The sequence below is a fragment of the Jaculus jaculus genome, chromosome 11 (genome assembly GCF_020740685.1).
Source record: "Jaculus jaculus isolate mJacJac1 chromosome 11, mJacJac1.mat.Y.cur, whole genome shotgun sequence".
Taxonomy (NCBI): Eukaryota; Metazoa; Chordata; class Mammalia; order Rodentia; family Dipodidae; genus Jaculus; species Jaculus jaculus.
This window is the reverse complement of record NC_059112.1, coordinates 95,771,691-95,984,305: the sequence shown is the minus strand read 5'-3', so window position 1 is coordinate 95,984,305 and position 212,615 is coordinate 95,771,691. Positions and strand designations below refer to the sequence as shown.

Genomic DNA, 212,615 nt, shown 5'->3' with positions numbered 1-212,615 from the left:
CACTTAAGTTTATGGGGGACACCTGACTCAAACCACTACAGTCTCCCTGAGTCTTAAGTATTCTAAATAGTTGGTTCCCAGCTGGTGGCCATTTGGGAAAGTTATGGGACCTTTGGGAGGTGGTGCCTCGATGGGAGAGGCAGATCTCGGGATTTTATACTCCAGCCCCTCCTACCAGAGCTAGCCAGCTCATGCTTGCTACTTCCTCCCAGCTTATATGACCAGATAAGATGCCCGGTATCTATTCTTGCCGTGCTATCCTTGTCATATTGAAACAACAATAGCAAAATTAAATAAATAAAAACACAACATACTGCCTGGGTGTTCTGGACCACAGCATGGCAAGCGTACGTGAGTGCCTCCATGTCAGGGAACCAGTCTTCTCTGGCCTGGGTAGGTTGTATGTCTCAGGAGACTGCACAGCCAGCTATGGGCACATGTGACACTGGTTGGGATGTAAATTCAGTTATAGTTGGAAGGGGGCTGTATTTCCCAAAGGATGAAAAGAGTACTGTGATGGTTATTACAGTAGATGTCAGGCAAAACTGAGGACAGCCACCGTACAATTAATGTCAGAACAGGACCACTGAATTGGAATTCTACACACTGAGATGAAGCGTGATTCTTAATTTGAGCATAGGTTTTCTTGTCTTTCAAAAGGCTTTGCCTTCTAGGATGGCAATTAGAGTAGACAAATCCACCACCATCTCAGAGAATTTTAACATACCACCTCAGAAGTCGATACAGTAAGATCAAAAGATGATTGAAAGTAAGGAAATTCATGATTTGAGTGAAATAATCTTAAGGTCATATGTAGAAAAAGTGGACCCAACAAATGAAAACCGTCCATTTTATTCACGTGGAACATTTTTCAAGAATTGGCAACAGAATATGAACTTTTGGAATGCATTAATTTTGATCTGTTCACCAATGTAACCCAAGAACCTAGAACAGTCTCTGGTTTATACTGGAATATGTGTTGAATGAAAGAACTGGCTCTACAGCACCAGATGGCAATTCTCAGAAAGAAAAACAACAACAACAACAAAAAGACTAAGACCCCTTAAGTATACAGTTATGTTACTTTCATTCTAAGATGCTCACATTAAGCTAAAAACAAACTGCAGAATTTATGTCAGGACTAGACAAATACGAAAATAGTCGCCCTGCCAAAAAAGAAAAGAAGCTAAAGAATACAAGGGGCATAAAGTGATTAAATAAAAGACAAATAGAAGACTTCAAAAAGTTCAAGTTACTTTCTGGAACTATAATCAGGAGAAAGGTGAGAAGTCAAAACGTTAGAAATGGCAAATTGCGGAATTTGCCAAGAACAAGCATGGATATTGTGACTTTGTCAGCAATTTTGGATACAGGTGAAATGGCTTAATTTCTAGTAAAAGACAAATTTATAAGCTAATCAAAGAGAGAATTAAAATTGTAAATATGTCACCCCAAGAAAGAAATAGGAGAAATTAGAAAAATATTCTCTCAAAGAAAAGACAACATCCAATCAGTCGTAAGCATTTTTGCTAAACTTGCAAGATAATGAATGACATTGCCATCTGACACAAACACCTAGAAACTAGGAAAGAACTAGATTTTTTTTTCTTTTAAAGTAAATGCAATATTAATAGCAGAAGCAGTAGGCTCAATACAGGAAGAGAAAGATTATAGATCTATTACATCCAAAGATAAGATGCAAATAAGCTAGGAATAAGGTTATTGAAATGTCAACTCTTCAAATTTGCCTAAAGTTTTCACCAAAATCCCAATAGGATGTTTTTACAGAACTTGACAAACTGCAAGAAATTTATAGCTGAAGATAAATCAAGTCCGAGGAATCAAGGGCATTTTCCTGCCCAAGAGCAAAGATTTTTTGTATCAGCTATAGAAATGTCAGCGCAAAGATATAAACAAGTGACAACAGCAAACATCTCAGGAGTAAACATACGCATTTAAAGGAAGCTATGAGAATTGATGTCCACATGGAATCTTTACCTCATATACAAAAATAGATTCCAGACATATTAAATTCCTGAACATGAGGGACAACACTATAAAACTTAGAAGAGGATACAGAATACCATTATTGCATCCTTAAGGAAGATTTTTCTCAAGGTTTTCCTGAGACCCAAAACACTAAAGAAAAAAAATCAATGAATTCACTTTTGGGACTTGAGAGATGGTTCTGCAGTAAAAGATGATTGCTTTCAAAACTTGCTGGCCCAATTTCAATTCCACACTACCTATGCAAAGGCAGATGTAAAGTGGCACATGCATTTGTGATCCCAGTGTGCCTGTGGCAGTGGGAGATGGAGCCAGGAGAACCTAAGCCTTCTGGGCCAGCTAGTCTTTTTAATTTTTATTTTTTTTTCATTTTAGCAGTGTGTTTACAATGGTAAGAGACTCTGAATTAAAGAAGGTGGAACACAGACACTTTGAAGTTGTCCTTTGATTTCCACAACACATGCCATGATATGTGTGTCTACAAATTTACCATGTTGTGATCATGTTTACTCAAAGCTCTTGTAAAGGGATTGCAGCCAGCCATGATATGTAAACCTGATAAAGAACTATAATCCACAATAGAGAACCACAAACAAGTAAGAAAGTGCAAAGACCCCATTAGGAAAACAAAAAACAAAAAAAAACAAAGACTTGGCAATTTCAAGAAGATGAAATTCAAATGACTCAGAAACACTTAAATATCCAACCTATTTAAAATCAAAGAAATGCAAAATAGAACTATAACTTATAACATTGGTAAAATTGTATTACTGAGAAACAAGTTGGACAGCATGAAGTCAAAATATACTCTCAGTGGAGAGTAACCACATTGAAATAAATGACTTTACCCAACAAATTTGAGGATTCTTATGCTTTGACCCAACATCTCCCTATCTGACTATATAAAAATTCCTAGACTAGGAAGCATATGTGAGATAGTTGCTGTAACATGTTTAATAAAGCAGAAAACTGGGGAGTCCTGTTACTCCACTGCAGTAAAGAGTGGAATGGGGCCGGGCATGGTGGTGCACACCTTTAATCCCAGCACTCGGGAGGCAGAGGTAGGAGGATCACCATGAGTTTGAGGCCACCCTGAGTCTACATAGTGAATTCCAGGTCAGCCTGAGCTAGAGTGAGACCCAACTTGAAAAACAAAAAGCAAATACACAAACAAAGGAGTGGGATGGGTAAAGATGTCACATGCAAACATGCAGCAGGATCACCAGTGCTGGGAAGCAGCTATGCCCAGAAACATATGGAATTGAACAAAGAGCCACTTGCAGTAGAATGGAAGTGAAATGAATTCACATGCAAACTTTGTATTTTTAAAAATATTTTCATTTACTTAGTTGAGAGAAAGAAGCAGCTAAGGAGAGAATAGGGCATGTCAGGGCCTCTAGCCGCTGCAGATGAACTCCAGACATGTGTACCATCCTATGCATTTGGCTTATGAGGGTACTGGGGAGCCAAATCTGGTTCCTTTGGCTTTGCAGGCAAGCACCTTAACTGCTGAGCCATTGTGTCCGTCAGGTTTGCATTGCTGGCAGAAATCTCTTGAACAAAAGAGCAGATTTGTGGGGGAAAGAAAAAAGGGGTTATTTTGGCTTACGAAAGGGAAGCTCATGACGGCAGGGAAAACGATAACATGAGCAGAGGATGGACATCACCTCCTGGCCAACATCAGGTGGACAATATCAACAGGAGAGTGTACCAAACACTGGCAAGGGGAAACTAGCTGTAATGCCCATAAGCCCACCTCCAATAATACACTGCCTCCAAGAGGCATTAATTTCTAAATCTACTAGCTGGAAACCTAACATTCAGAACACCTAAGTTTATGGGGTCACCTGAATGAAACCACCACAGCATCTCTCTAGACCTGTGGTACTTGGAATCAAGCCCAGAACCTTTACATTATGCTTAGCCCCCTTCCTACCACTGAGCCACATAACTGAACATGATAAAATATGAAGAAAAGTAAGTAGTGATGAACATCAAGTTAGATTTCTGATCATCTCACAGAGGATGGGCTGGGATGGGACATGGGAGTCTTCAAAGTTGAAGGTTGTAATCTTTGAAATTGGATAAGTAAGAATGTAGATGTGGTTTTAACATATGGGATGCTCCCCAACTTACATTGCCCTGGTAAATTCGTTATTAATTTGAAAATACCGTAAATTGAAAATGCTTTGAATTCACCTAGCCTGCTGAATATCACTGTAACACAATAGGCTACAGAGTGTCCGTCCTTGATTGTCACATGACTCACTGGGAGCTGGTCCCTGAGGCTGCCCAGCATCATGTTCCTCTCACTATTCTAGGACATCAAAATTCAGAGTAGTAGAATTCTTGCCTAACATATATGAGCTCTGTGTCTACCTCTAGCACTGCAAAAAGAAGAGAAGGAGGAAGGAAGGGAGAGAGGATCAGAAGGAGGGAGGGAGAAGAAAAGAATCAATACAAAGTATGGTTTCTACTAGAAGCATATTGTTTTTGCACTGTTGTGAAGTTGAAAAATCCTAAATTATGCCATTATAAATTAAGAACTGTATGTATGTATTTCTTTATGCCTTACCTATATATTATAATGGTTCTTTAGCATCAATGTGTTCAGTATTGGAAACAAAGAGATGGAGAGATGTCTCATTGGTCAAAGGTGCTTGCTTGCAAAGCCTTATAGCCCAGGCTCTATTCCCCATTACTTAAAGCCAGATGCACAAAGTGGTGCATGTATCTGGAGTGTATTTGCAATGACAAAAAGCCCTGGAATGTCCATACTCTCTCTCCCCTTAAAAATACTTGTTTTAAAAGACACTCTTGAATACTAATATTAATATTAAGCAATAATCCACTAAATTTCCATATGTTTGGATGAATTATTCCTGTTTTCAATGAAAATATTTATCCACAACACACATGGCAAGAATTTGAAACTCAATCCTCAACTTCACCAGCAATCACAATACGTAAATAATGCTTTCCTTCGTGCTTGGTAATGTCTCAGTTCAGTGTAAGGGAAAAAAGTCAAACGCAGGGCACAGGTGTCTTAATAAGAGAGACAGCAACCACCTAGGGTAATTAAGTCACATATTACTAGAAGAAAGTATTTTCAATCAAGACTGAAGGCAATAGCCCATTTCTCAAAGGAGGAAACAGTTGAGGTAAAGTGATTTACTCCAGCTCACACTAGAAATTAGTAGTGGAACAGAAAGAAGAAAATTGATTCCTAAGTCCTAGCCCAAGACACTCCAGTAACCATGGCATGGGTAGGAAGAATGGGCTTGGGAAATGTTGAATAAGTAACATAAATGAAATGAGAAAGTTGGTCCATTAGTCTTAGCCAAAACACTCTGTTCACCATGGTATGAATACAAAGAATGGGATTGGAATTCACTGAATCTAAGTTAAAATCTCGGCTTTGATCCTTAGCTATATGAGCCAACACAAATCAATTCTATTCTCCAAAGTTCATTTCTTTCTGAGTAAGCTTGATAAGAAATAATACCCATAGCCAATGGCTGTTACAAAGTGTGAAGGCTTACATGCAAAAGGTTTTTTGTTTGGATGTGATAAATGCTAGCTCCTTCCTTGACATTCTATTCAGCAGAGAAGCAGACAAAGAGGCCAAGACTATATGACATTGCCAGCCCCACACATGCTCTAGAAGCCCGAGATGGGAAGCTCTGCCTGTCTCTGGGCATGTTCTCTCACTGTAGGGCTCCTATACAGAAGCACATGTTCTTGAACCCCTTTGTCTTTGTTTTTAATCTTCAGACTAAATTTATTTGAGACTCTTGATGAGTCACCATATTACTTTGCATATGGGAAAACAATGATGGGGGTTCTCTGTTTACTCCTGACACATAGAGCTTTGGCTGTCACCAAAAGAATCAAGCTGAACAAAGACTGCCACTCAGAACCAATTTCCTGAAGCCAGGAGGCTTTATTCCTCACAATCTATGGGCAAAACATTTCGTTTTGCTTTCTGTTTTGGAAGAATGACCGGCTCTGTTATTGATTCTCCTCAACTTTGCCCCTCGCTGTCAGCTGTCTTCCCCTGACTTTAGGATCTTAAGCAGGAAAGACTTGAGATGAGATTTCTTACCACTGGGGACACTGATGTGACACCATCCTTCTGCTCCCACTCAGACCCCTTTGCTTGGCCAAAAAGAAGAGACATACTAGAGCTTTGCAATGTCTACACAGGGTACTGGGCAGATTGCTACCCCAAAATATGGCTGCCCTGTGAAGGTGTCTATAAACTATTAGAAAGAAAGTCTTTGAATTAAGATTCTTTTCTAGAGCAGATTCTAGAAAAAGGAAGAAAGGAAGGGAGGGAGGAAAGAAGGAAGAAAGGAAGGAAGTTCCCCTGAAAGTACTAGATATTAAGTCACTCCAAGTCATTAATATTAGAAAGATTCTGGGGCAGAAGAAAGTCAGTCCCATGCCAAGTATACCTGACTTCTTATTCCAGTTTGGCAATTTGTTGTCTGAAATTCTCAATTCACAAGTTGGGTCCGGGCAGCACAAAGTTCTACAACTCTGAAATCACGCAAGCCTATGCATTGGAACGGGAACCAAAACTTCAGGTCCTAAGGCCCTGCGGGGAGAGCAAGCTGATGGGGAAGGCGCCTGTCTTCACGACGCTGCGGCGTCTCAGAGGTGCCATGTCTGCTGGGAGCTGGTAGTCATTTTCCTGTCATCACCTCGTCACTTCCCACACAGCTCAGAAGGCAGCCCTGGTTCCGCTAGAAACGACAGATGCTGTGTCACCCCCAGCCCCACTCCACCTGCCCGGCCCCCTGTAGGCAAAGGCTCAGAGAAAGAGGCAGATGTGGAGCCCAGATTGTTTTGAAAGAGGATACATTAGTTCTCCCTCTTCCCTGCCCTCCACTAAATTTCCATGTGTTTGGATGAATTATTCCTGTTTTCAATGAAAAGCAAAGAGAAACAACAAGAAATTAATCTAGAGGGCTTGGCAAGGCACCTGGGAGGAAACGCCAATAAGAACACTTCAGAGGCTTTTCAGCATTAAAAATGTTAGGGTACAAACCCGCCCAGCCCTGGTTTACTCATCTGTTTACTCACGTGGGCACTGTGATTAAGAAAAGAAGTGGTAAAGGCGGCTGTGGTGGCGCACACCTGTAATCCGAGCACTCAGGAGTCAGAGGTAGGAGGATCCCTGTGAGTTCGAGGCCACCCTGAGATTGCACAGTGAATTCCACTATGTATAGTGAATTCACTCTAGCCTGATCTAGAGTGAGACCCTACCTCGAAAAAAGGAGGAGGAGGAGGAGGAGAAGTAGAAGAAGAATTAGAATCAGAAGAGGAGGAGGAAAAGGAAGAGGAAGAAGAAGGGGAGGAGGAAGAAGTTGAGGTAGGAAGGTATTTAGGAACTACCTGCTGGATGTCCAGAGAATTTGTCACCGAGAGTCCTGATACTCTGGTTGCATGCCACAGCAAAGTAACTAGAAGACACATTTGGTTAGGAGCATGAGACGCCTTCAGAAGAGATAACCCAGGTAAGAAGATCAGACAGGGGAAATGAGCTGTTCCACATAGTGAAGGGGAACTTAGGATTTGACCAGAGGTGGCTCCCTCATGGAGTGGAGTGGTGGGGGTACAGGGAGTGGCACTGACCAGAGGATGGATGAGATGGAAAGTGAGGAACCTGGCAACAGCAGGGCAGAGATCAGGGACTGAAAAAGGAAGCTTGGCTAGCCATGACTGAAGTGCTCACACAATGGCAGTACTGCATCCCCGCCCCTGCTCTTCTCTAAGCCTCAGCGTAGTCTGTGACCTGGTCCATGCAATGTGAGTGGGCTTAAAAGCAAACAGGCTGGGGCTAGAGAGATTGCTTAGCTGTTAAGGTGCTTGCCTGTGAAGCCTAAGAACCCAGGTTTGAGTCCCTAGTACCTACATAGGCCCAATGCACAAGATAGCACATTTGTCTGGAGTTCATTTGCAGTGGCTAGAGGCCTTGGAGCACCCATTCTCTCTCTCTCTCTCTCTCTCTCTCTCTCTCTCTCTCTCTCTCTCTCTTTCTCTCTCTCGTAAATAAAAAAAAAAATTATTTAAAAAACCAAATAAACAGGCTGCATGCTTAGAGAGGCAGAAGGGGCAATCACAGAAGAGAAGATACTGGTGTCTGTGTGTGTGTGTGTATCTTTAGACCATTTATATGTTTTAATTCAATGATTAAGCACTGAGAGATGGTAGGGACAGGATCACAAAATTATATTTTGTTTAAACCTCAACCTAGAAATGCAATCATATTATTCCCGTATTGCAAGAAAGGTTACCATATCTCCCAACACTGTTTCTGCTTTCCTAGAGAATGGTCAAGGCAGGATGCAGACTCTTCTCTGGGCCACTCCAGCATATATGCTCTTAACCAGTCTGCTTTACATGAAACTTCCATGCCCCAAACTTAGCTCAGAGCATGCTTGTGGGAACGGAGTATAACTTGTTTTTGTTTTGTTGGTTTTTTTCTTTCCTCCACTTTCCCAATTCCTGACTTATAGCAAGTGCTCAGCATGGATATCTTTAATTGGGTCAAAAAAGTATGATCCCATATAGTCTTATGGTATAAAGAACATTCCACAAATAGCTCAAAAGTAAATTAATTTGCCCAAGGTCAAGCAGCTAGAAAGCGATACACAAATGTATCTCTACCTCCTGCAAATGAACACTGAGGATCAACCATGTGCCCAGTGGAGCTACTCAGACAGACAATCCAGTCTATAGGTAGTGACCATGGGTGCATGCCCAGCTGTAGGAGGGCCCAGATCTGGACACCTGTTACAGCTCTGTCCATGTTGCTATGATAAAGTACCCATCCAAAAGCATCTGATGAAAGCAAAGTCATTTTTATTATTATTATTATTTTGACTTACAGTGTCAAGAGGCAACTTCATGATGGCAGGGGAAAGCATGGCATGAGCAGAGGCTGGACGTCACCTCTGCTGCAGCAGGTGGAAAACAGCAGCAGGAGAGTGAGCTGAACTCTAGCAAGGGGGAGCAGGCTGCAACACCCTTAGTTTGTGAGCCAATGAGTTAAATTAGGGTTTTCTTGCATGATCATGGGTGAGGGATATTTAGTGCAGTATGGATAACTTACCTGTGTCTACGCCACTAAAGAGCATGACTCTCCCTCTCTCAGCAACTATTATCTATTAATAACTCTTCCATGCCTGTACTTTCCCCGTCAGCATACTGGCATACAGTTGAAATACATGCTCTGAGAGCCTCTGTCTATTCTATTATCTGTGTCAGTTTTATGTTTTTTGATTATTCTCCTACTTATGAGTCGTATTTTACTGATTTGTCCCACCTAATAATCTTTGATTTGGAGCTAGACATTGTGAATTTTGTATCCTGTTAAATATTGATTTTTTTTCCCCTGGATTTCTATAAATATCTTTGAACTTTGTTCTGGGATACTAGTTAAATGATTTTGAATCATTCTGATCTCCTTGGTCTTGCATTTATGATTTTTTAGATATGTCCCTTGCAGTTTGAAATCAGACATTTAGTTTCCGCTACTGAGTTCTGGCTTTCCTAAGTACACTATCAATGAGTCATTGCCAGTATGGCTGGCAAGGACAAGTCCTGTGTGCACTGTACACTCTTCTTTAGATCTTCCAGATGGCTCTCCCCTGTCCTGGGCCAGTTTCTGTAAACAAATATGCTGGCCAGGAGACGCCACATTGCTCTCCAGGTAGCGCTGTCTCCTTTAAAGCATTCTGCCTTGCTTTATTTCTCTTCATCTCTCCAGACTTTCAGTTCTGTTTCTTCACTTCAAAGAATTTGCTGGGCTCTATTTAAGTTCTCTCCATGCACTAGCCTGAGTGTAATTACAGAGCTCACCTCATTAGTTAGCTGTCTCAGAAATCACTGTCCTTTGTTGCTTGTGACTGCTTAACAGCCAGTGACTTGAAAGTCTTCGTTTCCTATTTGGACTTTGCTTATTCCTATAGGAATGTATCTTCAATTCCTACTACTGTATCTCAGGTAGAAGCAGAAGTCCCGAACTTAAAATTACTGCAGAAAATGTAAGGTGAAAATAAAGGATTGTTAGTTGTTTTTTTTTGAACACTCTTATCTAAACCAAATTTCTTGAAATAGCAGATTCAGGGATACTGTGGAAGCATCAAGCTTGGAGATCTTAACAGAGGAGACAAGTGGCATTAATTATAGGTGTTTATTTTAAAAATTCTTTCTAGATATGTGACAGAAAATAAGTTACAACCTTCAGGAAAAAACAAGTAATTTGTTGACTTAATGTTGTTTTAGGAAATCCAAGAAATGGATCCAAGTGCACCTATCATTCAAGATTTGAATGACAGTTTCAATTGCACATGTTTTAATTTGATTTCCAAGATAAAGAGAATCATTCTTTATCCTACAGGGTAATCTGATTTACTATGTTTAATTCACATCTCTAGTTTAATTACTTTTTTCTTGAAAAACAGACTATTTAAGTTACTCTGGGTGTTTTTATTTATTTTCACTTTTAGATCTTGTCCTTCAGCCCTCTGTATCTTCCCAGATCCCATCCATTCCTGTGATAGATAGTGCAATTAGAATCACTGCAATTGCATACAGTGTGTGTGGAGGGGGAGGGGCAGACTCAGAAGACTCCAGATTGATCCATGTAACAAGAGAGAGCTATACCAGATGATCTTCTAAGATACCCATGTCCTTTAAATACTCATGGCTCTAAGGATCAAAATGGTACTGAAAAGTTTTAAACATATAAATTATAGGACTTCATGGGATATGTAATATGTTGATTATTTTTGAGAATAATTTCTTAATATTTTATTGGTTTTCTTGTTTGTAAAGAAACATATAAAAAGTCAGGGCTGGGGAGATTGCTCTGTAATTAACGTCACTTGCTTGCAAAGCCTACCGATGTTAGTTCAACCTTTCCCAGTACCCACATAAAACCAGATGAAAGTGAAGCACATATCTCTGATTCCGGTGTACCTATGGGATGGAAGTTGGAGCCAGGACAATCTGGAATCTCAGTGCCAGCAAGGCTGGTGATGACTTGCAGTGGCCAAAAAAACCCGTGTCAAAGAAAGTGGAGAAAGTACAGTCACCTCATGGTTGTCCTCTGAACTCCTCATGTATGCCATGGCACACGTGCCCTTACAGGCACGTGCATGCAAATTATATTCGCACAGACACACAAATAAATACATTTAAAAAAATCAAATAAATTAAGAAAGTTTCATTTAACCATAGTAGACTTCAGTAATATTTCATTATTTGTTGAAATTGCTTGGGACTAAGAGAATGCATGCCTGAATAAACATGGCTCATTCTCTTTGTTTTTAATATTTATAGACAAAGTTAAATTACAGATCTTACCTTTTATGCTCCCAGTAACTAATGTAATTGTTTTTCAGTTAATTATAGCAGGGGTATACTTTTGAAGGTCTTATTCCTGAAATTACTTATGAGTTGATATATTTGTACTTTATTAAATGGCATGCACAAAATTAAGATCTAAGGCCTTGTCATTACTGGCGTATGCTATTAATTCAGAATTTTACTATAATATGCCTTTTATCTTTCAGAAGAAACCCATAGTTTATTTTGTGTTGTTTGTACTCATCCATTCCTATACTCATCATTCATTTCCTCACTTATTCAATAATTGGTTATTAAATTGTACTTTATCCTACTACAGGGTAGTAGAGAAATAACTGAACAAAACAGACATGTTTCTTTCCTCTTACAGCCCAACGTTTTATGAAGGTTTGAGGAACATTCATTTAATTATAAATGGTGAAAGATGCTATCAAGGAAACAATGTTAAAATTTATATAATTTACGCCAGGTAAGTGTTCTCTGCTTTAGATCTCCCATAGCTCTTCATAGCCTACACAGTGTGTCCCCAGGTTACTGGCTTGTTATTTAAGGCTCTTTACAATATGATCCTTGCATGATGTTCCCAGCGCCTGATGTCCACAATACACTAGATACAGGTAACCATTGCTCACCGTTCCCTATGCTGTGCCATCTGCAGGGAGTCTTTGAGTGCCTCTATGCACAGCAGTGCCACAGTCACCCTGGTTGTATGATTTGATAGGAATTCTGCAGGGCAGAGTGTGCAGGTGGGCACAATCGGGCAGAACGTGAGGACTAATTAGCAGGCACAGACAAGAAGAAAGGATGTCCTGGCCCAAAATGCCAGGGAGAGAGAGAGATCTTTGAGTAACTCATTCTTGGGGATTGGCTGTGAGTGGAAAGAGGAGGGCTTTCATTCTCCTGACCTTGAAGAAACTGCTGAGATGCCAACTGTCCAGTTAAAGTGGCAGAAGGGGGTGTTAAAGTTGTGGCACAGCTTCAATCGATATATAGACTCTTTTCCAGAAGGAGCAAAAAGGCAGAAAGAATTTCTTCATCTAATACTCATCAGAGCCTTACCAGAAAAGTATCCAAACTTCTTATCAATGGGGCTCTCATATCAAAGGGCATGTGAGAGGACTGTCTTGTTAAGTCTGTGGCCTGCAGGCTGCAACTAGCTCATTTATCCTTCACTTTCAAACTGAGAAATTCCCCTCAAATTTTTTGTTTTCCATCCTTTGAGAAGTAAGAAGATCTTCCAATATCCTGACATGACAACTGTTGGCTGGAACTGAAAAATGTCTCTCCTATCAGAGATGTCTGCATCTCTGGTTCACCACAAAACTTCCCATGACCAACTTGGCAACAAACAGATTGCTGTCAGTGACTATTCTGTAGAAGGACCCTTGTGCTATTAGAGCAGGGACACTGGAGTCAGAAACATCTGAGGACACAGGACAGGCTATAAATGTGCTTCCATCCTTCCCTGGTTGCCAAGAAGGCTTGGTGTTCCTCTGTTAGGAGAGCCTAAGCTCATGTCCATTAGTGGTTGTATTTAGTTCCCCCTGCCTGCTATCTCTGCTTTGTCCTCTCCCCTCCCACGACTCCCCCTTTGACTTTTATATCATTTCAGCTTTGCTGCCTTCCCTGCTCCCTTCCCTTGAAGCCTCTCCCCACCTGCTCCCACGGCCCCCTTTCTAGTTTACTGGCATCTACACACCATTTCTCCTCCATAACACACCTTGTTATAAGCTAGGATCTGCATAGGAGAGAGACAATGTAGGATTTGGTTTTCTGTGCCTGGGTTACCTCCCTTAATATAATATTTTCCAGATCTCTCCATTTTCCCAAATATTTCATAATTTCATTTCTATTTATGGCTGAATAGAATTTAATTGCATCATGTGCCACATTTTCATTATCCATTCGTCAATGGATGGACAATTAGGTGATTTCATTTCTTTGCTATTGTGAAGAGAGTAGCAAGCAAGCATGGTGAGTAATTATCTCTGTAGTGTGACATAGATTCCTCTGGGCATAGGCCAAGGAGTGATATAACTGAACTATATAATAGATGTATTTTTCATTTTTATTTTTAGTTTTTTAAAATATTTTTATTTATTTACTTGAGAGCGACGGACAGGGAGAAAGAAGCAGAGAGAGAGAGAGAGAATGGGCGCGCCAGGGCTTCCAGCCACTGCAAACGAACTCCAGATGCGTGCGCCCCCTTGTGCATCTGGCTAACGTGGGTCCTGGGGAATCGAGCCTCCAACTGGGGTCCTTAGGCTTCACAGGCAAGCGTTTAACTGCTAAGCCATTTCTCCAGCCCTTCCTTTTTATTTTTAGAGAGCGTGAGAGAGACAGAAAAGAGAGAGAAAGAGGGAATTGTCACACCAAGGGCTCAGCCGCTGCAATTGAACTCCAGACACTTGTGCCACCTAGTGGGCATGTGTGACTTTGCATTTGGCTCACCTTTTGTGAATCTGGCTTAGGTGGAATCTGGAGAGAGACTTAAGTGCCTTAATGGCTAATCCATCTCTCCAACCGGATCGTTGTGTTTTTATTTATTTGTTTATTTTATTTTATTTGTTTATTTATTTATTTGAGAGTAACAGAGAGAGAAAGAGGCATAGATAAAGAGAGAGAGAGAATGGGCATGCCAGGGCTTCCAGCCACTGCAAACGAACTCCAGACGCGTGCACCCCTTTATGCATCTGGCTAACGTGGGTCCTGGAGAATCAAGCCTCGAACCGGGGTCCTTAGGCTTCACAGGCAAGCACTTAGATCATTGTATTTCTAACTTTTTGAGAAAACTCCACATGATTTCCATAATGGCTGAACGTTGTTCTCCCATCAACAGTGAAAAAAGCTTCTTTTTTCTTTATACCCTAAGTAGCATTTGTTGTAATTTGTTTTCTTTGATGAGTCATTCTGACAGTGGTGAGAGGGAATCTCAAAGTAGTTTTAATTTGCATTACCTTATGTTGAAGGATGTTGAGCACTTTATAAAATACTCATTGGCCATTTGTATTTATTGTTTTGAGAACTTTCTGTTCCGTTCCATGGAATTTTTTTAAATTGGGCTATTTGTTTCGCTGTTGTTTAACTTTTTTTTTTAAATTATTTATTTATTTATTTATTTGAGAGCGACAGACACAGAGAGAAAGACAGATAGAGAGAGAGAGAGAGAATGGGCGCACCAGGGCTTCCAGCCTCTGCAAACGAACTCCAGACGCGTGCGCCCCCTTGTGCATCTGGCTAACTTGGGTCCTGGGGAACCGAGCCTCGAACCGGGGTCCTTAGGCTTCACAGGCAAGCGCTTAACCGCTAAGCCATCTCTCCAACCCTCTTTGTTTATTCTTGATATTAAGTCTTTGTCAGATACACAGCAGGCAAAAATTTTCTCCCATCCTATGTCCTCTCTTCACTCAACTGTTTGCTTTGCAACGGAGGCTTTTTGACTATATGAGGTCACATTTGCCAATTGTTGGCATTATTTCCTGAGCAACTAGAGTCCTCTTCGGAAAGTCCTTACTTGTATCCCAAAGTGTGAAGTGTGCACCCTACTTATTCCTATAGCAGTATTCCTGTACATGCATGATGCATGGGATGGAGACTGAGGCATTGTTGTCATTTCTTAGTGTTCCCAGAGAAACACTGTCCTTTGGAAGCAGCAATGTGGTTTGTTTGAGACCCTATCTATCATGAGTATGTGCTCCAAACAAAAGAACCTGCATGTTACTGTCAGGGTTCAGTCTGTTAGTTCGGTGTCCTGCAGGGTGTTAGCGTGGAGATTGCATTTAGGGTGGAACTGGGCCACAGGCAGTGGGAAATGAATCCCTGCTAGCAGTCAGAGTTCTCTTGTTTCCTAACCTCCACCTGGGCAGCACCTGGGACGCTTGTTGCAATCATGAGGGCTCAGAGTGGACGCTGTTGCTGGATTCTGGCTTCAACGTCTGTCTGGGCTGGAGAGCTTCTGTCTTCCTTTGATCTGTAGTCCGCCAGCACTCACGACTCCTGGCTCTCTGCACTTTTGAAATGAGAGTCAGAAAAAATAAAGTACTTCATGGTTGGCATGGAGAGGCAGGTCATAGCTTAGTTACAATGCATGGTTTCCCAAGCTAGTTAGCCATCATCTCAAGCTGCCTGATACCTGTCCCTGAGTTGATGAAGAGGAATATTGCCTCCTTGACTGTCTGAACCAGAGAGAGGAGATATGGGTCCAGGCTGGTTGGTTTGCATGTCAAAGTCTTGTTTCTGGCCGGGCATTCTGCTATCTCTCAAGGTATTGACTAGCTTAGCTGAGTGTCTCATCATTAGCAAAGGTTTTTTGCTGGTGGGGATGGAAATCAGGAGGTTCTGAAGTTGCTGTAAGCAGAGCAGTTTTTAGCAATATATTTTGCCCCCCGAATTTCTGATAGTGCTCCCAAAGTACCCATCAGCTTCCTCCACTGTGTAGATGTGTAATAGTTTCCTGATGTTGGGGAAACGATTACCAGAGATTTATGCCTTGAACAAGCCCCTTCTTTTACAGTAGTGGATGTCAGAATACCAGATTCAAGGTGTTCAGCAGGGTCATGTGCCTTTTGCATGGGAGAAGCCCTTTCCAACTCTCAAAGCACCTACATTGCTGGGTTCAAGGTCTGACCTCACCTCTTCTTCATTGTCACATCTCATCCTCCTGCTTCACTGTTAGATCCCTTTGATAATTTTGGGCACATGTGGGTAACTTAGCTCAATATTCCCATCCTACAATCCTTAATCATATTTGTGAAGCCACATTTAATAGTTTCTCAACCTTCAGGTGGCAGAATAGGATTGGCCACCCAGTAGCCAATTTGCTTTATCTAGCCATGCAGCATGCTCTCCATCAGCCCCTTACTGCACAACACACCCAAAGATACTGCCTGCTCCTCTTGCTTGGGTGGACCTACAATAGCCACTCTGATCTCCCCCTGCACCACTGTCTGTCCATATTTGCTTTCCTGATCTGCGTTATAATCTCCCGGCTTTTGTCTAACCGCTGGATGGTTCCAGGTGATGCCAATTCCCTAGCTTTACCTTTGCCTTCTCTTGCTTGGGTTCTGTCTCTGCTCCTTATGGTCCTACTTCAGTTGAACACCCCCCACCCCGGAAGCTCATCACTGCCCTAGACGTGTGGAAAAGTTTGGCCATATGTTATAACAGCCAGGCAAATGTATGGGATCGACAGAAACCAGAGATAAACTTGGGAACAGAAAGGTCATGGTGCCGTGGAAGGTGAGTGTCACGACAAGCAGAAGACTGTAATCCTGATGGAGGCGATAAGTATTCAGGAAACACCATTCGGAAGAAGCTATTTCACGGGGCCTAATTAATGTAAAGCCAAGAGGAACACAGGAAACCTTGCCTCTGGCTGACTTGGAAAGGAGTGGAAGAGCCTTGTGCCAATCACAGCACGACTTCCAGTTTCATCAGTTTTCAGTTCTACAGAAGAGCTGCCCACAGACCTAGGACCGCATTGGTCCTAAGTGTTCTGCTGAACCACCAGGGCCTGTGGGATGCCAGCTGCTGAGCGAGCAGGGTCTTCGGGAGTCTTGAGGCGTGTCTCCCAAGGCTAGTACAGGTTGCCTGGTTGCCTGACTCCAGCAGGGGAGTGCATTGTCGCAGCAGCCATGGGTTACAGCAGTCCCCTACAGATGTTTGCGTGCTCTTCAGAGCGATCACAAATGGTCCAAAACCGCCTGGCTGCCGTGAGAACAGTCTGGCTTCTTGCTTGGCTGTCAGCTCCCCACTGAAGGCAGCCAGGCTTCCAGGACTCTGACAACTGCTGCTGCTCCAACAAACAGTCCAGTGGCTTGTTCCCAGCAATTCAGATTACTCAAAGGGGGGAAAAAAAAATCAAGGATTATATTTACAATCAAGAAGCAACATGAAATTGACGTTCTTAGCAGTGTTTAACAGAGATCTGTTCTTAAAACGCACAAATGTGCCTAACCTCTTGCCAAATGCTTCCGGGAAGGGTTGGGTCCCCCAAGTCTGTCTCATGACAGGTAAGCAAAGGGTATTCAGATTATCTGTTTTCATCCAATTTCCATCATCCCCAACCACTGGTACTCGTTACCCTTCCTCCTGCATTATAATTTTTCAGGAAACTCTTTGAAGTATGATACAGATGTGTGTATATACATACACATGGAAAAAAATCACATGTTCATAAAGGTCAAGAAAAATAATTTTCATAAACTGAAACCTAAAGTCCAGATGCCCACATTGTCCAAATACTGATCACTGTCTTGCACCATTATCCGGACTTTTTACAGCTTAGGTTCATTTTGTGTTTTATATAAATGGAATCCTACACCTTCTGTATTATTTTAAGCTAATCTTCAAAGTCATATTCTAGATCTCATATCACTCTATCTGTAAGTGTGTTAATATGCGCCTTGAATAAATTAGAACGTTTAAAACATATAGCTACAACTCTGGAAAGTGTCTGAATTTTTCAGAGCAGCATTGTTAGCTCCAGTGCCTCATTATTCCTGGGTGTGAGTGGAGGAGAGAGCTGGACGCATTGTTCTGAAGCCAGCAGCGCAGGCTGCCTGTTACCAATGTGAGAATCAGACACACCAGACCATGGTGACAGCAGTCAGGAACGTTGTCCTGGTGACTTATGGTCAGGGCACCGTTCAGGTAGAGAGTGACAGAATGGTCACTCTGGGGGTAAGTCGATGGGCTGCCATCAGAGGATGGTTGACTGTCACATACAGTGAAGACAAACCCACATCTTCTGCTTCTGGTGATGTCACTGCAGGAAGAAGGACATGTCCTTGTGAAAGTTCTTCATCGCAAGATAACATCTGTATTGTCAGACCCAGGTGAAATTACAGCTGACAGGCCATGAAGGAGACAGAACTACCTGAGATAAATACTGTTTTAGGACTTTATAAAAGCCCTACAAGGATTCCTTCTTATAGAGTTGGGCATGTTTCATGCCTTTAATCTCCAGATGCTTGTGCCACCTAATGCCCATGTGTGACCTTGCGTTTGCCTCATCTTTGTGTGCCTGGTTTATGTGGGACCCAGAGAGCAGAACATAAATCCTTAGGCTTCTCAGACAAGTGCCTTAACTGCTAAGCCATCTCTCCAGCGCCCCCCCCCCCCCAAGGCACTTTTTATATGGACAGAAGATCCTGAGAACTTTGTGTCCATGAAATTATACCCCAATCATGATTCTAAAAATAAAATTTATGCTTCTATACTAGTTAAAAGATATTTCCTTTCACAAAACACAACAAAAAGCCCCAATTCAAACTGCTTTAAAGAAGGACTCTGTTACCTCAGACACTTCTGAAGGCAGTGAACCTCAGGGACAGCCAGTGTGGGGGCTTGGTGATGTCAGGGGGGACCCAGGTCTTCTGTTTGCTCGGCCCCTCTACACGGGTCATGGCCTTGAGCTGGAGTAAGTTGGCAGAGTGGTTCCAGGCATCAGCCAAGACCTTTAACACTTACTGAATCTTCTTGCGTGCTAAGACTTGGATGTGGTTGGAGTGTGTCTCCATCACTTCCTAGTTGAAACTTCATCCTCTCCATGGTATAGTTAATGTGGTGGAACTTTTAGGAGGTTGCATGCAGTGGAAGGCAATGCAGTCCTGGGGGCCCCACTCTCAGAATGGTCAGATCCTACAGGATTGGCTTAGTCTTCCTGAGAATGGAGTCAGGCCATTCCCCTCTGTTCTGAATGTACTGCTCACAGCTCTGGCATATGCTTCTTCCACACTGAGCTGTTCCTTTTCATGAGATTTTCGCCAGAGACTAGTGCCATGCTTTTAAACCTCCACATCAATAAGCTAAACAGACTTCTTTTCATTATAAAATAGCTGGACTCAGATGTTTCAGAACAGTAACATGAAATAGGCTAAAGCATCGTGATTTGCCATCAGAAGCAAGCGACCTTTCCCTTCTCAGAAACTTCTCCCCTTCATACTTTCCCAGACAAAAATAAAAGAGAGGATAAAGAATCTTGGTATTGCAAATAGCTATGTTCTCAGTAGTTGAAGGGGAGAAACGTCAGATCCCTCCTCCTTACTTTCAGCCCGTTTTTAAGCAGGAATATGCTGTCACCCCATCCTACGGAAACTGGTTGATGACGGTAGGCCTGCCATGCCTACGATGTGTTCAGCCCAAAGTCTATTGTCTCTCAGTCCTTATGATGACCTCTCTTTAAAGCAGAGGGTTATACTGGTCACTGTTTCAAATAGACCATCCTTAGATACTTTCCCACTCCTATGGCTGACTGCAGAAGGTCAGCTGCTTTCGCCAGAAAATAAAGAACTATTTCTGCAGCAAGCACACATGATCCAGTAAGACCCGTAAGGAGGAGGGGTCTATTTCCGGTTTTTACCTGGACAAGGAAGGAAAATCCCCAGGGACTGGCCTGATTAAACAGGCCCTGGCAGGGAGCTCCTGACCCAGGATTTTGTAAGCAGTCTTAAAGTGTCAGAAATGTTCCTTCAAAGTACTTAGCATAACTGTATTTTTACTTTTGATATTGATTAATGTGTTCATATCTTAACTTTATTCTATAAGCTCCTTAAAAGGGGGGACACATACACTGCTGTGCTAAGCTTTAAATCTCAGAGTTTGGAAGGTAGGGGAGCAGTCACAATTACTGGATGAGTCATTAAATGTATTGAAAAGAATATGGATTTGAAGATCAGACTAATGTAATCACCAAGGAGCATGTCAACTTCCAGCCTTGACCAGGGCATTGGGTGTGTTTGGGCCTCCAAGTCCTCCTCTGTGAAGTGAAGATGGTATTACATGTTCTTTGTAAGAGCTTCACACACGTTAGCTAACCCTGATTTTTTTCACTCTTTTAACTCCAACTTTCCTCCAGTCCATGTCTTTATGAATTGAATGGGGCATAGAAATAAATAATAGAGTAAACAAAGTAAATTAAAAAAATAAAGTAGTTGTCAAAATCATAATGGTCATGATCGAAAGAGGAAGATGAAAGTGTACTAAAGTCTATTTTCATTTCAAAATTTTCCGGAATACTAAAAAAATTTTACTTTGCAAGCGGTTGTGTTCAGTGATGCAGAACTACCATGATGGCATTTTGGCAGTTGACAAGTGCCCAAAAAGTCCTCAGGACCAGGTGAGAAAAATGGTGTGTGTGTTGGGGGGGGTAACATAAGATTCCCTGTCTCCCCTTTTACGGAAGATACCCAGTGGCAGAGTTTGTCTGGATCGTAAGCTTACAACCTGAGGATCTGTGCCGAGGGCTCTTTATAAAGCTATGACTTAGTCGGCTCCATAGATTTCATGCTTAAATGGAGAAGAGTGCTTGCTGTATTCTGAGAAATACACGGGAGGAATACTTAATGCTCTAGAGAATTCACGGACATTCAATATGCAGGATTTTTCTCTCTGACACTACAGGAAAGAGAAGGAAAAAGTTTCATTACATATCTATGCTATGCTCTGAACCAAGGACACAAAAGCTTCCCGAAGAAGGTAATTTTTGAGTCGCATTTGACAGACTGGGAAAACTGATGAAGTTTTTTGTGTAGCTTGTAAGTGGTGAGGCAAGGACAGGGACTAAAATTTGTTACTCACAGCACTTGCTCCCCCTAACCCCACTCTGGTCCATCATCTAGCCAAGGACAAGCACGACCCATGGTCACACCCTGCCTTCTGGGTGGTAAAGTGGGGAGCAGAAGTATGGGGGGGGGGGGTTGAGCCTGTGGAGTGGTCAGTTTCACAGAAAGCCCTGTGTGCTGTTCCAGGGTGGTACTAAGCGGTCTCTTTCCACTGACTTTGCCCATCTTCTTCTCCGGGTGCCGCCAACAGTTAGTTTCACCCTGCTGTAGTTTTGACTTGGATAGCCTCCCCAGGATACGATACATTAAAGTTTTGGTGTTATTGGGAAGTGACAGAAACTTTAAGAGGTGGAACCTAGTGAGAGATCTTCTGGGACACACTCTTGGAGAGCACTGTGGGATCCTTGACGCTTCCTCTTCCCTTCCCACCCTGGCCAAGAGCTGAGCAATTCTGATCTGCTGCGCGCTTCCACCGTGACGCACTGCCTTGCTACTAAAGGACTAACCAATGTGGCCGTGGACTGGAACCTCCACAACTGCAAGCCAACATAAGCAGGTCGTTCTCTGTCAGGCGATCTGCCTTGCATATTTGTTAAAGTGACGGAAAGCAGGTTGACACATGCTCCTATCCAGTGCTTGAGTCTGCCCTGACAACAGGAAAGGAGTGTACATGAAGGGCCCTCTATGTGGCAGACACTATGGGTAAGACATCATTCTTTATAAATATTTTTAACATTTTATTTATCTATTTTATTTATTTATTTGAGACAGAGAGAGGGAGAGAGAGACAGTGAGAATGGGCATGCCAGGTCCTGCAGCCTCTGCAAACAAACTCCAGATGCATGTGTCTCCATGTGCATCTGGCATATGTGGGACTTAGAGACTCGAACCTGGGTCCTTAGGCTTCGCAGGCATATGCCTTAACCGCTAAGCCATTTCTCTATCCCAAAACATCATTTTGACTTTGAACTAGGGTTTGCCCTCTCTATGCTTGATGAGAAGGTTCAGGCGAGAAGCACTCCGCGTGCTTGAGGGCATGTACATTAGGAAGGGCTCAGAACAGACTCATACCATATTCTCTCTCCCTCTTATTGCTGGATGAACAGCGGCATCTTTGGCCAAGGCCTGGCTGAGTGCGGGCATCAGAGAGATGTGGGGGAAGTCCTGAGAGTCTCTGCACAGTAATGTTGCACTTCCCCACCTCTTATGTAGATGTCAGCCTCAGTTTCCCTTCTCAGTCCTTCTCTTTCCTGCTGACTAGAGGTCTGCCTTGAATGCATGCCCTGACCTCCTCCTTAGCTGCTGGGGGCATTTCTAGCACATCCTTCAAGACTCTGGGACCATTGCACAAGATGCAGCAGAAAGAACGAAAGAGCCAGGGCTGGAGAGATGGCTTAGCGGTTAAGCGCTCGCCTGTGAAGCCTAAGGACCCCGGTTCAAGGCTCGGTTCCCCAGGTCCCACGTTAGCCAGATGCACAAGGGGGCGCACGCGTCTGGAGTTCGTTTGCAGAGGCTGGAAGCCCTGGCGCGCCCATTCTCTCCCTCTCCCTCTATCTGTCTTTCTCCTGTGTCTGTTTCTCTCAATTAAATAAATTTAAAAAATGAACAAAAAATAAAAAAAAAAAGAACGAAAGAGCCAAAAGAAAAGGAGGAGTGTTTGGCAATGCTGTCTTCCAGGTTCTGTGGCATTTGTGACTTCATAGTGTGGCGTTCATGACTTCACAGTGACACTACGTACACAAGACCTTAACATAGGACAGGAAGACATGATGACATCGACAGAGAACAGTGACTGGTTAGAAAGAAGGGATTCGGTGGAAGAGGAATGTAGAAGGGAGGACGAAGCAGGGCGGAAGGAGGTCACGACCATGCTACATTATGTCTGTGCATGTCCGTTGTCACTAGAAAGCTTGAAAAAAACAATAACAGCATACACTTATGCATTTACTGAATCCAGTAGATGAGGGTTCATTTGCAGAAGCCTGTTATGTGATCCACAAATTAGAATAAAGAAATTGTTTTGAAGAGGGCCCGTAGCCACCCTGTGGTTCCAAATGTACCATAATCTGTGCTCCAGCATCCACAGAGATAGATTTCATTATAATAGTGATATTTGTTCATTATCGTAAGTCTAGAAAATGGAGAAAAGAAGAAAGAAGAAAATCCTATTATCCTACCACACGGGTATTTACAAAGTTGGACTGTATTAACTATATGCCACAATAGGTATGATCTACACATTTGTAGTTCCAGTTATAATATTGACACCTTTTGTTAAATCATCTTTAGAAGTTGGCTGGTAATGCTACTTTGTATAAATCAGGATCTTTCAAGTTTAGCTGGGTTTCATAATTGTTTGGGCAGGTGAATGGTTTTGAATCTGAGCTCTTCCTGTTACTGTATCAGCATCCCTAAATTGAGAAGTCTGCATTTTGACAGATCTGCCCAGTGATTCAGATACGCTGTGTCCAGCTGTGACCATACTTGGCATTACTAATGTCCCAGCACTGTCATAAGCAGTGGCCCCCTTAGCATATGGCAAGAGCTGCCAGATGCAGCAGCTGAGGAGGGCTTCGCTTGCTCAGTGTCTTTCTTGCTCTTGCCTTAGAGGTGGATAAGTGAGGTTCCTCATGCAGTCATCATGGGAGGGCGGGTCATTGAAAGAAAAAAGACGTATCAAAATGGACAAGGTCCCATGTCTTCCTTTTATCCAACAAGAAGAACATACACCCCATTTTTGTGATTCTTCAAAAGATTATGTTAACTCTCCAATCACACAGTACATATCACATAGTAATTACAGCTCTCTCTCTCTCTCTCTCTCTCTCTCTCTCTCTCTCTCTGTGTGTGTGTGTGTGTGTGTGTGTGTGTGTGTGTGTGTGTGTGTGTGTGTGTTTGTGAACATGTAGGCTATAGAATGAGTACAAAGAGTTACAAAGACAGAATTTCAAATAGTCCTGAAGAGCCAAAGCTTGGAAACTGACGGAAATGCAAGAACCCGTATTGATAAGACAACCTAGTGCAGGAGAAGCTGAGCGGGCTTCTGCTGCTGGTTGTGGAGTTAGGTTGCAGGGTCAGAGCCGAACTGCAGGAGCCGGGTAAATTTGGAGCAGGACTAGGTCCAAATGAATTTATGGACAAAGAGCAGGTCTAAATTGGCAAACAAGTGGACAGGCAGATGGCAGTCTGGTAGGCAGTGTCACAGTGGGGATGGAGCCAAGATGAAGCCCACGGAACAATCAGGCCTTCACTGATGTACCCGCCAGGTGGTCAAATGAAAAGTAAGTGAGGGTTATGGAGTCTGGGACAGGGAGTTACACCCATTCCTTGATCAGGCATGTTCAATAAGTTCTTGGGCCTGGCTTTCCTAATAGGACGTTTAGTATGTCCATGTGCTCCAATAGTCTCAATGTACCGGGCTAAATTTATAGCTTGACATCCTTTCTGCTCCCAAGAATAAGTCATTCATCAGTGTGTGCCATTTATAGGCGGTGCAGGACAGATGGTCCCGTACATGTGTCCACCCAGGTGCAGAGTCATCCTTACCCTCAAAATGAAGTCAAAAGCTGCTTGTAAAACGGAGTCCCTTGGGGCGAGGCACCGTTGGAGCAGCCACTGTTTTCTAGAATATATGGAGTCACTTAGAGAAGGGCACAGCCTCATGTCAACACTCAAACCCTTGATTCCAGATTTTTATTTGGTTTTCTCTGGCTCTTTTTCAATGATTAGACCTGGCTACATATCCTGAGTGTCTGTTGGGGCAGATGGCATGCTGGCCGCTCCAGCAGATTGGGGGTACCGCCTTTCAGCTGCTGTGCAGTTTACTTGAAGCCTTTGGTACAGCAGCTCCTCGGGCATTTTAGCTTCATGATTCTAATGGCACCTACATTTCCTTCCCTATTTCTTCTTAGCCCCCTCTTAGCAATGCCCTTCACCCACTGGCCTGTGTGCTGGGCTTTCTCTATAAGCCCTTCCTGGTCTTTGTCCTTTCAAGGCTGTCTATAAGGATGCTCCTCTGCACAGACTTGGAACCAGGAGGCCCAAGGCTACCCCTTGCCCTCACTTGACCCCTTCTACCCCATATATCCATGGCCCATTATCTGCCTGACATCATCCTACTGGCCACACCCGACTGGGACTGTGGCTCATCAACACTCAGTGGCTTCAATGTCCCTACTTAGAACCAAGATCCTTTAGAGTGTCAATCAAAGTGGTTGTCATTTTGTGGCTTCCTCCCATGACTTTGACTTGGGACTTCTAGCTTCCTAGTTTCCAAAGACTACAGGTGCCTACTGACTAAAAGCTGGGAGCCAATCCAGCCTGGCCACTAAAGGTGTTATTGGCCACACATGACTTGAACGCCACACTGTCCCAGACTTGACTGATTTCTATCAGCCCAGGACTTCTAGCTCTGGGGCCCTTTGTCCCTGAAGAACCCCTGGGTTTCCTGGTTCATTCTGTACCTCTGTAAACTTGTGTAATGAGCGGCAAAACAGAAGATGCTTGATGGTCTCAGGCCTGGTGACTAAGGAAATGGCCCTCTAAGACTGTGGCCAAACAACCACCAGCCTATGTCTCTTCTGGCCCTTCCATTGGAGCACCATGTCCATCATGAGACAGTCTGGATTTGAGATGAGAAACTCTTGACTGATTTTGGAGTTCCCATTTAAATAAATACAGGCATCTTTGTGGGGGCATCTTTGTGTGGACCTACATCTTCGATCTTTCTCAGGTATGGCATGGGTATGGCTGGAGTAGTGGGGTACTAGTTGTGAAGCAACAACAAACAATTTCTTCCTGCACTTGAATTCCAGTTCATGTGCCAAGGGTGGTGCCACGCACTTTTACACTCACCACTCTATTCGGTTTCATTATCTCGTCATCTCACATGACAAATCCAGCTCCTACATGTTGTAGACCAAGAAAATAAAACCCAAAAGGATAAGCAAGTAAATAGCCAGTAAGTGGGAGCAAAGGTATTGAATCTGGGCTTCAGAAATCCTGTCCCCGGCACAGCTCAGCGGTGTGTTTCCCTGACCCTCTTTTTTCTCCCCTCCCCTAAACGTCACAGTACGACATAAATGGGTGCTGTTATTTGCATCTCTTTCCTGATTGTCGTGTGGTCCATCTCTACCACCTTCTGCACACCTACAATTAGTTTCCAACTCTCTTTCCCCCACCAGCCTTCTCAGACCCTAACAAAGATTACTTCCTATAGCTTTCTTCCTTTCTGTGAGATGAGTAGACACTGTCCGTGTAAGGCATGCACCTGCAGCCTGCCTGAACAGGGTGGTAAACTTAGACAGGAACCAGGGCAACATTGGCCAGTAAAACAGGGTCTTGGTGCTCATAGAATGCCTTGTCTTTTCTCTTTTGAATCATTTCCTGGTCCATGATCCATCTGGCTGCTCACACCATTCACATTCTGTAATAAAAGGCTATTGTCCTTCTTTCCCAAAACAAAATTGGACAGAAAGAAGCTTGTTTGTATTTTGTTTTGTTTTGTTTCTCCCCCTTGGTCACTATTGGCAATGCTGCTGTCCCCTCTGGTCCTTGTTTTCTCTTGATGCTGCCAAACGTATGAATTCTTATGGCTGGGGGCCATAGTGTTGTTTGATTCCAAAACCTGTCATTCTATAGGCCAGCTCGGAGTACAGAGGAGGTTTCGGTGGAGGCTGAGGCCAAGGTCACCTTGCTTGAGGCTCTCTGAGATTTGCTTGCATTCACATCTCCCGGCACCATTCCGCCACTGGGCTATTGGGAAACATTGCTCTCTTGGGAAAGCATTACCTCTTAGACTAAGGCTCCACTATGCATACAAGCCATCTTGGGGGGTCTTGTTGAAATGCAGGGCTAGATTCAGCCTGAGATTTTATATTTCTAATTAGATTCCAAGGGAGAGCCATGTTGCTGGTCCAGGGATCATGTTTTCAAGTGGCTGGGGCTTAGGGACTTGGCTCACGTCGACCTTTCGTTGCTCATTCATGACACAAGGGCCTGAATTACATTGTTAAGGAGAGTTTTTCTCATTCATTCATTTTTTTTTTATTCATACAATAAGTACAAAAGAAGCCTGTGGTTGTGCAGGAGTGTGCCCCCCACAGGGCTGAAGATGGAAGACCTGCGTGTCGCTGTTGAGCGTAGAATCAGGCAATTACATTGATAATTAAGGCGCAGTGTGTCAAGTGAGATAAATGAAATGATAGAGAAAGTGGCTCCCTGGAGTAAGATTCTGGACCGATGCTCTCATGCTTAAGTTGGTGGTTGAGCACAGAGAATAGAGGTTGCTCTGCTTAGCCCTAAAGGGCAGCGGCACCCAAGGGAGGAATGGCTTAGCAGTCCACATGAGAACTGGGTCTCTTGGCAGGGCATATATACCGAGAGCTTTTGCTTGGCTCTGAACAAGCTCCTTTCCCCTACCCTTGTCTGCCCCACTCACCACTTCTGGAGTTCCCAGAAGCTGTCACTGGGAGTTTTGTGAACTCAACCCTATAACTTTCAGTATGTTTTAAACAGGAGACAAAATATTCCAGATCTTAATTTAACTGCCTATTGGATAATTCATTTTTTTTTTATTTTTAGCAATTTTGGTGCTTGTATCAGATCTGTACCCAGAAGGAATGATATCCCCTAACCCCAACATCCTTCCAGAAGTCCTTTGACTCTCTTATGAAGTAGCCCCGTAGTAAGGTGGATCTTAGGGTGATCAAAATTCAGATGTGACACCATTGTATCCCAAAACAGTAACGAATTCCTACACTCATGCTGGTAGGCAGCATGATTGTTTCTATTCTACATTAAATATGAGCAAAACTAGTGGGGTGGTTTGGATCAAGGGTCCCCCGCAAACTTATGTGTTCTGAATAGTTGCTCCCAAGCTGGTGGCAATTCAGGAAGTAGAACCTTGCTGGAGAGGGTGTGTTGCTGGTGGACCTTAAGGTTTATTAGCGCCCAGCTTTCCAGTGTCAGTTGGCTTACTCTCCTGCTGCTGTTACCATGTGCTGTGGCAGAGGTGATATCCAGCCTCTGCTAATACCATACTGTCCTCTGCCATCATAGAGCTTCGTAAGCCAAAATAAACAATTTTCCTCTCATTAGATCCTTTTGGTTGGGTGCTTTATCACAGCAAAGAGAAGGCAACTTTGACATCCAGGCACAGACAAACCCTGTCATTTCCCTAATGTTGCTCCAGTGACAGTGGCCAGAGTACTAAGTTGCTCTCTCTGCTGTAAACATTAGTAAGTCATCAAGTTCCAAGAGTTATGGGCTGGGTTTGGTAGCCAGGGGTCCAATCTTAGATTGTTTGTTCCTTGCAAAATTCATTTGCTCCTCTGTACCTCAGTGAACACCTCTGCAAATTGAAGTGGGAGCTATGTAGGCTGTTGGCAGCTCTTCATTGGTGGTCATTTAGGGGCCAGGCCCATTTTGCTATGCCCAGGGAAAGTTGACAGACAAGGAACATGCTTTGATCTCTGCTGCTTTGGTAGCATTGTCTTCCTGCTTCTTTCTCAAGCTGTTCTTGAAGCTGTGAATGCTGATATCCATCTAAAAGGGTACCTCTTCCACTCAGCATTGATATTCAGAGATCGATCCATATGTCCAACCTCCACCATCCATCCATTTATTAATCTACCCATCTAATTCCTTTCTGATCAAAACATAAAATCGGACCACCTTGTTCTTTGAAATCTAGAAAAAGATGAGTTAGAAGTTTCTACATGGATTCAGCTTGTCATGATCATAGTGATCATGAGTCTTAAATCTCGTCACAATTGACTCCTGGTGATCCTGGCTGATTTTCTCAGTTTCCAGGTATAGTATATAGAGATAGAGCCATTAGAGTACATTAGCTATTTATACCGTGTGGAGCTTTATAACTGGATCTTGGTACCTGGAATGTGTCTGACCTTCTGATGCTGGTTTGAGATAAATCTGGCTCATTCAGGCTTAGATAGAGCCACTTTTGTCCTAACTGCTTTTATCTGCTGATCCAAATCACAGGGATCCATGTAGTCTTTCAGCCATCCAGGACCACACTTCTATCAGTTAAGTCTCCCTAAATGCCTCCTGCCTTCTTTGGTCTCACAATACCTCAGGCCCATGTTCATATAGCTTGTTCAGAAAAGCACTATTATAAGGCTTCTGAAGGACCAAAATCTTTTGAGATTTCTGTAAGTTCCCAGGGGACTTTTTTTCCTCATTACCATCACATTTATAGTTTGAATTAAGGATCAGATTTATAATTATTCACCTATTTGTTAAGGAACATAAAGCCATTAGAATTTGAGATGCGATGTTGATGGAAAAGATTTGAATTCTTTCTTGGTAGAATCAGTTCTGTTTTTTTTTTTTTTTTTTTTTTCCCTTTCCTGTGAATTCTACTGACTGGATCTGCGTTCCTCTCCATTGTGTTTGGAGCACAGCGTGACAGGGTTCAGAGCGAGCTTCCAGTAGGACATCTCTACACACACCCAGAACTGTGCACTCCACTGTTCTTCATGCACTGGATATACAGTCCTTGCCAGGCTCAGTCCTTTTGTCTCCTAGCTAATAGCATTCCTGCTTTGAAGGGGAACAGACCCTTACAGGAAAACCAGTGGAAATATGAGTTGAAGAAAAAACACCTGGCTACACACTTCATTCTAGTCTTCAAAATGATGAAGCAGGGGTCTGGTGGAATGGCTTAGTGGTTAAGGAGTTTGCCTGCAAAGCCTAAGGACCCTGGTTCAATTCCCCAGGACACACGTAAGCCAGATGCACAAGGGGGCGCATGCATCAGGAGTTTGTTTGCAGTGACTGGAGACCCTGGTGCGCCCATTCTCTCTTTCTCTCTGCCGACTCTCTCTCTCCCAAATAAATAAATTTTTTTTTTTAAATGATGAAGCAGGTTTAAAGATGTAATGGCAAGCTGTCCTTTACAATGCTTCTTCTAGCATGCTTAAGGCCCTGGGTTTGATCTGCAACACTGATCAACTGAATACTTGTCACCTGCCTCTTGGCTTCTCAACTGAGAGGAAGTTCACCTTGCATGCAACTTATGGACTTTTATTTCAGAAATCACCTCTAAGTAACCTGCATCCCACCAGACTTCACCATAAAGGTCTTCAGGAAATGAAAAATAATCACACTTTACAAGAAAGCTGATGATGGTCTAGTTTTAAGAAATCAAATTTCCGAAATAATTTGAGCCCTTTTTGAGGGAGAAGTTTCATGTTAAGGAATGCATAGTGCCAGGGGCAGAAAGCTGGCATTACATTGGCAGTCAGGGGGCAGAAAGCCAAGAGCATTTATAATTTGCAGTCACCTCTGGTTCTAGGTCCATTATTCTACTGAGTGGATGCAGTCTAGGGATGGTCTTACAGGCTGCTCATAGATGTCCCGGTGTGTACCCCATTAACCCAGTCATGGGTTGATAAGAAGACTTAGCCATTTCCCTCTGTAACCACCACAAATATTCACACAGGTATTTCATCATTATAAATGTCTCATGGGTATGGAATAACCAGAGCACATAAAAAATTCTCAGTGTTAAATGTTTCTATACTTTGCAAATCCTGTGGTTCTTACCACATGTTGGTTTCCAGGTCATTTCAGCACGCAACTGGCTCCTTTCTTCAAATGATGTCTGAAGAAAGCTGTAAAAATGAGATGCAATTTGTTCTGGCTCCAAATTGATTCAGCAAGAATTTATTTTAGAATGGCCCAAAAGCTTGGCCGGGAACTATGCAAGGGGGCTTTGAGGTATGTGCAGAGGGTAAGTGACCACATGCAAGGTAGGTGCTGAAGGACCGACAGGTCTGTACAGGGTGCAGAGCACAGCCCAGAGAAGGAGTCAAGTCTAGGACTCATCCCCAAAACTGCCTTGCATGGGAAGTGACATTTGCAAAGTTAACTTTTGAAGACAGGTACTTAGCAGGCAGACAAGGAAGGGAAGAGATTCTATGCGCAGAGAGCAGGATTAAGTTATAGAAGCGTACTCATTTGGCACAACTTGAGAGTTGTGAATAGTTTTTGTTTGTTTGTTTGTTTGTTTGTTTGTTTAGAGGTTAAGGAGCTGCATGTTCAATGTGCACTAAAACTCACCAAGCCAGTGGCTCACAAGTTCTTGTCTTGTGATCCATCCACGGAAGACTGAAAAGTGCGGACACAAAAGGATAGGTTAAACAAGAATTTATTAGTACGTAAAGGAGAAGGTGAAAGTAAGGCGGAACACCTGAGTGGCGATGTGTGAGAAGTCCCCCTAGTGACTTGGATTAGAAGTTTTTATTCCCTTGGAGGTGTAAATTAAGCACCAAGTCCAGGTGGACTGGATTGGTTACTTTGCGTGCAGGTGAGGCACTCCTGACAGGGCGATAAGTGATGCGGAGGCTTGGTTAGTTCCCTTAGGCCAGCTGACATCCTGTGGAGTCAGTATAAGTTAGTTTTGTTTTTTTTTTAATTGTAGTTCCTAGAGTCTGCTTTCCAGACCCATTATATAATCTGTGCACCTCTATACTTTCAGGCAATATGGATATCTGTTTATTCCTTTTAGATCTGTCACCCTGACTGTGTACAAAATGGTGGTTATTTTACTCCGAATCCTGATCAGTTTCACTGTCATATCTTCAGAAACTTTGACAGTGGTCTCATTATTATTTTTTTTATAATCTCTTTTTAAAAAATTTATTTATTTGAGAGTGACAGACACAGAGAGAAAGTCAGAGAGAGGGAGAGAGAGAGAATGGGCGCGCCAGGGCTTCCAGCCTCTGCAAACGAACTCCAGACGCGTGCGCCCCCTTGTGCATCTGGCTAACGTGGGACCTGGGGAACCGAGCCTCGAACCAGGGTCCTTAGGTTTCACAGGCAAGCGCTTAACCGCTAAGCCATCTCTCCAGCCCCTCATTATTTTTGAAGAATGAACTAATGAATGCATAGAGGGTATTCTAAAGCTTGTAAAGTGTTGAAACTCTCTGCCTCTGTGGTGTTAGAAGCAATGGAAAGAGCACTGTGACAAATTTGGAGATTTGTAGAGATTGCTCTAGAAGCAATAAGACAGAAAGGTATACGGTTTGATTTGTGGTTGAACAATCTACAGTAGTCCTCATAGTTATTAATGGGTCTAAGCTATGGCAGGGTGCATGGGATTGGAGAATAAACAGAGATTTTAACTAGCATCTGACATCAGTGAATGTTCATTTTAGAATGACCCATTTAAAGCACAGCCAGTGACTGGACCTGTGTCTTCTTCCTTTGATTTGTTTTGTTGTTTAATTTGAAGTGTTGCATTTGTCTAATCTATTCTTCAGTGAGCTTTGCTTCCACCTGGTCATACAGGGTACTTTCTCCCTATTGATTTCTAAGTGATAGGGTCCATTCATGGTCAATATTGATGGCTACTGTACTGAAGTAGCCCTGTTTTAGAGGACGGCCAGATGAACATCTTTCCAGAGGCCCAGTGGGACTCACTTCCTGGAGAGCTTGACACTTGGTTCTCAGCAGGGCAAGATATTCATGAGGCATTTTTCCAGCTTCTCTGGAGTTGTCATCCTAGGGCCCAGAGCTTATGCCTCCTTAGAAGTATTGCTGCTTGTTGCCCAAGGCGTTGCTCCTTTCTCAGACTCATGTCACCCAGCTTTTTGGTGATTGAGAGCTGACAGCACTTCTCTTTCTCTCTTCATCCGTGCTATTTCTGGTAGCAAGGAAGGAGTCAGTCCTGCTGGACGTAGAGTGGCCTGCCCACCTCTGGCCCAGTGCTTAAACTGAAGTCCGTGGGAACTCGTTCAAGGGACAAACACAAGTGACCATTCCCACCTCCTGCCCAGATGCTCTTCTCCACTCTGGTCTCACAAGGCCAAGGGACCCCAAATCCCTTCTCCCATGATTGTGAATTTTTCTCCCATGCACAGAGCAGGCTCGTCTCCTAATTTGGGGATCTGCAAGGGTTCTCTATGCATAGGTCCATTCCTTACCTTCCTTTGGGAGTTCACCCTTTACCCCAGCCATCTGTCCGTGTGGAATATTAAAAGTTCCCAACTTTGGCATCCCCCCACCCCCCCATTTATGCCAGAGCCTCTGAGTTGAGGCCTGATAGGCACTGCTGGGTCAGATGGTCTGAGGGAGAACCTGAGCGGACTTGTAACTTGGTTTCTCCCTCCCAGGATCAGCTTTCTAGTGCAAAATGAACAGGAATTTCAAATCTCCCCTCATTTGCTCATCCAGCCATATAGCCAAAAGGGCCAGAAATTCCATGAGCATCAGAAACTCACATTTTTTTTCCTGATAACTCATTTCTCTTGAATAAAGGAAATGCACCACAAATTAATTAACAAATTTCACAATCCTACTGTGTTTGCCAGATTGTTTGGCTATTCAGAGTGTTGAACTGTCAATCTTAGATTCATTGGATTTCCTTGCTAACTTCTTTGTTTCTGAAGGGAGTGAGATAATTTTAACATATAGCTTCACAACTATGTCTTCAATGGGTCATGGGGACTTGGGTGGGTCTCTCCACAAGACTCTTTTGACATTACTGGGAAATGGACATTGCCCTCAGGCCTGCATTTCTGGGGCTGTTAGACTGATTGACCCTGCCCCTTCTAGCTCCTTGCTTCTGGACCCCCAAATAGCCCTAAGTCTTAACTTAAAGTGTGGGAAGGAGGTACAGAGAAAGTCTGTAAGTGCCAGGCTTTTGTGAAGCTCCAGGTAACACATCTCTTCTTTTACGAGGTCCACATATCCAGCATTTTCATCCAGTGTTCCTGCCATCCTGCCCAAGGGTTTGGCTTATGAATGTGTCCTCTTACTTGGCCCTTCTCCACTCACTTCTGCCATGGAGGTTGGGTCCACAAATCCTCATGTTCCTACAGTTTTATCAGAGTAAATGCCTCATTTCCTGGGGACATGAATTGGCCCTGATAATCAGGGTTCGGGACTCCTCCCTTGCAACACTCCCTACTTATGAGGTGGCATACTCAGATCCTCCATTACCTTCCTTGGAGGGCTCTCACCCAGCCCTTAGCGACCCTCAGTGGAAAGAGTGTGAGAACACTGAACTTATTAGTCAGGAGGTGGATTATGTTACTTCAGTTGCCACATTTTATTCATTCTTCATACATGTTAATTAAGCCAGGTCTCTCTTCTCCCTTATCCTCTAGACTGGCCTACCGCCCCCTGTGGGCACTCACATGCCACGTCACTTGGCCCACTGGCAGCATCCTGGTCCAGATCCTACTTCACTCCGTGCCCAGCTGCCGAGGGGTCCCGAGGGCTGCTGCTTCTTCTCCCGGCGGGTATCAACACAGAGAGAGACGCGATCTGCCTCTCTGAATTGAGTGACAGTTTCCTGAGCTTTTGCAGGGGGTTTTATACCCATTTTTTCTTCAATCATCCCAGCTGCTGATAGCCACCTTAGGGTTAGCTCATTCGCATATCAGCTCGCAGAGGGTCTCTGGTCTTGGTCCCTGGTTGCCATGGTGATCTTGCCACTGCTGAGCGAGTGCCCCATTTTTACTTCTAACTATTGTCCCTAACATCCCATTTCTAACTATTGCTCCTATACTTTGACACACTCAAGTCAGGTCAAAGAAAAAACTGAGGGGCGGCGGGAAGGGTTATTGTAATGGTAGGCTGGAAAAGCTGCCCAATAAATGGAAATAATTAAACAAAATACTGCGTATGAATTCTTTGAACTGCCTCCCTCTTTCTCCCTTCCCCTCCCTCTCGCTATTTGCATTTCTTTGTACAACTGCCCCATTGTCCTTTCTACATCAGCTGATTGCCTCTGCTTACTTGTGGGTCCTAAGGGCTTGAGATATTTCATTGTGATCTGTATCACTGGGATTCTGTACTGTCAACACTGGGTTTGAAGTCCTATTAACTAGGTCTGTTGGCCATTGTTTGCTGACTAGAATGTGGATGGACACCCATCCCATGAGTCAGGTGTCCATTTGTGTCTAGTCTTCTTTGTCCTAGATATTCTAGGCCACATGACACATCTGATGTCCGTCTAAGGATAAAGGACTGTGGCATGAGTGTTTCTAAGTTTACAGAAGTGGTTCTGTCCCAGCCTTGTTCTTATAATGAGGCCATGAGCTTTTCCCTCTTTCTTTTATTTTATTTGAAAATAAAAGCAAAAGAAAGAAGGTAGGTCTACAGGGAAGTAGACTTTGGGACTTACACTCAGGGAAGGAACAAACTTTTTTTAGGAAGAGCTTGTCCCAAAACTATAGTCTTCACTGGGAAACAACACTCCTGGGAAGCTTGGAAGGACGTGGTTGAGGGTGCGTGACTCCGCACTCTATTTCTCCAAACTCAGTCACGTAATTGGAGTGATCACAACAATCACATAAGGGAGCAGAGAACTGTGGAGCGTAGACGTGCCTAGAAGACAGGTGGAACCCAGATGCTGGTGAATAGTGGCTGCATGTGCAGCATAGGAAGACCAGAGCAAAGTCACTGTACATAGGCTCTCCTGCTCACCAATAGAAACCATTAGTAACCAGGACACCCTTTCAACTTCACCTCTGTAGTACTTCATTTTATAATCCATTCAAAATGTTCATGGGGAAACCTATTTTTGAACCTATTCTTGATCCTAACGCATTGTTCATGGCTTTGGAACAATGGGAAACAAAGCCTAAGGAGTCAGTTGAACACAAAAGCAGGATCTATCTTGAACCTCAGGTTTTTTTTTTTTTATTATCAGTTATGTACATGGTGTGTATATACTCATGTTGGTACCATGGTTAGCCTCCTCCCTCTGAAGGGACCCTCCTCGTTGGGGATTGTGGGTTGTGCATTGTGGGGGTAGCCATTGGTTACCCGGAAGAGGCAATGTCTCTGTGCATAATGTCCCAAAATGTGGTTCTAACAATCTTTCCATCCCCTCTTCCTTGAGCCATGTTGGGTTCATTTTAGGTCTACTTCAGTGATGAGGTCTTGGAGGCCTCTGTGTCTCTGGATATCTGGTTTGGTAGGAATTGAGTCTTCTCTGTGTCTATCTCTTTCACCTTTGTGCTGGTACCAGGTTCACCAAGAAAGCAGCACTCTTGCTCATTTCCCCAATTACCCTATGGTTTCAGCGGGGGCCCTGGTGAGGAGCGAAGGGCTGATTCTCTCCTCAGGTTCTGCGACCATCTGAAAAGGAGAAGAAGATTCTCCAACGGAGAGTGAAGTCAACACCAGATAATGGGACAACCATTATTATTTTAGAGAGAATTTAATAGGTGTAGGCCCTTTTATAGCCCATGATAGGTGGGAACTTGATATTGGAGAGTGAGCTCAGTTTTTTTTTTTTTTTTTTGGATATGGTTCTAATTTGTTCCCCAGTTGCAGCTATGAGCTCCATTCCACTGGGTGAATCTATTAGCTCAATCAAGAGCAGTTGGTTTCCCAACATGGCTGTGTGTCACTATTGCACTTGTGTGAGCATCACGCCAGGTTGTTTGTTGTCGAGTAGCTGAGACTACAAGTTGATTGGACAGTTGTTAGTCATTTTCCACCAGTCACTCATGTAACACCTTCTGGCACTAGACAAGCTAACTATCTGAGGACTGACTCTATTTCAGATTCCAGCAAGGTTGCTCCATGTTCCATACCAACAACATATCTGAACCTCAATTTTCTTTTTTAAAATATTTTATTTATTTTTATTTGAGAGAAAGGGCAGAGAGAGAGAGAATAGGCATGCCAGACTAATGTGTCGCTTGTGCATCTGGCTTACGCAGGTCCTGGGGAACTGAGCTGAGGTCCTTTGACTATGCAGACAAACACCTTTACCACTAAGCCATCTCTCCAGCCTTGAACCTCAATTTTCTTGGAAGTTTATATCACAAGGTCAGGAGAATATGAGTTTGGACTTTATTTGCATGTGTATGTGCAGTATGTGTTATGTGGTGTGTGTGGCATGTGCACATACATGTGCAGATGTGTGCCCTTGTGCATGCACATGCAGAGACCAGAGGAGCATGTTGGGTGTCTTCCTCGACGGCTCTTCCATGTGCTTCTCTGGGATGAAGTCTCTCATTGAACCTGGAGTCGCCAGCTTTGGTCAGCCTGTCTGATCCACGAGCCCCAGGGTTTCCTTTCCTCACAGGACTTGGGTAACAGGTGTGTGTGGTCATGCACAACTGCTCACAGGGCTGGGTGATCACACTCAGGGCAAGTCGGGACAGGCGCTCCTGCTTGTGTGGCAAGCGCTGTTGCCTGCTGAGTGCTAACTTTAATGCCTTTGTACTTTAATTTAATCATTTTTATCTCTGAAAATTCATGATGAGAAGTGGTTTATATTCAAAGATGGGACATATTTTAATGGGTATTTTAATCCTGAAGTATCTTAGGATTGTCACTGAATTTCACTGTAGAATATATATTGATCTATATTTAGAAGAGCTATGTAATGTATCACCCACATGGCAGTAGTTTTGAGAGAGAAAAGAGGCTATATTAATAATAATGCTGTGACAACTGGTACCAACTAGTTGGGGTGAACCCAGATGTATAGTTACCCTGGATAAATAAATAATATGGAAGGACATAATTAGGGAGAGGAAAAACTGAAAATATATCTCTAATGTATGAGAGATTTAATCAATCAAATTTTCTTATCCATGTAAGAATTCTATGGGCATAAATTCCAACTTCCCTCCCAATACTTCCAGAAGGAGTTCCCAAAAAGCAATAGGTGCAGGCCGCATGTGGAAAGATGAGGCTGTCCTCTTCTCCATGCCTAACTCTTACTTGTGCTTTCATCAGTCTAGTGTTTTGGGGCACTTCTTTTATTCCTGTCACTGTTACGGTGTGAGGAACGATAGCGAAAGACAGGGAAAACCAAGATTCTTGTCTCATAGGAGATATAGGCAGTAAGCAAGACATATAACCAATAAGTAAATTACATAGCATGTTAAGAAGTAACAAAGACTATTGGAAAAGAAGAAATAAATAAAACCCAAAACATAGAAATGAAAACCCAGAGATACACTGGTCATGGGATATGAAGATTGCTGGGTTGGCAGATTTATACCAAGTAGTTGAGATGAGCTGTACTTTTAAATATGCCTTTTGGGCAAATATTTGAAGAAACCAAGTGTTGCAGTCCAGTTCGCATTGCTGTTAGAAATCACCCAACCAAGAGCAGCTTCTGGGAAAAAGAGATTTATTTTGGCTTACAGGCTCGAGGGGAAGCTCCATGATGGCAGGGGAAAACGATGGCATGAGCAGAGGGTGGCCATCACCCTCTGGCCAACATAAGGTGGACACAGCAACAGGAGGGTGTGCTAAACACTGGCATGGGGAAACTGGCTATAAAGCCCATAAGCCCGCTCCCAACAATACACTCCCTCCAGGAGGCATTAATTCCCAAATATCCATCAGCTGGGAACCTAGCATTCAGAACACCTAAGTTTATGGGGGACACCTGAATCAAACCACCACACCAAGGAAGATATGGGAGAGGGAACAGGTGAATACGGGGGAGAGGCTTTTATCAGAGCAGGAAGAGCTCTGTAATGGAGCTGTGCGGGGCTTGTTTCCAGTGTACAAGGGACAGCAAGGAGGCCCGTATAACTGGAGTGGAGCGAGTTATGGGACAAGAGGAAGTAACAAGGTCTGTGCGGGAGGAGAAGGAACCACAGGCCCACACCAACACACATGAGTGGTGCTTGACGCCCACCCTCCAGCCCCCGATCGTCCCATAGGTCCTTGAGGTGAATATGGGTCATGTTCTTCCTCAGTCCAGGCCATCACTTTTCCCCAATCCTGGATACCCACCTGGCATCTGGTGTGAGCACAGCCCATGCGCACACTAGGCGAGTCTATCTTTTGAGCAAAGCCTCTGTCGGCTTTGTCCACAGCGTGTGACTTAACTAGCGTTGCAGACAGATGTAAAGGCTGTCTTCCCTTGCTCACCTCCCCCTCAGTGTGGCATCAAGACAACAGAATTACAGCAGTAACTACGTAATAGCAAATAAATGACAACAAATTGGTTTTGTTATGTCCCCCTCCTCCCCCCGCCTCTTTCTGTCAAAGGTGTCTTCAAAGTGTGGTGCAGAACTTGGATGGAGTGGAGCAAGTCTTACAACCTTTGAAAGACTCTAGGAAGACAAAATCATTTTTCATTATCCTAGGCTTTTTATTTGCCTTAAAATTTTTTTGTTTATTTTTATTTATTTATTTATTTATTTGAGAGCAACAGACAGAGAGAGAAAGAGGCAGAGAGAGAGAGAGAGAGAGAGAGAGAGAGAGAGAGAGAGAGGGAGAGAATGGGCACACCAGGGCCTCCAGCCACTGCAAACGAACTCCAGATGCATGCGCCCCCTTGTGCATCTGGCTGAAGTGTGTCCTGGGGAATTGAGCCTCAAACTGGGGTCCTTAGGCTTCACAGGCAAGCGCTTAACCGCTAAGCCATCCCTCTAGCCCTTATTTGCCTTTTTCATTTTCGTTTTCTCTCGTGTACAGAAGAACTTTCCAGAAGTTATATGGTTATAAGAAAGTAGATTAAGTTAAGAAGTAAGAAATACTCCATTCTTTTCCAACTATATATTTGTGTGAGTCATGAATTTCAATCTCTCTCTATATATATCTATCAAAATAGCATAATGCATCAGATAGAATGTAGAGAAGAGGGAAATCTAGCTGTCTTCAATTAGAGTGACAAAAAGTTGAACCTGTCATGCCTCTCAGTTATCTTTTTTTTGAAAATGAAATTACTTTTTAAGTAGGACAGATTTGTGTCAATAAAGAAGTTTACTACATCCAACGGATTAGTGAACACATATTAAAATTTCCCCCAATTTTAGTTTTTAATATAACAAATACCAGTAGATATAACATGAACAAGCACAGAGGTCTTGTTTGGTTATTTGGGGACACAAAAATCAGAGACTGTCCATCCTGAAAGGCTTGGGCACAATGGCACATCAGCATGCTTTGGCATAGCTCCCAGCAGAAGTGCCATCCCTTGTTCCCAGACATCACATAAGCACATGGCTGTAGGTACCAGCTTTGCTCTCTTGTGGACATCTATATACTTGTGAAACTAATTTATATTATAGTTGACTTATAGAAAAAAAATCATTTCGGGGGGTGCTGGCAATCAAACCCAGGTCTTTCTCATGCTAGGTACTCTATGCATTGAGCTAAAATCCTGGCTTCTCAGAGTGTATTTAATATGGAGTGAAAACAAGAGTTAGAGATATTTTGAGTTTACCAGTAGGTATGTGGGGAGCTACAAGAGTTCTGTGGTTGGACTCAGGGGAACATATTTCCATTCATGATGGTCTCAGGGAAGCTGGATGGATATAAGTAACTTGCCTCAAGGATCTTGTAGGAGGTTTTGGTCACTAGTTTCTAAGCACTGGCCCACTGAAGATCTGTCCCCTGCACATCATCACCTAGGCCCTGTTGCTATCAGGACCTACTTCCATGATGCATCTCAAACCTAATGAATGAAAACCTTTGTGTCTGGAATCCAGAAATCCGCACGTCTTAAGCACCTGAGGGGATTCACAACACAGCCTTGTTTGGGACTCTTGATGAACCTCCTTACAGTCTGCCATGTAGTAATGGAGATGAGAGGGTTGTCATGTGCTGAAAATATTTCTCCCTGACACCTACCGTAGGTTTTGTGCATTTGGTGGTGAATTCTTTGTGGGGAGCACAGCCCCACCTCAGATACTCCATGTTTACATAGCAAATTCCCCTCTTAGGGGGATTCATTCTCTGGGGGTGAGGAAGGGTCAGGGAATGGGGACAAGGAGGAGACACCCCTTGGGTAGATACTGACAAGGGAGACCAGGGGCAAAGTGGAAGGGCTGCAGTTCCCCTTGGAGAGTGGGAAGAGTGCAGGAAATTGCTGTTGACTGCTGCTGAGCTGACTCAGTGCTCCACGGAGGAGCCAGCTTGTGTTTGTGACTTTAAAGATCCTTGGTATGGAGTTCCTGCTGTCACTGGATGCTAATGATCGACGATGGCTCTCGAAATGCAGAAAAGATCTTTTAGCCTCTCTGCTGCTTTCTGCAGGTAGCCAAGAACCATTTTATCCTCTCCCTCTCCCAGCAGGGCTTCTCAGCAGGACACAGAAGCCTGCTTGCTCTCCTTCTGCATGTCCCTCCCAGATGTAGATCTCTCCCCTTCCCACAAGCATTCCAGTTTGCACTTTTTTGTTTTGTTTTGTTTTAGTTTTTGAGGTAGGGTCTCACTCAGGTCCAGGCTGACCTGGAATTAACTATGTAGTCAGTCTCAGGGTGGCCTCGAACTCACGGCAATCCTCCTACTTCTGCCTCCTGAGTGCTGGGATTAAAGGTGTGTGCCACCACGCCCGCTCAGTTTGCACTTTTTTAAAAGCTTTATTTTTATTTATTAATTAGAGATAGAGGGAAAGAGAGAGGGATAGAGGGGGATGGGGAGGATGGGTGCACCAGGGCCTCTAGCCATTGCAAACAAACTCCAGTTGCATGTGCCACCATGTGCATCTGGCTTACATGGGACCTGGAGAAGCAAACCTAGGTCCTTAGGTTTTGTAGGCATGCGCCTTAACTGCTAAGCCATCTTTCCAGCCCAGTTTGCACTTTTATAAATAGCAATTTTCTTGCTATGCTTTTAAGTTTGGTCACATATGTGTGCATCACCAAATACAATGTGATTTTGCCAACATTTTTTAAAATTTTTATATGATTTTTATATAAATGGAGTCATGCAGCTTCTCTCGGTGTTTCTCTCCTTTATATTTACACTATTCCAAAGATTCATTTTTATGATGTTGCAAACAACTATTTGTTCTTCATTTTTGTTTTGAAAAGAATTCCATTGTATGAATTTCCCCATAATTTACTTATTTGTTCTATTGTTGGTGGGAATTTATTTCTTCCCCAATTTCAGGCTCTGATAATCAATGTTATTATGAATTTCATATATATTATGGTGCATATAATTATACACTTCTGTAGGGCATGTTCCCAGAATGGAATTTCAAGGTCTCATGTACTATGCATCCCTAATTGAATTAGTCAAAATCACATAATTTTCTAGAATGGCTGTACTAATTATTTCCTTTCCACATTCCCATCAAGTTTTGATATTGATATTCTTACTAATCCGGCGGACAAATGCTCATATCACATTGTGTTTTAACTTATATTTTTCTGCTTTGTTTGTTTGTTTTTATTTATTTATTTGAGAGCAACAGTCACAGAGAGAAAGGCAGATAGAGAGAGAGAGAAAAAGAGAGAATGGGTGCACCAGGGCCTCTGGCCACTGCAAACGAACTCCAGATGCGTGTGCCCCGTTGTGCATCTGGCTAATGTGGGTCCTGGGGAATTGAGCCTCAAACCGGGGTGGTTAGGCTTCACAGGCAAGCGCTTAACTGTTAAGCCATCTCTCTAGCCCCTCCCTCTTTTTGTTTTAAATGTATTTATTTATTAGAAAGAGAGAGAAAATTGGTGTGCTAGGGTCTATAAGCACTGCAAATGAACTCCTGACACATGCACCATTATGTGCTTTTGGCTTACATGGGATATGAGGTGTTGAACCTGGGTCCATAAGCTTCATGGGCAAGTACCTTAACCACTAAGCCATCTCTCCAGCCCAAACACACTTTTCTTCTTCTCTAATGTTACTTCTGAACTAAATCAACTTGTCTTCTAAGTGAGCACCTTTTTCTACACAGTTTGCTTTAAAACCAATGCTACGAGTCCTGCCATAGAGCTTCATGATAAGGGTTGATATGTAGTCTGTCAAACTTTGTTTTGACATCTTGACCCTTTCCATTTCTATATCCATTTTAGAGGCTCTTTGTTAACTTTTATGAACTTGCTTTGAAATTCTGATTGGCATTTTATTAAATATTCATGGAACAATTTGAGAGAAATTGATTATTTTTATGATATTCAATATTCCAAACATCAATTAGTTTTTCTCTAATATCTCATGATATTATCATGGTTTCTCCAAAAAGATTTATTTTTAAAAAATTTTTATTTACTTATTTATTTATTTGAGAGTGACAGACAGAGAGAGAAAGAGGCAGATAGAGAGAGAGAATGGGCGCACCAGGGCCTCCAGCCACTGCAAATGAACTCCAGATGCGTGTGTCCCCTTGTGCATTTGGCTAATGTGGGTCCTTGTGAATCCAAACTCAAACTGGGGTCCTTAGGCTTCACAGGCAAGCACTTAACTGCTAAGCCATCTCTCCAGCTCAAGATTTATTTTTAATGAATTTATTCCTAGGAGCTTCATCTTTTAAATGATTTTGTAAATAACTTAAACGTTTCCATTCGCTGCTGTTATGTGGAAGTGATAGTGAGAAAAAAAAATATATATATATATACCAAATTTTCTGACTAGTTCTAATAATTAATTCTATATATTTATATCAATGTCAATTAATAACTACATAATACTTTTTTGAGCCAGAGTCTTATATAGTTCAGGCTGGCTTTGAACTTTGGTATCCTGGTCCTCTTACCCCTACCGCCTAAGTGCAAAGAATACAGACATACACCACCACACCTAAAATCCTAGCTTAATACTCTTTATCTTTTTATGGACATATTGCACAGGCTAGGATTTCAGTACAATGTTGATTAAAAGGGATGAACCATAAGACACTGGAGAGGATATGATGAAGACTGACCTTAGTCTTCTACAGCTTCTCTCTCTCTCTCTCTTTCTCTCTCTCTCTCTCTCTCTCTGTCTCTTCTCTCTAACTCTTTTATATTAGTTATCTTTTTCTTCCTTTTCTCAGTGGGCACTGACCTGTAACTCCCAGTACCAGCATGTGACTATCATCCACAATGAGCTTTTGATCAGAGAGACCTACAAGGTTTCCTAAAAGAAAGACAGATTTCTGTCTGAGTACTCGATGACCCACCAAAGGTTAGTGGTAAGACCCTACTGCTGAAGACACCATATGCAGTTGACATGTAAAATGGAATGGCATGGCTGGAAGCTGGAAGAGAGTCAGTGCCCAGTCAGTCAGCGCATCTAGTGCCAGAAGATGCAACATGGGCGACTGGGGGAAAATGACCAATATCTGTCCAGGCAACTCATGGTCTAACCTACTTAGCAGCAAATAACCTGTTGTGATGCCCACACAAGTGCACTAGTGACACACAGCCATGGTGGGGAACCAACTGCTCTTGATTCAGCTAACTGATCCCCTCAGTGGTAAGGGACCCATAGCTGCTGCTGGGAAACAAGTCAGAACCATATCCAAACATAAGCTTGCTCTCCATTATCAAGCTACCATCAATCGTGGGCTACAAAAGGGCCTACACCTATTAAATTCTCTATAAAAAATAAGGGTTATCTCATTTGTCCTGGTGCTAACTTACTCTCTGTTGGAGAATCTGCTTCTCTTTTACAGATAGATGTAGATCCTAAGGGGGGAGCCACCCATCTGTTGTGGTTTGAATAGAATAGATGGCCCCCAATATTCAGTTGTTTGTTTTTAATTTGTATCTGCAGACACCTGGCTGGAGGCAGTATCACTGGGTGGATCTTAAGGTGTGGTGGTGGATTTCAGATTTCAATCTAAAGATATGCAAAGTGTGTCTAGCTGGAGTTCTTGAAGAGCCACCCCATCAGACCTCAGAAGGGCCCCGGCTGAAACTAAGAAAAATTGGCAAAACAAGCAAGGGTGCTGTTTTCTTGGTGAACCGGGTACCAGCACAAGGGTGAAGGAGATCAACGCAGAGAAAAATCAACTCCTACCAAATCAGAGAGCCAGAGACCCAGAGGCCCCCAACACCTCATCATTGAAGCAGACCAAAAATGAACCCAACGTGGCTCAGGGAAATTTTGTGGAAGAGGGGGCGGAAGGAATGTCAGAGCCACGTGTTGGGTCAGGATATGCAGAGACATTTATCATACCAATAACTGAGGGCTAACTCCACAATGCATGACCCATATACCTCAACAAGGAGGGGGAAAGGGGAGGGGGTAGGTCACGGATGAGCCTAATAATGGTACCAAACTGACTGTATTTGCTGAATACAAAACTAATTAATAAAAAAATAAAAAAATTTAAAAATAAAAATAAAAGGGATGATGCTGGAATTTTTTATTCTTTATTTCAAAGGAAATACTCAAATGTCCACTAGTAAACATAATGATTCGTACAGATTTTCTGAGCATAAACTTTGGAGATTTAAGAAATATTCTTTTAAGCTTGCAAAAATCTTATTAGGACTGGAGATCAAATAGTTTCATCAAGATGTTTTCCTTTTCATGGCTGGAGAGATGGCTTAGCAGTTAAGGCACTTGCCTACAAGGCCAAATGAACCCATGTTCGATTCCTCAGGACCCACATAAGCTAGATGCACAAGGTGGCACCTGTATCTGGAGTTTGTTTAGAGTGGCTGGAGGCTCTGCTGTGCCCATTCTCTCCCTCCTTCTCTCTCTCTCTTTGCCTCTTTCTTTCAAATAAATAAATAAAAAAAAAATTAAAATAAATATAAAAAATGTTTTTCTTTATTTTTTATAGATGATATGTTATTTTATCTTAATCTATTAATGGAATGAGTAATTTTCTAATATTTAGCAAACGTGAATTAGTCCATTTTGCTTAATAATGTTAACCTTAGTTTGCCAGATTTTCTTGCAAATATATCTGGACATTTTGTTTTTACTTTCATGACAAACTAGTGATTTCTTTTATTTTAAAATCTTTGTAGAATTTGGTGTTAAAATTTCTCTAGTCTTAAAAGTAATTTTAAGTCACCTTTTTTATATTTCTCTGAAGAGTGTGTGGAATTGTAGTTTATTTGTTTGTAAATGTTGTTAGAAGTTATTAGCAAAGGTATACTCTTCCTGCAGTAACTATTATATTATCACATTTTTTGTTCTTTCTTATGTTGTAATAAATCTATATTTTCAGTTTGTTTTGACGTAAACTTTAAACTAGTACCTTATTATCTGTTTACTGCAAGATCTGCAGTGATATATTCTTAACAATACTGCCTTTTAGTGCCTCCTCTTCCCCCTTAGCTAGTGGCTAATCTTATCAGAGGTTTAATGTTCAGTTATTTATCTAAAAACAGAATTCTGTCTTTGCTGAGACTTTTTAGTAGGTTTGTTTTTAGTTCACTAATTTTATTTCTACTTGTACTATGTGTGTGTGTGGGGTTATTTTCATGAAAAATTCTAAGTTTTATGAGACAGATGACTGGTTTACTGAGTTTTAATCTCACTTCCTTTTCTTTAGAGATTATTTTATCTATGTCACACACATATTGATATATGGAACTTTTATTGACTTGTAATACAATAGTTTTCTACTTTATGCATAATTTATTCTTTGATCAAGTTATTTAGAAATGGATTTCCTAATTGCTAAGCTTCTGAGAATTTTCTAGTTCTTTTCCCTACCCTGTGTTTTTTTTTTTGTTTTTTTTTTTTGTTTTTTTGAGGCAAGCCCAACAGACTGCCTTTTTTATGTGAGAGTGAGAGAGTGAAATAATAAGAGGTGAGAGAGAGATTTGGTGCACCAAGACCTCCAGCCACTGAAATCAAACTCCAGACGTGTGCGCCCCTTTGTGTGGATGTGCCACCTTGCACGCTTGTGTCACTGTGCGTCTGGCTTTTGTGTGACCTGGAGAGTCAAACTTGAGTCCTTTAAGCTTCACAGGCAAGCACCTTAACTACTAAGTCATCTCTCCAGCCCTAGTTTTCTTCCAACTCTTGAGTCAATTGCATTGTGACAAAGAAAAGTCATGCTGTATGGACTTAATCTTGTGAAAGATTGGATGCCATTTGGTAGCTTGGCATGTGGTCAGTGTTTGCAACTGCATCACCTGAGCATGAGGAGCAATGTCTACCTGTGGCGAAGGGTCAGCACCCTACGCATATTAGTCAGCGTCAACTTATGGTGGAAGAGTGAGCACCCTACCTGTGTTAGCCATGTCCTTTTTTTAAAAATTATTTTAAATTATTTTTTATTTATTTGAGAATGACAGACAGAGAGGAGAGAGAGAAAGAGAGAGAGAGAGAGAGAGAGAGAATGGGCGCGCCAGGGCTTCCAGCCTCTGCAAATGAACTCGCCCCCTTGTGCATCTGGCTAACGTGGGACCTGGGGAACCGAGCCTTGAACCGGGGTCCTTAGGCTTCACAGGCAAGCGCTTAACCGCTAAGCCATCTCTCCAGCCCTAGCCATGTCCTTTGAATTATCTAGACCACTCCTAAGTTTGGTCTGCTTTAATTACCAGAATTAAGCGCAGGATATTTTTTTACTATACTTTTGCATTTTCTATTTTACTTTCTGACAACCTTTCAAAGTATATGCTGTGGGGAAATGTGGGGGGTTTTTGTGGTTTTTTGAGGTAGGGTCTCACTCTGGTCCAGGCTGACCTGGAATTAACTCTGTCATCTCAGGGTGGCCTTGAACTCATGGCAATCTTCCTACCTCTGCCTCCCGAGTGCTGGGATTAAAGGCGTGCGCCACCGTGCCCAGCTTGGGAAATATTTTTAATAGGAACTTAGAATTATTTTCTGTCTTATTAAACTAAAATTTTTCACATTACTGAATTCCCTGTTTAGCTCCTCTAATACTTCATGTCTTAAAGTTTACTTGGTGTTTATTAACTCAGCTCAAGCAGCTTTCTTTTAGGGACTGCGCTGGTTCATTTTTTAATCTTGTTTTTATCCTTTCATTTTAGGCATGTCTTTATAAACCACAGGTGATTGTTTTATTAATATGTGATTTGAAAAGTTTTGATTATTAACAGCAGCATTTATTATAATCACTGGTATATTTAGATAAAATCCATTATTTTCCAATATTTTTTTTCTATCTGTCCTAGAGGTTCTATGCTCCCATTTCTCTCTTATCTTCTTTTAGGTTGACTTTTTTTTGAAAAATGTCAATGGATGCAAAATTATCTATTGAATTATACAACTTGATGGAGTATAAACAACATTCTTATGTTCACGGCAGTAGCATTCACAAGAGCCAAAGTACAGGACCAACTGATATGTCCATTAACATATGAATACAATAAAGTGTGGTACGTGTGTGTCTTAGAATACAGAGAATGAATTAGCAACAGCATGGATGAAACTGGAGAAAATTCCCTTAAATAAAATAATCCTGGCACAAAAAAAGGCATACGCCATATGCTCTTTATGAAAGTTGATATCAGAGAAGCCGAGTGCAGTGGTTGTCTGTGGTGGGGGGATGGGAGTGGGGAGACAGGACAGGGAACGGGGAGCACTGGGGATTGCAGTGAGTCCATCATTTCATGGTCTCTCTCCTTATATCTCTTCCTCTTCTTCCTCCTCCTCCTCTTCTTCTCCCCCTCCTATTCTTCTTCCTTTTCTCCTCTTCCTCCTCCTCCTCTCTCTCTTTCTCTCTTGCCATGGCTGGCCGTGAGCTGCCTATGTAGCTGAGGGTGGCCTGAGTTCCTCCTAAGTGCTAGAATTTCATGTGTGCATCACCATGCCTGGCGTTATCCTTTTCTTTTAGTTTGGAAATTACATACTTGATTTCTGTTCTATTAGTAATTACCTTAAAGTCTATATGTACATTCTTGCATCAGTCTATTCTTAATCTACTTTCTGCCCTCATTCAAAGTAATTCAAAGACTTTGAAAAAATTTCAATGACATTTTATCATCTCTTCATGTATATGTAGTGGCAGGAGCTCCAAGTTATCCTCTTAGACCTGTTCTGGGAGTCTCTGAGCAGACTGGCAAATATCCACCTATTCTAACATTCTATGATGTTAATTAGAGCAGCCCTGTGGTGAATAATGCAGTCTTAAGATGTAATTGCAGAGAAATGAGGCATAGGTTTCTTTTTGTATTTTCCAAAACAAGGAACGTTGGCACCTTGTTAAGGCCATATCCCCATCAAATGAAAATTGCAAAGCTTGTTGGAACACTGGTAGATCTGTAATATAAGATGAAGTATACTCAGATGATGACTGAGAAAAACAAAACCAAACTTAAGGCTTCAGCACCTGAATCACTTAATGTCCTGCTAAAATATTCTCGCTTTCCTATTTCCTCAGTAGATGGAGGCCTTTGGCCTGCTTTGACTGACATTGTAGATATAGAAAGAAGAACAAAGGTCATTTCTATGTATTTGTATAGTGGGCTGTCTAAATGAAATTATGAAGAAAGTTTAAGCTGCATGTTGGTCTATTTAAAAGAGACACTTTCCCCATGATTAATCATACATCAAAGTCATTAAAGTTATTAACATTTTCTGGGGAAAAGGTAAAATGTTATTTGGTGAAATTAAACTTCAATTAAATTATGTTCCACATATGCCCTGAAGGTAGAGAAGCTTTTACCATTCATATTTAATTTAGTTTAGTAAAATAGAGAGACTTACTTTCTATAGTGTGGCTGAATATATTAAGCACTTGTTATCCTAAATGCTCACTTGTATCAGAAGCTATGCAACAATGTACCCATAAACTCCTTGACATCCTTGTTTGGGAAGTAGCTACCTTTATTTTATACACCACCACGCTAGCTTTGCTGGTCCCATTTAGGCATCAGATGCTGCCAACAGTAAGGTCATAGCCACACATTGCTATTTTTCTTGAAGAGTTCACGCTGTATTTACTGATTTACATTGTTTTCATTTCCGAGTTCATGATAGGAAGGAAAGTTACATCTCACAAGGGAAAACGACAGTGGTATCACCATTTTCCTCCCCCGAGGAAAGAATTCCAAAAACGCCCACTATAGTTGAAAGTTGACCCATAACACACACAGCCTGAATCTGTGCGGACACCCCAAGATCCTCTACCACAGCCTTAGCTTGGCCCAACCTTACAGATTATTTCACTGATGCTCGGAAGCATGAAATGATGCACCCAAGGTCATAAGGCTAATTATTGTCAGCATTCTCATAATGCTTAAACATGTCTCCCCAAGCTTAGCACATAACAAAAACGAAGATTCCAGAATCCATACCAATGAAAAGCAAGTTTTATGTAAATGGCGGTATTCTGCAGCAATCTGTCTCATTATTTTACCCATCTCCAGCCTTCTCTGTGGAGGAAAGGTCCAGCCTCACTTCAGCTTCATTCAGAACTGGTAGAAAGCGCTGACCCCCGTGCGGCACTCTCTGCCTAACTTCTAGGACTTGTTTGGTAGATGCGGTTGTGACCAGGAAGTCAGTCGCCCCAGACGCGACCAAGATAGAAAGCATTTGTTGAGAGAGCCCTGGGACTCCTGCTTTGCAAGCTAGGACACCTGCCAGATTCTGCCTTGTTAATTGGCTCCCGTGCAGGCAGCTATTTTAGCAGCCATTCTGGGCGGCTTCTGTAGCATAGCCTGGAGGAAATGTGGCGGAGCACTTCTCAGCCACCCCAAGCTCCCAGGGTTGTCACGTTTCGCTGCTTGGGCGGAAGGGAAAGCAGCCTCAACGTTGCTGTGTAGACACAGCACGATGTTGCGACTCCTCAAATTCAGAGAATAATTTTCAGAGAGACAATGGCTGAAGGATGTGATTTCTGTCTAAAGAGATACTTTCCCTAAGGTCAGATGGAACTGAAATGAGGTAGAATTGTAAAGAGAAAAAGAAAAGGGAATATTGGCACCATGACCTTAAACATGCAGTCTTTGAGTTGATACCATAATGAGGAATGAAATGCTATTAAAGCACACTGAACATTTTAATAACTCCACTAGCAGTTCAAAAAGAGAGAGAGAGGGGAAAAAAAAAAGATTTAAATTCTGGAAAGGAGGATTTTGCCAAGGAGATTTTAATGTCAAGAACATATGAGAAGCTAAAAATAAGGCGCTCACGCGCATCCCAGAGCCATGGGTGGGATGTGTACATAATCAAATTATTCCATTTCACTTGGAGCAAGTTCTGTAGGAAACATTTAGTCATATTTCGTTTGGATTATACTTATAAATACCAAATGCCAGACCTGTCAAAATAAGCACTACCAGCACTTCCTGGCAGAGATGTGAGCTAGACAAAGGCTGTAGCATGCAAAACCAACGAAAACTTACAGAAACATCTAGCCTGGAAAAGCCACGGGAGTTCAGCAGAGCTGAGGATGGTTCTGAGAAACTGTGGGGTGGGGGGAGGGGGGGGCCAAAGTGTCCCTGAGGTGTGAGGAGCGGAGCAGGGGAAGGAGCCTTCAGAGAGCCGCAAAGACCTGTGAGTTCCCGGTGTCAGCAGTCTGGGACTGCAGGTTCAGAAAGCGCGGCTGTTTATCATGAATTTTATCCTGTCCAAACCACGAGCCGGAATAGTGACCTCCTTGTGCAGGCCAGCAATTGTGCTGTATCCCTTCCACCAATCAGTTGTCGATGCCATGGGCTACTGAGTTTGCTGTTGCCAACTCCTCCTCTTGCACAGCGCCAGTGCCTGGAATGAAACTTTTGCTATTTCAGGGACACACATCTTCTTGGCAAGAGCCACCCAATTTCCAATCCCCCGATGGGGTAGGGGTCCAGTTCTTAGTGAAATCTTCCCAAGTAGCAATTAGAGCACTCCTGGACAACCAGCCCCTGCGTTGCCTTTTTGTTTTTTTTTTTTCCTTTGGCTTGTCTGTCTGCTCAGTTCGCCAGGACTCTGGACCACTGCCAGTTCCATGGGAAGGAGGGCTGGGAGTGATGAGGAAGGAAGAGGCATCTTTCCTAGCTAGCATGAGAGCTGGTGAGTTCGTGTTACCAGCATCTGCATGGCAGCTGGCATGCCCTCACTAGATCATTTGCCTTGTGCGTCCCTGAGGTGACGAAGGAGCAGGGAAGAGGAGCGGCTCAGACCCCATGCACATGCACATGCACAGACTGGGGGTGAGGATCCTGGACTGCTGACCGAGGTCATCTCAGCACGACTGTTGCTCCAGCGTTTAGATGAATTCTGGCTTGGACATAATCTGCATCTCATGCCTCTCGGTTCTTTCTCGGAATGTCATTCTGGAATCCTGTGACCTCTGATCCCTAGAGAAAATCCGAATAAAGCAGTGAGGGAAGATAGTTTGATAAGGGCAACATAGATGTTAAAGAGATACTAGTTATGAGAAATTATTCTTGCTCAGATGACTGCTAGACTGTAATACCCAGATTTCCCTCTCCACCGCCCACAGCCGTTTTCCCGCCGGTCAGCACCAGCACTTGGTGGACACGGGCATCATACACCCAGAGCTCCACGCCGGAAGGCTCATTTTACACATGCAGAAACTGAGACTTAACAGAACTTCAATCACTTGCCGAAGGTCACAATTGGCCACAAACACACAGGATTTGAATCCCAGCCACTACTCTTAAGCCAAAGATCAAGTAGTTTATTATTCTCTGCTATGGATTTACTTAGGAAAATGGATGAAATAGCACCCCCCTGCAAAAAAAAAAAAAAAAAAATGAAAAAAAGGGTGAGGGAGAAAAGAAAATAAAGGAAGGCAAAAAAGTGCAGCACTGTATTGGAGCATGTGATCACCCTTGGTGACAACATCAGCAGTGATGTCATTGTTATTATCAAAGGCAGTTATAGGTGTGGTGGTTTGCATGTAAAATGTCTCCCAGAGGCTCACGTGTTTGAACACTTGATTTGCGGCTGATGGTGCTGTTGGAAAGGTTGTAGAATATATAGAACGTGGAGTCTTGCTGGAGGAAGTGTGTCACAGGGAAGGGCCTTGAGGTTTTATTACCTGGCCCGACTTCCTGTTCTTCCTCCCTGCATCCTGCCTGAGGACATGACAGGTGACGCGGCTTCCTACCCCCGCCCTGATTTCCCGGCCTTAATGGACTTTACCCTCTGGAACTGAGCCAAAGTAAACTCTTTGCTTTCATAATCAAAATAAAATAAAATAAAAAACAACAAACAAAAAAAGCCCACAGCACCAGGACGGTACTTGTCAAGGGATTTCAATTTTGTACTGCTACTAATTGTATAACCTAAATAATATCACAATAATCTGGTGAGCCTTCCTTTGTAATATTTTACCTATAAAGCAGTAAGGATTTTTTTAACATCCTATTACCACACAAGTGCTATATGGGGGTAGTTACTGTGGAGGTGCTTTGATCAAAAACAAAGGTGTGGGCTGGAGAGATGGCTTAGCAGTTAAGCGCTTGCCTGTGAAGCCTAAGGACCCCGGTTCGAGGCTCGGTTCCCCAGGTCCCACGTTAGCCAGACGCACAAGGGGGCGCACGCGTCTGGAGTTCGTTTGCAGAGGCTGGAAGCCCTGGCGCGCCCATTCTCTCTCTCTCTCCCTCTACCTGTCTTTCTCTCTGTGTCTGTCGCTCTCAAATAAATAAATAAATAAATATTTAAAAAAAAAAAAACCAAAGGAGTGCCACGGACTATGAAGAAGAGATGAAGTATCGAAGAAAACGTGTTGGCCATGGCCTAGGCCTAGATTTAATTTGTCAAGCTAGTGGAAACATGCTGACTTTGAAAGAACTCATCTATAAAAAGGAGATTCTTCTAACCTGCCAGAGTCCCGCAGAGCACACGCTCAGAATCCAAATGTGGTTACCACGAGGGTGTCGGACACAGGCAAGGGAAGGCCTTACCTGCAGGGTAAGCCAGTGGAGCCACTGAAGAGGCAGTAGATGAGAGGGTTGATGGCGCTGTTCAGGGCCGGCAGGTTCTGAATGATCACAGAGGCATAGAAACGCTCCTGGGTGTCTGGAAGGAGGCTGAAATTGTCCAGCATGTCGAAGAGGAAGTATGGACTCCAACAGCAGATGAAAGCTGGAATACACAGAAGCCACGTCTGAGGGGCCCTGCCTGGAGCTCCAGTGGGCATGTCCTTTAGCCCCAGGGGTCTCTTTGAGACATTGAGTTGTCCCTGCTGTTTAGAACAGCTGTGTGTGCTCACTTTAGTGTCATGTCTCCTTAAACGTGAACACGTGCCCTACAAATGATATTTCTAAACCGAGGAGATTCCTGGATCCTTTCTAATTGTGCACGGTAGTGTGATTTCCACCGGTGCTGTCTAGGTGCCGAAAGTCTGGGAGCAGATACGACACTACTGAAGAAAAATGAGCAAGATCCTTTGGAGACTCTGAGATAGACAGAACAGGATGCATTCTGGCCAGATAGTGACTTCTAGGCAGGGCAGGGGATGAGTGATCCTAACGTTTTCAAAATAAAGACCATAATGAGATCAGAATGTTCTCAAATTTCCTCTCCATGTCTGTTAATCTCTCCAGAAAATACCCACCCGATGCCTTTGTTCAAATCATTTGCTGTGTGGGTGGCCTGGATTCTATTGGCTCCAAGACCCCCAAAGGACAGGGGTGGGTAAGAGATGGGGAATTTAGAATATGTGGCTTACTTTTATGTGACAACATTACTAGGCTCCAGGATACCCAGACATTTGGTTAAACATCATTCTAGATGCTTCCGCGAAGTTGTTTCTGAAGAATATTAATATTTGAGTCAGGAGCCTAAATCATCAGGATGCACTCCCCAGGGCCGGCAGGGCTCATTCAATCTACTGAAAGCATGAAGAGGAGAGTAAGGCACTGTGGAGTGAAACTTGCTCCCTGGGGAGTGTGAACACAAGTCTATTCATCCAAGATAGGGCGCAGATAGCAGACCAAAGCATGGTTGCCCAATGCCGGTTTTGGTGAATGACGAGTGTCTCAGGGTGGCTTACAGCACAGGGTGAGGGATTGCTTATAGGAGCGCGGATGACCCTCAGGGTGCTGTGTCGTCAAAGAGCACACCCCAGCACAGGCAGGGATGACTCCTGGAAGCTGCAGCTCGGAATTGCACTGCACCACTGACAAACAGCTGGGCTGGTGGGAAAGTCTCTGCCCAGAAGAGTTTAACCTTTATATGACGTTAGGGATCTTGCAACCTTATTCCCTGATTGCTTGACCTGCCGTGTCACCTGAGCTTCCCTCTTCCCTCCAGGAGGAGACATTTCCATTCAGAGAAGATCACTATACAACACTGGCAAGAGTCTACCCCTCAACAGTCGTTTCCTACTCCTAAAACCTTGGGGAGTTTTAAGTTTCAGCTCTCCCAGGCTTGATATCCCAAGCCTCCCTCCTTCCTATAGGAGAGATACATCAATTCTGAGGAATTTGTTCTATAATATACAGTGAAAAACGATTCACTCTGTCCGACTGTCTTTGAGCTGGGATATGAGTCTTCTACCTTCATGCTAGCAGTCAAACTAGAACATGCTTAATCAGTTCTGTTCTCGGGCATTTGAACTCAGACAAGAACTTACACCAGCAGCTCTCCTGCATCTCCAACTGCGGGCCTCAAGATGTCATGGCCTTCCTAGTCACCAGTCATTCTGGGTTCTGGGTGGATTGACCACAACACTGGCTGTGTGTGTGTGTGTGTGTGTGTGTGTGTGTGTGTGTGTACACACACATGCGCCTGTGCATGTGCGTGTTTATTACAGGGATGCCATTCCTCCTACATGTCAGAAGCAGAAACCTAGAGAGCTAATATTGTCTCATATGCTTCTGAGTGTGCAAATCAACATTTTTATAGGGTAGAATCCTGTTTATAACTACCCCAGTTTAGAAAGCTAACCCTCTTTCATGCATGTTTTTAATAAACCCAGAAGCTTTTGGTTAGAAATGCATTTTCCTTGTAAATAGAAGAGACAGTCCCTTGTTTGATTTAGAACTTTACCAGGGTTTGTTTGACTGCTCAGAAAATGAAGTCAGTGACAGGAAAGCTGCTTGTACTTTCTACATCTTCACAAAACCCCCACCTGTGTGGGTTGTCACTTGTAGCTGCTACTATGTCTGGGTGTAAACATTTGATAACTTCATTATTCTTCTGGTGCAGTGTACCCATATAGTTACGTGTTAAAACTGGCATTGTTCAGGCTGGAGAGATGGCTTAGCAGATAAGGCATTTGCCTGCAAAGACAAAGGACCCAGGTTCGATTCCCCAGGACCCATGTAAGCCGGATATGCAAGGTGGCACATGCATCTGGAGTTTGTTTGCAGTGGCTGGAGGCCCTGGCGTGCCCATTCTCTCTGTCTCTATCTGCCTCTTTGTCTCTCAAATAAGTAAACAAACTTAATAAAAATGGTATTGTTCTATAACTAGTTATTTCATTTCTAATCTTACTTCAGGTAATTATTATCTCAGTATACTGGCTTAAGTTATGATAGTTAGGAAGTTATGAGTGCATATTTGCAAGCACTTATGGACCCTCTGATGGGCAGACTAAAGGGACCTCACACGGCTGTGAATATGGTTCCTGAGTGAACAGGATTATGCCACTTCTGGAATGTGTGTTTAAGCATTCACTTCCCTTTTCAGCATCCTGAGAATGTGTGTCTATGCTTCCCATTGCAATAGTGATGGGGTCTGATTTAATCCATGCTTCTGAGGGAGGTTCTGAGAGCCCTGGGGAGTTGTATGTGCCGTTTGTAGCTCTGTCTGCAGTGTGTGTGATATTTCTCTGACTGAGTCATGCTGCATGTGACCTCTCTGACCTTTAGCAGTTGCATTGCCAATGGGGAGATGAGTTGTTCCAGGGATTTCACCCAAAACTGAGCTGGCAGAGTACAGGGAGTGGCGTATCAGTCACATACAAAGGAGAAAACACAAATGCCTCTCCTTGCATACGCTCATGCTTAAGTTATAGTGCATATGTAACCCTGTTGTAGGCCTTGGTGATAATTTATGCAACACAAAAGCAAGTTATTGTCAGGCTGGTGAGATGGTTCAGCAGTTAAGGCATTTGTCTAAAAAGGCTAAGAATCGGAGTTCAATTCCCCAGTGCCCGTATAAAGTCACATGCCTAAGGTGGTGCTCGTTTGCAGTGGCTAGAGGCCCTGGCATGCCTGTTCTCTACCCCTCAAATAAACAAACAGATAAATAAATAAAATATTTAAAAAAAAAAAACAAGTCATTGTCCTCATGTACTTATGACTTCAGCAGAAGAAGTACATAATAAGAATTATATATAATACATATGGCATATATTATATCTATAATCATATATATACATTATATATGACATATCTCTAATCATATATTATAAATAACTTATATTAAAATCATATTTATATGCATATATGTATGAATGTATACTGTGTTAGGTAGCAGGAGAAAACATGGAGAAAGACAAGGTAGGATGAAACTAGAGAAGTGTTATTTTAAAAGATTTATCAGGGGCTGGAGAGATGGCTTAGCGGTTAAGCGCTTGCCTGTGAAGCCTAAGGACCCCGGTTCAAGGCTCCATTCCCTAGGACCCATGTTAGCCAGATGCACAAGGGGGTGCACGCATCTGGAGTTCGTTTGCAGTGGCTGGAGGCCTTGGCTTGCCCATTCTCTCTCTGTCGCTCTCAACTAAATAAATTTTTTAAAAAATGAACAACAACAACAAAAAATAATCTTAAAAAAATAAAATAAAATAAAAGATTTATCAGGGAGGCCTGAAGAAGTTGCCATTGTTGGGGAACAAACTAAGGTGAGGAAGTAGGACACTCGTCTGTCTGTTTTTGACAGCAGTTAAAAATTATTTCATGGGTCCTAAGTGTGGAAAGAAAAGCAAAGGTCTGAAGACAGGAGGAAGGAAAAGCAGAAAGAGTGGCTGTAAGTGAAGACTCAGTCACTGTGTCTTAAAGGAAGCAATTAGGTTAATGGTGACCTTAATATCAACTTCAGGTAATTAGCCCCTAATCAGATTTTCTCCAAATTATCTAGCCCTTGGCATTGGGGAGCAACTGTGTTCATAAGAAGGCAGGTTAGGAACCAAATACAGGCCTTTTGAAGCAATCACAGATAGATTAGTGAATCCCACACATTTCCTTCCAATCAAACTACAAGTGCCTGTGATAAATTCCTTCCTTGTATGGGCTTGCCACCACTAGTTTGTTTGGGGCATGTTTATAAAGTTCTGTAATATGGGACAGACATTGCTTACCAAAAATGATGGCAATGCTATACTTGATAGCCTTGATTTTTGCCCTTGAGATGAGTCCTCGGTTGTAGCTGGTGCACAGCTTTCCATCTGTAGATAACAACAGGGGAATGGTAAAATGGAATAAGTAAGTACTCAGGATATGACAATTTCTGTTTCTGCCAACAAAACACTGAAGGTTAATAACCTGCACTTTTCATATAGACAGACACACTTATATATTGATCATCTATGCCCAGGATTCCCTGGACCATTTCAGGCTAAGATAACCCTGTGATGGTTGCTGGAAGCAGCAGCTCATTTTGCAATTTAATACAAAGTTTAAATGCTATGAGATGCCCGTACTTTTAAAAGTCATAGCCAGTGTTTGAACAAGTCGCAGCTGGAATTAAACCATGTACATATGAGGCTGAAGACATCACTGTTGATAACTGCTCTCTGAGACCCATGCTATGCTAAGATTCCCATTGGTTGCTTCAGCAACCTGGGAAAAGCTATTTTCCTAGAATGATTCCCCCAGACCAACCCATTCATCCAGTTCAGAAGCTACTTTCTACAAAAGCTCAAGCCACAAAAACCTGAGCCCTGTCAGAGCCCAGATGTATCTTTAATTATAAGTGACTGCCATCTGATGGTAAAACTTCAACCAACAGCCCACCATGATGCCTCTGAGTATTTTTGCAATGTAAACATTTCTTCACCGGAGAGGACAGACTGTAACTGATAATGAAATGGCGGCTTCTAGGTGCAAAGAACTAAAATCCTAATCCTAATTCATTCCTGTTTTTTAAGGGATACTGAAGGGCTAATAGCCTTCCCTGAAAGGTAGAGGGAACTAAAGACTTAATAACTAACCTTAAGATTAGAAAGCCGAAGATACTCAGTCTTGACGGGCCTAAACAACTCTCCTGATTGATAATCTTCCCCCAGCTCAGAAACCACCTTGTGAGATATCCGCCCTAGACAATGCTGCTAAAAAGAAGCCTATGCTGAGTGAGGACACAAATAACTTCGATTCCTTATCTACTTCCCTTGACCTGCAGCTGATTCAGTCTGTCTGTCTTAGGATCCTCCCTATAATCTTGGACCCCAGCCTGGCCCAGGGCTTCAGCCTTCATCCCGCGGGAAGGCTGCTGCCTCTCACTGTCTCTCTCAATAGACCGTCTGTCTGCAGAGATCAGGTCAGGTGTTCTCTTTTGCTTTTCTCTTATGCTTTCCTCACGGGTGCTGCGTAAGGCCACCCTTAGATGAAGCACTACCACAGTGAGACAAAAGCCATTAGAGTCCTTACATTGTTCTGCACATTTCGCAGAACTACAGAACCTCGGTGTCCTAAGGAGCAAGTGTCTTGGAAGCTTTTTACAGCAATGGTTAAGTGGGGCGATTTTAAACAGGTATTTGGTTGTCAGTGTGTGTGTGTGTGTGTGTGTGTGTGTGTGTGTCAGAGGGAGTGGGGCGGGTGGGGTGGTGGACTATGTGTGTGTGTGCTGTCTAGTGTGTAGAGACCAGGAATGCCAACAGACATACTGCAAGGCTCAAGACAACCTACCTTCAAGAAAGAACTAACAGTTCAAATTGCTGCAGGCACCAAGGATGAAGCCTATGATTTCCAGACTGGTATTGTGGGAAGGACCCAGGCCTCAGGATCAGACCTGAATGCATCGTCTACCAGTAGACTCATTGACACATTGTCTAAACTTCCCAGCTTCAGACTCCTCATTTGAAAACTGAAGCACAACTCCCAGAAGGTTCCAATGAAGGTAATGTGTTCCAGGTGCAAGCTCTATGCTTGCGTGGAAGTGACTTTGTCAGTTGGGATGAGTGAAGCTTTAACAGCGTTTCAGGAGGCATGCGAGCTGTTTGTGTGGCGGAAAACAGAAAGTAATACTACCTTAGATCATCTCGCACAGAGTGCTGTTATCTGTACGTGGCAGGCAATTGGCAGACGGGATTGAGTTATATCCATGGGGGCAAGGAAAGATGAAAGACCCAGTTATATCATTTCTGTGTCCAAAGCACCAGCTGGGCCCAGAGCATCCTGGTTCTAATGACTTAACGAGTCTTTCAGAGAAGTTTTTTTTTTTTTTTTTTTCCTTTGAGGATGACATTGGCACTCTGAAATCTGTTTAAAAATGAAAAGCCTCAATACTTCCCACGGGGGCGGGGGGTGCTAGGTGGTAATATAATCAACTCTGTGCTCTCCGGATTTCCCAATGAGGTCAGTGAAAATCATGATTAACGCCACGGGCCCTGCTGTTCTCAAGATGGCGCTTCAAAGAGAGCCTGGTTACACAGTGCAGCTAATTCCCCTTTATTGGAAGATAAAAGGATTATTTCTACTCAGGCCTCATCCCTGAGCTGGAGTGAAAAGCAGTGAAATTCGGCTGTCGCTGTGTATTAGTGGCTTGGAAAGCCCACAGGCAATGGGCCCATTAGATTTTTTGTTTTGTTTTTTGGACTCAGACTGCTGTAGTCTTAGGGTGCAGTCCAAATGGGGATCATGCCAGAAATTTGGTCTCCAAATGGCCAGTTCCAGCTTGTAACCTTCCTAAAGTTTCAGACCCACAGAGCTGTTGACTCCACGTGCTCTTCATGTCGACCTGACACCTGAAGCTGGAGATTGGTCCCTTGGGACTCTAAATGGCGGGAATTCCCATTCTTGCTATTTGGGAGAGACCCATCTATGGGACCTGTAAGATGTTTAAAAGCAATACTTAAAACTAAACGTGTTCAGCGTCCCCAGTTACACATAGAGCTCTTTCCTCTCTCTATGCCCACAAGTGAGGAGAGTGATTAGGTCGGCATGTACCAGGTGACCCAAAGCTTGCATACCCCTTGGACTCTAAAGCCCTCAGAGAACTTGCTGTGTCTCTCCTCAGTAGCATGAAATGCCTGCATGTCTGAATCATCAAAGTATAAACATTTTCAGTTATTTCCTCAGGAGAGTCTTAGCCCCATACCAATTGGAGGTGACCATTAGGTCTAAAGACATGTCACCTAATTCACCAGCTTTTCTGCACTGCTGCTCTCCAGCTCCAGCAAAACCAAGAACGCTGACAAGCCCGAGAGAATAATGTGGATACAGGAAAGCTGTGCCTCCACCCTGTCCTCCCAAGCACATAGCTGGATTGTGTCCCAGCTCCCCTACGGGCAAGGTGTAGTCATGTGACTAGATTCTGCTTAAGGGAACATGGGAAACTTGAGTGTCTTCCTTCCCTAAACCTGGTTTGCTCATATAAACCACCTATGTCACTTCTTCATTCCACACTGCATACTGAATGCAGGTGTGGAAACCTTAGTTGCCCTCTGAAATGTGGTAGAATTTCCGCTTAATTGAATTTCTGACAGACTATATGAAACAATGGCCTTCCCTTTGGCCTGTACTGTCCAGTTGGACTTTAAATCAGTAATAAATGAACTTCTGTTTTATAACGGTTACTCATGTTTTGAAGTTGCTATGTTTTTGAGGCATTATAAATCATAAACCATGAGGTTGATATATATACCAATACTTACAATTATCAGAGTTTTATATCTTTACCAATTTTGTGGGTAGAAGCTGTGAGGATTATTATGATTCCTGTTGTTTTATTTTTTGAGGTAGCATCTCGTTCTCACCCAGGCTTGTCCTGGAACACATTGTATAGTCTGTCTGGCCTTGTGATCCTCCTGCCTCAGGCTCCTAAGTGCTGGGATTAAAGGTGTGTGCCACCACACCTGGCTGTGAGTCTTATTTTTTTCTCTCCTGTTTCCCTTTCTGTGAGATGCTTATTTATGTTCTATTGTTTTTAAATGTATTTGTCATTAAAAAATCATAAAATAATAGATTTTTTTGGAGTTCTTCATACAGTCTGACTACTAATTTTAATCCAGGCATATGTGTTCCAAATAGCTTCTCCTAATTTGTGGGTTGACTTTTAAAAAGGTTAAGAGTCAAATTGATTCATTTCCTTTATAATTTAATGTAACACATATCTTGTTTAAAAAGAATCTAATGTAATATAGGTATTATCTACCTTTATTTTAAAGATTTAAAAAAAGTCTTAATTTTTTTCACAGTTGTCTCTAAGTCCCTTGCAATTAAGTTTTGCCTGTGAAATGAAGTAAAGATATAATTTCATTCCTTGCATCTTGATCTTCTGACATGTATCAGGCTCTCATATACATGTAGGTCCTTCTTGAGGACTCTTTTCTATTTGTATATTACATTGTATCAATAACACATTCTGTTAACCACTTTGACTTTCTAACAAATCTTCACATTTGGTATAGCAAACCTTTTCTATCTCCTTTTACTTCTCCAGAAATAGTGTAGCCTTTATTAGATTTTGAATTTTCTCGGATATATATAGGAGGAATATGAGAGGGAAAGAAAAAGAGAGAGAGAGAGAGAGAGAGAGAGAGAGAGAGACTGTCTTTTCTGTCAAAGGGTTAAAACGAGACACTCAATTCTGGAAGAATCCTATTCTGTAGGAAGCTCCCCTTTCTGAGTCAGCCATCCTTGAGGCCAGAAGAGTTAACAATCCTTGAAACCAAAGTTTCTACTTCTGCATTTGGTAAATAGTCCTTCAATCTTCCATTTACTTAGATTTTCCCTAGATTCTGTCTACTTTTACATTTCAGCCAATTACATAAGAGTGTGAGGCCAAGCTCTGACCAATCAGAATGAGACCCTGGGCCACCCTCTGCTTAGGGGGTAAAACACCCAGCACATTGCCGGCTGGTGTGCTTTGCCAGTGTGAGTGCTTTCACACTATGCACCCTTCTGCAGAAGCAAACATTGCTTTGCCAAGGCTCATTGGCTTATGTGGTCATTCTTGGACTCTAGATTCATTTCTAACACACATGCACACGCGCGTGCGTGTGCACACACACACACATACACACACATCTTATAAACTACTAGGCTCAATGCAAAGCTTTTATTCACTTTTGAAGGGAACTGTATTAATTTATAGATGAACTGGGACAAATCAACATTGCTTTGACGTAGAATCTTACTTATCGAGAAAATGTTACAATATTCATTAACTTGTACCTGTATTTTTCCTTACATGTATTTTGTTAACTGTAGTTATTTATAGAAGACCCATTTTACCCACCACTACTTGTGAAGAGGCTGATATTAACAGCAGTTAATGGGCTTATAAATTTTTAAGCTGGAAAGTGAAAGGACTATAACTGAGCTTCTAATCTAAAGTATTTTTTTTTTCCCCTCTACTCCATTCTGCCTCATTTAATTTGAAACGTGCAGCTTGGAGAGTACCAGCCAAGCCTGAACAGTGAGATCTCAGTAACATTATATCTTGTCTGCTCCATGGCTCCTCTCCCCAGTCTACTGTCCCCATACAGAAAAGACTCCAGTTTATAAGGGGCAGCTCCTTCTAGACCCCTAGAACATGCTAATTTATGAAAAATCATGGGCTAGAGAGATGGCTTAGTGGTTAAGGTGCTTGCCTTCAAAGCCAAAGGACCTATGTTCAACGCTCCAGATCCTACATAAGCCAGATGCACAAAGGTGAGGCAAGCGCAAGATCGCACATGCCCACTAGGTGGTGCAAGAGTCTGGAGTTCTATTGAGTGTCTGAGGCCCTGGTGCACCAATTCTCTCTCTCTCTTTCTCTGTCTCTCTCTCTCTTTCTCTGTAAAAACAAGATGATATTCAAGAACACTAGTCTACCTATCACCTTCTATACTTGTAGGAATGGCTTTAGAGCATTCCTGAAGCAGTTCTTTTTCTGAATCAGCTTTTGATTGGGAGAAAATAAACACACTTGGAACCAAGAAAAATGGCTCTATACTGAGAATGTCTTGGACTTTGCAGCTAGTGTTTACAAAGTGAGCTTCTGTTCATACCAATCATGGCCAATGTACCTTCGCCGATGAGCAGTAGTGTTGGCATGTCAACCCCGCTGGAGAGCCTATTTACCAGCCAACTTCAGAGCGCCTGGCTGTTCTTACAGAAAGGAAGTCAATTGAGGTCTGTTTATGAATAAGATACACACAGAATGTGATCTCTTGACATTACCAGCTGGCCTGATTCCAGGAGGCCACAGATGCTCATAAAGGAGGGAGACAGCTAAATATAAGCGTAATGGAGACACAAAAATATATCAAATAGTGAAAAAAAAATTAGCTATTTGTAGTTTGAAGACAAGCAATGTCATATTGTATATTAATGAACACATACTTTTATATAATTTTTAAAAAATATTATTTATTTATTTGAGAGGGTGAAAGAGGGAGGGAGAGAGAGAAAGAAAGATAGAGGGAATGGGCACACCAGGGCCTCAAGCCACTGCAAACAAATTTCAGATGCATGCACCCCCTTGTGCATCTGGCTTACGTGGGTCCTGGAGAATCGAACCAGGATCATTTGGTTTTACAGGCAAATCTCTTAACTGCTAAAATATCTCTCCAGTGCTGGACATATATTTCTGAGTGCATCATTTCAGTACTGGAGGTCAGAGGAACCCAATACTGAAACTAGGAAATGCAATAGAAGAGAGATGGGGATGAGAGAGAGAGGAACCACTATGAGGGGAGAGGCCTACTGAGGAAGGGAAAAGCTTTCTATCACCCCACATCTCTGGGCTGCATAAGCCTTTCTCATATTTATGAGTGTTGAACTCACAGAGAATGAGGTGGGCTTTGCTATAGCTGTTGAGTGAGGTGTGGAGGTAACAGAAGGGCTGTAGGGGGCAAAGAAATGAGGGGGGATCTCAGAAGTAGAGAAGCATGTACTCCCTCTGTGATGGGCAGAAATCACAGAACAAGGTGGTAAACCAACTCAATTTAAATTTGGAAGCACAGCAGAACCCCAGCAAAACAGAACCTTGAACTGCCAGTCATGACTCATCTTTCAAATTTCAGGTATATAAGAAAAGCTTCAGAGATCAGACTGGGGTGCTTCAAAGCTCTGGAAGGAGTACCATGGATGGATACTGTTCTTGAGTTTGGATTTTTAATTTAAAAAAAAAATAGGTATTTTTTCCTCAAACTTGAGTTATGTTTTCAGTCATTTACCACCTCTTTCTATAATCATTTTCCTCATGAGAAAAGTATAGGTGCTCTAGCCAAGCATGTGCATTTGGATTCTGGTCATGTTGTTACTTCTGAAGCAAAAATTAGGGTTTAAACACCAAGCTTGGGATATTTGGGATCCTCTCACCTCCTCCCGGGTCTGAGTTCCTGGCACTCTGTGTGTGGGCTCAGTGGTCTGGAGTGAGTAGGCCAGACCCATTTCTGGTCTCCTTCCACTGCCTGGGTCTGAGTTCCTTGCCTATCAGTGTGTGGGAGGCCACAGCCCACTGGAGTGAGTAGACCAGACCCCTGTATCTGGGCTCCTCTCACCTCCCCAGTCTAGGTTGCCTGCCCTGGTCTATGTCCTGGAGGGCTCAGCACGAAGTAGGCCAGATCATTGTTCCCTTACTCCTCCTAGTCCTCTGGTCCAGGTAGGTCCCATTGTGCCTTGCTCAGGGAGGCCTGGCCCCTGTGTGAGCTGTGGAATCAGGTCTTTTGCTCTGGTATCTTGACTGGACACTAAATACCAACATCCCTGTTCACCTGAGTCAGAGGGTAAATGTACCAAAGGACACAAACTTGCTGCCTCCTCAATAAAATAGTCTTCCTAAAATGGGTAGACAACAATGCAAAACAGCCAACGAAAGTCAGAAAATTGAGAGATCTCCACCAAGGATGCCTAGTCCTACTATGGAAGCCTCCAAAGAAATCATAGAAAAATCAACAGAAATTAATTCCCAAAATGAAAACACAATAACCAATGAGACCTGGATAAAAAATATCACTGAACATGAAGTACACAATCAAAGAACCAACAAATGTATCAATGACATTGAACATGATTGACTCCTAGAGCATTCAGCTTTTGACAATAGGTTCAACCTAATGGAAGAAGATGTTAGAACCCTCCAAAGAGATATGAATAAATTGAAGGTAAATCAGGAAATGGAAGTCCTCAACAACCAGTTGATTAACCTTAATGAAGACTTTATCAAATGCAAGAATGAAATATAAGAAGCATCAAGAAAATCAGAATTTGAATTGAAATCATACCTCAAAAAAGAGATGGACATTATACAAAACAATACAACAGAAAACAAAAATCAAATAGAATTTATGAAAACCTCTCTAGAACCATTCACCAATAGAGTTACTCATGTGGAAGACAGAACCTCTGCCCTGGAAGATAGGGCAGAAGTAATTGATCAGGAGGCCAAAAACTTAGCTAAGTTCAAAAAAATGAAGGAAACAGGATGTGAGAGAACTATGAGACACTCTAAAACAACCAAACATCTGATCTGGGAATACCAGAAGAAGAGAAAATCCAGACCAGAGGCATGGAAAACATATTCAACAAAATTATTGAAGAAAATTTTCTGAATCTTGCAAAACAGGGGCCCATCCAGCTACAAAAAGCCCACAGAACACCAAACAGACAGGACCAAAGAAGAAACTCTCCAAGACACATCATAGTTAAAACCCTTAACAATGAAAACAAAGAGAGAGTGTTAAAGGCAGCAAGAGACAATCAATTCACAATATATAAAGGCAATCCCATTAGAATAACACCAGATTTCTCAATGAAAGCCAGAAGGGCCTGGAATGGAACACATCAAAGTCTAAAAAACTATGGCTTCCAACTCAAGCTACTTTACCCAGCAAAAGTATCCCTCACAATAGATGGTGAAAGAAAAACTTTCCATGAAAAAAGTCAACTGTATAGTTACACAAACACAAAGCCAACGCTACAGAGAATACTTGAGGGAATACAGTCAAACAGCCAATCTCAAGAGCCAACAAGAAGAAGGTCACAATAACCAAAATAAACCAGGCTCAAAACAGTATATAACACAAGTAAGCACCCAACCCCATAAAACACCTCATCATGGCAGGGATTAATTCAAACTCACAGTAATAAGCTTAAATATTAATGGTCTTAACTCATCCATCAAAAGACACAGGCTATCAGGATGGATCAAAAATGGACCCTTCTATCTGCTGTCAAGAAACCCACCTCACCACTAAAGATAGACACCTCCTCAGGGTAGAAGGTTGGAAAATGATATTCTAAGCACATGGAAATAAAAAACAAGCGGGTGTTGCTATATTAATATCTGATAAAATAGACTTCAAACCAAAAGTAATAAAAAAGGAGAAAGAAGGCCACTCCTTACTCATCAAGGGAATGATCCAACAGGAGCACATCACAATCATAAATATATATGCCCCAAACACAGGGGCACCACAGTTTGTAAAACAAAATCTACTCGACAGTGAAACAGAAGTAAAGAGCAACACCATCATAGTTGGAAACTTCAATACTCCACTATCATCAATAGACAGATCATCCAAGCAGAAAATCAACAGGGAAATAATAGAGCTTAACAACATCATCTCAACATCATAGATCAACTGGACCTAATAGATATCTACAGAACTTTCCACCCCAACTTTACAGGAGCCCATGGAATCTTCTCCAAAATTGACCATACATTAGGCCATAAAGCTTGCCTTCATAAAGTCAGGAAAATTGAAGTAACTCCCTGTACCATGTCAGATCACAATTCTTTAAAGCCAGGAATTAACAAGAGACACATCAACAACACCAACTCCTAGAGATGAAACAATACACTTTTAAACAATGAATAGTCATGGAAAAAATAAAAAAATAAATTGTAAAATTCATAGGCTTGAATGATAATGAAAACATGTCTACTAAAACTTATGGGACTCAATGAAGGCAGTCATAAGGGAAAATTCATAGTTCTAAATGCTTTCATCTCAAAGACAGGTCACAAACCAATAATCTGACTGTACACCTAAAGGCACTGGACAAAAAGGAAGTATCCAACCCAAAGAGCTCTAGACAGAAAGAAACAATCAAGATTAGAGCAGAAATTAATGAATTGGAAACTAGGAAAACAATTTTAAAAAATCAATGAAACAAAGAACTGTTTCTTAAAAAAAAAAAAACAAGATTGACAAACTTCTGGCCAAAATGATCAAGCACAAAAAAAGAGAAGTTTCAAATTAATAAAATCAAGAATGCAAAAGGAGAGATCACTACAGACAGCAATGAAATTGGAAAAATCATCAGGGCAAACTTCTAAAACCTCTACTCCTCAAAACTAATAACCTGGAGGAAATGGATGAATTCCTAGACATATAACACCTACCAAAGCTCAACTCAGAGCAGATTAATCTCCTAAACAAACCTATCACATCCATGGAGATTAAAAGGTAATAAAGACCTTCCAAAAAAAGAAAGTCCCAGACCAGATGGCTTCTCAGCTTAATTCTATCAAACCTTTATAGAAAAACTGAAACCAATTTTTTTCTCAAACTATTCCGCATAATCAGAGACCAGGGAATCCTCCCTGACTGCTTTTATGAAGCTAGCATCACCTTAATTTCAAAATCAGACAGAGATGCAACAGGAAAGAAAATTATAGTTTTATATCCCTAATGAACTTGGATGCGAAGATCATGAACAAAATCCTTACAAACTCAATTCAACAACACATCACAAGCATTATCACCTTGAACAAGTAGGCTTCATTCCAGGGATGCAGGAATGTTTTAACATACAGAAATCAGCCAATGTAATACACCACATAAATAAACTGTACCATAAGAATCACATGATCATCTAAATTGATGTAGAGAAGGCCTTTGACCTTCAACACCACTTCATGATCAAAACACCGGAAAGAATAGGCATGGTGGGCTTATATTGCAACACAGTAAAAGCTATATATAAAAAGCTCCTAAAGCCCAAATGATTCTTAATGGGGAAAATCTCCAGGAGTTCCCAGTGGGATCAGGAACAAGACAGGGTTGCCCACTCTCACCACTGCTCTTCTAGTACTAGAAGTACTAGCCCAAGCAATAAGACAGGAAAAAGATATAAAAGGGATTCAAATTGGAAAGGAAGAAGTCAAGGTAACCCTATTTGCAGATGATATGATCCTCTATACAAGTGACCCAAAAGTCTCCATCCCAAAACTTCTAAAGGTAATAAATTCATTCAGCAAAATCAATGCACAAAATTCAGTAGCTTTTCTACATGCAAAGAACAAATATACAGAGAAGAAATCAGTGAGACTGTCCCATATTCAATAACAACAAAAAGATTAAATACCTTGGAATAACATTTGCAATGGATGTGAAGGAACTATATAATGGAAACATAAAAACACTTAAGAAAGAAATAGAGGAGGACTTAAGAAGATGGAAGGATCTCCCATGTTCCTGGATAGGTAGAATTAATATTGTGAAAATGGCAATTCTACCAAAAGTAATATACATATTTAACCCAATACCAACAAAAATACCAGCATCATTCTTCACTGAGACTGAAAAAATGATTTCAGAACTCATATGGGATGGCAGAGGGCCTGGGATATCCAAACATGTCCTCAGCAAAAGAAACACCTCTGGTGGTATCACCATACCTGATCTAAAGCTATATTATAGTGACAAAAACAGCATGTTACTGGAATAAGAACAGAATCCTAGACCAATCAGAACTGAAGACCCAGACTTTATGGCAAGCAACTACAGGTGCTTGATCTTTGACAAAGGTGCCAATAACGTAGACTGGAGAAAAGACAGCATCTTCAACAAATGGTGCTGGACAAATTGGACGACCATATGTAGAAAAATGAAATTAGACCCACTCATTTTGTCATACACAAAAAATCAAGTCCAAATGTATTAAAGACCTCAATATAAGACCTGAAACACTTCAAATACTGAAAGAAAAATTAGGAAGCATGCTCCACAATATAGGTCTGGGAAAAGACTTCCTGAACAAAACCTCAGTAGCCAAGGAAATTGAACAAACACTCAACCAATGGGATCTCATGAAGCTAAAAAGCTTTTGCAGAGAAAAACACACCATAAGCAGAGCCAGTAGATTACCCACTGAATGGGAGAAAATCTTTGCCTGCTATAACACTGATAGATGCCTAATATCTAGAATCTACAAAGAACACAAAAAATTAAACAGTGAAAAATCAAACAACTCACTCCATAAGTGGGGCAGAGAACTAAATAGAGAGTTCTCAGAGGAAGAATTACAAATGTCTAACACACACTTAAGAAAATGTTCAACATCCCTAACCACCAAGGAAATGCAAATTATAACACCTATGAGATTCTACCTTACTCCAGTAAGGATAGTAAACATTAAAAAACCAAATGAAAACAAATGTTGGTGAGGCTGTGGAGAAACAGAAACCCTCATTCACTGTTGGTGGGAATGTAAGCTTGTACAACCACTGTGGAAATTGATTTGGAGACTCCTGAAAAGTATGAATATAGTGTTACCAGCAGACCCTGTTATTCCCTTACTGGGCATTCACCGTAAAAGCTCCACATCTCAGTTCAGAAATATTTGCTCAACCATGTTTATAGCTGCTCAGTACATAGTCGCTAAAAACTAGAATCAACCCAGGTGCCCATCATTGGATGAATGGATAACCAATATGTGGTATATCTACATGATGGAATTCCACTCAGCAGTAAGAAAAGAATGACACATTGAAATTTGTAGAAAAATGGTCAAACTTGGAACAGATCATTTTAAGTGAACTCACACAATCACAGAAACATAATTGTTGCATGATCTCACTCATCTGCAGTTCTTAAGCTGGATCATCCCAAGTTGCTGACATAACTGAATAGCATCTTGAGGCTTAGACAATAAGGACAGTAGGGCTTGGGGGAAGGGAAAAGGTGTGTATGGCAGGGGGGACAAAATCTGAACCCCAAATGAACTGGTACCATAGAATCCTATATCCTGGAAATCAGACTAAAAGGTGGAACCCTCAAGCAAACCTTAGAGGGAGCACTTGAATTGAAGGGAACTTTAGAGAGTGAAATGAAACCTAACCTCAAATTTCTCATGTTTCTATTTCTTCTCTGGATTTTTCTTTTCCCTTGGTGCTGGCCTGTATTTCCCTGTACCAGGATGTGGTCTACATGTACAATGAGCTGTTGATCAGACCTACTATGTCTCCTAAGATAAATAAGACAGACTTCTGTCAGAGAACTTGATTACCCACCAGAGGTTAATGGTAAGACCCTACTGCTGAAGACATCAAATGCTGTTGGCCTTGATCATGGAGAGACCTGGTTGGAATCCAGAGGAGAGCCAGTCCCTAGACAATTAGCCCATCTAGTGCTGGAAGGTGCTACATGAGCTACCAGTGGCCAGCATCTGTCCAAGCAACTCAAAGTCTAAGCGACTCTGAAGCAAACAACCTGACATGATGCTCACACAAGTGCAATAGTGGCACTCAGCCATGTTGGGTAACCAACTGCTCTTGGGTTGGCTAACAGATCCACTCAGTGGAAAGGAAACCATATCTGGAACTGGGAAATGAGTCAGAATCATACCCAGATAATGATTCTGCTTTCCATTGTGAAGCTCCCACTAACCTTACACTATAAAAGTGTCTAAACCCTTTTAATTCTCTCTAAACTAATAATGGTTATCCAATTTAACTGGCACTGACTTCACTCTCCATTGGAGAATCTGCTTCTCTTTTTCAGATGGGAATTGGACTTGAGGAGATAAATGGCCCAGTGTACTCCACCCTGGCCCCAGCTGAAACCACAGAGGCATTGGGGAAATGAGCAAGATTTCTGCTCTCTTAGTTAAGCTGATATCAGCACAAGGATGATGGAGGAAAATACCGAGGACACTCAACACCTACCAAACCAGACATCTAGGTGCTCCTAAGTACCCATCACTGAAGTAGACTCAAAATGCTCCCAGGATGGCTCAGGGAATTTTTCAGAAGAGGGGGCAGAAAGATTGTTAGAGCCACAAGTTGGGGCATTTTGCACAGAGACATTGCCTCTCCCCCATAACTGACAGCTGCCCCCATAATGCATGACCCATAATCCCCATGGGGATTGACCTGCATCCCCCCAATGAAAAAGGTCTCTTCAGAAAAGGGTCGGGGGGGGAGGGAAAGGATGGTACCAACATGTGATGATTACATACAAGATATGTCCATGTCTAATAATTATAAAAAAGGAAATGCCAAAAAAAACCCACCAAGGTTGAGAACACTGGGAAAGATAGTTAAGGCCTGCATCTGGGTATGAGACAGCTAACTCAATAAGAGGAAGGACAACACTTGGGGTAGAACAACAAAGATGCCTCAATGGGTTCTGGCTGGCTCACAAAGAACCCCAACTCAAGGTGTACCTCAAGGCACTATGGTCCTTCCCTCTAGTAAACTTTTATGGATAGTTGCATCTTCATACATATTCATAAATCTAGTTATAACATACCAAACTGTGGCTAAGGATAACTTTCCAAGCAAGTCTATTCCAGAAATGAGGTCACCTCAGACTGCCCCAGGATAGGAAAGGTGGTGGTGGTTCAGGTGGGGTGGGGTTGGGGGGGGGGGAGAAATGACAAGCCCAGACTCATAGCCCAGATTCTAGAGACAGCCTTTGGCCATTGCTGCTTGTCTGGGTCTGATCTCCACACTGCAGGTCTGGGGCTGATGCACTTATTTTGTGCTTCTGCTTTATCACCTGCTAAAATGAAGCCTTGACTACCTGATTTCTCTACCTGCTCTCTGGGGTGAATTCTTCTCCATTAGGGGCACATGAAACAAAACTGTTGCCACTATCAGGATTGGAGGGACTATAGGAGGAGGCATATTTCCCTCCCAATAACAATGTCACCATGTGCTACATTTCATAGAAACAGCAAACTCCCTGACCTTTAAGTCTGTCTTTTGTCTACAAGATACATCCTTGGAAGTTGGACAGAGATGAAAGGAGATGGAGAAGACCCAGTGTGGCGGCGGGCTGGCAATAGCTGTTCCGTCTGCTCCTCGGTCTATGTTGCTGATACACAGGGCCCTAGACTGCAGCCTGTGGCCAGGAGCCATCCGGCTTAGGCAGCTGTCATTCTCATCCCCTGGAACTGTCTTTGACATGTGGGAGAATACAAGAGAATGGAAACGCACCCAGCAAAGGTGTGAAGGTGTAACTCTCCTCATTCTGCTAGAGACACACTGTCAGTTGCAATAACCTTTGCCTATTTCACATCCCTTGGGAGAAAGGGACTTCAAGAGTGTTAATCCCTGTCCTGATCTGATACAGGTGTTAGCTACAGGTCCACAGAAGGAAGGTTTAGAGAGAATCTAATTCAGCCACTCATTTTAACAGTTTGGAGACCAGAGAGATTTCATGAATTTGAAAGGCGTTGTGGTGGTTTGCTTCAGGTAGTACCCCATAAACTTAGGTGTTCTGAATGCTAGGTTCCCAGCTGATGGAGATTTGTGAATTAACGCATCCTGGAGGCAGTGTATTGTTGGGGGCAGGCTTATGCGTGTTATAGCCAGTGTCCCCATGTCAGTGTTTTGCACACTTTCCTATTGCTGTTGTCCACCTTATGTTGCCCAGGGGGTGATGTCCACCCTCTGCTCATGCTATCATATTCCCCTGCCATCATAGAGCTTCCCCTCAAACCTGTAAGCCAAAATAAACCTCTTTTTCCCACAAGCTGCTCTTGGTTGGATGATTTCTACCAACAATGTGAACCTGACTGCAACAGGTATCATAGCTATTAGTAGTACATCTCAAAACAGATGCCAGTTTTATTTTCCCAGATTTTTTTTTTTCTGGAATTTAGTGCCCTTCTCTGAGGGCATATAGCTGATGTTTATGTTGGTGTGTGCTGCTGTTATTGTTGAATATATGACTCTAGGTGTGTGAGGGTTTGTATGTGTGTAGATATTTTCTTCCTGTGGGCTGTGAAGTGTGTGTATATGTTTGTGTGTGTGTGTGTGTGTGTGTGTGCACAGAAGCAATGGGAGGAAGAATAAGGACCCAAGCAGAGCAGTCTCACTCTAAAGAATTGTCATATTATTATAAATACAAAGTTGGAGCCCTTTCCCTTGTTTGTTCATCACATTGCTGTCTTATTCAAGGTAACTCAGGCCCCATGCCCTTGTCTGAGAAGCAGAGCCACATCCACATCTCCTAGCTGTTGTTTAGAGGTGTTTTGCATCCAGGTTCACTGAATCAGAACTTGGAGAAGGGAGACGGCTTAGTGGTTAAGGCATCTGCCTACAACGCCAAAGGATCCTGGTTCAACTCTCCAGGACCCATGTAAGCCAGATGTACAAGGTGGTGCATGTGTCTGCAAGTTTGTTTGCAGAGGCTGGAGGCCCTGGCACGCCTATTCTCTCTCTCCCTCTCTCTGCCTCTTTCTTTCTTTCACTCTCTCTCAAATAAATAAATAAAAATAAAGTTAAAAAAAAAAAAAGAACTTGGAGAAGGGTCCTAAAGTGCAAGCTCAGCACCACATTGGGCTGGAGTATCATGGGAAACACGTGGACTGAGTCTCACCTGGCTCATTATCCGTCCGTGAACAGATAGATTTACAGATGTCTAAACTGCAGCCAACTAGCAAAGCCCATCGTCACGTCTGGTGGATGTGTCCTCCTCAAACAGGGCCATTCGTCACTGCATACTTCTGGGTGACCCCTGCCTGGCCGACAGCTGAGGTTACTCTCTCTGACGCTGTCGAGGCTGGTGCAAGGGATGTTGCTAGAGCAGCAGGCCAGGCTCAAAGTACCCTCTGCCTCCTCTCAGTTTTCAGAGAGGTGGCATGGAAGACAGAGCCTCCTGGGGACAGCCTCTGATGGGTCTATTTGTGGTCAGATCTTTGTATTACCATGGAAATTCGATAAAAGCCTGCAGGCATACATTTCCAGGAAGCCTCAGCTCACATTTCTGCTAAGCGAAAAACCTCCACAGGAGATGAATTAGCCAAGAGTTGGGAGATGCAGAGACTTACCTGAGCAGTTGGAAATCACCATCTCGTGGGCTTTGCTTTTAATCCAAATGGTTCGGATCACAATGCCATAGATGCTGCTGCAGAAGGAATGAAAGGGAAAATGAAAATGGTTGATAGGTCCCTACTGTGAGGAGGCAGGGGTCAGACCTACTATCCCACTTCCTCTTGGGTGAGGTGCAGAGGAAAGCGACTTTTGACCAGTGCTATGCCCTACACTTGCTGACACTGGGAAGACCATAGGATCAGCTACATGTAGCTACTAGTGTTTTAAACAAGGAGATGAGGACCTGGAGAAGTTAAATAATCTAGGTTTTTACAGCTGCAGCGTTAATTAGAATTCAAACACAGGTTTTTAAGGTAGAAAGATCTAGGTCTCTTCCATTACATGCATTTGTTCTACAGTTTATATTTTGCCAGTTATTTTATGGATTTGGGGGGGTAGTGCTGGGAAGGAATTCAAGGCTAGGAAAGTACTATATTGCTCAGTTACTCTCCCCCATTTTTGCATATGTGATGACATGTGTTGGCACATGTGTGTAGAAGCATGTAAAAAATGTTTTGGAAGTCCAGAAGACAACTTTGAAAGCTATGCTCAGAAATACTGACCATTTCTTTTTGAGGCAGGGTCTCTCATTGGCCTGGAGCTCCCAATTCAACTGGACTGGCTGGCCAGTAAGATCCAGGGGTCCCCCTGTCTCTTCCTCCCGACTGCTGAGTTTGTTAGTGTGCACCACTGTAACTAGAATTTTTAGGTGAGAACTCAGGCCCTCTTGCTTGTGAGGCATGCACTTTGCCCACTGAGCTCTGTTATTTGGCTCTCCTCTATTTATTTTTAGAGAAAAAAGGTGTCACTATGTCACCCAGGTTAGCCTCAAATTCATAATCTTCCTATCACCAACCGCTTTCTAAATTCCAGGATTATAGGAGTGTGCCAACATTCCCAGCTGATATTTTACAGTCTCTGTGTCCCTGCCTCACCTTCATGTCTCTGTTGGATCCTGTCTCCTCAGGCCTGTGATTTGCCTCTGATCAATGCAGTGCTACACATACGATTACATAGACTGGGGGGGGGGCGGGGGGCGTCTGTCTTGCTAGTCTCTCACTTCTGGTGAGAAGCTGGCTATGAAGCAGAAAGATGCTGTGAATCCTGGAGCCCCAGTGAATCTGATAGATCCTAGATAGAGCCGTCTCCAATTAAGCCTCTCTTTATCCTCCAACCCTAGCTAGCCTCTTGAAGGTCACCTTGCCCAAACATTGACCCAGTTAGCCCTGTCTAGGCCACTGGCCCACAGACACTTCATTTAACAGATATATGTTTTTAATAATAAGCAAAATTAATGGCTTTATTTATTTAGTACAAAACAATTTTAAGGCAATATATATATATATATATATATATATATATATATATATATATATATAACAATTTATTTATTAGAGAGAGAGAGAGAGAGAGAATGAGTGTGCCAGGGCCTCCAGCTACTGCAAATGAACTCCAGATGCATGTACTACCTTTTGCATCTGGCTTATGTGGGTACTGGGGAATCTAACTTGTATCCTAAAGCTTTGCAGGTAAGTGTCTTAACCACTAAGCCATCTCTCCAGTCCCAATTTGAAGACACTGGAAGATTAGATTTGGGGCTGGGGAGATGGCTCAGTGAGTAAAGTGCTTATAGCGCAAGGCTGAGGACCTGAGCTTAGATCCTCAACGTCCTTGCAAAGCCAGGTGCCCTGGAAGGTATATGCCACTTCCAGAGGTATATATATATTTTAACTCAATAGGTTGTGACTATTTGCTACTTGGTAACTGATAATTAATACATTGAGCCTTAGTTGAGATTCTATAAAATGGAGTTAATAGTACAAATCTCTTGAATTTTTGAGTGTTAGCTATGACTCTGAGGACTGAGATTTATAAATCAATGAAGACTTAAAAACATAATTCCATTTCTCTTTTTAACCAGTTTTTAAAAGTTCTATAATATCCATTCTTCAAGGATAAAAAGCTGTGCCTAATAGAATGCTAATAATTACACACATCAGCAATTTTTGCATTCTGTCTCCTTTGATAAGTATAAAAGCTTAGACACTTCCTAATGCTGTTTGACGTTTCAAACTTGTTTAAATACTCAACTAAAAACTTTGAGACAAAGCATAGCATAATCTTTCTTCTTTAGAATTATTAGTAAAAAAAAAAAATTCAAAACTCCACTTTGCAGCAGTAGCTACAAAGTACTAATTGCTTCTAGCGATTTTGAGACAATAACTTAATGCCTAAGGAGAGCTCTGTAGTCCTTGCTGGCCTTCCTCTTCTTGCTTAACAAACTCCTCAGAATGCTCCAGGGAACTCCGGGGCCTTTACAAAGCATTCCACTCCTTATCATATTCCTTTCCAAGGTCTTCCGTGGAATTTATATGAATTCACTAAAGAACAATGAGAAAAAGTTATCATTAGGCGTTTCTTTATTCTAAATTGATTAAGGGAAACTTGTTTTCCAGGTAGATAAAGTACAGGGTTTTTCCAGTTGCTGTAACCAAACACTTGAAGAGATACAAGGCAGGGAGGGGTGATTTTGGCTCATGGTTTGGAGGGAAGGCATAGCAACCAGGGGGGCTCACAGCTAGGTGGGCAGCAGTGGGAGGCTGCTTGCTCACACTCGGGTGTGTTAGGAAACAGAGATGGGACAGGCATTAGGAATATGTACGTGCTTGTGTGTGCACAAAGGAGTCCCGGGTTGGGGGGGTGCAGAGAAGTGTGATGCTCATCAGAGCAGCTTCCGAGGGGCAGGTTGGTGGGAAGAAGTTTAGATTTCACTGTCCTGGTCGTCCACACTAAACTACGGCTCTGCCTGTGCCGTGGAGTAGGAAACCATTGCGCTAGCCTGCAAGACAGCGACAATCATGTGAGTGACTCACATGGTCACAGACCATGACTTTATGAAGTGGCTGCAGCTGACTTACTTCCCACAGTTGCAACTCAAAAGGAAGGGCTGGCTAAACTGTAAAAACCTGGGTGCCTTCCATACCTCTGTCTCTTCAGTGAGGGTCACGTTTCCCTGTCAGACCCGGGTGCCAGCCAACACTGAAACAAAGCTTGTAGCGGAGTCCTTCCTTCTTTCCTGGATCTCCTCCTTTAAAATGTCACTTTCTTTTCCAAAAGTACCCCAGAATATACCTGATTTTACCACATTGGCCTGAACTGGGTCAAACAGCCATTTCTGATCTATTTACATGCCAATGGTAGGAGCAGCTATGAGTGGCTAAGAAGTGGGAATGAAACAGGTATTGGGCATTCGCTCGCAAACATCCACAATAACCAAGCAGATGGATGAGAGCACCTGTTTTCAATCTTTCACCACCAGTTGGAAAACAATACAGAGGAGGTCACTTCATTTCCTGGCATGATGGGTCAATTCAGAACCCATCATTCTCCTTGGCCTTGGGCATCATGCCCACAGTGGATGCTGGGCAGGTCTCTGGGGGTCTTTTTAGCCACCATGGTGTTGACCCTCCACACAGGACCATTCTGAGCCTATTCTTCAAGCAAAATAAATGGATTTTTTTTTTACACATATCACAAATCAGTGCTCCATGACTAACGCACATTTTCCCCATTTATTCCTCTGCAATTATGGTCATGGATCTTTTCCATCCACACCTTTGTCTTGAGGGATAAGAAGATGGGAAGGTGAATATAAATCAATGAGCTTGTAAGAATATAAGCACAGTTGAAGCAAAGTAATGACATCAGGGCCAGCAGCCCTTCCTGCAACAATTACACTGTTATGTCAAGTGCAGTCTGAAAGCACAGGAGTTATTTTGGCCCAGAAAGGCAGTGCATCGCCTTGGCTGTCAGTCACTAGGATGTCAAGGCCTGGGAGCCTGATTGAGTTGATGATAGAACCACGAAATCTTTATTCATGCACAGACCTCAGGAGAGCTCACTGCAAATGATGGTCTCCTTCCTCCCCACTTCTCACCTTACCCCCATCTTTTCTTCTTTCCTTCCACATATACTTACACAGAGAACTGCCATATGCTAAAAGCTGCTCTAGATAGTATATAGCCAGGATTTTCTACATTAGGAGAGAGGAGGGAGGGAGGAAGAAAAGGAGGGGAGGAAGGGAAAGAGTGAGACACTGAGAAAGAGCCAGCCAGATGCAGTGAGGCTTACAGAGTTCCACGCCAGTCTGCGGTGTGACTGGTATAGCTCAGGAGTCAATCTGCACTGCCCACTTGTTCCAGCGTTTACCCAGTGCCCATTGTACGCCAGATGCTAATCACTTGTGTGATGCAGCCATGCTGGCAGGCTGTTACACTACCGCAAAGTTCTTGAGGTGACTTGGACAAAGTGAGATTGAGTCTAGGGAGTAAACATCCAAGGCATCACTTCTTTTTGCCCAGCGCTGCCAAGGACAAATCTAACACGGAGTTACTAGCAATGAGACATGAAGGATATGGCCTAGCAGGGTAGAAGCAAGGCAGGGTGAGCCTGCGAGAGTGCCCAGGCATGAGGGAGCATGTGTGCAAAGGCATATGAGTGAGAGGAGTGTGGTATGGTCTGGAAATGTGCTTCGTTATAGCCAGGGAAGCAGATGCAAGGAGGGGGTGTCACCCTGGAGCAGCTAATGTCAAGTTACTCACAACATATTAGAAACAGAACAATGTTAATTGTATAAAGAATATCTCTAGTGATAAAGAATATAGAAACAGGGCTGGAGTGATGGCTTAGTGGTTAAGGCACTTACTTGCCTGCAAAGCCTAAGGACCCGCGTTCGAATTTCTAGTACCCATGTAAGCCAGATGCATAACGGGGTGCACGCGTCTGGAGTTTGTTTGCAGTGGTTGGAGGCCCTGGCATGCCCATTCTCTCTCCCCCTCCCTCTCTCTCTCTCTTTCTCTCTAAATGGATAAATAAAGTAAATATAAAAAAGAATACGGAAACATTAAAACAAAAATAACTAAAAGGATGTAAATATTTGAGAGACACCAAAGTGATAGTAAAACACATAAATGTGTTTATCTTATGTGTAATGAAAGGAATGCAAATTAAACCAAAAGTGATCGAGGCTGGGGAGATGACTCAGTGGTTAAAGATGTTTGCTGGCAAGTCTGTCTACCTGAGTTTGATCCTCCTCGGTACCCACATAAAGCCAGATACCATGGATGTGTGTTTGAAATCCCATCATGCCTCTGGCAATGCTAGGTGGAGCCGGGAGAACCTGGAAGCTCACAGGCAGCAGTGACGAAACAGCAGGAGAGACCCTCCGACGGCCACACACGCGCAGGCACAATGGCAAGTGAGGGCCTATATGTACATCATGTAAGTAAATAAGTCAATAAATAACAACTCACTTTAATTTTCAAAAAGATAACTTGTGTGGTGGCTCACATTTGTAATCTCAGCACTTGGGAGACTAAGACAAGTGTTACCTACCAGAGTTGCGAGCTATCCTGGGCTACCTAGCAAGTTGCAGACTAGGCTAGGCTACAAAAAGAGACCCGGTCTCAAAATAACAAAACCCTAAACAAAAAAAAAAAGAAGCAAAAGACCAATAAAACTTTCCCTACCCCCAAAGGAACCCCCTCAAAGGTAAAGGTTACAGCCCCCTCCCCCGTAGTTCCAGCAAATTTGTTGTTGTTGTTGTTCATTTTTTATTTATTTGAGAGTGAGAGTGAGAGAGAGAGAGAGAGAGAGAGAGAGAGAATGGGCGTGCCAGGGCCTCCAGCCACTGCAAACGAAATCCAGATGCGTGCGCCCCTGTGCATCTGGCTAGTGTGGGACCTGGAGAATCAAGCCTCAAACCGGGGTCCTTAGGCTTCACAGGCAAGCGCTTAACCGCTAAGTCATCTCTCCAGCCCAGTTTCAGCAGATTTTTAAACAGATATTTAGCATGTTTGAGGAACCATGAGGTATGGCTGATGAAACCAGAGAATACTTTCTTTGAATTCTTTGTTTATATCTTCGAATTAATAGTTTATTTAACTTTTTCTGGGAGAGCCACCAGTAACAAGAGAATCAAGCCAAAGGAGGTCACAATAAGGAAAAGGGAAAGAGCTGAAGGAAGGAAGGAGGGAGGAAGGGAGGGAGAAAGGGAGGAAGAGAAGAAAGGAGGAGAGGAGGGAAGTAGGGAGGAAGTGAAGAAGGAAAGATGGTGGAGGGGGGCAGAGAGGGAGGAGAGGGAAAGAGGAAGTCACCCTTAGGTCTTAGAGAGATGAAATTATAGCAAGTATACCAGCAATGAATTAGCAAACCAGCTCTCACAAATTCTGCCTGGGCCTGCACTTGGTTCAAGAGGTGGCAGATGCCATGTCCTCCTGGGAGAAAAGCCACATTCTCTGCCTAGGGGGAGGGGTGAGAATTGAATGAGCATCAGGCTTCCTGCCAGATAGGAAATACTTCAGATAAACTCAAGGACAAGAAGGTCATGATGGGGTTTGAAGCCCCGAGTCAGGAGCAATTTTTAAGGAACCTTTGGTTTGCTCAGAATCAAGTAAAAAACCCCTTTAGAAGCCATTTCCAAATTTGAAGCAAAACCAATTCTGTTCAGCCTTTTTAAAGAGCCCTAAAAATACCCGTACAAGTTAAGCAGCAGGTAGGTTGAAGGATCAGTGCTGAGGTAAAAGTCGGAGCAAATTAATGAGGGAAAGAAAATTCAGACAGTGACAGATCTGCCCAGGAACTGGCCACTGTGAGTTATGTGGGTTGCTACTGCTGTTCACAAGCCTCTTGTTAAGGAAGGGCTTTGGCAGAGAGTTTCTTGAACTGATGGGAAATCAATCAGAAGGGAATCCAGGACCTGCTCTGCCACTGAAATCAGTATCTCAGTGGCCTGTGATACTCCAGCCGCCCCTTGCAAAGGCTTTCCCAGGGCCCCGGGGTCTCCTCCTTCCCCAAGGGTCCCGCCCCTGCCAATTCTGTTGCTAAGACTCACCTTGGACTGGCTGCCTACATAACCATTCATCTTCCCTCCAAATGCCCGCCCATGATCACTGCAGTGGAGAGGAGAGCAGTAAAGTTGAAACAAACACCTCTTGGGTGCAGGAACAGTAAAATAATCAGTGACTTAAGTGCAATTTTAGTTACAAGAATTTCTGTCACTTTGATGTTATCCAAAATCCAAATGCTGACCCTACTTTGCCCCGAACATTCTGTGACAATCGTTGCAGGCAAGGGCACCATGTAATACTACAGGGTTGTTATAGTCCACACGCACACCCACGGTGGAAGTTTTCTCCCCGTACCCCCTTACCCTATGCACAGCCACAGGGCCACTGTTGCACGGATGGTTCTGCCATGTGACCAAGGGAGATGTTGCCGTGAACGGGCTATAAGGTCTTCTCACCTCATGGACCATTTCTATAGGACCATGGAAATGCTCTCTAGGTTGACTGTCCCAGCCTTTCACAATGAAACTCCCCCTCCTGGGTCACTTAACAACTTCTCTCCCATGGGCATCACGTACCTACCTGTTCCCTCACAGTCCTCACCCACACTCTGGCCTCTGGTCACCAGAAAACCTGATGCCTCCCTACCTCCCCCTTACTCCACCTGAATCCTTTCCTCCTTTAGTGGTGGATTCCAACTAGTGTTTTGTGTAAGCAGTTAGATGTGGTGACTCATACTTTTATTTATTTATTTTTTAAAAAATATTTGCAAGTGGAAAGTGAGAGAGAGAGAATATGGAGGCACCAGGACCCCTTGCTGTTACATATGAACTCCAGGTACATAAGTCACTTTGTACATATGGCTTTACTTGGATACATGGGATTTGAAACTGGGCCAGCAGGTTTTGCAAGCAAGAGCCTCAGACAGCTGAGCCATTTTCTCAATCCAACATATACCTTGAATCCTAGTACTCAGGAAGCTGAGGCAGGAGGATCACTGTGAGTTTAAAGGCCAGCCTGGGCTGTAGGGTGAGTACCAGATCAGCCTAGCTCAAGTGAGACCCTGTTTCAAAAAGTGAAGACAAAAAAATTCCTAAAGCTAGTATTATGTCTTCTAGTTATTGGAACATCCATATGGCATAGGCGAAAGAACATGGTATGCAATCAGACAGACCTGCGTTTTTCAATCATATGTGATGTTGGGTAAATTACTTAACCTCTCTGATCTTGGGTTTTATCATTTGCAAAATTTCACAGGACTCGGGATCATTGTTAGCCACTTAGCCCAACGCCACGTCTTCAGTAAGTGTTCGTTCCTTCCCCCCAAATCTGATTCGGGAGAGTTGGGCTTAGTGCATGCATGTCGCATTAGAGAGGAGTCCTGTGTCCTAGCTAATTCCCTCAAGGAAATCAGAGCCAGTAGGTATCTGAAGGGCAAAGCAGGAAAAAGTACCCACCTGATGATTGCCAGGGGGATGAAGTACACCAGGAAAGCCACGACGGTCATGTAGGGGGTCCAGTAGGAGTCATCCGGCCACAGAGCCCAGCACTGAACCTCACCGTTGGATAGTGTCCTTTTCCCAAATATGATCAAGGTGGGGATGGAGAACAGGAAGGAGAGAGTCCAGGCAATCCCAACAAGAACCTTGGCCTGCTTTTCTACTCAGAGAAGAGAGAAAGACAAGAGAATCACACGGATGCACCTGCAAACATGCTATGGGAGCACACCAGGTCCTCTGTGGAAAGGATTTCCTTGTGAGTGCCATGGAGTCCTTACTGTACCCCATTGCCTCAGTTTCCTCACAAGCACAATGGGGATGAAGCCACCTGCAGTGCCCGGCTATCACCAGAGGGCACAGAGGCGCCCACACCCACTCTCCCCTCACCCTGAGCACCTCAGACAATCCTTTCTTTAAGCTCATTTAACCTGCTGGTAAAATTTCCTAGCCATAGGTTTAATCGTGCAATTCTTTAGTTAGTAGTCAAAAATGAGAGTTTTGTAATATCTTCTATTTATTTATATGGTTCTGTCTACACATGTCCTTTGTCCATTGTTTTAATCGGCATGTTCTTATTTCTTAGTCGTAATTGCCACAAGATCCTTCACTTGTCACACGCTGTTGCTGTTACCTGAGACAAACATCGGACCAGAAGCAGTTTAAGGGAGGAACTGGTTTATTTCAGACTTAAAGGTTTCAGGGGCAGTTTCATCATGGTGGAGGAATCTGGCATACTTCAGTATGTTTTTTCTTACCAGAGAGACCACTGCCAGCACCAGTAAACACTAACAACCAGAGCTCAAACTGGCCCTCTGCAACACTTTAATAACCTACTGGGCTGGACTCAAGATCTGCCCCTAGTGACACACCTCCCCCAGCAGGGCTCCACCTGCTGAAAAGTGAGGCTATGAAGGACAAAATTACCTTGAAACCAGCACATATGCAAATGGTATCCATGTGCCTTTTTGCTTTTGTTCCTGGTTTTACTTGTATAAATAGTTTAGGATATTGGTATAGTAAAAAAAAAAAAAAAAAAAAAAAACAAACCCAAAACCTATTTCTCTTACTACTTCTACTTCTATTATGATTCCTAGAAAGAGTGTTTCCTTTTCAAGAGAGTAAAAGTTTTGTCATTATGCTTTCTTAGTACATTGTTATCTTCCCAACCCAGCTGGGACCTACTTGTAATTGCTGTAACATATGGTGATTTAATTTATTTTTCGAATGGCTGCAGAGCAAGTCCAACATTGTATATTGACAAACTCATTCTTTTCCAAGTGGTTTGAAGTTTGGTATGGTTAATATGTTCTGTTCTGCTTCCAGGAACATATTGTTCTAATTATCAGAGTTTGAGATTGTGTTTTAATACCTACTCTGCATATTTCTCTTTATCATTACTGACATTTTACTAAATATTCTTATATGTGTTTTCCATAAAAAAAGCCCTCATATTACCAGCCTCTCTGGAGTTACTGACTAAGGAAAATGTCACTTTAGTAAAAGCAGAAAGAACAAAATTCACTAAAAGCACACGAGTTAGCCTATACCACTGTCAAGGCAAGTACAATGATCACATTGGCCCCCTTTCTCACAGCTCACTGGTGACACCCAATATTCTGCTTTTTCTGTTAACTCTGTTTTCCTTGAGGGGAAATTCTGTGGAATGACATTTTAACTTTATTATCTACTTTCTCCCAATTTAGCTTATGTTTTTACACACACACAGGGTTTTTTTTTTTAATTTTTAAATTTATTTATTTGAAAGATAGAGGCAGATAGAAAGAGAGAGAACGGGCACCCCAGGGCCTCAAGCCACTGCAAACAAATGCTGCCTTGTGCATTTGGCTTATGTGGGTACTGTGCAATCAAACCTGGGGTCCTTTGGCTTTGCAGGAAAGTGCCTTAACCATTAAGCCATCTCTCCAGCCCCCCCACCCCCACATTTTTAAATTAGGCTTTCTGTGTCTCTTTAGTTAGAATTTCTGTTAGGTTCATGGTATGGTCAGTTTTCATTTGGCTTGTGGGAAGGTAGGAGAAGAAAGCTGTGGGCTCTGCCTATGGGCAGGGGTCCTCTGACAGGTGTCTACCACCAAGGCATGGGTGTTTCTCGGGACCCCGTTCTGTTTCTTTAAGTCTTGCATCTCCACTCGGCTTCTACTCAGAAGCAGAGGCCCCTGCTGTCTGCCTGGGCTGGGGAGTGTTGTGGAAGGGAGCAGGGGACTTTCAGTTTTGTGAGGAACAGCCCACAGCTGCGGCTCCCTGCGCCCCTTTCCTGCACCAGCACTTGCGGGGTCAACTCCCACTCCACACACCAGCAGGGAGTCTTACTGGCTATGTTTTCTTCGGACCATCTGCTTTCCTCTTTCAGGGGTCCCTCACCATTCCTGCACCAACAAAGTGATCCTTCTTTTCTTCCCCCTTCAATCAATTAAAAATGTCCAAATTTTCTATAGCTTTTAGGTACGGAAGATGAGCTACGTGTTTCTGGAAAACAAGTAGCTTGAAGTGAGAGTGCTCGTTTTTCTGCAAAGCTGTGCTTGTCAACAGGGCAGTAAAGGCACAAGGTGGACGCACTTTTGTCAGGGTGAATGGACACAGCATGGGTCTGGCCAACTCCCCTTAGCAGCTCTGGGTTAGCCATGGGAGCCATGAGGTTTCCCAAGGCTCCCATGCCTTCTTTTCCACATTGTTTGGGGATACATGATGTTGGGAAGGAGGTGGAGAAGGAAAACAGAAGAGAGTAGGCAAAGAAAGGGGGGAGGCAGAAAACGATTATTGAGAACAAAATAGTCTCAAAAATAACCCCCCCACCACCAAAGGTTCTGTTCATGGAAGCGCACTGGCTCACCTCCTTGTAGAAACTTCATGGGGTACACAATGGCGTGGTATCTGTCTATGCTGAGGGACACCAGGACATAGGTAGACGCATAGAGCAGGACAACCTAGGGAGGAAACAGCGAAGCATTTGAATGCACAAGGAGGAGGGAATGGGCTACATGCTCTTTGCTACTTGGAAGTCTTGGAATTCAACGTAAGGGATAAGGTTGGGTTAGAGAGGAGATGGCTGTCCTCTCTGCTGGGAGTAGATTTTAAGACATGGTGCTGGATTTGCATTGTTACTTCTTTAAAAATTGTTTGTTTATTTATTTATTTATCTATTTATTTATTTATTTATATTATTATTAGTTATGTACACAATGTGTATACAGCCATGTTGGTACCATCGTTAGCCTCCTCCCTGTCCTTCCCCCTCCACAGGGACCCTCCTTATTGGGGAATGTGGGTCATGCATTGTGGGGGTAGCCATCAGTTATGAGGAAGAGGCAGTGTCTCTGTGCATAATGACCCAACATGTGGCTCTAACAATCTTCCTGCCACCCTCTTCAGTGACTTTCCCTGAGCCATGGCACTGCTACTTTTGATAGATGAGAGTAGTAACCACTCTCTCTACCTGCTTCTTAGAAGTTCTGTATTTCAGGATCAGTCTTTCTTGACACTGACACAGTACATTTATTTATAATTGGCTTTTAAAGTGAAACTAATTTTCGCTGCCACTATTGACATTTCAGAATAATTAGACACAAAAGTTCATTTGCCCGCTATCAGTGATAGTAGTTGAGAGGTGATGGCAGAGTCCCCGCTTCAGGGAGCACATGTGCCTTTCCAGGTCATTTGTCATCAGTTCAGACAATCCCAGAGTCCCCTCTTCCTCCATGCCCCTAGCAGAGCCGGCCATAGGGTCAACTTCTGACCTTTCCTTCCCTCCTCACCCCTCTCTCTTTTACTAACCCTTCCAAGCCCTCTACTTAGCTTGTGTATAGTATTCCTTGCATATTCTGTAGAAGTTGAGATATTAGAGGTTAATATATCTTCTGCAAAGGGGGCATATTTAGAATGTAGTTAAGTAAAATGCATCTGAAATAATGATCACATTAGAAAGTTTTCCAGGTAAACTGAAATCGAATTTCTAAATTTAGTATCAAATGTAGAGGGCATGGAAGAGTACCCTGCAGGTGGAAATCTAAGGGAAAGTGTCAGCCTTTCTTTGTGCAATTCACCTCTGTTTGGGACTTGTACCTTTGTTGCTTTTTCTGTGAGTCAGACAAATGACCAACTACAGATGCACCTCAACTTTTGATGGGGTTATGTTAATATAATAATGTCTTAATAAACCTAATCTTGTGAACATCATAGCTTTGCCAACTTTAAATATGCTGAGAACCCTTACATTAGACTGCAGTTGGGCAAAATCAATCATAAAGCCTGTTGTATAATAAAGTGTTGAAAATCTCATGTAATTTATTGTATACTGTACTTATATTTAAAAAAACACAATGATGACATGGGTATTCCTTTGTGTCATGACAAACTCTTAAAACCACTTAAAACCACAGTTAACTCATTAGAAGCCAGGGACTATCTATCTATCTATCTATCTATCTATCTATCTATCTATCTATCTATATGCTGTCATTATTTTTGTCTGCCACAAAAACATCTCAGCACTAATGTGGTGGAAGATGCCACATAGAGAGGTACTGAGGAATGATCAGAGACTGGCAGCTTCCCTGGGGCAGGGCATAAGAAGACATTCTTTTCTTGTGTAAACAATAACAAATGGAAAAAAAAAAAACTTTGATGGTCAAGCTTAAGGAAAAAAAAAACAGATCATTGTCTCTGTAGAGAATGATGAGTTTTTGCGTATGACCTATGATCTCACAATTATTAAGGCTAAGAAGATGGCATCAGGGAAGGATGGGGAAGGGTGGGAAGAGAGCAGCCTGTGAGGCATAAGGCTGTGATGAGAAGATCAGTATTTTGGACATCTGTGTTGTCTTAAGAGTAAGGTGGTCGGCAAAGCTCACAACCTGAGACAAGAGGAGTAGGTCATGCCTACGACAATCTGATCAACTTTGACACACAATTAAAACAGAATATTCACCTTCTGAGATGAAATATCTCTAAGCATTTAAGCAAGGTAATATAAGGTTATCTAAAGGAAATGCAGCGTAAATTCTCATGCTTCTCCACAAAAACTTAAAAGTGAGAAAATGTTCAGAGTTTTGAAAGAAAAATTATAATCCAATAATTTTGAAAATACCACTTTTGTTTCAATGTGCACTATGGTTTGTGTGATGTATGGTGTGTGATGTGTGGTACATGTGTGCAGATGCATGCACCTCATGTGTGTGTGTGTGTGTGTGTGTGTATAGGTCAAAGAAGAATGTCAGGTGTCCCTCCCTTATTACTCATCTGCATATTTTCTTCCAGGTAGTGTCTCCCCCTCAACTCAGAGCTGCTGTATCTCAGCAAGCTCTACAAATGTATGTTTGCAGAGGCTAGTAGCCTCAGCATGCCCATTTCCTCTCTACTTTCTCTGTGTCTGTATCTCTTTGCTTGCAAAAAAAAGTATTTTTAAGATGGAGAAAAATTATTTATTTATTTTGTATCCTATGGCTACTGTTACAAACTGCCACAAGCTTAGGATCTTAAAATAACATAAATTTAGACTCTCACAGTTCTGAGACCCAAAATACGAATCATGATATTGGCAGGGCCTAGGGACTTCCAGAGGGGACAATCTATCCCTTGTGCTTTCCAGCTTCGTGTTATTGCCAGCATCTTACTGTCTGTGGCCACATCACTGTTATTACTGCCTCTGTTTTGTTTTCTTTTAGCTGAGTATGACCACGCATGTCTATAACCCCAGTCTGCAGTGGGTTTTGACAGGAAACTGTCAGAGCTGAGAGGCAGCTCTGGTGACACTCCCCTCTTCCATCTGTGTGCCAGAGCTCTGTCTGCTGCTGCCTCAGGATCCTATTCAGGGTTCCTTGGCCAAATCCAGGAGGATCTCCACATTTCAAAATCCTCAATCACATTTACAAAGTCCTTTTTTTGTCATATAAGGAACCATATATAGAATCTAAGAATTAGGATGTAGGTGTTCTGTGGGTGTATTTTTTTTCAATCTAACACAATTAATAACTACTTAAGAAACAAATGACCGAAAAGCATGAAAATCTCAACTTAGAAAAGTTACATTGAGGTCCTTAAAAAATGTCAAGCAGGCTGGAGAGATGGCTTAGCAGTTAAGCGCTTGCCTGTGAAGCCTAAGGACCCCGGTTCGAGGCGCGGTTCCCCAGGTCCCACGTTAGCCAGATGCACAAGGGGGCGCACGCGTCTGGAGTTCGTTTGCAGAGGCTGGAAGCCCTGGCGCGCCCATTCTCTCTCTCTCCCTCTATCTGTCTTTCTCTCTGTGCCTGTCGCTCTCAAATAAATAAATAAAAAAATTTTTAAAAAATGCCAAGTACCATTTCATGAAGTCAACAGGAGTGGCTTAACCTCCTGTACTAAAACAAAGACAGGTGAGAACACAAGCTTTCCAATAAAACCAGATCTATTGAAACTTAAAAAAGGATGATCAGAAGCCCATACAATAAGAATTACAAAACAGAATTCATCAAAATATTGCATGATAAAAATGAAATCCATAGCTGATAGTGTTACATGTGGACAGAGATTACTTATGCTTATGAAAAAATTAAGCACATAGTGGCAATAGAATATTGTTCAACTTGTATGGGATAACACTAAGTATACATGAAAAAATGTCCAAAGTTTAGAGATGAAAAACTGACAATATAGGGCTGGAGAGATGGCTTAGCGGTTAAGCGCTTGCCTGTGAAGCCTAAGGACCCCGGTTCGAGGCTCGGTTCCCCAGGTCCCACGTTAGCCAGATGCACAAGGGGGCGCACGCGTCTGGAGTTCGTTTGCAGAGGCTGGAGGCCCTGGCGCGCCCATCCTCTCTCTCTCTCTCTATCTGTCTTTCTCTCTGTGTCTGTTTCTCTCAAATAAATAAATAAATAATTAAAAAAAAAAACTGACAATATATTAGTAGAAAAAAGTGAAATTTATACATAAGAATATTATACTTTATTATAAATATTTCTACAACATCTAAAAACTTGGTCACATACTAGACTACTAGGAAAGAAAACTCCTCATAGAGTCCAAAAAATAAAGCTTATGGAATTTACATTTCTCATACAAGCAATGAAGCTGAAAATAGCAACCCTGAAAAAAAATAGCACTTGGAAATTTAAACTTCTTCATAATTAGCTCAAGTGAAGAAGGAAATCAAAGTACATTTATAGTCGATTCGTAAATGTCAACAATGAAAACTCTATACATCAACAACATATGGGCTGCCTTTCAGAAAGCAGATGGAACCCTGGGGACATTTGGCTGCATTCTCACTCTCCAGCCCCCAGCTCTGACAGAAATGACCTAGGAAATACGATATGCAGGCAAATCCTGCACTAGAAAATGTGACTTACACGCTGGAAATTTTACTTAGGAAAATGCTACATTGGATTCATAAAATATGATTCTGGGTAAGATTTTAAATCAATATGCTTTACTCTTTAGAACAATTTCACATTAAAAAAAATCCTGTAAACAATAAAAAGATGCCTTTCTCCCATCCTTCAAATAATAGAGAGAACACCCATCTCCCACTCACACACCTCTGCTGTTAAAATCTGGCATTGTGTGGTTTTAACATTGATGGACTAATATTGATCATTATTACTAACTAAACAGTATGGTTTATACTAAGGTTCATTCTTTGTGCCCTGCGCTTCTACGGGTTTTGACAATTGCATAATGGCACCTGACTACCATTACAGTGTTACAGAGAATTTCACTGACCTGAAAACGTCTTGTGCTTTATCTGTTCAAACCTTCATTTCAAATCCCTGGTAGCCACTGATTTAAAAAACAAAACAAAAACAAAAAACAAACAAAAAACCATTTGTCTTGTCCTAAAGGGGCTGGAGAAATGGCTCAGCAATTAAGCTTGTTTACATAGCCTGCTGACCAGGATTCAATTTCCCATGTAAAGCCAGATACAAAAAGTGACATAAAGTGATCCATTTGCAATGGTAAGAGATCCTAGCAATACATACATACATACATACACACCCATACATGTGCACATGCACACACACAGAAAGTAAGTGAGAGTTTTAAAAATTATGCATTTATTTATTTGAGAAAGAAAGAGGCAGATGGAGAGAGAGTGAATGGGTGTGCTAGGGCCTCTAGCTACTGCAAATGAACTCCAGACTCATGTGCCACCTTGTGCATCTGGCTTTATGTGTGTTCTGGGAAACTGAACCCTGGTCCTTAGGCTTTGTAGGCAATTGCCTTTACTGCTGAACCATGTCTCCAGCCCTCTTACATGAGAATTTTACAAAATCTGTTCTATAATTTTGCCTTTTTGAGCATGAAAACATAGCTGGCATCACACAATATTTATCTTCTCAGAATGGCTTCCTTCACTGAACATGCGCACTTAATATCCCTTGTGTATTTTCAATGGCTTGTTATCTCTTTGTTTTATTGTTAAATAATCCTCCATTATATGGATGTGCTACACTCTGTTTATCCATTCAACTACTGAAAGACACCTTGGTTAGTTCCAGGTATTGAAATTATGGATAAAGCTTCTAAAACACCTTGTGCAGGCTTCTGTGTGGATACACACACACTGTTGACTCAGTTGCATAAACATCTAGGCTCACAGTCACCAGGTTGTATGCTAAGACTATAAGAGTTAGCATCATAAGAAATTTCCAAATTATCTCCCAAAATAGATTATTTGGAAGTCCCATTATGAACTGGCAGTTTTCTTTAAATTGCCATTGTGTAGTGATACAATGTTTTAACTTGCAGCTCTAATGAGATGACGTTGCATTTTTCCCATGTTGATGCTTGCCATGTCTGTTCAGTATGTCTTTTGTCCATTTTTATGTGAGCAGTTTGCTTTTATACTGTTGTATTTTAAGACTTCCTATGTTATTTACTAATAGTTTTATAATATTACATACATTACATTGAGTATAAACATAGTTTATAGCATATATGTTAAATATAGTATGCACATATTATAGCATGCCTTTGTGATCACAATTGAAATTTGGAAGGACTGATACCTGTATTTGTGTTTTGAAACTTTTAGTTTTAGATTGCACACATCGATATTTAAAGAACAAATAAAGAACATCTTTTTAAAATTTTTTTTGTTGTTTATTTATTTGAGAGTGACAGACAGAGAGAGAAAGAGGCAGAGAGAGAGAGAGAGAATGGGCATGCAAGGGCCTCCAGCCACTGCAAACGAACTCCAGACGCGTACGCCCCCTTGTGCATCTGGCTACTGTGGGTCCTGGGGAATAGAGCCTCGAATCAGGGTCCTTAGGCTTCACAGGCAAGCACGTAACCGCTAAGCCATCTCTCCAGCCCAAAAATATCTTAATGTTAAGTTGTTGATAATATAACTTCTGATTTCAATGGAGAAACATAACACTTTACAAATATTCTCAGTAAACATAATACTTTTGTTGTAATACGTTTTGATTTTCACTTAAACATTTTACATATAATTTATATTGCACAAATATTCTTTAATATCTGTGTAAAGGTTATGACAGCATTTTCTTGGTCTGATGAATTAGTTATGGCTTCCAGTATATCACTGAATAACAGCAAAGGAAAGTTCTGGCCTTGTTCCCAATCTTAGTAGAAAAAACTTAATTTATCAGAATTACATGTGAGATTAGCCATCATAATTTTAATTTTTAAAAAATTTATTTGAGACAGAGAGAGAGAGAGAGAGAGAGAGAGAGAGAGAGAGAGAGAATAGGCGTGCCAGGGCCTTTAGCCACTGTATATGAACTCCAGATGTGTGTGCCCCTTGTACACATGTGTGACATTGCATTCTTGTGTCACTGTGTGTCTGGCTTTCATGGGACCTGGAGATTCGAACATGAGTTCTTAGGCTTTGCAGGTAAGCGCCTTAACCAGTAAGCCATCTCTCCAGCCCTAGCCATCATATTTTTGATAATTATTTATGATCAAGTTCAGGAAGTTCCTCCATTCCTAGTTTGATTAATTTTTATTGTGAATGAATACTGAGTTTTGTTCAAATGCTTTTTCTGTATATATTGACATCATATAACTTCTATTGCTGATGTAAAGGCTACATTAAGTGATTTTGAAGTATTTGAACAGACTTGGATATCCGGAATAAGTTCCCCCTGGGCATGGTGTATCATTATTTTTGGATTTGATCTGATAATGTTCATTAAAGAGTTTTACATATAGGTTTATGAGGAGCATTGTTATGTAATTTTTTAAAATTGTAATGTCTTTAGGGTAATGCTATCTAATAGAGTAAATTAGGAAGTATACGAGTGAGAAATTCTTCTTTGGCTTCAATTTTCTAGAAATGACTGTAGATAATTGTTATTTTTCCATTACATATTTATAAAACTTACCAGTGAGTCCACCTGGTTCTGGTGATTTCTTTCTTAAAGGATTATTACTTATTGGTTAAAACACTTCAGTAGATTTGAGCTTTTTTTTACAGTTTCCTTTTTATGTAAATTTGGAGATGTGTATTTTTCAAATGATTAGTCTATTTAATCAAGTTTCTCAAACTTTGGGACATAGAGTTGTTCATAATATTCACATATTAGTCTTTTCATATCCATATTAGCAGTGATGATTATCTTTCATTTCTGATATTAGCAATTCATGTTTGCTCTCTTCTTCATATCCTGGCTAGAAAATATCAATTTTATTATCTTGGAAAAAAAGAGAGACAGAACTTTATTTATTACTTTCACTACTAAATTCCCATTTTGAAGTTCATAACACTTTTCTAGCACTTTAAATTAATCTAACTTGACAAATAAAATTACTTACATTTATTATGTACAATTTTTGATGTTTGAATGCATGTTTGCTATAGCTTGAATTTCTTCCCATAGGGACACTATCCTGACTTGGTGGTGCTATTTGGGGATATTTTGAAAGCTTTAGGCAGTGGAGCCTAGCTAGAGGAAGTAGATTACTGGGAACCTGCCCTTAGGGCATATAGATTGTCCCAGGCACCTCTCTTGTTTCTCTCTGCTTCCTATCCTCAGTGAGGTGAGAACATGTTCCCACTACCATGATGTTCTCCATGGACTCAGAATCAACAGAGCCAAGGAGTAAGGGCTGAAACCTCTGAGTTAATGAGCTAAAATGAATGTGTCCTTGTTTATATTGTTCATGTCAGATAGTTTGTCACAGAGATAAAAGCCTGATTAACACAATATGAAATTGTTATGTCATGCTAAATGTCATGTAATGAGAAATGATAATCCCGTTTGTTCAACTTAATAATTTCTTCTCTACTTTATGCCATTTCCTTTATTCTGCTGCCTTTAGATATATACGCCTTTGTTTCTCTAGTTTCCTAAGGCATAAGGTTAGATGTCCTTTTATACTTAGTCTTTTCTAATAAATGTATCTGACATTATAAATTTTCCTCACAGAACTGATTACACTATACTATGCAAATTATAATACATTTTATTTTCTTTCTTTTCTCGAAATATATAAAAATATTTCTTGGAACATTACTATGGTTTGTATTGTGGCTTGTTCTTCAAAAATTCATATTTAAGAAGCTTGATAGCCAGTACAATGTGATTAAGGTGGTAGAATCTTTTAAGAAGTTGGCGCTTTGGAAAGTAATTAGGTCATGGGGCTCCACTTCCATGAATGGATTAATGCCACCCTCATGAAATGAATCAATTATGTTGAGTGTGGGTTGTAATATAATGAAGCCACCTTGTACTTTTGGCCTCATCTGCAGATGGTCAATTTCTGGATGACGTCTACTCCTAGGCTTCCTTGGTTGAAAGTTTTGCATTTGCTACTTATGACTGGCTTGTTTAATTTTATATTTATTTGTGATTTAGTCAGTATAGGGTGTATTCTTACAAATCTGTCAATTTCTTCTATGTTAGCCATTTTATTGGCACATATTCATTCACAGAGTATACTCATATACTTCATATTTTTGGTATTTCTGTGATATTTATCTTAATGTTTTCTCTTTCCTATATTGATTTGGATCTTTTCTGATTTCACAGTAAAATCAATTTAGTTTGTCTTTTCAAAAAATGAAATCATAGTTTCATCAATCCTAATTATTTTTAGCCCTTATTTTCATATTACATTTTCATGCATTTCAAGGCATCTTTAAATTTTCCTTTTTGTTTTTATTTTTTTTTGTTTTTTAGAGATAAGGTCTCGCTCTAGCCCAGACTGACCTGGAATTGTTAAAGAGATTCCAAAAGGATTGCCCCAAGAGCACAAACCTAACAACTCAATGACATCTTCCTAGGGCTCTAAGGGTTAGAGCCCTCGTATGGGCTCATCCACTCCCAGTCCTACCCGTCTGAGGTACAAGCCTTCAAGCACATGAGCTCTTGAAAGGGGACACGATTAGACCATATCTAAACCATAGCACTCACAATTGAGGTGAAATTGAATTTCTTTTCTTTTGTGGCAGGGTCTTACTCTAGCCCAGGTTGATCTCAAACTCCCAGTAATCCTTTTACTTCACCCTCCTGAATTATGTGATTAGAGGTATGAGCCATCATGTCTGGCTAAATTTCTTAAATGTTTTGGTAATAATGTTTTTTTTTTTTAATCAGATATTTGGTTTGCAAATCTATCCTCCAACCCTATAGGTTTCTTGCTCACTTTATTATTTCTTATGATCTGCAGTAAAGGTTTATATGTTGCTGTAATGCCATTTGGCTTTTTATTTTTGTTATCTGTATGTTTTTAGGGCTATATTAGGAAGTTCTTTGCCCAGACATATTTCATGGTGACTTCTTTATGTTTTCTTCTAGTTATTTTACAATTAAGCCTTCTGTTAAAGTTTTTAAGATATTCTGAATTTATTTTTGCATATGGTTTGAGAGAAGGGTTTAATCACAATTTTTATACAGTTTTCACAGGATTTTCCTCTGTGTGTGTTCCTGACATTTCTACCAAAAGTTCATTGAACAGAGATAAATGTATTTATTTGGAAGATTTCAATTTTGTTCCATGGTTGTGTGGGTCTGTTTGTGTGCAAGTGCAAATTCTTGAAGCTTTATAGTGTACTTTGAAATCAAATATTTTTATAGCTAAAGATATTTCTACTTGTCCAATATTGATGTTGGTATTTTTTTGTGATTATATATGTGTTTTAGGTTCTATTTCTATGAGAAGTGTGATTAGAGCTTTGGTGGGATTACATTTTATCGGTAGGTAATTTTAACATGTACTTGTTATTACAGTTAATTTTACTTATTACTATGAATAAGTGTAACATGTGCTTATATTATTGTGTATGAATGTGTGGTGTGCATGCATGTGAATACATAGTTGCATGTGTATGGGCAGTCATGTGTGCAGAAGACAACCTCACAATGTGGTCCACCTCTTTTGAGATAGGGTCTCTCATTAGCTTTGAGTGTGTCCATAGGGCTAGACTTGCTAGGCACTGAGCTCCAGGGATCTACCTGTCTCTAGCTCAGCATGGGTATCGAAGGCTGATGCCACCATCTCCAGGATTTACGTGGGTGCTAAAGATCAAACTCAGGTCTCATGCTTGTGAGACAAATGTATCAACTAAGCTATCTTTCTAGCCTCATTTTAATAATCTTAACGACCTTATTTTTTCTAATTCACAAATACAAACTATTTTCAGTTCACTTGTATCTGTGTGTGCGCATGTACGCATGCATGCCAGGTGTATGCAGGGAAGTAGAGGATAACCTTGACTTGTTTGTGCTCTTCTGCCTTCTTTGAAACAGAGTTTCTGGCAGCTGCAAAGTAACGCCAGCTTAGCTGGCCTCATTGAGCTTCAAGCTTTGGGTTCCTCTGGATCAGCCTCCCGTTGTGGTAGGCATACTGGGATCACAGACAAATGTGCCACTTTGTGTTGAGCTTCATATGGTTCTTGGAAGGATCAAACTCAGGTTAGCAGGCTTTTGCAAACAAGTGTCTTGAACTGCTGAGCCACCTCCCTGACCTCCTAATGTGTCTTCTCTAATTTCTGTTTTGCTTTAACACTTATTTAATTAATAACTTATAATTTTCAGTACACAGTGTCACCTCCTTACTTAAATTTATTCCTAAGTATCCTATTATCCATTGTTGTAGCTGTAATGGAATTATTTTTATTTCTCTTTTTGAATAGTTTTATATTAAGAAATGCTAGAATTTGTAATTTATTTATTTGCAAGGAGAGAGAGAAAGAGAGAAGAAAGAAAGAAAGAAAGAAAGAAAGAAAGAAAGAAAGAAAGAAAGAAAGAAAGAAAGAAAAGGAAGGAAGGAAGGAAGGAAGGAAGGAAGGAAGGAAGGAAGGAAGGAAGGAAAAAAAGAAAGAAAGAAAGAGAGGAAGGAAAAAAGAATATGGGCATGTTAGGGCCTCTAGCTGCTGCAAAGGAACTCCAGATGCTTGAGCCACTTTGTGCATCTGACTTTGTATGGGTACTGGGAAATTGAACCTGCGTTGTTAGGCTTTGCAGGCCAGTGCCTTAAGTACTGAGCAATATTTCCAGCCCTGATTTTGATTTTTTTTTTATGCTCTGCAAATTATTGAATTTTTTGTTTGGTTTGGTTTGGTTTGGTTTGGTTTGGTTTGGTTTGGTTTGGTTTGGTTTGGTTTGGTTTGGTTTTGGAGATGGGGTGTCAGTGTAGCTCAAACTGACCTGGAACTCACTCTATATCCCAGGATGGGCTCGAATTCATGGCAATCCTGCCATGTCAGCTTCCTGAGGACTGGGATTAGAGCACTAGTAACCCCACCTGACCGAGGTTTTAAACAGTAATTCAAACTTTTTGGTCAAGCTGTTGGAGTTTTCTGTGCAATACCATGCCATCTACCAAGAGTCAGTTTTGCTTCTGCACAGATGATTTGGAAACCTTTTTCTTCTCTTGCTTATCTTGCTAGGATTTTCAGTTGAATAGAAGAGGCAAGGAGGGCATCCTTATGTTTTCTTCATAGTAGAGAAAGAACATTTGACTTACTGCTGTGGAGTATAATTTTAGCTGTGGCCTTGTCTCATGTGGAGTTTGTTGTGTTGAAGTAATTTCCTTCTATGCCTAATTTGTTGAGCACCTGTTTTTTTTAAATCATGAAAGAATGCTGATTCTTGTCAGATGCCTCAAGGTCAGTCAAAGGGAATGGCTTTGAGTCTTCCCTGTTTCTTTTTGCTGGTGACAAGCAGGATCACAGACATTTATTTGGTCTACTGGGTTCTCATGAATATGTGAGAGATTTTTAAGGTTGGCTCATATTTTAAATTTGTTTTTAAAATCTGTTTTCTTCTGTTGTTTTTCTCAAGAATTACCCTGTAATTCAGGCATTTGTGACAGTAATCAATTGCCTGTAATTATTTTGACAAACACCCAGAGATTTCCACGGTGGGCATATTCGGAATAAGGTAAAATACAACACCCTTGCAAGGACAGTCCAAAGAATTGCCAGGCATGTTGATAATGGCAGGTTCCTAGGCAGAGTTTTGAAAGAAACCTTCTAGATCTCTTTTCTCTACTGGCTGCTAGACTATTTGCTTTTACTATGAGTGAGAACTGTTAGTTTTCAAGATTACCCTAGAGATGGGTACTTAGGGGTGAGAATAATACAAGCTAAAGCACAATGCTTGTATGTTCCTTCAGGGCTGGTCATTTTCAGCCATTTTGCTCTTCGTTGCAAGCCTATCATGCATGCATTTCTATTTCAATAATAAAAGTATTCGATGCATGTTATATTGTGGACATATATACATTATATGAAGCACATCAACAGAGTTAAAAATGGATTTTAGCAAAATAGTATCACAGTTATAAAATAATTTTTAAAACACTAACAGTTTAGAGAAAAAGAAATTCAAATGCCAATGGGATTTAAGAAGCACAGTTTCAGTGGTCATCAAATAGGTAATATGTAACCAACTTGCTGAAGTTCTTCAAGAAGTTTGCGAGGTAAAAGGTAAATATTAGTGACAATTTTAGGAGGATTCTTTAGTTCTAATATGTCAAAAATTTCAATATTGACCCATAATTTTTAATTAGTGTTTGAAATATAACTGCTTTATATTTTTATAATTGCTTAGTTGTTACTTTACATGTGCATTATCTTTAGCAGAAGAAATACATCTTAGAAACTGTGCAAATTTCACATATCTTTTCACCTAGGAGGAAGTGAATAATTAGATGTTCATGAGTAAAAGGTTTAAGTTCAGAGCTGGGAGATGGCTCAGCAGTCAGGGGAACTTACTTGTTTTCAAAGCCCACAGGCCAGGCCATGTTTGATTCCCTAGTACCCATGTACAGACAGATTCGCATAGTGGTACATGTGTCTGGAGTTCATTCGTAGTGGCAAGAGACCCTGCTATACCCACAGTCCTTGTCTGTCTGTCTGTCTGTCTGTCTGTCTGTCTGTCTGTCTGTCTCTGTCTGTCTCTGTCTCTCTGTCTTTAGCAAATAAATAAAATTAAAAATTTTTTAGCCAGGGGTGGTGATGCATGCCTTTAATCCCAGCACTCGGGAGGCAGAGGTAGGAGGATTGCCGTGAGTTCGAGGCCACCCTGAGATTCCATAGTGAATTCCAGGTCAGCCTGGGCTAGAGTGAGACCCTACCTCGAAAAATCAAAAAAAAATTTTGAAAAAGTTTTCATTCCAAGAGTTAACTTTGGTATCATCATGGTTCATCACATTGAGAATGTACCACATACCTGTAAATAGCGGACCACCCTGCAGACCAGGTCAGGAGCCATGAAATCTCCAGTGAATCGCCAAATAATATCTGTCAAGATGTTGACCAGTCCTGTAAAAGAATCTAACAAAGACACAAAGTGTTTATTGCAGTCTCTCTCAAATTTGTGACAGTATTGCAGTGAAATGTTTTCAATTGCCTGTAATTATTTTGACAAACACCCAGAGGTTTTCCTAGTGAATTCCTAGGAATTCCTAGAGGAATTCCTAGTGAAATTTCATTTTCTCTTGGCTTATCAGATGGCTACTAAAGGATAGTAAGGCGAGGCCAAAAGTCATCCCTTGACTTTAATATCAGAACTAGTGGCCAAATAGGAAAGAGGAGTTTAGATATGACTGAGGAGGAATCAACCTAATCATAGATTAGCCTTTTAAGTCACAGAAGAGGAGACCCGAGATAAAGCTCTTGCTGCATGAGAAATAAAAGCAGGCAAAATCAGGAAAACCCTCAAAATTCCCCATCTTATATTCTAATAGTCTACAATATAGACTTCCCTACCCTGAGATTACTTCCTTTCACATTCCTTGGCATTTCTTCTTTTCAACATCTGCTCTTGGATAAAAGTCTAGTATAACCAAATTAGTTGGACTGGGTATAATGTGTGAAGATTTCTGTGTCAAATATTAACACTTATCAGAAAGTACATAGAATACAATACATGACACTGAAAAACCAAGTAGACAAAATGTGCCAGGTGACATCACCCAGGCTTTGTCGCTTATCTTTTCAGTGGTAACATGAGAAGCATATGAATGGCATTGGCCACCGTGACAAGAGGAAGACCACCTGTTAGCCAGGGTGTTGGATGACATCTCCTGTGGCCCATGTCACTGCTGTTGCCTTTTTATGCCTAGTTTTCCAATTCACTCTTTCTTCTTCTTTTATGTCTTGAATAACCTTACCCATTTCTCTGTCTTACAGAGGGAAGACAATCTTCTCATTACCAGCCTTACGTCTTTGAAGACAAGTGTAAGTTTGAGTCTTGGTTTGTCACAGGGCATGTTTTTTTTTTTTCTTTTCACAATGCTGTGGATTGACCTTGTGCATACTAAGTGTGTGTTCTACACCTGAGCTACGCCTCCAACCTTTGCTCAATTCTGTTTTGGAATTCATAGATATTTATTTATTTATTAGCATGGGTGGAGCTAGGGTCTGTAGCCACTGTAAATGAACTCCAGATGTATGAACCACTTTGTGCGTCTAGCTTTATGTGAGCACAGGGGAATCAAAACCTATGTTTTCATTCTTTACAGGCAAGGGCCTAACCTGCTGAGCCATCTTTTCAGCCCCCTTCTTCAATTTTTTTTTTATTAACATGTATTAGTTGTTTAATGATTTTCATTATTATATTTTAATATAACCTATATTAATCATATTTACACTACATTACCCTGTAATTTCATCCCTTCCCACTCTGGTCCCTTTCTTCTTTTTGAATATTTGTATTTATTTGAGAGAGAGAGAAAGATACAAAAACAGGCAGGGAGAGAGAGAGAGAGACAAAGAGAGAGAGAGATAGGGTGCATCAGGGCTTCCAGCCACTGCCAATGAACTCCAGATGTCTGAGCCCCCTTGTGCATCTGGCTTACATGGGTCTTGGGGAGTGGAACCTGGGTCCTTTGGTTTTGCAGGCAAGTGCCTTAACTGCTAAGCCATCTCCCCAGCCCCATAATCTTTTCTCTTAAATGTAGATTTCACACATGAAAAGAAATGTGATATTTATCTTTCTGAGTCTGGCTTATGTTGCAATGATTTCTACTTCCATTCATTTTCTCCCAAAAGACTTTTTTCCATAATTGCTGAATTCATATGATATGAGCAGTATATGTGCACCATATTTTTAAAAATCCTTTGATGAACACCTAGACTAATTCCAGAACTTGGCTACTGTGAATAGTGTCACACCAACATGAATGTGTAGGTATCTCTGCCTTATGTTGACTATGTTTCTTCTAAGTATAGACTCAGGAATGTTACAGTTGCATCATATGGTAGCTCTAGTTTAGTTTTTATGGGGAACTTCCACATGGATCTCCATAGTGATTGCACTAATTTCTATTAACCAGCACAGTGTATAAGAACTCCATTTCCTTGAATCCTTGCCAACACTTATTCTTATTTCTCATTCTGACTGGGTTGAGATGGCATCTCAATGAACTTTAGACTTGCATTTAGAGAACTATTTCTTGACAAGACCAGCTTCTTACTTTGCGTCAAATTGGCACTGGGCACTTGGTGTCCTAAAAGAGCAGTTGTCTATTCTCCCAATAATAAACCTAGTGAAGGTATGAGCTTGCTTTATGTGGCCTCTGAACTTACCACTCTCTGGTGCTTTTCAATAGAATGGGAACCTATACACCATAGTATCTGCTCAGGGAATAGAAACTCACAGTGCAGGAAGTATAGGGTTAGTTCCTGCACACTGAACTCACTGCATGTTTTACATCACATAACACAGAAGCAACTGCCCTGGGGCTGGACTACTAAAGGAACTGATGAAATGCAATTAAAGGGCATGTTCTGAGAGAGAAAAAAAAAAAAAGGATAGCTTCCTTCAGAATGCAGCTCATGCAATCATATCTGCCCCCCCCCCATGGTGCTGTGGCCCTTACAGGAGAAGTGCACATAGGCCTGAGACCCAAGAGACAGAGAAATGAGTGACCTTAGGAACCTTCACTCCCAGTGACCCACGGAGGCCTCCAAGTCTTACAGTTCTGTCTCTCTGCTTTATTTCTGTACAGGTAGCAACAGCAAGACATAGCAGGGACAGGTACCTGGGAATTACAGTAGAATTGTCAAAAACTTGGAGGAAATAAATCTCATGGCAACTGTGGGTTTTAAGAGACATTCCTTCTGATCTCGGCCAACATGTTCATGGACCGAGAATAGTGGGTTGTGATAAATTAAACGGGAAAGCAACAGAGCTTCTCCTGGAAGCAATGGACTTGAAGCAAAGTGACTACATGGACTAGATAGTGGAGTTGTTTGGATATTCTCAGTCGGCTTAATTACTTCTTAATTAAAAATACTGGGAAAATAACTGATGTTTCTATAAATCTAGGTAGCACTATGGTCAATGATAATATATTCTTGTAAAATCTGTTTTTCCCCTGGAACTTAACCTTAAATAAGCCTATTTCTGGGAGACATGAATCTGTACCACTGCAGTAATTGCTGTTAAGCAAATGATGCTAGGGATAATCTCTAAAAACCTATTTAGTTACCTTAGTAATTGAGCGTGCTGCAAATAAGCTTCTCCTAGTGGTAATTAATAGGATCTGGGGAACAAAGGGTACATTTTGGAGGGCTAATCACGTGGATGTATTACCCCTGCTTCCTAACATTCATTCTGTGAGCAGTCCTAGGAATTGGCAGTACTTGGGAAACCAAAGCAGCCTTCCGGCATGTGTTTGTGCTTCTTTCAGTCTCACCTGGAGAACACACATGGAGAGATGTCAAGTATGAGGTGATGGCTTGGTTGGACCTGAAGACCAGGAAGATGGTATCAGCTAGGTGAAAAGAAGATGAAAGACGTTGACTCTGAACAAGGTTGCGGAGGTGAGAAAGACAAGCGAGGAATGACATTTCTTCGATACATACACAGATATCAGCTTGCTGTTGTTACAGCTTAAAATAGGAGCTGGGAAAAACGGAGCTGAAGAGACAAGAATATGGACATTTAAGGCTCTGATGTCATTTAAAGGAGCTTGAATTTTCCCTTTAAAACAAAGAAGATCACAAACATTTGCATCTTCAGTCTTGTCAAGGAGGAGGCTAGGGTATGTGTGTGTTCAAGTGTGTGAGTGAAGGCACTCACATGCTCTGGTGCACATATAAATGTCGCAGGACAGCTTCAGGTGTCTGTCCTTACCTTCCACCTTGTTTGAGGTAGGGTTTCTGGTGCTTCACTTCTGTGGTCACCAGGCTAACTGGACTTCAAACATGCAGGTGATTCTCCTTACTCTGCCTTTCTTCTAGTCCTATGTAGGTTGGGATTAAAGACACTAATGCTACATCATCCAGTTTATTTTTAATTTTTTAATTTTTATTTAGTTATTTGAGAACAACAGACAGAGAGAAGGAGGGATGGAGGTAGGGAAGGAGAGAGAGAGAATGGGCGTGCCAGGGCTTCCAGCCTCTGCAAACGAACTCCAGACGCGTGCGCCCCCTTGTGCATCTGGCTAACGTGGGACCTGGGGAACCGAGCCTCGAACCAGGGTCCTCAGGCTTCACAGGCAAGCGCTTAACCGCTAAGCCATCTCTCCAGCCCATCATCCAGTTTTAAATGGCCCGAGGATTCAAACTCAGGTACTCACACCTGTGTGGTAAGTTCTTTATCCACTGCACCATTTTGAAAACCATTTTAGAAAGATATATGTCATTACTGAGGGAGGATGAAATTGGTAGGGAGAAATTGGAGAATGAAAATTGGTGTCTAGTGTGGTGAGTAGGAGTAAGACTATGGAAAAGGGTGCAGACACTTGATAAGATAAATGAGTGTTTAACAAGTGGTTACTGTCCTGGCTGTCCTTGGTAGGTGGAAGTGCCATCAATTAAGTTTGAGCAAACTAGAGGATGAACTCATCAAGATGAAGATTCAGTGAGTTTGGATTTTAACTGGGTTTTTAAACAATTTATATGCAGTATTATTATTGATGTAGTTGTACTTAAATCTGTCAAGTTTTAGTTCCACTTTTATTAATTTTTTGGTTCCTTTTCTCCATACTATTTCTTACCATAGAAATTTAAAGTAACACAATTCAATTTTTGCTTATGCTTCTTTTTCTACTTCTTTCAGTGTTGACTGAATGTTTGCAATATATATCCTTAACTCACCATGGTTGATTTTCATCTTATACAAATTCTTACCTAGTATGTGGACTGGTATAACCAAACCCTTTATAAACCTTGTGCTATTGTTGAGGTGCTTGGGTTTTACATGTGTTATAAAACTTACCATTACAATTTTATTTTATAGATTTTACTTTTTACAGTTGTGATTTAATAGTAAAAAGTGTACATTGATATTATTCTTCCATTTCTTTTTCAAGACTCTATATATGTTTTTGTGTATCAAGTTTGTTTTCTGGTATCATTCTCATTCTGTTATAACTTCATTTAACAATTTTGAAATTTTTTTTTTCTGGTAATGAATTTTTTTCAGTTAAAAAATCTTGAGTAGGAAATGGTGGGTTCTATTGGAAAAGTGCTTCTTGCAAACATGAAGACTGAACTATTTTTTCCAGAACCCATGTAAAAAATGCTGGGCATGGTGGCGGGTGCTTGTCAGTGTTGTGGAGGTGGAGACAGGGAGATCTGGAGCTCACTAGTCTAGTCTAATTGGTGAGCTCTAGGCCAATGAGAGACCCTGTCTTAAAGGCAGCAGACAACATTCCCGAGGATGCCATTCATGGTTGCCCTCTGCATTCCCCTTGCAGACATATGCACGTGCACTTTTATGTACATGAATGTTCATTTACTTGTGCACACACACACGTTAGAAAAAATCTTAAGTAGTCATTATTTTACCTTCATTTTTTACCATATACTTGTGCTAGATATAGATTCTGTTTTGTTTTGTTTTAATCCCTAAATCAGGCTTAAAGTTATGGTCCTATTCTTTTTTTTTTCTTATACACTTTCCAACAAGAAGTCTGCACTACTTGGTTGCTCACCAAAACTAGATGGAAAGATCCTATTGATGAAGATACCATGTGCTTTAGTTGTAGGACATACAGAATCAAGGTGGAACTGAGAAGGAAACTTCCTCCCTGTTGGCTAGCACTTTCATTGCCAGCAGTTGGTGGGCAGGCTACTGAAGGAGATGGGTCATTAATCATCTTACCCAGCTGTGGACTCTGATTGCTGCACAATTGATCTGCAAAGCAAGATTTCACCCACTGATGAAATTGTGGCATGGCTGTCTGGAGAATAGCCATCTGCTTTCTGATCAGATTTGACCTCCACTTAATGGAATGAAAGCATGTCTGACACTCTAAATCTCGTTTAAAAAAAAAAAAAATCCGTCTTTGGAAGCTGGGTGTGGTGGCGCATGCCTTTAGTTCCATCACTTGGTAGGCAGAGGTAGGAGGATCACTATAAGTTCAAGGCCACCCTAGGACTACATAGTGGATTCCAGGTCAGCCTGGACTAGAGTGAGATCCTACCTCAAAAAAAAAAAAAAATCCATCTTTGGGGAAGTCATAGGTCCTGAAGATCAACCTGCTACTATTGTTTTGCTAAATTGACATGATATCAAATTACCTTGAAATGACTGAGGTTTTTACACCCACAGATCAGTGCTTCTTTCTGAGAAGCATCTTTTTGCAGTGGTTGGTGGCTAATAGAGAGAGAGAAAATGGGTGCACGAACTCCAGATGCATGTGCCACCTTGTACATCTGGCTTACATGGGTCCTCTCTATTTGCCTCTCTCTATCTTTGCTTATTTCAAATAAATAAAAATAAAATATTTTAAGATAAGAATTATATGTCTGCGATTTATTATCTTTGAAATATCTACTTCTCCACTTCCCTACCTTTCTTCTCCTCCTCACTCACTGAGTTTCATTTTGGATCAGTTGTATTGATCCAATCTTCAAGTTACATTAGCTACATGAAGCCAACAGATAGTTCCTCAAATTAGCTCTGTGAATTTAAAACAATTCCTTGCATTTCCACTTCAATTTTACTGATAGTTTTTATATCTCTAATCTCTGTTGAAGTGACTCTGATGCTATCTATTGTCCTTTTCCACTAAAAACATTTACTTGTTGACAACAGTTATTTAGCAGGGAGAGTTTTTCCAGTTTTTAGTTTTTTTTAATAATTTTTAGATATTTTACACTGGAGTGGAAAAAAATGTTCAGAAAGTTGTTTCACCCAGGCAAGCATATTGTGAAGGTGGAAACAAGAAACGTATTATTGGTGTGATGATCTGGACTAACTTTCAGAACTTATTTTGGAGTCAGAGATTTTTACAAGCATGTTTTCATGTCTCTATATTTACTCTCACCCCAGTCAAGATACAGCAAGAGTTCATCACTGTGAAGAACCGCCATAATATCACTCACACCCTCTACTCATGTCTGTTTGCTAGAAATCAGTAATCTCTCTTTCTAGAGTTTTGTCATTTAAAAATTATCCTGCAATACAGTATGTAATCTTTACGTGTTAAATTTTTAAAAACCAGCATAGTTCCATTGTGATTCATTAAGTTGCTGTGTTTCATTCATTTATTCTTTTTTTTTTTTTTTTCCTTTTAAGACAGGATCTCACTGTAGCCCAGGATGACCTGGCACTCATCCTGAAATCCCAGGCTGGCTTTGAACTCACAGTGATCTTACAACCTCTGCCTCCCAAGTGCTGGGATTAAAGGTGTGCACCACCACACTAGGCTCATTCATTTATTTATTCCTCTCTCTGATGAGGGTTAAGTTGTATGAAAGTATAGTCTGTTTATCCATTCACCAGCCAGAAGATATTTTATCATTTCTTGATTTTAGCTGTAGCTATTCATATATAGGTTCTTGTGTGAGAATATATTTTCATTTCTCTAGACTAAAAGCTCGGGAATGAAATTGTTGGGGCATACGATGAGTGTATGTCTGATTTCAGAAAAAGCCTCCCAAGAGTCTTCCAGCTGCACTCCTGTGTGTTCCTTGCCCACAGTATGTGAGATGCCATTCTCTAGTCTACATTCTTGTCAGCCCTTGGCATTGTCAGTATATTTCCTTTCAGTCATTATAGCAGATATGGAGTAGTATCATATCATGGCTTACCTTCATATTTTCCTAGATAATTAATGGTGTTGAGCATTTTTTTTTTTCATGAGACTATTTGCTACTCACATGTCATCTTTGATGATGTTAATTTTAGGGTCTTTTCTAGTTTATCGTCTTAAAGTTCCTGTCTGATATTATCCATGCTGGAACCTAGTTTATGCCTAATTCTATTGGATGTTTTGGCTTTTAATAATGGGCTGTTTAACTTTTGGGTCTCGTATATTTGGAATGAATGGCAGACATGCAGTGGTGTAAAGAAAATGTAAGAGGTCAAGATAAAATATTTATGCCTGGAAAATGTGCACACATCTAAAATGCTGTTCAAGTGAGGCATTGAATAAGTCTATTCAGGAGTCTAGCAAGGCTTGGGTGGTTCATCAGGACAATCTACGTCTCCCACATGCTTTAGATTTTTCTCTGGATGTTCTGTTAGGTTGGGAGCTGAGTCCTATGCTAGCTGAGACATTTCAGTATTTGATTCTCTGTTTGTGGCTGTATCTGCATTGCTGTCACTTGAGACTCAATCTGCACTAAGTTGCTGGCTTGTAAGGCTTGTCTTCTCTCCCAGCTGAGCCTCAGTCTTATGTGGAACATTATGGATGGTACATTCTCAGTGTCCCATGTCCCTCTCCCATGATAATCAAAATCCTGCTTTGGATCTGTGATGGCTTTTACATAGAAGACAGTTTTATGCCCTTTCCTACCAACAGGAGATTTCTAACAGTATTGGAATCACTATTCTCTGCATGCATTCCCAAAGAGGTGGGGTTTCTACTGTTTTTGTATGTTGGTCTTGCCTAGTGTTTTGGAGACATTTGGTCCACAATGGCTAAAGTTTTTATTGAGAGAAATATCTCGGCAAGAGGGCATGATCTTTTGCCTTTGCTGAAAAAGTGGATTCAACTTTTCTGAATGTCTGTCTATGTACAATATCCGTGATGAATCATTCAACTCTACTGCTGTCATTTGGAAGCAGCTATTGAAAAGCATGGTTTGAATGGACATGGCTCTGTTCCAAAAGAACTTTCTTTGTGAAAATAAGCTACAGGATACATACAGCCTACAGGCTGGTCTATAGAAAATCTCCAAATGTTCCACTTTACCCTGCGGAAGCCTTCCTCTTCAGTCTGTCCTTTCTTATACCATCCTAATTTCATTTTATAAAATAAATCTTTCCAAGTAGTACATTAATAATAGCAGCTGATTAGAGATGAAAACATTGGTTATAGAAACGAGGCACATGTGATATGACTTAAGCATATTAGTATAAAATATACACCTGTCATTTGTTTAGTGTAAGGTCAAGACTTTTGTTTTTCTACACCATCTTTTTGCATGAAATATACACATAATGCATCTTTCATGAGTTCCAATTTTGGTTCTCCTAATTGGAGTGAGAAGTTGAGACACCAGCACAGGGATCTAAAGGAAAATCTTCTTGCAGGATTTTCATAATCCTCCTTCATCTTTTGCCCCTGGATCCCTTGAGGTTAGTTCTATTGCAGCTTTCCTGAGAGACACTAAAAAATGTCAAGACTTTGAAAGCTATGAATCTTAACTTTCATAGAGACAGCAGCTCTTCAATGTTAGCTATATACTTTTTAATTTTTTTTTTTTTTGAGAGAAAGAGGCAGATAGAGAATGGGCACGCCAGGGCCTCCTGCCACTGCAAACAACTCCAGACGCTTGTGATACCTCCTGCATCGGGCTTACGTGGGTCCTGGGGTATTGAACCTGGGTCATTAGGCATCACAGGCAAGTGCCTGAACTACTAAGAAATCTCTCCAGCCAAGTTATATAATTTTAGTAATGAGTATGAATGCCAGAAACTGGCTGGGGAATAAATAAGGCCGGAAGTGGGAGCAGCAATGGACAGGTTCACCAGGAAGCTTCTTGCTGGTTTAAGTTTTAGGTAGCCTGTGTTTTGCTGGAAGAATGGGGGTGCTGATCAGTGCAGTGAGGCAGGTAAGAAGACAGATAAAACTGGCTGCTGGAAAACACGTGCTGCTCCCTGGCCTCTTCACTCAACCATTTTCCCACCTTGACCTTCTCCATGAGCTCCCTATGTACCTCCACCTGAAGAAGACCTTCTATTTCCCAAAGTTTCAAGGTTATTTCCTCAATGACACCTTTTCTGACTATTGAGTTTGGTTTGGTTATTCTCTACCCTGGGCCTTCCTCTATCTACCCTCCTTGAATAGTACCAATAATACACTAATGCATCCATCTTTTTTTAAATTTTTTTTTATTTTTTATTAATTTGATTTATTAGTTTTCTTTTCATCAAATACAGGCAGTTTGGTAACATTGTTTAGGCTCATCATGATCTACCCCCACCCATTAGACCCTCCTTGTTGATGTAAATGGGTCGTGCATTGTGGAGTTAGGCCCCAGTTATTGGTATGCTAAATGTCTCTGCAAATCATGACCCAACATGTGACTCTGACATTCTTTCCGCCCCCTCTTCCGCAAAATTTCCCTGAGCCATGTTGGGTTCATTTTTGGTCTGCTTCAGCGCTGAGGTGTTGGGGGCATCTGAGGCTCTGGCTCTCTGATTTGGTAGGAGTTGATTTTTCTCTGTGTTGGTCTCCTTCCCCTTTGTGCTGGTATCCAGTTCACAGGAAAACATCACCCTTGCTTGTTTCACCAATTGTCCTTAGTTTCAGTTGGGCCCCTTTTGAGGTATGTTGGGGCAGCTCTTTCCATAGGATCTGCATCTATCTTTTTCTCCCTGGTATCTGGAGTGCAGCTAGGCGGTCGCCGTCTTGGCCCTGCATCCATCTTTTATATTCCATACTCAATCATCATACATGAGAGCAGAGGTTATTTTTACTCATCTCCACAGCTTCAGACACTAGAAATGTGACATTACATGATAAAAACTTGGTAAACTTCTGTTTAATTAATACATTACCACTTGATTGCAGCATAGGTGATTTCACAGGGCAGAATAAGCCACATCAAGTGCTTGCTTCACTGTAGATTGAAATGATGATGATGGGGCCTGGATACCAGAAGGCAGAGAATGATCGGAAATTTTGATCCCCAAACAGATTTCTTTAGGAAGCTCCCGGGATTCTAAGATCTCTGCTCAACTGCAATCTTCTGATTGGTGGAGGCTATCCCTTACTCAAGTGCCTAATCTCATTCCTTCTCACAGTGCTTTCCATGGTACTGTGTGCCTATAAGGCGAAGGGGGGAAATGTTGTCTAAGTACATTTGTTTGTATTCTTAAAAATGCAAAGGTCTGTCGGGTGTGGTGGTGCACGCCTTTAATCTCAGCACTTGGGAGGCAGAGGTAGGGGGATTGCCAAGAGTTCAAGGCCACCCTGAGACTACATAGTTAATTCCAGGTCAGCTTGGGCTAGAGTGAAACCCTACCTCAATAAAAAAGAAAACCAAAAAAATGCAAACTTCATTAATGTAGGACAGTACCTATAGAGAGCAAGTCAAGATACCATTTCTTTTCTTTTTGAGACTATATATATATATATATATATATGGTATATTTGTGTATGTGTGTAGGTCAGAAGACAATGTGGGGTGTTTCCCTCTCTTGCCTACTTTTTGAGAGAGGATCTCTATTATTTTTGCTGTTGTATGTGTGCCAGTCTATTTGGCCCTCAATCTTCTGTCTTTGCCTGGCTGTACCTCCCATTGGCATAGGTGCATTGGGACCACTCTGCATCCAGTGTTACGTGGGTGCTGGGAAAATGAACTCAGGCTGAAAGTCCTGCAAGCAAACAAGTTTAACCAAGTACCTTCCTAGAGTCTTGGGTCACCATGCTCAGAGTTTCACTTTCTCCTTACAGCTGTCTGGACAAGAATGACCGACAGCAAGCTGAGAAGCTCCTTTTCCTGACAAGTGAGCAACACACAAACTCTGTACAATGGTCAAAGAAAACATTGAATCCATCCCCTATTTTTTTTTAACTTTTCTGATAATATAAGAGCATTTTAACTCCACCAGAGGGCTGTGCTGGTTTTCTTGGAGGAATGCTGCAGGGCACAACATGAGTGGTTTATCATGCAGTGATTCGGATCAACCCAACATCCTGAGCATTGTTTTAAGGTAGGGTAAGGGGGTACATGAGTTCATGACGTGATCTTAACTTGTGGTTGTGCCGGAAGCTGTTTTTGCTATTACCAAGAGTCCTTTTCCTTCTCATTTTCTTGACAGTCAGATACGTGAAGACACTTTAAATGGATGGAATAAGACTTGCAGTCCTCATGTGAAAGTTGACTTAATGAGAGAACTCACATTGCATAAAACTTCAAGTCAGGTGCTTATATGCCATTTCAAATTATTTCTCAAAAAAAGAATATTCTTCTCTCTCTGTTTTAGTTTATTTTACATCTTAATGCAATTATGGCATTGTGCCTTTCACCAAGATTAAGTACCAGCTGAGTTTAATGGTCTAAACTGACAACTTCCCAGCTCTCTATTAGTCCCAGGGAAGTGGCCCATACCTAAGTCATTACTGCTCAATTAGGTAAGAAATCATGACATCCATTATCATTAGAGCAGGCTCTTCACAGAAAGCTTTGTTCCTGGGATTTTCAGATAGACTTACCAAATTAAAAAGGTACCAGCCTTTTTCTTATTTTGACCCACCTCTTCCTGTACACACATATACACACACACCAAACAAATTAAAATTTTGTGTCTAATTGAATAAACCCAAGCTGATTTTTTTCTGAATTGGTGTAGACGTCTTTCATGTCCTAATATGTGGTCTACTTTAGGGACGGTTCCATCAGCTGCTGAGAATATTGTGTATTCGGTAGGGTTTGGATGCCATGTTCTGTAGATATCACTGAAGTCCATTTTGTCTATGGTGTCACTCAGCTCCACTGTTTCTCCATTTTCTGTTTGAATGATCTCTTTATTGACAATAATGGGTATTGTAGTTACCTTCTTGGTGCTGAGACAAAGCTCCTAACCAAAGCAGCTGACAGGAGTAAAGATATTTATTCTGGCTTATAGTCTTGAGGGGAAGCTCCATGGTGGCAGGGTAAAGCATGGCATGAACACTAGCTAGACATCACCCAACAAACATCAGGTGGAAAATATCAGCAAAACAGTGAGCCAAGTTCTGGCAAGGAAGAGTTGTTTATAACACCACTAAGCCCAGTCCCAATAACACACCTCCATCAGTAAGGCTCGACCTCCAAAATTATCATCAGCTTAGAACCACTCAAAACACATGTGTTCAAACAACCACATTCCTTTCCTGGCCCCCATAAAACGACAACCATCCATGATGTCAAGTACAGTTCATTCATTCCAACTTTAAAGGTCCTCATAGTGTTTTAATTCCCAGTACTATTCAAACATCCTCATAATCCAAGGTATCTTAACTATGAATTGTAAAACCAAAAAAAAAAAAAAAAATAACCACAATGGCACAGAATAAACACATACATTGAAAAAGATGACACTGGACAAAGCAAGGAAAGATTGAATTAATACAAGATCTAAAACAAACGGGGCAAACATTAAATCCTGTAATGCCATGTCCAGCACCTCTAACCAGTGTCAAAGTCTCTGGGTTTCCAATTCCACTCATCTACTTGGGCTGCTCAGAGCCCAAGGACCAATCCGTCCCAAGCTGGCAGTTCTCCTTGGTAGCCATCCCACAATCTATGGTGGAATCTCCACTGCAACCCATAGTTCATCCTCATGGCTTCATCAGACTTCCACATAGGAACTACAACCAGCCTGCCTCCCATTACCCAGTGGCCATTTTCACAAAACAAAACTGTAATGCAAATCCAAGGACCCTCTCTTTCCTGCTTTTATTATACATTTGTAGTCCCAGGTGGGCTACCAAATTTGTTAATCCAGTGGGAATCAAGCCAACTTTGAAGAGCAGCACACTCCTTCAACATTCAGGCCTGCTATTTTCCAAAGGGTCTGCGTTCATTCCTACGTCCCAGAACAACTAGCCCAATCTCATTGGTGGTCATCTCTCAAACAGTTTCAGTTGAGTGGACACTGCCTCTAGTCCAGAACTTTCATTCCTTTCTGTGCCATATCCTTCTACGCATACCAGCCCATTTCTATGCAATACAACCTTGCAGCTACAATATTGTTGATTAAAACAATGAAATATTTGAAATTAAGACAACTGTAAGGCATTTATGAAGAGATGCTTACATTTCTGGCCTTTTGTTCTTCATGATCTTTTACATTGGTGGAATTCTCCAAGGCCCCATAAAAATTCCATCCCTTCCACAATGTTTCCACATGCTCCGAAGATTTTTTATCACTCCACTCAAGGCTCATTACTTACTGTTTACAGAGCACCCAGCTTCATATAGTAAACCATGTGGTAGGGATATAAGGAAGAAAATACATTCCTCTCTTTAGCCTTCTCACATCTTAGTCTCCAAAGGAGATTAAGAAAATAATAATAATAATCAAATAATTAAGTTCAGGCTGAGTGATATCTGTCCAATGGAAAGTAACTAGTCAGATCTGCTGGGGGGGGGGGAATCTGAGCAGACAGGCAGGCTTCATGGAGTCCCCTGCAGACGTTGTACATTCAAGAATGAATAGGAGGGCTGGAGAGATGGCTTAGCGGTTAAGCGCTTGCCTGTGAAGCTAAGGACCCTGGTTCGAGGCTCGGTTCCCCAGGTCCCACGTTAGCCAGATGCACAAGGAGGCGCACGCGTCTGGAGTTCGTTTGCAGAGGCTGGAAGCCCTGGCGCGCCCATTCTCTCTCTCTCCCTCTATCTGTCTTTCTCTCTGTGTCTGTCGCTCTCAAATAAATAAATAAATAAAATTTAAAAAAAAAAAAAAGAATGAATAGGAGCTGGGCGTGGTGGTGCACGTCTTTAATCCCAGTATTCGGGAGGCAGAGGTAGGAGGATTGCCTTGAGTTCAAGGCAACCCTGAGACTCCATAGTGAATTCCAGGTCAGCCTGGGCTAGAGTGAGACCCTACCTCGAAAAACAAAAGCAAACCAAAAAAAAAAAAAAAAAAAAAAAAAAAAAGAATGAACAGGAAGGGCTTTGCTAGATGAGAAGAGGAAAGGAAATATGAAGTGACATGTCCAAGCGCGTGAAATCACGGGCTGAAGAATGTTTCATTGAATTTATGAGTTGTTTTTTTCTTTAAATCAGACTTTGAAAAAGTTCCTGGATAGGATCAAATCTGAGCACCCAGATCAGACAGACATACAGCATCGAGTGCAAGCACAGGAACAGTTGTCTCCAAAGAAGTGGCTGAGAGCCTGAATTTTAAACGTTGAACAGATTCTCATTTTTAAATGTGACATATCACTTGGGATCCAGGGGAAGCCCCTGAAGGATATGAAAGCCTCCTTTAGTGGTAGCAGTTATAATCAGAGCCAGGCAGTTGTCAGCCATGTGTTGCCTCTGCACTTTCTGCCCTACCCAACACCCCACTTCTCGTTCACCACACTCGCCTCTCAGGAGGATATGAATTAATTTGAGTGTGATTGGGCCTGACCTGTTATGTAGACATTGTCCATACTGTTTGCCTCATAATTGCTCTGTGGCCTTGGGCAACCTATTCAGACACGACCTCTTGGGTTTTAGCTGTTATCTTAGAAAACTGAGATAAGGGTACTAACCTTGTCAAGACATTGGTAATATGCAGAGAGTTCAAGTAGCTCAAGATTAAATATCATAAACCTTTGGAACATAGTACACTAACAATAATGGAAGCCCTCTTTCCCTTCCTCCCCACTTGCTTTACTACCCTGTTTCCTTTTTCCTTGTCAGTTCTGGGAAGAGAGTTTTCTGGAAGGAGAAAACTGAGGAACAACAATACCTATAGCTCCCAAGTAACTTGTGTTAAGAGAACAGGACTACCCCAGCACTGGAGGCAATCCAGCAAATGTTCCACACCACTTCTCAGAGATTCAGCTCTAGGTAGATCGATGGGGGTCCCATGCTGCACCCTCACACTGGCCTGTGCAGCATTCTGTAATGACTCCCGAGGCTCCTTCTCTCTGCCACCCACCTCACTCCCCAGAAAGAGCTCTGTCTTCTAGCCAGGCTTCCCCCACTGGTTTATTCCACTACCACATCACCAAATTGCAACAGTTCTCAAGTGAACAAACATAACTGAGGAAATCATTTTCTGGAGGTAAAAAACTAAAACCACATCTTCTCCCCACTGCACTGTCATGTTCACGGGGGCATCCAGCCTTGGCCCACGAGTGACAGTAATGAAAGGATTCTACGCAGTGTGAAATTCAGAAAGGAATGGAGTGTACTGGCAGCTTTCCCAAAGACATACCGCCTGGTAGAAATGCCATGCAACTCTACTGAAAATTATCTGCTGTTTGGTCACCCTGGGGAGTTCGTGTCTGTGTGTGAAGAGGGTGTGATAGTGAGACCGTCGATAGTCTCACACCACTTCCAGGAGCTAGCATGCAGAAAACCAGCTTAATCAACAAATATTATGCAAATGCTGAGGGAAACAATATTCTTCTCCATTACCAGGCTAACTATCCCAGCAAAGGGCCTGTCTGGATTCTGAGTTTTATTTTTCCTGATTTGTCAGGCTGAAAATCAGGGTCTAAACGAGGCCTGTGTGAAAGCATAGACGGTACATGATTGGCAGAGGCCCAACTCCTTTCACTCTGAATCAGAGGCCTTTCCTCCACGAGCTGGCAAGAGCTCCAGCTCTGTGCCCATCAATTATGTTCACTGGCTCAGAGCCTTGCTGTGCAGAAGTTGGCAGTAAACATGCCTGGAGCCATGATGGCCCTCATTTGTGATGTGCTGCTGATAGAACGGGGGTGAGGGGAATGAGGCAGTGGTGCCCAGGTCCCTTCCCTCCATCCTTTCCTCACCTCTTCCCTCTGCTGCTTATCAAAAACATAATTGCAGCCAATTAAATGTTATTATTCTCATTTGGTAGTACTTGTCAACCTCTATAAATATTACATAAAGCCAAGGTTTGTGTGTGTGTGTGTGTGTGTGTGTGTGTGTGTGTGTGTGTGTGTGTGACATACCTGGCTTATGGTCCTTGGTGTAAGCTTTTAGTATTGGGCATCCACTGTTGCTTGTGGTTACTGGCATAGCAAAGTGCACCTACTTTCTTTTCCCTTTGTAGGTCACATCTGCCTCATAGGCATGCCATATCTTCAGAGCTCAGGGTTGAGCTTTCCTCATCTTAGATTTCCCAAGGTTGGCATTGAGGAAGGGCATAATTTTAGATGCATAGGATAGAAATCATTCATTGCATCAATAGATGCTTTAGGTAAGTGATTCTCAAAGTACATTTGGAGTGCCTGTGAGGATCACTGAGGCCCTTTGTCAGGCCAAATAGCCCCAAGAATATATGTATTTTTCACTTTTAATCTGTCTTGAGTACTGTTGGGCTTTTGTAAAGGACCTCTATAAACACAAGCTTTGTACACAAAGATTTCTTACACTGGGGCTGGTGAGATGGCTTAGCAGTTAAGTGCTTGACTGTGAAGCCTAAGGATCCTAGTTCAAGGCTCAATTCCCCAGGACCTATGTTATCCAGATGCACAAGGGGGCACAGGCATCTGGAGTTCCTTTGCAGTGGCTGGAGGCCCTGGTGTGCCCATTTCTCTCTCTCTCTCTCTCTTCTCCCTCTTTCTCTGTCTGTCACTCTCAAATAAATAAATAAAAATAAATTTTAGGGCTGGAGAGATGGCTTAGCAGTTAAGTGCTTGCCTATGAAGCCTAAGGACCCTGGTTCGAGGTTCAATTCCCCAGGATCCACGTTAGCCAGATACACAAGGGGGTGCACACGTCTGGAGTTTGTTTGCAGTGGCTGGAAGCCCTGGCACATCCATTCTCTCTCTCTCTCACTGCCTCTTTCTCTCTCTCTGTCTTATGCTCTCAAATAAATAAATAAAATACACAAAAAAAATTTTTTTAAATAAGTAAATAAATAAATAAATGTTTAAAAAAGATTCCTTACACTGGAAATACCAGATAAGCAATATTAGATAATATATTTAGATATATTAAAAGAAAAATTTTTTAAATGGTTATAAGATTTATGAGATTAAGTAGAGTTTCAGCCCAGCCTGGGCCAAAGAGTGAGTTACAGATCAGCCTGGGCCTATCCACAGAGTGGGATCATGCCTCAAAAAAAAAAAAACAAAAAAAAGGTAAAATACATCTAATTGACCAGTTATGTTTAGAGCAGAACAAATTAGAAGTTTTAAAGTAAAGAATAATAGTCATTAAAGTGAAACTCTCAATAAACTTTGTAACTAGAAGATTGGGACCAGATGAAATGAAAATTAGCCATCTTGAATAATGGTCAAGATAAATTATCCAGAAGCCACAAAGAGAGACCAAGAGGTAGAGCACAGAGAAACTAGGAAGCATCAAATAAGAAAGTTCAACACAAATCTCATTGCACTTCTGCAAGGAGATAATGGAGTGTAAGCTCTATAGCTGTGGATTTCCATGACCAACAGAGGATGCAAGAAACCTGGCAAATCACAGCCCACATGGTGGTTAGTCAATATCATACCTTTAGGCTGAGTCATAATTATAATGCCATACCGTTAGGCCCATCATAAGTAGAGGCTTTGGAGATGGGGCCCTCCTGGTGGGATACCTTGAGCAATATTTTTTTATTGTTGTTTTATTTTTATGATTGCTTTTATTGTACAAATGTATCAGGTGCTGCTTACATTCCCATCAAGTTATCCTCTGATGTCCCTCTCTCCCCTGCCCCAATCCCCTGAGGGTTTTTCTTAGTGGGGCTGTTGGTGTTCACTGTGGGGTCATGAATGCATCAGTCAGTTTTTGTTAGTGGGGGAGACAATGCCTCAGGATATTCCTTCCCACCCTGTGGTTCTTAAAATCTTTCTGCCCCATATTCTGCAATGTTCCCTGAGCTTTAGTGTATATATTATAAAACTACTTTAGCAGTAAACTCTCTAAAATTACCTTGAGTTCTAAATACAAAAAAGATTTAGGACAGAGTTCATTTGGGTATGAGGCTAATACCAGAAAGAAGTTGACCATCTAAATTCATTTTGACAGTTCAATTAACATCTGCTGCACCCTCGACAGGGGCCAGGAAGATCACCCAGCATCAAGCTTCTTTCTTGCTGTCCTTACAGAGTCTCTCTGAGGCCAACTGCCACCTCCTTTGTATAAAGTTGCAGCTGGACACAGGGCTAGATACATAAATACTTACTTTCAGGAAAGAAGGAAAGGGAGGCATCTAAAGCATAGGGACAAAAATATTAAAATTACAAAGGGAAATGCTTGACAAATATGAACTAAAACAAAGATTCTGAAGGTGTATCAATAAAATAGAAAATCTTTAAAATAAAAAGCATCACTGCAGGTAAAAATTGGCACTATACAATTGATTAAAACTCCAGCTCATCAGGAAAAGATAAGCCTGCTAGAGTAAACAAAGAAAAGTTATTAGCAGAACGACAGAGATAAATATATACAAACGTAACCTCGTAACTGTAGACTTATTTATATGTCAGGTAGGTTTTAAAAATCAGTAAGATTAATGTGGTGATTTGAATGCAAAGTGTCCCCCATAGTCTCGTGTGTTTGTGATTAAGCCTCATATTCAATTCCAAGCTGGTGGCAACTTGGGAGGTGGGGCGTTTCTGGAAGAGGTCTGTGGATTAGGGAAGGTTGGGGGTTTATATATCAGTTTCTCTTTAATGGTGGTAGCTAGCTCTCTCTTGCTATTACCTTTAAATGCTATGGCAAGATGGGATGTCCATCTTCTGCTCTGCTCCTCCATGCTATACAGGACTTAAGAATGTAAGCCAAAATAAATCCTTTCCTCCCACCAGCTTCTTTCAGTTGGGTGTGTTGTCCCCACAATGAGAAGATAACTAAAACAGTTAGGAACATTTTTCTCCATATTGTAAAAAATGTGATCTATTGCAAATATGTAAAGTATGAATTTCTCAAATCAGAAGAAGACATAATTTCAAGGGGACATGGAGCAGTACTGAATTTTATATATTAGATAATGTAGCAGACAGCTTCGGGTTTGCTGAGATGAACTTCCAGACCCGGCAAAATTATGGAGGAAGGAATTAACTGAAGCTTACAGATCTAGGGTAATTTCCATAATGGCAGAAGAAGCTGGCCTGCTTCACAGGTCCAAGCAGAGAGAGAGAGAGAGAGAGAGAGTGAGAAGCACAAGCCAAAAAGCAAAAAGCCACACAGCACAGCACACTTCAGAACTTCAGCAAGGCACACTTTGTATATCTTTAGATTGAAATCGCAAACCTACCACCATACCTTAAGATCTTCCCAGTGATATTGCCTCCAGCCAGGTGGCTGCAGATGCAAACTACAAACTAATAAAACACTGAATATATTGGAGGCTGCCTAATCAAACTGCCACAAATAATATCAAATTTTGTCCAATTTAAATCTGGCACTTAACTGAGGGAAAACTAATGACAATAAAACCAAATAAGCATAGTGCATTTGGAAATTAAAAATGAACACTTATAAATTATAATTGGTAAAATTAGAAGTCATGATAGAAACTATAACTTAATCATAAGATGGTAATTAAAAGAACACCAAAGCTGTGAGATGAAACTAGAGAACTTTAAGCTATTTTATGACCTCTGAATGCTTATATTATAAAAGAATAAAATAAATTATGGAAGCATCTAACTTAACTTCAAGAGAATGGAAATGATATTACCAAAAATAATGTGGTAAGAAGTCCTAGGCTTCCATGGTTACAGCAATCATAAGCAGTCACAAATACTAGCAGAATCAGTGGTCACGGATCTCTGGGATAAAGTAAAAGTGGGGAAATACAGACCTTGTTCTCAAAGGCTTGTTTGTGTTTTGACATATTTCAATTTCTCTAAATGGCTGACATAAGCACACCTTGGCTTCACCTGATTTGGAGCATTTAGAAGGATCAGTTGCACTTACTGAAAACATGGAAAAGCAAAAGCATTAGTCACAGAAATCTAAATAAGGAATAACAGGACAAATAATAGGTCAAAAACTCTGGGAAGGATAAAACTGAGAGACAAGATATGTGTGGGAATAATGAGTTTTTAAAATAGTGTATCCAAGTTGGCTCAAGAAGGTCACATAAATGAGTATAATCTCAAAAAAGGCATGGGAAGACCTCGATTGTTGTCTTTATGTGTCATGGGTGGAGGGAAAAAAACAGAGAGGGGCATAGAGAACATCTGAGGAAACAATGGTTAAAAAAAAACCTTTCCAAATTTGAAAGAAAACATGACTATACACACATACCTATGTATGTTCATATACACCAAGATATAGCTGAAGTTTTTAAAGAGAAAGGTAGAATCTTGAAAACAACCAGATCCATGACTTTTTGTGTACAAAGGATGCTCTCTAGGAGTAATAACAGGTTTCTCTTTGGAAAATTCTGGAGGCCAGAGTAAAAGGGGACAATATATGTAGAATACTGAAAGAAAAACTAAAAGAATCATGCATACAGGGCTGGGGATATAACACACCAGTTAAAATGTTTATGAAAGACTGAGGGCCCAGGTTCAATTCCTCAGTACCCACAAAAAAGTCAATGTACAAGGTGGCACGTGTATCTGGAGTTCATTTGCAGTGGCAAGAGGCTCTGGTACACCTATTCTCTCTCTCTCTCTCTCTCTCTCTCTCTCTCTCTCTCTCTCTCTCTAATCGCAAATAAATAATACATGATATTTTTTTTAAATATGAATCATGTATACAGCAATGCTTTATTTTTTAAAAGACAAGGAAATGGAACTATTCCCAGGAAAGAACCAAGGAATGTGTGGAGATGGCTCAGTGGTTAAAGCTTCTAGCTTGCAAAGCTTATCACTCTGGGTTCAATTCCTCCCAACTCAATTAATCTATATGCACAAAGTGGCACACATGTCTGGAGTTCATTTGTAGCAGCAAGAGGCCCTGGCATGTTCAAGCTATTCTTAAGGGTGTTAATTCTTCAAACTTTACTTAATTTTTAGTGACCTTTTCCCCAAACTACCAAAGCTGAGATAAAACCCAAGACCTCACATGATCTTTCCCTTTAAAAATATTTATTGGGAACTTTTTATGATGCCAGGAGAAATATGGCAGGAGCAGACAGGTGGATGCCACATTGTCTTGTTGCAGGAAGGGAGCAGAGTGTGAGCTTTCTGAGTGAGACAAGTGTGGCTGGACTATAAAAAGACAAACCACCCCCACCTTTAGCAAAACCCCACCTTTCAAAGGCTCCACCACCTAAGCATAAGTATGAGGCTTAATCACAAATATAGAAGGCTATGTGGGACTTTTTCACATTCAAACCACCACATAAGTGATGCAAAAAAGTAGGAACAAAAATATAACACTGAAGTTGAAAAGGAGACATAAAGGGTGGAGAAAGGAAGGGAGGAGGATACTTAATAGGTTGATATTGTATATATGTAATTACAATGATTGTAATGGGGAGGTAATATGATGGAGAATGGAATTTCAAATGGGAAAGTGTGGGGGTGGGGAGGGAGGGAATTACCATGGGATATATTTTATAATCATGGAAAATGCTAATAAAAATTTAAAAAAATATATAACACTGTCTCTTTTTTTATGAGACTGGGTGAATGAGAGAGTGAGCAAGAAAGACAGAAAGAGAGAGAGAGAATTGGCATGCTGGAGCCTTAGCCACTACAAATGAACTCCAGTTGATTGCACCACGTTATGTACATGCGCCACCTTGTACATCTGGCTTATGTGAGTTCTGGGGAGTTGAACCTGGGTCCTTAGGCTTCGCAGGCAAGTGCCTTAACCACTCAGTCATCTCTCCAGTCCCCCTTTCTCATTCTTGGTAAACATCACTCGACAAATAAGAAACACAAAGGAAGTTTCTTAACATGAAGACTAGATAGTTAACATTATATTCAGTAACAAAATTTTGTATTTTTTTAGTAGCAAAGAAGACATAAGAGTGCCCTCTGTCAGCATTGTGTTAGAATTTCTAGTCAGAGCAGGAAAGTAAGCAAATAAGTAAGTGGAATCCAAATGGGAAATGAGGAAGCAAATTACTCAGCCATGTACTATCTTACACAGAGAACAGCCTAAATACTCCACAGAAAAATCTGTCAGCACTAATTAGCAAGTTTTGACAAGCTGCAGAATGCACGGTAATACACAAGGAACAGATAGATCTTTCTACACTAGTAACAACTCATCAAAATGTGAAATTAAAAAATAACTCTTATAACTGCAGCAAAAGTTACTTTTCAGTCACTCTGAATTTTTTTTTAATGCCAAAATAGTAATAAGAGTTAAGTGGAAATATATTCTATGTCTTTAGGTTAGAATATTAAATATCATGAAGAAGACAATACCTCTTAAATTTATTGATAGAATAAATGCAAACTCTGCCAAAAGGTCCAAATGGGCTTAAAAAGGAAACTGAAAAGTTGATCCTGAATTTACATAAATTTGCAAGAGACTTGGAATAGCCAAAATACCCTGGAAGGAACAAAGAACACTGAAGGATTCACACTTTTGACTTCAACAGTTTTCACAAAGCTGGAGTAACCAAGCAATGTGTGCTGATATCAACTCTTTGCCATAGGTTTTGGCAAATACTTGTGGTAAGGTCATCCAAATTCTGGTGCAATGGCCCTCTTTAAACCCTTAATTTCAGACCTTAGTTAGGGTCAGCATTCTTTGGGTTCTCCTTCATGTATGGATTCAGCGAATATTTGCTGAGCACATAGTGCGTGCAGTGTCGAGTCCTTCAGGTACACGAAGATTTCCATTCTCATAAAGAGAGACATCATCAACAAAATTCATAGTAAACATAAAATGTTGCAGTCTGTTAGAAGTCAGAGTCGCTAAGGGAGAATAAAAAAGTGGAGTAAGATAAATTTATCTCCTACAGCCACCTTGTAAGTGGACGGGTTAAATGTTTATATAAGATAACCAAGGAGAGAGTGCAGCTATGACATGCCTTCAATCTCAGCACTCGGGAGGCAGAGGTAGGAGGATCACTATGAGTTCAAGGCCACCCTGAGACTACATTCTGAATTCTAGGTCAGCCTGGGCTAGAGCAAGACCCTATCTTGAAAAAACCAAAAACAACAACAACAATAACAACAAAAATGAAATAAAATAAGATTTGAAGGAAACTAGTGAGTTGGTCATGTGGAAATCACATGTTCCTCTGGGAGTGATGTTGTTGGGACCAACAGGACTCCTAGAGTGTCAAAAGAAGTGGTGAGTGGTAACCTGCACTCCGGCATCCAGTTATTTAAGATGCATCCCTGAGTCTGAGTTGATGCTCACATGATTTTAGGTAGTGTGTATTTCTCTAATTCATAGTGGTGTTGGCAGTGTGACTACATTAGCAGACATGACATGGCACAAGCAAGTGCTTGAGACAAATGCCCATGTGCCTGTTTCACAACTTGGAAAAGAACACCCCACATACTTCCTGGAGCATACTCGGGTCACAACAGGAAACTTGCAGACAGCCAATGCCTGGCTGACCTGCATGTCATGGACAGGACTAAATGTCATTTAAGCAACTGAATTTCTGGTTAGTTTTGTGTGATACCATAAAAGGGAAGGCAGTGAAGTGATCAGAGCAGTGGCAAGGGTGAGGAGATTCTACAACCTCATAGGCACTACAGAAGAGTGACATGATCTGACTTGTTCTAAAGGAATCTCTCTGGACGCTGCTATCAGAACTATCTGGGAGTGAGACTGGCGACGGGGGGCGAGCAGAGATAAAATCAGGGGCCATTGTAAGAATTCAGGAAGATATGGCTTAGACTAGCTTGGGATTGTTAGAAGTTACAGTATTCTGGATATTTGAACATTCTCACAAGTAGACTTGCTGATGGACACAGAGAATGAAGAAGGAATTGAGAAGTCAAACACGCTTGTAATGTTTTGGTCTGAAAACCAGAAGAATGGCTTGCCATCAATCTAGACAGTGAGCTGATTGTCCCTGGCCCACTTGGCATCCCTCTGTTCACTAGTATTGCACCACTTGGAATGAAAGAGGCGAATCCAGGAATCAGTTTACTAGATTACACACGTGTATATGGTTCCAGGTGAGTGTTCCAAGGAGAGGAGCCAGCTGGAGATTTTCAGAGTGGAAGTGAGGAGAGCCCATTCTCGGCCAGCGGGCTGTGGGTGGGCAGCAGTGTGGCAGCAATGCCATCTGCAGCAGCTTCTCCCACTTGTGAAAGAGAAATCATGAGGCACAGGGCTTCCAGAGGAGCACCGCCAGCTTCACAGACCTGGTTCACGCTCCTTCACGCTTACTCCGACTCTGCTCACACTGGCAAGAAGCACCAAGCCATGTAGTCTCTCTTATTCCACAGAATGACTAGAAGGACTCTGATCTTTTGATCAAGTCTGGAATGAATAAGTATGTCCAAGGAGTAGGTGGTTGGGGGGAGTAGGTCAAGAATTCAATTTGGGGTATAAATTGAGGATGCATGTGTGTGTGTGTGTGTGTGTGTGTGTGTGTGTGCGTGTACCTAGCAGACACACACACAAGTCTAGGGTTTAGGAAGCTGCTCTCTGAAACCACTAAAGAATGTTGTGATTTGGGATAAAACTCTTAGACATTCAGTAGTAAGAGACCAGGGAAGATTAGAAGCAAGGGAAAAGAGGGACTAGGTGTTGGCAGAAAGGTCTGGAGAGAGCGTTGTTCTGGAAGGTAAGCTAAGCAGGTTGCGCCAGGAGGAGAGTGAGCTGCCTCAGATGATAGCCAAGGTGCATTGAGGCGGTACATGGCTAGCTAGCTTATTGAAATCACATAAGCCAGAGAGAAATAGAAGAAACTGAACATCTTATGTTTTATCATTGCCTAAAGCTTTGATTTACATTCTTAAGTGACCCTTTCTGTCTTATTTTTCAGTGTAACACTTTGGTTTGTGACTTAGATAGTTTTCCATCTTGTTTTAGTACAAATGTATGCGTAACATTTTCCACGGTGTACCATGTCTCTGAGTAGGTCTACATGTGTCGTTTAGCATTCCTACAGGGTTGGCCATATCAGTGGAGAACTGTTTACCACTGCGGCTATAAACAGCTGATGATGAAAAATATCTTTGCCAAAAGTTTTATCAGCAGTTTTAGACGATTTCCTCAGAATCGATTATCAAAACTGTACCGTTTCAAAGAAAACACACATCTTAAAAGTCAGTTTCAGCCTTTTGTAAGGAATTTACTGAGCACTGCTCTTCACATGCTGCATTCTGGTCCTCTAGACCCTGAGCGGGTGGGTACCCATAGTTTTTGCTCGTACATCCCAACAGTTAATTAGCTCTTTATTGGAACCGAAGAATGTTACCACAGGGAAAGCAGGGAACACACGTGGTCTCCAAAATACAGTCATTCATTCATTTATTCCTTAATCAAAGTAAGCCAATCAGAAAAGAAACAGGGCTCCGAATGAGCAACAAGAGGGATGGCTCTGCCAAGAATAACATACATTGGTTTCCTTTTGGCCTGAACCTGTATATAGTGTAGTGCTCTTGTTTTTTTTTTGAACCTGTGGGACTTTTCTGAGTACGGCCCTTTCCACAACGGTACAGAACTGCATCGAGTGCCAGGAAAAGAAGAGCATGATTTATGGACCAGCCCCAAGGGACGTGGCACCGGGGAGGGACAAAGGAATGTGAAACGGGGATCTCTGCGGTGTTACTCATCATCATGTGTGTTCTCCCATTTTACATGTATTTCTTCTCCCGAGCACAGTACCTCCTTCCCCAAAGCACATCTTCATTCACCCGGTTGAGATAGTACTGGCCTCATACTCCCCACCTAGGTGACTTGCAACCCAGGCTTGGGTCATCATAGGCATCCATGCTGCTAGAATCTGCTATGGAAAGGGCCTGTGAGAGACAAGTAAATGGGGAGAGAGCAAGCATGGGAACGACAGATGAGACTGGAGGAAGATAACACAGAGCACACTCATAGGTGGATGTGCTTTCACAAAAGACTGCAACCTGATAGCAAGAAGCCTCAGTGGTGGTTAGATCTCTTTGTGAGGAACGTTGTCCTTGGAGGAGATTTGTTCCACCTATGCATTAAGGACATCATTAAGCTAACCTCACAGGGGAGAAAATTTCATATGAGATGTTGCTCTTTCCACATCTAAGCTCTCTTAAGGACACACATCCAGAGTCAAGCCATTTTTTTTTTTCCTGAGAAGATATAATTTTCCTGCAAATAACAAATCATTATTTAATCAAATCTTATTTTAATTTTTAAAATTTCATTCATTCATTCATTCAGATATCAGCCCCAATATTCTGATGTAACTGGTCTAGGTACAGGTCTCGGGAATCTATACTTCAAAAGCCGCCCGTTTGAGTGCAATATCAAGGCAGGGTTGAGGCTCACTGAATAGATAGATGGATGTGAGGTCAACTTTAGATTACTACCATCTTATCATGACTATCAAACTTGTCTGCCAAGTTGGCATCTTGCCTCCTCCATCTTGGTTCCTTTCCAAACTGGCTCTTTACACCATATCTAGGAGGAAAACCCAGTCTGATTCCGTAACTTCCATAACTGTGACTAGTCGGTGACCCCGAGAATCACATGTCCTGCTTCACTCCTTTCTCCTCAAGATAATGCCTGGTCCTTTCCCTCCCAGCTTTTCCTACAGCAGTATCAGCACAGCCTCTGACATTCATGAGAGAAATATCCCAAGACAGTTGTACAATCCCACCGTCTTGAAGTTCATGTGATTTTTTTTTTCCATACAGGCCAATAAATTATACATGAATTTCTGTGACCTTGTGCTGACTGTATTTTTTCATGAAAATAATCTCTATAGCATTGTTACTATAGAGATGCATTATCTCTATAGTGAAATTGATCAAGAATGATGAATTGTTAATAATTTCTTTAGAGCCCACATGTGTATAGAGGTATAATTATGAAGACTTTTCTTCACAATAGCCTATTGTCTACATTCTGCAGAGAAATGTCCAAAATTTTCCACCTAACTTTTATTTTGCCATTTATGTTAGTCACAAGCACTGAGGATACTTTTGCTCTGCGTGGGTTTCTATAAAGAGCCATACACCTGTTACCACTCTAACTAGGGCATTATTCATTGTCTGACTTCTTTAAAAAGTTTAAAAAATATTTTTATTTATTTGAAAGGAGAGGGAGAAAGAGAGAGAGGTGAGGAAGAAAAATAGAGAGAGAGAGAATAGGTGCACCAGGGCCCTTAGCGACTGCAAATGAACTCCAGATGCGTGTGACTCCTGGTGCATCTGGCTTTACACGAGTATTGAGGAATTGAACCCAGGTTGTTAGGCTTTGCAGGAAAGTACCTTAAACTCTTAAGTTATCTCTCTACCCCATCATTCATCTTGATTTAAAAATATTTTTTTAATTTATTATATACAGAGAGAGAAAATGCCAGGGCTTCCTGTTATTGCAAAGAACTGCAGATGCATGCACCACTTTGTGCATCTGGCTTTATGTCAGTCCTCTGGAATCAAACCTAGGCCACCAGGCTTTGCAAGCAAGGGTCTTAAGGGCTAAGCCATCTCTCTAGCCCCATTTATTCTACTTTTATTGTAGGAATAATTTTGAATTGTTTCAGGCAATTAGAACAGTTTTCTGAATTATCTTTGCTTTTGTTCTGAATGCTAGACTTGTTCACATTCAAATTTTAGTAGTTACTATTTTCTCCTTTGTTATTTATCTAGAAGTTGTCTTTTCTGTCTAGAAACTATTAGTTATCCTTTTTATAGCCACTACTTTCAGTGACAATTAGCATGTTCCATGGCTCTTTTCATAAACAAAACTCTCACTGTGTAAGTGTGCAATGAACATGTGCTAGTACATAAAAGGAAATCAGCTTGAGATGTGACTGCCGGCTTGACAGCTAGGCTCACTGGCTGGTTTCTGATGTGCTCTCTGCACAGCATACTAAATGTAGCCTCAGCCACACGGAAAGTTAAAAAATGGCAAGAAACATAGGTCAAAGGTCACACTTGAAATTTTTGTGTAACATGGATGGTAGCTAAAGGAGGACAGTGGGTTTCCCCCATCTCAGGAGGTGGGAGTGAACCTGCCTTCAACGATTCAGCCTGCCTGCTGACTTTTCTAAACAACCACCATTCTTGCTATCACCATCAGCACCCTCCCTCATAGCAAAGGAGTCCCTCCATTCCTCCTTCCCTTCCTTACCATTTTCCCCTCCTTCCTTCCCTCTGCCTCTTTGTGTGATAGGAATTGAATGTAAGGCTCTGCACATGCTAGGCAAGTGCTCGAGCAGTCTCTTTTTTTTTTTTTTTTTTTGTGCCTGTTGATAAATAATGAAGAAGCAACTGTTTGATATTAAGAAGGTCTGGGGTTTCCCCTAGGAGGCACACGGGTGACCTGAGCTGGCATTTTCAGGGGGAGACAACAGAGTAGCAGGGTCATTCTTCATCCCTTGCTTCATGAGACTCTTCCAAGCATTGTCTTGAATGCATGTCTAGTAAGGTGAACTTTAAGCTGGGCTTTTAGGAGCCAGTGTGACTTCTGGACAGAGGGTTCCAACTGCCGCCAGTTTCACTTAGTGTGTTACGATGCTCAGCGCTGTCTTGTGCTCTTCTCCCTCTGCACATCCCAGTTGGGTGCCAGTAAGCACTATCTTTTCCTTTCAAAACCTCTACTTGTCCTTTAATTTTTATTTATTTATTTGATAGAAAAAGAGGGTGGGAGGGAGGGAGAGACAATGGGCACACCAGGGCTTCCAACCACTGCAAATGAACTCCAGACACTTGTGCCCCTTGTGCATCTATCTGGCTAATGTGGATCCTAGGGAATCGAACCTGCGTCCTTTGGTGTTGCAAGCAAGTGCCTTAACCGTTAAGCCATCCCTCCAGCTCTCTGCTTGTCCTTTAAGATTTAACTGAGCATTACCAACCTCCATCTCCCAGCCCTGATCCAAAGCAGAGAATAGCATGCCCACCTCCATGCTACTGGAAGGAAGCCATTTTCTGGGAATTGATATTATTTTCCAGGATTGACCTGCACGTGGAAGCTACAGGGCTCCTGTTGTTTTATTTTTGGTATTTTTCTCTTGAGGCAGGGTCCAGCCTCACACTTACAATGCTTTTGCCTCACAAGGGCTGAGTTTATAACCATGCACCACTCTGCACAGTACATCATCTGTTTAGCTTTTATGTATGGTCACATTTATTTTATTTTATTTTTGTTTAAGTGATACATGTTGGTGAATGATGACATTATACTAGAAAGCAAACCATGACCCAGGGATGAAATTTTCAAACATCTCATTGAGACATTTCAGGTTATATTTACAAAACTGAGGATGTACCACAACTTCCTTAAGCTTCTTTGCTTTGCTTATTGAAAACTACAACTCATTGTGATTTTATTTGCATTTAGTATTTTTTTAACTGAACATTTAAAATAAGTCTACTGGGAGGGGCTGGAGAGATGGTTTAGTGGTTAAGGCACTTGCCTGTGAAGCCTAAGGACCCAAGTTCGATTCCCCAGTACCCATGTAAGCCAGATGCATAAGGCGACACATGTGTCTGGGGCTAGAGGCCCTGAAGTACCCATTCTCTATCCCCCCACTCCAAAAAAAAGCAAATAAATAAAAATAAAATAAGTCTTGTGCCTTACCTATTTATTTATATTGGTTTTTCTACTAAGTACTTATGTTCTATTGATTCATGTATAGGGAGTCCTTACTTGACGAGCATGTTGCCTATCAATTGTATAGACATTGACTATATTGTAAATATTTAAATTAGTTGATATTATTTAAAATATTTTAATTTATACCTTAAATTTTGTAAGTTTTATATGTCTTAGTCTAATCTGTGAATCTTTCTCAATGATTTCTACATTGGTGTTATACTTAAAAAAGTCTTACCCTACTCGGTTGAAGTTTTTTTCCTAAAAATTATTTCCACAACTGTCTTATAATCCCTGACTGTTTTCCTTACTCTTTTCCTCTGTTCCTTCCTTCAGCACATGTCTAGTAGCACGCCAATGTTCTCAGACACTCAGCCCTCTGGAACTGGGGAAGTAAAACAATGACCTAGTTCCTGTGTCCATTGGCTTAGCATTCTGATGAGGCAGACAGGTACTAAATACAGAACCAAAGAGTGTGTTACAGGGTGGCAGGTGCTTTGCAAAATGTAATGAAGAGAGGCCCAAGAGCAGAGGTGGTCATGCTGCGGTGATAAGCTAAGGCAGGTTATTATGCCACGCTCTATAGTCATTTACCTCTCATGGCAGGTAGAAACACGTTAAAAGCCCCTTGTAGTAGATTCAAATTTTTACAGACCTAATTGTTCAACAGTGTCCCACTAAACAGATGTTTTGCCATTTAGAGTCTGCCTGATTTACATCTCTGAAATTCTGTCCAATATCTGGTAGCCATAGACAAGAATAACTCCAAGGATATAAAGACTTAATGCTGGTGCTCGAGAGATAGCTTAGCCATTAAGGCATTTGCCTGTGAAGACTAAGGACCCAGGTTCTATTCTCCAGGCCCCATGTAGGCCAGATGCACATAATGGTGCATGCGACTGGAAAGAGAGAGACAGAGAGAGAGAAAGAGGCAGAAAGAGAGAGAGGGAGAGAAAATGGGTGCGCCAGGGCTGGAGAGATGGCTTAGTGGTTAAGCACTTGATTGTGAAGCCTAAGGACCCGTTCAAGGCTCGATTCCCCAGGACCCATGTTAGCCAGATACACAAGGGGGCACACGGGTCTGGAGTTGATTTGCAGTGGCTGGAAGCCCTGGTGTGCCCCTTCTCTCTCTCTCTCTCTCTCTCTCTCTCTCTCTCTGTCTGTTATTTTTTTTTTCTTTCTATCCCTCTGTCTGTAATAGGTAAATTTTTTGTAACAAAAAAAATAAAGACTTAATGCTGGTGATACATTTGCAGGACAGAAGTAGGCTTGGGAAAGACAGACTCAGACAGAAGTAGAGAAGTCTTTGGAACCTAGTTTAAGTGTGTTCAGAAAAGCAGGTTGTCAACCAGCTGGAGCATGTGGACTTGCTGCTATTTACTTCACAGAGCCTTTTGGGCCTATTCATTTCAAACCCACATTTCTTATATTCTGAATTCTCATGTATATTTGATTTGTTTCTGACCTTTAAGTCTGCTCTCTTACCAGAAACACTGAATAGATTTCCAATGCGACGTTTTCAAAAAGTGACTCAGTAAATCTGTAATTTCTTCAGATTCCTACTTGTGGGAATGAACTATGGGAAAGAACTTGTAGACCTCACAAATAACTTTTCTGAGAATATTTCTGGAGGATGCTTTCCCTGCTAACTTCCTGACTTGTAACGTGCTCTGCAGTTAATCACACAAGCGGCATCTGCTGTTCATTGAGCCACTTCGCAGTAACCTTCACTGCCATGGTCAGCACAGGATGACAACAAGCAAATTGTTTGTGGGATGGTTACCTTAATACACACGTGGAAAAATGGCATTGAGCAGCACAAAAACATTGTGCTTGGGTCAGCTTTCTGACTGTAATATTGAACTAGGGTTATTCACATAAAAATCATCGAGGGAAGCTGGGTAAAAGGTACACATGGCCTTTCCATTATTCTTTCAAATTTCTTTGTCATTGAAATTTTTCAAAAATGAATACAGCAAACATTTTCTTGCCCAACTAGATTCTGCTATTTATGAATAAAGTATAAAAGTCTATAATGGTGCTTGACATTTCCCACAGCTTGATTACGATATCATAGTTAATATGCAATTCACATACCACTGACACATACACCAATGCATATGATTGTCACCTGTGCCAATACTTTTCATCTGGGCTCACTCTTGGTGTATATAATGATATGCGTCCACTATCTCACTGTACTGAAAGTCCTTGTATTCTGCCTATTTATCTGACCTCTCCCAATGGTATCCTTGGTAACCACTGAATCATTTCATTGTCTCCACAGATTTGCCTTTTCTAGATAGTCTTATAGTTGGGATCATAGAGGATGTGTCTTTTTCAACTGGCTTATTTCACTTAGTCTTTTTATGACAATATCAGTCTTAAGTGTTGAATGATGTTCTGTTCTCTATGTTAGCATGGTTTATTTCTCCATTTACTGACTGAAGGGCACCTTGATTGCTTCGATGCTTTGGAAGCTACAAATAAAACTGCTATCTATGAACATCTGTGTGCAGGTTTTTGTGTGGGCTTAAGTTTTCAATGTGTTTGGATAAATATCAAGGAATGTGATGCTAGAACCATAAGGTAAGAGTATGGTTTATATGAAACTGCCAATGTTGGGCATGGTGGCACATGCCTTGAATCCAGGCACATGGGTGGCAGAGGTAGGAGGATCGATGTGAGTTTGAGGCCAGCCTGAGACTGCATGTTGAATTCCAGATCAGCCTGGGCTAGAGAGAAACCCTACCTCAATTAACAAGCAAACAAAAAATAAATTAATAAAATACCACCACCACCACAAAAAAAGAAGCTGCCAAAATGCCCTCCAAATTGACTGTCCCATTTTAAATCCCACTGGCAGTGAGTGAGGAAAGTGTATTACTCCCATCTTCATGGCCTCTAGGGTTTTCAATGCTGCATGTGTGAGCAGTTCTGGCCAGGTATATAAGGCTTTCTTGTAGCTGTCTGGCTGTGCACTTCTCTGACAAGTGGGTTGGACATCTTCCCACCACTGTTCACCACTGGGAGGTTAATTTAGGCCAGTCTTTCTCTTGTCGACGTTTAAGAAGAGTTCTGTACATATCTTGGACAATAGTCCTTTTTCCCACCTGTCTCTGGTGAGTATCTCCTTTCAGTCCGACGTTTCTTCTCATTCTCATTACCTGCCTCTTCTTTTATTGCCAAGCTGGTGAGAGCAACCTGTTTGCAACAGAAACAGTCTGTCTACCGGCTTAACACCTGCATTCTGGTGACCTGCTATGTTCCTGATTAAATGGGCAGTTCTGTGTGAGGGCTGAGGAGCACAGGCTCTGGGCTGTGTCCACCAGGGTATGAGCCTAGCATCACTGTCTATGAGCTGTACAGCCTAAGTTGCTTCATCTCTCTGCCATTCCCCCTCAGTGAAGAAAGACCATGCTTACTTCACCACACACTTATTCACACAGAATGATCCAACACCTAGAGATGTGTTGCAGTTGCCCAGACATAGGAAAGCCTGTATACGCGTTGTAGGAATTGCTCTGCGTATTGTGATAGTATTCTAGCTCTGGTGTCTTAATTACTGAGTTTATCTTGTATTTTCTTTTCTCGGAATATGAATACTTTCAGAATTGGTAATGAAGGTTGTATCTGTAGCTATCCTGTTGCACGTGGCAGTGCCCTGTCCTGAGAACTCAGGATGTTAGGTGTGCTGAGGAGGGTTTAAGGGGGATTTCCCATGTTTCAGTTCCTTCTCCAAGGAGAAAGCTAAATGGATCATCTATTTGAGTGTCTTGGTAACACTTACTGCCTCCTGCCCTCAGCTATTGCCCTCCTTTAGTACCACAGGCAACATCTTTCAGAACTTTATGCAATCACCCTGTCTAGTAAAGTGAAGACTCTTATTGACACTTTTGCACAATTGCTTTCTGCTTTTCACATAATTGTAAGAGCCATAACAATCACTTGTATTGATCACTTACTATAATAGACGCATGCTAAGCACATTGCATATTATTTGTTAGACAATTCTGGCTTCATTTAAAAAGCCAAAAATTGGGCTAGAGAGATAGCTCAGCAGTTAAGGCTCTTCCTCCTAGCCTAATGACCCAGTTTGATTCCCCAGTTCCCATGCAAAGCCAGATGCATAAAGTGATGCATACATCTGGAGTTCATTTGCAGTGGCTGGAGGCCCTGGTGCGCCCATTCTCTCCCTCTTTCTCTGCCCCTTTATCTTAAATAAATACATTTAAGAAAAAAAGGAGTCAAAAACTATGCAATTAATTGACTTGCCAAATTCACCATCTGTTTAGGCACAGAGATGGGATCTGACCCAAAACTATAACTCCAAGTTCCTAACCACTGTGTGCATACCAGCAAGTTCCCTAGACATTAGCCTTCCAAAACTACCCAAGCAGCAATAAGTCTGATGGAGAGAGGATTAAAAATCCAGCTTCCTGGGCTGGAGAGATGGCTTAGCGGTTAAGCGCTTGCCTGTAAAGCCTAAGTACCCCAGTTCGAGGCTCGGTTCCCCAGGTCCCACGTTAGCCAGATGCACAAGGGGGCGCACGCGTCTGGAGTTCGTTTGCAGAGGCTGGAAGCCCTGGCGCGCCCATTCTCTCTCTCCCTCTGTCTTTCTCTCTGTGTCTGTCGCTCTCAAATAAAAAAAAAAAAAAAAAATCCAGCTTCCTGAGTCCTACCCCAGGACTTTTGAATCGGAGGGTCTGCTTTCTATTGTCTCCTGAATGTACTTTATCTCTACAAATGTCACACACACACACACACACACACACACACATTAGAGGACAGCTTTCAGATCCTGGAGGGGGAGAACAGGGAAGTCAAAGTGAAAGTATAATAAATGTAATTTTTTAAAATGAAAGAATAGAAATGTGATTATCATCTTCATATGGTTGTTATGAAGATAAAGCAGGGTGGGCATACAGTGGCAAAAATTATCATTGCTATTACTATTATCATTGCGATAAAACACAACAGGTAAAAAAAAATGCCTAATAGATTATGTAAAAAACATCTAGTAAAGAATTTCAGTGAAGACTTGAAATAAAATCTGGATTACCTTGTGGCACATACCTTTAATCCCAGCAGTTGGGAGGTGGAGGTAGAAGAATCACTGTGAGTTCGAGGCCACCCTGAGTCTACCTAGTGAGTTCCAGGTCTGCTTGGGCTAGAGTGAGACCCTACCTCAAAAAAAAAAAAAAAAAAAAAAGAAAAAGAAAAAGAAAAAGAAAAAAAGAAAAAAGAAATCTGGATTATCTATAACTATTCAAAGTGTTTACTAGGTATAGATAATCACCGACATTTTATGCATCATGTTTTGTTCAAATTCTTGGGCCTTTGGCAGCCTCTTAGAGAACCTGTCAGCACAAAGATATTGTATGTTCTCTCAGTAGCTCCTGTTTGCTATATATATATATATATATATTTTTTTTTTTTGGAGCAGTTCCATGGGGAAAGGGCATTTGAGTTTCCAAGGAGGTCCTGCTGATCAGTACTGGGCGATGGGACATCACTCTGTTACTATACATCATTTGGGTCAAATGAAAATTTCCTAGGAACAGTGACTGCTCTGTGCTCAGTTGATCAGTCTTCCCAGGAGTTCACTACTCAAGAGTAAAGGCGGCTCAGCAGTGGAACCCTGCTCCGCACGGCTCCCCTGCCTTGGGCAGCAGTAGCCGGGGACCGTGACAGCCAGGATGGGTGAGTACTTCTGCCTCATGCACTCACAGGTCCCTGAAGAAGCATTGTCTTCAACACCCTTTGGAAATGTGAACTCAAATTTGGTGAGTGTGTTTGCAATTTGGCTGGAAAAAAAAACGTTCAGTAAGACAAGGCTGAGCACCACGTGAAGATGCCAGAGTAGCCTCTCTGCTCCCTGTCCTATTGACAACCTTTAGGATTGGCCAGGGGCACGATTTCTTCTAAGACTTGGAAACTCTAGTATTATCAATGTTGGTGTTCTGCAAGATAATTTTTCACCGTCCAACCCCATTAGTGTCTCTTCTTCAGAACTGCCTGAATCTCCTAGCCCTACATAAACATTCAGAGATTCTCTTAGCCTTCCATAAACCTTTAGAGATTTTCCTCAATTGTTTATTTTTTTTCACCCAACTATCTGAAGTTAAAATTGGATTGATTGCTATGGATGGTAACAATTGGTTTCTAGATTAGGTTATATCCCCTAAGAGTTTCTGTCTCCAGTGATAATTCATTACTGTTATTAGGTGCTAAGTATCTTTTGTTTGAAAACGAGTTTTCTCCAGTGTCTGAATAATTTGTACCCTAACACACTGAAGATACTTTTAAAAGTACTAAGAGATTCACTGTTTTGATTTTCTACCATGAGAAATCCTGTGCTGATCAGAATTTAAAACACATAATTCTTTTTCTTTGAAAAAATTGTATCATTATGAGAAGTAAACATTACGAAAAAAGGCTAAACAAACAACCCAATCAACAAATTGGCTATGGAAGAGAGGGTTCTCAGTTCTCAAAAGAAGAAGTAGACATGGTTATTGAATATCTTAAAAAATTGTTCAACATGCTTAGCATAAGGGAAATGTAAATATAAAATGACTTTGTTATTTCATCTCACACAGGTTAGATATGACAACACATGAGAGGAATCCATATTCTATTGGCAGGAGCTGCAAGTCGGGCAGCCATTAATGTAATTAGTGTGGAGGTTTCCCAAGAAGGTAAAAAAATAGAATTATCATATGACCCAAGTATACCTCTCTGGGCATATACTCTAAGGGCTCTATGATCTACTAAAGAGATACTTGCTCATCCATGTTATGGCTGCTCTATTCACAATAGCTAAAAAATAGAGTCAGCCTAGAGGCTCATCAACTGAGGATTGGATTCAAACATGCATATACACAGTGGAGTTTTATTCAGAGGCAAATAATGAAGTCTTGAAATTTGCAGAAAAACAGATTTAACTGGACAAGTCATACTACATGAGGTCACGCAAGCTCAGAAACACAAATGCTGCATTTCTCTCTCATATGTAAATTCTAGGTTCAAATTTCTATATTTTTGGCTGTAAATAAAAGTGAGTTTCTGTAGAGGCTTGGAAGCTAGAAAGGGGTCATGGGGGGGGATGTCTGGTGTGGGGAGGGTAGTAGAAAACATGAGACATGGAGGGTGTTAACAATGAAAGATAAAGGTTTAAGCAGGGTAGGGTGGGGTGAGAAAGAGAATGAAGTGGTGAGAGAAAAAAATCAAAACTAAGGAAAAGTGAATAAACTATATAGAAATCCACTTGATTAGCCCAAGTGTGTGTGTGTGTGTGTGTGTGTGTGTGTGTGTGTGTGTGTGCTTAATGAAGTCCTCTACATGAGTCTACAATACTGCTCCCAAAAGCTATAGGTTAATTGATTGTATATTCCTGAGCCAGGCATGGGAAACCTCTCAGTGAGTTGTTGGTCAGAGACACCAAAGAAACTCCTCAAATAATATAGGCTACTGCCATTGCTCTTGGTTGACCACCAGAACTAAATGGTAAGAACCTATTAATGAAGACACTACATAAACATAATCTGGAAGCTTCTTCCTTGCTGGCTAGCAGTTTTCACAAGAAGTTGCTAGAGACAAAGAGTCCTACAAAGTTGTGTGCCGTGTGTATTCCACTATTGACGTACTGGGCAACACATGGCAATTGGTGCAATAATGCCATAAATGCAATGGAAGCAGGCGGTTGCTTTCTGAAAGGATTTGCAGTCCTCTCCCTAGGAGGGAATTCATACCCAGCACTGTATACCTGGCCGAAAACCTATGTATGGCTAGGGAAGTAGACCCTAGAGTGGAACCTCCTATTGTGGTTATGCTAAAGGGACAGCATATCAAACTGCCTTCTATCTACAGGTTTTTACTGTGTGAAGCCTTGAGCATAGGCATTTTCTTACCACAGTGAGCACTGGTTAATGCAGAGAAGCCAAGCTGGAAAAACTGCCAAGAATGTGTGACTACTCGGTTTCAAATGGAATAGATATGAATCACCCCTCCAAGGCTCAGTGAACCTAAAGGAAGAGAGGGTGGAAATAAAGTAAGAATAAGAGAATAAGGAGAAGGACTGTGAAATACCGTCTTCTGAATATGGCATGGCCTTTGCGCTCACAAATTATTGCAGCTGTGGTTTCCTGTCAATACCGTGCTATAGATGGAGGGAAGGCATGTGGGTCCTCACACGTCCTCAAGTAGCTAATGTTGCTGGGAGAGTAGAGTCAGTCAGGTTCATCAGCATGCAGCCGATTCCCTGGTAAGGAGCCTTCCACCCTTGCTCATGCGTGCAACCCAAACTTGACCCAAATGCATGGAAAAGAAGAAGGATGTCAGCTGGAGAAGGAGGATATGAGAGGGTAATTGGGGAGAATGATATCACAATACATTACATGGATGAAAAGGCCAAAATGCAAAAAACTCATTAAGAAATTTGAAAAATTAAATAGATTAAAAACATTGAAATGATGACTGTCAGGCGTTGTATAAACATTCCTTCTTGATTTCGTGAAGGTCAATTGCTGCTTTCTTCTGCCATAATTTTACCCTGCATCTTTTCATTTACTCATGTTCATCTTCCTAGGACATGTTTCCACTTTCCATCTCCACTTATATTGTTTTCATTCCCCCAGCCTTTTCCATGGCTTCCTGGAAGGCTTCTATTGTGGATATTACCTCTTGGTTTCAGCTGCCCTAATCCTCCACCATCCTTGCTCCTTCATGCCATCCGATTTGTTTAGTCTTCTTGCTTTTTAAAAAATACTTTATATTTATTTATTTATTTATTTGAGAGAGAGAGAGAGAGAGAATTAGGCAGGTTGAGAAAGAGATAGAGAATAGGCACACCAGGGCCTCCAGCCACTACAAATGAACTCCAGATGTGTGTGCCCCCTTGTGCATCTGGCTTACGTGGATACAAGGGAATAGAACCTGGGTCCTTAGGCTTTACAGGCAAGAGCCTTAACCACTTAGCAATCTCTGCAGTCCCATGCTTCTTGCTTTTAATGACAGCGTTCCTGTTTCTGTCACCCTGGACCTTTAAGTTATATGAAAGCATTCCCTTGAGATAGCTTTCCCTTTTTTTTTCAGAGACTTATTTTTCTGAGACTTTCATGTCTGATTTCTACATTTTTGGTATGAAGTGTATTTCTACAGTTAGAAATAAATTACAATTTCCGCATTTTCCCCAAATTAACAGTATTTCTTTCGAGATTTTATCAGAAGCATATATGACCAATGCATGATTCTCCTTCCTGCTGTGTTCACTGTGTAGTGACCAGGTAATATCCTTTCCCAAGTGCGTCTGCAGGCAGCTTAATGTGCACAGTGCAGGCCTGTTCTGAGTTTCTGATAGGCCTAGATCTAAGGGAAGTCTTTCTCTCTTTCAATTCCCTGATTCTTTAGGAAATATCTTAGTTAAGTATACCCTAAACCATACCCATGGTGACACATCCCCTTCCCCCCCAACACACACACAGCATATACACACATATCACAAACATCTTCCAACACAGCACTCATCAGTGCTCACAGAACTCCTCTCAAGGTACACATCTACTTGTTTATTCAAGGCAGTAAGCACCACATTATACCCTGCGTCCACCCCCGCATCCTGCTGTTTTCTCCTTGGAACTTACATTCCTTTTTTGAAAGTAAAGAATGGTTTAAAGTTGATACTTGTGCGTGCCTTGTAACCTGGCAGGATCTAAGACAGCATGCCTTGTCTGGAGGGCCAGATTTCAGCTGAGATTCCACACCTCCATCTTCCTCAGGCTGTCTGTCTGTGTTTTGCAAATTGAATCTAGGTGTGACATAGAGGGCTTGTTGCCTTGCAGTTCCTTGATGCGGCTCCATCTGCTTTATAATTAGTGCCAGTTCCTCTCTGATTCTGACATTAGATTGTCTGCCACTGCTGGTTTTCCATAGTAATGAGAGTTTTCATTTTTATCACCTTTTTTTAAAGTGAGAAAATGGCACAGGTTGCATTGAGGACTCTTAGCCAGTCACAATCTTGAACTGGAAGTCCATCAGTAATTTTTTTTTTTTTTTTTTTTTTTTTTTTGCTTATGAGAATGGAAACAATCTGCCAACGATTTAGGAACAGGCTCTGGCAGCTGAATGAGAATACATTTTGAATCCTCATTAAAAGAAATAGGTATAAAATACATGTATTTATTTTGGAAGCCCCCAGCTGCATGAAAAATCCCTTTGTTATTTCCCACAATATTTCTGAAACTCCTTAACAGTGCAGTGAAACAGAATGCCATCAATATCCAGGGAGAGCAGGTCGTGGTTTTCTTCCTTAGGGAAGAGCTTTCTAGGTCACCTGCTCAATCAGTAGATCCCTGAACAATCTAGCACCCTACCCTCTGCCTTCCTTTTACTGATGGAAGATGAAAAATACTTTGTAACAGATGACGCCAGACACTAACATATAAATGAAAGAGGGGGTGACATATACACATGCATTCGTAAGCTTGTACTCTGAGGGTACTGGCCGTTACTGGGGCCTCTCTGACAACAGCCTGTTTACCAGAGTCTTCCACTTACAACCTTGAACATGCAACTATTAGGTGTTCATTTCCTACGCATTCCTGATAGACTGTCTAAGATGTTTTGCATTACCATGACAAAATACCTTAGGCATAGACTTTCTAAAGAAAAGAGGTATTCCAGTTCAAAGTTCTGGGGGCCATGTCATGTGACCTCATCTGGCAAAGGCTTCATACCATGCCACAAAACAGCAGAATGGCTTTACATGATGTGAGAATAGCATGCAATGCATGAAGAGGTTGCTGTGGCAGGAGACAAAACAAGAAACCAGGGCAGGGCCAGGCTTACTCTTGTAAAGCATCCAGCGTTTGAGAGATCAACTATACTTCTGCAAGGCCAATCTATCCCAAGAGACTAGCATGACTCCTTCCAGGAAGGTGACCATTATCCAGTCACCTTCTGTGACGTCTCAATTTTAACAGTCACACCATCTCACAATACCATAACACTGGGCACTACGGTTCCAATACATGAACCTCTGGGGAACATACAGAATGCAAGCCCTAGCACCTAGTTACGCATACTGTGAGCTCTGGACAGAGAACGCCCCATCGCTCATGCCTTCTGCTCCTTCTGGACACTAAACACCTTCTCACCAAACAGACACAGGCTTTGAGGTAATACAGACCTGTGTGCAAGTTGGGACTCTCCTTGCCCAGTGAGTACTTTATTGAGTATACAACTTCTCTGTAACAACAAGACATGCTATATTCTGAATTTTTATTCTTGTGTATGTGGCTTAAGTAGGCCATGTCTGTGCTCAAACTTTATCTTCATTTTATAAATGAGGAAATCCCAGATGGTATCCTGTGCAGTTGGTAGGTCATGTACCCTGGCATTTTCTGTTGCACCCCCAAGGTCATATCTATTTCCCCTCTTAGTCATAGACCAGGAAACACAAGGCATTCAGCTAAGAGTACCAAAACAATTCTGTCTTGTTTTAATCTGCAATCATTAAATAAATTCTAGGTCACTCTGTGTTTTTCTTTTAATTTAAAAAAATGGGCTAGACAGATGGCTTAGCAGTTAAGTGCTTGCTTGTGAAGGCTAAGGGCCCTGGTTCAAGGCTTGATTCCCCAGGACCCACATAAGCCAAATGCACAAGGAGTCACATGCATGTGGAGTTCGTTTGCAATGCCTGGAGGCCCTGGTGCATCCATTCTCTATCCATCTCCCTCGTTCTCTCTGTCTGTCACTCTCATATAAATAAATAACAACATACAAAAAATTATGAGAGAGAGAGAGAGAATTGGTGTGATGAGGCCTCCAGCCACTGCAGTTGAACTCCAGACACACATGACATTTTGTGCACATGTACAACCTTGCACACTTGCATTACCTTGTGCATCTGGCTTACATGGGACCTGGAGAGTCAAACATGGGTCCTTAGGTTTCACAGGCAAGCATCTTAACCACTAAGGCATCTCTTCACCCCAGTCTTTCTGAGTTTAAATCCAAGCATGTCTTTCATCACTGTACCAGTTCCTTCCTGGTTACTTGTGCAAACTATCCAACCAGAAGCAGCTTATGGAAGGAAAGGGGTTTTTTTGGCTTATTGGTTTTGTTTTAAATTAAATAATTAATTAATTTATTTATTTGCAAGGAGAGAGAGAAGGGGTGCACCAGGGCCTCCAGCCACTGCAAACAAACTCCGGATGCATGCATCACTTTGCACATCAGGCTTTACGTGGGTATTGGGGAACTGAACCTGGGTCATTAAGCTTTGAAGGCAAGCACCTTAACTGCTGAGCCATCTCCATCCCAGCTTGCAGTTCTGAGGGAGAGTCTCATTGTGGCAGGCCTGAGCAGCGTGTAGAATCTCAAGACACGTCCCCAGCGATGTTATTCCTCCACAAAGTCTCCATCTCCTGAAGATTTCAATAACCTTCTCGGACAGCATCATCAGCTAGGGATTAAGCATAGAATGCTGAGGCGATGGGGGACATTTGACATTCAAACCACAACATTCCATTCCTGGCTCACATGGACTCAAGGCCATCCCATGAAGCAAAAGCATTCTGTCTGACTTTAAAAAGTCCCATAGTTTTTGCTAGTCTGAAATCTATTCAAAATTCCAAAGTCTCATCTGAGACACAAGGAAGCCTTTCTGGGATGTGATGAAATCACCTGGGCTCTAAAAGGCTTGGAAGATTTTCTGCTTTTCCACTAGGGCTGCCTATAGCTCCTCTCCTGGCCGAGATCCATCCCAAGCTAGCAGCTCTGCCTGGCAGATACCCCATGGTCCTGGCATCTCTATTCTTTGCAACCCACGGGTTATCTGAGTTCTCACTGCAAGGTCGCTCGGCCTGTCTCACAGCGCTATCCTCAGCAGCTCTCTGGACCAATACTGCTAACCATGAACCTCTACTTCCTGCGTTTTAATGCTTGTAAAGCCAGTGCTCTGTAGGTAACATGGCCACGTTATTCGGTAAGGTGGGGTTGAAGCCTGACCGTGAAGGGTAGGGAAATCTTCCAGTATTCCTCTTCTGGCCCCTTTCTTCAAAAAATGGTTGCTTCAGCCTTTATTGGGTTGAATATTGTGCTCAAGGCCTTCTTCTTATTGTCCCAGCTCAAAGTAGCAGGCTTATTCTTAGTGGAGGTGATTTCTTGACAACTGAAAGTGGAGTAACCGCGGTCTCTGGGCCTGGGGACTACAATATGCTTGCATTTCTTTCTGTGTCAAACTTTATGGTTTTCATAATTCTGCTCTGTATTTTGCTCTCTTCTATTGTTAACTCTGAATTAGACCAGCAAAGATAAACCAAACCACAGACTCGAGACTTTTTCTGTCTTGAAATTTCCTCTGCCAATCACATTAGTCCATTTGCATTTGTTTGTTTTACTTATTTAATTTTTTTAAACTATAATTTAATATTTTTTAAATTTCAGTTGACATGCAGATAGTTAGGTACGATTTATTCTGACATTTTCAGATACAATTTGTTTTTATTGATTCTCATCCTTCCTGCCCATCCCTAGTCTCCCTCTACCCCACCCTCAAATATCCTTCTTTCTCCCTAACATCTTTCCCACTCCTGTTTACATGTCATATGTGTCCATTCACCCGCCTCCCCACCCCCCCTGCCCATCCCCCTTTCAGTTCACCTCTCTATGCCCACTTGTGGCTGGTCTTCTGCCTTTACAGGTCTTGCTCACATTTGCATACTTGCTTATATCCCAAGCTATGAACTTTGTATATTAGAGAATACGCAATTTTAGTCTTTCTGAGTTTGGGTTGCTTCCATTAACATGATTATTTCCAGATCCATCCACTTTCCTGTGCTACTGAATAAAATTCCATTGTCTATACGTTCCACACTTTCATTCATCTGTGCATGGGCCTCTAGGGTAATCACAACTCCCTGTTACTAGAAATGGAGCAGGAATAAACATGGATGAACAAGTATCTATATGAGAGTGTGGAGTCCTTAGGGTATATGGCCAGGAGTGTATATCTGGGTCATACGGAATCGTATTTCTAATTTTTTTTGAGATACATCCATACTGATTTCTGTAATGGTTATACTAGTTTGCACGCCCACCAACAGTGGATGAAGGTTCCTATTTACCCACAATCTCACCGGCATTTGTCGTCAATTTTCTTGATAGCTATTCTGACCAGGGTAAGATGATATCTCAGAGCAGTTTCAGTTTGCATTTCTCTAATGACTAGGGATGTTGAACAACTTTTAGAATAGTTATTGGGAATTTGTGTTTCTTCCTTTGTGAAACGTCAGTTCATTTCACTAGACCATTTGGTGATTGTCAGACTTTTTAAATATTCCTTTCCTGTTTTTTATTTTTTGAACTTTTAATCAAAAACTTTAATATATGAACATATTGCAAATTGGACACATTCCCATTAGATTGTACACTTATGCCCCTTCTTACCCACCCCCCCTCCACTGAGGGCCCTCCTCAGTGGGGTTATTGGTAATCACTGTGGAATCATGAATGCAGCAGTCAGTATCTGGAGGGGGCAGTGGCCAATTCCTCATACTGTTCCCATTCTGTGGCTCTAATATTTTTTCCACCCTCTCTTCTTCAGTGTTTCCTGAGACTGGGAAGACATGATATAAATCTCTTTTAGTGTTGAGCTCTCAGCAGCCTCTAATTTTCTGCTTTGATGAGTTTTAAAGTCTCCTCCGTGTATACTGTCATCTCCCTGAAGGAGGTTCTCAGGCTAGCCATGAGAGCAGTACTCAAATTTAATAAACCATTTTCCTTTAATGTTTCCTGGGCCCTAGAAGACGTGATAGAGATGACTCCTCTCATGCTAGACAGTTAGCTTCCTTTTTTTTTTTTTTTTTTTTTTGTCATTCTGATGAGTCTCTGATCTCTCTGGTATTCACTGCCATCTGCAAAAAGCAGATTCTTTAACCAAGAATGGGAGCATCATGGATCATAGAGATATCATAAATTTAGAAAAGTTTTTGATGGGCATAGCCTCTCTTTTTAGTGAAAGAATAGCTTCCAACTAGGGTCTGTGACCTTCCAAGCAATAGGATTCTGACTTGGTTCTTAGTGCCAGGTATGAATTCCTGCCCACTGAGTGGGCCTCGTATCCAGAGAGCAGCTGATTAGCCCCCATGATGCAATAGGTTTAGCATCTGTCCTATTCCCTGGGCTCCTGGGCTTGTTCAGAAAGTCTTTCCCTATGTGCATATCTTGATGTGCTCTCCTTACTTTTTCTTCTGGTCAGTTTAGTTTCAGATCTTATATTGAGGTACATGATCCATTTGGGGGTTGATTTTTGGGAAGGGTGTGAAAAGAGGCTCCAGATTCATTCTTATACTTGTTGTTAACCAGTTTCTCCAGCACCATTTGTTGAAAATGCTCTTTCCTGCAATGTGCAATTTTTAGCTTCTTTGTTAAAAGATCAGGAGGCTGGAGTTACTGGTACTTGTACCTAGATCATCTATTGTGTTCCATTCATCTGTGTCTTGTTACTTTTATTTATTTATTTTGATTTTTCAAGGTAGGGCCTCACTATAACAAGTAGTGGTTTCAGTTATTCTTTAATGACTTGGTAGAATTCCACTGAGAATCCACTTGAGCCTGGACCTTTTTTTGGGGGGTGCGGTGGGAAGCTTTTAGTCCTTCAATGTTGTTAAATGATGGTCTAGCTCTATTCAGATAATTTATCTCTTCTGGGTTTAGCTTTGATTGGTCAGATTATTCAAGAAATTCAATGATTTCTTCCAGATTTTTCTTTTTTTTTAATTTTTTTGTTCATTTTTATTTATTTATTTGAGAGTGACCGAGAGAGAAAAAGGCAGATACAGAGAGAGAGAGAGTGAGAATGGGCACACCAGGGCTTCCAGCCACTGCAAATGAACTCCAGACACGTGTGCTCTCTTGTGCATCTGGCTAACATGGGTCCTGGGGAATCGAGCCCCAAACCAGTGTCCTTAGGCTTCACAGGCAAGTGCTTAACCACTAAGCCATCTCTCCAGCCCTCTTCCAGACTTTTCTATTTTGTGCAATATGGGTCTTTGAAATATGTCCTTACAATGTTTAACTTTCATTGATGTCTATTGTATCATCTCCTTTTTCATCTTCAATACTTGTTAATTAGAGTTATCTCTGTGTTTTGATCAGTTTATGCAGAGGTTTATCAATCTTGTTTAATTTTTGAAGAAGCAACTCTTATTTTCATCAATTTTTTAAATGATTCCTTGATTTCTGTTTCAGATTTACGATATGATCTTATTTATATCTTGGTTTCTGGTATTTTAGTTTTGGGTTGTTCTTATTTTCTAGGGTCTTCAGATGTATCATTATGTTAGTTATTTGAGATTCCTCTATTTTTTTTAATGTGGGTGTTTTCAGCTGTAAACTTCCCATTTAGGACTGCCTTTTCTTGTGTCCTATAGGTCTTGTATATTGTATTTTCATTCTTATGCAGTTCTAGGATTTTTTTAAATTTCAATTTATTCAATGATCCATTGTTAGTTCAAGAGTGTGTTGTTCAATCTCAAAGTGTTTGTTTACTTTCTGTTGTTTCTCTTGTTGATTTCTAGCTTTATTGCATTGTGGTCAGATATAATACAGGGAGATGAATCGATTTGACTGAGCTTTGGAGACTTGCTCTGCATACTAATAAATGACCAATTTTAGAGAAGACTCCAATAAGCTGCTGAGAAGAAGGCGTATTCTGTAGAGTTTGGATGCAATATTTTGTAGATGTCTGTTAAGTCCATTTGATCTATGATGTTGTTTAGTTCTGTTATTTCTCTCTCTCTCTCTCTTTTTGCTTAGATTATCTATCTACTAATGTTAGTGGGATATTAAAACAATCCACAAGCCAGGCGTGGTGGCGCAAGCCCTTAATCCCAGCACTCGGGAGGCAGTGGTAGGAGGACCGCCGTGAGTTCAAGGCCACCCTGAGACTACGTAGTTATTTCTAGGTCAGCCTGGCCCAGAGTGGGACCCTACCATGAAAAACCAAAACAAACAAACAAAAAAATCCACTATTTATGTCTGGCTTTTTGTCTAGTAAATTTGGCTTTACAAAATTTAGTGCAGCTATGTTTATTGCACATGTGCTTATTATTACAATGTCCTCTTTTCTTTTGATTTGTTCTCCTAATGACTATAAAGCAGCCTTCCTTATTTTTTATTCTTTTGTCTTAATGTGGCATGTCTAGTTTAATGTGTGTTTTTTCAGCAATTAGTATAGCCACTCGTGTGTTTCTAATTTCCATTTATGTGGAGTATATTTTTCTACCCTTTCATGTTGAAGTGGTGCTTGTCTTTGATTATAAGTTAGGTTTCTCTAAGTTTGAAGAGAGCAAATGGATGGATCCAGTTTTCTTATACAGACTGTTAAGCTGTGTCTTTTGATTGTGAAGTTGAGTCCATTGAAGTTCAGAGTTATAATTGAGAAGTCTGGGATAATCTCCATCAAGTTCAAGACTTTGTGGAGTTTGGTATTTTATTGGTGGTCATTTGTTTTCAGCTCTTTTCTAGTTTTTCTAGTTTCTAGTCCTTCCTATAATGCCTTGAGAATGTCTCCAGTGTAAGTATTCCATCTAGTAGTCTCTATAGTGCTGGGTTAATTCTAATACAGTCATAAAAATTTATTCTTGGGTGGATTGTGGAAGATAATAGTACCTTGACAAAAAGGAAATTTTGATGTCTTAGAAAAAAAAAAAGCATACTTCCTGAGGATTCTCCTGCTCATTTGACCTTACAGCTGAAAGATGGGACCACTAAGCAGATACTGGGGTGCTCTCTCTACTTCCTGCCTTGTGCCCTCTGTTATTTTGAGGGTGAGAGTCAAGCTCTCCATCAATTGCCTTTCTTGTTTTGAGGTAGATTATAATCATGTAGCCCAGGTTAGCCTCAAGCCTCTGATTCTTCTGCCTCAGCCTTGCTGACTGCCAAGTTGCACCACCACACATCATTTTCCATTTTAACTTAGAAAATGATAACATCTACAGATATAAATCATTGCATCAAACATTTCTTGGGGTCCTCTATATTATTTTAAAGAGATTAAAAAAATACTTAACAACTGTTACCACTCCTAAACTTGGTGCTACATGCCTGTAATCCCAATACTTGGAGGCCAAGGCAGAAAGATCATGAATTCCAGACCAACCTGGACCACATAATAAGACTGTGTTTCAGAAAACCTCACCAACTTGTCAGATGGTTCAGCGGGTAAAAGGGCATGTTATATAAGCCTAATGCCCTGAGTTCAGGTCTCCAGAAACCACTTAAAGCCAGACTCGGTGGCAAGTGTCTCTAGTTCTTAGCAAAATGGGAGGCAGAGGCAGAAGAATCCTGGAAACGCATGAGCCAGCTAGCCTGACATCGTGGCAGTGAACAAGAGATCCTGCCTCCGCTGTTCTCTGACCTCACATGCACACTGTGCTACACATGAATCACATACACACACATGAAAGAAAGAGACATAAAAAGAAAGAGATTAGAAAAAAAAAAAAACAACAACCAATCAACCATACCACAGTAGCAACAACAAAACGCTGTCCTAAAATATGATGCTAAAAGAACTCCCAGCAAGATTTGACTCTCTGCTGCATTTATTCCCTTACTTAAATTCTCTACAGGACCATAGCTGCTCCCTTGTCTTGCTAATAAATGGAAGGGCAACACCTGACATATTTTATGATACTCAGAGTTTCCCGTACAGCCCAGAGGTGTCCTAACAAACATGCTTTGGTTCAAGAGACCTGCCTGTGCCTCACAGCTGACTGCTGCCCTGTGACCAGCAGCAGCCCCAGCTATGTTCCTTAGGTCCCCGTTGTGCGTTCTGTGGCCCCCACACTCTTCCTCATAAAGCCCCGAGTTCCCCACTGGACTTTAGTGTTTGCCTCTTTGGGGGCCCATGAGAACAGGAGCAGGTGGAGTTCTGTGCCTTGTAGATGAGGTTTGGGGGTTCCTGGTGTGCTCATTTGAATCCTTTTTCTTCTCAGCTGCCTCTCAAATGCCAAAATGCTTGATACCCACCTCCTCTAACCTGATTTCAAGGAAGAAATGGGACACACAACTGTTAAGACCTACCATATGTCCCCTGTCTGGAAGTTTTGTATTTCAGGAAAATGAGTGTGCCCTGATTCTAGATGGTGGACGTTAGAAAGGAAATGAGAAATGAAATGTTCTTGGCAGTGGCTACTTTCTACTGTGCATTGTAGCATTCCATAGAGAGGCCACCAGGCAACTTTGCCACGAAATGAAGCCATGCTCGAGAGGAGGACCCATGGCTCCCTTGGTCATCTACCCAAGGCACCCCAATCTTGATGCTAAAGCACACAAACAAGATGAGGAGTCAGAAACTCGAGACATCCAGAGATGGAACATGGAATAAGCACTCTCAAACTTCAGTCCCTGAATAAAGACCCTAGGGATTCCATAGTAGTGGAGAAGAGACGGATGGCCTCCCTCTGGAATTTAAAGGGAGAAGAGACAAAAATAGATGGAGATTCCTGCCCAGTACTTTAAAGGATTCTACAGAAATTGGGCTGGAGAGATAGCTTAGCAGTTAAGCGCTTGCCTGTGAAGCCTAAGGACCCCGGTTCGAGGCTCGGTTCCCCAGGTCCCACGTTAGCCAGATGCACAAGGGGGCACACGCGTCTGGAGTTCGTTTGCAGAGGCTGGAAGCCCTGGTGCGCCCATTCTCTCTCTCTCCCTCTATCTGTCTTTCTCTCTGTGTCTGTCACTCTCAAATAAATAAATAAATAAATTTTTAAAAAAAGAAATTATGATACTCTAGGTTGGTTTTTTCCCCCCTCCTTATGCACCAGAAACTGTGCTGAGTACTGTTTTTGGAGAAAAAGCAACAGCTTTCACCTACGTTTCACAGATGAGGTAGCTGCGAAAAAAGAAGTCAAGAAATTCACTTGTAAGGTATTTTAATCATAGATGCCAGGAGAGGAGGGAGGATGCAAACCAGAAACTTTTTCTTTGGAACCTGCTCCAAAAATGAAGGCTTATATGCTCTTCTTGGACAAAATGTGAAGCAAGAAGGCAATGGTTTCCTGAAACTTCTCAAAATTTCCCACAGCATCAGATCCAAAGCCTAGAAGACTGTAATGCTTGCCATCATTGCATTGGGATTTAAAAAAAATTATTACTATTATTGCTTTTTTTTTTTTGGTTTTTCAAGGTAGGGTCTCACTCTATGGCAGGCTGACCTGGAATTCACTCTTTAGTCTCAGGGTGGCCTCGAACTGACGGTGATACTCCTACCTCTGCCTCCCAAGTGCTGGAATTAAAGGCCTGTGCCACCATGCCCAGCCTTTTAAGTTATTTTTTTAAATATTTTATTTATTTATTTAAAATATTTTGTTTATTTTTGTTTATTTATTTGAGAGCAACAGACACAGAGTGAAAGAAGCAGAGAGAGAGAATAGGTGCGCCAGGGCTTCCAGCCACTACAAACAAAATCCAGACGCTTGCAACCTCTTGTGCATCTGGCTAACGTGGGTCCTGGGGAATCAAGCCTCGAATGGGGGTCCTTAGGCTTCACAGGTAAGAGGTTAACTGCTAAGCCATCTCTCCAGCCCTAATATTTTATTTTTATTTTTTGACAGAGAAATAGGGGGAGAGAAAGAGAGACAATGGGCACGCCAGGGCCACCAGCCACTGCAAACGGACTCCAGATGCACGTGCCCCCTTGTGCATCTGGCTAACGTGAGTCCTGGGGAATCAAACCTGGTCCTTTGGCTTTGCAAGCAAATGCCTTAACTGCTAAGCTATCCCTCCAGCCCTTTAATTATTCTTTGAGAGAGAGAATTGACATGCTAGGGCCTTCAGCCACTGCAATTGAACTCCAGACATGTGTGCAGCCTTGTGCACATGTATGATCTTGTGGGCTGTGTCATCCTGTGTGTCTGGCTTAAGTGGGATCTGGAAAGCCAAACATGGGTCCTTCGGCTTTGCAGACAAAAATGCCTTAACTGCTAAGCCATCTCTCCAACCCTGCATTGGTTTTTCATGATGCATCTAGCTGAGGTCAGTGGCAGTGCCTCTGTTATGCTCACCTTAAGGGCCAAGCATCAGGCTCTCCAACGTACTATTTAGAGCCTACCTTTCATTTCCAATATACTTTGCACCAAGTGAACACTGAGGCACAAGGCTCCCCATTTGTGGTTTTGTGTCCTAATCATCTCAATCCTAGTGTGGTTCCTGGGAGTCTTCGGGGACACCCTCACCACTCCTCCAAGGATTGTTAGGCTTCCTTCTGTGGATTTATCAAACACGAGTGCCCCCATTCTGACCTTAGCTTCACTCAACTTTCTTCTCAAGGTTTCATCCCAGGATGAAACCCCTTCCAAGATGAGCTTTCCTTCCTAGGTGCTTACCCTATGGACATTGCTCCCACGGGGTGGCCCCAGCATCACCATACTCTGACATGCAATGGTAGGCCTACTATATCTTTGGAATAAACGAGTAAGGTCATGGTGCTGGCAGAAGCAAAGCATACGTGGATGAGGCCATCACCACACATCCTGCTGCGCTCAGTATGGACCACGGAGAGACAATTGGGCCAAACCTTTGCTGCCTTCTCATGGCTCAGGCAGTCAAATATGATCGCATTTCATCAGCCTTCACACACTTAAGAAAGGAGAATCTGAAAAGGGATACAGTGAACACGTGGAGTTATCTGTACCACAAGTTTACGCTAAGGCCACACACTCCAATGACGTGAAGGTTTTCTGACTCTCTTCAATGTTTAAGCTTGCTTATAGTTCGCTTGAGCCTGGTTGTCTGTCAGAAAGATTTCTTTGGGAGAAGAACTTTCTGGCATCACATTTCCATCTGCATGTTTCAAGAGCAGGGCTGGCTTGAGATAATAATATATAATAAATGCCTTTGCATGCTTGAGCGTCCTGGTTTTACTGAATTACGTGTTCTTTCTTGATTACTGTTGTTCAAGCAGCCCATATTATGAGGCTATCATATCTGTGCTCTATTCTGAAGCATTGGGCTGACTGGAGGGCCTGCCACATACAGAAAGCCTACCTGACAGCCAGGTTCCTACCTGTTCTGCCCACCACAGGCATTCTCAACTGATCTTTCTCCCGGTAGATGGAGCACAATGGAGCACACCATTTGTGTCATCTGAGGACATATCTTCCTTTGAATTACGCCAGCCTGAGGTGTCAGGGTGGTGCTTTCTTTCAGCCATCCCTGCTGCTGGCCTGAGCTGGGAGGCTTGTGATCCTGGTACCATTTCCTAGAGACATGCATTTGGTTTTGTGCCTTTCCAAATTATACCTGGCTTCTGTGGCTCTTCTCAATGAATAACTAAATTTATAGGTCAGTTTTCCTATCCCGATGGACTTGAGGTTTGCTCTGCTTCACTCCTAAGGATGATCAGAATCTCCTCGAAGGGTCTTGGGTGGGTAACCCTGTGGATCTCACAAGGGGAGCCTCGGAATAGTACCACATTATTTATTTTCTATCTTCCAGCGGACCAATCATCTTTAGGAACTGTTGCAGACGCTTTCACATTTCTGGCACAAAGCACCTGACCAAAGGCAGCTTGTGGGAGGAAGGGTTTGTTTTGACTTACAGACCTCAAGGGGAGACTCTATGGTATCGAGGGAGCGCATGACTGCACAGAGGCTAGACATCACCTCCTGGCCAGCATCAGGCAGACAAAAGCATCAAAAGAGTATGCCAAGCTCCGGCAAGGAGAAACTGGTTGTGACACTCACAAACCCACTCCCAACAACACCACCTCCTCCAGCAAGGATCCAATTCCCAAATTGCCAGTAGCTGGGGACCTAGCATTCAGAACACATGTGTTTATGGTGGTGGTGGGGGGCACCTGAATCAAACAACCACAGGAAGTCATAGGGTATCTGTGGTTGCTCTAATATGTGCTCTAATGTCATTCAATTAGGTGGTTTTAGGCCAGTTGTGAGGATGTACTGGGTTGACAATTTTTTTTTAAATTTTTATTTATTTATTTGAGAGCGACAGACACAGAGAGAAAGACAGATAGAGAGAGAGAATGGGTGTGCCAGGGCTTCCAGCCTCTGCAAACGAACTCCAGACGTGTGCGCCCCCTTGCGCATCTGGCTAACGTGGGACCTGGGGAACCGAGCCTCGAACCGGGGTCCCTAGGCTTCACAGGCAAGCGCTCAACCACTAAGCCATCTCTCCAGCCCTGGGTTGACAATTTTTAACCCATGTTCTCATGTTTGCACTAGATTTCTCTAACTACAGCCAATTTACTTTCACATTGCAAACTTCCAGAAGAGTCGTTTAGTTAGGCTCTAAATACAACTGCACAGTGAGCCGCATCTCATGTTATTCACACCCAGCTTGGTCTTTTCCTAGTGAGTCTTGGCTGCTGTTGGGCGCATGCTTAACCAGCAGAATGCTGAAGAGGTGAAATTTTGAATTTTCATAGCTAAAGTTAAGGAATATTTTCAACTTCCACCTGGTACTCTTAGGACCCATGTGCCACCCCACAAAAAAGCTACAGAGAGCCCCGTGAGAGAGACTGAGGAAGGGGCCTGACAGTGTTTCCTAAGCTCCCAGAAGACAAACAGCTCCAATGAACTATCTGTTTTGTTCAGGCTTTCCTATGGGGTCCAAAACATCACAGGACAAAGAAGAACTATTGTGCCATGTCCTGTTTCAATTCTTGACTCTTAAAAGCACAAGAAGTATTGAGCTATTTTAAGCCACGGGCATTAAGATGGTTTGCTAGAAATCAATGACCAGAATAAGGGTGGTTACATTCTTGGATGCGTCCAGGAACACTTCCAGCCATGATGGTGGCTGGAATGTGGTAACTAGGAGCTTTTGATCCTATTTCTTGAATTGTTTTCTTTCCTTCTGGGGGGCCTGGGACAAAGGTTGGGACAGATGGTGGGCTTCTTGGTCAGTGGGAAGGCATGCTATCACTTAGGCATAGAGTATGCTGGGATTTCTCAGCTCTGCGCTCCTGAGGAATCCAGTTCTGTGCTCTGGACACAGAGCCCTGACTTCTCCATAGAAGATTGAAAACCCTTGCCTCTGCATGTCACAAGTTACCTGTATCATGTTCTGCAGAGCCTCCATGCCATAGCCAAAATTTTCCTCCTAAAGATGTGTTCTTTCTTTCTGACATGATGAAGTTTCTCATACTGTTTATGAGTAAATTATTACTTTCCATTCCCACTATCTTTTTCTTTAATTTCTAACTTAGAGCTGTCTGAAGATGTACAGAGAGGAATTATGTAGGCTGTTCTATTTAGCTTTAGCTTGAATCTCTTTTTCCTATTTAGAAGCCCATTAGGCCTGTGCTAGCAGAATCATGTGTATGATAACTGTTTTAAAAGACATAGAATCACTTAGAATGTTACTTGTTTTTAACTTCCTAAATTCGTAGTGTATAGTATATTTTATAGTTCCAACGTGGTGGATCTGAACAATGAGATTGTATCTATGATGGAGCCAGCGACAGTGGCTACTGATCTCTGTGGCATCCGCAGTGCCAAGTCTGTGACCCTTTGTAGTTTTTCTTTTTGGTGTGTATATGTGTAGAATGTGTGATGTGTATATATTCTATGCACATATATGCAGTGGTGTCTGTGTGTGTGTGTGTGTATGTACATATAGGCCAGATCAGAGCATCTAGTGTCCCTTCTTTTCACTCGTCCACCTGTGTCCTTGAGATAACTGTGGGACAAGGGGAGTATCCTCTCTCAAGAAGCCTGAGCCCTAAGGATGACAGCAGAATACAAAAGCTGACTTTTTCCATAAGGATGATCTCAACCCTAGCTGCCTTGGGGCTTTAACAATGTTTGGGCTCTCTAGAAATATTAGTAATTAAACTAGTATGTTTGGAGTGAGGTCCAAACATACATTAGTGTGTGTGTGCATGTGTGTGTGTGTGTGTGTGTGCGCACGTGCGTGAACACATGCACACCGGTGTGGTTCTATCAGTTGGTTCACATAGGAAATGTAGCTGGGAACTACCAGGTGTGGTTTCTGTAAGGAAATTTCCGCCAATAGCAGATCACATATATGGTAGTGGTCTTATAAAATTCTAAGAGAGATGAAAAGCTGCCATCCACTCATGATGCTACAAATCTTTCAGCACTGAAAATAGTGCAACATGTTCCTTAGGTGTATGTGGTGACTCTGGTGTAAACAAACACACTAAGTTAGGTCTGGTAATGCAGGCCTGTAATCTCATCTACTGGAGAGGCCAAGGCCAGAGGATCACAAATCCAACATCTATCTGGCTACAGAGAGAGTTCAAGGTTAACCTTGGGAACTTAATGAGATCCCTCTCAGAATACAAAGTAAAAAGAGGCTGGAGCTTGGTGGTAGAATCTTTGCCTAGCATGCATGAGGCCACAGGCTCAGTCCTCATAACCAAGACAGGTAGACAGAAATACACACATCAAATATATTACACTGTCAGTCATTAAAAAATGTACCATATAAATTGTCTATAGCACACACTACTAGATAATGATAATTATGCATTTTTCACACTACTTACTGGTATTTTAGTATTCTTCAACTAGAAATAGTCAGTTTACTGTAAAATCACAAGATATATTCTGTCAGCAGCAGCTTTGCTGGTCTCAAGCTCATCACATCTCTGGATTGCACTGTCATACCGAACAACTGATCTGGAGAAGCCAGGTTTGTACAGTACACACGTTGATGTTAAGGTGAGAAGGTCTAGTGATCACATAACCATGTTCATGAATCTATTTCTTTATTGGCCCCTGTTCTCTAGCCAAGCAAACTAATTAGCCATTTTCTGAAAATACCATGACCCTCTTAGCCTCCTGCTTACAAGGCCACAATGGCTTCCTCAGAGAACCCTACACATCATCTCTTTTGTAAAATCCTTTATGAAAATTCACTTATCAGAATATAGTTTTTACTGTCTTTGAGGTTCTCCTAACACTTGATTTTTTATGGATAGTTTTTCACTATGGCCTTTTCTTTTCCCACGTCATTTCAATTTACAACTTTGATTTATTCTCCTTGTTTCATAAATGCCTCCAGTGAATCACTATTTCCTAAATGACTATCTCCCTTCCCTTTCCTGCTAGCACAGTGGCCTGTTGTGCAGTAGCCCCAAAATTACTATTTCCCAGTTGAATGGAGCTGCAGACTGGTGATAATGTATCAGTTATCTGCTCTTCAGTAAAATGTAGAGATCTGGATTTCTTGTTGGTGGAAAGGACTTCTTTTGCAGCTTCGACTTCCTCCTGTGCTTTGCACAACCTGGGAAGCGAATCACTAGGAGCAGAGTCTAAAAAGAGGAGACGGGGCTGGAGGGATTGGAGGGATGGCTTAGCGGTTAAGGCATTTTCCTGCAAAGCCAAAAGACCCAGGTTCGATCCCCCAGGACCCATGTTAGCCAGTTGCACAAGGGGGTGCACACGTCTAGAGTTTGCTTGTAGTAGCTGGAGGTCCTGGCATGCCCATTCTCTTTCCCTCCCTCCCCCTTTCTCTGTCAAATAAATAAATATGACATATTTTACAAAAGGAGATGGACACTAATTCTGCTTCTCCCATTCTCTACTTGGCCTCCCTTTCCTAAAGAGAAGACAACATGTCATCATATAAGGAGGCCATCATAGGCACAATGATACTGAGGTTAAGAACTGGTAACAGTCTTCCCTCCAGAAACCTATCAAACTTGTCAGATATGATCAGAAAGTAGCTTTACAGATATTCCTACAAAGTAGTAGGAAGGATTTGGGCTATAGAGAAGTGGAGACTAACCAGGACTCAGGAAATGATAACTGGGAATGGATAACATGAGCTCATAAACTATAAGTGTCTAGGTGGACAAAGAGTTAATATCACAAGCTCTTTTCTCTGCAGGACCCCAAAATGGAGATCCTCCTGGAGGCTTAGCAGACTCCATGAGTCCTTACAAGCACTAGCATGTCAGTCAGGAGGACTCTAAGAAAGAGCTAAGATCCATGTCCCTGTTATACCAGCCCTAACCTGACCTCTCTTCCAAAGCAGGCTTAATTTAAATGTTCCTGGTACCTGGGCCGGATCTCAAGGAGTGGGTCATTTGAAGTGAGCCTCAGCCCCTCCAGCGAAGCTTCATGTCTTGTTTATACTGACTGGTAGAGCAATGAACATGCAGCTCAAGGTAAATATGTGTATGGGTTTGCTGAGTAGTGATGGCAAGTGGTCCTCCTTCCTCCTCTGAGCCACCTTATGTGACAACCTTGCTCTCTGTGTGTGGACGAGTGTTCTCTGGAGATTATCGGTGAGCACTCATTAGGAACTGCTCTGTGTCCCTCCATACTTTGTACGGTGATGTCCTAATTCCCAGCACATCACAATACACTTGAAGATAAAGCCTTTAGGGAGATAGACAGGGTAAATAAATCATGTGAGTTGGTCCTCATCCAATACAAATGGTATCCTTATAAGAAGAGCAGGTTAGGATACACACATGCACAGGTGGCAGGTGAGCCAAAAGGGATTAGATAGACATATGAAAGATAAGGGGAGAGACCTCAGGATGAAGGTGATTCTATTAACTACATGATTATGAACTTCCAGCCACCAGAGCTATAAGGAAACCAGTTTCTGTGGGGCTTTTGGTTATTTATTTATTTATAAGGATAAAGAGAGAGAGAGAATGAATAGGCATATCAAGGCCTTCAGATGCTGCAAACAAAGTCCAGATACATGTGCCACTTTGTGCATCTGGCTTTACATGGGTACTGGGGAACTGAACCTGGGTCATTAGACTTTGCAGGCAAGCACTTTAACCATTGAGCTATCCCTCCAGCCCCAATTTCTGTGTTTTTTAACCATTCTGTCTTGTCATTTGTTACATCAACCCTAGCAAACTCCCACAGCATCTGTTGGTAGGATGATGAGGAGCAAGGCTTTGGGTGAAGGTCCCCTCTTGTCCCTACTACAGCCAGACTGCTGAAGTAAGTCAAGCTCAAGGCCCAGTCTACCTTGGAAGCCTCCATGAAGCAAGCAAAATAAGCCGGTGTGTTCTTCAGTTGTCACATACAGACAAATACACCGTGATTTCTTTAGTGGCTACAACCAAATGTCATCGTAGTAGATGCTTAACGATGTTTGCTTAAGCCAAGAAGGGATACATAGGCCAAGTATGGGTTGTATGTTAACCTGAGAAACTGCATGAAGCAGCAGAACAGTGGAAAATTCAATTTAATCTTATTACAACATGAAATCAGCTGTGGTTCCTCCCGCACGGGGCAGGAGCCGGGTAGCTCTGTTGTTGAATGACTGAGCTACCTCATAAAGGTGGCTTGGACTAATTACAGCAGGAGTTGTTAAAGTAACAGACTTCAGGAGATGTAAACGTTCCCTTCCATTTTTACAGGTTGAAATTTGTACTTACAAGCAAAGGACCATTATGGTTTCTGGCCTTCTAAAAACCATGAAGGTACCCTCTTCACTTTAGACAGAACGAAGACAAGCTCCTTTCTGGGGCCACAGCGTGCCTGCACTGGGGCGAAAGCAGGGAACAAAAAGAAACTCGATTTTTCTAAAGAAGAAAAAGCTTAGCTGGGAGAAAGAATTTGTTCCTTTTAGTTAAAATTTTTTTCCCCATAGGACAATATTTTATCTTTTCTTGCGAGAGAAAGAGTCATCTTCTTTGTGAACACAGACTAGCTCTTCTCCAAGTAGAGAATATGACAATGCTTTGTGCGGTTAGTGTTAGAACGAACTAAATCAGGGCTGGGGGAATGGTGTAAAGGACAAGGATAAGAGCACTTGCCACACAAACATGAAGGCTTGAAAAAGCCCAAGTCTGATCCCTAGCACCCACAAAAGAAGTCAGCTCTGGTCATGTGTACCTGTAACCACAGCCCTGCTGAGAGCAGAAACTGGAGAATTACTGGGACTTGCCAGACAGCCAGACTAAAGACATAAGCTCCAAGGTCAGTGAGAAACTCTGTCCCAGTGAAATAAAGCAAGACATTGTTAGAGGAGGTCACCTGATATTTTTTATTTGGCATCCATATGTACATATGGGGCACACACATCTACATATACACGTGCATATACTAAACCACACTCGCACGTGCACACACACACTAAACATGCAAAAAAGAGAGTTATCTAAATAAAAGGTGTGCAAGTATTCAGATGTTAGCTAATTAAACAACATTTGGTAGAATAACTAGTTATGTAATATAGAGATTTCTTAGCATTAAATTAAAAATGTAGAAAAGAGTACAAACATGTCAGAAAAAGAATATGCGTTTCAAGAAAACGTTAGTTCGGGGAACATACTTAAATTAGACAATGCCTGTTTTGCATTTTTTTTTTTACATTTCTGGGAACACTTTGACATGGAATAAAAGGTGAAAGACAAGATAATAAGACATTAAATAAGTTGTAAAGCGAAAATACCGAGAAGCTGACAGAAATCAAAAGACACTAGGTAATATAAAGAAAGAATGTTTTGAAACCTATCACCAACAAAGAAAATTTTAAGATATTTCAAAAGCAAAAGAAAAATAGAAATGAGATGAGCCAAATGGAAGAACAGGGGGTCAACCACTGTGTCTCTGACAAACTAAGATAGAAGAATAAGGAGTCAGCCTCCTGCATTGCCCGGACAAACACAGCTCCACAGCTATCTAACCAAAATCCGCCTTATGGAAGCACCAGGGCACAGACTGTGAGACTCTAGTGGATTTTCAGACCTCACAGGACCATTCTGAGTGTTCAGAGCTGTATCTGATGGGAAACCCTCTGACAGTGAAACTAGGCTCAGCCCCAGGAACGGTCCCATTCTCCAAAGGACTTGGAGCCATCTCTATTTAGCCTATTGCCAAAACCATCTTTCAAAGGGTTAAAGCAGAGTCAAACACACTAGTGCCTTAATAGACAGGCTTTTCTACCCACCTGAATCTATGTCTACAGTGGATACAAACTCAGTTTGGTCCCAGTTCCTGTCAAGCCATGATCCCTGCTTAGTAATACCCATCCCAGAAACCACAGAGAGACCTAGACATGCCCATTGTCACCAAAAGGACAAGACTACCAGGCTCTATCCCCCCACTAATCCAGAAGGAGTTTTTTCAGGTACCAATCTCTTTTTGCTAGAGCTCTGGAGTTACCTCAGCTATTCCAGGGACTCCTAGAAGATGCACTTAGATTAGCCTGCAGCTTCTGGCCCAAAGCAGTTAAGTAGGCACTTAATCTCAATACCAGCTGGGAAGGTGCTATGGTTCTATGAGCATCCTTCCCATGGCTGTACTTCTGCTGGTGCCATCAATTGGAACTCACTGGGATCATTATTACCATGGGAGATTATCCAATAGCTCTGAGACTGGATTTTAGCCTCTCCCAGCTGTGATCTGGGAGTTCTGTCTAAATGAGGTCCCATTGGAAGATACCCCCATTTGAGTCTCCATAGCAGGCTAGCCAACTTCTGTCCCTCAGTGGATGCTCCGGTGGCTTTGATCTTGGTCTTGATCCCTTTCATGATCAGAGTAAGAGTAGTTATGCTCATGTGGGTACCAGGATGGTAACATATCAGGCAGTGTTTCTGTACTGTGTGTCTTGAAATGACCCTATATATTGACCTGTTTTCCTTTTGAACTGAAGTCTGAGTACAGACCTCCTTACACAGGAGACTAGCCTATTTGTGACCCCTAAAAGAAGCCTAAAGAACTTGGTCTCAGATGTGGACCTGAAACAAACCCTGCTTTAATTTCAGCCCATCTTAGTCATGATCTTTGGCAATATACATGGATGTGGAGCCTTTGGAGAGTCTTTGGAAGCCACAATGCACAACAAAAGGCTCTCTTCTGAAACCCCTAAAGTTGTCCTCCAAATGTGTACCAACATCACACACAAGGTGCTAGAGAAAGAGAATTCCACTCAGGGATCAGAGGCTCCAGCCACTATCTGCATAGGCCTACAAACTGTGGTGTTCTCTTAAGCATAAACCATGCGACCCAGATCCAGCCTTACTCAACTATGATCCCCGGAGGCAATTTCATAATCCCAGAGACCCAAGAAGAACATGCCTTAACTTGTTGAAATGATTAACATAAAGACTGAAAGGGGGGGGGGCTTGCTCCTTCAAATACACAGGCATCAAAGCAAGTCTTCCTATGGGCGCCATGCCAAGCTTTCAATGAGGGGTCTCCCTTTCCACTATAAACCAGAATGCCAATGCAAGGGATACTGGCTGACTCTTTTGCTGCAGCAATTTGTGAGTAAATAATCATCAATCTTCCTGTTTTCATGAAGTCCTTAGTTCTGAAACATTATTTACATCCTACCTTATATATTAAATGCTTTTCAAAATAACTACCCCAAAGTACTTTTAATAACTTCAAAAGACAGAAATCCTTTCAAAAATATCTTCCAGGGCTGGAGAAATGGCTTGGAAGTTAAGGCGCTTGCCTGCAAAGCCTAAGGACCCAGGTTTAATTCCCCAGGACACACGCAAGCCAGATGCATAGGTGGCACATGCATCTAGAGTTCTAGAGTGGTGAACATAGTATATACATTCAGCCAGACAGCAGCAGATGTTACAGCCTTAGGGCTCATGACTACTCCTGTTTTAAGTTTTCAGTATCAGGAATGTATTCCCTCCCATGGAGCAGGCCTCCAGTCAAATTAGAGGGAGGGTGGTTGGTTTTCCCCATCACATATGTGTCACTATTGTACCCATTGGCTCATTTGGCCTGGCTGGCCAAATATAAGGCTTGCAGTGTCCATTGTTGAGTATCTTCACTGGCGATTTCTCTCTCTCTCATTGAACTGCATGCAGCGTGGCATTTTTCCAGCTTTCTGTCAGATGGTCTACATGGAGAAGGTTTTCAGTCAACTCCAGCAAGATTTCTCAGTGACTTTGCAGCCCAAGTATGTGGAGTCTTCAACAATAGGGTCTTACCATCTATTCCTGGTGGGAAACCATGAGCCTTAGCAATGGCTTGCAATGTTTTGGGGGCATCAGGGACCTCCCTGGCCAACAACTCTCTGAAAGGTATCCCATCCCTGGCACGGAAAATTTTCTAGTAACAATCCATGGCTCCTGTGTGTGCCATTGTCCAAAAAAGTAGGTTTCTATATGACTTATTTATGTCCTCTTAGATTTTGATTAGCCCTCCCCGCCACCTTTCCTTTACTCAATCTCTTCCCCTGACCTCACTTAATTAACCCTGCAAGCTACACAATTGGACACAGGTAAGATGTGCCCATTGGTGCAATAAGGACACATCAGTTACAGGGAAAACCATCTGTTCTCTGATTAGATCTTAGGCCCACTGAACAGAGGAAATGCCTGCCTGGTGGGGAAACCTGAGTCAGAAGCCTATGGTTTGGAGTGTCATAGGTTGTAGGGGGGAAGCCACCGTTCCTTGGTTAAATAGACACACTGTACCCATCAAATTACCTCTAAATATTTATGGTTATACTCATAAATTAGCACGATTCTCACTTTTGATTAGAGAAGCTTCTTTTTACAAATGACATTGACTACCAGGGGGACCCAAGAAGAAGTGACAGTTGAGCACCCAAAGCTAAGGCAGACATCTCCATCTCACCTCCAGGGCTCAGGAAACACTGCAGAGGTAGAAGAAAGAACTAGTACTGCTGTCACCAATGGCTGGAGAAACATCTCTATGGAGATCCTTGTCCGTACTGAGGAGACCCAAGTTCATCAAAGTGCTGAAAATGAGAGGCTGTTGAGAGTTCAGCATTAAATGAGGCACGTCTGCCATAGCCTCCACGGCTCAGGAGGAGGAAGCATGGAGTCACAGGACTGGGAGGAGTACTCTGGGGCTCTATCCTCCAGACTTGATATAACCAGTAAATTCATGACCTCACCGTGGACGCCATTACCTCCATAAGGCCTATGCTACACCGAGCCCATCTATACTATGACATAGACAAGGAAATAGAACAAAAGGACTGAGACCAAAATAGAAGAAAAAGGCCAGGGGTGGTGGTGCACGCCTGTAGTCCCAGCACTCGGGAGGCAGAGGTAGGAGGATTGCTGTGAGTTCAAGGCCACCCTGAGACTACATAGTAAATTCCAGATCAGCTTGGGCTAGAGTGAGAACCTACCTCGAAAAAACAAACAAAAAAATAGAAGACAGACTACTTGGAAAGAAGGGGAGTTTCAGTGGAATAAGAGTGTGGGAATGGTTCAGTTTCCCAGAACCCACATAAAGCCAGATGCAAAGTGGCAAATGCATCTGGAGTTCATTTGCAGTGGCAAGAGACCCTGATGTTCACATACTCACACACACACTCTCTCTCTGTGTCTGTTTGCAAATAAATAAATAAATATTTATTTTAAAATCCTACCAATTGGTTATTGTGTAAATGAGGACATACCTTCATAAACAATAGCACCTCATGTAAAATGAAACAAGTTAAAATATTGTGTAAGATATTTTAGTCATTAATAAAATTAAAATACATAAATCAGTTAAGTATGGAATTCAAAGTTAAGAAAAAATTGAATTCTCACAGAAAAGTGGCAATGAACTCCACATGGATGTCCCTGGGGTCCTGGCCTCATCCCTCTTGCTGAAATTATCTTCTCTGCATTCAGGTAAGTTTTAGAGAGTTGTAGAGACAGAGAATTCCTATCTTTGCTAATAAATTGCTCTCCAGTTAATTTTCTTTCTGGGTATGAGGTTTGGCTCTATCAGAAAAAGCAAATTATTTGAATGCATGCCAAAAATATGTTTTCGGTCTTTCCTTTGTTGAACACTCAATGGAAGTTATTCTCATCAGAGCTCTTTCTTTATTACATATGAATAAAAACTCTTGAAGACGATAAATGACTAATAAGTTTTAATTGACACTTTAGCTCATAAACAAAAACAGTCATTAAATTCATCCAGATAATTGTTAGAATTATTATGGATTCGTTAAAAATTGCGGAATGTGCCCAAACAACAGCTTCGACATCTTCTGTTTCCCTCCCAATCTCAAGATTATGCCTGTACCTGAAATCCTAGTAAATTCTCTTTGACCTTGGTGGCCTAGAAGGATAGTGGCCAACTTGAAAGCCACTTCTTTCTTTGTAGTAAAATTATTTCTAAAAACACTGTCCAAATAAATAAAAAAGAATTTTCACTTAATTTCACACAATTATAAGAATGCTCATTGAATAATTGCTGATCACCTCACATTGGGGTAAACTTAAATGGTTGGTAATCTCAGAATTTTTCAGTCTAATGGAAAAAAATCATCCAATGGGTCGATGTTGTATATAGAGAATGCAGTAAGTGTGCCCTTCCCAAGAAAAGAGGTAGGAAGAGGAGTGCAAGATGAGATAATATGAAATATGTTTGTCCTTATCTTGTTTTCTGACATGAAACTTCCAAATTCCTTTCAATTGCCAGTGTTCCCTGAGTTCTGTGTGCTGGTTTAGCAAATTAATAGAAGAAGGTTGTGGATAGTTGAGTTTTGTAATCACTGGTCAGAAGCCCAGAGAAAGCAATAGGCCTCTGAAGTTGGGGGAAGCAGTCGTAGGGACAGTGTCTTCAACCTGAGGGATCTGATGATGTCTCCAGAGTGCATCAGAACTAAATGGGCCTAGAGGATACCCGCCTGGAGTCTGCTACTTGCTGGCTGAGGGGACAACTTCATGCTTCTTGAGGTCTGAGAAGTCTTCGGTAGGATAGTGTGGTATGAGTGCAGAGGAAGCTGTTTCTTTACAGAATGGCACTCTGAGAGAAGCCTCTTTAAGGCTTTAAAGCAAGGGAACTGGAGAATGTATTACTCACTTTAGTCTTTACTGTGGTCAATACCTGACAAGAAACAGCCGAATGAAGAAAGCTTTGTTCTGGCTTATCGTTCTAGGGGGTATAGCCTGCCATGTTGGAAGGTATGGCAGCGGGAGTAGAAGGCTGGCTGGTCACATGGCATCCACAGCCAAGAGGCAGAAAGGAAAAAGGAACTGGGGCTGGTTATAAGACTTCACAGCCTACCATCAGTGATCCCCTGCCTCCAGCAAGGCTCTAGCTCCCAAAGGTTTCACAACCTTCCCATGTAGCACCATCCACCGAGCACTAACTATTTAAACATATGAGTTTATGGTGACATTTCACATCCAAACCACAACAGTGCATGAACAGAGATCTGTCGTCTGAATTTCTTCACTCTTGATGGAAATAAAGGTATAGAAGACAAGCTATGGCCAGAGACTGCTATTGACCTCTGGTTCCCCCCACCCTTGGGAAGAAAACCTAATTATCTTTGGTTAATGAATGTATATTAAAACTTATATAATAAATAATTGCCCAGTCTTTTCTTCAGTTGGGGATGGTAAGTGAAATTCAAGGCAAAACCTGTGGTTGGGAGTTCTGGGAATGCCAATGAAAGGAAGGGAAGATAATTGGCATGTGTTCCTCTATCCTTCCTCTCATCTTCCTCTGTAACTGGAATTTGGACATGACGGCAAGAATTCTAGTATCTGTCTTGAACCAAGAGGTAGCTATACAACAGGCTGAGCTCGAGGATGACATTCTTCTAATAAAGCAGAAATATAAAGAAGTCTGGGTCCCCAGTGATAAGTTCACTCAATATGAGCCCTAGAATATTAGCTCTGAACTTGTTTACATGAACTAAAAAATCAATCCATAGGAATGCAACCCCATTATTAGCTATATTTTATGAATGTGAAGCTGAATCTAACCCCAACTGATTCACCAACTTAAGTTATTGAAAGACAAGATGTAAAAGATGTTCTTTCAAGAATCACTGAAAGCTACCAGCTTACAAGAAGGAAGCTGTTTTCAAGTTGTATGTCCTGATGAAAAAATAGTGTTTCATAAACAACATTAGATCAGCCTGGCCTGACAATACCAATTAGCGTTGATTTTCCTCCCTGAAATAATGCTTCTGAAATTAGCTTTCCAGACACACTGGCACTGATGAGGTCACTGGAGCTGATCTAAGGAGCACACTTCCATACCTGCCCAAATAGCTGGGTTTATGAAGTAGGCAGAACAATAGCAGGAGATGTTCACAAATGCACTCGGTTTTAATGATAGGTGCAGGAGGGCATCACAGAGACAAAACGTAGCTACTTAGTTATCTAAACAGTGAGAAGATCAATAGGCCCTTAGGAGCATAGATGGAGGTAGGACAGGTTTCCTGGGTAGGGTGACAACTTCTGGTTTCCATCTCCTCCGAGTCACGAAACTCCCAGGGAGGATTATGACTATTGTATTCTTTCACAGATTCCTTTATGAAGAAAAAAAGGTGCAGAGAAAGTCTCTCCTGCACTCTCTCATCTTCAAGTGCCTTAGCTCAAAATAATCAGTACACCAAGCTGGGTGTTTGGTGGTGGACCTCCCTGAACTCCTTCAGGAGTATGTTGCTTGAGAAAATGTGGCTGGACTCCAAAGCCTAAGTGAGCTCCGTAGACAAACCTGAGCCAAGTCCTGCTTCTCTGGCAAAATAAGTGAGGTTCAGGTCTTTTGGAGAACATGCACTCTTCACTGATTCAGTGAATCAGGTTTACAAGAAGCACAGTAGCCATGTTCACAGTGGCATTCTCAGAACAGGAACGTGCTTCCAACTGCCCTACATATTGAGTTAATCCCACCACAACCCTGAGAGGTTTGGACTGGGGTGGTGACTTAATTCAGGTGTTCCCCATAAACTTAGGTATTCTGTGTGCCAAGTCCCCCGGCTGATGGCAATTGGAAACTAAAGCCTCCTGGAGGCAATGTATTGTTGGGTGTGGGCTTATGGGTGTAATAGCCAGCTCCCCCTTGCTAGTGTTTGGCACACTCTCCTGTTGTTGTAGTCTACCTTGCGTTCACCAGGGGGTGATGTCCACCCTCTCTGATCATGCCATTGTTTTCCCCTGCCATTGTGGAGTTTCCCCCTCCCACAAGCTGCTCTTGGCTGGGTGATTTCTACCAGCAGTGCGAACCTGACTGCAACAACTGGGAAACTGATATTCCGAAAAATTGTTCCTCCTCCAAGACCTCAGAGGCAGCAAGTAACACGCCTTTCAATACCAACCAAATTCACGAACCTTAAACACTTGCAAAGCAAAATGTTCATTAAAAGGAGGTGAGTTTGTGGCAATCTTCGTGCATGGTAGTTTACAGAGCAATGAAACTTTAACAGGATAGTATCTCCAATTAAAGTATTAGGTAAATAGCAACTCAAGAAATATCTTCGGTCCTGAGCCTTTCCAAAATCTGGAGAAAGAATTGACTTCCCCAGAAGATTTGAAGTAGGACATTTTCAAATGGGTGAGACTTGTATTCCATGACATTGGCTACTTCCCCATCTTTTCTTTTTCCCTTGGGCAAGGAATAGGTAACAAACCAGACTGAAACCCAAGCAGCCTTCCTCTCAATCCTGATCCTTTAATGACTGAACAGTCCACTTCCTCACGAAGCAGACGATTCATTGGCACCCAGGATAGTGGAAATTTGGTTAGATGATGCAAAGCCAGGACTCCAGTGGCAACATAGGTAACAAATGAATGAAGACCCCAATCCTTTCTCCCAATCTTCTCCTCCTCAGGGTTCTCAGAAGCCCCCACAATCCAGGAAGGAATGATGGGTATGAAGGATAGCACACATTTCTAGAAAGGGCTTCTCTAGTATCGGACATTTACAGCCATTGAGGCACTGGGGGATTAGAGGCCTTTGGGGGTGAGGTGGGGAACTTCCTGAGTTCCCGTCCTCCATGAGTAGTTGCCAACTAGTCAGGCCTATGTAGGCAGGAAGTCCAGATGCTCAGCTAGAGATATTTTTAGTTGAATCATAGCACTTTGAAATGTTTTTTTTTTCTTTTTGAGGTTTATTTGGTTTATTCCATATTTAGCTCGTACAGCCTCCTGCCCCGGGTTACTCTTCTGTTCCCGCGTGCTAACTCCCACTCACTGGTTAAATATGTTGGCAGCAGGCTCTAATTTTGCAACATTGACTTCCATTATTCCACAGTGTTTCAGTGCACCCGTGGATCACTCACCCACACCGAGGCCCCTTGGCGCGGTGCGGCCTGCAACATGTGAGAGCTCAGAACTAGAGGAAAGAGTGGCTGGGTCTCAATGTTTTAATCTACCATGCGGGCTGGAGAGATGGCTTAGTGGTTAAGCACTTGCCTGTGAAGCCTAAGGACCCCGGTTCAAGGCTTGATTCCCCAGGACCCATGTTAGCCAGATGCACAAGGGGGAACACGCGTCTGGAGTTCCTTTGCAATGGCTGGAGGCCCTGGCGTGCCCACTCTCTCTCTCTCTCCCTCTCTCTCTGCCTCTTTCTCTGTCTGTCACTTTCAAATAAATAAATAAACATAAAACAAAAAAAAAATTTAATCTACCATGCACTGCATGACATGAGGCAAGGCTTCTTGGTACCGTAATTTCCTTAACTGTGGAAACAGGATAAGGCCCATACTAGGCCATGGGGCCATTGTGAGAATTAAAGAAGATAATCTATGGAAAGAATTTAACACAGAGCCTATTCATAATAAACACTTTATAGAGCTTAGTTTCCATTAGTGGGGTCTTGTTTTCTACTGACGTTCTCTGTCACCTTACTTCAGCCACCCAGTACTTAGGTGCCATTGAATTCGGCCATCTCTCCAGTATATATCTGGAAATATTTTACCCATGAACACGTCTTTAATTCTTTACACTATTTTATCCTTCACTAAACTAATCTGATGACATTTTGTAGACCATTCCTTCTTGGACCCTTCATTTCATCCTGTCGCCATGGTCTCTTAGCCAGCACTTGGATCAGAATTTCCTTGTCTTCCTATGATCTCGTGTTATCAGCAACATCTGTCCGTAGATAATTGGTGTCCTCATTTTGTACACTTTGGGTGGCTTTACAGCAGTCAACACAGTAGGGGATGAGAGCCTCAGCTGACAGAACGTGGGCGAGGATGATGGCCTCAGAAAACTGACAGGAGAGATGCTCAGGAAAGCCTGAACTTCTGCACAAGACACCCAAAGCTGAGCTCTGGCAATAGCTGTGTTTCCTCGGGAACTTCTGTTCCTCCAAACTAGGCCTCACCTGATCTGAACCATTTGCAACGTTCTGATGCTCTGTATATCCTCTCTGCAATGAGTTATTTTTGCCACATTCTACCAAATTCTTTTTAAGTTAATTTACCTATCCGAGAGAGAGAAAGAGGGAGAGAAAGAAAGGCAGACAGTGTGAGAAAGAATGGACACACCAGGGCCTGTAGACACTGCAAACGAACTCTAGACACATGTGCCACTCTGTGCATCTGGCTTTATGTGGGTCCTGGGGAATTGAACCTTTAAAAAAGACCCCACAGGTCTAAAGAGATGGCTAAGTGATTAAGCACTTGTCTGTGAAGCCTACAGACCCCAGCTCGAGGCTCAGTTCTCCAGGACCCATGTAAGCCAGATGCACAAGGTGGCGCATGCATCTGGAGTTCTTTTGCAGTGGCTGGAGACCCTAGCATGCCCATTGTCTCTCTACCTATTTGCCTCTTTCTCTCTGTGTATTGCACTCAAATGAATAAATGAAAAATAAACACAAATATTTTTTTAAAAGACCCCACAGAGTTGAATATTTCTTTCTCTTTGTGAAATGAATGAGGAAAAGCCATTTTTAAGCCAGGACTAGAGCCCTCATGAGAACCTGATCTTGATGCTGAGCTCTCCACCTCCAAAACCGAGTAAGCCACCTAGTCTATGATGTTTTGCGAAATCAACATGAGTTATATGTTTCCAAAATATAGTGCTATGAAGAAGTCGTCAGTAGACACTCCCATTTCAAAAGGAAGAAGCAGGCTAGGTGAAAGGGATAGTAGACCCAAGCAAGCCCACGACACAAGAGAACAGATGGCATGAACGCGTACGGCTCTGGAATAACCATTTCATGTGCTATCTTCACACTATGAGTTTTGGAAGCCGGATTTCACAGTTTGGAAAGTTGTACGGATGCTCTCATGGTAGGGAACTTCATGCCTATAGCTCTTCCAGGCTGGGGTTTCAGCCTCACTGTTCTGGGGTCTTTTGGGTAGCCTCACTTACCTGGCTTCCCTGAGGACTGTCTTCGTGGGATTTCTCTATGAAGCCAGCAGCCCTGGGACTGTCTGTCTGCCTTTCTTTCTTTCCTTCCTTCTCTCTTTCTTTCTTTCTTTCTTTCTTTCATTCTTTCTTCTTTTCTTTCTTCCTTCCTTCCTTTCTTTCTTTCCTTTCTTCCTTTCTTTCCTTTTTTCTTTATTTCTTCTTTTCCTTTCCTTAACTCATTTTGCAGAACTCTCTGTAGTTTAAATCATGAATGTCCCCCAAAAGCCTATGTGTTGTTGAAGAGTAGGTCCCTAGCCTCTTGAGAGGTGGTGGAATCTTTAGAGTTAAAGGCTAGTTGGAGAGAAGTTAGGTTATTGGAGGTGTATCCTACATGGGGATATTGAGGGCCTGTGCCCTCCTCCATCTGCCTCATTGCTCAGGCCACCACGAAGTGAGTATGCTCCTCTTCCTCATGTTCCCACCCCAGTGTACTCTCTGGTCAGAGAGCCAATGGCAATGGAGCCCAGTGGTGATGAACAGAAGCCCCTGAGACCGTAAGCCATAGTAAACCTTCCTTCTGATTACTTCTGTTATTCTGCCATAGCAGTAGAAAGCTAGTACAATTTATTATCCTTTTGATTTTAACCTTTCTGTATATCCTTTTTAATTTATACATCTTTTATGAAGTAATTCTAGCCGGGAATTTTTGAATCTACAATGATGATACTGTTATGTTCATTGAAATCTGCCTTTAGTCCATGCACAATTAATTCAACTACTAATATAGTCAATTAATTTTTAGCTTATTTTCTTACCTCACATTTTATTATTGGCTATAGATTGCTTTGGTTAGTCATTCCCCTTTATCATTTGTAAAACATTAGTATTTTCTTTTTTTGTTCCTTATATGTACTTAGTTTTGTTTTGTTTTTTTTATTTGAGAATGACAGACACAGAGAGAAAGACAGATAGAGGGAGAGAGAGAGAATGGACGCGCCAGGGCTTCCAGCCTCTGCAAACGAACTCCAGATGCATGCGCCCCCTTGCGCATCTGGCTAACGTGGGACCTGGGGAACCGAGCCTCGAACCGGGGTCCTTAGGCTTCACAGGCAAGCGCTTAACCGCTAAGCCATCTCTCCAGCCCTATACTTAGTTTTGATTGATGTCACTTCCTCCTCTCTACCTTCCTGTTCCCCACACCTCTATGCTTTCCCACCTCAGTATTCCCTTTCTGATTTCCACATCACTTAAGATCTATTATCCCCCTTAACTACCTATCCCTTAAGCCTCTCTCCTTTTCCCCACTCATGAGTCCCTTTCTTGTTTTTTGGCACCTACATATTCTCACTCCCACATAAACAAATATATATAGAAACCTAAGTTAAGATTGTGTATATCTGTACCCATGTTACCTCACTTAATATAGTCTTTTCCAAGTCACCTATTTTCCTGAAAATGTCATAATTTCATTTTGCTTATGGCTGAATAAAATTCCATTGTATATTTGTAGCACATTTTCATCATCTATTCATCCACTGATGGACATCTAGACCGATTCCATGAGCTTGGTATTGTACAGACAGCACTAACAAGCATGAGTGAGCACTCATTTCTGTAGTAGGTTTTCTAGGATGAATCCCTTAATCTTTTAACATAGGACAATATAGCAAAATAATTTTACTATATACTAGGGAGGCTGTTGTGTACAAAAATTGAAGCCCTGTAGATTTATTTTGGTGACATTGATAATGGTCTTTCCAATTCTGTAGAATAAGGATTTACTTTTACAATGGAGTTTCATGGACATGTTAGTGTATAAAACTTTGGAGGATTTATATCCCCAGTTCCTCCCAATTTTGCCCATGCTTTTGGTTGTCATCATCCCATTTCCACTGCTGGGAGAATTGAAAGCAGGAGCTTCCTCCTCTCCCTTCTGTACAGTTACTGACCTGTGATGGCCAGCTGAGTCACAAAGAAGGTCATCCGGGACTTTCTCTTCCTCCTCCACGTGGAGAACAACACAGCAGAGTTTCCAACAATGGTGAAGACAAAGAGGACCCACAGCGTTATCAACTGCTCTGTCTGAAAAATAAAGATAAATAGAGCAGCTGTTAAAAGGCGCAAGTCCATGAAGGTGCTGTTTCAATGTGGATGGGGTGAGCACGGACTCCTCTGGGCCTGGCTAAGTTCTTGTGGTTCCTCAGGTCCCTTATCTCCACCTGGGGAAGTTGAGCTCTTGCTTATATTAGCAGCAGAGTAAACTGATCTCTCTCTCTCTGGCTCTTTCCCTCCCTCCCTCCCTCCCTCTCCACTTCCCTTTCCCTATCTGTATGTGTGTGAAAACCAAAACCAAACAAGAAGTTTTATGCTTTCCCTAAAAAACTTTAACTCTATGTGAGAGGCCAAGGCACATAAGACTATACTATAGTCACAAAAGTATGCATACTTGTAGTGTCATGCTAAGTAGGAAACATGATTAAAAAAAACTATATATTGGGCATAATTACAACTCTGAAAAAAATTATATACATAGTAAAAGGACTGGGGTGCACTAAAATGCTAGCAATGGTTATTTTAGGTTGTATAATTATAGGCTATCTCTTCTCTTTTTCTTTCGGCAGGTTTCATACGTTAGGAATATTAAAATTATGCTGAACAATGTGTAATTGGTTAAAAAAGAAAAAGAGAACAAGGATGCCACTCACTTAAAATGCCAAGTCCCTCATATAACATTATGATCACTTCAAATGGAGACACCTATTTGTTTGATGTTCATAGCCCAGAATAAGCTGAAGCCCAAGACACCAAGATAAAATTGATTCCCAGTGGGACATGACATGAAGCTTCTGGGAAAAGAGCATGGGACTATAGGGACCCAGGGGAAGATATAATGATAGGCCATCAATATCTGAAATCAGAGGTCAGATAGCTCAACAGAGACATCATCAGTCCAAGAAGTCTAGGGAGTATCCTTGTATCAGACTGAGAATGGAGCCAAAATGCTTCTCCTATTTACAGAAGATAAGAGGAGCCAGAAGACTTCTCAGGTAATGGTTAAATTCTGTGTGTTTATAAGGCTAGAGGAGGAAGCATTGCTCTTTGGTCAAACACTAGACCGAGACATTGAAATGAATATATTTTGTAGATGTGATCAACATCCATTATCAGCTCATTTTAAGTGAAGCAGGTTATCCTCTGTAATATGGAAAAAAGTTTTATCCATTGAGCCATTTTAAGTTGAAAATATCATAAGTGTATTTAAATGCACCAGACCTATCAAACATCCTTAAGTGTGCTCAGAACATATTTAGCCACAGTTAGACAAAAACATCTAATACAAGGCCCATTTTATAAAAGTATTAATATTAAATGCTCATTTAACTTCTTAAATACCATGGTGATAGTACATTATAGAATGTCAGCTGTTTCCTTTCATGACTGCATGGCTAATAAGGAGCCACCACCCAGTGTACCTACCCAGTATCAAAAAATAGTATCATACCCCATGTTACTAGCCCAGGAAAGGATCCAGACTCAAAATTCAAATCTGTTACTCAGGAAAAGAGCACTTGTTCAGCATGCACAAAGCCCTAGGTGGGAGGTTTCTCAAAAAGTCATAAACAGATCTACCATATCACCCAGCTATACCACTTCTTGACAGATACCCTAAGAACTCTACACTCTACTTCTTAGACACTTGCTAATTCATGTTTATTGTAGTTCTATCCACAATAGCTAGGCAATGGAATCATCCTAGATGCCCATCAGCTGATGAATGGCTTATTAAGTTCTGGTATATATGACAATGGAGATTTATTCAGCTTTAAAAAAAATGAAGCTATGCAGTTTACAGGAAAATAGATGGACTATAAAAGATTATGCTGAGTGAGATCAAATGCCACAAATTCTCCCTCATTATGTGGATCCTAGCTTCAAATTTCTGAACTACTGGGTATAAGTCAAAATGAGGATTTGTAGAGACCAGGAAGCTAGAAATGGGCAGTGGGAAGAGGGGGGTGTTTGTACAGGAGGTTAGCATAACACACAGGGCATGAAAGAGAGGTGGGTAATAGTGGGTGGGAAAGGGTTTAAGTGGGGAAAGGGGTAGGAGGATAAAAGGTTGATGGGGTGGTGAGAAGACAAACCAGAACCACAGATATGTGAATAATCTACATGGGAACCTACTACTTGGTAAGGCAACTTAAAATATAATTTCTGTAAAAAGTGTTTAAATGCCAGTCTCCTGCATAGATAGAGAAGCTGCTCCCAGAAGCCATAGAGCATTAATTAAGAAGCCAGTGTCATAGATGAGATACCTTCGTATAAGTTAAATATTTTTATTTATTTCTTTTGAGAGAGAGAGAAAGCTGGCACACCAGGGTCTCCAGCCACTGCAAACGAACTCCAGATGCATGTGCCACCTTGTGCAGCTGGCTTTATGTGCATACTAGGGAATCGAACCTTGGTCCCTTGACTTTTCAAGCAAGTGCCTTAACTGCCTGTCTCTCTGTCCCCCAATAAATTTTTGATAAAGGATGCAACAGAGGCCTGTAAAACAATATTGGCCATTGTGATTGCTCTTGGTTACCTACCGAAACTTGGTGAAAATAATCCCAGGATTCGGTTGCAGAACATAAAGAAAACTAGCAAACTAGAACTGAGCTTTAAGCTTCCTCTATGCTGGGCAGCTTTCTTCATGCAAGAAAGTTCTAGGCAAGTTGATTAGTGGAGAAAAGTCATCAACAATTCTACCCAAATGTGAATTCTGTTCACTTCACAACTGACCCACAAGGCAAAATGTACATATGGATATAGCACTGGCATAAAAGCTATGGAAGAAACCAGCTATTCTCTGGTTGAATTTGAGACCCATTCCACAGGAAGAAAGTCATGTTTGGTTCTACAAATCTGGCCAAAAGTCTGTGACTAGGGTCTTAATCTCTAAGAGTGAATCCAACATTGTGGTTATGATAATAGGACATAAATTCCTTCTAAAAAATCAAAGTTTGTTCCCCCAGATTGGAACTGCTCACAGCCTCAAATACAGAAAGTTTCATTATGCAAAGGACAGAGGTTAATGCAGAGCTGTGTAGCTGGCAAAGTTAACAACAAGCAATTAGTGTATGCTCAGCCTTAAACATGAGATGTAAACCACACCCTCTAAGGGAGGAAATCTATCAGAAGAGGGGACAGAAAGAATGGAAGAACAATTGGATGGGAAGTGAGGTTGTATAATGCTATCTTTTGGATACAAGTCAGCTACACTCATGAATTCACAGAAGATATCGTTTGCTGCACAAAATTGAGCCTGGCAATATTTCATCATAGATGAGAGAGAGGCCGATGAGACCTCACACCTCTCAGAATAAACGGAGCCAGCTCTTGTTTACTGGGAGATGGGGAGTCATGTCCTATAGTGGTGTGACCACTGGTAGCTTACTGATTCTTTAATAAATAGCCCCCACCCATGTGGGCCTGCTACCAAACAGATTTTGCTGTGAGGTTAATGATTTACCAAGATGACTTGAGTAAACTATTTTCTTTGATTTTTTTTTTCCTTGTGCAATGTGGTTGGGTGGTCCATATCACAATGCAAAAGGTTTCAGTACTGTCATACGCCTCTTCCAAATGTTTAAATCCATTTCATATTAATTTCATCTGGATCTAAATAAGCAAATTCGATAAGTGAATCAAGCCTGGCTACTGACATGCTACTCCTATTAGTTTTCTCTTCTAGCCATTTTTCTAGAGAAAAAAATCTATTGCTCAATTTCCCTTTGGATTCATTTTCCTGATTTTAAAATCAAAGCTCTTCTGTCTTTGAACTCTGCTAATATTTTGTACTTGAATTTTTACACATTCATGTAAACCTCAGTACAGGACTACTACTTACCTCCTTTTTGGAGGAATAAACTTATTTTAAGTGAAAGGCAAAAACTTTTATTTATAATTAATTTTACCTACTAATATTCAAGGACTCTCTAAAGAGATAGTGCCTTAGAAAGAACTGACCTGGAAAGAAAGAACTTTCTTATACTTCCTCAGTATAAGAAAGTTGAGTTTGGGTTCTGATGAATGCTTTTCCATATTTAAAAACAAAACCAATTAGTGAGTAGTTCTGGGCAATAATAATGAATATAAAAATAATGGTGACAATTTTCTACATCTCATTGTCAACTGAGGTACTGTATATTACTTAATTTATTGAAATAATTATTTATGTCTTTTGGACATTATTGTTATAAACTATGTTTAAGCCTACAATTGTTGATTTTTCATTATGTCAAAATCAATATGTTTGTGATTACCTCTATGAATGATGATGTAAACAATTAAAGGAGATTATTAGTTTATTTCATGAGGAAAATTCTAAGAGACTGATATGGTATAGTGAGATGTGTAAGGTTAGAATGAATGCTTTTATACTTTACCTCCGTGCCAGACCACAGAGAACGCTGTTTTGTTTAATTTTTTTTTAATTTATTTTATTTGAGACTGAGAGTGAGAGAGAATGGGCACATCAGGGCCTCTAGCCACTGCAAACAAACTCCAGATGCATGTGCTACCTTGTGCATCTGGCTTATGTGGGACCTGGAGAATCAAACCTGGGTCCTTAGACTTCACAGGCAAGTACCTTAAATGGCTAAGACATCTTTCCAGCCCAACACTGTCTCATTGACCTGAACATGCCACAATGATGACTTTTTTTTTTTAAACATTTTATTTATTTATTTGAGAGCGACAGACACAGGGAGAAAGACAGATAGAGGGAGAGAGAGAAAATGGGCGTGCCAGGGCTTCCAGCCTCTGCAAACGAACTCCAGACGCATGCGCCCCCTTGTGCATCTGGCTAACGTGGGACCTGGGGAACCGAGCCTCGAACCGGGGTCCTTAGGCTTCACAGGCAAGCGCTTAACCGCTAAGCCATCTCTCCAGCCCACAATGATGACTTTTATTTAACTCATTTTTGTAGGACTTGTGGATGCTTAATTCATTCCAACTCAATTTATTGAGAAAATATCCTGTGTAAAACACCAGGAATATTTTGTAAATAACACAAAAATGTGTGCCTTAGGAAGAGAAAGAAAGGACAAACCAATTTGATTAAAGGGAAATTGCTCAGGAAAACATTTAACATTTTATACGAAAAGGTTTAAGGTTAAGAAATAGTCAATATTCAGAAAGATTGTATAAAAAAATGTTAACCATATGTTGCTAAACAGACCGAGTTGGTTGAACCTGCTGACTGAGCCTGGAAATTCAGGCTGTGTTCGTGAATGTTTCAGTGCCTCAGACAAATGTGTATTTAAGTTAACTTATGTAAAATACAGGTCTTGAAACAAGCGGCTGTTTATTTTTATACTATTTTAGAATCTTCTGAAAATAAATTTTGACTATTTAAAATAAATAAATAAATAACCCCCACCCATAATTTTTCAACGGATCCTAATTTCACTCAGTGAGTCAAACAACAAATAAGCAAACAAAACAATGCATTAAATCAGCATAGGGGTCTATTGTAAAAAGAAAGGTTGCAGTAGAAAGGGGAGGGAGAAGAAAGGGTAATTGAGAGTATGGAATCAAAATGTGTTTTATACATGTATGAAAGTGTCAAAAAATAAAATGAACATATTGTAAAGAATTGTTATTAGTTAATTATGCCCTTTATGCTCATGCCTTTTTTCTTGCTTAATTTTAAGTAAAGGAGTATTAATGGTTAGCCTCAGAAGTTTTGAATACTTGGTCCCCAGCTGGTGTCAGTTTATGAGATAGAGTCTTACTAGAGAGGGGTGTATTGCTGGGAGCCCTGTTTTCCATGCATTATAAGCTGAAAGAACCCTTTCTTCCCATCAGGTGCTGGTCAAATAGTCTGTCCCAGCAATGGGAATGTAGTTGCAATAGCAGTATTCTCAACTTTATTTATGAAGCTTAGGAGCGTGGATTAGTTGGTTTTCTTGCTGCTTCAACAAATACCTCACAAAAGCAACTAAATAAAGAGTGAATTTCAACTTACAGTTATAGGTGCCTAGTTCATCATGGACAAAAACGGCATGAAAGCCAGAATATAAACCAGTTGGTCACATTCAATTCAGTCATGGAGAAGACAGAGATGGATGCTGGTGCTCAGCTCACTTTGTTCCTTGATTCAGTCTAGACTCTACCCCATGGAATGGTGCCATCCACAGTAAGAGTGGGTCTTCCATACCAGCTCAGCTAACCTAGAATCCCCCTCCCAAATATACATAGAAGATTATTTCCATGGTGATTCTAAATTCTGCCAAATTAACCATCACAGCTTAACCAATTGCCAACTTGACATTCAAGCATCTCATATTCAAGCCACAACCTTCCATCCCTGGTTCCCACAGGCTCAAGGGCTTCAAAAGCCCCCATAGCCTTTAACAGTTCCAACTCAACTCTATTCAAAAGTGTAAGTGCAGAGTCCCTTTTGAGACTCAGGCAAACACAACTGTGAGCAGATTCTACAGTATCAACAGACAGGTTCCATACGTCTAACACACATTCCTATTCCCCTTACAAAAGGGTGGAATGGAACCATTAATTAGGATGAAAGATCAGATCAAGAACAAAACCCAGTGGGGCAAACATCAAATCTTACAGCCACATCTGGTGTCTGAGGTTGATGATGGAATCATCTGGGCTCCAGAGGGTTTGGATAACCTCACCCAGGCAGCTCTTCTGCCTACAGCACACATAGCCTCTCTTAGAGAAGCTTCACTCCATGCCAGCAGTTTTCCTTCAGCAGATGCCCCGTCATTCCAGCATCTACCACATCCCAGGGTCTCCATTTCGACTTAGGACTCACATTCAAAATTCACACAGGGGCCTCTTGGAATTTCTATGGCAGTTTGAATGTAAATGTCCCCCACAGTCCCAGGTATTTTTGTTTGAGCTTCCTACTTAGTCCTCAGCTGGTGGACTTCTGGGAAGGTGGAGTCTTGCTATGAGAGGTATATTGCTGGGAGAAGGTCTTTGGATTTGATGAGTCTAGTCCTCTGTGTGTTCTTGCTCTTCTCTGCTGTGGATGTGACAAAATGAGCCAGCTCCCTCACCATGATGAAGCTTCTCCTTGAAATTGTAAGCCTGAAAAAAAAAAAAAACCATTTGCTCCTATAAGCTGCTTCTAGTTGGGAGTTTTGTCCTAGCAATGAGAAACTAGCTGTTACCAAAAGATTGTTACTAAGAGTGGGGTCTTTGTTGCTATGAATCTGGTTTTTGTTTAGTTGAAACTGCTGTGCAGGAGAAATTGGACTAGAGAAGCCTTGCAGTTCTGTAAGCAGAGCTTGATGGGCTATTATGGTGAGAGTTTGAAAATCATAAATGAGAGAGAATTGTGGACTATGAAGGTGTGGCTTATGATGTTTCAAAGCAGGGAAAGGAAGAATTTGGTTGCGACTGGGCTGCTGGCAGAAAGGCTGGTTGCATTCTTCCTGTATTCTAGGAATTTTAGAAAAATTTTATTTAGAAGTCATGGACTGGGCTGGAGAGTTGGCTTGGCAGTTAAGAAACTTGCGTGCCATGCCTAAGAACCCAGGTTCAATTCTCCAGGCCCACGTAAGCCAGATGCACAAGGTAATGTATGCAGCAGGGCCTCTAGCCACTGCTGATGAAATCCAGACGCATGTGCCACCTTGTACCTCTGTCTTTTGTGGGTTCTGGGGAATCAAACCAAGGTCCTTTGGCATTGCAGGCAAGTGCCTTAACTGCTAAGCCATTTCTCCAGCCCTAAAATAAACATTTTAAAAGTAATGAACTGGTGTGCTTTGTGAAAGTAAGAACAGAAAAATATGAATATTACAAAGTTGACAAAGAAAGCAATGTAAGCTAGTTTAAAGTTATAGGTCCTGAGGCTGATTTTAGGCTACTTAAGTTGCAATTGTTAAGGATATTACCATTAAAGATGGGCCTACTGTTCTGCATTGGAACAATGAGAAAGATGCTCTCATGGTGAAACTGAACCCATTGAAGACTCAAGCTAGTAAGACGCAAATTCTTTTGAAATGAGGGGTCCTGGAGGAGTATCCTACTCCTCAAGGTTGAGTTTTATTTCTCCTTCCATTTCTCAATTTCTACCTGTAATGAACCTTTTCTAAACCTTTTCCTATGGCCTGTGGATTCCATTCATCCAGTTCCTAGGAGCCTGGAGGCCACTCACTCAGTAGAAGTTTTGCATCACCGTTGTATTTTCTGGCTCCCTAACTCCTGAGTCATTGCTCTCCCAAGAGCTGAAAATGGCTCTGCCACACTCAACAACACCCACAAATTCTCATATCAGTAGAGGGAAATTCTCTTGTACTTTCACAGCATTGATGGTTTGAGATCATAACATTCTCCTTTGTAGGCATACATTATGAATGTGAAGTGAAGGAATATTGCTTCAAAGGTTCTCTGGTAATTTTGCAGTAATACATTTTGATAGTTAGAGATTCTTGATTTGTTTTTCCCCTTCAATATTCTTGAAGTTTAGACACTGAGTTATTTGGGTTAGGTCTTTTTCATTATGATTCCTTCTGACCTTTTAATATAAAAATATTTCATTTTAAAAGTCAGGTAAATTGCCTTCCTTTCTGGCTTTCCTGCTTATTTCCACCCTGATCTATTTTCACTTTTCATTACATGGGTCTCTGTGGTTTCTGCATTTTTCCTCTTTCTTGTCCATCAGATTTATCTTTGTGTCATTAGCTATGAATTCTAGGAGAATTCCACTAGTGTTTTTATATCCTACTGATCAAGTTATCTCTGCACTCTAAGTTCTTTGAAGTAATGGTATTTTCATGTTAAAACAATATTTTTTCTGAACTTAGCTATGCCCCTTTTTGTAATGCAATATTCTTTCAAGCATGCTTTGAATACAAATAAGAGAGTTTTCTCCTATTTCTTTCAATAAATGTTTTGTAGAGAGAAGGATTTTGGTACTTTAAGCAAATTCTTTCTTTCTTTTATTTTTTTGAAAATTACATAATGCTCTATATGTCTAGCATTCTATTTTTTTTTTTTCCAGCCTGATTGGTGGCTAGGAGAATTGCTTTATTTCTGCATTCATCTAGTAGTGCTTTGGTCACCGTTGAACTCTTTCAACCTCCTATAAAGAAGGAAGGAAAACTTAGATTGTTTTGATATTTCTTCACCAGGCAGAAACCTCTTTGCTCACAGTGAGTTGGGTGAAAACAATGTTTGGAAGTAGGAGAGGCCACAGTGGGATATCAGGAAATGGAAGATACAGGGATGTTTTCCTCACTGAAACTAATCCTCACCAGTACCATCTATGATTCTGCCCAAGTGTTACATAGCCAGGCATCTCTACCTCTGAGCTGGAAGAAGGCACTGGCCACCATGCCCTTCTGTGAGGTCTGAAGCATTCCCAGCTGCCTTAGCCTCAGCTGCTGGACTCTGATGGAAATTCTGGCTCCAGCCTCTTCCCTGATTTCCCAAGGAACCTCACCTCAAGTGGGAACACATCCTCATCCATTTGCTCTGCACCTAGACCTGCTTAAGTCCTCTGCACTTAGAGAAATTCTCCCAGTTTTCCAGTATGTGAGGTGTTAATCACTCCCTTCTTCCTCTTCCTCGTCATTTAATCTTCTTTAGTATCGGGGACTGAATCTAGGGCCATGGGCAACATAGCCAAGCATTCTAGGAGCAAGCTATATGTCCAGCCCTCTTTTTACTTTTGATTTTGAGACAGGGTCTTAGTAAATTGTTCAGACTGGTCTTGAGCTTAATGTGTGGCTGAGGCAGGTTTTGAACTTGCTATCTTCCTGCCTCGCCTTCCTGAGTATACAGGTTTAGAAACCTGTGTTCCCATGTCCAGCTTCCTATATTTAAGTGCTGATATAAAATATTTTCCAACTAAAATTATATTCTGATAATATTTAGATGCAGGTGGAAAGAGAACAAAATTGAACAAGGGGCTCTTGCACTGAATGGCAATGCTGTCATTCCACACGAAATCCCACTTTATGTTTCCCTTCCTTCATATTACTCCATGATTGTGGTAACTACAGTCAAGCCACAGTTCTATGAAAATCAATATTATAGTACATAAATAATTCACTTTTCACTTGATAAGTTGGCGAGTCTAGTGCTAATAATAAAATTCATATTTCCAGAAAATATTTTTTGGTCTAATGGGAATGTAAGGAAGAGCTACTTCATTTTTGTTCAGCCAGTCGACTGAGATGCCCACTCTCTGGAGCTTGCTTAGGATTCAGCTCTTGTCCACTAGAAACAGCAAATGACAAACACTGCAAATTAAATCACCTTAATTTGCTGTATCACTGAACTGGAGGTCATCTCTCCAGAGTACTGGGCAGTCAGTTGAAGCTTGGGCTGAGCTTTGTCTCAGGTTCTTAAGGTAGGCCTGTTTGGGGCTGGGAGATACTAAGAACTCTGTATACAGGTCTCTTCTCCTGGGGATTGGCTGATGTCTCTGGGACAAGCTGAGCATATCCTGTGCAAACATGTCCACAACACCCTTTCTCCTTCAGATTTTTCTATCTAAAGATGATGTTCCTTTACCTTATGAAATTCAAGAAACTTCCAAGTGGAGGAAGTCCCATTCTCTTGATTTCTGGAGTCTTCCTTAGAGCTATGCTTATTTATTTGTCTCTAATTCATACAATATCTATTAATTATATAATATGTAGCAGGCAAATATAACATAAAATATTGATGCTAAAAGAAAGAATAAAATATGAGGCAAATTATATTCAGTCAAGTTTTTTTAACTTATTTATTTATTTGAGAGAGAGAGAAAGAGGCAGACAGATAGAGAGAGAAAGAGAATGAATGGGCACACCAGGGCTTCTAGCCACTGAAAACTAGCTAATGTGGGTCCTGGGGAGTAGAGCCTTGAACCGGGGTCCTTAGGCTTCACAGGTGAGCTCTTAACCGCTAAGCCATCTCTCCAGCCCATATTCAATCAACTTTTAACCCTGCTTCATCAAGTAACACAAGGGCCATTAAATATGGAAACTGTTTCAGGCTCATTTATTCATTGTATTCTTACACACATTCTCCTCTCTCTCTCTCTCTCTCTCTCTCTCTCTCTCTCTCTCTCGCACACACACACACACAAACAAACAAAGAAAGTCCCAGGGTAATGTGAGGATTTGAGGAGTCATGTTAGTGGGACTTGAAGAAACAGAGCCAGGTGGGTGGAATGGTGAAGGCTGACTCCAGTTAGGGCCTTTGGTCCATGTACATGTGTGACATGTTTTAAGTGACAACCTCTCTGTACAAATATGAGAATAAAAACTAAAATCAGGGCTGGAGAGATGGCTTAGCGGTTAAGCACTTGCCTGTGAAGCCTAAGGACCCCGGTTCGAGGCTCGGTTCCCCAGGTCCCACGTTAGCCAGATGCACAAGGGGTCGCACACGTCTGGAGTTCGTTTGCAGAGGCTGGAAGCCCTGGCGTGCCCATTCTCTCTCTCTCCCTCTATCTGTCTTTCTCTCTGTGTCTGTCGCTCTCAAACAAATAAATAAATAATTAAAAAAAAACTAAAATCATCCTCAGTTGGATGTGACAGATAAGATTGTGAAGATGGAGAGCTCTACCTCAGAGCCTACCTCTTATCCAATAAAAATGGCTTCTTTAGTTCTAAGGATAGGTTTGAGGGCAAAGAAAAAACAGCTATCTTTGTATAATGATGCCTAAATTCACCCTATTTTTAATAACAATCAATTTAAGGTGTCAGATGAGCCTATCTGCATCTCCATTTATGACCCCCACCCCATGCTGATGATATCCTCAGCATCCTTCTTGTCCGTTGCAAACTAAAGTTGAGGACTAAATGCCCCCTAGTGGTTATGTGAAAGCAAAATTCCAGCCAGATGCTTAAATTCTGGTTGAAAGAAGAGTTGGATTTAGTTCCTTGAGGAACCTCCACACTGTTTTCCATTCTCACCAACAGTGAATAAGGCTTCCGCTTTCCCCAAATCCTAACACAGTTATGCTGTACTTGGAAATACACCCAAAGGGCTTTATATCCTACCACAGAGATACGTGTGTATCCATGTTCTCTGCTCCTCCATTCACAATAGCAAGGAAATGTAATGAGCCTAGATGCCTATCAACTGGTGGATGGGTAATGACAATGTAGTAAATACATACAATGGAATTTTATCTGGTTGTGTAGAAAATGAAATTATAAAATTTTCAGGAGGGCTGGAGAGATGGCTTAGTGCTTTAATGTACTTGCCTGTGAAGCCTTAGGACCCATGTTCAACTGTCCCGATCCCATATAAGCCAGATGCACAAAGTGACCCAAAGTTGCACATGCATACAAGGCCTCACATGTGCACAAGGTGGTACATGTGTCTGGAGTTTGATTGCAGTGTCTTGAGGCCCTGGTGTGCCAATTCTCTTTCTTTCTTTTTCTCTCTCTTGAGCTCTTTCTCTCATTTAAAAAAAATACAAAAAAACTGCAGGAAAATGGATGGAACTGGAAAATGTTATACTAAGTGAGGTAATCAGGCTCACAAAGAAAAAGTGCCACATGTTCTTTCTCATATGCTAATCATAGCTTCAAAATTTTACATTTGCATTTTGGAGTGAATGTCTCGAGATTCCAGGAACCAAGACAGGAGCCACAGGGGATGCATTAATGAGGTGTGGTTAGTGGGACATATGATATGAAAGCAGAGGGCGGGAATACTGAGGTCAGAAAGGTTTAAAGGTTTAAGAGATGGGGCAGGGCAATGCAGAAGAGGAAAGGGTTGGGGGAAGGCAAACAAAAACTGAGGATATATGAATAAGCACTATGGAAGCCTGCTACTTTAAAAGCTAATTTTTTTTTTAAGTGTAAATAGGGCTAGAGAGATGGCTTAGCAGTTAAGGCACTTGCCTGTGAAGCCTAAGGACTCATATTCGACTCTGCAGGTCCCACGTAAACCAGATGCACAGTGATGCAAGCATGCATAGTTGCACGTGTGCACAAAGGGGCACATGCATCTGGAGCTTGATTGCAGCAGCTGAAGCCCTGGCATGCCAATTCTGTTTTCTCTCTCTCTCTTTCTCTCTCTCTCACTCTTGCTCTCTCACACTAAAAAAAAAAAAAAGAAGAAGAAGAAGAAGAAATAAGGCCAATCTGTTGGGCTTGCTTCAAAAAAATGTAATCAAGGATGGAGAGATGGCTTAGTTATTAAGGTACCTGCCTGCAAACCCAAAGGACCTAGGTTCAATGCCCCAGGACCAACGTAAGCCAGATGCACAAGGTGGCACATGCATCTAGAGCTCATTTGCAGTGGCTAGATGCGCTGGCGTGCCCACACTTTCTTTCTCTCTCTGTCTCATTCTCTCTCAAATAAATAAATAAATACATATTTTTTAAGTGTGATCAAATAAAAAGAGAGAAATAAGAAACAGTTTGAATGGAAGTGCCTTGCATGAGTAGATAATGCTGATCCCAGAAGCCATAAATTATTAAACAAAAATCCCAGAGCTAGGGGTGTGGTATAATTCCCTGTGAGTTGTTGTTTAGGGATGGACCAGAGACCTCCAAAACAATACAGGCCATTGTCACTGCGTCACTGCCCTTGATTGCCCACCAAAACAAGATGGTAAGACCCCATTGCTGGTGATGTCACACACTGGAACTGCAGAACATAGAGAAATGAAGCAGGAGCTGAACTATCAGCTTCCTCCCCGCTGGCTAGTGTTCGTAGTGTGGGAAGGTGTTATGTAGGCAAGACAAAAGTCATCAGCAACCTTACTCAGCTGTGGACTCTGGGTGCTCTGCCAGACAACATATTCCTACTGCTACAATACTGGTACAATTGATATGAGAGTAACCAGCCACTTTCTGACTGAGTTTGAGGAGGGAATTCATCCCTGGTACTATAAACTTGCACAAAAGCCCATGGCTTGGGGAAGTCACAAGCCTGAGGCTGGGTACCTAATACAGCTGTTTTGCTAAATGGACATGTCAAACAGCCTTCAAAATGTTTACATTTATACCCATAGATTAGTGCTATTCTCAGCCTTGTTTAGAAAAGCTTCTTTTTGCAGACTCTAATGATACAGAAATTCATAATTGGTCAAAGTGCTGAGCATAAGTGATTTTTTTTTTTTTCTGTCTCAGCTGTAAAAAGGACATGGACATCATCTGCTCCAAGGTTCAAGCAACATAGCAAAAGGAGTGGGAAAAAAATGAATGATTCAGAATATGGGGAGGAGTGCTGGGCAATTCTGTCTTCTGGACAGGACACAGCAACTGCACTCATGAACTCACAGCAGCTGTGGTTACCTCTACAAGACCTTCACAAGACTGGGCCCAACAACCTGCTGTGATGGGTGGGGAGAGGACCCATGGGCCTGTCCCATTCTACCAGCAACAGAAGCACCAGTGTTTCTGTTCCTCTTAATGTGCCTCTTCTTGAGATTCCTTTTGGGCTGGTAAGAAGTTGTTCAGATTAGCCACAAATGAGATGGACTGAAAGTTTTGCAACAATTGAGTTATGAGATCCTGGTTGAATTCCCCATATACACCAGACCACAGCTGTCAGAAATCATTTGAAAAACCACCATGCTTTAAGTCTATGGAGTAATTAATATTTGCTGAATAAATGAAGTGTCTTCTATGTACCAAGAACTGGGATTAGCATTTAAATTGCTATTTAAGCTCTAGACACTTAAGTTAATAAAAAAAAATGTAGCATTTGGATAAATCAGGTCCAAATCTCTACAATTTGGAAATCAAACGACATTGTCCCTCACAACCTGCAAGAGTCTGGTTTCAGCCTCTTGCACACCAAAGCCACACATGCCTTATGTAAGATGGCCTCGTATTTGCATAAAGCCTTAGCCCATAGTTCTGCAGACTTTATCCCAAGATTGTGCATAATATTTAACACAAGATAAATATTTAACACAAGGTAAATATTGTGAAAACTTGTTGTTAGAACTGTATTGTTTAGAGAGTAATGTTAAGAAAAAAGGTCTATGTGTATTCAGGACAGACAGACGCAATTTTTGTTACTACTTTTGTATTTTATTTATATTTATTTATTTGAGAGTGAGAGAAAGAGGCAGATAGATAAAAAGGTAGAGGATGGGTATGCCAGGGCCTCCAGCTGCTGTAAACAAATTCCAGAAGTATGTGTCACCTTGTGCATCTGGCTTATATGGGTCCTGGGGAATGGAACGTGGGTCCCTTGGCTTTGCAGGCAAGCGCCTTAACCACTAAGCCATCTCTCCAGCCCTGTTACTACTTTTTGATATCTCGTTTGTTAAATGTGTGGATCCAGACTCTATGGATATGGAGCCCAACTGTAATTACTGTCTAATAAAAATGCCTAGACAACATTCTGCCTGATGAGCCACATAATTGAAAACTCTAAGGCTGCAGGAATTCCATTCCTGTTCTGAATGAGCTAGGGAAGGAGGTATGTAAAAGAGCATCCTCCAGAGGGCCCACCTCAGCTCAGACTTTGAAATTTTGAGTTCAGGCAGGAGGCTCAAAACCAATTAGCTAAAATAAACCAGGGATTTGCTGAAGCAGAGAAGGGCAGCAATGGAGGTGAGGCCTGAAGGAGATGAGAGGTGCGGGACAGAAGGTGAGCGCTGCTCTGGGGGAGGAGACAGGCAGGGCCTCCTAAATGACTCACTGTGCAAGCTCCATTTCCTGAGAAGCTAAGTTGGGTGACTGGTCAGTGAAATGAGAAAGGCTAATGAGGTGGCCCTGGTTTCCATTTGTCCTGTCTGCTCACTTTCTTACGTGCACTCCTGGGTCCCATATGTGCTTTCTGAGTCTTGCAAACTTTCCTATGTCTTGGGTCAGGTATTTCTCATTCCAGCTCAAGCCAGACACTCCAAGGGGGCCTCTCTGTGGTCGACGGGTACCGCTGTCCAGCTGACTGCAGTCACTATTTCCATCAAAGCTTTCAGATTTTGGTTACTTATTCCAGAAAGAATTGGGGCTGGACTTCCAGCCCGAAATATAGTGCATATGATTTTCCATATTTTAAAAGCCTTTAGCATTACACAGTAGCAATGACTGTTGTAACTGTATAGTGCTCCTTAATATTCCATTTGTTGGTTATGTCACAATTTTGTATTCCTTTTTTAGATAGTTCTTTAATAAAACAAGCTATCATAAAACCCTATGCCTGGTCTCTGAGTATTTCTTTTGTATACTCATGGTAAACTACTGTGAGGAGAATTACAGAATCAAAATGTAAATAGTGAGTTCTTTGAATGTCGTCAAATTGCATTCCAGAAAAGTTGGGGGTCGGTTTTCTTAATCGACTGTGACATTGTCTTACAATGTCAGGGTTGATGTGTTATCTGGACTCCCCCTCTTGCAGTTCCCTTCTCCTTGCTGGGATAAAGCACCCAAGCAAAGGCAGCTGATGGGAGTAAAGTTTTATTTCTCTATTTTATTTTGACTTATAGTCTTGAGGGAAAGCTTCGTGATGGCAGGGGAAGCCATGGCATGAGCAGAGGCTGAAAGTCGCCTCTGCCACAGCAGGTGGAAAACAGCAGCTGGAGAGTGAGCTGATCTCCACGGGGCTTTGTCACGTGCACGACAAAGCCCCGTGTGTGCGTGCACACAGCCACTTCTGGGCTTTCTGGCTGACTTTAGTCGACACTACTCTTTCTGTCACCTGCAAACCAGTCAGGGAGACTCCTCCAGCTTAATTCTTCTTCCGGACTCCCATGACTTTCCAATTTGCTTCTCCTTTCAAGCTTCAGAAGCAGTGGGTCAGTAGAACCTTCACTCATTTTCCTTGGGGGCCGTTGAGCCCCTAACCCCATATTCCAGTGACCCCTCTTTATATCTTGGTGTCTTCTCTCCAGCCTTCTCTTGTGAGCAAGTGCCCCAATTTCCTATGATGTCTTCTCCCGACACATCAGATTCATCCTGATTAAATGCTCCACAATCACAGTGTAAGCTGTTAACATATTTTTGCTAATGAAACATCAGGTTACTTCTCATAAGGAAAAATAAAACATTCTCATTATTTAGCGTGATACTCCACTTGAACCAAATTCTTCACTCCCTGTTCCACTGAGATGCCCCACTTCTACCTGCTTGTCTTCTAGGCCAGGACACCTGGCTTTTCTATGGAGGATATTTCTTTTCCATGCGCTCATGTCCTCTCTGAGTACCTGTCTTTCCTTGCTATATCTAATTCACAACATCTTCTATCAGAAATGGCTAATGACTGCATTTTTTTCTCTCCTAATGTACAGAGCTACCTGAGGCAAGAGATCTGCTCTGACAGTCTCTGAACCCCAGAGACTAAGATATTCCTCAGTCAAGCACATCTGTGATTCTCAGCTTAGTAAGGTATGGGGTACTTGTCATGATGAGAAGGGAGAAAAACATAGTTTAAAAGATTGGATCCTATAATACTATGCTTTGACTTATTTTTTTTATTAATTTTTTTCTTTATTCATTTGACAGTGACAGACAGAGAGAGAAAGAGGCAGAAGGAGAGAAAGAGAGAGAATGGGCGCACCAGGGCTTCCAGCCACTACAAACAAACTCCAGATGTGTGTGCCCCCTTGTGCATCTGGCTAACGTGGGTCCCGGGGGATCAAGCCTTGAACCGGGGTCCTTAGGCTTCATAGGCAAGCACTCAACCACTAAGCCATCTCTCCAGCCCTTTGACTTATTTTTACATGTGATGTTTCTTTCAAAATTTATATCAAGTTGAATAAGAATGAGGCATAGTTATGCTTATCCATATAGGCTGAAATTATTTTAACAATATTTCCTGGATTGCTGAATTAGTTCCCCAGCCCTTGGGACAGTAGTTACTCCTCTTTGGCTCGCTAGTATTCAGCAGAGTGTCCAACACAGAGAAAGAAGCTGGAGCCTCCAGACACATCTGGGCATGACCAAAAGCAGCTGATGGGAATTACATGTGTCTGCCGACTGAGAAATGCAGGGATTGGCGGTGGGCCCACTCACTCCATGGAAACTGTCCCTGACTATCCACTGTCCCGTCTCGGCCTTCTTACCGTGCAGGCATTTTTTTGTGGTGTCAGGTATCAGCACACATATATGGAGAGGGAGTTGTTGAAGGGTAAACTGTGACTCACTCAGCACCTGCCTTGTGTCATGGGGCTCAGAGGCGAACAGTCTCAAGACCTGGATGTGGAATCTGGAAGTGTTGGGAGAGAAAGCAGAGGCCTTGGATGGTGTGTGCTACAGGTCCGAATCCCTGTCTGTGCCTTCTTCCAGCATGGCTTGCTGTGGTGGCACATTTGAAATTTAAACCCAATGGGGTAATAATAAAGTGAAAGACCTTGCCCAACTTAGTCAAGTCACATGAACTTAATAAGTCCTTAAAAAGTAAACTTGTTAAAAAGATCGCTCTTTCAGTTAGCTGAACCTTCATTTTTAAATTTTTTATTTGTGTGTGCGTGTGCCATGTGTACGTGTAGCGCATGCATGTGTTTGTGTGTGCAGTTGCCTGCACCCCCAGTGGGTGTGCACACAGGGGTCAGAGTAGAACATCAAATATCCGCCTCTACCATTCCTCCATGCTGTTGCCTTGTGATGGAGTCTTTTGCTGGCTCTGGAGCTGCTGCTTCTCACTTAGTCTGGCTAACCAGTGAGTCACCACGATGCTCCTGGTTCTCCATCCCACTCAGGACTGGGGTTACAGACATGTGTGCCCATGTTCAGATTTCTACATGGCTGCTAGGGATTGAACTCAGGGACTCATGGGGGTGTGGCAAGTGCTCCTACACTGGGATCTATCTCAGCCCCTAGACTTTTCTTTATCAATGATGCATCAGGCACTAATCTACAGGTCCAAGAGATGCTCTAAGTGGATGGCATCAAGTGCAGAGGGCATGCACATAGGCTGACGTGGATCTAAAGAGCTGAGTCATCCTGCACAAAGATGCCAAGTGCGGTGCAGCACAGGGACAGAGGTGAGGCTGAACACTGAATGAAACTGAAGGCTTCGCAGGGAGGTTGCCACCCAGCTTAGAGCAGTATTGGAAGAAATATGGGTGTGAGAAAGGCCTGTCCGGCAGAGAAACAGAGAATCTCATTTTCTGGGGTGCTGTGAGACATCCTGTGCATTTTTAGGCATGTGTGTCATGTGTTGATCATAGCTACCCACTAGACCCTTGCTCCCCGCCCCAGCAGACTCCTAGGAGATCAGTTGTTGACCCCTAATTCGCCCTTCCCTTCTCTGTTTTTTTGTGTTCTTATCCTCCTTCTCCCTTCTCTTCCTCCTTCCCCCTTCCCTTTTCTTTACTTGTCCTTTCCAGTTCTCTTGTCCTCCCTGCCCTCTCCCTTTCCTTTCTGTCATTCCCTTCTCTTTCGATCTCTCCTTTGATTTATTTTGGAGACAAGGTCTCCTTATGTAGTGCTGGCTGGCCTCAAGCTTGCTATGGATCCCACAGTAGCCCTGACCTATGTAGCCCATATTGTCCTCAAGCTCCCTCATTCTCTCAAATATTTGTATTATAGGCCTGGGCCACTGCATTCAGCCATTAATTCATGTGTTCAAAGCCTAGTAGGAGATAATGCCTTCTTGCCTCCCCATACTTCTGACCTAAGCAAGGTAGAATTCTTCATCTGCTCACAGACTTGCTTTTTCTTGTCTGCACATCTGTAGCCAGGTTTTAAACTTATCAGAAATCCCTCCATGCTCTATCCTGTCTGCCTTCCTACTGTTCCTTCTGTGAGATCCAGCAACCATCAGTGCAAAAAGAAGTATAGATTTTATAGCAAAGACAGCTTACTATGGCATCAGGATTCCTTAAAGTTTGGCACAAAGGCTGCCTACAGTGGGATCACCTGGGGTATTTATAAATTAGTTGTGGTCCAAATTTCTGAGTGGATCCCAGGAAATGCCTTCTGGTGCTGAGAATCATTGAAGTTGGTGTTTCATGCTTCAAGCGGTCACAGTGTGATTGTCCTCAAGCCCACTCTGAGGGTGGCTGGGGGAAGTGCGAAATGCCAGCAAGAGAGGCTGAAGACTTCGGGCTTCATCCTGGACGTGAAGTTGTAGAGACTGTCCTGTGTCTCACTCGGCGGGGCCGTTTCCCATGCCATTGCAAAAAAAGACTTCTTGGTCTAATGAGACCAAAGTAAAGTGATGAATCATTTCAGGCTAAAGCCAGAAAGAGAAGGCTTGTTCTCAAAGACATGCAAGTTTATTTGCTTGTAACCGATATGACAGAAATTTACCCAGGTGTATTAAACCCCTGAGATTCTAGATTTAGCAATTTACAGCTGCATAGCCTTGTCTATCATCAAATCACCTTAAATATCCTTCTTATAATGTTGTTCACTTTGTATTTAGGTGGTCTCTACCTTTAGCTTCCCTCAATCTTCATTTTCACATGCAGGATAGCAAGGAGGGAGCAAAAGTGGTTAACCTGATGGAAATGTCACCAATGCATAATATGTTCATATGTTAAAACTCCCAGTAAAAATTATACAAAAGAATGACACTTTATCATCCTATAGAGATGATGAGAGGCTTGAATGTAATAGTGGAAAATCATTTAATAAACTTTGAATGTGTTGACAAGAGTAAGGGAATCATTTTTTAAGCAGACATCAATATTGTTTATGTGGAAAACAACAATTCCAATTACTTCTTATTAATTTTATTATGACCCTTGGTAATTTCGCTATCCTGTTGCCTGGATAATAATATTTTTTTCCACAGTAAGAGTCCATTCTACATATGGATAGGACAGAATTTCTCATCTTGGCAAGTACACTCACTCCACAGTAGACCATTAAACTTGCCTGGATAAAAGTTAGATCTCATATCAGAACGATAAAGTAAGAAATGGAATCCTCCCCAGATGTCTATGCTGTATTCTGTGATTTGGGTGGTCTAATTAAAACTAAGAGGAAAAGAAAGAGGGACAACTCAAATGTCACCACGGAGAACATTGAACAACGCTGTCACTGAGTGCTGTGATGCATAGCAGTGTCTCCCAGCATCTCCAGGCTGTGTCCATTAACAGTGGCATCTCATGTCAAAGTAAGTAGTCTGGAGAAAAGAGTGAAATAATTGTTTCCTGGGAATATAATTGCTGAAATTAAATCCACTCCAGGCTTTAGCTCTTCTCAAAGGCTCTGTCATTCTCTCTCCACTTTTCACATCTTCTTCTGAAAGACTGTCACTTACAGCTTTACTTGTCAGACAGGGAACAAGGAGGGAGCTGACCACAGTCACAGAGCTCAGCAGTGGGTTTCTCCGGTGGGAATCTGGGCTGCACTGCTCTCAGATCGAGAATATTTCAGAACCTGACATTGCCTAGTGATGACTAAAATACTTCCTTCTGCAGTGAGATGAACTAAGAGATTTAGAAAGAAGCTAGGTTCCGCTAAAGAAAATCAAGGTGACTTTTTTTAAATCCCCTTGAGTCCATAGCTTGAAACACTGTCATATGCTACAGAAACAGGATGACAAACTGACGATTTGAATCATAAAAGGATGTATTTTTTCCCACTCCTCCAGCCCAAGGGCTACACCCCATCGACCTTGGTACAACACTGACCTCTAATGCAGATGGAAAAACAAGCCAACACTGGGTTTTCAAATCCATCATGGAGAATACCAAAAATAGCATGATGTAATGGAATGAGTCTTTTTATCATTCAAAGCAGAGAGCTTGGGATAGCAAGTATGGAAGAGCATGCAGTAATTTCCCCATGATAGAGAAAAGAAGCTGAGGACATGGTAGTGTTGATTAATTCAGTAGTGTGCTATGGTGTACAATGGGAAGACAGACGTGAGGAAACTTGCACACTGTGAAGAAAGTGTTGTATTGCCTCTTAAAAGAAAAAAGAAAACAAGTTAATTTTATTTTTACAAAGGTTGTGGTATTATAATCCCTCTCCTCCCTCCCACTTTCCCTAAGGGCTCTCCTTAGTAGGGTTATTGGTGATCACTGTTGCATAATTAAGGTCCCAGTTGGTCTCTGTGGGGAGTGCCATGCCTCAGGATATTTCTTATTTTTTTTTAACCTAGAGATTTATTTACTTTTATTTATTTATTTGCAAGCAAGTAGAGAGAGAGAGAGAAGAGAGACAGACAGAGAGAATGAGCACACCAGGGCCTGTAGCCACTTCAAATGAACTCCAGAAGCATGTACCTCTTATATATCTGGTTTACATTGGTCCTGGGGAATTGAACCTGGGTCCTTTGGCTGTGTAGGCAAATGCCTTAACTGATAAGCCATTGCTCCAGCATGCCTCAGGATATTTCTGTCCACCCTGTGGCTGTTAAAATTTCCTCATGGTCTCAGCTGTGGCAGGTCTGTTATCAGTCTGTTTTTGTGTTGCGTTCTCTCTAGCTTCTGGGTTTCTGATTCCATGTGTTTTAATTGACCACGGTGTCTATAGCCACTCCCCCTAGGGCTGGTTGTCCAGTTAGTAATGGGAGCAATACTTCTGTTTCTGCTTCCTCTGCAATTTCTCATGGGCAGATGTGGTAGAGGTATCACGTCTTAAGGTAGGCAGTCGGCTACCTTGTCATATCCATGGATCTTGATTGTGGTTTGAGAGAAGAGTTTATTGTACAGAATCTTGTCTCTATATTCTCCTGTTGTTTGGGGAATGGCTCCTAGGCTGCTCCCATCCTAACCAGAAGTCTACTGTCTCTTTCTAGCCAAAATAAAGAGAGGAATGAAGGCATCACAAAACAAAAAAGATAGAGAAGTACCTGGGAATGGCAGCCTCGGGATTTTCCCCACATCTCATAAAGTGGGCTCTGAACTGCTCAGCTGTACTACGTGGGGAAGTGAGAAGACCTGAGTAAAGACCACTGTTTTTTTGTTTGTTTGTTTGTTTTGTTTTGTTTTGCTTCACAGTGCTGGTTTGGAAGATGTCAAACTTTCCACTCCCTCTAAGCATGCAGAAATTAGCTCAATATGGAGACAGAGAGCAAAGGAGATTCAAGGTCTCGAAGGAACTGTGATAAAGGAACTCTGACCCAGAAAGCATTGAGGAGGGTCTAGATAGAGGTCCAGGAAAAAGGTGACCATAGCAGAGTCGAACAGGACTCTTCATTTCAGCAGATGCCCACTTGCCACACGCCTCAATGGATAGGATTGCTACCACACCAGCAGTACCCACCACAAACAAGAAATTTCTACAGATCCACCGCCCCCTAGAGTTAGATGATTTCACTAAGCTAGTGCATGTGAAAGCTTCCTACGCTGCAAAGCTCGACAATGACTAAGTTTACTTTGAATTAACCAAGATTGTGCTTATTGATATCCTGTCTTAGTTGTGCAAAGAGAAATTTAGTTGATGTTTCCTTTTTCAAGCACTAATAAGTCATTTGACAGTTGCACACCATCCTTATGAAACAGTCAGCACTGCGTGTGTGTGTGTCTTTCTCAGATGCACAGGATGAAGTTGGATGGATCGCATGTTCATGCTGCCTAGAGTTGAGCATTGAGCTAGGGAAGTGCCAGGCCTGCAGAGCAGAAGCAATCAGGAAGAAAACTGGAATATTAATATGCATTTGACGAACACAGCACTGAATCACAGAAACTCAGATGAACATGTAAAGTAAAACCAATTAGGAGAAGACCGAAAGTGTGTGATATAAACGCGAGGCCCCCTTGTTACAAACAGCAAGGAATTAGAGGAATATGGACTACAGGCTTTTGAATCCCAGGAAAAGTACCACTGACATTAAGCTCAATTCTAAGATGAAAGGGGAGGCAAGCAGGCCTTGGAAAGGCTTGGTGAAGAGGGGCTCTCGGAAGCAGGCAGAGGGGAAAAGGGTCATTGAACTGATAGCCATAGGACTTGCAACTGCTGGGACGGAGCAGGCAACACGATGAAGCCCAGTATGCACGCTTTTATATAAACTGCTTGTGTTGATCCCTTGCTTAAGAATAGTATGACCCAGATGTAAGCCCAAGTAGCTATAGCCACCTGATATTCGATAAAAATGCCAAAAATACTCATTGGAGACGAGACAGCCTCTTCAGCAAATGGTGTTTTGAAAACTGGATAAATATCTGCAGAAGGATGAAAATAGATTCTTCTCTCTCGCCATGCACAAGAATTAAGTCCAAATGGATTAAAGACCTTAACATCAGACCGGAAACTTTGAAACTGCTAGAGGAAAAAGTAGGGGAAACCCTTCAACATATTGGTCTTGGCAAAGACTTTCTGAATACAACCCCAATTGCTCAGGCAATAAAACCACAGATTAACCACTGGGACCTAATGAAATTACAAAGATTTTGCACCGTAAAGGACACAGTGAAAAAAGCAAAGAGGCAACCTACAGAATGGGAAAAAATCTTCGCCAGCTATATATCTGATAGAGGATTAATATCTAGGATATACAAAGAACTCAAAAAGTTAAATAATAAGGAATCAAACAAGCCAATCAAAAAATGGGCTATGGAGCTAAATAGAGAGTTCTCAAAGGAAGAAATACGAATGGCATATAAGCATCTAAAAAAATGTTCTACGTCACTAGTCATCAGGGAAATGCAGATTAAAACTACATTGAGATTCCATCTCACTCCTGTCAGATTGGCCACCATCAAGAAAACAAATGATCATAAATGTTGGCGGGGATGTGGAAAAAAAGGAACCCTTCTGCACTGCTGGTGGGAATGCAATCTGGTCCAGCCATTGTGGAAAACAGTGTGGAGGTTCCTAAAACAGCTAGAGATTGATCTACCATATGACCCAGCTATAGCACTCCTAGGCATATATCCAAAGGACTCATCTCATTTCCTTAGAAGTACATGCTCAACCATGTTTATTGCTGCTCAATTTATAATAGCTGGGAAATGGAACCAACCTAGATGTCCCTCAACAGATGGGTGGATAATGAAGATGTGGTACATTTATACAATGGAGTTCTACTCAGCGGTAAAGAAAAATGAAGTTATGAAATTTGCAGAAAAATGGATGGACCTGGAAAGTATTATACCAAGTCAGGTAACCCAGGCCCAGAAAGCCAAGAGCCACATGTTCTCTCTCATATGTGGATCCTAGCTACAGATGACCGGGCTTCTGTGTGAGAATGAAAATACTTAGTAGCAGAGGCCAGTAAGTTGAAAAGGAGACATAAAGGGTGGAGAAAGGAAGGGAGGAGGATACTTAATAGGTTGATATTGTATATATGTAATTACAATGATTGTAATGGGGAGGTAATATGATGGAGAATGGAATTTCAAATGGGAAAGTGTGGGGGTGGAGAGGGAGGGAATTACCATGGGACATATTTTATAATCATGGAAAATGTTAATAAAAATTAAAAAAAAAATAAGAATAGTATGAGATACTTGGACCGCATTGAAGCTGAAGTTCACTTTTGTTCCACAGGTATAGGAAAGGTGTGGTCAGGAACGACAGCAGGAGAGCGTGGCAGGGAGGACAGACACAAAAAGGAAGCCAACTGTGTGCGATTATCCTTAAGCACTCAGAAGGAACCATTTACATATAAACAATACTTAGACTAATTGCATATTACATTCACTATGCACCAAAGGCGGATCAGTGAAAGATCGTGATTAGGTAATATTTAGCAATCATGGTTTCTATTTCTCCCCTCACTTCCAAGTAATAAGACTGAGCTTCATTTGCATAATTTTGTTGTTTAGGTAATTTACTAATCCAAACAGAGATGTCCCTCCACCTTGTTTTTGATTGTGTCACTCATCACTTAGAATCAGAAGTTCTGGAAACATCGCTAACAAATTCACCTGCAAAATTAAAGGATTTTACATACAGGGTTTTACTTTTATTTTTGACAGATCTAGTCACTTTCTAATGAATTATGTCCTTGAAAATGGGTAGATTGTTGACGCCCACATAATTCCTTAATGCTAGGAGCTCGGGATTGAGGAGGTGAATTGAATGGGATTTTGACAGTAGAAGAAACTGGAAATTGCGGCATGCCAGGGTCTCTCAGCTGAAAGCCTTGAGCCTACAACCACAGGGCCGGACACACACACTTCTTGGAGGATGGCAGAGGAGGTAAATTCACTCCCAACATTTCTTCTGAGTTTTGGGGAGCCCAACATGCTTAGGAAGGCATAGCAAGGCAAACCAATGAGAATGGCCACTAAAATCTGGAAGTAGAAGGGGCTGGAGAGATATCCCAACAGTTAAAGGCACTTGCTTTCAAAGCCTGATGGCCTGCGTTTGATTCTCCAGTATCTATGTAACGTCAGATTGACATGGTAGAGCATGCATCTGGAGTTGGTTGGCAGCAGAGGCCCTGGCACACCCATATTTTCTCTCTCTCTCTTCCTCAAATAAATATTTGGGCTGGGGAACTGACTCAGAGTTTAATGTGCTTGCTCGCAAAGCCTACCAGGCCAGGTTCTATTACCCAGTACCCACATAAAGCCAGACAAAGTGGTGCATGCATTTGGCACTTGTTTGCAGTGGCAAGGGCCCTCTCATGCCCATGTGCACTCTCTCTCTCTCTCTCTCTCTCTCTCTCTCTCTCTCTCTCTCTCTCTCTCTTTCTCACACAAATAAATAAAATATTTTAAAATAAAATTTGGAGGTGGAGATGGGAGGAAGATGGGCTCTAAGCTTTGTGAAGAAAAATCCAGAAAGACACAGACAGGGATATTTTGTTTTCTACCAACAGAGCTTTGTGTCAGAGACGAACAGGAATGCTAAGTCGTGGCATAGGACCCCAGTGATGTGGATGAACTAACAGACAGTAGGTGAGGCTGTGACGTGGTGGGCATAAATCCCCCAGGGCCTGAGCTGGCACGGGCACCAGCAGGGCCACAACAAGCTCCACGTACTAGATCCACCTCTGACCTTAGACTCTTTCACTTCGAAATGAGGAAGAGGAATGTGAAAGGGACCTTGGTGAGCACAAAGACCAGGCAGGCTGGGGCTGGAGAGACTTCTGCCAGTGAGAAAGTAAACTTTTGTTTCCCGTTCTGACAAATGCTGCCAACTGGTTGGAAGAGAACACCACGCTTTACCTATGCAGCAAGCATCCGCTCAATGTGCCCACACTGCTCCTGAAACCAGGGTGAGAGCTCAGTGTGATGAACACTCCAGCATCCAAGACAGCGGCATGAAGCTGTGAGACATGCACTCCTGAGACTGCTGGACTCAAGGAATGCGCTGAGGAGACCTGCTGAGCCATAAGGAACAGACGGTGGAGCGCAGATAAACACAGAAAAGGGGGCTGGGGAGATGGAGCAGCAATTAAGGAGCTTGCCTGCAAACTCTAACAACCAAGGTTCGATTCCCCAGCACCCTTGTAAAGCCGGATGCACAAAGTGGCACATGTATCTGGAGTTCATTTGCAGGCAGCTAGAGGCCCGCCCTGGCATGCCATTCTCTCTCTCTCTCTCTCTCTCTCTCTCTCTCTCTCTCTCTCTCTCTCTCTCTCCTTGCAAATAAATTTAAAATAAAAAAGAAAGAAAAGAAAAAAAAAAGATGGACGGCACCAGCCATAGAGTCCAAATATGATATAAGCGACCTTAAGGGCCACACAGCAAGACTTTTCAAACCAAGACTGTAGCAAGTGAGTCTGTTGTTATGATTTCTAGCACCTGCTTTACTACTGTCACGATTTCTATTTTTTGTTGTTTACCGCTTTGTGGGCACTAAAGGAACACATTTGGAAAACAGTACACAGGATACAACTGTCTCTGAATCAACAGTAGAGTAAAACTGCTTGTGCTCAAAGGGCACAGGAAAAATGATATATGAAGAAACTGAAGCTAAAACCCTGACTTCCATATGCCTAAAAACCACTGTTTTAGTCAATAATGCATCTCTCAAATAGGAAGCAGGTCACCAAAAGCTCTTCACTAGATACAATTCATCTTTCTCTCTTTGTCCATGGTCTAGCTGTTTTGTCAAAGCCCACATACAGGAATGAAATACAGGGGATGCCAACTGTCTCTCTCGCTCAGGGATGATGTGGCTGTCACACAGGATCTGAAGGGACATTGGTGGAAAGCCAGCAAGAATGACTTTGTTTGTTTGTGTATGCACAATGTCCCCTCAGGTGGGATTAAAAATGGCAAATGAGATTCCAGCCGCCAATGGTTATTGTCTAAGTCTCAGAAGAGTGGCCTTATTGCTGGTAGTTGTCCCTTTTTTTGTGGGGGTGGGGGAGCAGTCTCTCTTCATTCTGTTTGCCATCACGTTCTATAAATATTAAAGTCAATAGGGCATTGTCACCGAGAAGAGCCCTTGCTTCCCGGGTACACAAAGCCTGCCAAGACAGACTCAGCGCAGGCTAAGTTCATACGGGGCATTGTTCAGTCTCTAATAAGCAGCAACAGCCTCAAGTTTCTCTTCCCATGGTGTGTTGTCAAGCTGTGGGCATGCGCGTGTATTAGGAGGCAACTCTGTGGAACTGGTCCCCCGAAGCCAGCTGTGCTTTGCTGCTGGCCTCTGTCCTTGGGAAGAGGCCAACTCCCGGGCTCCCTGCTGAAAGTTTAATTCTAAAAGTTTGCAAAAAAATACTGAACCTCTAGTTGAGAGATGGATATCACAGCTAGCCTACTTCCTTGGGCAAAGCCCAAATCATTTCAAGAGCACACAGAGGATGAACAAACACCACAGCAAAGCAATGACTAGCACTTTCCTCAACGAATTTTGCCTTTGTACATAAAGGACCAGTCTGAGACCCGCGCCTCAGTGCAGGGACTAACTACCATCATGTAAAATAACCAGACAGCTCAGTATTTGCATGCATGAAGCAGGAAATGTGTTTTCTAGTTAGCTGATTTGTTCCTGCCCCCAAGATCTTTCTGTAAAATGAGGGGCAGTATTAGTTTAATGAGGAGCTTTTCCTCCGGAGTTCTTGGATACTCGGAGGGCAAAGCCAACCAAATTTGGGTACTTTCAATTTGTTGGAGGCAACACCTTGTTGCAAATGCTGACACTACCAACTCTAGCCACAAAGGATTTATTCCTCACTCATGCTCAGTGAGAAGAAGCAACCAGGACAGAGTGATCCTCTCTGCCTTCTTCGATGCCATGGCCCTCCGGCCTCCGACTTGCTCACTGAGGATGTGGACTATCAGCATCCCTGCTGGTCCTAGAAAACACTCAGTTCAAACAGTGGGCACACATTCAAGAGAAATGCCTGATTTTATATTTCTATCAGAAACAGACTGCCATGGGATGAAGTAAAAATGATCTTACCTAAGGAAAAGAAGAAAGTGCAAAAAAAAAAAAAAATCACCCATTCATCAATGTTACCTATGATTCACAAGTTTCCATCCCAGCAGCAAGACACACTTATATACATACAAAATTATGGTATGGGTCTTTGTAACCTATGGAAATATTAAGTTTGTGGGGGGGGTCTCCCCTTTTTAGCAAAGTAACGATAGCCATAGCCAGTACTGCGAGGATGGCCCTCGTCATTAAGCCACACCTGTCCTCCTCATGCAGAGCTGGAGTTCAGGGGAGAGGCCAGGACACTTACCTTAAAGGAGGAGTAGAAGGAGCCCCATTCCTCCCCTGCCGTCACTTCAGTGAAAGTCACATTTTCAATGCAAGTCTCGGTGGAAGGAGCCGGCGCTGGCACGGTCTGGTTGACATAGGAGCTGCCCTCTGTGAGGTTGGCTGGCATGGCTCACCCACGGTCAAGCCTCTGCCCCTGCGCCTGGAAAGCAGCTGGATGAGGGTCCAGCCAGGCCTTTGAGAGCCCAGCAGCTGCTGCTCCCTCGGCACCTGCTCTGCCTTGCAGAGCTTCTGGCTCCTGCTTGCCTAAGCCGAGGCGCAGCGCCCTCCCTGAGCCCACCTCGCTGAAGAGCTCTGCCTGACAACAGGGAAGATCCACGTGCTCCTCTCTCTCCTCGGCACTTACTTACCACCCAGCAGCCAGCGAGCCCTCCCACCCCTCAGCCCTGCCCAGGGCCAGGCCTCCTCTCCAGAGCAGACTGGAGCCTCCACAGTCATGCCCGTGGCTCCCTGGCTGGGCCTCCCCTGCCTGCTTATACTTTCCCCAACTTACACAGCGGAATTCCACCTCTGCTCTGGCTCCCGGGGAAGCGTGCATTCTGGACTAGTCAGCTGGTCCGTTCATTCTGGTCATGTTTGCACTGCCGAAATGAGTTGTGACTTAGAATTCTCACCTGGGCATTTACTTAGTACATTATTTCAATAATTGTAGGCAAATAACACTCGGGATTTTACCTGGGTTTTCACAAGGCAGTTCGGAGAAATTCAGGGTCTACGGTTGTCAATGGTGAGACCCTGCCACCCCCATCTCTGTCGGTGTGTTCACTTCCACTCCTGCTGAGGACCAACACGGGGTAAGGGTAGGAGGGCAGAAAGGAGGTAACAGCAGCTTCCTAACACTGTAGACAGGGGTACGCAAACAAACAAATAAATGAAATTTTCAAATAGCTGCTTTCTACTTCGCAAATAAACTCACAAAGCGCATTTCCATGTTCTTTGGCTTGATTTCCAAAGCAGCTCTAAGACAGGCGGGGAAGTTACCTTTATTTATGTTCCTAGTTCCTTCTAGAAGAGACCAGCTGATAAATGACTTGCCCAGGATCTCACAGCTGGTGATGGAAATGAACTAATAATCCATCTCTCCCAAATTCCCCCAAAGTTATTTACCGCAACATAGATCAATTGGCATCAAGTCTCAAATGTTTACTAGGGCAAGAAGTTCACATGACCTGGGCGTGGTGGCACACACCTTTAATCCCAGCACTCGGGAGGCAGAGGCAGGAGGATCGCAGTGAGTTCAAGGCCACCCTGAGATTACCTAGTGAATTCCAGGTCAGCCTGGGCTAGAGTGAGACCCTACCTTGAAAAACAAAACAAAACAACAACAAAAAAGAGTTCACATGAATAAGATAGCAGGCCAGGGGTGAGCCAATAAGAACTAAAATGCCTATTTAGCAAGCCCTGTTCCTGAAGCCTTACACTGAAGACTCTCTGTGCACCACATAGGCCAGCCACTGGTTGACAACCCCTGGTTTAGGACTAGGAGGATTTAGCAGGTTGTCCATGATATGTCTTAGGTATTCTTTAGCATAATAAATGCAGCCCCAAGCACAGGCCATTGTGCTGGAAATGGAAAGATATAAAGTCCGCAAGCGAAGGGGCACCAACAGGAGGGAGCTGGGTAAGTGTGGGTTCTCAGAGAAAGGGTCAAAACTACATAATAACCCAAGGAGTTCATTGGCAAGTAAATGTGGAGATATGTTCAACCACATTAACAATTAAGGAAAAGCAACGTAAACATAACCTTAACCCATAAGCCCAGTGAAAACTCAGGCGTACAACCCTCTAGTGCTGACAAGATTGAAAAGAAATAGTTATATGATTTTATTCTTATGTGAGTTAATTGACGTGGGGACTGTAAAGAGAAATTAATCAGAATCTAATAAAGTTGGGATTACCTACCCTCTAATGCATCATTTCATTTATACGTATTGGTAAATTTCTATCTCTATCTGGGTTACTTGGGAAAATTCATCATGCTACACCCTTCAAATGTACACATTTTTCTGTAGGTATGTTTTTCTTCAAAAAATTATAAGACAAGTTTTGTGAGAAACTTTTAATAAAGGGCAGAAACTGGTTGGGTAATAGACCTATGGGAGTGGCAAGATGAAAGCAGTGTTTGTCATGGCCACTGGGTGGGTGGATAGACTTTTCTGGCTATGTCCTCTCTCCAACCAGGGTCCAGGTAGATTATTGCTTAATGTGTGGCTTCCTTCTAAAAAATACTAACATATATGTACAAGAAGACATGTAGTATGGCTTGGAAACACACCTAAACATTCATGTTCACAAAATTAGCGAGACATCTGAACGTAGAAACTACTAGCATGTCCAACAACTGGACAGATGAATATTCATGTAGTTATATAATGAAATACTATACAGTAAAGAGAATGATCAGTATTGTAGATGAAACTCACAGACACAGTACTAAGCAAAACAATGAATGTATTTCTTTTACTTATAAAGAATAACCATGTACCTCAAAAGGGGCCCAACTGAAACTAAGGACAACTGGCGAAATAAGCAAGGGTGATGTTTTCCTGTGAACCGGATTCCAGCACAAAGGGGAAGGAGACCAACGCAGAGAAAAATCAACTCCTACCAAATCAGAGAGCCAGAGCCTCAGAGGCCCCCAACACCTCAGCACTGAAGCATATCAAAAATGAACCCAACATGGCTCGGGAAATTTTGCGGAAGAGGGGGCGGAAAGAATGTCAGAGTCACATGTTGGGTCATGATTTGCAGAGACATTTATCATACCAATAACTGGGGGCTAACTCCACAATGCATGACCCATTTTCATTAACAAGGAGGGTCTAATGGGAGGGGGTAGATCACAGACGAGCCTAAACAATGGTACCAAACTGCCTGTATTTACTGAAAAGAAAACTAATAAATTAAATTAAATTAAAAAAAAAGAGGCTGAAGAGGTTGCTTAGTGGTTAAGGCATATGCTTACCATGCCTAAGGACCCAGGTTCGATTCTCCATGTCCCACTTAAGCCACATGCACATAGTTGTGCATGTGTCTGGAGTCCATGTGCAGTGGCTGGAGGCTGTGGTGAGCCCATTCTTTCTGTCTGTCTCTCTGTCTCTAATAAATAAATAAAAAATAATGAAAAAAAAGAATAACCATGCATGGACACACAATAGAGTACTGTCCAGGAATTAAAGGGAATATTTTCAGGCCAGCTTGACAAACTAACATGGTATAATTATTGATGTGATGTGTCAGTTTGACTGGGTATAGGGCTCCCACAGATTCAGGCAAGCCTTGTTGGGTATGTCAGTGAGGGCGGTTTGGGATGAGACTGACAGATGAATTGGGAAACTGAGCAAAGCAGGCACCGTCACCAACAAAGATGGTGCTCATTGCTCAACGGAAGGCCTGAATCCAACAAAAGGAGATTCTCCTGTGAAAATGAGAGAGCTCTCTTGCCTGACTGTGTTGAGATGGAGTGTTGATTTTCTCTTTTGAACTTAAACACAAACATGGTTCCAAGATGCTTGCATCTCAAACAAGGGTCTCACATCTATGGATCTGTTTCTTTGGAGAATAATCACTAGTACTTTTAGCTCTTAGCTCCTCATGGTGAACTTCTCCCTAGAGTCCACAAAAATGGGAGGAACATAGATGAAATGCACACCTTATAGTGAAACAATAAGATAGTAGCTAGGGGCTGGAGAGATGGCTTAGCGGTTAAGCGCTTGCCTGTGAAGCCTAAGGACCCCAGTTCGAGGCTCGGTTCCCCAGGTCCCACGTTAGCCAGATGCACAAGGGGGCGCACGCGTCTGGAGTTCGTTTGCAGAGGCTGGAAGCCCCGGCGTGCCCATTCTCTCTCTCTTTCCCTCTATCTGCCTTTCTCTCTGTGTCTGTCGCTCTCAAATAAATAAATAAAATTAAAAAAAAAAAAGTAGCTAGAGGGCTAGCTGATAAACACCCATCTATGTGACAAACACCTACCCATGGAGGTTCCTCAGAAACCTCCGCAAAGAACTGTCATGTGATACAGCTATAGCACTTTGGGGTATATAGCTACAAGAAAGAATATCTTTTCTCTAGAGGTGCCTGCACATCCATGTTTTTCACTGCACAAGTCACAACAGTGAAGCCCAGACTCAGCCGCATGGGTGGACCCATGGGTGGCTGAGTGGATGAAGAATTGCATACTTACACAATGTGCACAGTGGAATTTTGTTCAGCTCTAAAGAAGAGTGGAACTGGTGTGCTTATGCCAGGCCGACGGCGGGGAATACTGGGGAGAACAGGATACACCACTGCATTGAGAATAGAGAGCATCACCCGTCCAAGCCCAGAGGTCATCGCGTACGAAGTGGTGACGCTAATACTGCTCTCATGGTTAGCCTGAAAGCCAGTTCCAGGGAGATGATGACAGACACCGTGGTCACTCAGACCTCATCAAAACAGAGCTCTACAGAGAAAGCAACACAGATCCTTACCTTGCCCAGGGGAGGAAAGATTGTAAGAGCCTCAGGGTGGATGGGAATAGCCTGAGGCACCGAGGAACTTCTCTGGAATGATTACTCTAACATCAATGAGAGACAAGGAGTTTGTTTACCCGGGGACCAACTCTGGGATCACTCCCAAGAAAACCCCAGGCCCAAGGACAACCTGCACTCTCTTTTTATAGTCTGGCAGCAAGGTGAATTCCATAGCAACAAGGCAGATTCCATAGCAGCAAGGCGGGGTGAGCAAGCAAGGGGGCACTTTGGGAAAGCAAATGCAGCAGTTAGCTCTGAGGTAAGGTTGTCGAGATCCTTGTCAAGGGCAACCTCTCTTTTGTCTTGACTATCCCTCCCTCTGACTGCTCTTGGGGGGAGGGTTTGCCTAGGACTTTTTGCTCCATTGAGCAAGAAGAGGTTAGCCCTGGCAACAATCAGCACCTACTATAATTCAGCATTTAACAAGTGGTCTTTTCGGCCTCAGCACTATTCCTCCACCAGACTGCCTGAGGCCTCCTGATCCCCACAATGAATATCAATAACTCCACTGAGGAAGAACCTCCACAGAATGGGGACAGGGTGAGCGGGTCAACGAGCGCAACCTTTTTTTAAAAAATCAATAAATAATTTAAAAACTAAAAATGAATAAAAGAAGAATGGAATTAGGCCATTTGCAGGAAAATAGATGGGGTTATCATTTTAAGTGTAGTAAGCCCAGAAGGACAGATATCATTAATTGCCTTTCATATGTGGAATGTAAGGAGGGAAAAGTAACATGAAGGTAAAGGGAGCTGTTGGAGATCTGGAAGGGGAAAGGGGGAAAGGAAAGAAAGGTTAGGAAAGATGATTATGGTCAAAGTACATTATATGCATATATTAGCGTGTTGTAATAAGTCCCATTCCTTTACATCCAACATACTACTTGAAAGGGCTACCATATACTATGGTAGAGATATAAATTGGAACACACATCAGAAAATGCACACTGTATGACCCAGAAATTTCATGGCTTGGAAAATGCCTGGCACAAAGGAGCCCATTTGTCAACCAAAGAAGGAGTCTAGCAGCTCTGTAATTGCTGCTGACCAGAAAGGATTACCCTGCTCCCTGCATGGAGTGAATGACATGAGAAAATTCCACAAGTAAAAACGTATTGAGTTGCACCCACATGTACTTGCAGTATGTATGTTATCCAGAGGTCAGAGGCTGGCTTGGGACTCTGATAAGAATGGGGGGATGGGAGGTAGCCATTCACTCCACAGCAGAGATAAAGTCCAAGATCGAGGCGAGGAGACAGGCCGAGAGAGGCTCTTCTGGCTGATTCCTTTTCCTCGGCACATATTGTCCAGGGAGATCATTGCTTGGTCTGCGGTTATCACACAGCACAAAAGCAACAGCAGCAACTTCGGAACCTGGTTTGGCTGTGACCGGTGAGGACACAGTGGGACACGGCAGATCCAACACACACAAATGGGCATTCTGGCCACCATTAATGTTTCTTCTTGCCCACCTGTGTTAGGCTGCAATCCAGGTGTTTGGCCAGGAGCATAGTGTCATTCAATGCATTGTTTTTCCCCTAGATTCCCTTGTGATGTTGACAATTTCTTTTTCTTGTGGCAATAAAATTGATAGCAGCTTTTATCTTCAAAGACATCACGGGGTTGAGAAATTCTAGCATTATGGGCACAAGGGTCTTACGAGATCTCATTCATGCCATTGCATACCTCCTATGTCCTGTGTCTCACCCTGACTGTTAGAAGTAACTCACAGGTGAGCCTTGCTACTACCTAAAGCTATTGCTTACTCCTGTTTGGAGTCTGAGCAATGTTTCTATTCTGCCTGCTTCCCCACGTTGTTTGGTGTATCAAGGAGAAGCTGAGCGTCACTTTTATTCTGCTCTCCCCACGCATCATTTTCACAGATGTGGAAGTTGAAACATGGAGAGGGTTAGTTCCAGGTTTACCTCAGGGTCTGCTGTAAGAAGACAACCTCCCTTCCCCCACTCCCAGAGAAGAAAACAAGCTGAAAGAATTTGAGTAGCTTTCAAAGCTTCGCCCAAGATCCTGGCACATTTTGATTTATAACCTGGAGCTCCATCTCTAAGGTCTATGCTCTACACTAACAAGTATACAAAGCAAACATCACTAAAAACAATGCTGTTGTCCTGCTGCCGAAACCAGAAATTAATTTTGTTATGGATTAAAGAGATTTAGAAGGAGAATAGTGTTCAAAGTCATCCATCACAGTATTCTAGCAGAAAAAAAAAGTCATGAAGCTTATTGTTTCCATTGATTTGAAGCACTTCTCCTTTAATCCAGATTCTATGCTGTATAAAAAGAACATCATTTTCCTTCAAAAAAAAAAAAAAAAGTCAAGCCAGGCATGGTGGCACACGCCTTTAATCCCAGCACTTGGGAGGCAGAGGTAGGAGGATCGCCATTAGTTCAAAGCCACCCTGAGACTACATAGTGAATTCCAGGTCAGTCTGAGCCAGAGCAAGACCCTACCTTGAAGAACAACAAAAAAAAAAAAACAGTGATTGAAACCTAGGGTCCCCCCCACACACACATACACACCGGGCTTGACATCAATGAAACTTCTTTTGGTGAAAGGGCTGTGTCCATTCAAATGTGGGTGATTCTGACCACAGAGCAGCTTCCCTTAGGATCCTGCTTCAGACTGGGCCATCTGTAACTGCGCTGGGCTTGCTGGCCACTGAACGGGGCGTGGCTGACTTCTTTGCATCACGATGTGCTAAACCTGTGTGGTTACTGCATGGTGGGGCAGGTTGAATGGCGAGGTCTCCAAGGCCACATGCTATTCTAAGATGTGTCAGTTACTATGGCCAGGGGCATAATTATAAGTTTTCAGGTAAAAAGAAAATAGAACTTCCTGGCCCCGACAAGGAACCAAGTCACAGGAGCCACCCATACTCAAGAAGAGGGGAATCACACAAATGTGTGAGTACCAGGTCTCTCGTATGGTGGGGTCCACCTTAGCATCTCACATCATTCTTAGGTGTTTGTGACTGAGGGAAGCAGCTTTTGAATAAGGTTAAGAGAATACCAGAGTCAAAAGTTTAAGGGATATACTCCAGAAATACTATTTATGAAAATAAGTCATTTTGTAAAAGAACTGAAATGTTTTAAATTGCAAAAATAATAATAATAATAATAATAATAATGAGCTAACAGGGCAGGTTATGAAAAAATTCTCAGAAGACATTAAAAGTTATACTATCAGGGCTGGAGAGATGGCTTAGCGGTTAAGCTCCTGCCTGTGAAGCCTAAGGACCCCGGTTCAAGGCTCTGTTCCCCAGGTCCCACGTTAGCCAGATGCACAAGGGGGCGCACGCGTCTGGAGTTCGTTTGCAGAGGCTGGAAGCCCTGGCGCGCCCATTCTCTCTCTCTCTCCCTCTATCTGTCTTTTTCTCTGTGTCTGTTGCTCTCAAATAAATAAATAAATAAATAATTTTAAAAAAAAGTTATACTATCATGAGAATATGAGAAAAAGGCAAAGTAATGTGCACAATAGAAGATACGTGAACATCTATATAATGAGCCTCAGTGGGAGAGTTAAAAATAATTGAAAAGGGATAGGGAAGATATTTATGAAAGAATTTCATTTTATAATTGATAGACGTCTTTAAGTTTGGAATTTAAAATTCTTAAGTATATACTTTTAGAAAGGGATGAACTGCCACTTTGAAACTTTCATGAGGAAAATGAATGCAGACATGAGAAAACTGACAGGTACCAAAGTTTGAGGGTCAGAGAGATTCAGTATTATAAAGTTCTTTTCTTTCCTTTTTTTTTTTTTTTTTTTTTTTTTTTTTGAGGCTCTTACTCTACCTCAGGCTGATCTAGACCTCACTCTGTAGGTCCAGGCTAGCCACAAACCCAGGATGACTCTTGGACATTAGCCTCCCAAGTACTGGGGCTAAAGACATGAGCAGAGTTTCAATTCTTATTTTATTAGATTCTTGTTTTATTAGATTCAATGAAATTCCAGTCATATTACAATTCAAGATTTTTCAGTAGAAACTGACAAAGTATCAAAATTTACATACAAAAGCAACATATTGCTCACAACACTCTTGCAAATGAAAAACATGGGTGGGATGCTTAAGCAACTTGACTTCAAGATTTTCTAGAAAGCTGCAAAAGCTAGGACAAGGCGGTAATGGTTCAAGGATCTGCAGGCAGATCACAAGAATATAGCACTTTAGAATGTAGAAATTGACCCTCATTTTTATATGCTTCTGGTTTTTGACAGAAGTGCCCAGCCCCAATGGGGAATGAAAGTTCTTTTCATCAAATGGTACTAAGCAACTGGATGCCCATGTAGACAGGAAAACAAAATTCTACCTCTATCTTGCACTGTAATATAACACACACACACACACACACACACACACACACACACACACACATATATATGCATATATATGTGTGTGTGTATGTGTATATTTTAATGTGGGTCATAGCATCAAGACTATGTGTTTAGATGACATCACTGAAGAATACTTTCACATTTTTGATTAGGCAAATGATCCTCAACATGATATAGAATCCAGTTATCACAAAAGGAAAATTAATATGCTAGACTTTGTTGAAACTAAAATACTATGCTCATTAAAAGATGTTTGAAAATGCCTTGAAATATATTAAACTTGCCTGGTGTGTTGCCACAAGCATTTAGTCCCAGCACTTGAGAGGCAGAAATAGGAATATTGCTGCAAATTTAAGGCCAGCCTTGGATAACAGAGTGAGCTCCAGGTCAATGTGAGCTAGAATGAGACCCTACCTCAAAAAAGTTGGGGTGGGGGGAAGGTTAAAGTCTAAAGGCAATATTAGGAGAAAATACCATAAACCATCTGATATTATCAAGGATATATGAGTAACCAAAATAAAAGGACCAAAGCAATTAAAATGCAGACAAGATTTGCACAGATGCTTGACAAAGAACTGTATGTGAATGACCCCCAAAGTCTAGGGAAATCCAGAGAAATCCACAATGAGATGAATCATCCTCACTCACAGGAACAATTTCAGCTCAACAGAGTGACAGAACCAAAGGCTGGAGAGGACGTGTCCCCAGTGACACTTGCACAGTGCTGGTAAAAGGCAGGAAGTCACATCCATAGTGACGAAGTTCTAGCTGTCTGTTGGAGTCAGCTCTACATGGCTGAGACGAATTTCCAAACAGATGCTCTATGGGAGGAAGGGATTTATTTCAAGCTCACAGATCTATGGGAATTCCATCACTGGCCATAGATCATAGATCCAAGCACAGAAAAAGTAAAATAAAATAAAATGGCCAGCAAACACCAAAAGCAGCAAGCAGGAACCCCAGAGCTCAAACTCTTTCCTTCATACCTTTGGACTGGAATCAGATCCATCCTAGGGGAGAGGGAGGAGGCAGGCCCCCTCCAGCACACTGCCAGAGACTCAAGGAAGAAGTCTAACCTTAGGGGACATACATTCATATCCAAGCAACTACACTGTCTTTATAAAACAAGACACACACCCTGCAACCCATAACTTCTGCAGATTTGTTGTAAGTGCACAAAACAAGACTTGCACATGAATGTTTACCACAATTCTTACTTCTAATTTCACAGATTCCAGAAGTGTATGTCTAGGAGGAGAAGTAAATAAGGCTGGATGTAGTCACACGATGGGATACTTCTCAGCAACAAAAGGGGATAAGGTGATCATACATGCAGCAGCATTTCAAACTTCAAAGCCAATATGCTGAAGAAAAATAGATATTGGTAAAAGCAATAGGTAATATACGATCCTAATCATTAACTAGGCTCTGCAGTAAGTGAAACTAATCTAGAGGCTGTGCCCGTGGGCATGGGGATGGAAGGAGGTGGAGGCCGAGGGAAGGGGTATGAAGGGACTTCCTGATATTATGGATAGGTTGTTTCTTCATAGGGGCCTGTGCACATCTTTTGAAATCCATTGAATGTTGTAATTAAAATTTGTATATGTGATTACAAGCAATTTTTTTCCTGGAGTGAAACTTTTTTTTTAAATGAACACATATGAGTATGCATTTATTTAATGTCACACTGAAGAATGTGGAGAAGCGTATATAGACAACATTGTCTGAGTCCTGAACGTGGCAATGCCTCGCAGGTCCATGGAATATTCCCGGGATCTTTGGGGAGTAATGTCAGCCTGGGAAGGCCATAGCACAAGCATGGGAACCCAACCTGAATCAGTAGCCCGTTTCTCCCCTATTGAATGAGCTTGTCTGTCTTGTGCCCATCTCACTTGTATTTTGGAGGTAAATACCTCATCTGAATTTCACAGGTTCATAACTGGAATTTGGAGTGCTGGGATGAGTTAAGACTCGAGGACTATGAAGAGGAGATGAATACATTTTATATGTGAGAAGGACAATAATTCTTGGAGTAAGAGACAAAATGGTTGGGGGATGTCCCTCCAAATTCCTGCACTGGCCAGCCAAGATGGCTATGTCAGGAAGTTGGCGTTAGTGTTTGAGTCCTAGGCACTCTCCCCTTCATGAATGAAAAGAATGCCATCTTGCAGAAGTGAGTTCTCACCCTCAGAGAATGGACTGGTTACTGTGAC

At 41.9% G+C, this 212,615-nt stretch overlaps 1 protein-coding gene across 1 annotated transcript; it reads right to left on the bottom strand.

Annotated features, from left to right (window-relative positions):
* Positions 1-51,719: 51,719 nt before the first annotated feature.
* On the bottom strand, positions 51,720-201,650 carry Npsr1 (neuropeptide S receptor 1). The gene is made up of 9 exons (XM_004652295.3): positions 201,504-201,650; positions 172,034-172,166; positions 99,627-99,730; positions 85,844-85,937; positions 82,954-83,155; positions 74,609-74,685; positions 57,754-57,840; positions 53,411-53,591; positions 51,720-51,835 (listed from the first exon to the last, which is right to left on the bottom strand). The coding sequence occupies exons 1-9, from the start codon at positions 201,648-201,650 to the stop codon at positions 51,745-51,747; spliced, it is 1,116 nt and encodes a 371-aa protein (XP_004652352.2). The 3' UTR covers positions 51,720-51,744.
* Positions 201,651-212,615: the final 10,965 nt, after the last annotated feature.

Bases quoted from the DNA above. Each gene is read 5' to 3' on its own strand.
- Npsr1 (XM_004652295.3), bottom strand. From the start codon at position 201,650: ATGCCAGCCAACCTCACAGAGGGCAGCTCCTATGTCAACCAGACCGTG. The intron at 85,938-99,626 runs GTATGTGGTACA...TTTCCTCCCTAG, and splicing joins GGGTGGTCCGCTATTTACAG to GTTGTCCTGCTCTATGCGTC. The intron at 57,841-74,608 runs GTAAGTCTCTGC...TGTTATCTACAG, and splicing joins GGTGATTTCCAACTGCTCAG to ATGGAAAGCTGTGCACCAGC.